Genomic DNA, 288358 nt, shown 5'->3' on the forward strand with positions numbered 1-288358 from the left:
TACCAGTGATGCATTGCCCTCTTGTTTGCTCAGCAGTGACATGGTATCTCTTTAGCGACTCTTCTCAGTTTTCCTCTTCCCAACATTTTCCTAGTCTGGTAGTCCCACCTATATTTCTTCCTGGCTACAGGGTATCATAATTTATTCATCAAGCAATAAGAGATATCTATACATACAGAGGGACATACTCCATCAATTTTCTTTGTTTTTCTCTGAAATATTTGTAAAAGTATGGGATTTTTTGGTTTTCGCTTTTCTGAACAGTCCTCATTGGATACCCAAACTTTGGAGACTTTGGATTTTTTCCTACACCCCCACTATTTCTGATGACACTCTCAGCTCATAAACAAACTGCTTCTGATATCAGAAGTGTAATGACTCTTAGTTCACTTACTTTTTCAGTTTTGGTAAGTTTATTGGGATTTCTTAGAAAAAGAAATTAGTTAAAACAGTTTCCACCCTGTACTAAAACATGAAAAACACTGTTAAAATGGAGAAAATTGGCTATGCACATGATTACTTGATGGATTGTTTAAAAATGGAAAAAGTAAATGACAGGTAAACCAAATTGACCAAGATAGACTTGCAGTCAGTTATCATTTTGACAATATTTGTTGTCATTTTATTAATTCTTGACTCATCTCTAAAACTATTGTTTGATCTGAATGCTAATTTTCAAGTTTTATAAAAAATTATTAAAGCAGATTATTGAGATATTCAAATCCAAGCTGAGAAATTACTTGGAAAAACTAATTCAGCATTGCATTTTAAGGTGAAAAAAACCCACTTAAATATCTTAAGAGAAGCACTTATATATATATACCATAATTTTAAAGGAAGTGCCTAATGAAGGAAATTCTATAAGAGCTACTTGGATTTAGGGAAATACAAGGAAGCTATATTCCCATTTGGCATCCAATCAGCATTAGTGAAGTAGATGATAAACATGTGGTATGTTTGTAATAGGGTTATCCCTGTAGATTGAATAGACAGGTTTAGAGAACAGGTTAATATATTGAACAGAAAGATCTAGACAATTCCCAAGATCAAGTCCTCAGAGGAGATTGTCCTACTTTAGAAAGGCAATGCTAATGTGATAATTATCAAATGGGTTTATGCCCTGTGGTAGCTTTGGACTTTGGACACTTGGGACAGAATTGGAGAATCAGGAAAGAAAACTGAATCATTTACAAAAGTCTTACACTTCACAAAGGAAGTATTCACCAGTCAATACCAGTCAATTACCAGTCAATATAATGATATCAGACTCAGATGCTAGAAAAATAAGAATTAAAACAATGGCTTATATGAATGCTAATGCTTAATGAAAAGGTATAATTAAGTTTTAAAAAGATAACTCAGAATTTTAGAGGACTGGAACAAAGATATAATTGATATTGAAGCTCATGATGATGATATATAGATAGGAGAAGACCAGGCTACAGAAACCCACAGAGACAGCTAGCCTGAACAAGGAGGAGCTCATGGGCCCCTAGATTGATAGCTGGGAATCCAGCATTGGACTGACTCAGACTCCTTGAACATGGTCTCAGTTAGAAGACCTGGGCATTCTAAGGTACCTCTGACAGTAGAACCAGGATGTATTCCTGATGCACAAAAGGAATTTAGGAGCACATTCTTCATGGAGGGATATTCCTACAGGGAGGAGGAAGGGCCTAGTCTCTACCACAAATGACTTGAAAATTTATAGACGACCCCTCCTGGAAGGCATCACACTACATGTGGAGTGGGGTAGTGGGATTGGATGGTGGTCAGGCGGTATGGGGGGTGGGAGAGAGGGAAAGAGGGAGGGAGGGAGAGGGAACCGGAATTAATATGTAAAATAAGAAAAATAAATAATAAAACAAAGAAAAAAACACAATGTCAAATGTTTAATTTTGGCAGACAAGGTCACCTGAAAAAGGTAAACAGGACATTCAGAGGAAGAATTTATTTTATAAATATAATCAAACCAGAATGCTACCACATTATGGAAAAGGTATGACAAAGGCAGGCATTGTACCAAAGAATGTAGGTTCACCAAAAAATGTCATGACAGATCTCTTACAGGCCCCTATACAAAACCCTAATCCCAATTCAAATTCAGTCCAGTCCTTTCCTGTCAGGGTGGATACCACTTCACAGAATAATTAAATAACCTAATGCCTTTGAAAGTGTGTGTGTGTGTGTGTGTGTGTGTGTGTGTGTGTGTATGGATGAATGAAGTGCTTTATAAACATCAAATAAAAAATTTAGACGATATAGATCATAATTGATAAGAATTAGATGAGGGACCTCCCCAAAGTTAGGGTTGTGGATGGAAGTTTTTTTTTTGTTTTATGTGTTTTTTTGTTTGTTTGTTTGATTTTTCAGGGAAATCAAAATAACCATCTGAAGAATTTAAGACCTTTGAACAAATAAACATCAAATGAAGAAGGGAGAATAGCCCAGAAAGAAAATTATTAAGAGAAAAAATAATCTGACCTAATGTAATCCTTGAAATTTCCAAAAAGGAGATTGAATCCAAGCCAGGGAGTGGTCATGGAGGTCACACATGCCTTTAATCACACAACTCTGGTAGCAAAATTCTGCAGATTTCAGTTTAAGGCCAATGTGTTCTATAAAGTGAGTTTCAAGACACCCAGAAAAACCTTGTCCTGAAAATCAAAACAGAACAAATAAATAAAAGATGGAACTGCACAATAATTTCACCAGGACTATGAAAAAAACATTAAAAAGAAAAATAGCAAATAAAGATCAATTTGTACTACAAACAGCTGAGAACAATTCTCAGGAGGCTAGCTGAGATGACTTAGTATCAGAGACTACTCTAGCTAGGGATTGAGACAAGTCCTGTAATTTTCCATTTTGCAGATACTGAACAACAAGCAGTAGAGTTTGCCAGTTAACCCAAAGTTTACTTTCTGGGTTCCCCTAAAGGTGCAGTATCCCGCAGAGAGCACAAAGTAAGATGTTTTTAAATATTCCAAAGAAGTGGGATGCATTTTTTTTTGTTTCCGTTACTGTTGTTTGTTTCTGGTTTGTTTGTTTGTTGTTATTTTGGCTTGTTTAGCTTTGTTTAGTCATTCAATGGGTTATAGATATTTGACATAGATTAGGGAGATTGGTTACAGAATGTTTTTTGTTCACTTCAAGAAGAAAGTTGAAAAAGGGGGATTAGATTAAAGGTTAATGAAAAATAAATGGAAACAGATATGAGAGGATTTAATCTACTCATGAAAAAATAGGATATAGATATGGTAACATAAAATGATAGAGTATTGAATCCACTTCTAAAAACCAACAATTAGTTCTACATATTTTACATTGGATTGGACATAAACCTATTGTTATATTGATACAAACTTGAGATTAATTTGGTGATTTATTTTCAAGTATTGTACCTATGCAGTTCTTTTGTCAGTGAATGAAAAAGTGTAGTTCTTAGAAGTTATAGTTACCAACTATACAAGATAGTAAGGAAATGTAGGTGTGTAATTAGTCACCTATAACAATCAAACCTGTAACGACATTAGGTATATTTTCAAAGTCAAATAGAATATATATATATATATATATGGGTCATCGTTAAACATTCCATTCATCTACAGAATATGGCATTAAAATGTATTAACATAGAAGTTTTCATTTCAATGAGACATGTCTGCTCCCGGAAGCACAAATGTACTTAAGAAAAGATGATGGTCATTGGAAAAACTCACATGGACTTTGCTTTCTTTGTGGCAAAAGTAAGTCCATGGGCAAGAAAGTGTCATTGCCTTGACGGGAAATTGTATGCTGTCCAAAATGGACAGACAACACAAAAGACAGTGCCTGTAAAACCTTACCAAGACAAGGCAGGATTTTCCTTCCAAAAATCCTGTTTCACAGAATAGTCTTTCAGAGATGCTAGCCCTTTGACCCAAAGTTCGATGATTCAGCACTGTAAAGGAAGCTTGAGTGACTGTCGATATAGCCATCTGCTTTTTGTTTTTTTTATCATATCTATCATTTATGCAAGTTACTTTCTCATACTTCCTACTTACTCTGTTAATAATATTTATTTCTTGGGTTTCTGAGGGAGTAGCAGGCTAAATTACATAGTTGTAGTTTCCATTTTATACCAGATTCAGAAAATAAAGTAACAAAAGGAGTGTAAAGTGTAAAAATCTGAGAGATAAAGAAAGATAGTTTGATAATGATAATTAGAATAGAAAGTAAATTAAATACAAGACTTTGAATTCACAAAGATAAAATAATGAAGTGTTTTGTCTCAATTTGTCAAAAGCAAATGGCTGAGATATTTTCTCTGAATTTGTCAAGCACAAATGGACTTGTTGACAAGCATTATATATATATATATATATATATATATGTATATATATATATATATATATAGTTTCTTGCATATAGTTTTTCTTATGTTAGTTGTAGCCTTCTTTTTATATTACACAATAAAAACATTTGTGGTATTATATAAGATTTATTAAAGCTTACCTGAAGGCTCAGAATAAAAAGTCATTCACAAGCCATAGAAACCAGGTACACACCTTCAATCCAAGAAACCAGAAGATAGAAGGTGGTATACACCTATATTCTTACAACTCAGGATTTAGAGGCAGAAGGATCTCCCCACCCCAGATCTATAGAACATTAGTTCAGTCCTAAAGAGAAATAGCTCACACAAAGATGACCAAATCACCTGGGATCACATGTCTTTAACCCCAGCAATAAGAAGGTATATAACACAAGAAGGCATTCATTCTCCAGCCATAATGAGGATAGGAAAGCATATAATGTCCACAAACACGGAGGAGATGAAGCAATCTGAGGCTTGGTGGATAGTTCATAGAGTCACTATTTCAGCCTGAGCTAGAGGTAAGAACTTGAAGCCTGTTACTTTGCTTTTCTGATGATCAGCATGAAGTTTGAACCATGATATCTGTCATTGGGTCATTTATTTATTCATGTTACAGGAGATAGTTGTGCAGCTTGGACAATCTGAGGTGTATTTAGCAGTATGCTCATGATACAAACATGGTACTTGAGCTAGCTTATTGGAGCCTGTTCCCTATAATGGGATGCCACACTTAATGCATGTGAGAGGGGTCTAACGTATTGTTTCAGAAATTTTTGATTCCTCATGGGAGTCCCCTTAAGGAGTAGTGAACTCTGGATGGACTCCGAGGGTAGGCAAGGGGGGTTGGAATAGGGGTGAGAGGGAGAACTATGGTTGGAATGTAAAATGAAATTTAAGAGAATAGATGAATTATAACCAGCACCACATATAATTCTACCTCTACAGTGTCTGAAAACTTCTGAACTTTATGGTATTTTCACTTTTGTGCACTGGTGTGTTCTTCCCAGATACTCACATAATAAAAAAGTAATAAGTGATCATTTTTAAAACAACAAAGGTCTTTTGTAAGCTTCATGAGAATATTTTCAATGGAAAAATCCCAAGACATTTATATACACAATTTTGTTGCTTTTGTTAAATGACTACCTTCCTGCCCATTTTTTATAAAGACAATGTGCATGTTTGTGTTCATATGTCTGTGGATAGATTTGTGGATGAGAGTAATTGCCTACAGATGCCAAAGTAATCAGATGTCCCAGGACTCACTGCACATGCTGGGAACTGAGCATCACTCCTCTACAAGAACACATATCCTCTTAATCACTGAGTACCGTTGCTGTTAGCTAAGTAGAATCTTAAAAATGGACTTTCTCATTGATATTACTTCTTTATTTGGATCAAATATGCTTAAATTGAGCTTTTCAACTTAATAATTTAATTGAGATTGTGGAATATTAGAATTTAAGAGCTTACTTTATAAAAGTCATCCTACCATCCTTTTCTTTCCCACCACCTGCCCATTCTCTTCCCATTTCTCCTTCTTTCTTCTTTAATTCAGTGCTTTTTTGGATCTAATACTGGTCTTAAATACTTAGCCATATAGCTGAGAAAGGTATTAAAGACTAATGCCCATATCTTATCTCCAAATATTTGTATTTTAGGCACATGCTATCTCTGTCAACTACATATGTTGTAATTATATAGTTGGACAAGGACTCTGGGCAAGTGAGGCATTGTTTTGTTTTATCATTTTATCTAGCCATTTATGTTATTCTAATTTATCATAATCTGAACCTAGAGAATGATACTTATGTGATTAGAAATTTAAAATATTAGTTAAAATAATTTATACTTCTTTCAGAATAACATCATTCACAGTGGTAAACCAACATTTCTAATATTGCTCTCCTTAATGGAGTTTGTTGAATTGTAATATTTTCTTTATCCATCCAGTTACTTAACCATATTTTACCCACATAGGCAGTTAATATTCCTGGATCACTATTAGACATGATTTTATAACTCGTAGTATATTTTCTCTACCTTCAATGTCTTTTGTCTTCATAAATTAATAGGATATATTTGACTTCAATAGCTGTTAAATCATTGATAATGCTACCCCTTCCTCCAGACTCATGAATTTGTTTAATCATAAAATACACAAATAAAAAGAGTAGAAAGTTGTAAAAATTTGTCTGAAACTCTAATAAAATGCACATACATCAAATGATGGATGAATTATATGAGCTGCAAAAGAATTATAGCAACAATTACTGTAAGCAAAAGCAAATAATTACAAGTATCATTGGATGAAATTTTCTTTAATCCATCCATGATACATTATTACTTTTTGTTTTATCTCATTACATGATTTTAATAGATTCTTAATTATAGTTGGTCATTCCATTTTTTTTAAACATATTGCTATATGAATGGGACATGACTGGTTTCCTCTGCATATGGTTCTCATATTTCTTTGTTTTCTTAAAATAAGAACTCATTTCAAATACTTGGTGCAGGGTGTTTTAATTTTATTTACATTCTCTTAGTTGAAGTTTTAAAGAAAGGACTTAACTAGCAGACGGAAACTGAGCAAACATAATCTTTTCAAATAAACAGGTATATTGTGTGAAATAAGTTTCACTTTTATTTTCCATGATTATTGTCTTTCTAATTTTATTTATGTTTGTCGTTAAAAGGGTATCAAAATAAAAACAACCTGCTTTATAACTACAAAGAAAAGGCTTGAATGTAGTACAGTAACTAAAGTGTTTGATGCACAAGCAACAAACAAGAGAATCTGAGTTTTGTTGAACAACAACCACATAAAAATCTAAACCTGCTTGATGGAGATTATTGTTCTACATGTTATGAATATATGCAGAGAGTGATTAGTAAGACAGATGCCATGTAACTACTGGGAAGATAGGGTTCCACTGTTATTCTCCAATAAGCCATAACCACATGGAGATATACTGATTAATAGAAAACATGAGTTAATTATTCAGAGAGAGCTATCCAATAAGAAGCCTGAGCCATGAGGCAAACAGCTTGGAATCAATATACGCCTCTCTGTTTTGGGATCTAAATGGCTATGAGACTGGGTCAGAGAGAAACTTTCTCTGCACATACTAATATGTATTTGTAATTCCCATATTAGAGAGACAGAAACTGTACAATATCTTGGGCTTGAACAACCACTCTAATCCACTGGTAAGGTCTAGGTTAAGTTAGCAATCCCACCTGTGATGCATACATAGACCCAAACTATACACACATGTACCCTCAGAAACAAACATATTGTTTACAAATGTGTGTAATTCCTAAACATTATTTACAGTTAATATTCAATATGATTCAATACCACAATATATAAATATGAATATATTAATTTCAAATTATTTTATTTCTTAAATTATATTTTTCTTTTTTGTTTTATTTATTCTACTTGTACAACGTATCCCAACAGCACTCTCAAGTCTCTCTAGTCCACAGTTTCCTCCCACCTATCCCCAACCTCCACTCTCTTCCAGATCCACTACTGCTCTGTTTCTTTCAGAAAAGAACAAGACTAGACACAAGTCAAGTCCTCATGACAAGATGGGTGAGGCAAACCAGTAAAAAGAAAAGGATCTAAAGAGCATGCAAAAGAGCCAGATACACCTCCACTTCCATTGTTAGGATTTCCATAAAAACCCCAAGCTAATAACCACAACATATATGCAGAGGACCTAGTGAAGACCCATGTAGACTCCATGATTGTTGCTTCAGTCTCTGTGAGTCCCTAATGACCTTCTTAGTTGATTCAGTATGCCTTGTTCTGCTGGAGTCTTCAACCCTCTCTGGCTCCCCTGAGTACCTCCTAATGTTTGTTTGTGTATATCTGTATCTGCTTCTGTAAGCTTCTAGATGAAGTCATTCTGTTGACAATTGGGCTAGACAAGGATCTCCAAGTATAGCAAAATACCATTAGGAATTGTTTCATTTCATTGGTTTTCTTCATTCCTTCATTCCTCCCCTTCTTTCCTTCTTTCTATTTTCCTTTCATTTTCTGTTCTTTTTTTGTTTTGTGGATACTCATATGTGCCATATTTGGTTCGACTCTTCTAAGTCTCTGGATCATCCAGCTTCCTATTCTTAGCTACTCAGGCAGGGTTCTTGAGCCCACTCTTCTGTTTTGGCTCTCACGCGCCTCCATTATCCCAGCACAATTTTTAGGATGGAAATTTTATGTTGGAGGTTTTCTGGCTGTGTTGGTTCTCCCATCCTGCACCCTTGGAAATGTTGCATGGCTACAGGATATGGCTGGTTCAGAATCCTTTTCCCTCAATACTAAGAGTACTCTGTAGAGTTACTCTAGAATATTCCAGGTAATTCCAGTGAATTAGTTTGCCAAATCTTCTCCAAAATGCCCCAACAATTCCAGTCATCTATCTGATTATTTTCTCCCTCCTTCAAAACCATCGCTATACTATATCCCTCCTATTCTATTCCAATCTACACTACTGTTCATCTTCAAAATTTGTACTAATCCCTTATCCCAAGGAGATGCATATTTCTTAGGCTGTCTGTGAATGTGATTATCTTCAATTCATGATTGATATACACATAAATTGAATAAATAACATTTGTCTTTGGTTCTTGATTAAACTCAGTATGACTTTTTTTAAAAAATCTAGTTTCAACTAATTAAGAGACAATTTCATAATATAATATTTTAAAAAGATAAATAATACAGTAATGTGTAAATTTATCATATTTTCTTTATCCATTATTTGCGTCATAAAAATATAAGATGTTTCTACTTCCTTGCACTTATGACTAAAGCTGCTATGAACATAGTTGAGTAAGTGTCCTTGTAGTGAGATGGTACATACTTTGTATTTATGCCCATAAGTGTTATAGCTGTGTCTTGAGGTTGTTTAATTATCATTTTTCTGAGAAGCTACCATACCATATTGATTTCCATAGGGATTGCACAAGTTGTCACACACACCCACTAAAGAATGAGCTACAAATTGTGTTATATACCTTAGTCATTCTGTCAAGTGTAAGATGGAATCTCAGAGTAGTTTTAATTTGTATTTACATGAAAGATATGAATGCTTAATATTTCTTTAATTGTCTCTTAACCATTTGAGATTCATTTATTGAAAATTCACTGCTCAGATATGGACCTTGTTTTTAATTGAAATATTTGTTTTTTAATTCCTAGTGTCATAAGTTCATTGTATATTTAGTTTACCAATCCTCTGTTAAATGTGGAGTTAGTAAAAATATTCATTCTTTATGTAGGTGGCAATTTTGTACCTTTGAAGTGTTTTTAAGTTACCGAAGCTGTTAAGCTTAAGTTAATCACTTCATTGGTCAATTGTCAATGTTCCTGCTTGCACTACTGATGTCCTGTTAAAAATTTGTTCTCTGTGCCAATGAATCCAAGGATAATCCATACATATTCTTCAATCAGGTTCAGCATGTAAGTTTTAGTTTGAATTCTCTGATATACTTGCACTTTAATTTTGCACAGGGTGATAAATATGCATAAAATTGCATTCTTCTACATGTAGACATACATTTAGACAAATACCATTTGTTGAATATGATTTTCATCTTTTATTGTGTACTTCCAGACCATAGGTTTGTGGATTTACATCTGGCATTTCAAATTTATTCCATTGGCCAATGTGTCTGTTTTTATGCCAGTACCAATTGCTTTTTATTACTATAGTTCTATAATACAGAATGATGTCCAGGATGATCATTATTGTTCAGGATTGTTTTAGCTTTATGGCATTATTATTTTATTTTCCATATGAAATAGAATTTGTCTTTTCAAGTCATATAAAGAAATACTTTGTAATTTTTATGACTGCTATCCATCTGTACATGGCTTTTAGTAGGATGTCCATTTTTAATATGTTAATTTTACTGATCAACATTCTTGGGAGATTTTTTTTCCCTTTCCTGATATCTTCTCAATTTCTTTCTTCAAAGGCTTGAAAAGTTTATTATACACGTGTGGAAGGAAAATATACTTGTAACAAAATTGCACCGCAAAGTGGACCCAAGAATTTCACTTAAAACGTGACAAAAGCTTAAAAATGGATTTTAGAAACAAAAGAACAAAGACAAGCAAGGCTTCTTGGTAGCAGCATTTGTTTTCTTGGTTGGACTCTGTTTTGGTAAAGACAAGCAGAGTCTTGTACAGCTCCTTTAAGGGAGGTTTCTTGACTCAGCATAGTGGCAAAAAAAAAAAAAAAACCCACAAGGTTTTTAAAAGAGCTCTGCTACCAATTCAATGGTATATATAACAGCTGGTTTTAAAAAAACAATAAAAAAGAGAGTAGGTGGATCATTGTTGGCACATGCCCTAAATTCTAGCACTCTGGAAGCAAAAGCAAGCAGCAGATCTCTGTGACTTCAAAGAGAATCTGGTAAGCAGAGTAAATTCCAGGTCAGCCAAAGTTCGAGAGGGATCCTGTCTCAAGCAAACAAACAAACAAACAAACAAACAAATAAATAAATAAAGATGGAAAGCACAAAAGGAGTATGAATATTGTACGCTATTGTATTGTCTTTGTATTGTTTGACTACTGAGAAAATAGCAACAACTTTTAAAAGATATACTGCTGGATTAATTCAATTTAAATATTTTAAAAACATTTTGATTCCAAAATGCAGGTCTAAGCACAGGTTATTGGGGAAAATAATTTTTATTTTTGTTTTCACAAAAAATGAAAAGCTGTGGATTCCTTCCAGATTAACATGGTTTGATCAAGCAAGACCCCCCTGAAGCATTGTCCCTGGAACAAGGCAGCCTTGCAGACCACTACAGCCAGGATTTCTGTGTCTTCTTAGGATCCCCATGACAGCGTCCTCTACCAGAAAGAAGTAGTTTGGAAAGAATGATGCCCAAAATCCCAAATATTGTCTAAACAAGTTTGTTTTCATTCAAATGGGCTTGGTTATAAATGGTCAATAATCACAATCAATCTCTTTTTAAAGTTAAGAAGGGGATTATGGTATAGAAATGAATACTTTGTTGTGGAATGGATTTTCATTTATTGATACAAATTTAAGGTCAATTTTGTGATAAGTATACTTCTCCTCTTGCTTAGGTATTGTGCTTATATAGCTTATTTAGAAATGTAATGTATAATATAGCAGAGATAATAGTTACCTATGATAGTCAAAACTTAGAGTTAAGCTAGTTAGGTTTTCTAGATGTGCAGAGACATATTTGAGATGGAAAACTTTTCTTCAAACCTTTCAAGGACCTATAGAATATGACATTTAAATGGTTTCAGGTTTTTCTTTACAAAGAGACATAACTGCTCCTGGCAACACCACTTGTGTCAGAAAGGAAGATAGATATATATAAAAAAAAAACTTGTTATGGATTTTACTCCCAATATGGCAAGATACTGCTATTTTCTGGAATGTTTGACTTTAAGATGTACAAACAGGGCATGTAGAACCCACAGGAAAATGACTACTGATACAAGATGGACATTACTACAGGGTTCCTGTTCATGGAAGAGTCTGCCAGACATTCTGCAGGACACAGAGAAAAGTGATTGACAAACTTCTAATACAGGTGGACAGTTTAAAGTTTTCTGCTTTGCTGAAGAGTCTATCAGACACACACTGCAAGACACACTATGGCCTATAGGCTGAAGATGGAATGTTACAAAAGAACTTCAGGTGACTGACCAGGTAGCAAGATGTCTGTGTCATTTCTAGAGTGTGTATACTATCCTTCTGTAGTCTTTAAAGGAGTTGAAGACAATTAGTTATGGTTATAGTTTTTCTTAGTTAGGATTAAAGATAAGTTACATATAGGATTTTAGACTCAAAAAGATAGGATAGATGATGGAATATTTTCTTTAAATTTTGCTAAAGTTAGTGGACTGAACATTGTTAACTGTGGTTCTTATTTGATAACTGTTTTGTTATGTATTTTACTATGTTCAAGTTAAATCCTTCTTTGTACTTTAGACAGAAAAGAGGAGATGATGGGAGATGTCATTCTGTACATGTGTTTCTCTTATTTGTTAATGAATAATGCATTGTTGGCCAATAGGAAAGCAAGATATGCGGGACGAGGAGTCAAGGAGGTTTCAGGAAGAGGTAGAAAGAAAGTCAACATGTAAGACCAAGAGAGCTGAGGTATGGGCGCTCTCTATGGTAAGATAAGAGAATGTGGAAATACTTCGATTAATAGAAATGGATTAATATTTAAGACAGAAGTAGCCAATAAGTAATCCTCATAACAGGCCAACAGAATTATATCTAATACATCTCTGTGTTTTAATTGGTGCTGGTGCGGCTGTGAGTCCAAGCTGGTTGCAATATAAGAGCCTTTCTCTTGCTTGGTTTGGGTTACCCCAAGATATTAAATGGTGTTTATGGCTATTGTGAAAACTTATTTTTCCATAATTGTTTTGTTCAACTGATATATGTGTGTATACATACATACATACATATATATAATTTTAAGTTAATCTTGTATCCAGCCACTTCCATGAACGTGTTCATGAGCTATAGAACTTCCATGATAGAACTTTTGGGGTTGCTTTATGTATATTGTCTTGTCATCCACAAATAGATAATTTGACTTCTTCCTTTCCAACTTCTATGTTTTGATCTTTTTCAGTGTCTTATTGGTCTAGCTAAAACCTTAAGTACTATATGTAAGAGATATGGAAGGAATGGAGGGAAGATCCTTGTCTTGTTTCTGATCTTAGTGAATATGCTTTGAGTTTCTCTTCATTAAATTAAATCAAATTAGATGTAGGCTATGGGCTTGCTCTAATTTTCTTAATATGTTTAGGTAGTGTAATTGTATCCTTAATTTTTCCAAACTTTCATTATCTTTTATTAGGATTTGTGTGTGTGTGTGTGTGTGTTTGTGTGTGTGTGTGTCTTTGTGTATGTGTGTGTGTTTGTGTGTGTGTGTTGTGTCCCAAAGATGCTACGGTGCTAAGAAGTAAACATGTTATTTGTTTGGGTGAATTATTCTACAGATATATATTACATAAATTTGTCTCATCGTTTTAATTAACTGCATTGTTTCTCTGTTAATCTTTTGTTTATAGGACCAGTCAGAATGGGCTATTGAAGTCTCATACTATGCATGTGTGAGGGTCAATATATGATATTAACTGTAGAAATATATTGCTACAAATATCAGTGTACTTGTGTTTAGGGTATAGATGTTAAATGGAATGTCATCTTGATACAGTATTCCTATGATGAGTAGGAAGTGTCCTTCCCCATGTATTTTGATTAATTTTGGTTTGAAATCTGTAGTGTGAATTCTAATTGGTTTTAGTACAAAAACGCATAGTCAGATACAAGGGTTAATTTAAAGATGAGAGATTGAGAACAGCCAGCCACTTTTTCTTACCTCTTCTGAATTCTCAGACCAAAGGGGTCACTCTGTCCTTTGAATCCTCAGACTGAATGCCTATAGACAAGAGCACATTGCATTCAGTTTGAGGATTCCTACAGACAGGATTGCCCATTTACTCTGAGGATTTGATAGAGGTAAAACTAGTGACTGGCTGCTTTGCTTATCTGATCTTTCAGCATTTACCTCTATATCTGACACGGGCCTTTTATTGTTAAGACCAATAAGAATTCATACTACAGAAATCTATATTGTTAGATATTAGAATGTCACCTTCCCAGCCTACAGTCTAGGCAGTGAGTGTGAGTGGGAAATTATTAAAATTAACTTTATTTATTTACTTCACACCTCAACTGCAACCCCCCCTTCTCATCCCATTCCCTCCCCCACCTCTGCTGTGTGCCTGACCCAATCCACTCCTCCTCTGTTTCTGTTCAGAAAGGGCAGGACCCCCATGAGTATCAACAAAGCATGACATATCAACTAACGTTATGATTACGTTCCTCTCCTTATATTAAGACCGGGCAAGGCAACACAATATGAGAGAAAAATTCACAAAAGCCAGACAAAGAGGTAGGGAAAGGCCCTGCTCCCTTTGGTATGAGTCCTGCAAGTTGACCTCGCTACACACTGTCACACAAATGTAGAGAGGGGTGAAGGTCATTTCTATGCAAAGTTTTTGATAATTGAAGCAGACTCTTTAAATTTCTGTGATCCTGGGTTAGTTGTCACTGTGGGTTCCCTTGTGATGACCTTGAACCATCTGCCTCCTGTAATCCATCCACCCTCTCTTCAACAGAATAACCCAAGCTCAGCTCAGGATGTTGGCCCAGTTCTTGTCTATGGATCTCTGTATCTGTTTCCATCGTTGAGTGGCATCTAAGTTGTTTCCAGTTTCTGCCTTTTATGTATAAAGCTTCAATGACATAGTTGAGCAAGTACCTTTGTGGTGTGATTAATATCTTCCCAATGGTATTATAGCTGCATCTTGGGGTATAGTGATTCCCTTTTTTTTTTTTTTTTTTTTTTTTTTTTTATAGAAAGCACTGTATTGAATTCCAAAGTAGCAGTAAAAGTTCACACTCCTACTAGCAGTGGAGCAGGGTTTGTTAAAAACAGCTCTTCAAGCCAGCCCGGTCCCTTAGCCCAGCCAGCCCCAAATAACATACAGATGCTTTATTAGAGATAATGTTGTGGGCCTGTTACTAGCATTTCTTATTGGTTAGCTCTATCTTAAATATTAACCCATTTCTATCAATTCCAGTATTTCCACGTGGTCTTATCTTACCAGAGAGAGGGTCCAGAGTTCTCCTTTGGTCCTACATGTTGAATCCCCTTCCTATCTATCCCCGAATCTTCCTTATCTCCTCATCATGCCTATCTTGCTCTCCTATTGACCAACAGGGATTTATTCTCTAACCAATAAGAGAAACATATTTACAGAGTGACATCTCCAATAATATTCCCTTACTTGATGAATTGTATATTATATTTTGTCATATTGTGTAAAATCTTTCCATTTATTATGTTTGATGCAAATTATCCTTGCCATATTCTATGTATGTATACTTTTACTTATGTTCAATACATTTTGTATATTGATAAAATTTTGGATATTTTTATCTGGTCTAGACATTTCTATTCTACCTCTGATTTAGGGGTTTGCATGTATATGTAAGTACATAGTTATATTGCTTAGGCATTTGTCCATGCTTTACTCAGGGATGTTTCAATCAGTTTTTTACCTAAGCTCCTGAGTATTATGGATTATCTTCACCCATGTTTCCTATACTTTAAGATTAGTCAGACATAGATGCTTAATCTTCAAACACTTCATAGACCTGCAGATCATGACATTTAAACGTTTTAATATTAGTATTCTGTTAATATGAGACACTATTGCTCCAAGAACTTTTCAGAAAATATACTGGACACTATTGTTGCTCCTTTTGTGGTCCATCCTCTTGGGCAAAGAACTGCCCCCACCTCAACCACTGATTTTGACTTGCAGGCTTATGTTTTTGCAGGAGACAAACATGGGGCACTGCTGAAACTTGCCAAGTCAGGGTAAAACAGAATCTCTACGTCCCTGCTTTTGTTATGGTCTGGCAGGTACTCTAGGCCTTAGCCAAAATTGGCTGTACCAATGTTTCTGTGAGACCTTGGATTACTGTTCAGGTAGCCTGATGTTTCTGTCCTTGCTGCACCATTTGGAAGTTGCCCATCCATATTTCCTGCCTACCCTAGTATTGTTAATTTCCTTATCAGGTCTTTGATGAGGTTGAAAATTCAACTATTATTCTTTCCTCCTAATTAGATACATGAGTACTAGACTCAGGCTTCCCAGCTTAGGATAACTTTATTGTAAACTCTGTTATACCTTCACCCTAGGACTAGATATGTAGGTCTTAACTTTGTACGTTCTTGTGTTTCCTTTTCTTAGAGCACATTTGTTATTCACTATTTTGTGTATAGTTCTGTATCAAGTCTAAATGTTTTCTTTAGACAAAAAGGGGAACTGTAGTGAGATATTCACTTTGTGTGCACCCATGGGGGGTGGGGATAGGGGCAAACATTACCTGGGGAAACAAGGTCTGAAGATAGTGCCCTGCGAGTGCTCTCTTGCTTGCAGCATGAGACAGAAGAACATTCGGAGGCATCTTTGGGAACAGGAACCTGCTGGAGTTCATATGTCAATGTTGTAATTTATTTCTGCCTGAATAAACATCTATGCAGTCTGTTTCTATCTCCTGACCCTTATGAAACCACATTAAGTGTTCTGCTTCCTTCACATTCTCTTTAGCTTAAGCAGACATTGGTATTTTTTTTTTATCTTAACTATTCTGTCTAGCATAAGATAGAAACTCAGAGTCATTTTGACTTGAATTTGCTTGATGGTTTAGGATGTTGACCAATTCTTTAAGTGTATATTAGCCACTTTATATTCCTCTGTTGAGAATTCTCTGTTTATATCTACATCCCATATTATATTGGATTATTGGGCTTTTTGAGGTCTACATTGTTGAGTTCTTTATGTATGTTGAAGTTATTCCTTTGTCAGATGTGCATTGGAGTTTGTATTTTCCCATTCTGTAGGCCACCGTTTTCACTATTAACAGTGTCTTTTGCCTCACAGAAGCTTTTTTTTTTTTTTTTTTTTGAGATCCCATTAATAGGCTGTCTATCCCAGTGTCTCCGCAACTCAGGATGCCTAAGCAGTGATTGCTAATTGCTGTTATTTTACTGATGTTGTTGGTGGGTGGTGTGCATGTGGATACTTTCTTTGTTTGCATTTTGCTGCTGCGATAGTGTTTATTACTTGTATTTTTATGGGTCTACTTAACCTACTTTGGTTTCAATTGCCCTTTTAGTATCGTTTGTGGGGCTCCATTCGTAGACAGATTTTATTTTTGAATTTGAGGTATTTATTTTTTATTTTTTATTATATTAACATTAGATAAAATCTTATTTTACACGCCAACCCCAGTTCCTTCTTCCTACCATGCCCCCACTGAGCCCCTATCCCATCCCCCTTCTAATCCTAAGAGGGATCATAGAAATCTGTAAAGTCATTTGGGGTAGGACCCAGGACCTCATGTCAAAAGGCTAAGGGAGTCTCCCTCCATGGGGAACGAGTTCCCGAAGTCTGTTTATCCACTATGGGATACATCCTGGTTCTCCTGTCAGAGATCCCCAAAACTGTCTGGTCCTCCTAGGTGACATCCACATTCTGGTTTGGTCTTATGGTGGTTCCCCATCTGTCAGACTGGGGTACATGATCTCGATCTTGTTCAGGTCAGCTGTTTTTGTGGGTTTTCGCAGCCTGGTCTTGACCCCTTTTCTCATTACTTCTCCATCTCTGAAACTGGATTACAGGAGTTTTTCTCAATGGTTAGCTGTGCATCTTTGCTTTTGCTTAAATCAGTTACTGGATTAAGGCTCTAGGATGATATTTAAGGTAGCAATCACTCTAAATATTCTCCACTATTGAATAGATTGCTAGTTGTGGTTGTCCATGTTGACAATTATCTAGTGCCAAATTTCTCTGCAAATTTTGATGGATTTGCTTATTGAAATGTCTCTTTTTTGCTCTCTTCTATTCTCCCCATTCAATTATCCTATTCCCTCCTATTCCTTCTCCTCTTCTTCTCTTCTTGTTTTTCTCCTACTTCCCTCCCCACTCCCCGAAGGTCCCAAATTGTTCAGTGGCTCTGGTCCATTTACCCGGGAACCCTGCATGTCTCTCTTACAGTATTCTTTGTTTCCTGAGGTGTGGATTGTATGCTGGTAAACCTTTGTTCTATGTCTAATATTCATATGTGAGTGAATACATACCATATTTGTCTTTCTTGGACTGGGTTCCCACATTTAGGATGCTTTGTTCTAATTCCATTCATTTGCATGCAAATTTCAAGATTCCAATTTTTTTTTTTTTTTGTTGAGTAGTACTCCATTGTGTAAATGTACCACATTGTCTTCATCCATTCTTGGGTTGAGGGTCATCTAGGTTGCTTTCCAGGTTCTGGCTATTACAAATAATGCTATCCTGAACATAGTTGAACAGATGTCTTGTTGTATGATTGTGCATCCTATTGGTATATGGCTAAGAGTAGAAATGCTGGATCTTGAGATATACTGGTTGCCATTTTACGGGGAGCCATACTGGTTTCCAAAGAGGCTATAAAAGTTTGTACTCCCACCAGAAATGGAGGAGTGTTCCCCTTTCTCCACATCCTTTCCTTCATGAACTGTCATTTTAGTCATTCTGATGGCTGTAAATTTGTATCTCAGAGTTGTTTTGTTTTGCATTTCTCTGATGGCTAATGGTGTTGAGCAATTTCTTAAGTGTCTGTTTAGTTCTTATGTGTCTCTCTTTAGCTTTATACTCCAAATTTTAATTGAATTCTTTGTTGATTTGGTGACTAGCTTATTGAGCTCTTTGTATATTTTGGAAATAGTCTTCCTGTCAGATGTGGGGTTGGTGAAGATTTTACCCATTCTGTGGATAGATGATTTGTCTTGTTGACTGTGTCTTTTGCCTTATAGAAGCTTCTCAGTTTCAGGAGGTCCCAATTTGTTCAAGGGTACCTCCCACCTTCTTTTCTAAGAGTTTAATTGTGGCTGGATTTATGTTGAGGTCTTTGATCCATTTTGACTTAAGTGTTGTGCATAGCAATCTTCTACATGCCAGCATCCATGTATGCCAGCACCGTTTGTTGAAGATGCTTTCTTTTTTCCAGTGTATAGTGTTTCCTTAATTGTCAAAAATCAGGTGTTGGTAGGTTTGTAGGTTAATATCAGGGTTTTCTATAAGATTCCATTGGTCTACCTGTCTGTTTTTGTGACAATACCAAGCAGTTTTCATTGTTATAGCTCTATAGTAGAGCATGAAGACAGGGATGGTGATACCTCCAGAAATTCCTTTATTGTACAGAATTGTTTTGGCTATCCTGTTTTTTTTTTTTTTTTTTTTTTTTTTTTTTTTTGTGTGTGTGTGTGTGTATGAGTTTCCATATAAAAATGAGTATTTTCCTTTCAAGTTCTTTGAAAAAGTGTACTGGGATTTTGATGAGGATTGCATTGAAACTGCAGACTGCTTTTGATAAGATTGCTATTTTTACTATGCTGATGCTACATAATGAAGAGCATTTTTTAATTTTATTTTTTATGAAATACTTTGCTTTCTCTATATGCATTGATTGAAAACTTTTATGGATATAGTATTCTCAGCTACCATCTATGGTCTCTTAGAGTTTATGGGATATTTTGGGTTTTAGAGTTTCCATTGAGATGTGGAATATATATAATTCTAATAGGACTGCATGTATATGTCACTTGCTCTGTTTTCTTTTTAGCTCTTAATTCTCTCTGGTTCTGAATGTTTATTGTATTGATTATCGTATGAGAGGTAGCTTTGTATTCTGGTCCAATCTATTTGGTGTTCTCTATTTCTCTTGTAATTGGCATATCCTTCTTAGGGTTAGGAAAATTTTCTTCTATTACATTGTTGAAAACACTTTCTGAGCCTTTGGCCTAGGATTCCTGCCTTTTTTATTGTTATTATTCATAGTTTGGACTTCCCATAGTGCATTTGGTTTTCTGTATGTTTTGTGTCAGTTTTAGTTTTAGGCTTAACATTATCTTAGAGCAATATATGTATTTCTTCTATTATAATCTTCAAGTTCTGATATGCCTATTTCTATCTCCTATATTCCATTGTTGATATTTGCATCTTTCATTTCTCTTTGTTCACTGAGATATTTTTTCATTTCCATGATTCTCTCAGTTTTTGATTTCTGTTTGATTCTATTTACATTTTCAGGTTTAAATAATTTTATTCATTTCTTTCACCTGTTTGCTTTCTTTGAAATATATTTCCCTTCTTCTTCTTCTTCTTCTCCTCCTCCTCCTCCTCCTCCTCCTCCTCCTTCTTCTCCTTCTCCTTCATCTTCATCTTCTTTCTCCTTCATTTTCCTGAATTTCTTTAAGGGATTTATTTATTCATTTTTAAGCATTTCTGTCTCCTATTTTCTTCATGAAATTTGTTTGAGATCATTTTCTTTATCTTTCTTTGAATTTCCATAGCTTAATGTAGAAGAATACAGGGGCTCTGGTAGTTTCATATTGCCTGGATGTTGTTCATTGTGTTTTTACAGATGAATACATGTCTACTTGATTACTTCTGAGTTTATGTTTTCTACTGGTTTTATTTCTTGTTTTCTGTTTCTTCTTTAGTCTTCTGGTCTATGTTTTATCTGTTTCTGGAAGTAGTGATGAGCTCTACCCTAGGAGGGAGTCTCTGTCTGTTTTGAAGCATGGACTTCTGGCATCAGTAGCCTACACTGGTACATAAGATTATTTGCCATCATAGGGGTGAGAGCAGGGCGGGATATGGATGGGATGGGGATTCAATGTCTTTGGATTTCTGAATTGAGGGCATGGTAGAGTTATAAGGACAGGTGGAATTCTCATGTATTTCAATTTTCCTGGCCTCTACCTGAGCAGATAGTGTCTATCAATGTATGAGCATGGGGATTCAGTGTATGTTGCAGCAGTGGTGAATGGTGGTATACAGGTGGGGAGTCAGCAACCTGGGCCATTTTGCTCTTAACCTAAACTGAGGGTATGGAAGGGTTCAAAGGGCAGGTGAGACTCTTACCTGCTCTAGATGACATTTCCTGTCCAGATGTATTTCTAAAGAATTGTGTTCAAGGAACAGTAATAAAATGTTTGCTGTGCAAATATATAGACCTGAGTTTGGATCTCCAGCACCTTCAAAAATGCCAGAACCAACTATTATGTATCTGTAATAATAATGTTCTAGAATTGAAGGCAGAAGAAATAATTAGTGAGACCCAAGCTCTCTGAGAGACAACTACAAAAAATATACAACGCAATAGAGGAAACACTAACATTGACATCTTGCTTCCAATTATGAGTTTATAGGCCTAGAGACCCATATGTCTCTACTCTTCACTCCTCTGTCTTCCTCTCTCTTCCTCTCTCTGTCTCTGTCTGTGCCTATCTCTCTATCCCATGCCCATACACTCACATATATGTATTCAACTTCTTGCTTTATAGAACTCAAATAAAAAACAGAAGTATCTAGAGATATAAACACTGAAATTAGGACAGTTAACAATATAGGGCTTAAACAAAAGAACTGGGAATAGATCTTGTTTTAAACATGAAGTACATAGTTGTATATTTTTTGATTTGTTAACACTTTTTATATATTTATTATTTTCCTAATTTACATATAAAATCCAGTTCCCGTTCCTACCTTCCCTCTCTCCCATATGCTCTAATGCCCCCTTCCATCCCATTACCCCTCCCCACCCCCTGCACTTAAGGGAAGGTGATGCCTTCCAGGAGGGATCATCTCAACCTGTCAAGTCATTTGGAGTACTGTCTAGGCCTGCTCTCCTGCCTCTAGACTAAGGGAGTATCCCTACATGTGGTATGTGCTCCCAAAATTCTTTTGTGCACTAGAGATACATCCTGGTTCCACTATAGTGGTCCCTTAAATTGTCCAGGCCTTCTAACTGAGACCCAAGTTCAGAGGGTCTAAACAGTTTGTTTGCCAGCTATCAGTCCATGAGCTCCCCCTTGTTCAGCTCAGCTGTCTCTGTGGGTTTCTGTAGTCTGGTCTTGACCCCTTTACTTGTCACTCCTCCCTCTCTGCAACTGTATTCCAGAAATTCTGCTCAGTGTTTAGCTGTGGGCGTCTGTTTGTGTTTCTATCAACTACTGGATGAGGGCTCTTTGGTGGCATGTAAGTTAGTTATCAATCTCATTATCAGGGAATGGCATTTACGGTAGCCTTTCCACTGTTGCTCAGATTGGTAGCTGGGGTCACTTCAGATCATATAAATCTTTCACCTTTTACATAGTTGTTTTTTACACTTTAAGGGATAAATAAGGGATTCTATATCTGTGTTATATCTTTAACAACACTAAGAAACAATTTGAGAAAAAAAAATCCCAACATGTCTAACCTTATTGTAGACTACTCTAATAGAGGAAAAACTCAGTTGATAGTATGACAATTTGAGGTATACTGAGTTAACTTTGTCTACAGGAGAAAAAATGCATAAAACAATTTAGTAAAAGTTTACAAGTAATCTCTATGGCTTATCAAAGAGCTCTGATAAAAATTATTAGGTTTATGATATTTCCAATCCAAGATGTTGGCATCCACAGAATAAAGCAGCTATTACTTTTACAGAGTGTAGAGTTTCAGAAAGGTAACTCTGTTGGTAAATTCCTTTATGTTAAAGCCTGATGACTCAAGTTCTCTTATACAGCACTCATGACAAACTTAAGTTATATATCTATATTTGCATAGCCTGCTGGTTGAGGGAGATATATGCAGTTCCTTAGATTATCATTTGCTAGCCAGCCTGGCCACACAAGTGAGCTGCATGTTCATTAAAACTTCAAGTCTTCAAAAGCAATGTTGAGATTAAATGACAAATACAACTCATGTTGACCTCTGGGCTCAGGCTCAGTATGTGCATACATATTAGTATAGACATACTTAAATATGAGTCAAACAGATAAATATGTGAAAAAATATACTGAAAGGGATATAATAATTTGGTATATAGGCAGATGGTTTTAAATTTTATTGAGCATATTCTCCAAGATATCATTTGTACAAACTATGATTTTCTAGTCACTATAGTGCTTTTGGAATATGATTATGTCTATTTATCATTCAAATAAGCAGAAGAAAACCTGTCCCACATGAGTTGAAAAGATATGTCAGAAGTTATTAGAATTTTTCTGACCAAAACTTCCATTTGTATTACAGCGACTTTGGGGATGCAAAGGTCTCTGTTTGAAAAATACATGAGTGAGTTCTCTCTAATTAACTTCCTCCACTCAGTCCCCAGAGTCTAGTAGAGACATAGTCCTTTCAAGTTCCTGGTTTTTCTAATCACCTGAAACATCTGTGCTCTACCTCCCCTTACTCTTTTTTACACTATTCCCTTTCTGTTTATCTCTCCCAGCATATGTAGAAAGAAGGAGGCCAGGGCTTGGGGAGATCTCCAATTCCCACTTTGTGACATGCCTGCTCATCATCAGAAAAAAAAAAATTCCCTTAACTCTTTACTTCTAACCGGAAGGAACAAATTTCCTTTTGCATCTTACTAATTCTCCTATGTGGTGCTTATAGCGGACTGTTGCACAACATTCCCTCCAGGTACTCAGTTGAAACTTTTAATTCTAATTTTGAAAACCTAACCACAAATTATCTAAGTTATTTCTATATACTTTCCAGCTTTGTGTGACTTGGACAATAAATTTAACCAAGTGTCTGTAGATAATATTCTTAAATCAAATATGTTAGATTCACAAGGCAAATACTGCACCTTTTTGTTCATGTGCATATACTACAGAAAGTAGAAGGAATGCACGGAAGCTTGGTGTAGGAAAAGCATGAGTATATTCATTCATATTCTACTATTAGAATTTCCCAGTAAAACTTACATTTATGTTTACTAAAATTATATAGCCATCAAAATAACATATATGTATATATAGTATACACACACATATATGTATATGTATGTATAAACACTATAACATTTCACACAATTTCAAGATTCATCCTATTTAAGTATATATTAAGTGCCTGATCATTGCTATTTTCATTAAAGAAGGGTAAATCAACCAGAGAAATTTCAAAAGAAAAGGAGTAAATTAGCCTCATAATAATACAGTACATTTCCAACAGAAAATAAATAAATCTTCCAAAATGTTTGTTTCTACTTTTCTCTATGGACATGAAAGGCAAATGATCTTTTTGTGGTAGTCCAAAATTAAATTTAAAGCTTTTTAGGATTTGTGGTGGAACACTCTCTAAATCTATGAATGTTTGTTCAAAGAAAATCTAAAATCTATCTCAAGTCAGAAGAGCTACCTGGTACAGTACAGACAAAAATCAAAATTGAGTGTATATTGTAGTATATCTAATTTCATAATCCTTTGGATATTTTTTACTCTAAAACTTTCTAAATATAAAACATATATCTATATCTATATCTATATCTATATATATATATATCCCGATATTAACTATTACATAAAGTACTAATTAATTATAAAAATTAGTGTGTAAGTGGTCCAGGCTCATAGGCTACTTCAATTATTTTAGATAAGCCCTGCCCTTTTCCATCATATTGAGAATGAACAATACCTACCTAACCCAGGGCTTGACTATTATCCCTACTTTTCACGAATCCATAAATTTACTGTTATTCCTAGTGAGTAAGAAGTAATTATAAGAAAACAATGATCATATTCCCAAGAGTTTACATGTGTGTTTTTTTTTCAGGCAATGGATTATGGATGTTTGTCATTTTGTAATGTGGTTGGTTGCAAGTGTTACTGGAAATTAGATTCAGGGATATAGTTCTGAAAAGAAAATAGGAAGAATATAGGAATAACATCATGAAGAGTTAGATTATTGAAACCACATTTTAAACTGAAAACCTTTTGATCTCAAATATTTGACAGAGGTATAGATTATTGTATAGGTATAAAATTTTAAGGCTATTTTTGTACTGTATATTAGTTTCTACTCTTATTTAAGATATTTTTATATACTTATACAAATTTAAGATTATTTTATTGTAACATACTGTATATATGTTTGTATTATTGTTTTAGTTATAGCTTTGCTGTGCATTTAAAAATATCAAGCAAAGTTCTAGTACACTGAAAGCCTTTTTTAGTTAATTATGAAAGAACCAAATTTGTTGCCATGTTAGGTATGTTTTCAAGGTCAAAAAGAGATATATTTTAGATAGATTGTCTTCAGACACTGCAGAGACCTACAGAATATAACATTTGAGATGTTTTATAACCTAAGGCTTTTCATGAATGTGAGACATATCTGCCCCTGACAGCACGAGTTTACTTCCAAAAAGATGATGGGCATCAAAGAATCTATATGGAGCTTGCTTTCAGTGTGATTAAGTTAGACAGTGTGGATAAACCTGATCATGACTCTCTGCTTGCAAGATGCGGTACAAAATGTTGAATTTGTCAAGACAAGATAGGACAGTCCTCCAAAATTTCTGCTTCCCAGAAATGTTTATTAGGTAGTCTAGACATGAAATTTGAAGACAGATCCTGAAACACTGCAGAGAAAAGTTGGGTGACCATTCAGGCAGCCAGCTGTCTTTGTCATTTCTAAAATTTGGGAATGTATTTGCTCTGTGTTTCTTATTTACTCAGGCAATGTTAAATCTTTCTTGGATGTTTCATGTGGTTGAAGAATATGACATTCCAGTTTGCCTTGTGACTATATTTTAAAAGAATTATTGCAAAATATTTGTAAAGTATATGAGGTTGAGAGACACAAATGAATAAGTTATTTGTCTAAGAAAATATATTAAGGACTAAAGAGATATTTTTACTTTGGTAATTGAAGTTATGATACAAAGTGTTTTAGGTAAAACTTTTGACCTTCCAAAATAGGGTAAATAATGGACTACTTTCATGTAGTTTGCCAATTAAAAATGAACTTGACATTATTTATCTACTTTTTACTTGATAAATGTTCTTATTGTATATTGTTTTACTATGTTAAAATTAATACATTTCCTTCGTATTTAGACAATATGTGAAATTTTTCTTGCTGTAAATAATTTTACTATGTTAGAATTAAAATGTTTCTTTTTTATTGAGATAAAAGGGGGAAAAGGGAGAAATGTGGAAAATTTGTTTGAGCTGACACTCCAATTTATTTTACAGACTTCTAATAAAATTAAACCTTGAACAAGAGGGTATAGTTAGTGATTGACTGGAATTATTCATAGATATGTTGGAAAACCAAAGGTTTTGGATACAGAGTTACAACGAGAGATAAAAAGGTGTTTGGGAGATTAGGCAATCATTTTCATTCTGGTAAATGTTGATAGAAGGGTCAGTTGAATGTTATCCTACTGTTCTTTGGATTTGTCAGGTTTTTAGTCTCAATTTCTAAGTTCTAGGATCGTATTAATATTGGATCAATTTTGGTAAACATATTAATGAAAAGATGCAACAAACAGAATTTCTTTGAAACAATAAAACTAAAATAAAGTCTGACATGAAATATTCTGGAATTCAAATTTACAGAAATTAAAATTTATAGGAAAAATGTAAGGGTATAACATCTTATCAAAGTTGTTTTATAATTCACTGAAGACTTTTATGCAATGTTCCTATTTATATCCCCTCCATTAACTCTTCTTGGATCCATTATTCATCCCTACTTTCCCAATTTTGTAGTGTCAGTTATGTTTAAATTCACTAATATACTCTTAGGTGTATGACATCCAGTGAAACAGAGTTGACTTAATAAGGGGCCGTACCCTGAAGTCAACTATTTTCTCTCTTATTTATGTAGTAGCAGACATGTTTGCGATACAATGTCCCATACTATAAAAAATTAGACACTATGTAAAGGAATCTGAAATATGCTGTGATTACCATATGAATTAGAAACTACACAGTGCTCTCAATGGGCTTTCTGAATGAAGACTAATAATGATAAAGTTCCCAATGTCATTTGGTTGCAAATAAAATACAAAGGAAAAGAACAACAGCCCCTACACATGCAAGCACACACACACACATACACACACACACACAAACAATCAAAGAGAGAGAAAAAGCAAACAAGCAGAGAAAACAAACAAACAAAACCAACAAGGTCAGTAGAATAATCAGTGTTCAAGGCAATGTAATATATTGATTCATACATATATTTACATGGTATTTTTTAACTTTTTTGGTTATGCTTCACCAACACATTGTACTAATTTGGTTTTCTTTGTGCCTGGCTTTCCATAGTCATGATAAAATGCTAGAACAAATACTAACTGATTAAGAAGAAAGTATAAATCCACAATTGCTCAGAAATATATAAACTATATATATATATATATATATATATATAAACTATATATATATATAATAACACAAATTTTCTTTTCAACTTCTATGAAAATTATCTCAGAACCTGTTTATGTGGAGTATTTCTATTTTTAAAAATATATAAATTAGGCAATTGTGTGATTCCATCAGTGGCTGGATTTTTATCAACATGAATTTCACTTTATAAGTCTATATTTAAATGTGGTATTTATAGTATAGAAAGTAACGGGTGAGGAAAGAGAGAACAGAGGTTGTGTGTTTGAAGAGGAGGAAATAACTCATCAGACATGGAAGAAAAACATTATTTCCTGGCAGGAAACCTTAGAACCATTGACATGTGTTCAATAATTTGTATTTTTCCTAATGTGTCTTCAGTTCTAAATATTGCCTTCAAATTTCTAAGTGACTTAAAGATTTCTATGAATAGATGGGCATGGCTATCTTTTCATTTTATAAGTCTGGAAGTCCACATCATAGATGAACTTGTTTGAATGTGTGGTGATGTGCTGTGGAGACCTGACCACTATGTGGTAGAATTCAACCCTCTCATTCTACAATAGGGGTCCGAAGAATCAAATCCTCATCATTAGGCTTGCCTAGTAGCTACCATAGACTCTAAATAAACTTGTTAGTACAAAGTAAGGGGATTTAATTCTTGGTTTGACACTTAGCCAGCTTGTTTCTAGCAAGGATATGAGATATGGTTTTAACATAGTAGGAATTATTCAATTTTGAAACTGTGTCATTCTGTGAGAACTTATGAACTGAGGACCACAATACTGTATTTTAAAGTGTTCCTGTAATACAAAGGTAGACATAAAATTTCCAAATCATAGCTTTAAAACACTATGAGATATAATTACATTACCCATTTAAGTTAAATATGGTTAAAAATAAATACTTTATTTTCAACAGTTCTTCCAGTCAAAATCGACAATTATAGGGGAATCCTCCCAGTAAGATGTACTCTATAACTAGCATAAAAACCATTGATTTAAAGAAATTTTATTGAGAGTTATCATTATACTTTTAAAAGCAATATTTTACAAGAATTCAACAAAATTATCATTGGTGGTTTCTTTTTAAAGATACTGTGTTGTACTTTATCTTTATGTGAGCACAATTTAGGAAGGATATTCTTTAAAATTTTAAGCATATAATATAGTTGTATGTATTATGTATTGCTAATTATTAACATTATGTGGTACAACTGGTTTACACAACTTATTCATATTCTACAATTTGTACTTTAGTTCATTAAATATCTACTAATTTTCTCCATTCTACTGGCAGTCAACATTCTATTCTGTACTCTGTGAGGATATAACATTTCAGTGATCCTCTATGATATTTGTAATCAAAGGCTGACTTAGACCATGTAACAGGCTTTTCAGTTTCACCTAAGTAGAAGTGATAAGGTTTGTCTACATTAAGGCTTATTAATATTTCATTGTATAATATATACATACATACGATATTGTTTATCTACTATTGAATGTATTTATGTTTCAATATCTTGTCTATTGAATAATACAGCATGGATCATATGAGGTCAATTGTCTATTTGGTCTAATAATTTTTTTTAGCTATATGTAATTGATGTGACATTGCTAGATAATTTTTAACGGCCTAAATATTGTTTGTCCTACACATTTTAGATACCATGAGTACTTTACAAAGGGAACATTTTCTATTTATATTCATTATTTCTTTCATTTAAAAGTAATATTTGTCTGAACATGTGTTGAGTGAAAGCTATACATGGAAAACATTTTATTTCTCTGTTAATATTACACCTTTTTATGACTGCTGCTCATTGGTATTTCATGTTTGAATAAATGCCTATCCAAGATTTTTGAACATTTTTAATAAAATTAATATTTTATAGTTTCTTAATAAAATTAATATTTTAAAAAGACATAGTAGGTGCTTTTCTGTTGCTAATAATGAAACACCTTTCCAAAAAGCAATTTATAGACAAAACAGAGTTCATATTTGATTGTGATCCCATGAAGATATGTATTCATTATGATGGAAAGGTATGGCACCAACTATAGTAACATGAAGCTGACAGATCAAATCTTTATATGTAAACACAGTACAGCTCAGCGAGTCAATTGGACACTAATGAAATTATGTACTCTAAAAGCCCTCTCCCAGTAATATACTACCTTTAGCAAGAGTATGTCCCATTAACAACCCCAAAAATCTCTAGGTACTTTGAACCAATATTCAAATGTCCATTCCTATGGGGACATGTCTAAATTAAACAAACACACTGAGAATCATGGATATATATATATATATATATATATATATATATATATATATATGTAATTATCCCATGAAATTATAACATAAAATCCCATGAAATTATAACATCAAATCTATAAAAGTTGTTCATAAATTAAACTTCACAAGAAATAATTCGCCAATATATTTTTATTATGAGCAGTATAAAGTATCTTTTTCTTCTTACTATACCTGCTAAATAATCAAATTGAAGACACATTTCATGAGACTTAAATATGTTATTTTTAAATGATGCAGAAAGAAAAGCAAAACTCAGAGGTAGTTGTCACATAAAATTCCCATTTTTTTGTTCTGTAAAATACGCACAAATTTTTCATGGCATATAAGAGTTAATAAGACAGATAACCTGTGAACAAGTAACACATGAAGTATTTCACAGAATCTCAAAGTGATTTCAGGATGTGGTCATCCTCAAGAAATGTGTCACAAACTTAGACTTTCATTGTAAACTTCATAATGTTAAGGATACTTTTAAACTAATATTTTCAACAACTGGAAGAAGAATAGAGTGCACAAGGGATATAAAATAAAAAGTCAGTCATAAAAGGGTTATACATCTACAGAAACAAATCAATTCTCTGTAGTGTTTTATACTTCAAAAAGGAACAGCTCAGAGGATTACTATTCTTCCAAAGACAGTTAAGTAGGTAGCAACACTGACAGGACACATACCAATTATGCCCATTCAAGCATTCTTGATTTTACTGTTTTGAAATACATGTAGATATATTTTGAGCTCATCATTTATGAAATTATTTGGATTTTCTTAGAATCAGCAAAAGGAAAAATGTATCTCAGAAAAATTCTGTTCTGATTTATTTAAATAAATTTCATAGTTAATAGAGGGATTGTACACAGTACCTGACTATTTTTATATTAAATTTTGAACTGAGATTATTTCCTCTGTACCTTTTTAAGGTCAGGCAACAACTCATTTGTTATTGGAAGGTAGCTATAATCCAATTGTTTTAGTCATATTAAGTTATATATTCAGAAATAGTGATATTAAGAAATGTGGAACATTGTTAAAGTACAAGAACAAATACAAGATTCTGTAAACTACAAGTAAACATTTTTTAAATTCATACTTTGCTAGAAAGTATTAGATTTATTTAAATTTGTAAGAAAAACATAAAAAAAAAAAACCCTTTGGTAGCCAAGTGGTATTGGCACACACCTTTAGTTCTAGCACTTGGGAGGCAAAGGCATTTATGTCTCAGTGAGTTCTAGAGAAACCTGGTTGGCAGATCTAGTTCCAGGAAAGCTATGAGGGCTGCTACACAAAGAATCTATGTCTCAAAAAATAAAAACAAAAATTAAGTGACATAACAAATTAGAAGACATAGGATGATAGTACAGCTGTCATCAGAGGGGCATCTTCCAGCAACAGATGGCAGCAGATGTGAAGACCTACAGCCAAACATCAGGGGGAGGCAGGGGAACCTGGCAGACAAGTAGAAGGATGGATTGTAAGAGCTAGAGAGATCTAGGACATCACATATCCAGCCCATAGAATCTACTAAGCAGGGCTACCATGGTCTCACGGATATTGTAGAGAAAACCATGGATGCTATTTGGGTCAAGCTTGGTCCTCTGCATACACATAAAGGTTGTATAGCTTTGTGTTCTTTGGAATGCATAACAAAGTGATTGGGCTATTTATGACTCTGACCTCATTTGGGATTCTTTCCCTTTTACTGATTTGTCATGTTCAGCCATGATATGAGCATTTGTGCCTAGTCTTATTATATGTTTCCAGGCCATGTTCAATGACTATCCCTGGAAGGGCTGCTCTTTCCTAAAGGAAAACAGAGTATAATAGATATAAGGGAAAGGAGAGGTCAGGGAGAGCTAGCAGGAATGAACAGAGGGGAAACTGTGTCAGGTTGTAATATATGAAAAAAGAATAAAAGTAAACTTATTATTGAGAGAAACTATTCCTGTGATAGTAAGATATGTAAAACAAAAACAAGACCAACAAACAAAAAATAAGGCTAGGTGAAATTTCTTAAAAAAAAAAAAAAAAAAAAAAAGAAATCACTATGGTGGTGCACAACAGCAATTTTCTCTCTTGTCCCAGTGAGAGACAGAGGCATTGGATAACAATTTTGTGTTAGGTCCCTCCCCAGCCTCCTGCTTCTTGCTGACAGTCACACATGTGAGAAAGAATTAAAAGACAATGACTTGTATGGCTTGTCACTTCTCGATTTTTCTCTTGTTACTAGCCCCTTGTTTCATATTTATAGAATATATAACTTCTTAATTTTGGTTGGTATCAATAGGGAAAGGGGAGAAATAAATCTCTTGTGAAAAAGAGTCCAACTGGTTACAAAATAAGAGTGCCTGTTCTGTATTATTCAAACTTGCCTGGTAATAACAGGGAAAGAAAAGTTAAGTTTGTGAAACAATGGCAGAAACTACCAAGCAATGTTAAACATAGTGAGATAAGAAATTGCAATGCTCTGACTTATTAGTGTCCTTGAGTAAGGCATATATAAATAGTAAAATTAAGTTACCATTATTCATCACATTCCTGGGTAGATGTTAATGAACATATATCAAATTTTCAAGTTACACAACATGACAATAATTCCTACCCTGTTAAGAATTATCAATAAAGATATGTTCATTATTTCATCTGTACATATTTGAAAATACAAAAATTTTGAAGCTAAAGTATTCAGTTAAATTAGATATATCCTGTGAAACAAAACAAATATTTACAAATTAAAGAAGGTTAAAATTACTCCTAATATCCAATATAAATATAATATGATATTTAAAATTCTCAGCAAAGTGATCTTTAACACATACAGAAACAATGAAATTTTAAAAAATCATTATCTATGTTGAATGGTTAAAGAAGACATCAAGAAACACACACACGTACACACACGCACACACACACACACACACACACACATATTTAAAATGGAACTAAATGTAAAAGAAAATATAACAAAAGTCTGAGAAAAATGTAAAACTTGAGAAATAAGAAAAGATATAAAAATTAATGTATTCAAATAGGGAAATCAAAATTCTATATATGCCTGTTTTCAGATAACATCATATTATACAATAGACCTCGTCAAAATTCTACTAGGAAACTTATAAAAATGAAAAACCCCAGAAGTTAAAAAGAAGCAAGCATAGCTATGCTCCTCCTTGGGATGTGGCCAAGGGTTCAACATCTTACTGTACAAATACTTTTTTTTAGCAATGTTACTGCTGCTTTATTCATAACATCTAGAAAATGGAAAAACATAAATGTTCTTCGAATTATAAATGGATATAGAAAATGTACGAATATACTACTGAATATTATTCAGTTGTAAAGATAATTGAAGTCACGACATTTACAGATAATGAATGGAATTCAAAGAATATTCTATCAACATTCCTTTCCAGATGTGAGGCACTTGAATCAAAACAATGAGTACCATGGCTTCAAAATTACAAATGCAGTAGTGACATACATAAATCAGAGGTAACTAACACCTCCCTTATTTTCTCTACAAGAGAGATATCATGCCTGGTTTCGAAAACCTATTGAAATATCCATCACAATTCATGGATCTGGGAGATGAACCTAGAATTACCACTTTACAAAACCAGTGAAACCCCTAATTATGCTGATCATATCTGTCATATAGTCATATACACATGTAATTTTCACGCTTTTCAAGGAAATATCTCTTTGCAACAGAGTTCCTTACAGAAAATGGCAAACAACAAAATTAAATAGTTCTGTGATCAAGTTTTAATACATATATCTACAAAACAGCTCTTGTATCTAAGGCTCAGGGGACATTGCAGAAGAGGTTAGTAGAAAACTTGAATGAGCCAGAGCCACCCACAATTTGGTGACATGTTGTGTCTCCTGTCAATGTCAGAAACTACATTGTAATTTTAATCAATAAAACCACCTAAACATCAGCTGAGCAAAATCAACAATACACATGAGAAAAAAGCCTAGGAGAACTTAACCCTACACAGGCAACTAAGGAAGGTTGAGAGGAGGAAAAGTAATCTTCACCATGGGAGAGTATAGCAGTTTGTTTTCTAATCCCAAATGGTCAGACTTGAAAGTATACATGTTAGTACATGTTTTACAGGTTAATTTATGAATATACATATATATGCAAATACTTCTGTGCATGTAACAACTCCTAATTTATAAGGACCAAAAATTAAATTAGTGCTAGGCAGAATATAAGTAGATTTTGAAGTGAGGAAATGGAACAAAAAAAATGGTGCAATTATAATAAATTTTCTTTTCTTGATAATATTTTTTATTTAAGTTTGTGAAAAAGTGACTTATTTCTTCAATTTTCACACCAATGTTTACATTTACTTCACATTTTCATTTTATACATTATTTGCTCTGCATCTTATATTCATGTAGTGAAAGAGGATTATCAGGATTTGGGTTTTAAGTCAACTGTTTCTCCTTTATTTTGTAAAATTGACTATTACACTTGAATTGAGAAATTATTGTACAGAAACAACTAGAAAGTAATATTGCACATTTTCAGAATTCTAAATTGAATACTTAGAATTATCTGATATACCACAAATCCATACTAATTATATTGTAATCGAAAGCCTTTAAAGAATTTTTGCATAATGTGAATATGATCAAGTTGTCCATTCTTAGGCATATACCCAAATTGTTCACATCCATGCAACAAAGACGTGTTCAACTATGTTCATAGCAGCACTATTTGTAATAGAAAGAACCTGGAAGAAACCTAGATGCCCCTCAACTGAATAATGGATGAAGAAGATGTTTTACATTTACACAATGGAATACTACTCAGTGGGGGAAATAAAAGAAAACAATGGAATCTTGACATTAGCAGACAAAGGAATGGAACTTGAACAAACAATCCTGAATTGTTACCTGAATGAGGTAACCCAGTCACAAAAAGAGGAAAAGTGTATGTACTCACTCATATATGGATTTTAGACATAGAGCAAAGGATCACTAGCCTATAATTCACACCACCAGAGAAACTAGAATACAAGGAGTAACCTAAGAGAGTCATACATGGTCCTTCACAGAAAGAGAAAGGAACAAGATCTCCTGAGGATATTGGGTAGGGGGCATGACAGTGAGTGGAGAGGGAGTTTGGAGAAAGAGAAGGAGAGGAGAGAAGAACATGTGGGACTAGGAAGACTGATTCTGATTCAGGGGATGAATAGATGAGAGCACAAAAAAAAAAAGAAAGAAAGAAAGAAAGGAAGAAAGAAAGAAAGAAAAGAAAAAAGAAAGAAAAAGAAGAGAAAAGAGAAAACTGACTTGAGAGAAATACACAGAATCTCCAGAGACCTAGAAGGATGACCCCAACAAACAATCTGAGCAAAGTGGAAAGGCTATTTTAAATGTTATTCCCTGATAATTAGACTGAAAGCTAAAGTATATGCCATCATAGAGCCCTCATCTATTAGCTGATGGAAACAGAAGTAGAAACACACAGCTAAACACTGAGCCAAACTCTTGGTATCCAGTTGCAGAGAGGGAGGAGTGATAAGAAAATGGGATCAAAACAAGACTACAGAAACCCAGAGACAGCTGACCTCAACAAGGAGGAGCTCATGGACCTCCAGACTGATAGCTGAGAAACCAGAATTATATCAACTCAGACCCCCTGAACATGGGTCTCATAAAGAAGGCCTGGAGAGTGTAAGAGACCTCTGACAGTGAAACCAGGATACTTCCCTTGAGCATGAAATGAGTTTGAGAGCACATTCTGCATTGAGGGATACTTCCTTAGCCTAGAGGTAAGAGGAAGGGCCTAATCTGCACTCCAAACAACTTGACAGAATTTGATGATCCCTCTTGAAAGACATCAGATTTTCTGGAAAAGCATTGATTTTTTATAATACTGAGCTTTCTCTCTAGTCCTTGGCTACTGAACTTTTGAAATATTTAGAAAGACTATTTTAGCAGCCTCTATGTGCCTACAGGATGAACATTTCTGCATAGTTAGAGGCTTGTGTTGCATTTGAACTTTGTAACTAAAACTTATGCATAAAATTTTCTAAACTTTTACAGTACTTGTTTGTAATATCTGCAGGAGTTTCCCTTAAAGGAAGGCACGGAAAATGTGAAATATATATAAATACATCAAAATTTAATTAATCAGGTGTAGTAATTTTTCCAGTGGTACTCAAGATGAGTTTTCAAAAGACCCCTGAAGAACCTCACTCAGGATTTCCAACTAGCTAATCCAGATTAGCAGAGCTGGAAATCCAGCAGTGAAAGTATCACTGCATTAGAAAATAAGAAACTCAAAATATGTTTATACTGAATTAAACAAATCAATAGAAAATTTTAAAGACTTTTACCATTGTGCTAGACTCAGTTTCCATATGATTATCACATTCCTCAAGAAAGCATTTATTCTTACTTAAGTGTTAAAAGATGCATACACTTTAACATGAAAAAATCATTTATTGTTATGTGGAAATCCCTTATATTTTTTTTTGGAGAAACTCACCTGAATTATTTTCTATTCATTTAATTTGATGCCTCCCTATTCCTACCATTCATGTACTACAAATCATTTGACAACAAAATAAAAACCAATAGAAAGATAGAAAACATCCTTTTATATGGTTTGAAGCTATATTTTTTTCTGTAGAATGCATAGTACATTTAGAGAACAATGTATTACTCACCTGTTAAAAACAATGGCATCATGAAATTTGATGGCACTCCCAGAAAGACACACATTGTATGTAATGACTTACAAGTGGATATTAGCTATAATGTAAAGGATTACAATGCTACAGTTCACAGACCCAAATAACCTAAGTAACAAGGAAGACTCAAGGGGGAAATCATGACTCTTACTGTGGTGAGTTTGAATAGAATAAACTTGCTCCTGGGTGAAGGTAGGGGTCTATAAAAGGGGATAGGATAAGAACAGGAGGGATCAGATGGAGGAAGGATGAAGGGATAGAGGTCTTGGAGAGAAAACTGGTATCAGGGAATATCTCAGGGACAAGCTTGAACCCAGTGAATAAAAACTCCCAGAAGTCTATGAGGGTGATGGTTAAAGGACCATTACACATAAGAAAGCAAATTGGGAGAGGAAGTTGTGGCCCAGTTCAAGATGTTTTAAAGAGAAAAAATAAAAAAGTTAAAAGTTGGTCTAGAGAGCATATTATGGGAAAATAATAACATGAAACTCTGTCAATTTACTAAGAATTTTATCCAGGTTAATTTTTAAATTAATGAACACGTACTTTTTGGTGAAGAAAATTTCAAAATAATACAATATTGACTTTCATCATATTAATCAATTTTATGAAGCTCTATTGTAAGGAGTTTGGTTTTTCCGCCTGCCCCCTGGTCTTGTCCCGCCACCAAGCCAGCCCCAAATAACACACAGAGACTCTGTATTTGATACAATGCTGTCGGCCCTGTTACTTGTTTCTTCTCGGCTAGCTCAGCCATAATTATTAACCCATTTCTGCTGATCTATGTATTTCTCTTACCGGGGAGCTGGCAGCATACTGCTTTCTCCAGACTCTCCATCTTGATTCCTCCTTACTACTTCCTCTTTCCTCCTTGTCTCCTAGTCCCTCCTATCTTCCCTTCCTATTGGCCAACAGTGCTTTATTTATTAACCAGTATGAGAAACATATACAGAATGACATCTCCCATCATCTCCTCTTTTCTGTCTAAATAAAAAGAAGGGTTTTAACCTTAATATAGCAGAATATATCACATAACAGTTATCAAATAAGAATCACAGTTAACAATATTTAGTCTATTAACATTTAGCAAGATTTGAAGAAAAAATTTCATCATCTATTCTATCTTTGTGTGTCTAAAGTCTAAGTAACTTATCTTTAATCCTAACTAATGAAAACTATAACCATAACTATCTGTCTTCAACTCCTTCAAAGACCACAGAAGGACAGTATATAAACTCTAGAAATGACAGAGACAACTCACTGCCTGGTCACCCAAAGTTCTTTTGTAATCTTCCATCTTTAGCCCATAGGCCATAGTGTTTCTAGCAGACTCTTCAGCAAAGCAGGAAACTTTAAACTGTCTTCTTGTATTGGCAGTTTATCAGTCACTTTTCTCTGTGTCCTGCATAATGTCTCGCAGACTATTCCATGAAGCAGGACTGTTTTAGCAATGTCCATCTTGAATCAGCAGTCACTTTTCTTTGGGCCCTACATGTCCAGTTTATACAGCATAAAGTCAAGACAAGTCCAGACAAGAGCAGTACCTTGTCCAAATGGCTAGTCTTGCCATATTGGAAGTAAACTCCATAACGTGTTTCTTTAATGTCCATCTTCCTTTTTGATGCAGGTGGTGTTACCAGGAGCATTTATGTCTCATTGTCAAGTAAAACCCTAAATCATTTAAAATGCCATATTCTGTAGGTCTTTGAAAGGTTTGAAGAATTCCTATCTATCTTAAATACATCTCTGTGTATCTTGAAACCCCTAACTAAACTCCAAGCTTTGACTATCATAGGTAATTATCTATAATCTGTACTACATTATACATTACATTTCTAAATGAGCTATACAAACAAGAGGAGAAATATACATATGACAAAATTGACCTTAAATTGTATCAATAAATGAAAATCCATTCCAAAACAAACTATACATATCTATATCATAATTCCCTTTTTACCTTTAAAAAGATATTGATTGTGATCCTTAACCATTTAAACCAAGTCCATTTAAATGAAAACCAACATTTATAAACAATATTTGGGAATTTGGGCGTCGTTCTTTCCAAACTACTTCCTGCTAATAGGGGGCGCTGTCGTGGGGATCCTAAGAAGATGCAGAAATCCTGGCTGTAATCTGTAAGTCTGCCTTATTCAAGTTGTTTTGAATGTTGGATCATCAGGAACTCTGTTTCAGGGGGTCTGGCTTGCTCAAACCACATTAGTCTGGAAGGAATCCACAGCTTTTCAATTTCTGTGGAAACAAAAATAGAAATCCTTTTCCCCAGTAACTTGTCCTTGAACTTAAATGTTGGAGTCAAAGCATTTTTAAAATATATAAATTGAATTAATCCAGCAGCATTTCCTTTATCAGTTGTTGTTTCCTCAGCAGTCAAACAATACAAAGACAATATAATACCGTACAGTATACAAATTTTCTCCATCTGTGGCTTTTTATTATTCTGTTTCTTTTCTATTTTTTTTTTTTTTTGAGACAGGGTTTCTCCTTGTAACTCTTATCTGTCCTGGAATTTACTCTGCATACCAGGTTTCCTTTGCAAATCACAGAGATCTGCTTGCCTCTGTCTCTCAAGTGCTGGGATTAAAGGCATGTGCCACTACACCCAGTTCCTCTTTGTCTTTTTAAACTCATTTTATTTTTTTTTTCATGTCTCCTTATTTTAAAACACACTGTAAACCTTTAGATTCTTAATATGAATCTGTCTTTACTGTAAATTTTTATCTTCATCTGGCCACAAGTCTTTATCTGTTAAACAACATTGTTAAAATGAAAGTCTTTGTTGTTTCTGCCGTGGTTTATAAAAGTTGGCAGCTGCTATTTTACCGCCAGCACTGAAAGCTGCGCTCACTGCCTTGGTCTGCATGCTGCCGGCTTGGAGATGTGGTCACTGCCATTGCCATCTCTCATACACACCAATAAATTGTTAGCAGAGTTTCTTAAAAGATGTGTGGTTTTTTGTCCCTTATGATGAGTCAGGAACCTTCCCTTAAAGGAGTCGTGCGAATATCTGCTTGTCTCTCGCAAAGCAGAGTTTAACCGAGAAAAATGCTGCTACTAAGAAACCTTGCTTGTCTCTGTTCTTTTGTTTCTAAAACCCTTTTTTAAGCTTTTGTTAAATTTTAAGTGGAAGTTCTTATTAACCACGTGGGCGCCATTTGTAACAAGTACGGTTTTTCTGCCTGCTGCCTGGTCTTGTCCCGCCACCAAGCCAGCCCCAAATAACACACAGAGACTCTGTATTTGATACAATGCTGTCGGCCCTGTTACTTGTTTCTTCTCGGCTAGCTCTGCCATAATTATTAACCCATTTCTGCTGATCTATGTATTTCTCTTACCGGGGAGCTGGCAGCATACTGCTTTCTCCAGACTCTCCATCTTGACTCCTCCTTACTACTTCCTCTTTCCTCCTTGTCTCCTAGTCCCTCCTATCTTCCCTTCCTATTGGCCAACAGTGCTTTATTTATTAACCAGTATGAGAAACATATACAGAATGACATCTCCCATCAGCTCTATAGTGAAACATACTTGACAGAGTGGAAAGAAGTACAAACATGTAAAAATTTTTATGAAGAAAGCACCAGAAAACGTAATGTATCAGATAAAGATCATGCAAAAAGAAATAAGGTGAATAAGAACAGGCCAGATCTGTAATAGAGTGAATTGTAAACTAAACTCAGAATGAGGCATCACTGGGTTATGTTTCTTATTTTGGAATGGACAGAGCCTATGAAGTTGTTTTCTTTATTCTTTTTCTCTCCCTTCCCTCCTTCCTTCCCTCCTTCCCTCCTTCCTTCCCTCCTTCCTTCCCTCCTTCCTTCCTTCCTTCCTTCCTTTCTTTTTTCCTTTCTTTCTATTCTAGAAAGAAACTACAAATACAAGCTACTAGTAATATGATTAAAGAGGACTAGAACTAATACCAAACTGGAAGTCAAACTTAGCTGTTATTGCATTTTATTGCCTTAGAGTTCTAAAGGATGCAAAGTGAAATGCTTGTTGTGAAAGAATCCTCTGTGGTTTCAAAGACCCACTGAGGTTTGAAATAAGACCATGTGCATCACGGCATAGAATGTTTTGTTTTCAATGAGATTTCTTTCATGTTCTTGAGTATATGAGTCCTTAATTCCAGTAGTTGATACTCTTTTTAGGAGAACTAAGAGATATGGTGTAGTTGGAGAAATATGCCACTGGATTTGTGCTTTGAGATGTCATCTCTCAATTTGTTGCACTGGAAGCCATAGAACCTGTTGCCATAATTTCTTTCCATGGTAGTGATTGTTTGTAATCCCTAGAAAACAAAGTTTAAATAAGCTTTTTTTTTTTTTTGTCTAATTTACTATGATATGATGTTTTATCGCAGGAATAGAATATAAAGAATACAGCATAGAACAAAATTTTCTAACATTCATCTTGGTCATTTTCCCTTTTGCCAAGCCCTTAAAACTTTCATTAGCCCAGTTCGCCCTATTTCATGCCTGGTATTGACTTGCGGACTTCATAGGATATAGAATAGCTTAAGAGAAAACATCTGCAAACAAGTTAAACTTGTATCCTGCTAATTTGCTGAATGTGTTTATCAGAAAGTCAGCAAGACAGACAAACTCTTATCCAAACACCCAAAAGGCACAGGTAGTACAAGCAAAAACCGGGCATAACAATGCACACTGAAGAAATCCAGAGAATCATCAGGTCATACTTTGAAAACATGTACTCCACAAAAGTGGAAAATTTAAAGGAAATGAACAATTTTTTTGGATGGATATCTCATGCCAAATTTATATAAAAAAAAAAACAGATCAGAATTTAAATGACTGATAGACTCTAATGAAATAGAAGCAGTCAATAGTCTCCCAACCTAAATAAGCCCAGGTGCAGAAGGTTGTAGAAACTGAAATTCAAAGAAGAGATAATACCAATACTCCTCAAATTGTTCCACACAATAGAAACAGAAGGGCCATTTGCCAACCTCTTTTTACAAGGATCCAATTATCTTGGAACAAACCACAAAAAGAGAACTACATACCATATACTGTGCCCTCTCTCCATATCACTTCAATATTGCATTTGAATTTCTAGCTACAACAACAGGACAACAAAAGGAGATCATGGGAAACAATTTGGAAAGGAAGAAGTCAAGCTTTCACTATCTGATTATCATATGATAGTTTATAGTGACCCAAAAGATTCTTCTAGAGAATTTTTACAGCTGATAAACAAATCACAGGTTATAAGATATATGTGATATATAGGCAAGAAAGTAATCAGAGAAACATCACCCTTCACAATAGACACAAACAAAATAACATATCTTGGGTTAACACTAAGCAAACAAGTGAAAGACCTGAATGACAAGAACTTTCAGTCTTTAAAGAAAGAAATTAAAGAAGATATCATAAAATGGAATTGTCACCCATGTTCTTGGGTAGGTACCATATAGCAATCTTACCAAAAGCAATCTGCAGATTTAATTCAATGTGCAACAAAGCCCCAGCTCAATTCTACAGAGACCTTGAAAAAAATACTCAACTTTATATGGATAAGCAAAAACCCAGGATAGCCAAAATAACTCAGTACAATAAAAGAACTTCTGGAGGCATCACTGTCCCTGATTTCAAACACTAATATAGAGATATAGTAATGAAAACAGCTTGATATTTGAACAAACAGACAGCAGACCAATGGTATCTGATTGAAGATCCTAATATTAATCCACACATCTATGAACACGTGAATTTTGACAAAGAAGGTAAAATTATACAATGGAATAATGGAAAGCAGCTTCTACAAATGGTGCTTGCAAAACTGGATGTTAATAAGAAGATTGGAGATAGATCCATATCTATTGCCATGCACATAAGTTAAGTTGAAATGGATCAAAGACCTCAAGATAAATTTTGCCTCACTGAAACTCTTAGGAGAGAAAGTGGGAGGTACCCTTGAATAAATTGGTATAGAAGTCCACTAAACTGATCATAACCCTAGTAACACAGACATTGAGATTGACAATTAATAAATGGCACCTCTTGAAACTGAAAAGACTCTGTAAGGTCAAGGACACAGTCAACAAGCCAAAACTTGGAAAAGATCTTAACCACTCCATATTTGACAGAGCTTATTACCAAAATATACAGAAAACCGCAGAGACTACTCACTGAAACACCAAATAATTCAATTAAAACGTGGGGTCTAGAACTAAATAGATAATTCTCGATAGAGGAAATAATAAAAAAAAATCACTGAAAGGCATTTAAATTGTTCAACATCTTTGGACATAAGAGAATTACAAATCAAAACAACTCTGAGATTCCAAGTTACACCTGTCAGAATTGCTAAAACCAAAACACCTAAGACAGTTTATGGTGGAGAGGAAGTGGAAAAAAGGGGAACACTACCCAAGCGCTGGCGGGAGTGCAAACTTGTACAGCCACTTGGAAATCAGTATGGCACTTTGTTAAGAAAATGCGAATTAGTCTTCCTCAAAATCAAGCAATTCTACTCTTAGGCATATATCCAAAGGATGAATATTCATACCACAAAGACATCTATCTGTTCAACTGTGTTCATAACAACATTATTTGTAATAGGCAGAACCTGGAAGCAACCTAGATGGCCCACAACAGAATAATGAATAAAGAAAATATGATTCATTGACACAATGGAGTATTACTCAGCAGGACAAAAAGAAAAAAAAAGACAATGAAATCTTAAAATTCACAGGCAAATGTATGGAACTGGAATAAATCATCCAAAATGATGTAACCTAGACTCAGAAGGTCAAGCATATTCATCAGTGGATATTAGACATAGAGCAAAGAATAACTAGCCTACTCTCCTATATCCGAGAGGAGCTGGGAAACATGGAGGACCCAAACAATGATATCCATAGACCCCCATAGAAGTGGAAACAGACAAGATCCTGACCAATTTAGAAGAACGGGAGGGTGGTGATGGGGGTAGGGAGGAGAGCATGAGCAATCAGAAGATTGTGTTGGGATGAATATAGAAATATAGAATGAGAGCAAAACACACACACATATACACACACTGACATATATATATATATATACATATATATATATATATGTATATATATATATATACACACACACACACACACACACACACACACACACACATATACCTTCACAGAGGGAGCCATTGCAGATTTAAAGAGAAATCTTGCACTAGGGAAATGTTCAGAGATCCACAAGAATGACCCCCAATTAAGAATCTTAGCAATAATGGAGAGGCTACCTTAAAATACGCTTACCTTAAAATACGCTTCCCCTATATCTTAAATAGCCTTCCATTAAAATGAGAATGATGACTATGTTATTGCTATCAGTAGCTGATGGACAGAAAAGCAGAGATTCACATACAAGCACTGAGCTGAAGTCCTGGAATCCAGTTGTACAGAGCAAGGATTATGAGCAAATGGGTCAAGACCATGCTGGGGAATCCTACAGACACTTTTGTCCTGAGCAAATGGAAGCTGATGGACTCCAGTATAACAGCTGGGGAAACAGTTTAGGACTGAACCAGGTGCCCTGAATGTGAGTCTCTTCTGTGGGGCCTCTGGCAGTGGAACCAGTATTTATCCTTAATGCACAAATGGGCTTTGGGAGCCCATTCCCTATGGAGGGATTATCTCTCAGCTTAGATACACTGGGTAGGGCTTAGGTCCTGACCTAAGTGATGTGTCAGACTTTGATGATCCCTCATGGGAGGTCTTACCCCCACTGGGAAGTGGATGGGGTGTAGAATGGGAGATTGATAGAGGTCAGGAATGAGAGGGTACTGGAATTGATACATAATATAAGATTGTTTTTACTTTAAATAAAAATTTATTTAAATATAAGATTACAAAACAAACAGAAGTTTGAAATGCTGAGTTATTTTATAGGATTTTCATTCTATCAAATGTTTCCTGAAAGATTGTTTGAAATGTAAGTCAATATTGCCCTCATCTTAACTTGATCTACCATTTATACCATAGTCATAAATATACAAATATATCATATAATTTTATATTTTTTATTTTTCTAAGGGGCCAAAAAATGATTTAAAAATTCTCCTGTCTAAGCTATTGACATAAAGTAAAATACTCTGTTAGGATTTATCACCACAAAATATAGAATGCTGTGTATTTGTGAAGTCTTTCGGTATTTATAAGGTTTCTGGCTTGTCATAACATGGTTTTATCACCCAACCATAAAATTTGAAGAAACTATATCAAAAAATATCAGTCCATTTGTCTTCAGGATGTATGCGCATTTTGAAATGACCATGCACTTCTTAAAATTCTCTAAAGTGTCTGACTAAATAGACGCCATTGACAAGATAACATTCAATGTTAGTTATATGTAATATTCACATGTATCTTTTTTTCTAAGGAAAAATTATTTTATGTGCTTGGGTGTTTGACTGAAACCATGTATGTTTACTACCTGTGTGCCTAGTGCCCACATAGAGCAGATTAGGGCATTTCAAGCCCTGTGACTGTCATCATAGACAGCTGTGAGCTGCCATGCAGATGCTAGGAATGAAACCTATGTCTTCCAGTATTTCCAGAATAGCATCAAGTGCTTTAGTTCACTGAGTCATCTCTCAGGCCTCTACATACAGTTCTTAAAAAAACATGGAACTACTGGTAAATCTAGTGATAGAAAAATACTTCAGATTACTATATTTATCATCTTCTATGACTGTTTCATTTAATGTAAGAATATTTTAAAAATGTGCTATATTACCAGTTAATCATCATGTTATACATGAATACCAATTCTAATCTTTTCATGAACATACTAGTTTCCTAGACTATATTCTAGCTAACTTTCTCTTTATATTCTTAGTCTTCTGATTTAAAAACTTTTAGAGATGAATGCTAGTAGCATTTTCAACAAATTTGTATGGAAAATGAGGTGTTTATTTTATCATGTTTCACTTTTTTCACACATGGAGTTCTCCAAAATGAGGAAACTTAAAATAAGAGAAATATACGAACAGTAATAATTTAATTGTTTATTATGCACATGTACAAACATGTGGATGTATGTAGTTACCTGCATGCATAGAACATACATGTAATAATAAAAGAGAAATTAAACTTTGGGAATGCATTAGTTTATTGGTGTTACTTATGAGAGCATACCACAGCTGGTTAATAACTAACAGAAGCTGTAACACTAAAGTCCTATACTCAAATTTTAGGCATCTTGAACCAGTTATGCCTGCAATAATGGTCAGCTTCTCATTGGCTTATAGTCCCTTTATAGGCCTCTTCAATGGAAGTATAGTTTTGCAAAATATTATAATATTTACTATGCTCTGAAGGAATGATTTATCTATTTGAAATTTGTAACCCATGTATGGAAAATGATTTGAACATCTACGAAGCAGCACCTATAAAGATGTTAGCCCTACTCAGGAACCCAGTTCCATTATTTTACAATTCCAATGACAATAGTGATGCCATAGAATTAAGCACATAGAAAAATTAATAAAAGAGATGAGGAATTAAACTGTTTAAACAGAATTTGGGGAACATTGATGTACTATAATACATTTCCATTAATCATGTACATCTTGCTTACAAGAGAAGAATTAAAAATGCACAAACTATTTGTTGAGAGCCTTCTTCTGGTAGCTGTGGTGATATTTTGTTTATGATTTATTAAATCAGTCCTACTAGTTAGTCACAGAATCCAGGAAGTGGTTGCATACACCTTTAATACTAAGACTCAGGAAACAAAAATGATGGATCTCTCTGAGTCCAAGGCCATCCAGGGCTATAAAGGATTGAATCAATCTAAAAGAATAACAGAGGTAGTGACTTTAATAACAGTATTAACTTAAGTCTCCCCTCACACTGAGAACAGGAAGACTCTGACTTTCTCCAGTCATGGTAAAGAGTAGTAGTCTGAGGCTTGGTGAGAGCTGGTGCAGACAGGATCATCCCTTTCAGCCTGTGGTAAATGTAAGAGCTAGTACCTAGGTTGCTTTGCCTCTCTGATCTTCAGCTTGAAGCCTGAACACCAATATCTGTCTGAGTCTTGTGTGTGTGTGTGTGAGAGAGAGAGAGTGTGTGTGTGTGTGTGTGTATTTGTGTGTGTTATAGCTAACAGCAGAAAAAACTCAACTTTGAAAGAGGATGACATGAGAACTTCAAATTTTAATTATGGAGAAATATAAGATCAAACCCCAGATACGCTCCTCATATAGTTCTGAGAAATATTGGTGGCTTTTATTGGTCACAATGATGGGTGTTCTGAAATATTATTGTAAATAGCATAAGAAAAGTAGAGCATAGTGTTCAATAGATGAAAAGAATTATGGGCTACCTTACAAAGAAAAATTGTAAGGTGTTCCTGAAACCAAAGGAATGAATTCTAAAGATTAAGATTTGTATTTCCTTAGGATAGAAATAAGTTAAATTTAGCATTCCATAAACACAATTGAAACTTCTACTGGGAAATTTTACCTAAGGAAAATAAACCCACAAATTAAGATGCTATTTCTGAATAATAGTCATATGACATTGCTAATAATAAATTAACTGTCTGACAGTAACTACCCAACATGTTACCTTCTTGGCTTTTTTTCCCACCCCCCTTTTTTTTCTGTGTTTGGAAGCATAAAGCTTAATAATTTGGTGGGGAGATATATTACTCATGTGTCCTGAAATCTCCTTTTTTAAAATTATTTTTCAGTAAGTCAGTATGACTCAGAATCAAAATGTCAACATCTTGAACGAATATTTCTGTTTTGCCTTTGATATATTTCAACAATTATCTTCCTTCATGTTTCCTCTTATCTAATATAAAAGATTGTATCTCATATATTTTCCTGAGTGCATCTGGGAGCCATGGATGATAAAATGATTTTGCAGGTAAATTACAAATACATTAATATTATTAATATAACATTATGTAGAGGGTAATCAGGAAAGAAGATTATGTTGTTGATATCAGATTATTTTATATATATATTTATTTTATATAACCAAGTCCATTTAAATGAAAACAAACATTTATACACAATATTTGGGAATTTGGGCGTCGTTCTTTCCAAACTACTTCCTGCTGGTAAGGGGCGCTGTCATGGGGGATTCTAAGAAGATGCAGAAATCTTGGCTGTAGCCTGGAAGGCTGCTTTGTTCAGCTGTATTGAATGTAGAATCACCTAGTACTCTGTTTCAGGCAGTCTGGCTTGATCAAACCACATTATTCTGGAAGCAATCCACATCTTTTCATTTTCTGTGGAAACAAAAATAGAAATCCTTTTCCCCAGTAACTTGTCCTTGAATTTAAATTTTGGAGTCAAAGCATTTTTTTATTTAATTTATAATTTTACATGTCAATCCCAATTCCCTGTCCCTCTCTCCCTTCCTCCCTCCTTCCTTCCCTCTTTCCCTCTGTGACTTCCTTTTACCCTCTCTGCCCTCTCATATGCACTCTAACCACCCTCCCATCCCATCCCCCCACCCCAATTCCATATGTAGAGGAATACCATCCTTGGGGTCATTTAGATCTGACAGGTCATGTGAAGTAGGGACTAGGGCTTCTCTCCTGTCTCTAGATTAAGGCAGTTATCCCTCCATGGAGGATGTGTTCACAAGGTCCTTTTATGCACCAGGGATACATCCTGGCTCCATTGTCTAAGGTCCCTTAGACTGCTTAGTCCTTCTGGCTGAGACCCATATTCAGGGGGGCCTGAGTCAGTCCCATGCTTGCTTCCCAGCTATCAGTCTGGTGGCACTTTAGCTCCTCCTTGTTCAGGTAAGCTGTCTCTATGTGTTTCTGCCACCTGGCCTTGTCCTCTCCATCTGCATCTGGGTTCTACTTCAACTCAATGTTTATGTATGGGTGTTTGCTCCTATTTCCAACAGACATTAGTTGAGGGCTCCATGGATAAGTTAGTTGTTGATCTCACTCTCCGGGAAGGGCATTTATGGCAGCCTTTCCATGTAAGCTCAAATTGTTGGCAGCAGTCTTATAGTTCTTAGACATTTCTTTGTGTTCAATTTTATCTTCAAACTAATATTGGCTCCCTCTTTTATGTTCTCTCTCTCCTTTCTCCCTCTCTCTCTTTCCTGTGTTCTATTCCTAGCCAGGCTCAATCTTCCTGGTCACATGAGGATTCCTTTCCTCCCCCTCTTTTTCTCTTACATCTCTCTCCTTTCGCTGTCCCCCCCACTTCCTCTGTGCTCTGGGGTACTAGTCCCTTCCCAGTTCTGTGAGGGACTTTGTATGAATCTCTTAGAATACACCTTGTATCCTAGCTCCTCTGGTGGTGTGAATTATAGGCTGTTGATCCTTTGCTCTATGTCTAAAATCCATATATGAGTGAGTACATACTATGTTCCTCTTTTTGTGACTGGGTTAATTCTTTCAGGATGGTTTCTTCAAGTGCCATCCACTTGCCTGCGAATTTTAAGATACCATTATTTGATATCAGACTTTTTATAAATAGTGACAAGTTATAATACATTTTTATTCAGAAAATTGGATGTGTTTAGAAGACAAACGACCATTTGCATTTGTCAGAATCAAGTCAATAGTCAATATTTTTTATAATCACATATTTTTGGTATTCATTTCTCGTCTGTAGGTATATTCAAGGCAGAGATAGAATTTTTTTTTCTTTTTCTATTTTTAATTTTATCATTTTTCTCAATATTTAAACCATAATTCCATATTTTGATTATTTGTTATAAGGCAGGTTTTATTGTGTCACATAGTCTATATTTTGGTGCATTTATCTTTACTTTCAAGTTTTCATTTCCAGGATTCATTGATCTGACTCAATAGACTCAATATCTATTTTTTTTTTTTTTTTTTTTTTTGTGCTACAATTGGGTTCTCACTGTGGCTCCTCTTAGATATCCTGTTGTTGTTTTCATCATGGTAATCTTGATGTTTTGGATCTGTAGGTTTTGTACCATTCAGATGGTAAAATAATTCACAGATTGATTGGATGTTTTCATAGCTTCCAGGACAAGGTTCCTCAACTCCACCCCTTTTTTAAGTTTTGTTTGTTTCCTTGTCTTGTTTGGTTTGGAGTTTTGATTTTTTGGAGGGGGAAGATTTAGAAGACAGAGGGCAGACATGTGGAAATGGGGAGCATAGTGAGTTCAGAATGCATGAAGTGAAATCTGCAAAGAATCAATAAAAGCTCAAAAATAAAAACAAAACAAAACAAAACAAAACAAAAACAAAAACAAAAACAAAAAAAAAAAAACAGTGTCTCACAACCCAAACACAGACCTCAAATTCTTGACATTCCTCTTTCCATGTCAAGAATGCTGGGAATAAAAGCATGGTGACTACGGCTTATTTTTCTGGGAATGATACTTGTCAATTTCATAGATTTTCAACTTCTTTGTATATAATATGTGAGAGTGGGACAGATATCCAGATTTGGTTAAATAATGGAAAATCTTTTATTAACCTTGATCCCTAAGAGAAGTACATGAGTTGTCAACTAATATCATACATGAAATACTATCTGGACATAAAGAATTCCAGGCATTGTTTCACTTTTATACTCACACTCCCATCTATGAATTAATTCAAAGCCATGAAATAAGGACTTACTTAGATTTCCTGTACTTCCGTTCTTACTAAGAAATCTGAGTAATACTGGAGTATGAAAATAATTACAATAGTTGGATAATATATATATATATATGCATATATATACGTTATATATACATATATGTATATATATGTACATATAATCCATGTTATCTTCAATTCTGTATCATCTACTCCTTTAAATATTGAGGAATTCTACACTTAAAAGCAAAGATTACCCCTTTTCAATGATCTCTTGCATATTGTCTAGTAATAATATTTAAAACAAGCTTTCCTGCCCTAACTCCTCTTTCCCACCAAATTTTCATTTGTGTTCCATGCTAACTCCTTTCCAGTTGGGTTACTAAGATCTAGCATAAATTAACACCTCTAACATCAAAAATAATTTGATCATTATCTTATGATCCTTGCTGTTGCATTGCTTGTTTCTACTTATCATCTTTTCAATGGTCATTAAGCATTGTAGAATATGGTATCATAGATTTTAGTCATTATTCAGTCTTTTGAATTAATATCTATTTGAAGATTTTATATTAGGTGATATTTGAACTAACTTGTGCAACAAGCTTGCATAGTTGACCACCCTCTACATCTGTACACGGATGTCATGTGAGTGTACAAGCAGATATGTAAGCATATAGAGGTATTATCCTTACCCCTAAATCAAATACAAATTTAAATTAAATTTCCTCTTTCTATTAAATAAGCCTCAAATGATTTAGTGGGTATTATAATATTACTATAAAATGCCACTAAAATTAGCTATGCTTCTTACATATTATATTACACATTGATTACCCATTCTTTCAATTTCACAGAAGTACTTTCTACAGACCACATTTTTTTTCCAATGGATTTCAAACTTTTCTCTTTAATTAAATATGAATTTTCTATAAATTTAAAAATTGTTCTTTGAAATGATTTACATATATATATATATGTATATATTAAAAACAAGCTTTATTTCATATCAATCCCAGTTCCTACACCCTCCTCTCCTCCCCTGTTCCCCTCAACAATCCACATCTTATCCACTCTCTGCTCCCCAGGGAGGGTGAGACTATCCATGGGGAGTCTTCAAAATATGTCATATCATTTAGAGCAGGGCCCTATGTGTCCAGGCTGATAAAGTATCCATCTATGTAGAATGAGCTCCCAAAGTCCATTCACATACTAATAATAACTTTTTCATATGATGGCCATGGTGATATTCATTTATCAAAAATTAGATTAGTCTTAAAATTTATGTTTTCACTCTCAGTGTTCTTTGGTGTGAATTAGTATTATTCTGTGATCTTCACTAATTTATTTCTTGATATCATCACATAGAATATTATAGAAAATAGATCTCCTTCAAGAGCCAAAGTGACCTTTGTCACTCAAATCCTAAAATACTTTTCTCATTTGTACTTCTCTGGCTACTTTGCTAGCTGTCTCTCAATTTTTCTGTTTATTCATCTGCCTTTCTCTCTCCCTTCCTCCCTCTCTTTCTCTCTATCATTCTCTTTCTCTCCTTGTGTCTCACTCTCTTTCTGACTGAATACTTTTATTCATGTTTATATGCATATATTCATACATGTACCATGTATATTTATATAACTATATATGCATGTGTTTGCATTTGCATAATAAGTTCACATAATTTCTTATGTAAAGAACGTATTCATTACTTATATGATAATCTGGTAAATGGTGGGGAACAACAATGAATCATACTGAATTTGGTATGTTTGCTATCTTGTTACAAATTATATTACTGGAGATGAATTTTAATCTTATTTTCATGGTCAAAGAAAAACCCAGAGATTTCTCTTTAAGATGTTTCACTTATAATCAATCAATCAGTGATATAAACTTGTTATTTATCAACTCTGGTGGTGCAGTTTCCAGAGAAGCAGATACCAACTTTCTTCTAGATGCAACTTTTTTTTTTCAGGTTGAATGCACTTGCTTTGGAATTGTTTCAAATTCAAAACTGTTACTCAAAAGCATTGTAAGTTCATGACCCTCAGTATTTAAAGTATCTAATTTTGAATGATTTAAAAATTTATCTTTCAAAGCATGTAGCAATTTCCCCTTTCTTATGTTTTAGTAAGAATAAATTTGATGCACATGAATGAACAAAACTGATACATATACATGCATGAGGAAATTAATTCGTATTATGTCTACTGTACCCTGAATTTAAAAATATATATTTTCTAATTGGATTCATTTTATTGTTTCAGTAATATAGACAAATAAAAGACAAAGTTTAGCTTTCCCTCTCCTTTCATCTTTTGGGGAGATGATTGGAACTGAGGACCTTTTTACTAAGTGTAAGCACTAAGCTATACCCACAATTGTCTACTTTATCTTCTTCATTCATGTTTACCAGATAAAATACATTCTTTTGCTTTGTTGAGTGGAATCAGTTATAAAGCCTTGGATATGTCAGTTTGTCAGTTTGTCAGTTTGAAGAGAGATTATTCTCTCTTCAAAGCAGATACAGAATATTTTAGCAATTATTGACTAAGGCACTTATAATAAAAATAACTTGGAGTCAGTTCCTTAAACACTTAAAGTCTTAAATCTGAGTGATAATGATGGATTATTATTCTTCATGATTAAAAATGTTTTAAAATTATGTAAATTATCACTGAAATATTATATGCATAGAAAATTATTTTGTTGCACAGATTTTTTCCATGAATATATTGTTTGACAGAGATGTATAAGAGATTGATTTTTGTACTGTTGTGTAGAAAACATTTAAAAGCTTTATTTAAAATGTTTTTAATTAAAGCATTTTATAGTATTTTATTTTCTCTTGAATTTATCTACCTCCCTGACCTGCCATTTCCCAACTGAAGGGATTTTTTTTTGGGGGGGGGGGGTTGTCAGGTGTAAAATTCTGAAGTAAACCTAAGATTTCTCACTCTCTTTGAGTACACTCCAGCTGTGTTCACATACTAGCCATCACATTAGCATTGCTGAATGATCTAAGGATAACTTTTATCAGCATATAAATCTGATGGAAACTAGCAAGTAATTCATCTTCTTATAATAAATCCCCAGTAACCACTGCAGCATTGGACTGAATATTTATTCCGCTATATTATGACTTCAAATAATTTCTAATCCCCTATGTTTATCATTGGTAATTCCTCAAGAAGAAGGTTAAAATATATTTCCCAGTCTTAACACTATATGCTTCACTTACAGAGAGGTAAGCAACACTGAAAGAAGTTCACAGGTCACTTTTTTAAAAACATAATTTTTTACTTTGCTCAACATACTTATTAATAATTAGATAAGCATTTGCAATTTTTAACTCATATGATTTAGAACTAAATTTAGGGAAGATGATACTATTTCAATCTCCAAGGAGAAAATTATAGTTTATGTAGTATTAGAAAATATCCCCATGGCATACACATTCCTTGTTTAGAAATTGAGGCTAAGACTTCATTCATATCAGCAGCTGCTGGCAATGCTTTCAAGTTTTTAAAACTCCACTTGATGACACTAAATATATGATCACCTACTGGATTTCTGTATATTCAGGAATGATGAGAGTCATAAATTGAATGCTTTTGTAAAAAATTGCTTCATCAATGTATAATTTTTGCTCATTTTTACTTCATATACAATAGGCTTCATTGTGATATTTTCATACTACATATCTTTTAATATCATTAAAATTTTCTTATAGCTAGGCAGTGGTCAGACACACCTTTAATCCCAGCACTTGTGTGGCAGAGGCAGGTGTATTTCTGTAAGTTCGAGACCAGACTGGTTTACAAGAGCTAGTTCCAGGACAGCCTTCAAAACCACAGAGAAACTTTGTCTTGAACCCCCCCAAATTTTTTCTTATAATAATCATATTTATTATTCTACAGCTGTCACTGTCTATGCTCATTTCTTTTAACAAGTGAAGATATTATGCGAACAATTTGAATACTGTGTTATTAATGATGGATGTAGAATATCTAAATAAAATGCCATGATTATCTGAAAAGTTATCCCAACATAAACAATACTGAAAACATGTTTCATGGTGAACTTATGGAGAAGGTGGGTATCTAAGCTGCTATCTTAATGCTTTTCTTACTTCCTATCTACTCATATAATCTCTCCCTGATAAAAACAATATCCAAGTCATAGTTTTAATTGATATGTTTATTTTAAAGACACATTATTTTTCAACTTTCATCTCTCAAAGACATATACACATTTCTGATCTGTTGGGAAACATCTAATGAAGTATATACACTTTAGCATGCAGTCAAAACTATGGAAATATTATTTTCAATTTACATTTTGATTATATGATATTTTATATAATAACATTATCCATGTGAACAATTTTACCATTTTAACCCCTTTCTCTCACTGAGATCAAGAGCCTCCTGTGGAATTACTACCTGAATTACTTCCAGTTGTGGTACTCATACTTATAAGTATTGACTTCCATAGCCTGAACTGTGTCATTCTCTATTCTAGAATAATCAAAGATATCAACAAATGAAAGCAGAAATGAGGCAAAGTATTTCTCATACCATTTCCATGTTATTAATCACTTTTCCAGGTAAATGAGTCTCCTTGTACTTTCTATATAGTAAATCATGTTGTATTCTCATAAAGTCCCATTGTTTGAATTTTACAAGTGTAAATATGAAGGAATCCTTTCTTTTCCACTGGCAGAGACAGGAGTGATGGAAATGAGAATCAATATTTAAATCTTCATCAAAGGGATAAAATGAATTAACAAGAATAAAGCTTGTAAACCCTACCAATCTCATCCAGGTTTCCAGCCTGTTTGAACTTCCAATATCTATTTCATGTGGATTGATTTTCATGCTTTTTTTACCGAGAGTTTTTAAATCAATAGTACTTTAAATTATAAACAAAATATAGAGGTCAAAATTGTGTTTCTTTCCATACTTTTGCCTTTTCTATGTGTCTGAATACTGAAATTTATATTAAATCACATTTCCACATAAACTGTCTAAACTAGTTCTTAGAGGAAAACAAGATCACCTTTCTTTTATTCAATGATAATTGTAAATAATGCGGTAATACATTGATATGGACATTTATAATTAATAATATCTAGTATTAAATATTGATTTATGGAAATCTATAACTAAAATTACTATTTATAATATATATATACATATATATGTATATACATATATATCTCAGAATAATACTAGACAACAAAAGCAGTTAAAACTCAAACCCTAATTTTAATGAAACTATTTTAAGGATACTTTATTTTCTAATCTGATATCTGTGAAAGCAAGTTTCCATTCTCTAAAAAGAAAGAATTAATTTTGCTTAGAATTTTTGATTTTGTTTCTGTGTACTTATACCATAGATATTATATGAAATATTATCTTTAGAAAATTATGAGACGTGTAGAACTGTAGCATGTATGTCCTTTGTAAAGGGAATAACTTATCCTAGGATGAGTTACTTGCCATGCCTGCATGGCCTGGGACCGAGAATATTTGAGGGTTTCCAGATTAACAACACAGGACTCTTGCTTGGTGTTAAGAAGGCTCTCTATTTTGCTCCAGGGGCTTGTTTTTATACCTTGGTACCAGATGGAAGAGGAGGAATTGGAGGAGGGCGGTTAATTATCTCATGTTCCAAGGACCAATTAGTGCATTTTCAGGGTATATGACTAAGAGTGAAAATGCTGGGTCCTTGTGGTAGATTCATTCAAATTTTTCTGAGGAACCACCATACTGATATCCAAAATGGCTGTACAAATTTGCACTCTCACCAGTAGTGTATGAGTTTTTATTCTGTGCTGCTTGAGTGTGTCTTTTTGGCATTTTCCTATTATAGCTACTTTTGTTTTGTTTTGTGTTTCAAGACAGGGTTTCTCAGTATTGCTTTGGAGGTTTTCCTGGAACTACTTCTGTAGACCAGGCTAGCCTCAAACTCACAGAGGAATCTCAAGTGGCCAGAAACAATTAAGGAAATGTGAAACACCATTAGTCTTTAGGGAAAGAAAATTAAAATTTCTGTACATTTTATTATGCATTTCAGAATAACTAAGATCAATACCACAAGAGACAACTCATTCTCATAAGGATGTATAGCAAAGGGAATAAGCCTCCATTGCTCTAGGGATTGAACACTTATGCAGCCACTTTGAAAGTCAATATAACACATTCTCAGAAAAAAGGAAAACAATCTATTTCAAGACCTAGCTATTCCATTGTGTTGCTTATATTCAAAGAATACTGCACCATAACAAAAGAATATATGCTGAACTATGTTTGTAGCAGCTTTATTAATAATAGACAGAACAGGAAAAAGTATAAATGCCCAGTAACTGAAGAACAGACAAAGAAAATGTGGTACATTTACACAATGGAATACTCAGATATTATAAACAATAACATCAAAACTCTAAGAAGTTCTGTGTTGGGGACATGGAGCTCTCATTGTGGCCAGAGCTCATACAATATTAACGTGGACACCAAGCTGAGAACCTTGCATATTTAAGCATACTTTTGATTTTTAGTGTGTGGTGTTATACCTGGTTACTAGATATTCTTGAAGATAGAATAACTTGGACATTACACATAACATGATACAAGGAAGAAATAAAAACAGATTGTGATGATATATTGTTTATGATCAAATAAAGCTTGACTGGAGATCATAATGCAAAGGTAGCCATAGCCATAGATGTAGATAGTGGTACTAAACATCTTTCATCACAGTAGACATACTATGTAGCCATTAAAGCTGGGTGATGTTAGGTTATGCCTTTAACACAAACTGGGGAAGTATATAGGATAGAATTAATGCCTCAGAGCTGGCACTAAATTTTGAAGAATTAGTCTTCAGCAACTTTGAGGACAGGATTGGCCCAGCCTTGTTAGAGGTAAGAGCTCTCTGAGAGTTTGACTGCTTTGCTAATTTGATCTTCACCCTGAACTTCAATATTTGTTCTGTTCATGCTACTTATTGGCACAAAAGGTAAAGGTAAAAATTCATGAAAAAGCCACTTGACTTTGGCTTTGAAGCTGAAGGCCCAGGATAGTGTTGTGCTGGACTCATGTCTAGGTTTTCATTGATTTTTAACTGCAAGTCTTTGAGCAAGTGTGGGATTTTCTTGTTTTAACCTCTCTAAACATTCTTAAGCCAACAGACAAATTCCAGAATCACCTGGGATTCAAATGCCACAGCACTCATCAGCTTTGCCTTTAGAGTGGACACACCATATGAGTTTTAACCCCATGTGTGTTTTTTCAGACAATAGGCTCTCTCTCTGTGTGTCTCTGTCTGTCTACTTCTCTCTCTCTCTCTCTCTCAATCTCTCTCTCTCTCTCTCTCTCTCTCTCTCTCTCTCTCTGTGTGTGTGTGTGTGTGAGATGATCTCCCCCCATGAGACATGGGATTTTGCACAGCCCCTCTTCTTGGGTTGGCACTTTCAGTTCATAGATACATGCTAGTTTTTAGATCAACCATGCTATACTCCCCAATTCATTGACATTGTCTATAGATTTAGTAAAACAAGTGGGAATTCTTAGAGGGATGAATTAGATAAAAGAGAATTTTTCCCACAAAAAACCAGAAAAATATATTATAATGGTAAGATTTAGTTCTCGGTATGATTATGAAATGCATGTTATAAAAATGGAACAATTAAATGAAGGCATAATCAACCAAGATTAGCGTACTGTTAATTATAATTTGGATAATAATCTTTGTTTTCACTTTGATAAGTTGTGTGCCTGACTTCTACAGCTTGTGGCTGACTTTGCTTTCTGAATACTCAGGCAAGTTTTAATAAATCACAAATAATAAGTCACTAAAATTCCCCTCTTTGTCTAATCAAAAAAGAAAAAAAAATGTATAAAAATTATATATAATAAGTATAAGTATATGCAATATATATAGTCAACAAGTTCATGAACAATATCTAGTACATTTGCATTCCACAATTTCAGAGAAACTACATTATCTATCCTCAATTCATGAGTCAAAAGTATTACACGGAAATTACTTTGTATTTTAATTTACATAATAAAATATCTTTTAATGTCTCTAGAAACATTTAGATTTTATACATCTTTAGTGAGTTTCTTTCCTGAGTCTAGTAAACAATGAAAACAATAACTATAATATCTAGTATTCAATTCCCTCAGAGACCCAAGAAGAAAATTCTATTAATTGAGTAAACAGAAAATATTTCCAAATAGAAAGCAACTTCCAAAATATGTGATAAATACCAAAAACAGCTAGCTGGCTGGAAGGTCATGCGAGGTTCCTTTGCAACAGTGGAACCTCTATCTTCAGCCTATAGGCCTAACATCTCTAACGAACTTTTGTGTCTTCCCTTTCCAATTTGAAAAACATATTGCCAGCATCCAGGTAAGGGCACTTTCTTGCCCAGTGGCTTGCTTTTGCCACAAAGAGAGTAAACTCCATGTGTAGTTTCTTTCATGCCCATCATCTTCTCTTAAGTAGGTTGGTGCTGCCAGGAGAAGACATGTCTCTTTGCCATAAAAAAGAAAATTAAAAAAAAAAAAACATTTTAAATGCCATATTTTGTAGATTTCTTATGTTTGGAGACAACCTATCTTCCTAAAATACATCACTCTTTGTCTTTGAATATTTACCTAACTTAATTACAAGTTCTGTTGTAACAGGTGACTAAGTACTCAGCTTCATTTCTCTATTAAATGTTATAATTAATAACAATAAACTTCAAGAACTAGAAATTTGATAGATGAGCAGTATATGTACAATATCTTAAATGCTTTTAGAAATGTATGTACAATATGATGACAAATAAATATCAAGACCCAGGGAAGAAGACCACCTTCTATTGCCCTACTTGGAGTCTCCTGGGGATGAAATGCACGGGAGGCCATTCCATGCAAAGCAGCCAACCAAGAGTCTTCTTGCATCCTTGTCCCACATCCAACAACAGTAGGAGGAAAGCTTGGGCCTGTTTCAGGCCTTTCTTCCAGGGCATTGCACATGGGTTAGCACATTTCAGCTCACCATCCCATCCAGAATCTGCCAGTACTCTAGTCCCATCTCCACCTACTGGAAGAGGAGAGCCATCAGAATATTGGATCTGCTTGCATGCACCAGAAGAGAACCTTTTTCCTTTTCCACCAGGAAAGGGAGAGACCCCACTAGTGTGCAAAGGAAAAAGGGATGGGTAGACAACAGTATAAAAACACAGTTAATAACAGAAAGATCAAAATCATGCCACCAGAGATTAGCGACTCCACACAAGCAAGACCTGAAAATCCCAAAACAGATGAAGCAAAGAGAATGAACCAAAAAACAAATTTATGAAGATGAAATAGACCATAACATAGGAAATGAAAAAAAATCCTTTAAAGAATTGAAAGAGAAGACAAACCAAAATTACAAGACATAATTCAAACAGTGCAAGGGAATAGAAACTATGGGTAAATGATAAGGAACCTCAGATGCAAGTATAAAAAACAAAACACGAGATAACTAGGAGAGATCTCAGGTGTCGAAGATACACTATGAGAAATAGATTCCTTGACCAAAGAAAATCTTAAGTCTAACACAAAATATCCAGGAAATATGGGACACCATGATGAGGCCAAAATTAGAATAATAGGTATAGAAGAAGGTAACAAAACCCAACACAAATGTGCAGAAAATATATCCAACAAAATCATAGAAGAAAACTTTCCTAACCTAAAGAAAGACATGCCAATGAAAGTACAAGAAACTTACAGAACACCAAATATACTGGGACACAAAAGCATCCCCTCAGAGCATAATAATCAAAGCAACAAACATACAGAATAAAGAAAGGATATTAAGAGCAGCAAAGAAAAAACACCAAGAGACATATAAAGGCAAACCTATTAGAATTATACCTGACTTCTCAATGGAAACACTGAAGGCCAGAAGATCCTGAATAGATATTCTACCAACAGTAAGAGACCACTGATAACAGTCCAGACTACTAACCCCAGAAAAGATGTATATGTAGTAACCAAGATATTCCATGGCATAACAAGATTTAAGCCACATTTACCAACTAATCCAGGCCTACAGAAAATTCTGGAAGGAAAAGTCCAACCCAAGAAAGTCAACGACACAAACACAAAACATAAGCACTAGAGAATTACACTTTATCAAGAGCCAAAAGAATAATGGGGAATATCAACACATAATACCACTACCACCAACAAATCAAAATCAAACAAGAATTAACAATCAATGGTTATTAATATAGCTCAATATTAATGGTCTTAACATGCCTATATAAAGACACAGGCTAATAGCATGGATAGCAAGACAGAATCCATCCTTCTGCTGCATATAGGAAACACACCTCAACTTCAAAAACAGATTTTACCTCTGAATTAAGGGTTGGGAAAAGATTTTCCAATAAATAGACCCATGAAACAAGCAGGTGTAGCAATCCTAATATCTAAAATATTACACTTTAAACTATAATCAATCCAAAGAGATGAAGAATGTCATTTCACTTCATCATAGGAGAATACAATCAAGATGAAGTCTCAGTTTTGAACAATTATGCCCCAAATACAAAGACACCCAAGTCCTTAAAAGAAACATAACTAAAACACATAATGCACATATCACTGCATACACTTATAGTGAGAAATTACACCATCTCACTCTCAATACTAGACCTGTCCACCACACAGAAATATAACAACAAAAAAAGAAGTAACTAAAAAAGTGGGTTTAACAGACATTTACAGAACATTCCATCCAAACACAATAGTATATACCTTCTTCTCAGTGCCACATTGAACCTTCCCTAAAATTAAGAACATTTATTCAGCAATGTAGCAAACCTCAATATGTAAAAAATATTAGATAATCCCCTGTAACTTATCAGATCACAATGGTTTAAACTTAGAATTCAACAACAACATAAATAGCAGAAACTCTACAAACTCATGGAAATTGAACAATGTACAATTGCACATTCCTGGGTCAAATAAGTAATAAAGAAAGAATTTAAACACTTCCTAGAATTCAAAGAGAATTAAGACACAACATATCCTAACTTATGGAAAACTTTGAAAGCCGTGCTATGAGGAAAGTCCATAGCACTATGTGCCCACAAAAGATGCTGGAGAATAGTCACATCACACAACTAACAGCACAACTAAAAACTCTAGAACCAAAAGAAGCAAACACACCAGGAAATAATCAAATTGATGGCTGAAATCAATAAAGTACAAATTAGAAAAACAGTACAAAGAATAATGTAACTAAGAGTTGGATCTTTAGCCAAACTGACCAAAAGGCAGAGAGAGAACATGGAAATAAACAAAATCAGAAATAAAAAGATGGACTTAATAGTGGACACTGAAGAAATCTAGAGAATCTTCAGATCATACTTAGAAAACCAGTACTCCATAAATTTCAAGATTTGTGTAAATGGGCAATTTTTAGGATAGATACCACTTACCAAATTTAAATCAAGAACAGATAAGCAATTAAAATAGAGTATAATGCCTAATAAAAAAAGAAGCAGAACCAAGAAAAGGCCAGGGCCAGATGGTTTCAATGCAGAATTCTCCCATAAATTGAAAGAATAGATAGTAACTTTTGACTTCTCAAAATGTTCCATACAAGAGAAGCAGAAGGATCATTGACAAACTATTTGTATGAGGCTACAATTATCTTAGTACCACAAACACACAAAAATACAACTAAGAAAGACAACTATAGACCAATATTCTTCCTCCTGAACATTAATGCAAAATACTCAATAAAATGCTGGCAAATTTAATCCAAGAACACATCAAAGAAATCATACACCATAATCAAGTTGGCTTCATCTCAGGATGCAGGAATTTTACAACAAATGAAAATACATTAATGTAATCCACCATATAAACAAACTGAAAAAGAAAAAAAAAAGTTATGCATGAATGTTTCACTGTATGCTGATAAATCTTTTGACAAAACAAACATCCCTTATGGGTATGGCCTTGGAGATTTCAGAGATAACAGGAACATACTGAAACATAATAAAAGCAATGCACAACAAACCAAAAGCCAACATCAAAGTAAATGGAGAGAAACTCAATGCTGTTCCTCTAAAATCAGGATAAGACAAGGCTGTCCACTCTATCCCTATCTCTTCAATATTGTACTTGAAGGTCTAGCTATAGCATTAAGAACACAAAAGCAGATCAAGGGGATACAAACTGGAAAGGAAGAAATCAGACTTTTATTATTTGTAGGTGATATGATATTTTACATAAGTGATGCAGAAAACTATACCAAGGGGAAAAACAAAAAAACAAAAAAACAAACAAACAAACAAAAAAAGAACCCATTATCTCTAGCATATACAAATGATAAAGTGGCTCAAAAAGACATCAGAGAAACATGACCTTTAACAATAGCCACAAACAACATAAAATATCATTGTATAATGCTAACAAAACAAACACGTGAAAGACCTATATAAAAAGAACTTTGAGTCTTTAAAGAAAGAAATTAGAGAAGATACCAGAAAATGGAAAGATCACTCATGATCTTGAAAGGTGGGGTCAACATAGTAAAACCAGGAATCTTGCCAAAAACAATCTACAGATTCAATGCAATCCCCATCAAAATCCCAGCACAATTCTTCATGGACTTTGAACAAGCAATATTTAACTTGATATGGAAAAAATCAAAATGCCTAGGATAGACAAAACAACCGTGTACTCCAGGAACTTCTGGAGGCATTAAAATCCCTGACTTCAATCTCGTTAAAAAAACTATAGTCCTGAAAAACAGCTTGGTATTGGTGAAAAATTAGACAGATACACCAATGTAATCAAAATGAAAACACTGATATTAACTCACACATGTACAAACACCTAATTTTTGACAAAGAAGCTAAAATTGTAGAATTAAAAAAAAAAGGCATCTTCAACAAATTGTGTGGTGGAATAACTAACTTTAAGATGACATGTAGAAGACTGTAAATAGATCCATATCTATTGACATACACAAAACTCAGGTTCAAATGGATCAAAGACCTCAACATAAATTCAGCCAGACTGATCCTCTTATAAAAGTAAGTGGGAGTTACCCTTGAGTGAATTGGTACAAGATGCTCCTGAACAGGGCAAGTGTAGCACAGACGCTAAGATCAACAGTTAATAAATGGGACTTACTGAAATTGAAAAGCTTCTGGAAGGCAAGGGGCACAGTCAACAAGAAAAATGGCAGCCAACATAATGGGAAAAGATCTTCCCCATATCTGACAGAGGGGTGCTTTCTAAAATATGCAAAAAACTCAAGAAGCTAGTCACCAAAACACTAAATAAATCTATTAAAAAGTGGGGTACAGAACTAAACAGAGAATTCTCAGTAGAGGAGTCTAAACATGGCTGAAAGACACTAAAGAAAGTTCTCAATATCCTTACCCATTAGGGAAACACAAATCAAAACAATTCTGAGATACCCACTTACTTGTGTCAGAATGGCTAAAATCAAAAACAACAGCAACAGTCTATGATGAAGAGGATGTGGAGAATGACATACACTCCTCTAATGCTGGTGAGAGTGCAAACTCCTGCAGCAATTTTGGAAATCAGTATGGTGGTTCCTCAGGAAAATGAAAATCAGTCTACCACAGGACGTCCAGAAAGTGGTCGTTAGTTAGGAGAACTGGGCAGTCTATGGTGCTTCTGGTAGTGGATCAATAGTGGACTATGAGGGCCCATATCACATAGAGGGATACTCTCTCACCCTAGACACATGGAGAAAGGCCTAAGCCCTGTTCCAAATGATATGACAGAATTTGAATATCCTCCATGAAAGGCCTCACCCTCCTTGGGGAGCAGAACTGAATGGGATGGTAGCTGGGATGGGATCAGTGGAGGAGGGGAGTGTGAGGGAACTGTGATTGGCATGCTAAATAAGCTTGTTTCAAATTTAAATAAAAATATTATCATAAAAACAAATTTATATCAAATTTGTATGAATATTCAATATTTTAGACAATATACAGAAGTCCAATCCAATATAAATATTTAAAAGTAGTAGTTGTTGAGGGAGTATACTTCTATGTGGAATGGGCTCTCAAAGTATATATATATATATATATATATATATATATATATATATATATATGGATAATTACTGATCCAATTTCAGTCATATAGGTTGCCCAGTCCTATCAACAAATACCACATTCAAGGAATCTGTGTTAGGAGGCCTATTCTGGTTTCTCAGCTATCAGACTGGAGTCCATGACCTTCCCCTTATTCAGGTCAGCAGTTTCTACTACCTAGACTTTAACCCTTTGCTTATCATTCCTCCCTGTCTGCAACTGGATTCCAAGATTTAGGCTCAGTGTTTAGCTGTGGAGCCCATTCCACATAGAAGGAAACTCCCCCAACCTAAGCCCTGCCCCAAATGATATGGCAGACTTTGAATGAATACTCCCCAAGGAAGGCCTCACCCTCCCTGGGGAGCAGAATGGGGATAAGATGGGGGTTGTTGGGTGGAACAGTGGGGGAATGGGGGTATACATGTAAAACAATCTTATTTAAAATTTAAATTAAAGAATGTATACAAAAAGAATTAGGAGTTGCTTTTTAAGAGTAGATATGGTTGCATCTTGTCTTGTTAGTGAATTTGTGTTAGTGGCCAGACCTCTTTGTAAGTGGCTTCAAGTAGAAATGTAACCTGAAGGTATAGCAGCTAGGGCTCTCTCTAGGGTGGCAGATTACATTAGAAGGGCAGAGACTGAATCATTGGAGCTGAAATTCCATGGCTGTTGTTTACTATTATCTATGTAAGTTGTTGCCCAGTTAATCACCCATCTATCATTTATCTTTTGTCTAGTAGAACTCCTTAATTCCCTGCATTCATAGAGGATTCAATAATCTAATTTTATGTCATCCTATCTATATCCTATCCTTTGTCTTTGCTTAGTAGTTTCAATAATTCTTCCTTTTGTCACAGCAGTATTATTTTTTCCAAAACAAAACCTTAAATCTATTTCACTTTGTTCAACATCCTTCCTGACCAGAATCTACAACGTTTTTATTTTAGTATCTCCCAAAATAATAACAAATATACATATCCCATTAAAAGACAAAATGGCACCCAGCTCACCTTCTGGTAATAAGGGCATCATATTCTCAAAGTTACTTTCTGCTCTCTGTAGGTGATTACACCTTTAGGGGATTCTGAAAAGAAGACATTAAGTGTCAAACTGTATCATTTGTTCTCCAGTCTCAAAATAATAAAGTCTCAAATCCTGGCTACAATAGTCAATGAGGCTGGATTATCGCAGCTAGTGTTCCTTGACATTGTTTTGAGCTATGTGAAATCATTCTGACCAGTTTGTAATACAATTAAATCTTTAGTTGTTATTGTTCATCTTAATGATTAATGGTCATAGAACTGGGGAAATAGATGTGTGTTCCATCTTCTTTTGTTTATTTTCTTTTGTTTTATTTATTTATTTATTTATTTATTTATTTTTGAAACAGAGTATCAATGTGTTAAAATTCTGGTTGTCTTGAAACTCACTTTGCATATCATGCTGACTGAAATCACTGAGATCCCCCAAAGTTTGTCTCCCAAATTGTGGTATTAAAGGCATGTGTGATATCCTCCCACCTTGAATTCAATCCTCTTTTTGGAGATTTCAGATTGCCATAGTTTAGATTACTTCTTTTCATGGCAATATTTTTCTAGGTAGTTCTCATTTCTAATTTGGATGCTCATTTGCCCAAACTCTTAAATTCTTCAAGATGGTGGTTTTTATTTTCCTGGAAAGGACAAAACCAAATACTTCCCCAATCCTAAATTTGGGGAAATTCCTAATCTTGTCTTTTTCAATCTTAGTATAAATCTTCTATTTTATTTAATTTGTGCTTCTTAAACTATTCTTTTATCCAGAATAATATGTTTTCTTTCCATAGGAATTTGATTATTTAATTGTACTGGGAAGGTGTTTCATCAACAGTGGCAGAAATCTAACTGACTTTGGCATAAGGTCTTAATAGAGGTCTCTATATGCAAATCCTTAAGGCAAAGGATTACCATGATAATCCCTTGTGAACTGATATTCCTTCGTCCAATGTCTGCATTTGCCACACCTTAGTATAATCCAGAATGGGGACATTATGTTTAGATCATAAAAATAATTGATTATAAAATAACTGTTTCTAGAAATGCCCTGTTTACAAGTCCTTTTCAGGGAACCTTGTCTGCCACAATTAAAACATTTGACATTTTTATTTTACTTTGAAGGGAGATGTCATTCTGTAAACATGTTTCTCTTATTGGTTAATGAATTAATCACTGTTGGCCAATAGGAAAGCAAGATAGGCAGGGAGAGTAGACTAGGAGGAGAGAGGAAGTAGTAGGGAGGAGTCAAGATGGAGGAGGGAGAAAGTAGAATGCCAGCCCCTCTCTCCATAAGATGAGACCATGTGGAAATACTCAGATTAATAGAAATGGTATAATATTTAAGAGAGAGCCAGACAATGAGAAACTAGTAACTGTCCTGCAGCTTTATGTAAAATAAAGCATCTCTGTGTGTTATTTGGGGCTGGAATGGCAGAGGGACAGGACTGGCAGAGGAAACCTGCTCATAACAAAATGGTGCCAAAAGTGGACGTGAGAACTTCCACTTAAAATTTAACAAAAGCATTAGAAAGGGTTTTAGAAACAAAAGAATAGAGATAAACAAGGCATCTTGGTAGAAGCAATTTTCTCAGTTGGACTGTTTTGCTAGAGACTAGCAGAGATTTTCAAGGTTCCTTTATGGGTGATTTCCTAACTCAACATAAGCGGCCAAAAACTAGAAGACATTTAAAGAGCTCTGCTAACAACTAATGGTATTTAGGAGAGCTGGCCATGGCAGTGACCACATCTCCAAGCTGGCAACATACTGCTGGAAGGCAGCATAGACAAAGGCAGTGAGCACAGCTCTGCATTCTGGCAGTAAAGTGCTTGCAGCCATCTTGGATTGACTGCAACTAAAACAGCTATGGCTTTCATTTTAGCAATGTTGTTGTTTACCAGATAAAGACTCATGGCCAGAAAATAAGACCAGATAAAGACTCATGGCCAGAAAATAATAAAGATTTATAGTAAAGACACATTCAGATTAAGAAAAACCTCTAAAGGTTTACAGTGTGTTTTAAAATATATGTAGGCTTGGGAGAGAAAAAGTAACAAGATAAAATGGTTTAAAAATAATAATAAAAAGACAAGGAGTAGCTGTAGCACACACCTTTAATTACAGCACTTGGGAGACAGAGGCAAGCAGATCTCTGATTTCAAAGTAAACCTGGCATACAGAGTTAATTGTATAAAAGTTACACAGAGAAACCCTGTCTCAAAATAAGAAAAAAAATAGATGTAGAAGAAATAGAGAAGTAAAAAAGTCAGGTAAAGATGGAAAGTACAGAAAGAATCTGGATACTGTACGGTACTATATTGCCTTTGTATAATTTGACTGCTGAGGAAATAACAACTGTTAAAAGAAATGCTGCTGTATTAATTCAATTTATATATTTCAAAATTGCTTTGACTTCAAAATTTAATTCCAAGGACAAGTTACTGGGGAAAACGATTTCTATTTTTGTTTCCACAGAAAATATAAAGATGTGGATTCCTTCCAGACTAACATGGTTTAATCAAGCCTGACCCTCTGAAATAGCATCCCAGGTGATCCAACATTCAAAACAGTTGAAACAAGGCTGCCTTACAGACTACAGCCAAGATTTCTGCATCTTCTTAGTATCCCTATGACAATGCCCCCTACCATCAGGAAGCAGTTTGGAAAGAAAGATGCCCAACTTCCCAAATATTAATTATAAATGTTTGCTTTCATTTACATGGGCTTGGTTATAAATGGTTAAATGACCACAAACAATCTCTTTAAAAATAAAAAGTCAATAATGGGATAGATATAAATACTTTGTTTTAAAATGGATTTTCATTTATTGATATAATTTAAGGTCAATTTTGTGACATGTATATTTCTCCTCTTGTTTAAGTATTGTGTTTACATAGTTCATTTAGAAAATAATGTATAATTTAGCACAGTTTATAGATAGTTTCTTATGATATTCAAAACTTAGAGTTAAGTTAGTTAGGTTTTCAAGATGTATTTAAGATGTACTGTAGATGGATAGGCAATCTTCAAAACTTTCAAAGATATACAGAATATGGCATTTAAAATGGTTTAGGGTTTTTCTTAACAAGTGAGGCACAACTGCTCCTGTCAAAACCACCTGCATCAGAAAGGAAGATGGACATCGAAGAAACTCTATAGAGTTTGTTTCCAATATAGCATGACTAGCTATTTGGGCAAGATACTGTTCTTGTCTGGACTGTTTGACCTTATGCTGTATAAACTGGACTTGCAGGACACGCAAAAAAGTGACTGCTGATACAAGATGAAGATTGCTACAGGGTTTCTGCTTCATGGAAGAGTCTGCCAGACAGTCTGCAGGACACAGAGAAAAGTGATTGACAAACTGCAATACAGGTAGACAGTTTAAAGTTTCCTACTTTGCTAAGGAGTCTGCCTTACACACTATGTCCTATGGGCTGAAGATGGAACATTACAGAAGAACTTCTGGTGACTGACCAGGCAAGTTGCCTCTGTCATTTCTAGAGTTTATATATTATCCTTCTGTGGTCTTTGATGAAGTTGAAGACAGATAGTTATGGTTATAGTTTTCCTTAGTTAGGATTAAAGATAAGTTACATATAGGACTTTAGACTCACAAAGATAGGATAGATGATGAAATATTTTCTTTAAATCTTGCTAAATGTTAATGGACTGATCATTGTTAACAATGGTTCTTAATTAATAACTGTTTTGTTATACCATTTACTATGTTAAAGTTAAAACCTTTCTTCTTATTTTAGACAGAAAAGAGGAGATGATGGGAGATGTCATTGTGTAAATATGTTTCTCTTATTGGTTCATGAATAAAGCACTGTTGGCCAATAGGAAAGCAAGATAGCGGAACTACAAGACTAGGAAGAGAGTGGAAATAGTAGGGAGGGGAGAGCACAGAGGTCTGGGCCCTCCCTCAAGTAAGATGAGACCATGTGAAAATACTTAGATTAATAGAAATGGGTCAATATTTAAGACAGATCTAGCCAATAAGAAACAAGTAACTGGCCAATTGCATTTACATCTAATATAAAGGCTCAGTGTTATTTGTGGCTGGCTCGATGGTAGGACCAGACTGGTGGGGGAAATACCTATTCATAACATTACTTTAAACATTTAAACCCTCTTTTCTATCTATGTACCATCATCATAGCCACAGACTTCAATATTAATTTTATCTCATATCCAAACTTCTAAAATGCTGATTTTGCCTTTGAAGGCCTAATCATCCTTTTGCATTAGGCATCAGCATTGTCAAAAGCCATTGTTTTGATTATTACTTTTCTAGCATCTGAGTATGGTATGGTTCTATTGAATTCTAATGACAGTCTTTGTAAGAAGCCCATAGATGCTTCTTGTGGGCCCTGAATGGTTTTTGTAATGATGCAGTTTTCATTCCTTCTTCTCCAGTTCTGTACAAAGCAGTGCAAGCTGCTGAATGGCATAAAACCAGAAGATGATCACCATACTGACACTGGCATTATAAAGTAGCATAATCTACTTCTTCAAGAATTATGTCTTGAGAGATATTTATCCCTTTAGTTTAGTCTTTTCTTCAATATTTTTTGCCTCTTCACCAATCCAGCAAGGCCATTTTAATTGTGTTCCAGGCTGTAGGACAGCTTTAATCAAATCCCTTCAATCTACAAATACAACCCTGTTACAAAAAGAACACTTGTTTGTCATCTTCTTCACAAATGCAGAAAGGATGTCATATGAGACTAACACTTCCTTCAATTTCCCTAAATCTATCATTTTCATAGTCTTCCAAGTAGTTCTCATAGGATCTCCTTCATTTGGCACTTCATGGAAAGTTACTGGATATATTAAAGGTGGTTTTCTTAAGACATTAGAGTGTCTCTTTTTAACTTAAAAATGTAATGCTGAATGTATTTCTCCATTTAATTCCTCATTCTGGGTTTGAATATCTCTAAAATCTGTAATAATATATTTCTCTAAGCCTACATTTTAATACTCATATCAACCAACTTTTTTAGAGATAAACCAAGAATTACCAAATGGACAATAAAGATTTTAAAAATACCATTTAACAGTTAGTCAACCAAAGCTCAGTTGATTATCACTTCATGTTCCATTTTTAAACCATACATTGTATAATCATAAATAGACCTAATTTTAGTAGTGTTTTCCTGTGTGTGTGTGTGTGTGTGTGTGTGTGGTCAAAAAAACTCTCTCTCTCTTTTTTAGTAAAGAATCTCTTCCTTTAAGGATTCCCTATAAAATTACCAAATCTGTAGACAAAGTCAGTGAACTGTGAGGCATAACATTTGAATCAGAGCACTAGCTTGTGGCTCTGAGCTGAGAGTGTCAGTCCAAGAGAGAGGGACTATAGGAAAACCCCCAACGTCTCCTGAGTTCATGTAGCAGCTGAAGACTGTTTAGAATAGCTACAACCAAAAAATATATACTTGTTCAAAGATTTGAAGAGAAAACAAAAGAAAAACAAGCTGGCCAGTCAGGGACTTTGGCAGGAGGGACTCAAGCCTGCTGCTCTGGCTTGGTCCAGGCCGGGACTCAGTTGCAGGAGAAGCTTTTTTGTGAATTCACATTTTAAATTGGGTGTCAATTTAAAACACGACAAATAAATTGCCCAGAGGCAGATATTGGGGTTCAAGCTTTAAGCTGTGTATCAGAAAAGTAGAGCAGCCTGCTACTAGCTCTCATCTTTAACTCATGCTGAAAGGGTTGGTTTACACATAAACATAGATAAAGTCTCAAACTGCTGCCTCTCATCCATATTGCTAAAGAACTAATGCATCGTACTTCTCTTTGCTCCTGCTTGTTATGCCAATCCAGTACTGGCATTAAAGGAGTAATAGCATATTCAAACCTATTGGACTCATAAATAAATTTATGTAATCTCATACTAGAATCTCAAGAACATAGCAAAAAATTCTAGAGCAAGAATATGTCAGCACACTTAAGTGGAATAGATGCTAGAAACTAACCAGAATAAGAGTTGTTAGCAATAAAATAGAAACAAAGGGACTGATACAAAGAATTAATTAAAAGGAGTGTTAGTTCCTTGAGAAAATTAGCAAGACAGAAAAACCACTTTCCATCTAAAAGGTACAAAGGGAATATCCAAATTAACATAGTCAGAAATAAAGAAGTGTATATAACAACTGATACTGAGGAATTTCACAGAATCATAAAGACATACTTGAAAAATCTGTACTCCACAAAAATTGAAAAAATATATGAGAAATGGATAATTTCTTCATAAATACCATTTAAATTTTTTAATACAACTAAGTCCATTTAAATGAAAACAAACATTTATAGATAATATTTGGGAATTTTGGCATCATTCTTTCCAAACTACTTCCTGCTGGTAAGGGGCGCTGTCATGGGGGATTCTAAGAAGATGCAGAAATCCTGGCTGTAGTCTGTCAAGCTGCTTTGTTCAGCTGTTTTGAATGTAGAATCACCTAGTACTCTGTTTCAGGCAGTCTGGTGTGATCAAACCACATTAGTCTGGAAGGAATCCACATCTTTTCATTTTCTGTGGAAACAAAAATAGAAATCCTTTTCCCCAGTAACTTGTCCTTGAAATTAAATTTTGGAGTTAAAGCATTTTTTTTTAATTTAATTTATTATTTTACATGGAATTCCAGTTCCCTCTCCCTCCTTCACAACTTCCCTCACTCTCTCCTTCCTCCCTCCCTTTTATCCTCTCTGCCCTCTCACATGCACTCTAACCACCCTCCCATCCCATCCTCCCACCCCAATTCCATAAGTAGGGGAATGTCATCCAGTAGGGGTCATGTAGGTCTGAGGGTCATGTGAAGTAGGTACTAGGGCTTCTCTCCTGTCATTGATTAAGGCAGTTATCCCTCCAAGGGGATGTGTTCACAAAGTCCTTTTGTGCAACAGGGATACATCCTGGCTCCACTGTCTGAGGTCCCTTAGACTGCTCAGTCCTTCTGGCTGAGACCCATATTCAGGATGGCCTGAGTCAGTCCCATGCTGGCTTCCCAGCTATCAGTCTGGTGGTCTGTTAGCTCCTCCTTATTCAGGTAAGATGTCTCTATGTGTTTCTGCCACCTGGTCTTGTCCTCTCCCTCTGCCTCTGAGTTCTACTTCGACTCAGTGTTTATGTATGGGTGTTTGCTCCTGTTGGTACGAGGGGGAGGAAAGGAAAACATGTGCCACCAGGAAGATTTAGCCTGGTTAGGAATAGAAGGCAGGAAAGAGAGAGAGGGAGAGAGACACAGAGAGAGAGAGAACATAAAAGAGGGAGCCAATATTGGTTTGAAGATAAAATTGAACACAAAGAAAGGTCTAGAGAACTACAAGACTGCTGCCAACTAACAATTTGAGCTTCCATGGAAAGACTATCATAAATGCCCTTCCCGGAGAGTGAGATCAACAACTAACTTATCCATGGATCCCATTTAAAAATTTTTAATTAAGATTATATAAGCAAATTTTTTTAGACCTATATCCCCTAGTGTAACAGAAGAAGGCATTAAATCTTCTAACCTAAAACAGCCCAGGACAGTGAGTTTTAGTGCTGAATTCTACCAGACTTATGAGAGAGTTAGCCAATAAAAAGCTTGAACCATTGGCCAATCAGTGTTTTACTCATCAACCAATAAGAGAAACATTTATACAGAAGAACATCCCCCATCATCTCCACTTTTCTGTCTAAATATAAAGTAAGGTAACATGTACTCACCACATCTAACATGAAAATTATCTTAGATCATGTTTCCACAGCATTACAGAAATAATAAATCAAAATAGAAAATAGCAGTGTCAAATGTTCAAGTGTTGTGTATATTTCTTCTCTTGTTTAGGTATTGTGTTTATACAGCTCATTTAGAAATGCAATGCATAATTTAATACAGATTATAGGTAGTTACCTATACTTGAGTTAGTTAGAATAGTTAAGTTAGTTAGAATTTGTAGATATACAGAGATGTATTTGAGATAAATAGGTATTCTTCAAACCTTTCAAATACCTAGAGAGTATGGCATTTAAAATGCTTTAGGGTTTTTCTTAAAAGTAAGGCACAACTGCTCCTGGCAATACCACCTGTGTCAGAAAGGAAGATGGACATTGAAGAAATGTGTTATGAAGTTTACTCTCAATATGGCAAGACTAGCCATTTGAGCAAGACACTGCTCATGTTTGGACTGTTTGACTTTATGCTGTATAAACTGGACATGCAGGACCCACAGAAAAGTAACTGCTGATTCAAGATAGAAATTGTTACAGGGTTCCTGCTTCATGGAAGAGTCTGCCATACATTCTACAGGACACAGAGAAAAGTGACTGACAAACTGCCAATACAGGTCAAGAGTTTAAAGTTCCTGCTTTGCTGTGTCTGCCATACTATGGCCTATAGGCTGAAGATGAAAGGTTACAGAAGAACTTTAGGTAACTGACCAGACACTTAGTATCATTCTTTGGTATTTGATGTAGTTGAAGATAGATAGTTAGGGTTATAGTTTTCCTTAGTTAGGATTAAAGATAAGTTTTCGACTCACAAAGATAGGATAGATGATAAAATATTTAAATCTTGTTAAATGTTAATGGACTGAACATTGTTAACTGTGTTTCTTATTTGATAACTGTTGTGTGATATATTTTGCTATGTTATGGTTATCCTTTATGCTTGGCTCTGCCTTAAATGTAGGTAACAATCGATAGCTGGAGAAGAAATGTAGGAACATGTATCTCAATTGGAAAATGTTCCTTCCACTGGATAACAAAAATTTCAAAACATAAAGCTTATTGAGAATATGGGCTGTGTTTGAGTTCTGTTTTTCTTACTTATTCTGAATCTTATAAACAGAAACTGAACCAGCAATCCTGTCAGGAAATCGAGAATTGGGTAAGTCATTTTCAGAAAATATAAAACTTAGGTAACTTTTGGTAGATGCCAGTGTGTGTGTGTGTGTGTGTGTGTGTGTGTGTGTGTGACATATAGATACATATTAATTATTATTCACTTTAACACCAAGTTTGCACTGACATAAAAACTTAGGTAACATTATATCCACATAGAGAACTTATATGAAAGAATTTAACATTAGACCAATAATTAGACTACATGACACCAAAGGGCACAGTGTTATGTTTATTTGTGTTTCTGAAGGTTCCATAAATAAAGACTCCCTTTGTTGTACTCTTCTCAATATTTAGTCTTCCTGAGATAGTCAAAGAACATCAGGCTCAGCTAATCAATATCCTGTTACCAGGATCTATAGGTATCATATTTAATATTGCTTTTATAAGACTATGGTAAGAAAGTTAATATTCTTATATTTTCTTGATATTAATGTTAGAATGAAAATCATGTATAACATCCAGTATGTTGACTATCCAGTCACTGATTTTATCAAATATATTCATGTTTAATACTTGTGCTAGTAATTCTAAAAGTATGTTTGCTCACTAGAAGCCAAGGAGTTTAACGAATATCAAATAGCAAACACTAAATTTTGTATACTCCATACATGATGTCTTTCCATTTAAAGGCTGTGTCTTTCTTGTTTGGGCAGAAACAGGAAAAGATGCATTGTCACACTGACTAAGCTGAGATAATTCACAGTCAACTGAAATTATCATAATAATAAACATTTATATATGGGCAATGTTTCTGGTACTCTATTTGAAATACTTAGTAATCTTTATGAGATAATACAACATCGTTAAAACTACTTGTCACTGTAAATGGATTATCTTATTGACAATTTTAGTAATTAAACAGCAATGACAGTTTGTACTACTATGTTTGGTAACATATTTTATTACTTAGAAGAGGTCACCTCCTCCCCTGATGTGAAAAGGATGTTTCAGTAGCACTTTCCAGATATTTGCCTCTCAAAGTTTGCAAAGTTTTTATGATTTTTTTTCTCTTCATCTATTATTACTTTCTATTATTTTATGCTATTCCTTTTTGTAGCTAGAAGGGATTGACTGAAATGAATGAATGAAATGAAATGAACACAAATATTATCTCAAATATTTATAAGATATAATTTCTAAAAGCATCATGGTTTGATAATTAAATTTCTCTAATATATATATATATCCCTCATTCAAGTACAAAAACACAATTCTTCTTTTCTTTATCATTATGGAAACACTGGATTTTTTGCTTCTTGGAGTAAATGTGTTTGTAATTTAAGACAAAATGTATGTATTACCCACTGTGAAAAGAAATGTTCCATAATTCTTCCAATACTGAGTGAAATTTTAAGAAAACTTGATCTTTCAATTCCATTTATATAATAGTAAATAGATGCTTTGCCATTTTAAAATTATGTCATAATATTTATTTAAAAGAGACTGTAACTAGTATTAAGTATGAATGAATTAGCATTCTTTTTTACACTGCACATTAATACCCTAGAATTCTAGGCAGTAATAATTATCCACATGGGGACATATTGTACTATGATGCCATATTCTTAGATGGATATAAGCAGTTCTTGAAAGTTAGATTATGCTAAGATTTTGTTATACCTACATAGACAGAAGAAGCAGAATATGCAAGACTTATTCCATGTAAGCAAGTATGACAATATGCTCTTACAACATCACATTGTCTCAATGGATATTTCTCAGTGAAAGTTTTTGAATGTGGCATAGAAAAAAATCTCATATGGTTATCAGTTACAGTTAAAGTAACACAACATTTGGTTTAATGACCCATTTAACTAATTAAATTACAAATGTTGTGTTCAGAAAACAATTGATTTATCAGAACAAAGTCCAATTATACATATTGGCATGTGTAATTTAAGTTGGCAAAGCTCTTTTCTATCTTCCTCATAATCTCCCTGGGTTTTGGCTGAGTTTCAAATTTTGTCAAAATATTTGCTCCAAGTGGAAATTGAAAAAAATTACTATTTTGTGTAATTCAGAGACTGATTAAAGAGCTTTTTAAAATTTTCAGACTCAAATATATGCTAAATCACTGCAGTGTAAATAAATTTGAGGCAAAATCTAAGTACATACAGCAAAAACAAAATGGGCCTCAGAAACACAATAATTTTTCTGACATCTTTAAAACTGTTTGTTTTTGAAGACACCATCCTGAATGAGGTGACCCTGTCACAAAAAGAGGAACATAGTATGTACTCACTCATATATGGCATTTAGACACATTAGCTTATAATTCACACTACGAACTGCTAGAGAAACTAAGATACATGGTCCCACATAGAAGTTGTAAGAAACAAGATATCCTGAGCACATTGTGAGGGAGGGCAGTGAGTGGAGAGGGTGCTAGGAGAAAAAGGAGAGGAGAGGAAAGCATGTGTGACTAGGAAAATTGAGTCAGGAGAGGAATAGATGAGAGAAGAAAGAGAGAGACAGAGAGAGAAACCATAAAAGAGGGAGGAATCCATTATAGGTATGAAGAGAAAACTGACTTCTGAGAAATGTCCAGAGACCTACAAGACTGACCCCAACCAAAAATTTGAGCAACAATGGAAAGGCCACCTTTAGTCCTTCCCTGATAATAAGAATGATGACTAACTTATCCACATCAAAGAGCCTTCATCTAGTAGCTGATAGAAACAGAAGCAGACACCCACAGATAAACACTGAGCTGAACTGGATTCTAGATGCAGAGAGAGAGAGAGAGAGAGAGAGAGAGAGAGAGAGAGAGAGAGAGAGAGAGAGAGAGGACAAGACCAGGCTACAGAAAACCACAGAGATGGCTGACCTAAATAAGGAGGAGCTAATGGGCACCCCCCCAGACTGATAGCTGGTAACCCAGCATTGGACTGATTCAGATGCCCTGAACATGGATCTCAATTAGAAGGGCTGAGCAGTCTAAGGGACCTCTGAGAGTGGAACCAGGATGTATCCCTGGTGTACAAAAGGACTTTGGGAGCACATTCTCCATGGAGGGATACTTCCTTAATCTAGAGGTAGGAGGCAGGGCCTAGTCCCTTCACTAATGACATTACAGATTTTGTTGACCACTTCTGGAAGGCATTACCCTCCCTGTGGAGTAGGGGGGGGGAATGGGATGGGAGGGTGGTTGGTGGGCACGTGAGGGAGGAAAAGAGGGAGGGAGGGAGAGGGAACTGGGATCGATATGTAAAATAAGAAAAATATTAATAATACTAATAAATGAAGGGAAAAAACCTGTTTTTACTATTATGGACAGAGTGAAAAACTTGGCCATGGTATGAAATCAGTATGAGATTTAAGTATTGTTTTGCCTCAGATTTCTCTGCAAATTCTACTGTACTTCTGAGAACAGACTTTATCACAGAATACTTCCTTAAATACACATAAAATACTATGTGCATAGCATTGTCATTGTAGACATATTAGGTAATATTGAAAACTTACAATGCCAAGTGAAAATTGAAACCATGGAATTCTGTGTATGATCATATTCCTAATATAAATATTTTATTTATGTATATCTTATCTCAATTTAAAACCTTTTGCTTTAGGGTTCATAACTTATTTTAATGTAATTATTTACCAAAAAAAGTAATTTCAAGTAAGTCATCTGAGGACATTTTCTAATAAAATTATTTCATTAGATATATCATAAAATTTGTATTATAAACAATTATATTTTTATTAAAACTTTGATTAGAGTTTCTCTATGTATTTATTTTCTATTTTAATAATTTAATGAATGTATTTATATAGGCCTTGGGAATACCATTTTCCCTTACTTCTATCATTTTTTCCACATAGTTAACTTCTCCTCAGTGTTAGCAGCCCTGCTCTCACCACACTGATGACATTTCATTATATTTGTTTAAATATAGCCATCTGTAAGACCATTGGATTGCAAGTATTCATTGGAACTTGGCACTAACAGGGTGTAGTCAAATAAAACCAAAGATATTCACCCCTCAATGACTCTATCATAGTCCACATGTGAAGAATATCACATCCCCAAGGTCATCCTGCATCCATGATTGACAGGTGAATGAGATGAATGGTCCAGTCTTGTGTAGACTGGACTCAGACATCCTCAGCAACATTGAGTTCCTGACTGAGATATCTGTGTTTTGCCATCTTCTGGATGTTATTCTCTTTTCATATACCATTTTTCTACACTATTCATTGATCCATAAAAAGCAAGTTAGAAATGTCTTGTTCGTGGCTAGATTGTTATCTGTCACTTATTACCAACACCCCATAAAGCAAAGATATCTTCTTTTACCAAATTTAAATGAAAAAGAAAGCTTCTCTGATTAAATCTGAGAGTAATAATACATGTCTAGATGCACAAATATTTGAAAGACAGTTTGATAACTAACTTAACTGTTAAACATAGTTTTAAGAATTTTTCAGGGCCTGTGATCTTGCTAAACATGGAATTTTGAACAGGTTTGTAATGTGGATTAATGCTCTCATACACTGCAAAGATTTGGTACTATTATAATTTTTAACTTTTGTATGTAATTTAAAAACACTCTTATTTTACATTCAAATCCCAGTTCCAACTTTCTACTATCTCCCATTTTCCTCACCATCTCCTCATCCCAACCTAATCCACTCCTTAGTTGAATTGCTAAAGGCTAGGCTCACAACAAAAAATGTAACACTTGCCACTCTTACTGGTTTAATAAAATACTGATTGGCTGGCAGCCTGATATGGAGTATAGGGCTAGCAGTCTAAGAAAATTCTGTAAGAAGAAAGGCAAAAACACAGTTGCCAGGCATACATAGAAGCAGGAAGATGAAAATGCCTTACTGACTAAACAAGGGTAAGAATTATTAGTTATTTTAAGTTGTAAGAGTTTGTTATTAATGAGTTAGAACAGTAGGACAAATATGTTTAATATAAGCTTCTGTGTAACCAGTAAGGTTTTTCTGCCCGCCGCTGGTCTTGTCCTGCCTGCGCACCAGCCCCAAATAATGAACAGAGATGCTGTATTTGATATAATGCTTTGGCCAGGTACTAGTTTCTTATCAGCTAGCTATGTCTTAATTATTAACCCATTTCTGTTGATCTAAGTATTTCCACGTGGTTCCATCTTGCCAGGGAATGGGCTGGCATTGTGCTCTCCCTGTTCCCTCCATGGTGACTTCTCCTTACTACTTCCACTATCCTTGTCTACTAGTCCTGCCTATCTTGCTTTCCTATTGGCCAACAATGCTTTATTCATTAGCCAGGATGAGAATCATATTTACAGAATCATATCTCCCATCACTTCTGCATTCATAATTGTGACTAAATGGCTGTAAAACCAGGTTGTACAGAAATTTCTGTCTCCATATTTATAGAACTAATTATGGATTTTCTCCCATGGTGAATTTCTCAAATGCAGTCAGGAACCACTGCTTATACTTATAACATGAGTGCTATACCATCATTTCACAAGTCATCTCCATCTTGCATATTTTAGAATTCATGACTGGGTACAACAATTGACAGCATTTTTGCATTAAAAATTTTCAGAGTACCCTCATACTCTTGGAATGTTACCTCTCAGGGAGGATGCTTCCAGTTTGGTGACAGGGTAATTTCTCTGTATTGTGCTACAAGACATATGGAATCTTAAGCAAGTCAAACCATTCATTATTACTACATTCTAATGGGTAATCAAACTGCATTCTAATGGGTAATCAAAAAGAATAATAAGAACCCATATAGGTTGGGAGTTTCTGAGACATCCATCACCAAAATATTTTAAATAGGTATTATAAACTCCTACAGAATATTTTGTTTAATGACATCTGGCATCTAAAATCAGCTTAACCCAGTTCTCCAGGCTGTATCCCTTAATGTTCTCTCTCTCTCTCTCTCTCTCTCTCTCTCTCTCTCTCTCTCTCTCTCTCTCTCTCTCTCTGTTGCACACAAACACACATGTGCACACACAAACAAATTTCAATTTGCATCTTTTCAGACAGTTGTACACAGTGGCATTATTTAACTATATCACTTTGTGAAAAGTTCTTTCTTCAGTTCTATACCCCATTTTTAATAGGGTTATTTGGTGTTTTGTTGACTAGTTTCTTGGGTTCTTTGTATATTTTGGAGATCAGCCTTTGTCGGATATAGAATTGGTGAAAATCTTTTCCCAGTCTGTTGGCTGCCATTTTGTCATGTTCACTGTGCCCATTGCCTTACAGAAGCTTATAAGTTTGAAGAGGTTTCTCTTCAAACTCTTGTTTCTCTCAGTGTCTGTGCCCCTGGAGTTATGCTCAGGAAGCAGTCTCCTATACCAATTTGTTCAAGGGTATCTCCTACTTTCTCTTTTAAGAGGTTCATTGTGGCTGGATTGATGTTGAGGTCTTTTTTCAGACGACAAAGAGACAGAGAAAGATATCAGAGAAACATCACCCTTTACAATAGCCACAAGCAACATAAAGTATCTTGGTGTAATACTTACCAAACAAGTAAAAGACCTATATAATAAGAGCATTGTGGCTCTAAAGAAAGAAATTAAAGAAGATTCCAGAAAATGGAAAGATCTCCCATGCTCTTGGATAGGTAGGATAAACATAGTAAAAATGGCAATCTTGCCAAAAGCAATCTACAGACTCAATGCAATCCCCATTAAAATCCCACCACAATTCTTCACTGACCTTGAAAGGATAATAATCAACTTTATATGGAAAAACAAAAGACCCAGGATACCTAAAACAACCCTATACAATAAAAGAACTTCAGGAGGCATCACCATTCCTGACTTTAAGCGCTACTACAGAGCTATAGTTCTGAAAACAGCCTGGTATTGGCATAAAAATAGACAGGCAGACAAATGGAATCGAATTTAAAATCCTGATATTAACCCACATACCTATGAACACCTGAATTTCAACAAAACAGCTAAAATTATACAATGGGGTGAAGACAGCATCTTCAACAAATGGTGCTGGCACAATTGCATGAGGGTGTGTAGATAGACCCATTTCTGTCACCATGCACAAAACTCAAGTCCAAATGGATCAAAGACCTCAACATCAATCCATGCATATTGAACCTATTAGAAGAGAAACTAGGAGGTACCCTTGAACAAATTGGTATAGGAGACTGCTTCCTGAACATAACTCCAGGGGCTCAGACACTGAGAGAAACAATTAATAAATATTTGATTTTTTTTATACTTTAAGAAAATCAAACAATTCCTACAAATTAATATTTGGGAATTATTGCTTATAATTTAGTTTTGGATTTATTTAAGGGATGTTGTCTCTTGGAAATTAATAAAAATAATGTGAACATGAAGGATATAATTAACAAATTGATTTTGTTTTAGTCAGATGCCAGGGTACAAAAAAAATTTAATATAATTTTAGTTACATTTTTAGCCATGTAGCAAGCAATGAAATACTTATTGTGACAAATTTCAGAGAAATTAATACAACTTTTTCCAATCACATAGTGAAATATCTGCTTCATATTTTGTCCCCAATATTGCACAAATTAGATGAAGGTTTGCACTTTTGGAGAAAGTAGAAGTTATGTTTAATAAATTTCAGCTGTAGTGTTTTGGAACTACATTAGACTGTAGCTGGTAAAAATAAAGACATATTCTAAAATAACTCTACTTGTTTCAGAGAATATGACTAGAAATTAAGGGAATTGAAAAGAAGAATGAGATGGATAAATTGTGAAATTATATAATATTTTTAAAAATAAAATATTAATTTAAAATATTTATCAAATTTCTGGCAAACACAATTAAGAACAAATACTAAATAAGTAGAATGTTGATTATGTTCACTAGAATTATAACATGATCCTACTGAAAATTTTACATTGGTGTTAACATTTGAGCATCTATTGGTAACAGAGTTAAATAAAACAATATATTTTATTTAAGCTGTCTTAGCTACCATCATTATTAAGTAAGTAAAGCTTCAGTATTATTTTCCCATTATGTCTATGTATCTGTCTTTATACCTAAAGTGCATAGACATATTTGTTTTGAATTAAAGTCTGTATTATAACTAGTAGTCTGATGGGGAAGAACCTTAAGATAGACATGTATGGTCCCCCAGAGAAGGTGAAAGGAAAAATATCTCCTGAGCAAATTGGGGTCATCAGGTGAGAGGGTCAGAAAAAGAGAAAGATAGAAGAAGAGGTGGGAGAAAAACTTGAGTGATTATGAATTTTAAAGATTTTTTTTACCTACATGTAGGTAGGTCACTTTTTTATATAAGTCAAGGTCTTTGAAAATATAAGTAAATGGCATCATACATGTGAAGCTAATATAAAGTGTAATGAATATACACAAAGGTCACACAACAAACCAAAAATTCACGGAAAGGGAACCAGATAATGAGAAAAAATATATAAATTTCAATTATTCAGCCACATTCAAGTCTGTTCAACCTTATTTGGGGAGATTTAATCATGTATCACCTGTGAACCAAGAATAATTTCACCATTTGACCAAACATCTTTCCATTTCATCCTGTGGATTTTTATATTCCATACAGTCTCAAAACTGGCATTTTATGTAAGATACATATGTTTTAGCAAGCCTTCATTGCTAGTACTCAGGAGTCAGGGCCAGCACATTTATTTAAATTCATATCCAACATCATCTGAAAAGGTAGTTTCCATCAGACAGGGCTACATAATTAGGTCCTGCCAAACATAAAAATATAAAAGCATTTGAAAGTATAGCCTTACATTAAAAGGTTCATTTGGAAAGCTAGAAATTGATAAGGCAGAAAAATTCATTGTGTATATTAATTAAGACTCTCTGTACTCTTGAACTGACATATTTTCCTGATGTTATGTCTTGTATTTCATTTCTTACCAAAGGAATGCACCTGAGAGACTCACAATATCTCTGGACACAATTTCCTCATCTCCCTTATCATCCCTTAAATCTGTTTCCTCTTGATCCAAATAACACACTTGAGTATAAGATATAATTTTATATTTCTTAGATCTTTCCTTATATTTCTAATGTAATTCCGTTATTCTTTCTGATGCAATCCAATAATACTGAATATTTACATTGATGAATTTTTATAAGCTCATATATTTTCCAGATATCTAGTGTTCTGTCCACTACTAGGTGAAAACCTCAAATCTTTCATTTATATCATTTGTTTATGTATTCTTTTATCATACAATACATCCTAACCATAGTTTCTCCCTTTCTCCACTGCTCCAAGTTTCCCCCAAAGTCACTTTTTGTTTCAGAAAATATCATCCTCCCAGGGTTTTCAACATAGCATCATATAGCAAGATGCAATAAGGCTAGGAAAACACGCTGATATCAAATCTTGGCAAAGCAATCCATCTAGTAGGATGGAAAGATTCCTACAGCAGGAACAACATCAGAGACACCCTAACTCCCACTGTTAGGAGTCCCAAAAAACACCAAGGTAAACAACAATACATACATGCAGAGGACCTAGAGTATGCTCTATGGTTGCTCTACTTCAGACTCAGTGAACTCCCATGAGCCCTTCTTAGTTGATTATGTGGGCTGTGCTTTCATGGTCTTCTCAACTAAAGTTGCTCCCCTCAATCTAGGGGTTTGTGGAAATCCAACTGGATGGAACTAAAGGCTATCTCTAATTTGGTTCCATCCCCTGCTTACTGTTTGTCTCTGTATGTTCTTCCATCATCTACTGGAGAAAGCTTTTGATGATGATTGAGCTAGTAACTTAACTATGAGTAAAATAGATTTTCATTAGGAATCATTGATTGATTTTTTTTCTATGACAGGTTTCTGGACTGTCCAACTTATAGTTCCTGGTCATCCAGGCAATGCTAGGCATAAGCTCCTTCTTGGTTGTGTGGACCTCAGACTAAACCAGTAATTGGTTGGGCAGTCTCAATTATGAATAAAGCCAAAAGTAGCAAAGTGTCATGTGCTTGGGATGGAGTGTCTTTTAGATATATGCCTATGAGTGGTATAGCTGGGTCTTTAGGTAGATAACTTAATAACCACCCTAGTGGTTTCCGTGGTGGCTGTATGTTTGTAATCCCACTACTGATGGAGTATTCTTCTTGCCCCACAACCTCTCCAGCATGAGCTCTCACCTGTGATATTTATCTTAGCCATTCTATGGTGTAAGATAGAAGCTCAAAGTAGATTTCATTTGCATTTCCATGTAGGCTAAGGATATTGGACATGTCTTTAGGTGTTTTTCAGCCATTGGAGATTTTTCTAATGGGAATTCTCTGTTTACATCTGTGCCATGTTTTTAAAATGGATTATTTTGTAGTTGGTGATGTCAGTTTCTTGAGTTCTATATATGTTTTGGATATTACCCCTCTATTTGATATGGGATTGTTGAAAAACATTTCCCATTCTGCAGACTGACAGAAAACTACTTCTTCTTAATGTGTTACTGAGAACTTAGTTTGACTATTATATGAAGAATTTCAAAATTATTGAATTAAATTAACATCATAAACCCATGCCATCTCAACACTTAGCAACTTTAATAGAGCTGTTCTGCAAAGCCTGCATTTAAATTTTTGGCATATTGGGATGAACATTGATTACATGATTTCCCCTAATTCACATCGCAGATTATTCTAAACTACAACATTAAGCATTCTACTTGCATCATCTATTTATTTTCAGATGGAATTAATTACAGAATCCAGAGTAATATGTAGTACATTTCACAGGGTTTCTGTTTTCTTCCATGCATGCGTTTTAAAATATAATTACTTTCTGTACATGGGTTAAGGGGTTTCTTTATTGATCAACTGTTTAGTTTATGTTGTTGACTCTTACTGTGCACTTATAGTAGAGGTGAGGTTGCTGGTTTATCACTCATTCTTTGTAAATGTCTTTTTCAAACATAATGATTTCACAGTGAATAAACGATTCCATAGTTATAATTGGGCATTATTGATTCTTACAATTTTCTTCATGGTTGCATTTTTCTTGGGAGAAGCCAATTATATTCAGAAGATCATGTGATTATGCTATGAACATAATATTGCTAATGAGGAAACTTGAGACAATATTTCAATATTTGTACTTTATTTTGTCTGTATATAATGTATGGCAATTTTCTTAGGTTATGTATATGGTTCTTTATAGAATATGTATTTAATTATTATATTATTATATAATATAAATAATGACTATATAATTTATATATACTTTTATTTTAACTGTTAATTAATTATAAAAGCCCTAAGCATTTACATTTAATAGATTTCATAGAAAATCCCTCTTAAAGTTATCAAATTGTGGCTTTTAGCCTTTGAAGGCAGACCACTTGGTCCATGCTTCATCTTAAGGTATATACATTAAATTAACACATACATACATATATATGAAGTTCATTTTCTATCCATTATAATAATTCATAATCATGCTTTCATAACAACATCAACCTGTAGTATTTGTAATATAGTTTATATCATGCAGCAAGTATTCTGAGATCATACTCTTCAAAGGGGATCACTGCTTCTGCTTTCCTGAAATATGCAATGCCAAGAACCAGCCAAAATGCTATTTAAGCTGCCAAACATTGAACAGTCTAGTAATAGGACAAAAAGATATCATGTAAATGTTATGACATATAGTTTATTTGTAAATAAGTTAATAGTAGGACTATATTCTTCTTAAAATATCATGGTTTTTCTTATGATTCCATAGAGAAACAGAGTCAATGGGATAATTTATTTTCAGACAGACAGACAGACACACACAGAGAGAGAGAGAGAGAGAGAGAAAGAGAGATAGATAGATAGATAGATAGAGAGAATCAGAATTTATGGAGCAGCTATGTAAGAGTAAAGATAACTATATTCCAACTGAGAAGCTGGGAACCAGATTGTTCCCACTATCTTTAGGCTGAATGCTTCACTGGTAGAAGCAATCCTCCAATAGCCATCTAACATGACTGGTGGCAACTGGTAGTGTTTAAGGCTCTGTGTCTTAGTAGTCTGAATCTGGACCTAGAATTAAAACTTTCCTGGAAGCCAGTGGTCCCTAAACAATAATGGAATTTTGGAAATAATGAAGCTGCTGTCAGAGTAGGAACCCTCAATAGCAACAGCAAGGTGAATAAATTGGAAACAAGAGGGAAGGACACAGGAGCAAAGGGTTATAAAATATTCCAACTTATATAGTTTTCTTTTCCTTTAGTTACTACTACTAGGATGTGCTGTGGTGGTGGGGTATCCTTGTGTACTTCTGTATGATGTGGATATATTTTTCTCTTATTGGTCTATGAATATAGCTATTTCAGCCAATAGACAGGAAGATTGTAGCCAGACAATAAGCATAGACAGGGATAGCATACTAGAAAAAAGTTGGGAAGAGGAAGGCAGAGTGTGAGTTGCTGGCAAGATGCCATGTAGCTGTGGAGAAAGCCAGAGGTCTGGCTGGCATCACAGATAGGCCAGAATCATGTCCAGATACATGCGTTAATACTTAAAAGAGACCTACCTGATAAGGAACTTGAGCTATTGGCCAAACAGTTTATAAATAATACAAACCTCTGCTTATTTATTTGGGACTAAATTGCTTAAGGACTAGGTAAGACAGAAACTTCTTTCCACAATGCTGTCTACAATTAACTTGATTCCTTTCCATGAATCAAGGAAATTAAGAAATTCTTCAAGGGAGCCTCCCTACTCATTGGATTTTAATTATTAATGATTTGATTTTCAAAACAATGATAATACTCAAATGAACTCTAAACACATTTCCTAAAAGAATGTGTTTTAAGTAAGTAGCAATCATAAAATAATGTTATTTTTTCCATAAACTTTGATTAAATGTGGAAAATAACCTCAAATTGTACAACTATCATCAACTCCAGACAAAAAGTTATGCATATTCTGAGAAACAGAATTCAAAATATAAAAAAAATGATTTACTTTATTTGAATAGTTTTCATTTGATTCTCATAATCTTTCTGGATAAACATAATCACATAAAACCTGCTGACTAAAGACTGTGTTCTTCATGAAATGAATTACATCTAAAGACAATTTATTTAGAAAATAACATTGCTGATATCCTTGAGCTAATTCAATGAGATATTCTTGTCTACTTACATGTCATTTCAGATATATAGGTCAATATTGTTGTTTTACAGTTAATTAAAATAATCTGTTAAATGTATACACTTAGTGATAACTAGTCTGGGAGAGAAGCTAGTTCTGTATTCTCTCACTATTCAAGTATACATGCATGCTTATGATTTAAGTGGGATTTGCCATAATTTTCCAAGAAAATAATCCACAGAGATAACTATAATTTATCTCAGACCAAATTATAATCCTTAATAAACAAAGCTTCTGTTTTTTTTTTAGTAACTGTCTGCTTCTTTACACACTGATACACTGATATTCTGATTTCCCTCATATGGGCTTAACTTCTTCCAACTATCTTCCTTTCTATGGCCAGCAAAACACAGCAGAATTTTTTTTGATTTAAACATTTTATAGTATTGAAACAAAAACATAATCCAGATAGAGAAAATATTCCACATGCACGTACTCACTCACGTACACATACACACACACACACACTTTGAGATACTATATTTCTTTAAATTATGTTCCATCATGAAATTAACATTTTTTTTGTTCTAAAGTTATACTACATCATATAGTATTATTTTCACTAATTTATAGCCTAATGGATTTTTCAGTCAGTCATAAGCATAATTTCAATCATTCATTTTTTTGGAGATTTTGTAAAACATAAAATATATGTTGGGTTTATAAACCTAAATTCTATATGTGCACTGAAAAGATGCCCATGTGAAGTTCAGTTTGAGCAAATATTTCATTATCCATTCAAGTGCCCTGATAAAGGTAGCAAAATCTCCTCATTTTATTAACGTTGCTGTGTTTGTTCCTTTGTTGCTTAGAGGGATTTGATAAAGGATCTCACTAAAATTATGGGATGGTTTGTTCATTCATTCTTTATTTGGGCTTTGTTGTATAATTATGTAACTTAAAAATTTTTTAATTAAGTAAATATTTTCCTTAGGTACTTATCTTTATTAATACATTTGGCTTTGGAGAGTAATTTAATGCAATTGTTTCATAGTAGTATTGTGCTTGGATGGCTTATACTTACACAAAATCAAATTTTTCTTATCTTCATATCCTACACTACCCACAGTAATAAAGCTTAATTGTCTCACTTCTCACAGCTTTGTGGTATTTGTCTTAATTTTAAAATGTAGCATGTTTCTATTATTCGTACACATAAACTTACTACTTGAAAAACCAGCTTCATTCTGTTTTAACCTAGTTTTTTTCAGATTTTTATTCATTTTTTCAATGAGTTGGAGTTGTTTTATTGACTTTTATATTTCATTAAAAGAGTCTTGGTTTGTGGAATTATCTTAATGCGTAAAGGTATATGACGCACAATCCTGAGAAACATGAATTCAATTCTCATTTCCCACCATGTAAGAAGGGAACCCATACTGATTACTATACATTGACACACACAGGTACACCCAAATATAAAATAAAATGAAAAGGAATATTTATTATAATATATTATATTATATATACATAATATATTATATTGTAATATAATATATTATAATGCACTGTCTCAATTTTAGAAAGAAGTACAATTGTTCTCATATATATGTAAATATATATACATATATATATATATGATAATAGTATTGTCATGCACTAATATACATGCCATTATTACTTAGCCTATTTCTGAATGACTTATCTTGATTTAGTCTTTACCATTTTTATAAATTTCTTTGTGCAATTAGAGCATCCAGTTTTAGCTTTGTTTTTTCTCTAGAATGTGTTGTACATCATTTTTCTTTTCACTAATTTATAGACACTGTTAGAAAAATAATAATCTTATTTCCTTGCTATGTCTTAATTTGATCTACACTTTTACAATTTAAAAATAGCTAATTAAATAATTGCTGTTGTGAATGAAGACAATTTTACCTATTTCTGCTATTGAAATTTTATTGTATTAGTTTTCTTAAACACATCCTTATAAAGGTGTCTATAAGCCATTATCATTTTTCGTGCATTTCAAAATAAATTGACTTCTGAGAAATAACTAAGATTTCTTATAAAATACCTTGAAGTGAACATCTTTTCCCACCATACCCACGACTTTGGCACAATATTTGAGGGTCATGCCTAAGTTAATAGAATTTATTACAACATTTGTCTCTGTCTGACCTCTAAACCTCTAGCCTTCCTAAGTTGTCATACCTCAATGCACAATATTTGACCATGAACAACTTACATATACACTTTCATCTCTGTCTCTGTCTTTCTTTCCCTCTCCAATATCTCTCCTCCATTCATTTCTAACATTGAAAATATAAACCCCATGTTACATAATGCTTCTGTGTCTTCTTCCCACTTATTTATGACCCAGTATTTATTTGCCATGAATTAACCTATGGTTTAATATAACTATTGTCAAATACCTCTTTGGCATCTTTAGCTTTGAATGTGTATCATATGCCACTTCCTTTGGTAGGATATTTCAGTGTGCATACACCATGAAACACTACTTTTTCCTACAGTTTACTTGGTTTATTTATAGATTTGTTGTGCTCCCTTGAAATCTCTTAGTGGTTGCTTTGCTATTGCATGAGCTAATGGTATGGAGGCAAACAACTGTGTCACAGTGCTTCCTTCATTAAAAACTGCTTCATGTCCTCAAAAATTTTATTATATCCTGAGACCTTCCACTTTTCATATGTCTTAAGTTTCTAAGACTTCACTTCCAAGATAAAAAAATATTTATAGATACAAGTATCAATTCACAATATGTGTTATGATAGCCATGCCAAGATAACAAAATATAAAAGAAGAAAATATGACGAAATACCTGTGAAGTTGATAGACATGCAGTTACTAACTGTATAGGGAAAAAAAAAGAACATGACACAATGCAACAGTATATAATCAGAACACATTTTATTTAAGAATACATATTGATATGCATATCTGTATATATATAATAACAATGATTCAACATAGAGGTGAGACATGAGGTTGAAACAGAGCAAGAAAACTTATATTTTGGATTGTATAATCTTAAAAAAATAAAATAATTTTAAAATTGTCTTCTTTTTAATAGTCTCAAAAGTATATAATAATGCACAGAAAAAAAAATGAACATCAGCAATTATTTACAACTTATGGGATTTCCAATGACTTTTCTCTGGAAGTCTGAAGTGCTTTCATAGGAGATATTTAGTTCTACATTAGTTGGATATTAAAACCACTGTTTGGGGGTCCAGCTGGTCAGAGATTATAGTCTATCATGACCTGTCAGCTTTCTGCAAACTTTGCAAAGTGAAGGACTCCCTCCCCAATGAGGATTTCTGCTTTCTACCTGCCCTTATTTGAAGGATTTGTCTAGTCCCTGATAGCTGAATTATCTCAAGGATAACCCTTGATGTAGTTCCCTGCAAATGTTTTTCACCCCCAGGCCCACATGATAAATAGTTTAATTCTCAGTCCATTTTGATAGGGCCATAATTCCACTAATCCACTTATATGATAAAATCCTGTGAGTTAATACACATTAAAATTTGTCTCCAGGCTTTGCAATATTATATGTTTCTTATATCCTTGAAAAGAAAGTAGTGTTGTCTCACTGAAGTCATCTCACTGAGGTCTATTGATTTAATATCCACAGCCCCTGAAAGCATGTTCCTGGCTTTTGCTTCTTACAAACTTACGAACGGATGGTCAATGATCCTGGGGATGAAGGAGAACCACATACTAACCCATTTTCAAAACTATGAGTAATTTATTTAATTAAATATTTTTTTCTAAATTTATCATAGCTAACAGTAAATTTTCCTATAAGTAAAACTGGATGAGACAGAGATTAAGAAATTATACACAGTAAATTGTCATAACAAACAAGATAAATTTTACCAAAAATGACATTCAACCTAATATAATCCTTTGTATTTGTTAGGAAGTTATACCATGTCTATTGAATATTTTCCCTTGAATGTTTTATATACAGTCTAGAAATCACCATACACATGCTTCCTCAATACTACAGCATAAGAAGTGTTAAAATAAAGTTTTCACTGGAGATATAGGTTCAGCATGATTTGGAATTTCTCGGTACTTGGATCGCTACACATATACTCATATGTCCAACACAAGCATACACTCATTGTGTCACATCTACACATAAAAATGTTCAAACACACACACACACACACACACACACACACACACACAGAGAGAGAGAGAGAGAGAGAGAGAGAGAGAGAGAGAGAGAGAGAGAAGCACATCTTATTGCCTCATATAGAAAATGTAATGACTTCAGCTATTTCTCATGCAAAGATTGCTGACAGTCATTGCCAGCAAGCAAGCAGATGAGAGACCTGTCTCCATTCTGCACCACCACCCTTGTCACCAATTGCATTCCCTCCCTCCAAGAACCATTCTCGGTACAAGCCCTTGCACCTGAGCATCAGCCTCACGTCCACTCCCTCAAATCCCAGCAGATGTACCCACAGGCAAAACCCACATCATTTGGAAAAACAAGTGATGTACTAGCCTTGCAGCTGGACTGCCTCAAAGCCCAGACCCTTAACCCCAGAGCACTTACTGTACCACTCCCCCTCCTACTGCAGCAGCAGCAAGGGAACTTGGCTTTGCCCTCAATTATGGTGAAACTCCACTGCTCTGGTGCAATCTGTCCCAGCTGGCAAGCAGGCAAGATACCTGCTCACAGACTTCACCACCATCCCTGCCACCCAATTGTCAGTTTCCCTCAAAGACCCACTGTGTTGCCTAACTGAATATACCAAATAATCTACCCCATGGTCAGCCCAACTCTGTAACCCCAGCAGATAACACAGGTATTAATACAAACAACACCATTAGGAAGAACAGACTACTTAGATACAAGTATTGTGCATACCAGTTAGAAAAACAGATGTGTAGATGGAAATTACTGTCCCACCCAGTCTACTGCTATTTACTTCCATGTAAACATACAGAAGACTATATTAATTATAAATGGTTTTGCCAATTTGCTCAGGCTAGCTCTCTCTCTTATTTCTGAATCAAATTCTACTAATCTATGTATCTCCATGTGGTCTTGGCTTACCAGTAATACCTAGTCCTTTTGATTCCATGCCAGCTACATGTTGTCTCCCTTGCGACACACTCCCTAATGTCCTCTTCCCAAAATTATACTAGTCTAGTAGAAACACCAACATCCTGCCTGGGTATGTCCTGCCAGTCCATTGGCCAAAGCAGCTTGACTCATCAATGAATAAGAGAAACATACAAAATGATATCCCTCATAATCTCCTCGTTTTGTCTAAAAAGAAAGGTTTTAATTTTATCATGATAATTGTCTTTATATATAGCAAAACAGTTATACAGCTAGAACTATCATTAATGTCTAGTCCATTAACATATGAGAAAATTTAAGGCAAATATTCTATCATCTACCTTTTCTTTGTGAGTCTAAAGTTTTATATGTAACTTATACATTATCATAACTAAGAAAACCCATAACAATAACTATCTGATTTCAACTCAATCAAGAACACCAGAAGGATAATATATAAACTCTAGAATTGACAGAGACATCTTACTGCCTGGAGAGCCACGCAGTTTCTCTGTGACATTAGGGCATCCATGTTCATTCCATAGGCCATAGTGTCTGGCAGACTTTTTAATGAAGTAGGAAATTTGAATATCTGCTCTGTCTTGTATTGGAAAATTACATCAGGTGCATTATTTTGTAAAGTAGGAACTCTGAAAGACCATACTGTCTCTTGCCAATTTCCACAAATACTTTCCTTTGTAACTTCTTGTCCACTTTGGACAATATGTTCACTATCAGCAATTGAGGTAATGGCAGTTATTTGATCAACAGATCCATTTTGCCATACTGACACCATGATGTATAATGAGTTTCTTTGATGTCCACCTTCTTCTGTGAAATAATTGGTGTTGCCAAGACCAATTGTATCTCATTATCATGAAAGACCCTTATAGACAATTTTAAATGCTATATTCTGTAGGTCTTTGAAAGGTTTTGAAGAATTCCTATCCATTTGGGATATATATCTGAATATCTAGAAAACCTAACTAACAGAACTATAAGTTTTGAATAATACAGGCAAATATTTATAAACTATTTTTTACTTTAAATATTTAATTAAATATTTAATTACACATTGCACTTTTAAATGAGACATATGAAATACCTAATCAAGAGTAGAAATATACAAATAACAAAATTGATCTTAAATTTGTGTCAATAAACTAAAATGCATACCAATTCTAACTATTAATTTCTTTACATTTCATTTTTTACCTCTTATTTTCTTTTAAAAAAAATTGGCTGTGATCAGTAACTAATTATAACAACTCCATCTAAATGGAAACAAATATTTAAAAACAATTTTGTTAATTAGGTGCAGTTTTCTCCAACTGATTCCTGTTGCTTTGGGGTGCTCTTAATCCCAAAGGGATCCTGAGAAAACCCAGAAACCAGGTCAAGTCCTGGTTGTAATGGTCTGTGAGGCTGCATGGTATTAGCTGTTTTGGATGTTTGATCACCTGGACCACAGCTGCAGGGGATCTTGCTTGACCAAACCATATTATTCTGGAAGGAATGAACAGTTTTTCTTCTTCTGTGAAAACAAGCAGAATTTATTTTCCAAATAACACATGCTTACACTTAAATTTTGAAATCAAGGTATTTTCAAACTAGATAGGTTGGATTAATCCAGCCACCTTTATGATCAAAATCTTTTACTAACTGCTGCTCCATGCTCAGAAATAGAACAATTCAATAACAATACAATCTCTGTTTTCCATCTTTACACAGCTTTTTTAAAATTACTCTATTATTTCCTTATTTATTTATTTATTTATTTATTTATTTATTTATTTAGTTAGTTAGTTAGTTAGTTATTTTGAGACAGGCTTTCTCTGTGTGTCTTTGGCTGTCCTGCAACTCACTTTCTAGACCAGGAAGGCATTTAAATTGCAGAAATTTGAATGCCTCTGCCTCAGGAATGCTGGAATAAAATGCATATACTGTGATGCTCAACCATTCTATTGCATTTTGAAGGAATTTTTCAATCCTTTTTCCTTCTTATCACAAGCCTTTTACTGTATTTTTTAACACAATGTAAAATGTTTCCAGGTTTTCCTTCATCAGACTCTGTCTTTATTATATACCTCTGTATTTTTATGAAAAAATAAGTCTTTAATCTGCTAAATTGAATGGCTAGGATTAAAGCAGAGATTTTAGCTGATGGCTCCACCCACTTAGGCTTTCAGACTTGGTGGAGTTACTTTTATCAACAGCTCTGTAAACTGCACTCACTGCCTTCCTGGACTATAGTCTATGCTGTCATTAAGCAACATGTAGCAGACTGATCATAAACTTTTTTTGTTTATTTTTTTTGTTGTTGTTATTGTTATGTTTTTGTTTTTCTGAATGAGTAAAAGCTATGTCTGCCATGTAGCATGATGTTTGGCTTGTATCATCATGGGAATCCTCCATGCTATGCTCAAGAACAACTGCCAACAGTCTCTGCTCCATGGCCTTCATGAAATTGTGGTCTAGGAATCCCAGTGAAGCTCTGTGTCTATACATTCATAATGCTTTTTAAAGCTTTTGACTGGTTTTACATAGAAATTGTTGCCAAATATTTGGTTGTCACATTTTGATGGATATTTGTGTCAGGCCTGATCCCTCAGAAATTTAGACCTAAGCAAACTTACAGAGGCTATCATTAATTATAAACTGTTTGGCATATTGCTGAATTTTCTTACTAGCTAGCTATTTCTTCATTATTAACCCATTTGTATTAATCTGTGAATCACCCCTTGTTCCTTGATTACTGGTAATGCTTATGTCTATTGCTTCCTCAGCAGCCACATGGCCTCAGACTTGCATTTCATTCCCTGAATTCATCTTCCGAGAAATCTTCTAGTCTGTAGCACCACCTATACATTTTGCCTGGCTACATCCTGCCTGTCTGTTGGCCAATACATCTTTATTCATCAACCAACAAATGAAAAAATATTCATAGTATATAGGACATCTCCAATAGCAACCAAATAGCAACCAAAAGAAAAAATATGGCAAAACCAAAACCCAGAAATCCTAAAACAGCAATATCTGAACATTCCAATAAATTTGAAACAAAAGAAAATGTCCTTAAGAGAGCTTTATGAAGACCATAGAGGCTCTTATAGAATGGAAAGTTATGAAAAGACAAACAAAAATTGGAAGAAATAAATAAATGTGTTAAACAATAGAAAATGGAAACAGTTGAAAGACCTAGTTAAATACTTGAAAATTTGAATAGAATCTATAAAGAAAACTGTAATTTAAAAGTTCTGGAAATGTATTATCTATAGGAGTGAACAGGAATTATGGATATAAGCATTACCAACAGAGTACAAGAAAAATAAGAAAGAATCTCAGGCATTAAAGATACAGTAGAGGAAATAAATTCATCAGTCAAAGAAAATGTAAATTCCAATAAATTCCTAATAAAATTATCCAGGAAATTTGGGACACCATAAAAAGACTAAACCTGATAATAAAACAGATAGAAGAAGTAGAAGAATACCAGATCAAAAGCACGAAAAATATATTAAAAAATTACAGAAGAAAAATTTCCCAAAGAAAATGCCTGTAAAGTCACAAAACACTTACAAACTTCCAAATACACTGAAAAAAAAAATGTCCTGCTCACATTTTAGTCAAAACATTTAACATACAGAATAAAGACTATTAAGAAATGCAAAGGTAAAGTAACATGTAAATGCAAACTTAGCAGAATTATACCTAATATCTCAATACAGATAATAAAAGCACCAAGGGCCTAGTCAGGCAATTTGCCGACACTAAGGGTCTACTGACACCAGCCCAGAATACTATTCCCAGCAATATTTTTAATCACCATGGATGGAGAACATGATAATTTTCATGACAAGACTGAATTTAAACAATAACTACTCACAAATCCAGAAAGTAACAGAAGGAAAACTCCATCCCAAGGTAGTTAGATACATCCACAAAACCACATGCAATATATAATCTCATACCAGAAAAACCCAAAGAAAGTAACACAGAATCACACACTACCACCAATACCACCAAAAAATAACAGTAATTAACAATCAGTGGTCATTAACACCACTTAGTAGTGGACTCAATTCCTTAATAAAAAAGATACTGGCTAGAAAAATCGATACAAAAATAGTATCCACCCTTCATTTTCCATATAAGAAACATACCTCGACTTCAAAGACAAAAATATACTCAGAGTAAATAGTTCAGAATACATGGAATACATTTTTCCTATTAAATGAACCTAAGAAGTAAGCTAGTGTGACTATTCTAATATCCTGCAAAATAGACGTCAAACTAAAATTAATCAAAAAGAGATTGGTAAGGATACTTAATATTCATCAAAGGAAAAATTCAACAAGATGGTATTTCAGTTCTGAATATCTATTCCCCAAACACAAGGGCAAATGCATTTGTAAAAGGAACACTACTAAAACTTAAATCTCATATCAAATCCACAGATTAATAGGGGGGATTCTTCATTCCTTCACTTTCACCAATGGATTAGTCTACCAGAAAGAAACTTAATAGAGATAAAAGAGAACTAGTAGATGTTATGACTCAAATTGTCTTAATAGATATCCCCTGACCATTTCTCTCAACACAAACAATTTACCTCCTTCTCAGTATCTCATGGAAACTTCTCTAAAATTGACTACATACTCTGTCACAAAGCAAACCTCAAAGAAACAAGAAAATTTGGAATAACCCCTTGTGTTTGATAAGATCACTAAGGGTTAAACTTAGATTTCAACAACAACACAAACTACTACAGAAATCCTAAAAACTCTGGGTCAATGAAGAAATAAAGAAAGAATTTAAATACTTCCTAGAATTAAATGAAAATTAATTCACAACATGCCCAAACTTCCAGGAAAGCGGTGCCAAGAGGAAATTTCATAGCACTAATTGCCTACAAAAAAAAAAAAGTGAAGAAATACCACCTTAACAGTACCCCTGAAAACTCTAGAACAAGGGAAGAAAATTCACCAAGGTGGAATAGCTGGTAGGAAATAAACAAAGACCGGAAATTCATAAATCGATTTAACTTGAAACCAAATAGAACAATACAAAGAATCAGTGACACAAAGAGTTGGTTCTTTTTGAAATTTAACAAGATAGAAAAACCTTTATCCAAACTAACCAAAGGCAGAGAAAGATTATCCAAATTAACAAAGTCCAAAGTGAAAAGGGGTAACATAGCAACAGTATCTGAGGAAATCAGAGAATCATCAGATCACACTTAAAAACTTTCATTCCACTACTTTGGAAAATCTAAAAGAAACAATTTTGTAGACTGATACCACATACTAACATGTAATCAGAACCAGGTAAACAATTTAAATATACTTATGATTTTCAAGGAAATAGATACAGTCATTATATTCAACCACAAAAAATTAAATATGAAAAATAATAATAATGCTAGGCCAACAGAGGATTTCATCTCAGAACTCTATCAGCATTTCAAAGAAGACTTAATTGCAACACTCCTCAAATTGGAACACTGCAAAAATCCCTTTTAAAGGGGTCATAGTTACCCTGATACCCAAACAACACAAAAGTGCATCAAAAAAAAAAAAAAAAAGAGTATAAAGAGCAATCTCCTTAGTGAATCTTGATGACAAAATACTCAATAAAATGGCAAACCAAATGAATCTAAGAAGGTATAAAACAATATCATCTATCTCATTAATCAGAATTCATTCCAGAGATACAGGGGTTGTTCAACATAAAAATAAAACCTGCCAATATAATCCACCATATAAACAAACTATATGAAAAAGAAATGATCATCTCACTAGATGCTGAGAAGGCCTTTGACAATATCAAACACTGTTTCATGATAAAGGTTCTGGAATAAGCAGCAATACAAAGAACATACCTAAATAAGATAAAATCAAAAGGAAATGGAGAGAAACTCAAAGGAATTCCACTAAAATGTGGAACAAGACAAGGCTGTCCACTTGCTCCATATGTCTCAAATATAGTACTCAAAATTCCACCTAGAACAATAAGACAAAAACAGTAGATGAACTGGGCACAAATTGAAAAGAAACCCTGTCACTATTCACAGATTAGGAAAATCCCACAGCTGGTAAACACCTTCAGTAATGAGGCTGAATGCTAGAAAAATCTCAAAAAACTCAGTGCACCTCCAATGTACTAATGATAAATAGCTGAGACGAAATCAAAGAAACATCACTCTAAAGTAATTAAAGCATTAACCTAGTTAATCTTGTCAATAAAATCTTGAGAGTCAACTGAAAGGGAGAATCACGGAAAGGTCAGAGAACCAGTATGCACAAGAGACTTCTTTTATTATTATTATTATTAATTTATTTTACATAACAAAGTCCAATTAAATGAAAACAAACATTTATACACAATATTTGGGAATTTGGGCGTTGTTCTTTCCAAACTACTTCCTGCTGGTAAGGGGCGCTGTCATGGGGGATTCCAAGAAGATTCAGAAATCCTGGCTGTAGTCTGTAAGGCTACTTTGTCCAGCTGTTGTGAATGTAGGATCACCTGGTAATCTGTTTGGCATGATCAAACCACATTAGTCTGGAAGGAATCCACATCTTTTCATTTTCTGTGGAAACAAAAATAGAAATCCTTTTCCCCAGTAACATGTCCTTTAACTTAAATTTTGGAGTCAAAGCATTTTTTTCTTAATTTAATTTATTATTTTACATTTCAATCCCAGTTCTGTCTCCCTCCCTCCCTCCTTCAATCCCTCCTTCCCTCCCTTTTACCCTCTCTGCCCTCTCACATGCACTCTAAAAACCCTCCCCTCCCATCCCCCCACCCCAATTCCATATGTAGGGGAATGCCATCCAGTTGGGGTCATGTAGATCTGACAGGTCATGTGAAGTAGGAACTAGGGCTTCTCTCCTGTCTCTAGATTAAGGCAGTTAACCCTCCAAGGTGGATGTGTTCGCAAAGTCCTTTTGTGCACCAGGGATACATCCTGGCTCCACTGTCTGAGGTCACTTAGACTGCTCAGTCCTTCTGGCTGAAACCCATATTCAGGGGGGACTGAGTCAGTCCCATGCTGGCTTCCCAGCTATCAGTCTGGTGGCCTGTTAGTTCCTCCTTGTTCAGGTAAGCTGTCTCTATGTGTTTCTGGTCTTGTCCTCTCACTCTGCATCTGAGTTCTATTTCGAATCAGTGTTTATGTATGGGTGTTTGATCCTGTTTCCAACAGTCATTAGTTGAGGGCTCCATGGAGAAGTTAGTTGTTGATCTCAATCTCTGGGAAGGGCATTTATGGCAGCCTTTCCATGGAAACTCAAATTGTTAGTTGGGAGCAGTCTTGTAGTTCTCTAGACCTTTCTTTGTGTTCAATTTTTTCTTCAAACAATATTGGCTCTCTCTTTTATGTTCTCTCTCTCTGTCTCTGTCTCTCTCTCCCTCGTTCCGGTCTTTCATTCCTAACCAGGCTCAATCTTCCTGGTCACATATTTTTCCTTTCCTCCCCCTCGTTTTCTCCTACTTCTCTCTCCATTCGCTGTCCCCCCCCACTTCCACTGAGCTCTGGGGGACTTGTCCCTTCTCAGTTCTGTGAGGGACTTTATATGAATCTCTTAGAATACACCTTGTATCCTAGTTCCTCTGGTGGTGTTAATTATAGGCTGGTGATCCTTTGCCTATAAAATTCATATATGAGTGAGTACATACTGTGTTCCTCTTTTTGTGAAAGGGTTATCTCATTCAGGATGGTTTCTTCAAGGGCCATCCACTTGCCTGCGAATTTCTAGATACCATTATTTTTGTCTGCAGAGTTGTATTCCATTATGTAGATGTGCTACATGTTCATTATCCATTCTTCAATTGAGGGACATCTAAGTTGCTTCCAGGTTCTTGCTATTACAAATAGTGCTGCTATGAACATAGTTGAACAGATGTCTTTGTTGCATGGAATGAATCCTTTGGGTATATGCCTAAGAGGGGGATTGTTGGGTCCTGTGGTAAACTAACTCCCATTTTCCTGAGGAACTGCCATACTGATCTCCAAAATGGCTGTATGAGTTTGCACTCCCACCAGCAGTGGAGGAGTGTCCCCCTTTCTCCACATCCTCTCCAACATATTCTGGCAGGGGTAAGATGTTATCTCAAAGATGTTTTGATTGGTATTTCCCTGATAGCTAAGGATGTTGCCAAACTCTTTTTATGAGGCCACACAAACCTCACAAAGACACAACTAAGAAAGAAAACTACAGACCAATATCACTGATGAACATCGATGCAAAAATACTCAATAAAATACTGGCAGACCGAATTCAAGAATATATCAGTGAAATCATCCACCATGACCAAGTAGGCTACATCCCTGCAATGCAGGGATGGTTTAACATAGGAAAATCTATCAACGTGATCCACCATATAAACAAACAGAAAAAGAACAACTATATGATCATCTCCCTAGATGCGGAAAAAGCCTTCGACAAAATTCAACACCCTTTCATGAAAAGGACTTGGAGAGGTCAGGGATAACAGGAACATACCTAAACATAATAAGAGCAATATACAGCAAAACAACTGCCAACATCAAACTGAATGGAGAGAAACTTAAGCCAATTCCTCTAAAATCAGGAACAAGACAAGGCTGCCTTCTCTCTCCTTATCTCTTCAATATCGTACTAGAAGTTCTACCTATGCTATAAGACAATAAAAGGAGATCAAGGGGATCTAAATTGGAAAGGAAGAAGTCAAACTGTATCTATTTGCAGATGATATGACAGTTTACATAAGCGACCAAATAAACGCTACGTGGGAATTCCTACAGCTGATAAACACCTTCAGCAACCTAGCAGGATACAAAATAAACTCAAAAAAATCAGTAGCCCTACTTTTTTCAGATGACAAATAGACAGAGAAAGAAATCAGAGAAACATCACCCTTTACAATAGCCACAAGGAACATAAAGTATCTTAGTGTAATGCTTACCAAACAAGTAAAAGACCTCTATAATAAGAACTTTGTGGCTCTAAAGAAAGAAATTAAAGAAGATACCAGAAAATGGAAAGATCTCCCATGCTCTTGGATAGACAGGATAAACATAGTAAAAATAGCAATCTTGCCAAAAGCAATCTACGAATTCGATGCAATCCCCATTAAAATACCACAATTCTTCACCGACCTTGAAAGGATAATAATCAACTTTATATGGAAAAACAAAAGACCAGGATACCCAAAACAACCCTATACAATAAAAGAACTTCAGGAGGCATCACCATTCCTAACTTTAAGCTCTATTACAGAGCTATAGTTGTGAAAACAGCTTGGTATTGGCACAAAAATGGACAGGTAGACCAATGGAACCGAATTGAAAATCCTGATATTAACCTACACAAATATGAACAACTTATTTTTGACAAAACAGCTAAAATTATACAATGTGTTGAGGACAGCATCTTCAACAAATGGTGCTGGCACAATTGGATGAGGGTGTGTAGAAGACTGCAGACAGACCCATGTCTGTCGTCATGCACAAACTCAAGTCCAAATGGATCAAAGACCTCAACATCAATCTAGTCACATTGAACCTCTTAGAAGAGAAAGTAGGAGGTACCCTTGAACAAATTGGTATAGGAGACCACTTCCTGAACATAACTCCAGGGGCACAGACACTGAGAGAAATAATTAATAAATGGGACCTCTTCAAACTTAGAAGCTTCTGTAAGGCAAAGGACACAGTGGACAAGACCAAATGGCAGCCCACAGTCCGGGAAAAGATTTTCACCAATCCTATATCCGACAAAGGGCTGATCTCCAAAATATACAAGGAACTCAAGAAACTAGTCAACAAAACATCAAATAACCCTATTAAAAAATGGGGTACAGAACTGAAGAAAGAATTCTCAATAGGGGAAATCAAAAAGGCAGAAAGAAACTTAAGAAAATGCACAAGAGACTTCTTACCTCTCCAAAACCTTAGAAAGGAATGGCTCACATCCTCTCTCTACTCTGCCTTATTGTTTCATGACTTTGTCTACAGTTCTCTAATCCTCTGTATTTATCTAGTAGTTAGTTCCACATTCAGACTCCAAGCAAGATTTATTTGTCAAAACACAAACAAAATATTTCCCACTTTTTGTGCAAATAAAATTGAAAGGTTTTAACTAACATATTAAAACTACACTTAATAAATGATCCAGTTAGTTGTATTTATAAATGGAATTATTTTGCTTTTGTGGTATTTGTTGTTAGTGTCTCACCCAAAATTACTGTGAACTATTTGCCAATGTTCATTTTCTGTCCAGAAATTGAAAATTTATGAAATAACAAAAAGAACTACATTTTCTGCTTGGTCTATTCCTGCTAATTAATGAATTCCAGTTTTCCTTTTAGAATAAACTCAGATAACTTTTCTACATACGCCTTTAATTTTTTACTGCATTGTAATTTTTACTGCATTCTCTTTGCATTAATTCCTGTTGGGAAATGCATAGAAGGTAAAATAACCAGAATATTATCAAGGTGAATCCAAACAAATCACATTTACATTCTTTATTTTCTACCAAAGCCAATCCTCACTCATCATCAGGTTATATTTTTCTTGGAAATTTTTGAAATATTTTGCTTATTTCTTGAGTTGTTAATTCAACTGTGGGCCATATCCAGGTAATGTTTTTCAGCAATATTTTTTATCTTTTATATTTAGAAACAATCATGATTTATATGTCAATTCCAGTTTCCTCTCCCTCCCACCATCCCATGCTTCTCATTGACCCCCTATCTCATGCGCCATCCACTGCTCAGAGTATGAGACCTTCCTTGCAGGATCATCACAGCCTGGCATACCATTTGGTGAAGGACCTAGACTATTATCTAGACTGAGACAATATCGCTCCATGGGTGCACAAGGAATAAAAACTGGCTACGCTGTCAGAGATCTCATAGACTGCTAAGGCCTCCTAACTAACACCCACATTCAGAAGTCTTGGGTCAGTCAAACACTATTCAGTTTAATGACTGGGGTCCATGTGTTCCCACTTAGTCAAGTCAGCCATATCTGTAGGTTTCTCCAGCATGGTGTTTGACCCCTTTGTTCTTCTCTCTACTACCTATCTACAACTAGATTCCAGGAGTTCAGTTCAGTGCTTTACTGGATGTCTTCTTCTGCTTCCATCAGGTACTGGATGAAACTCTAGGATGGCAATTAACATTGTCATCAATCTCATTTTAGGGAAAGGGTATTTAAGGTAGCCTCTCCCTTATTGCTTAGATTCTTTATTGCGGTCATTCTTGCGGATGTCTCAATATTTTCCTAGTGGAAAATTTCTCTAAACCTATAATGACTTTCTATATTAAGGTATATCTTTTATCTACTCCTCCCCTGAGTCTTCCTGATTCCTCATGTTCTCTTACCCCTTCTCTTCTCCAATTCTCACTCTACTATCTTCCTCCCTACTACCCCTATGCTCCAAATTTGCTCAGGAGCTCTTGTCACTTTCTGCTTTAAAGGAGATCATGTAGGTTTCTCTTAGAGGCTTCCTTGTCTCCTAGCTTCGCTGGAGGTATGGATTGTAGGCTGGTAATACTTTGCTCAATGTCAAATATCCATATATAAATGAATAAGTACCATGTTTGTTGTTCTGTTACTGTGTTACCTCGCTCAGGATGGTTTCTTCTAGTTATATCCATTTCCATTCCATATCAAGATTTCCTATTTTTCTTTCTGGCTGAGTTTTACTCACTTGTTTAAATGTACCACATTTTCTTTATCCATTCTTTGGTTGAGGCGCATCTATGTTGCTTCCACTTTCTGGATATTACAAATAATGCTGCTATGAACATAGATGAACAGATGTCCTTGTTGTATGAAAGTGCATCTTTGCATATATGTCTAAGAGTATTTTTGCTGCATTTTGAGGTAGAATGACTCCCGTTTTCCTGATAAATACTGGATTCCAAAATGTATGTAGAAGTTTACACTCCCACCAGCAGTGGAGAAGTGTCCCCCCTTTTCCACATCCTCTGCAGCATAAACTGGCATTGGTGTTTTTCATTTTAGCCATTCTGAAAGGTGTAAGATGGTATATCAGAATTATCTTGATTTGCATCTCCTTGATGGCTAAGGATCTTTAGCAATTTCTTAAGTATCATTTACCCATTTTAGATTTCCCTATTGAGATTTCTCTATTTAGTTCTTTACCCCACTATTTAATTTGGCAATTTCATTATGCGGTGACCAGCTTCTTTACTAAATTGTATATTTTGTAGATAAGCCCTCTTTCAGATGAGAGGTTGGTAAAGTTCTTTTCCCATTCTGTGGGTTACCATTTTGTCTCGATGACTGCGTCCATTGCCTTTCAGAAGCTCTCATGTTCTGAAGGCCCCATTTATTAATTGTGGATCTCAGTGTCTGTAGTATTGGCATTACACTTAGGAAGCAGTCTCTTGTACCAATTTGTTCAAGAGTACCTCCCACTTTCTTGTCTAAAAGGTTCATTGTGGCTGGGTTTATGTTTATGTCTTTGATCCATTTGGACATAGGTTTTCTGCAAGGCAAAAGATAATGTTCAATCTGTAAAATTCTACATGTCAGCATCCAGTTATGTCAACACCCCCTTTTTTTGAAGATACTTTCCTTTATGCATTTTGTAATTTTAAGTTCTTTGTCAACAATCAGGTTTTCATGGGTGTGTGGGGTGATATATAGTTTGTTTCTTGTTTTTTTTTTTTTTTTTTTTTTTTTTTTTTTTTTTTTTTTTTTTTTTTTTTTGGTTTATTAGACAAGGTTTCTCTGGAGCCTATCCTGGAACTCATTCTCCAGACCAGAGATCCACCTGCCTCTGCCTCCTGAGTGCTTGGATTAAAGGCTTTTGCCACCAACACCTTGCTAATATCATGGTTTTCAATTCTATTCCATTGGTCTATGTTTCTGTTTTTGGGCCAGTACCAATGTGGTTTATTACTATAACTCTATAGTAGAGTTTGAAGTCAGGGACAATGATGCCTGCAGAAGTTCCTTTATTGTACAGGGTTGTTTTGGTTATCCTGGTTCTGTTGTTCTTCTACACAATATTGAATATTGTCCTTTCAATATATGTGAGGAATTGTCCTAGTATTTGGGTATCACATTGAATATTTCAATTGATTTTGGTAGATTTGCCATTTTTATTATGTTGATCCTACCTATTGAAGAGCATGATAGATCTTTCCATTTTATGGTATCTTCTTCTTTTTTTTTTTTTTTTTTCTTAAAAATCTCAAAGTACTTGTCGTACAGGTCTTTCACTTGATTGGTTAGAGTTATGCCATGATATTTTATGTTGTTTATGGCTATTGTAAAATGTGATGTTTCTCTGCTTTCTTTCTCAGCTTCTTTATCATCTATGTATAGTAGGGCTACTAATATTTTTAGGTAATCTTGGATCCTGCCACTTACCAAAGGTTTTTAGGAGTTCCCTGGTAGAATTTTTAGGTCATTTTTGTAAAACATCAATCATATCATTTACAAATAGTGAAGGTTTATTTCTTACTTTCCAGTATATTTCCACTTGATCTCCTTTTGTTTTATTGCTATAGTTAGAAGTTCAATTATAATATGGCAGAGATATGAAAAGGGTAGACAGCCTCTTCTTGTTCATGATTTTAGAGGAATCACATTGAGTTTTTCTATATTATGTTTGATGTTGGCTGCATTATTGCTGCATATTGACTTTATCATGTTTAGTTATGTTCCTGTTATCCCTGATTCTCCAAGACCTTTATCATGAAGTGGTGTTGGATTATTTCAAGGGATTTTTTCAGTATCTAATGAGATGATCATTTGGTTTTTCTTTTAATTTTGATTATATAGTGAATTACATTGATGGATTTTCCTGTGCTGAAAGGTTCCAGAATCCCTGGTGTGAAGCCATCTTGGTCATGGTGAATGATTTTTCTAATGTGTTCTTTGATTCGATTTGCCAGTTTTTTATTGAGTGTTTTGCATCAATGTTCATGAGGGAGATTGGGCTGTAGTTCTCCTTCTTACTTGTAGTGTGTGTGTGTGTGTGTGTGTGTGTGTGTGTGTGTGTGTGTGTTTTGGGTAGCAAGGTGATTGTAGCTTCGTAAAGAGTGTTTTGGAAATGACCCTCTATTTCTATTGTATGTAACGCCTTGAGGAGTATTGGCATTAGCTCTTTGTTGAATTTCTGGTAGAATTTTACACTGGAACCATCTGTTCCTTTTTTTTCTTTTCTTTTCTTTTTTTTTTTTTTTAATTGGGAGACTTTTGAGTACTGCTGCTATTTCATTAGGTTTTATAGGACTATGTAAATTGCTTATCTGTTATTGATTGAAATTTGGTGAGTGATATTTATCTAGAAAATTGTTCATTTCCTTTAAATTTTCCAATTCTGTGGAGTACTGGTTTTCAAAATATTACCTAATGATATTTGGATTTCCATGGGTCTATTGTTATATCTCCTCTTCATTTCTGATTTTGTTAATTTTCATGTCCTCTCTCTGCCTTTTGGTTACTTTGCAGTAGAAGGATGGATTCTGTCTGGACATTCATTCTGTCAGCCTGTGTCTGTCTTCAAATGAGTTAAGACCATTGATATTAAGGTATATTAATGGCAATTGGTTGCTATTTTTTTTTTGTTTGTTTTTTGGCTTTATTAGTGATGGTGGTATTGTGTGAATTCACCACCACAGACTTTTTTTTTTGGTTATGTGTATTATATTGATTGTGTTTTTGTGGGTTCAGTTAACTTCTTTGGGTTGGAGTTTTACTTCCAGTACTTTCTGTAAGGCTGGGTTAGTGGATAAGTTATTTAAATCTGATTTTGTCATAGAATGTCTTGTTTTCTCTATCTATGGTGATTGAATGCTTTTCTGGGTGTAGTATCTGGGCTTGCATCCATGGTGTTGGTGGAATATAAATCTAGGTCCTACTAGCTTTAAGAGTTTCCATGAAGAAGTCAGGTATAATTCTCATACGTCTGCTTTGTTCTTTGGCAATTTTCAGTTGCTCCTCTTAATATTCTTTCTTTATTCTGTGTCTTTGGTCTTTTAATTATTATGTGGTGAGGGGACACGTTCGTGATCCAGTCTTTTTGGTGTTCTGAAAGCTTCTTGTACTTTCATACACATGTCTTTCTTTAGGGTGAGAAATTTTCTTGTATTGAAAGACCTAAAAAGTAATGTTAATGATGGACTAACTTAGAAACCAATATCTGTTTCTTGGAATTTGCTAGCTTCCTCTCACAAGGCCCTGAGATAAGAAGAATTCACACTGCCCCTCCTTTCCTGTGAGTCAATAGGTGGTAAATAGAGTCAAGAGATAGCTGTAACTCTGGTTTGGCCAGACAAGATTAATTAACACACCTGAGGCCCTAAGGTCTGCTGACCCCAATAGCAGACCATCCAGCCTCCAAGAGTCACGTACTCAATGGACAGAGGATCCCACCCCCTCCCTAAGCTTGTGGGTTTGCCTTTAAAAACACCTGGGCCCAGGGGAGGGGGCTTCTCCCTAGCCTGCGTGCTGGAGGAGCCTGTTTGTGCAAACATTTCCTGTTCATTAAAGCCTCTTGCGTTTTGCAGCAACTGTACTGGACATTGAGTTCTAGGGGTATCGACCGAACCTGGAAGACTCCTCATTCTGAGGGTCTTACATTTTGGGGGCTCATCCGGGATTTGGTCGAACCCCCCCCCCAGACCCAATTCCATTGCCAGTTGGAGGTAAGAAAGAGCTCGCAACTTATATGTTTGATGTATGTCTGATGCATCTGATGCCTCCGACTCTTCCTTGGCTTCAGCCTTGGCTGGGGCTGCAGCCGCAGCAGGAGCAGCAGTGGTGGCGGCAGCCACAGGGGCAGCAGCCGCAAATGCAGATGGATCAGCCAAGAAGGCCTTGACCTTTTCAGCAAGTGGGAAGGTGTACTCAGTCTCCACAGACAAACCCGGTTGTTCCCATTGATGATAGAGTGTGGTACTGAGGCAACAGTCGGGTAACCAATCTGCAGACAAACACTGGCAACATTCTGGACACCCTCTAGGAGGCGAGAGTGCAGAGTCTGCTCTGTGATGTCAAGCACTTCTGTGGAGGTGGTACTGCGAGACAAAGAGAAGTCCATAAACATTAAGAGGCAGCAGGTATGCTTTTTCATCTGTTCATGTGCTTGGGGCTGTCTCAACCATGTGGGTAAAGAAATTACTGAAGAAAATTTTCCGAAGATTTAAAATACCTAAGGTAGTAAAATCAGACAATGGTCCAGCTTTTTGTTGCCCAGGTAAATCAGTCACTGGCCAAGATATTGGGGATTGATTAAAATTGCAGTGTGCATACAGACCCCAAAGATCAGGTAGAAAGCATAAATAAACCCATTGAGGAGACCGTCACTAAATTGACTGCAGAGACTGGCCTTAATGATCAGTTAGTTCTCCTACCCTTTATGCTTTTCAGGGTTAGAAACACCCCTGGACTGTTTGGGCTGAGCCCCTGTAAATGGCTCTGTGGGGGGGCCCTTCACTGGTGAAAATTAGCTCTGTACATAGTGCTGATGTGCTGTTTTCTTAAGCCTCTGTTTGGTAGGCTTAAGGTGCTCGAGTGGGTGAAACAGCAGCGAGCGTGGAAGCAACTCTGAGAGACCTACGTGGCGGGAGACTTGGAAGTTTTACATCACTTCCAAGTTGGAGATCTAGATTACATTAGATGTCACCGCACAAAAACCTTGAGACTGGGTCCTCCTCCTCTGGACCCACCCCCACGCCACTCCAGGTTATAGGACCCAGGGACAGCCTCTTACAACTGCCCATTTTTATTTATCTCTTGTTGCTTACTATTGGAAAAATTGTGACTTTTGTTATGATTGCTGTCCAGATTATGGTGCTTAGATAGCAGTACAGGAGCCTCCGGAGCCAAGAGGAGGCTGCTTCTTAATTCCATAATTATAAGATTAAAACTATTGACAAGAGAAAAAGGGGGGAATGAAAGATCTAAAAAGTAATGTTAATGATGGACTAACCTAGAAACCAATATCTGTTTCTTGGAATTTGCTAGCTTCCTCTCACAAGGCCCTGAGATAAGAAGAATTCACACTGCCCCTCCTTTCCTGTGAGTCAACAGGTGGTAAATAGGGTCAAGAGATAGCTGTAACTCTGGTTTGCCCAGACAAGATTAATTAACACACCTGAGGCCCTAAGGTCTGCTGACCCTAATAGCAGACCATCCGGACTCCAAGGGTCACATACTCAATGGACAGAGGATCCCACCCCCTCCCTAAGCTTGTGGTTTTGCCTTTAAAAACACCTGGGCCCAGGGGAGGGGGCTTCTCCCTAGCCTGCATGCTGGAGGAGCCTGTTTGTGCAAACGTTTCCTGTTCATTAAAGCCTCTTGCGTTTTGCAGCAACTGGACTGGACATTGAGTTCTTGGGGTATCGACCGAACCTGGAAGACTCCTCATTCTGAGGGTCTTACAGTATGATTTTTTTGAATATGTTCTCTGCCCTTTGAGGTGGGTTTTTTCACCTTCTTCTATACCTATAATTCTTAGGTTTACTCTTTTAATGGTGTCACATATTTTCTTTATATTTTTGTTAGTGATTTGTTACACTTAAGATTTTCTTGAGTCGATTTTTCTATTTCCTCTAGTGTATCATCAAAACCTGAGATAGTCTCTTAATGTCTTGTATTATACAGGTTATGTTTACATCTGTAGTTCTTGATTGTTTACTAAGATTTTTTATTTCCAGTATTCCTTCAATCTGTGTTTTCTTTATTTTCTCTTTCAGTTTTCAAGCCTTGTACTGTTTGAATTCTCTCCTTTGTTTGGCTTTTTCTACTTGGCTTTCCTTGCTTTCTATAAAAATTTTATTCATTTCTTGGAATTTTTGGTTTGTCTCTACCTTTATTTCTTGTATCTTTTGTTTTTTTCTTCCACTTCTTTAATGGATTCTCTTATTTCCTTTTGAGGGTGCATGCAAGCAAGTAAAAGACTCCCTAAGTATGTGAATTATGTGCAGGCAAGACTAAAATTTCCATATCAGCAGGCTCTTGATGGTTTTGTATGCTGGGGTGGGTCTACTGTCATGCACACAGTCTCTGGTTCAGGAAACTCCAGGGATAGTGAGGGGAAAGATGTCCAGATAAAGTCCCACACTTACTTCTTCAAATGGGTATAGGTGGGACTGGCTCTCCAAGAAACGTTTAAAAGTCATTAAAAATCACCACTTGATCTCTCCTAATCTGTTCCTTTCTAGATTGAGTTTTTGTGAACCTATTTTATATCTAATGTAACTATTAAATGTATTTTGTTTTCTCCAGAACAATTTGGAATGTTGAAGAGGCAAATTTTTCTTTACCTCATCAAACATTTTCTCTGAGCACATACAGTTGAATCACATAGTAAAATATAATCTTTATAATGGTAAACTATAGATTGAGAATACTGCTTACATATAATTTTTGTACAAAATATTGGAATAGGGTTGTGTTGTTTAATATCGGTGGGAAAGCCTTCGACTGATATCTCTTAACAAGATGAATGTAAGTTGATATCGTGATGGCAAATTTTTCTCCATTGTACATTTTGTAAAGTTAGAGTGAAGTAATGGTCTTTAAAAGCAGCAATTATAAGGGACCACTCTGTTATTAATAGAGAATACAGGGGCTCTCCAGGCAGTAGGGAGTACACTGGTTTCATTACTTTACTTACGGTTCTAAATTCTGTTAACTTTCTACATTTTCCACATTTCTTTTTATTAACTAATACAGAAGACATCAGGGACTTCAATATGTTGAGATCTTGTTGCAGATGTTATAGTGTCTGTAATTCTTCTGATATAAAAGGTCATTGTTCTTTCCAGACAGGTTTATCAATTAATAATTTTATTGTTAGGGCTCGTGGTAACTTGGAAAGAGCAGCTGCTATTGTACCCTATTCTTGTACAACCTGAAAGTTTGGTGGGTGTTCTTTCTAATATCTTTAAATATCTTTCCCAGAAACATACCTTAGGCTATTGTTTCTGTTATTGGAGCAAAATTCATCGGTATATTCCTCTGCTGTAACAAATCATGCCCCCATAAAATACTTGCTATCTTAGCCACATTTGGCATTAATTTTTATCTCTATCTCTGTAGCCCCATAGATTTGACCCATGTTGTGCTCTGTTTTCCTTGATTTACATGCCAATACCAAAATCTGAACATTTACCTCCTGAAGAGGAAAATTTGGATGCCAAGTCTTGTGCTATTATTTTATATCTGGACTTATGGCTACAATACCTTCAATTATGTTGACATTTATTCATAAACTTACCTTTGTTCTTAATCATTTATTGAAATTTGTCAAAATATTTGGTTTATCCTGAAATTTTTCTTATGTCTTCTAATGATGTTATACTATTCAGAACAGCAGGTCCTTTAATTGCTCTTGGGAGTAGTTTCCTGCATAGTAACAGAAAACAACTAAATATGACATGAAGACCCTAAATATGACATGAAGGCCATGCAATATGTTCATTTGTCTGTCTTCAGTTGGTCTACATTCCTTGGTCCAATGGTTGCATTTGTCATATCTTCTTCATTCTACAGAAAGAGTGGCCTTCGGTTTGCATTATTCTAACAAAAAATAATTGCTTTTAGGAACATCTTGCCTAGAATCCTGTTTTAAGTGACCTTGTTTATTCCAATTAAAACAAATTATTTTTGATTTTCTTCATGTGTCTGGGTCTTAACTTTCCTATCCAAGCACCATCATGGTTATGAATTTCAATATTGATTTTATCTCTGATCCATTCATTTGTGGGTGCTTATCTTTCCTTTCAAGGCCCAATTACCCTGTTGAATTGTGAATTAGAATTTTCAAAAGCCAAAAAGTCAATTGTGATTTGTCTAGCTTCTGAATTTGGTATCATTGTATTTAAAATTGAAGTCAATATTTGTAAAAAAAAAAATCAGTGAGGATATGTTTGGGCCCTATGCAACTTTAGTAAATGACTCAATCCTCATTTTGACTTCTTTATTTCTGTACCAAACATTCAAAGCCTCTGCACAGCATAGATTCATGGTATGAATATCATATAGAGACTATCTTTGTATATCAGCATAATCATCCTCTCCAAGAAATTGGTCTTGGGAGATTTCAATACTTCTAGACCTACTTTGTTGTCAAATGGGCCTAGCCACATTCTTATACCAGGTACTACACTGTAATTGAGGACTAGGTTCCAATACTCTTGTAACCAACCACCACTTGTACTGTGGTTTAATTCTAGTACTATTTTAACAACTGCCTCACAAAAGATGAATGCATACCATGTGTGACTGCCCTTAAATCTCTACAAATTTTCCCTTTTAAAGATATCCAGTAAGTTTTTATACAGCCTTGGGGATAATTGTCATTTGGTAGTTCCTTTAATGAAACTGAATAAATTATTGTTTGAAAAACGTGGAATGTTCTTCACTAAACTTGCAATGAAATGCTGAGATTGCGTCTCCTTTAAATTCCCCCGTCTGAGTCTGAATATCTCTGTGATCTATTTTAAAATGTTTTCCTAACACTTGTATATTGGTACACATATAATCCAATTTCTAAAAGATAAATTAAGAGTTATTAAAATGATTAATAACACTATTTAAATCCCAGTTATGTTGATTATTCATTTTATTGTTTCCTTTAATTATGTGGTGAGGTAACTTTTCTGTGGTTCACTCTGTTTAGTGTTCTATAAGCTTCTTGTATTTTATTGGCATGTGTTTCTTTAGATTGGGAAAGTTTTCTTCTATTATTTTGATGAATATGTTTCTACAACTTTGAGGTGGGTTTCTTCATCTCCTATTCCTATTATTCTTGGGTTTGGCCATATTTCCTGGATATTTTCTGTTATGGATTTGTTGAACTTAAGATTTTCTTTGGTCTATGAATCCATTTCTTCTAGTGTATCTTCAATGCCTAAGATTCTCTTTTCTATCTTGTATTCTCTTGGTTATGCCTACATCTGCAGTTCCTGGTCATGTACCAAGCTTTTCTTTTTTCAAGCCTTGAATAGTTTTATTTCCTTCAGTGTTTGTTTGTTTTACTAGGCTTTCATTGTTTTCTTTAAGAGATTTGTTTGTTTCTTGAAAGTGTTGGTTTGTCTTTTCCTCTATTTCTTTTATTTTTTGTTTTTTTTTTTTTCATTTCTTTAAGAGATTTTTCTCCTTTTCTCTTTGAGTGTCTCTATGATCTTCATAAAGTTGTTTTTAGGGCCTCTATCTTCTCCTTCATCTGCCCTAGACTCTGGTATTATTCTATTTATCTTTCTGTTTTTGAGTGTGTTCTTATACTGTCATCGTCTCATCTCTATTTCAGTGGGTGCAAATGGAGACTTTCCATCTCCTAGTTGGTACAGTTCCAAGTTCTCTTCTGGTGAATCCAAGCAGATCCAATACTCCTTGCCTCCTCTTTTCCAGTGGGTAGAGCAGGACTAGGGTAGGAGGTATATGTATGGGTATATGTAATGCAGATCTGTCTAGTGGTGAGGGGCTAACTCTGACAATATTTTGAGCCCAAGTGCATGTGAAGTTTGTGGCATAGAGGCTACAGCAGATAAACAGAAAGATTTCACATGTTCATGGATCAGTAAAATTGACATAATAAAATGACAATTTTACCAAAAACAATCTACAGATTCAATGCAATACCCATTAAAATAATTAATTTTCACAAACCTTGAAAGATCAATATTCAACTTCATATGGTAAAACAAATAACCTGTATAAGAAAGGAACTTCTAAAATTATCCCTATTGCTGCCTTCAACTTCTAATATAGAGCTATAATAATAAAAACAACATGCTATTGGCATAAAAATAAGCAGGTGAACTGGTGCAACTGAAAAGAAGAGCTTGACATAAATCCACATAATCACGAATATCTGATTTTACAAAGAAGTCAAAATTACACAATGAAGACAAAAAACATCTTCAACAAATGGTGCAGACATAACTGGATGTCCACACAGAGAAGACTGCAAAGAGACCCATAACTATCACCCTGCATAAAACTCAAGTCCAAGTGAATTAAATATATCAACCAAATTCCAGTTACATTGAAACTGAAGGAAGAGAAAGTGGGAAATAGTCTTGAAATATTGACACAGGAGACTACATGAATATAACCCTGGTACCATAGCTACTGAGAACAATGATGAATAAACTGAAACACAAAAGTTTTCTTTAAGGTAAAGGGCTATAAGAAAAATGGCACCCTACAGAATGGGAAAAGTGCTCTGGCAACCCTGCATCAAACAGAGGGCTGATCTCCAAAATATATGAAGAACTCAAGAAACTAGAAATCAAAGTATCAAATAATCCAACCAAACTGGAGTACAGATCTAAACATAGAATTATCAACAGAAGAATCTTTGGTGGCCACAATACACCTAAAGAATTATTCAGTGTTCTTAGTCCTCAGGGAAATGCAAATCAAAGCAACTCTGAGATAGCATATTATACCTGCCAGAATGGCTAAAAACAAAAACTCTAATGACAGTCTATGTAGGAGAAGATGTAGGTTAAGGGGAACAGTCCTCCAGTGCTGGTGGGAGTGCAAATTTGTACAGCTACTTTGGAAATCAGAATGTTGGTTTCACAGAAAATTGGAAGTCAATATACCTCAACACTAAGCTGTACCAATCTTGGGCATATGCCCAAAGGATGTTCAAGGATACCACAAGGTCACTTACTCAGCTATGTTCATAGCAGTATTATTCATAATAGCAAGAACCTAGAAGCAACCTAGATGTCCGTCAACTGAAGAATGGATAAGAAAATGTGAGTATACTTCCACATTTCCACATTATGTGGTTATGAAAAATAATAACATCAGGAAATTTACAGGCAGATGGATAGAACTAGAAAGGAAATAATCCTGAGTCAGTTGATCTAGACCCATAAAGACAAAAATGGTAAATACTCACTCATACATGAATATTAGATTTAAAACAAAGGCTAACCAAGTACAATTCTCAGTCCCAAAAAGCAAGGTAACAAAGAGGGAACTATGAGTTTTCTTGGGAATGGGAAATAGATGAATCTCCTCAGTAACCTGGGATGGCTGAAGATAGAGGGGAAGTGATGGGGGGAGATGTGAACATAAGGGATCAGGTTAGGCAAAATGCAGGGAGAATGAAGGGAGAGGGGATGAAAGAGAAATATTGATACAAGGAGCTATATTGGGGTTAGAGAGAAATCTGGTGCTAGAGAAACTTCCATGAATCCACAAGGCTGACACCAACTAATACTCCTAGTGATAGTAGAGAAGGTGACTGAGCTGGCCTTCTTATGTATACACATTGGTGACTACCCTAATTGTTAACATAGAACCTTCACAAAGTAACTGATGGAAGTAGATACAGATCACCACAGCTAAACCTTGACCAAGCTCCAAGAGTCCAGAGGGAGGAGGTACTATAGGAGGAACAAGGGGATGGAGGATGGGTCAATATCATGATGGGCAATACATGGAGACAGCTGACTTGAGCTGTTGGGAGCTTATAGACTCTGGACTAACAGCTAGGAACACGGCCCTCTGTATGTGAATGAAGGTTGTTAGCTGGATGTCTACATGTGGCCCCTAGCACTAGGATCATGGCATGTCCCCTGCACATGAACTGGCATGAATGGAGGAGGAGAGGATGGGGATATAAATGGGAAAGGGGGGTTGAAAAGGCAAGAGAGGCGGAGGGGGACTCATTGGTATCTAAAATAAATGAAAATGCTTAATAAAAAATAAATTGTTACTCAAAAAGTGCATAGAAATACAAAGGAAAAAAAAAAAAGAATTTAGCACAGCTATACAAAGAACACAGTCCTTATGCTTATAATTTCAGCATTTCATACTGGATTCAAATCATGTTTATTATTCACAGAAAAGGCTTAAAGATATGTTTTTTTTTTCTATTTGAATAAAAAATAATGAAAGATCCTTAGCCTTTTGGAAAATATAAATCTGGTTTTACTTTTATTTCTCACTATCACATTTTGCTTTGAACACACTCGTTCACATGAAATAAAATTTACAGTGTATCTTTTGTAGCCTATATTCACCACTGTTAGGACCTCTTCTCACCATATGGTAATAACATGCTCAATTTACTTTTTCTTGCTTTGAAAATATGTAAGTTTTCTTAATAAAATGTTTACATTTTGCAGTTATCAATCTCTCAGAGAAAAATGTTGCAAGTATTTGATTCAAATAAATGTCATATGTGTTCTGAGAATGTTAAAAAATAAGTAGAAGAAAAACAGAAAGCATTTGGGAAAGGTGTGTTGATGAAGTAAATGAATATTAGCCTTGATGCTCTTTGAAAAAATGTTAAACTGTGTTTATAATGTTGCTTATAAAGTTTAACAGTTTCAGTAACATCATTTGTGATAGTCATCACAGAATTAACATAAATTATTACTATATTGGGAAAGTCAAAAATTTAGTATCTTCTCAGTGATTTCTTTAGAGTACAATGACTTCAGAAATGAATATTTATTTATACCAAATTTTGGTATTTGAATGATGAAAAATTAATGACAGTCAATATAAATCATGGTATGGCATACATGATTTATATCTAGATATGCTGAATTTGCTCTTATGGTGATGGATGGGAGTGATTTATCTTTATTATAATGTACAATGCTTTCTAATTATGAGTAACATCTATTTTCTAAAGCATTAATCATAATTAAGTTTTAAAAGATGTACTAAGTATATCTAGCAAAGATTTTTAAAACACTTAGTCTCTGTTGGTGTACACAATTGAGTCAGAATGAACAGATACTAATTTTGTGACCTTGGAAAATTTTCTTTCCCAACTTTGCCAGAGTTTATCATCTATGAGATTATAATACAAAGAGCAATTTAATTGGGTTGTTTAAAAAGAGCAAGTGGCAAACAAGTGAAAACTATCTGCCATATATTGTAAACATTTAAAATATAAATTCACAAAATTAATTTAATGATATATAATGGACTTGATTGTTTAAGGTTTCAACTCCTCTGGGCTTATACTACTTTATTCTCTGCATTTATTCTAGAAGTATATCTTGCCAAGAATTTTGATTCAGATCTAAAATCTCACACCCAGCATGTGTCACATAGTTAGTATATATTTTATCTAAAAAATAGAAAGAAAATGAACAAAATGAAATTAAATTCAAACTTTCTTACATTTAATTTCTAAAATCTGATTTTAAATTGTTGTTTTTAAGCTTATAAATATGAAAACTCAAAATGTATCACAACAATTCAAAACATATGATATCTTCTGTGATTCTTATTAACTTGTTTAAAATAAAAATGGTAGTGAAATAAAAGTGCACATTTGTAACCATCCACAATTGCTTAAAGATTTAAATTTTTTTTTTATTTTTTGCAACTGTATGTGTTTTCCAGCATATAAGTGCATTATAGTATATACTGCTTGCAGAGGACAATTTTGGTCATTGGATTCTCTGTAACTTACATCTGTGAACTGTCACAAATTTATGTGACCCTGACCATGTTCATCATTAAGAGTAGAAATTAATCTTGATGGATAAGCTAACTCTCCAGGTTCCAACATTATTTTGAAAATAAAATGTTCATATAGGTTTGCTTTTTGTTTATTCAACAATGATAGGAATCAAAGCATTGTGTTTTACAAGAGGAAAAGGTCTAGGAATCATTTCAGTATTTTTAGATACTCATTGTATTATGTTGAATTATGATTCCTGACTTTCAAAAAATAAAACTTAAAAAGAAAGCATTCAGTTCAAAGTTTTGTTCTGCAGCAAATAGTGCCATAATTCATACAAATAAGAATGCATCATATATTTTAAATAAAAATGTTGAATTAAAACAAATGAAAAAAGACAAAGTATTCCCTTTTGCTTAATTATAATTTTATTTCTTAAATTTTGCACATGAAAAAATGTAAAAATGTATTAAATATTTTAATATACTTGCAATATTTTATAATCATTTGTCTTTTCAAAACCACAGTTGCCATAGTGACTTATTCAAATGGATTTTTACAAATTTGATAGAAGAATATCAGTAACTTTGGACATATATATATATATATCTTATTGAATGGAAAACTAATCTAATTCAATCACACGCAAAAGGTAGAAACCATCGTTCCAGCCTTTGTTATATGGTAGTGCTGCTGAATGAAGTCTGAATGAAGAATGACTATGGTACCTGGAAGCCACACCCCTGGCTAGAAGGTTCATTCATTACTATTTGCCAACACTGAGAGATCACTGATGAAAACAATCTAGATGTTCTCTATTACATAATTCGCTAGGTAATGATCCAGAGAACTAAACACAAAATCATTCAAACTTTTTGGTTAACTTGCAGCTTCCTAGTGAAATAATAAAAAAAATTCAAAGTATCTGTTGACAGAGTGCTAAAAATATACTGGAAGAGAAGTCTTTCACCATTCATTTGAAAATTGTTGTACAACTCACGTTTGCAGATTTACTTTAATCTTTATGAGTTTTAAAGAAAAGAAATCTCCAAATGTGATTTAACTACTCTCCTGGCTTGGTGAATGTGTTGTAAGCTCTGGATTGGTACACAGGGAATCTAGCTGGGAGCAGCACTTATCAGTACAAGAAGTCCTGACAAAGTTCCGTTCATCAGCCACAGAGAGTCAATTGCCAGCAGAAAGTAGCTCAGGAGAAAAGAATCTATGTTTGAGAAGTTAAATTAGAAAGCAGACAGATACCTCTCCCAAATGATCTCTCTCTCCTTAATTAAAATGTCTCCTAATTATGATAATCTTTTGACTTCTCTTCTGTCATAACCCTACATGTGGATTGGGGGGGGGGATAGGAGGCAAGGGTGGTCCAGGTGCATGAGAATGGGGAGAGAGGGAAAGAGGAATGGAGGGAGGGAGAGAGAACTCGGATCGATAAGTAAAATAGTAAAAAATAAAAATAAATAAAAGAAAATATCTTCAACATCTAGGGAGATAATCATATGGTTTTTCTTTTTCAGTTTGTTTATATGGTGGATCACTTGATAGATTTTTCATATGTTAAACCATCCCTGCATTCCAGGGATGAAGCCTACTTGGTCATGGTGGATGATTTCTCTGATGTGTTCTTGAATTCGGTTTGCCAGTATTTTATTGAGCATTTTGCATCGATGTTCATCAGGGATATTGGTCTGTAGTTTTCTTTCTTAGTTGTGTCTTTGTGAGGCTTGGGTACCAAGGTTAGTGTGGCCTCATAAAAAGAGTTTGGCAATGAACCTTCTGTTTCTATTTTGTGAAAAATGTTGAGGAGTAGTGGTGTTAGTTCTTCCTTGAATATATGGTAGAATTCTGCATTGAATTATTCTGGCCCTGGACATTTTTGGTTGGAAGGCTTTCGATCACTGCTTCTATTTCATTGTGGGTTATAGGTCTATTTAAGTTGTTTGTCTGTTCTTGATTTAATTTGTGTGACAGTTATCCAGAAATTTTTCCATTTCCTTTGAATTTTCAATTTTTTTGAAATACAGATTTTCGAAGTATGACCTAAAAATTATCTGGATTTCCTCTGTGACCATTGTTATGTTCCCCTTTTCGTTTCTGATTTTGTTAACTTGCTTGTACTCTCTCTGCTTTTTCGTTAATATGGATTATCTCCTTAGATGCTGAAAAAGCCTTCAACAAAATTCAACACCCTTTCATGACATGGAGAGGTCAGTGAGAACTGGGACATACCTAAACATACGAAGAGCAATACACAGCAAAGCACCTGCCAACATCAAAATGAATGGAGAGAAACTTAAGCCAATTCCTCTAAAATCAGGAACAAGACATGGCTGCCATCTCTCTCCATATCTCTTCAATATGATACTAGAGGTTCTAGCTAATGCTAGAAGACAACAAAAGGAGATCAAGGGGAACCAAATTGGGAAGGAAGGAGTCAAACTGCCTCTATTCACAGATGATATGATAGTTTACGTAAGCAACCCAATAAACTCTACAAGGGAACTCCTACAGCTGACAAACACCTTCAGCAAACTAGCAGGATACAAGATGAACTCAAAAAAATCAGTAGCCCTACTTTTTTCAGATGACAAAGAGACAGAGAAGGAAATCAGAGAAACATCACCCTTTACAATAGCCACAAGCAACATAAAGTATCTTGGTGTAATGCTTACCAAACAAGTAAAAGATCTATATAATAAGAACATTGTGGCTCTCAAGAAAGAAATTAAAGAAGATACCAGAAAATGGAAAGATCTCCCATGCTCTTGGATACGTAGGATAAACATAGTAAAAATGGCAATCTTGCCAAAAGCAATCTACAGATTCAATGTAATCCCCATTAAAATCTCACCACAATTCTTCACTGTCCTTGAAAGGATAATAATCAACTTTATATGGAAAAACAAAAGACCCAGGATAGCCAAAACAACCATATACAATAAAAGAACTTCAGGAGGCATCACCATTCCTGACTTTAAGCTCTACTACTACAGACATATAGTTCTAAAAACAGCCTGGTATTGGCACAAAAATAGACAGGTAGACCAATGGAATCAAATTGAAAATCCTGATATTAACCCACGCACCTATGAACACCTTATTTTTGACAAAACAGCTAAAATTATACAATGTGTTGAGGACAGCATCTTCAACAAATGGTGCTGGCACAATTGGATGAGGGTGTGTAGAAAACTGCATATAGACCCATGTCTGTCACCATGTACAAAACTCAACTCCAAATGGATCAAAGACCTCAACATCAATCCACCACACTGAACCTCTTAGAAGAAAAAGTAGGAGGTACCCTTGAACAAATTGGTATAGGAGACCACTTCTTGGAACTCCAGGGGCACAGACGCTGAGAGAAACAATTAATAAATGGGACCTTTTCAAACTTAGACGCTTCTATAAGGCAAAGGACACAATGGACAAGACCCAACAGCAGCCCACAGACTGGGAAAAATTTTCACCAATCCTATATCCAACAAAGCACTGATCTCCAAAATATATAAAGAACTCAAGAAACTAGTCAACAAAACACCAAATAACCCTATTAACAAATGGGGTACAGAACTGAAGAAAGAGTTCTCAATAGAGGAAATCAAAAAGGCTGAAAGACACTTAAGAAAGTGCTCCACATCCTTAGCTATTAGGGAAATGCAAATCAAAACAACTTTGAGATACCATCTTACTACTGCCAGAATGGCTATAATTAGAAACACAAATCATGACTCATGTTGGAGAGGATGTGGAGAAAGGGGAACACTCCTCCACTGCTGGTGGGAATGCAAACTCTTACAGCCATTTTGGAGATCAGTATGGCGGTTCCTCAGGAAAATGGGAAATCGTTTACCACAGGACCCAGCAATCCCCCTCTTTGGCATATAACCAAATGATCCACATCCTTGTAACAAAGACATCTGTTCAAATATGTTCATAGCAGCACTATTTGTAATAGCAAGAACCTGGAAGCAACCTAGATGCCCCTCAATTGAAGAATGGTTAATGAAGATGTGGCACATCTACACAATGGAATACTACTGTGCAGAAAAAAAATAATAGTATATTGAAATTCGTGGGCAAGTGGATGGCCCTTGAAGAAACCATCCTGAATGATGTAACCCAGTCACAAAAGGAGGAACACAGTATTTACACATTCAAATATGGAATTTAGAAATAGAGCAAAGGATCACCAGCCTTTAAATCACACCACCAGAGGAACTAGGATACAAGGTGTATTCTAAGAGATTCATATAAATTCCCTCACAGAACTGGGATGGGACAAGTACCCCAGAGCACAGAGGAAGTGGGTGGGCAGTGAATTGAGAGAGAAGTCGGAGAAAAAGAGGGGGAAGAAAAAAAAACATGTGGGACCAGGAATATTGAGCACAGTTAGGAATAGAAGACAGGAACGAGAGAGAGAGAGAGAGAGAGAGAGAGAGAGAGAGAGAGAGAGAGAGAACATAAAAGAGGGAGCCAATATTGGTTTGAAGATAAAATTGAACATAGAAATGTCTAAGAACTACAAGACTGCTACCAACGATTTGAGCTTCCATGGAAAGGCTACCATAAATGCCCTTCCCGGACAGTGAGATCAACAAATAATTTATCCAACAACTAATGTCTGTTGGAAACAGGATCAAACACCCATACATAAACACTGAGTCGAACTATAACCCAGAGGCAGATGGAGAGGACAAGGCCAGAAACACATAGAGACAGCTTACCTGAACAAGGAGGAGCTAACGGGCCACCAGACTGATAGCTGGCAGCCAGCATGGGACTGACTCAGGCCCCCCTGAATATGGGTCTCAGCCAGATGGACTGAGCAGTCTAAGGGACCTCAGTCAATGGAGCCTGGATGTATGCCTGGTGCACAAAAGGACCTTGTGAACACATCCCCCATGGAGGGATATCTGCTTTAATCTAGAGACAGGGTAGAAGCCCTAGTCCCTACTTCATGTAACCTTTCAGATATACATGACCCTAACTGGATGGCATTCCCCTACATATGGAATTGGGGTGGGGGAATGGGATGGGAGGGTGGTTAGATTATATGTGAGAGGGCAGAGAGAGTAAAAGGGAGGGAAGCAGGCAGGACAGGAGGCAGGGAGAGAGGAAGGGAGGGAGCGAGAGGGAACTGGGATTGACATGTAAAATAATAAATTAAATTAAAAAAATGCTTTGACTCCAAAATTTAAGTTCTAGGACTAGTTATTGGGGAAAAGAATTTCTATTTTTGTTTCCACAGAAAATGGAAAGGTGTGGATTCCTTCCAGACTAATGTGGTTTGATCAAGCCAGACCACCTGCAACAGAGTACCAGGTGATCCTACATTGAAAACAGCTGGACAAAGTAGCCATACAGACTACAGCCAGGATTTCTGCATGTTCTTAGAATCCCCCATGACAGCGCCCCTTACCAGCAGGAAGTAGTTTGGAAAGAACGATGCCCAAATTCCCAAATATTGTCTATAAATATTTTTGTACATTTAAGTGGACTTGGTTATATAATATATATATATATATATATATATATATATATATATATATATATAAAGATTATCTTACTATTTCTACTAATAAAACATTAAAAAGATAAGTAGACAAAGGAGGATAGAACTCTTTCCCAGGTATAACTTTCAATTATGTTCTTATTAACAATTATTTAAGGGACATATGCTTCTTACTCCTTCCTCCATCCTTTTACTTCTATGTTACCATATCATCTTTCAAATACCTTGTTACATAATAGCAAAAGTTGCTTATAAGAAACTTTCATCCTCAAGACCAGAAAGAGCAGAGGAGGGTCCGTCTTCCAATGATGTCACATTATAGTGAGCAATTACAAAGCTGTTACATACATGACAAGATATATGTAAATTACACATTTTATCATAAAACTAATTTTAATGTCATATAGGAACAATTGTTAATTTAGGTAAAAGTTATCACAGTTACCTTTTTAGTCTTTAATGAAAGTTGACAATATAATTTTAAATATGTATGGCAATTGTACTTCTTGATTACATTATTTTTTGTTGTTATTGGACAGCTTTGATTTTTTGTTTTTATAAAGAACTCAAGTATGATTAAGGACATAAAATAATATGATTAGTTAAGTCTCAGTAATAATATATGTTCAAAATTTTAAAGGTTCTTTCCAAGAAAAAATTGTTAGAGGTACATTCATGATGCAATTGGGAACTACTTTGTATTTTGAAGGATCTATTTTTGATTCAAGTGGGTCCATTTTTACCTAGCAGGGATCTCAATCTGAATTATGTGTATACAATTCTATTCACATAAAGAAAGAAGGTTAAATTTAACTTATTATTAATTGGCCATTGAAAAATCTTCCCATATTTATAAATTTCTTTTCTAGGGATGTAAAATAGACTTTTATCTAAATGACAATTCCACACTATATTTGCTTTCAACTTTAGGAATAATCATCATGTTTATCCCTTGAAAGAGAAATTTGTTGTAGAATATTAACTACCAAAAGCATCATTTTTATTTTTTTGCTAACTACAAAGATTCTATCAGACTTATTGTCATTCCATATGACCTGTGTATCTGACAGTAAATATAATGCAATTGCTTTCTATTGCTTTGAGTTGCAAGCCATGTGGCAAGGACTGAGTATTACAATAATGCATGAGGGGAACTTGGCAGATTCCATGGTAGGTGAGGGTGACCAAGGCAGGGGAAAAACATGCTTGGCAGGTAGAACTTTACTGAGAAATTTTATTAAAAAGGGAAAGGGTCAAAGGAAGGAAAGGGAAAAGTTGTAAAGAGATACAGAGTCAGGGCAAGTTAAGAAGTGAAGATGGAGACTGGAAAATTCCTGTTTGCCCTAGGGAAACAGAAAGAAAGAGATCAGGGGGAAAAAAAGCATCAGTGAGTAGGTACTGTCTTTTAAGGTGTGCTTTGCACCTGCTTACAGAGTAGTAGTCATGGAACTCTGGGCTGACCAGGGTACTGACTGCATGAGTGCATTCTGTCAGTGACAAGGGCAGGCCAGTATAATGCCTGAATCGTTACAGTGATCAGGAATGCCATATAAAGTATGGGGGCTTAACAAAATGCATCAAAACAATAGAAGGGCAATGAGAGAAAATTTATGGTGTCATCTCACTTATAATGTCTTCTATTATAGGTGACAGCCATGCTACCAGAATATCATTTACTCAGAGCAAAAAACTACAATATGTGTTTTGGCAAATGAGACACAGATATGCTTCAGTCTATTACTCTGTTTCCTGGTTTATCCCACCATCTGCTGTTCAAATGTTTCCTATTCACTGTGATCACCAGTGGTTTAACCTTTCTTGACCTTTGAAATATTTTATTGGGAGGCAAAAAGAAAATGGTAAATGTATAAGGAATCAATTAAAAAAAAATCCACTTGTGACTTTATATCCTAATATCATGTGGCTAATAGGACTATCATCAGTTACACAGGGTATATGTAAGGGAATGGCATGACCTGATACTCCCTGTCCTATCAATCATCTAGCAGCATTGCTAAAAGGCCACAAAATAGCTTCCTTGATATTTCATTACCATCAAATTGTAAAATTTAACAGCAGAGGCAGCATTGTCTGAATTGTACCTCTTAGGGGAGAAGCAACTTGGCATTGCAGGAGACTTAAAGATTAAGCAAGAAGACACCCAGAAGTGGAAAATTAATGCTTGGTGTGAGAATGTTAGTTAGAGTGAAAATCACAGCTGAACAAAATGCCTTTCCCTTCATGGAAATCGTTGCTAAACATATTTCAAATCTAAATGCTTATTTTTTCCTCCATAAGAGCATACACTTAATGTAAATCTGTTCCATGCTCTCTGCTTTAGCTGAGGAAAAGCAGCTATTGTGTTACAAATCAAATCCCTTCACACAATAGCCTCCTTTCATTCATTTGGGCAAAATGCAAAGGATATCAGAGTTGTCAGAATAAAAGATTCTTTTTCCTTAACACAACTACTCAGGAGCAAGGTATGAAGCCATAAAAAGCACTTGCAGAGACTAGGAAGGGAGGCACAAATTGTTTATCATTGCTGTGTGGAGGAGATAAGGCAGTCAAGCGGAATCAGGTTACATTATTCATATGGTACATTATACACATAAAGTATTGGTAACTACTACATACATTTAGAACAGACTTTAATCCTCCAGCTCTGCCTGACATTCACTGTATATAATCTAGCAAATTTTAAAGAATGATATGTGTAACACCATGACTTTCAGTTCTCTACAAATAGTCTTTTGTGGTAGTAAATCTCACAAGAGGGCTGGGATAGATATGATACTTCATATCCAATGTTAGAGTGATGAAATTATTTGCAATAAAAGCTAAGTTTAATAAGTTTGGATCTAAAATGTGGGTAAATGGTGGAAATCAGAAGAAATCCCTGACATACAGGCTGTATGAAGGACCACACACCATCATTGGCTTGCTCATCATCTATGTTTCTTAACTTACCTATTGTAAATTAACAAGATAAATATTTCTCCAATTCAATCCTTTCAGGTTAAAATTATTAGAAGACTCATGTCTATATGTGAAATAAAACATACTGCCATGTTAATTTATAAGTTTACTTTAAGTTCTATCTGTCACCCACTGTCAAAAGTATCCTCTATAAGGAATTCATATTAAACCACCTCTGTAGCATACTACCTCGTAAATTCAATAATTGGTTTTAAAATCTTCTCATTTGGCTCAAAACTACAAGTAGTGGCTCTCCCCAACCCCCTGTAGTCATCCTGTGGATGCTTCTGAGTTGTTATGAAAAAAATTATTCTTATGTAAGGGATAACTCAATGGAGCTTCTATACTTTCCTGTGTATAGTATCCTCATCTTTGGTTAGGCCTCTAATATATTTTGAGACTATCATCTAATATTATGATCTTTTTTTCATTAACTGAATTTCCCAGAAAACAAAAGTCTTATGCGTTTATATTCTTGACTCACTGAAGAAGGATGTGATTGTGTTTAGCTACATGATGAGAATCCAAAGTGAAATTATTTTTGGATATAGATGATTGACAGTTGGACATACAAACAGAGAGGTGAAAGATTTATTTGTATGTGCATTTAAATTTTGAGTATATTTATGTAACTGTTCCATCTGAAGTTCTGAAGAAAGAATTCTAAGACCTGTGGAACTGATGTTATCTGTATTTGTAAGCCACCTTGATGATTCTGATGATTCTGAGAGTTGAGCCTGTGTTCAACATAAGCCATTTTGGGATATAATTTTTCCTTCTAAATTGCCATTCAGTGGCTAATGTGTTACATCTTTATCAATATCCTGTGATATATTTTGGAATATATTAACTTAAAAGACCAAAAGCTTCCAAATTTTTCAAAATTTCAAATGTCCTCATATTTGAAACCTTCATTAGAGAAAAGTACCACTTTGCTATATCCCAGATGCTTATATCACCACAAATACTTTCAATAATATAGAATCTGCCTAAAATTTTGACATAATACCACACAAGCTTGCTGCTAATGATAGGAAGTGAATAAAGAAAAATAATGCAGGAGTCAAGAACTTTCTATAAAGCCACATTAAGCTTACATTAGGAATAAATGAATAGTTCATTAGAAAGAAATCCAAACCACAAAAATATCATGGTTAGGTAATATATATAAAGTAATCATGATTTAAAAATTCATGATAGAATTGGAAGCAATGGATGGTTTAACCTGCCAGAAATTACAACTAATCAATAGGATAGATGAGGGTACAGAGTAGGTTCAGCATCACCATGAGCAACATAAGAAGAGGTATTATCGGAATAAAATGTGAGAGAAAGGCTAGGATTATTGCTCAGTGGACAATTGCTTACAAAATACAAGCAGATCCCAAGTTCAATTCCGAGTACAATAATTCACAGTTTTCTATTTTATGTCTTCCTTTCTGAGGGCAGGTCCTCCAATGAATAGAAATTGCTGAGCTGGCTATACTCCAAACAAGTGAATACAGTAGCTTCAGAAAGAAATAAACATCCAAAGAATAAGAGATACAGTTATATTCTTTAATTGTACAAACTCTTTCAGGCTCTTTGCACAACTTGTATTATTTGTGCCTCCCCTCCCCCCAAAAAAAAACACATCCCCCATGGAGGGATACTGCCTTAACCTAGAGACAGGAGAGAAATCCTAGGCCCTACTTCAAATGACCTTTCAGATCTACATGACCCACCTGGATGGCATTGCCCAACATGTGGAATTGGGGTGGGAGGATGGGAGGAGAGGGTGGTCAGGATGCATGTGAGGGGGCAGAGAAGGTAAAAGGGAAGGAGGAAAGAAGGGAGGGAGGGAAAGGGAACTGGGATTGACATGTACACTAATAAATTAAATAAAAACTTAAATTAAAAAATAATAAAAATATAATCTCTTTTTTAAAAAAAAGTACCAAGTACCTATTTTATCTGTTTTCCATCACAGGAGTCTCAAAACCTGTTTGAATCAAAGAAAGTTAAGGCTTAGTAAATAAAATCAATAGATTTCAGTTGACTATAATGGAATTTAGGATTTTCATTACAATCTGTGCTTATTTGTGCATGTGTGAGTGGTGCTCTCAGCCTCCAAAAGACTGTGAGAACTTGGAGATTAGGTGCAGGTAACTGTAAGGTGCCTGATGTTGGTGATTGGTAAAGGACTCAGGATTTCTTCAAAAGTAATACAATTTTCTCCCTAGCTATCTTGGAGTTGGTATTTGTTATGTAAGACCAGGCTAGTCTAGAACACTGTCTCTGCCTTCTAGGGCTGGACTTAAAGGCATGAATCACCATACACTTCTCCAACCTGAATTTTAAACTACCTATCCCTTTCTCCAGCAACCATGATATCTGGAATCAACTTGGTTCTCCATTCACAATACAGACTATATTACAAAGTTGTCAGACATGAAAAGGAACAGAAAAAAATCTATAATCTAGAAAAAAAAAAATGCCGTGTATTAAGACTAAGGCTTGCTTACAGGACACCCTCTATGGAATGAATAGGTAATATTTTCAGCAGAGCTCTTACCAAAAGTCAAGATTGCAAAGAGAATTGTCCTATATAAAAGTGCTATTTACTCATTAAAAATTATTGAAAAGAGGTAAATACCAAATACTGAGACTCCATCTAATGAAAAAAAAAAAAAAAGAAATATTTGAGTAGACAAACTGGACATTGGGGATTAACAAGATAATAATACTGGGGATCTGAATTGGAGTCATCCAATATGAAAACAAGAGACCAAAATCATTGAGAGGAAATCTAAAATGGGATGGGAAATTTAGTGAGTTGGGAAATAACATTAAAGCCTAAGGAAAGGAAGAGGAAACATGAGGCAGAAAATACAAATGCTTTTATGAAAGCACAATAGTTCTCTAATTGCTTTATGTGGCTTCATTATATTTTTAAAAATTTCACTTTATATTTCAATAATAAGATAAATTTTCTGCTTCCCTCCCTCCTTCAGACACTCATTAATTGTTACTGCAGGCACACATGCATATGTATATACAAATATGTTTCGAATATAACCTGCTCAGTCAATGTTACTCAATGTTTATTTTCAGGCTGGCTATTTATGCTTGTGTGCTCTCTCTGGAGGAAGACCACCAACTCTCCTGCTCCTAGGTTTTCCTCTATAGTTCTTTGTGTATGCTTGCGGCCTCATGCATTGAAATATTCTAAAATGGCTTTAACATGGAAATTAACAATTTAATAATTACAAAAAACAATGTCAATAAAGACTACAGGAATATAAGTAAGTGATAATTTAAATAAAATCTCTGTAAGGTACATAATTAGAGTACAAATTCAATAGAGAAAGATTTCCATGACACCAGGGAAAATTTTCAAGTAGAAAATGCAAGAACCTAACTTTCATTGAATTTTCTTGTATAAGATTCAAGCTGGAAAGCAGTGGGTTTGCACCAGTAATATGTCACCCTTGAAATCTATATACAGTTAAAGTATGTTCCTAAAAGGGAAAAAAAGAGGTATTTCATAATTGTGACAAATAAAACATAAGAATCCAAATAGTTCACTGTTGTCCATAATTATTAATAGCCTTGATATCAAATGCAAAGCCTGGTTAATCTAGTACACAAAAATCAATAATAAATCTCCAGTAAGCATAAATTTTAAAATATGCTTCTTTGGTGGATAACGTTGTTTTCAGGACAAGGCTTTATAAGTTTAGAGGAAAGCAATACCATGAAAGGGAATGAACAATGCCACTATTCGGGCAAGTATTCTCTAAAATAGCCATTTTAAAGGAGTGCTTGCACTGGTCAAGATCACTAAAGAATTTAAAAAATACAATTTTTCAAACAGATTATGAAATGGGAGAAATGAAAGTATGCATTGAAATGGACATTCAAGAGCTACTAGATGAAGGTTCTAGGATGAGATATAGATTAGTTAGAACTTTTATGTAGTAGCTGTTGGAAAAGGAAGCAGACACCCACAACTAAACACTGACCTGAACTGCTGGAATGCAGTTGCAGAAAGATAGGAGTGATGAGAAATGGGGGCAAGATCAGGCCACAGAAACCCACAGACAGGCTGAACTGAACAAAGTAGAGCACATGAACACCGATTCTGATTGCTGAAAAACCAGCATTGGACTGACCCAGACCCCCTGAATAAGGTTCTCAATTAGAAGACCTGGGCAGTCTAAGGAACCACTGACAGTGGAACCAGGATGTATTCCTGGTGCATGAAAAGATTTTGGTAGCACATTCCCCAATGAAGGATACTCCCTTAACCTAAATACAGAAGGGAAGGCCAATACCCTACTACAAATGAATTGATAGATTTTATGACCCTCCTGGAAGGCCTCAACTCCCTGTGGAGTTGGCAGAGAATGGAATGGGAAGGGTTGTCAGGAGGCATGGGAGGTTGGCAGGGGGAGGGAACTGGGATCAATATGTATAATAAGAAATATAATAATAATAATAATAATAATAATAATAATAATAATAATAGAAAACAATTCTGGAGAAAAATAAAAAGAAAAAAGAAAACCAAAATGGACATTCAATTAAAAAATGATGATCCTTGTTTAACAATTTGGATTTGTTGGTAGCAGTGATTACATTGGCTTTGAACTGTGCTTTAAAACCATTAAATAATGACTTTTCAAAGGGCTCTTGAATTGATAACACTCTACATAAAAGTGTCAAATAAATTAAAATAACAAGTGGTCACTTTTTTGAAGTTTCAATGGATACATTTAAACTTAAGATCATTTTGTTTGCTTTTCTGTGTAAGCAATTAATCTACAGTGAAAGCAGACTCTGAATCAGAACAAATTTCTTCTTAAGAAGAAACTTGTATCTCCTAATTGTTCTTGAGTACAAGATAAATTGTATTTTTCTGTTTCTCATTCTTCAAATAGATAATAAATAGTAATTAATAATTGCTTCCTTGTTCAAGCAATAAAACTACTACAGACAAGAGTTCATAGATTTAACTACAGACAATATGTACATAAAATATTTCAAAAATTTAAAATATGTTTAGAAGGATATTAATCATTTAGCAAAATTTGTGTCATTGTTTACCTTTCCAAAGTGTTTATAAAGAAGGATATTCTTACAGTTTATCTCTATGGCAAGTTTTCCCAGCAGCAGTGAGAGGAAAGAAGAAAAAGAAAAGGAAAATTAAGATGTCCATGTGAAGCAATGCCTTCCAGAGTGAGCCATAAAACCAAGATGTTGGGATGGACTGAGACACCTGGTCATGTAAACTTAGAATTCCTTGGAATTTTCTTCATTGGCTGAAGGAGGTTTGCTCCTTGCAAGCGTTCAATCCCAGGAACTATGGCTTCTCCTAGAAGAATGAAAACCTCCCATAGGCTAGGAGAAAATCTCCAGGCCTAGAAAGGGAAGATTTCAGGCCTTGAAGCAGGAAGCAGGCATGGAGCAAGGAAGCAAGACCTCAGGATTTGGAGAGTCATAGGGATGTCTAGAGAGCATTCAAAATTCCTGGTAAATTTAAAATCAACTCTCTCTCTCTCTCTCTCTCTCTCTCTCTCTCTCTCTCTCTCTCTCTCTGTGTGTGTGTGTGTGTGTTTGTATTTGATTTTAACCCTTTTATATAGATTTAAAACTCTCATTTTATTCAATTCTTGACTGAAAATTTTTAGATGAAAATTAGACTGTAGTAAACATGTACAAACTTTTGCTCTTATGCTTATCTCCTAAAACAGTATAATTAGTGTCTACCAAGCATTTATGCTGTGTCAGGATTTAATAAGTAATGAAGAGATACTTCAAAATAGAAAACAGGAGGTACATAGGTGATGTCAAAATGAAAATCTTTTAGCCTTGTAAGAGTCTTGAAATCTCAAAAACTTAGACTTTATGTACTTCTCGAAACAAACTTAATTTGTGTAAATTAATAATAAATAATATGTATAGTAAAACATCTGAATTAATATAGTAACATAATGTGGCATAGTATATAATAAATAGCTTTTGGCATTGCCTTAGAAACACTCATTAACTTTCAAAAATTCCCACTAACTTACTGTAACTCAAGTTTCAGATACAGAATTCCCACTTCATTTTTACTTTCTTAAGATTAAATGGTAGCCCATTCAGTGCCCATTAGTTTTATGGTCATTAAAAATATGATATAGATTTTTGGACCAATTATTAATGAGTTTCTGAAGATTTAAATTTTGATATCAGCCTATTCAAAGGGTACATCAGTTAGTACAAATAAGCTATATTCAAAAATATGTTCATTGAATATAGAAATTACATACATTAAATTTAAACACACTTTGCTATCTCAGAAATCATACATATGTGGAGTTCATGACTTTTATTTGAAGGTTTAGTCTCATGTAGATGGATGCATGTTTTCAGATTTGTGGTATTATATTTAATTAATTGCAAATATTTTATATTGTTCTTTTTTTGCTCATTCTTACATTGAATTTTTTTTAAGAATGAGTTTTTTCTTCCAAAAAATGCCATTATGAAGAAAATTTAAATAATTGAAGAAATTGAAAACAATGGTGGCATATTTTTACAATGTCTTTTCTTTCAGGGTAATTAGAGAGTATATATTAAATATACAGCTTTATTTAAAATTAAAGTTCTAAGAGTGAACATATCCAAATATAGACTCTCCTAAAATGTATTATATGGTAAATGATAAAATACTGGAATATTTTACTAGACACTTGCCTTTAGAAAGGTATGGTAAGTCCCCATTAAGGCTGCAGCCTTATAGAAGTATGCAGCTATACTACTGAGAATGGAAATATATTTCACAGATGAGAAACGTCAGAAAACTTGAGACCATTACAAACAGAAATTTTAGCATCTTGCACTCTTCCCATGCATCAGAGATGTTTGGACAAATTCCAATGTTAAAATTAGATAAAATCAGTTGTTCTTCCCATTCAGCTGTACTTTGATCTCATCAGATCATTCAGAGCTTTGCAGACAATAGATCCAAATCCAATGCTATGATTTTCCAGATAGGAAAACTATGTGATTTGTTATTTTTGTTTCAAGTATTTGTTTGTTTGTTTGTTTGTTTTTTGTAACCAAGCTGGATGTGTGATGGGTTTTTATTGTAGAAGCTACATCTCTTGGTTTGCATAAATACATTGACTTTTGACTGTCTGTACTTCTGGACACGTGACGAATAATCTATGCAATCTTATGTGAAAACACGAATTAACTGAATAGTTACACACAAAGTCTATATGTGGTTGTCATTTAGGATCATTGTTAGCTCTGGATTACTTAGGGAAAGGAAATCGCAAATACAGATCAGAGGGGCAATGGGAAAAACAATGAATATCATCATGTGATGTTTTGGATTAAGAATCTCTGGAAGAGAAACATTTTATTTACTAGAACAATTCATGCTGTTTACTGAAGTGTAACAAGTAAGGTTTTTCCTGCCAGCCTGGACCCACAGCCATGCCAGCCCCAATTAACACACAGAGACTCTGTATTTGATGTAATGCTGTTGGCCAGTTACTTGTTTCTTATCGGCTAACTCTGTCTTAATTATTAACCCATTTCTATTAATCTAAGTACTTCCACGTAGTCTTATCTTACCAGAAAGTGGGGCAGGACCTCTGTTCTCTCCGGTTTCTCAATGCTGACACTTCCTTACTACTTCCTCTCTTCTCCTTGTCTCTTGGTCCCGCCTGTCTTGCTTTCCTTTTGGTCAACAGTGTTTTATTCATTAACCGTATGAGAAAGATATTTACAGAATGACATCTCCCATCATCTCCTCTTTTCTGTCTAAAATAAGAAGGTTTTTAACCTTAACATAGCAAAATATATCTGTCTTCAACTCCTTCAAAGATCACAAAAAGATAGATATAAACTCTAGAAATGACAGAGACAACTCACTGCCTGGTCAGTTACCCAAAGTTCTTTGGTAACCTTCAATCTTCAGCCCATAAGCCATAGTGTGTCTGGCAGATTCTTCAGCAAAGCAGGAAACTTTAAACTGACTTCTTGTATTGGCAGTTTGTCAGTCACTTTTCTCTGTGTCCTGCAGACTGTCTGGCAGACTCTTCCATGAAACAGGAACAATGTAGCAATTTCCACCTTGAATCAGCAGTCAATTTTCTGTGGGTCTTGCATGTCCAGTTTATACAGCATAAAGCTGAACTGTAAGGCCCTCAGAATGAGAAGTCTCCCAGTTTTGGTCAATATCCCCAAGAACACAATGTCCAGTCCAGTTGCTGCAACACGCCAGAGGCTTTAATGAACAGGAATCATTTGAGCAAATGGGATCCCTCAGCAGGCAGGCCAGAGAGAAGCCCCATTCCCTGGGAACAAGTGTTTTTAAAGGCAAAACCTACAAGCTTAGGGAGGGGGTGTGACCCTCTGTCCATTGAGTACCTGACCCTTTGAGACCAGATGGTTTTGCTGTTAGGGTCAACAGACCTTAGGGCCTTGGGGTGTGCTAATTAATCTTGTCTGGGCAAACTGGAGTTGCAGTTATCTCTTTGTTTCTTAAGGACCCTATTTACCACCTGCTGACTCACAGAAAGGAGGGGCAGTGAGAATTCTTGGTATCCTGCTATCTCGGGGCCTGTGGTTAGCAAATTCTGCCCAGCATTCCAATTATTTGGGCTTCATTTCATTTCTTTATTAGTTTAAGTCTTTCAGAATAGTCCAGACAAGAGGAGTATCTTGCCCAAATGGCTAGTCTTGTCATATTGAAAGCAAGCTTCATAACCTGTTTCTTCGATGTCCATCTTCCTTTCTTACGCAGGTGGTGTTACCAGGAGCAGTTGTGCCTCATTGTCAAGAAAAAATCTAAACCATTTTAAATGCCATATTCTGTAGGTTAGAAAGGTTAGAAGAATTCCTATTATCTCAAATATATTTCTACATATCTAGAAAACCTAACTCACCTAGTTATAAGTTTTGATTATTATAGGTAACTATCTAACATCTGTACTAAATTATACATTACATTTTTAAATGAGCTGTATAAACACAATACCTGAACAAAAGGAGAAATATACTGTTCACAAAATTGACCTTAAATTGTATCAATAAATGAAAATCCATTCCAAAACAAAGTAATCAATAAATGAAAATCCATTCCAAAACAAAGTAATCGCATCTATATCACAATCCCCTTTTTACTTTTAAAGAGATTGATTGTGGTCATTAACCGCATTTGTAAACAATATTTGGGAATTTGGGGCATCATACTTTCTAAACTGCTTCCTGCTGATAGGGGGCACTGTCATGGAGATCCTAAGAAGACACAGATATCTTGGCTGTAGTCTGCAAGGCTGCTATGCCCCAGCTGTTTTGAATGTAGGATCACCTGGTACTCTTTCAGGGGGTCTGGCTTGCTCAAACCACATTAGTCATTTAGGAATCCATAGTGTTTATTTTCTGTGGAAACAAAAATAGAAATTCTTTTCCCAAGTAACTTGTCCTTAGACTTAAACTTTGGAGCCAAAGCATTTTTAAAATATATAAATTAGATTGATCCAATAGTATTTGTTTTAACAGTTGTTGTTATTTCCTCAGCAGTCAAATGATACAAAGACATTATAATGCTGTACAGTATGTAGATTCTCTCCATATATATGTGACATTTTTTTATTAGTCTGTTTCTTTTACTTGTATTTTTTTCATTTTTGAGACAGGGTTTCTCTGTGTAACTTTTATCTGTCTTGGAATTCACTCTGCAATCACAGAGATCTGCTTGCCTCTGTCTCCCGAGTGCTAAGATTAAAGGCCTGTGCTACCACACCCAGCTCCTAGCTGTCTTTTTAAAACCATTTTATTCCTTTTCTCTCCTAAGCCTATACATATTTTAGAACACACTGTAAACCTTTAGCACATTTTTCTTAATGTGAATCTGTCTTTATTGTAAATCTTTATCTTTTTCTGGCCATGACTTTATATCTGGTAAACAACAGCACTGCTAAAATGAAAGACATAGCTGTTTTAGCTGTGGTTTATCACAGATGGTGGCGGGTATCTTTACCTCCAGCACTGAGAGCTGTGCTCACTATCTTGGTCTACACTGCCATCCAGCCACATGTTGCAGGCTTGGAGATGTGGTCACTGCCACTGCCAGCTCTCATACACACCAATAAATTGTATGGGTTTTTGCTGCTTATGCTGAGTAAGGACACCTCCCTTAAAGGAGCTGCGCAAATCTTTGCTTGTCTTACCCAAAACAGAGTCCAACCCAGAAAAATGCTGTTAGCAAGAAGCCTTGTTTATCTCTGTTCTTTTGTTTCTAAAACTCTTTTTTAAGCCTTTGTTAAAATTTAAGTGGAAGTTCTTATTAGCCACATTGGGCTAATGTAATGAGTAAGGTTTTCCTGCCGGCCTGGACCCAATAAAGTCTCTATGTGGACAATGGGAAAAGCAAAGAATGTCATCATGTGATATTTTGGATTAAGGATCTCTGGAAGAGAAACATTTTGTTTGCTAGAATAATTCTTGCTGTTTATCTATGGCTGAAGCACTTTCATTGATCAGATATAAGCAATATTCCTTCTGAGATTTATTTTTGAAAGGTTATCACAAAAAAGATGTGGAACAGAGATCGTGTGGTTATATTTCAATCTGCAGCTTAACTTGATAATATGTAGACACTCAAGCATGATAGCCGTGTTAGGTACATAAAAGTGCCAGAAACTAAAGACCTGGAGAAAAGCTAAGGTTTGGTAACATAGGGGAGAGAAGACAGTCCAAATTGAGCCTAGGAGGCCATTGATAAATCTTTAGTTTCAATTGCAGGGAAGACCTCAGAATATTAGAGGTTTCAGGACCATGGATGTATTTCAAGCACAGTTTCAAGCAGCTATAGAGAGAATACAGATTGACCATGGATGCCTAAGTAATGGAAGACAGTGCCAGAGAAATAAAGATGCCCAAATTATTTAGATTCCAGCTAACAGTGAGTGAGCTCCAGATCTCAGACGCCAAGCTACATTGTTAGACTTTAGTTCACTTAAGAGTTAGCCTTTTAGTGCCTTGTCTATTCTGTCTTTGTATAAGAAATATGTAACTTAGCTTTGATTTTACAGAGACCCATTGTTGAGAGTTGATGAACCTTTAAATAGACCTTGAACTTTTAAAGAATGTGGGGCTTTCAAACTTACACTATGGTCCTATGTTGTATAATATTGTGTTATTAACAGAATAAGAAGGGAAGATTATGGTTTAATAATGATGTGCTTCTGTATCAAGTTGAAAAGAGTGCAACTTTAATAGTTTTCTATGAAATTGATAAGACTAAGGCCACCCAGGAAAAGTAAATCTTAATGGTGGAATGGTTCCACTTGATTTACATGTAGACTGATCTATTAGACATTTTAATAATACATTGGTATATGGATTCTGGCCCACTGTAGACACTTTTATTTTATGCATATCTTTTGGACTCCCACATACTCACCCACAAATAGGCACATATAGATGGTTAAAAATAATTATAAAATATCTTAACTAAATAAACAGTTTTATTTTTAGCTATTGAGTTTCCTATACACTTTTCTTATAAATATGATTATTAAATTGATTATCAGAATTTCTAGTCATTTATTTATATATTCATAGAAGTAGATTTGTTCAATGTGAATAATATAAAACTTTCAAGTTTTCAAATTCATTCAAAAATCCACAATGATATTCATTCACACAAGCAGTGAATGAGTTCATTTCTTATCAGGTTCTCTAGAGTTTAGGCAGATACATGTTTAAACAAATAAATCACTTGACACAATCCTACATATGGGAAAAAGTGCTGGAAGTGTGTGCAGAAGAGAACACTCTGAGATATTTGCTATGTCTCTTAAGATGATACAATATTACCATAAACTATTTATCCAAAATCAGATAGTGGTGTCTCCTTTGCTGTAGAGTATTCACTGAAATCTCAAAAGTATGTGGTGATATATTATTAATGATTTAATAAAGATTACATCAAATATAATGCATAGTGAGACATTCTAGTTAGACATATATACTATGCCATGTTGGTACAAAACATTATGAGATAGAGGTAGATGGATCTGTTGAGTTCAAGACTACCATTGCCTATATAACAGAGAAGAGTAATAGAGCTCACAACTTAGATCCCCACATGCCTTTAATCAGTGTACCTAGGAGCTGAAGACAATAGTGATGTGGATTGGTGGACAAATGAATATAGGGAAGAAGGGAAGAAATGCAGAGCTTTTGCCTCTATGAATTCTTGGAGGTTTCATTGTTCTGAGAAACCTTGGAGACAGGACAAGCTTTTCATCCTGAGGTAGAGGTAAAGGTAGTGGCCAACTGCTTTGCTTTACTGATCTTCACCTTGATGATTGAGCCCCAATGTAATTCTCTGTGTCTTTTTTGTTTGGTATTACAAAAGTATTTATTTTTATGAACAGAGTTGAAAAATAAAAATACAACTACAGTGAACACCATGCAGCCTAAAAACTTTCCTTCTTCTCTGAGAGATAAGATGGTTCCAACACTATGATTTTATCATTCATTTTGTGCTCCTCAGATGGTGTAAGAGGATAGTTATTCTGAAGGTCTCACTTATTACAACTCCAATTAAATGGTTATTTTTGAGATTTGCATAGGTTCCATTTCATGATAGAATTATAACCCCAAAGAATCCATGGAATATGTATTATGCACTTGCTTCTTTTAATTATTTTGCATGTATTTATTTATTTAATTTTCAGATTGCTATTTAAGATCAAATACAGCATCTTCTACATTTTTTTTTCTTTTTAGTGATTCCCCCTTACCTTCCCTCTGGACCCCCATTCACTGTTCTTCCTTTTCTACTAGAAAATGCTAGGGTTCCCATGATTATAACCAAACATGGCAAATCAATTGCATTAACAATAGGTACCTCACCTTGTAGTAAAACTGGACAAGGCAACCCAGTATGAGGAATAGGGCCCTAAAGCCCAGTAAAGGGCTCAGAAGCAGACTCTGATCTCACTTTAGTGTTACTACAAGAAGACCGAGCTACACAGTTGCCATGGATATAAAGTGGTCAGTCCCACGAAGACTCTCTGGTTGTTGATTCATTCTCTGTTAACTCCTATGAGCCAAGGTTACTTGATTCAGAGGGGTTCCTTGTGATGTTTTTGAACACCATGGCTCCTGCATTCCTTCTTACCCTCTTCAGCAAGATTTCCAGCTAGGACTAATATTGACTGTGGGTCTCTGTGTCAGTTTTTATCAGTTGCTGAATGAACCATGTCTTATGACTTTTGGGCTATTTACTAATCTATGAGTACAGTACAATATCCATAGACATTGTTGCACTGACTGTTTTTTCTCTAATGGTCACTGGGCCATCCAGTCTCTGGTTCCAAGAAATACAGGCAGTGTGTCAGGGGTGTGCTCAGGCTTATGGAATGGGTCTGAGACTGGACCAGTCATTGGTTGGTCAATGTCATAAACTTGTGCCATCCTGACCCCAGCACATCTCATAGGCAGGACAGAGTGTATGTCCAAAGTTATGTGTTGGGTTAGCATATCAGTCACATGGCAGTCAGTCTTTCATGGCTAGCAGAGGTGGCCAGGCATTATATCTAATATTGTACAGTCTTGACTTGGATCATTCTTGTAGATTCCTGGGAGGTGCCCTTGTAACATGTGTCACCTTGATCATAAAATGACTTCCTTTCTATTAGTCTTTCAGTACTCTACCATCTCCCTCCCACTAAATCAGTGATGTTACAATGTTCAACTTCGCCCAGTCCACCTATGACATAGCTTCTATTTCTCCTTTTCAAAGAGAACTTAAATATCTGCTTTGAGTCTCTGTATGGTAGCATGCTCATGCTTTACATTATAGTTAATATTCACATATTAGTGAGTATTTACAATGTTTTTCTTTTTAGATGTGAGTTACCTCACTCAGACTGATTTTTAAAGGTCCTTACATTTGCTTTATATTTTCCTGATGACATTATTTTTAACAGCTGAGTAATACTCCATTGTATAAATGTTCCACATTTCCTTTATCTATTCTTCAGTGGAGGGGCATATACATTGTTTCCAAGTTCTGACTAATAAGAAATAAGAAAAAAAACTTTTAAAAGCATAGCTGAGCAAGAGTTCTCTTGGTAGGACTGGGTATAAACCCAATAGTTGTATAGCTGGATTTTGAGGTAAATTAACTTTCAATTTTCTGAGAAAATGATAAACTGATTTGAAAAGTGACTATACAAGTTTGGTTCCAGCAGCAATGGAAGAGTATACCCCTTGCTATACATCAAATATGGCATGAGCTGTCACTTGTCTTTTTGATCTTAGCCATTCTGTCAGATGTAAGGTAGACTATCATGGTCATTTTATTTGCATTTCCATGTTGGCATGGATAATGAATATTTTTTTTTTTTTGTTTCTCAGCCATATGAACTTCTCTGTTGTGAATTCTCTGTTTAGGTCTGTCCCCTGTTTTTAAATTTTAATACGTGTTTTTTTTTATTTCCAGAAGCTTTTCAGTTTCATGAGATCCCATTTATTTTTATTGATCTTAATGTCTGTGCTATTGGTGCTCTATTCACGAAGTTTCTCCTGAGCCAATGTCTTCAAGGCTATATCCCACATTATCTCCTATCATGTTCAGTGTGGATTTATGTTGAGATCATTAATGATTTTATATTTGCATTTTGTGTGGGGTGAGACATACAGATCGCTGTGCATTCTATTACGTGGTTACAACCAGTTAAACCAGAACCATCAACTAAAGATTCTTTTATCCATTATAAAATTATAGCATCATTGTCAAAAATCAGGTATCCATATTTGTGTGGATTTATATGTGGGACTTTTACTCAAATCCATTTGATCCACTTGTCTGTTTTTATGTACATGCCATATACGTTTTATCTCTATAGTTCTGAAGTAGATATTGAAATCAGAGATGGTGATACCTTTGGATGTCCTTTAATTGTACAGAATTGTTTTAGCTATTCTGGGGTTTATGCTTTTCCATATAAAGTAAAATATTCTTCTTTTTATGTCTGCTAAGAAATTAGTTAAGATTTTAATGGAGATTGCATTGTAGATAGTATTTGGTAAATTGACAATTTTTACTATGTTAACTCTTCCATCATCCGATATCCTCTCCAATTTAATTCTTCAGAGATTTTACATTCTTGTCAAAAGTTTCTTTCACTTGTCTGGTAAGAGTTAACCAAGGTATTTTATATAATTCTCAATATGGTGAAGGATGTTGTTTCTGTGAGTTCATTCTTAGCCCATTTATCATTTGTATATAGGATAGGTATTGATATTTATTTATTTGTTTATATATTTATATATATTTATTTATTTATAGTTAATCTTGTATCTAGTTACTTCAGTAGAGGTTTTCATCAGCTTTGGAAGTTCTCTGGTAAATGATTTTGTTTTGCTAATGTATACTATCAACATCTGCAAATAATGACATACTGACTCCCTCCTTTCTAATTTTTATCCCCTGAATATCTTTTAGTTTCTTATGTTTATAACTAGAAATTCAAGAACTGTATTGAACAAATATGGGGAGAATGGACAGCTTTGTGTTGTTATTCTTGATTTTAGTAGAATTCCTTTCAGTTTCTATCCATTTCATTTGTTGTTGCATATGCACTCACTGTATATTAGGCTTAATGCATTTAGATATACCCATTGTATTCCAAATCTCTCCAACACTTTTATCTTGAAGTTGTATTTGATTATTTGCTTGCTTGTTTGTTTATTTGTTTGCTTTTATTGTTTTTTGACACAGGGTTTCTCTGTGTAGCTTTGGAGCCTAACCTGGCACTTACTTGTATACCAGGCTAGCCTCCAACATACAGAGATTCACCTGCCTCTGCCTCCTGACTGCTGGGATTAAAGGCATGAACCACTGCTGATGATCTGTACTGAATTTTGTCAATGGCTTCTTCAGCTTCTAATGAGATGATCATGTTCTTTTTTGTTGTTCTTTCAGTTTGTATATATGGTGTATTGCACTGATAGATTTTCATATGTTGAATCATACCTGCATCTCTACAATGAAGCTCACTTGATACTGAATGATCTTTTTGATGTGTTATTGAATTCAATTTGCAAGTACTCATTGAGCATTTTTTTTCACATATGTTCATGAGGGAAATTTTTCTGTAATTCTCTTCCTTTGTTGAGTCTTTGTTATTTGATTATCAAGGTGTCTATGGCTTCATAAAATGAATTTGGTAATGTTACTTACTGTTTTGGAACAATTTGAGATGTATGTGTGTTACCTCTTCTTTAAAGGTATGGTTGATATCTGTTCTGTAACTATCTGGCCCTAGGATTTTAGTTTGGTTGGGGACTTGTAATGACTGCTTCCATTTTCAGGGGGATTATCTTCATTATATTCAACAAACTGCACTTATCAAGGAAATAATCAATTTCTTTACATTTTCCTTGTTTATGGAGTACACATTATTAAAGTTATGACCTGATGAGTCTGTGGATTTCCTATTTGTCTATTAATATGATTTTCTTTTCATTTCTGATTTTTATCAATTCAGATATTTTTTCTGCCCTTTTGTTGGTTTGGATATGAGTTTGGCAATCAGTTTGATTTTCTCAAATCATCAATTATTTGTTTAACTGATTCTGTATATTATACACTTTATTTCTATTTTATTGATTTCAGCCCTCAGTTTGTTTGTGTCAGTTTAAAAGAAAATGCCACCCAAATTGAGTGAAACTATTGTCCAAAATAGGACATTTTTGGATATGTGTGTTCTTATTAAATTAAGCCCGTCACTATGGAGGCCAGATTTGAGGTACACTATTTGCAGTGTCTGCATGCATATTGCCTTGTTTCAAGCCATGACGATGGACTCAACCTCATAACTGAAAGCAATATACCCACTTTAAATGTCTTCCTTTATAAATATTGCAATGCTGAGTGTCTCATAACAACAATAGAAATCATAAAAAAGACACTGTAGTTGTTGGTGGAGCTAGTGTTTCTTTCTTCTTTCTCTCTGTCTTTGTGTGTGTGTGTGTATTTTGCTGTGTGGGATTATTCATTGCTGTGTTTGCAAGGGTGTGGTTAGTATTCTTTAGTTATGCTATTGTGTCTTACAGTTTTGACAATGTCATGAAACATATTGTTTTCTCTATCTCTTGTGATGGAAATATTTGCTGAGTATATTATTCTGGGTTGCCTTTATATTTTAGTTTTCCTTTGCAATTTTTAATATTCTTGCTTTGTTGAATATGTATAGTGATTTGATGATTTGATGATTATGTGACATAGGGACTTTCTTTTGTGATCCAATCTACTTGGTTTTTGTAAGAATATTTGTCAGTTATAGGAATGTCCTCCTTTATCTTAGGGAAATTTTCTTCTATGATATATATATATATATATATATATATATATATATATACATACATACACACACACACACACACACACACATATATATATATATATATATATATATATATATATATATATGTATATAGTGGCTTTGTGCTGGAATTATTTTCCTTTTATTCTGTTATCCTTGGTTTTGATCCTCTCCTGGTGTCCCAGATTTCCTGGATGTTTTATATTAGGGTTTTTTTAGATATACATTTTCTTTGACAGAATACTTTTGTTCCCTGTGAGTATGTATCACTGTCATTAGTTTAATAATCAACCAGACTGTCCAATAATGGAACAGGATACAGTTAGGTGGGAAAGCTAGTCTGAGAATTATGGGAAGAGGAAAAGTGGAGCCACAGACAGATTCAGAGGGAGCAAGAGATGAATGTGTCATGTCTGCAAACATACCTCCATGTGGCAGAGCATAAATAAGGAATATGTATTAACTTAAAATGTAAAAGCTAATTAGAAATGAGCTTGAGCAATTCTGAGCATTTACAATTAATATAAGCCTCTGTGTGATTATTTGTGACCAGGTGGTTAAGACAGGATCTTTAATCTACGTATGAATGTATTTCTTCTGTGAGATCATCAATGCTTAACATTCTTACTGATAGGGTAAAGGCTTCCACAAAAGGTATGTTCAGTGATATGGTGATGAAGAGAGGAGGGGTAATTGGAGAGCATATATGTTGACCAGAGCAGTAATATCTACATTTCACAATGCTTGCCTAGTCACTTGTGGAAAAGGAGCTTCTGCCATAGGTGTGGGAACAATTTGGTGGCAAGGAGAGGAGGGAATTTGAGAATATATTGGGAAAGCAAGGGTGTTTTGAGGGACTTTCTTACCCAGGGCTTAGAATGCTGCCCTGGTATATGTAGAGTGGGACACTTCTGCCAGAAAGTCTTTGACTTTTCTATAGAATGATAATGGGGTAAAAACATTAGCATAATGTGATTCCATCCGTGAGAGACACAACAGGACAGAATTTAATCCAAGATATTTTATTTTAAAATTTTAATTGGTATTTTATTCTCATCTGAAACACATATATACACACGTTATACATTCAAATGCACACACATAAGAACATAATTTTTTTTTTTTTAAAAAAAAAAGTTCATAGTACCTTTGCAGGAAATTTTTAACACTGCACATTTTTTCCTTTGTGTTTTTTGAGACAGGTCTTCTCTGTAATGCTTTGGAGCCTTTCCTGGAACTAGTTTTGTAGACAAGACTGGCCTCGAAATCACAGAGATCCGCCTGTCTCTGCCTCCCGAGTGCTGGGACTAAAGGTATGTGCCACCAATGCCCGGCTTAACACTGCATTTTTAAAAAGTACTTTATATAGCAAGTTGTTTTATTGTGTGGCTGGTAATCTTCACAGTAATTTATAATGTAGTTCAGTATGAATGACTTCTTGTGGCTTTAGAACACAAAAGGAAGACAAAAAGTGAAATATCATTTATGTCAGGTTAACAATGCTTTTCCTTTTAGCTAAGCATTCTACTTCTATTCACATATTCACAACTAATTCACAAATTATAAGTAAATCTACCACTTACTAAGTCAGGTACTTTACTACTTTACTGAGTTGAGTTTGGAAATCAGAATGCCTGACAAAATATTTCCATAATCTCCAAGTTATAATAAAGAGGGGTAGGGTATATGTGTATATATGTAGAGGCATTTAGATGATAAATAAAGATAGATAGATGATAGATAAGCAGGCAGACTGACAGAATGACAGAGAGAGGAATGTATACATGTAGCCACAGAATGATACAATGGATACATATATCTGAACACTGTAGTGGGAATTTATACTGCTATCAGGAGTGGATTAATTTCAGGAATTTCTCAAGTACTTTCTGATGTTTTCTCCATAGTATTGTTGTTGCATATGGTGTGTGTGTTTGTGTGTGTGTGTTTGAATTTTATTCTTTTGTTTATTTCTTTAAGGTAAAATCTCATGTCTTGAAGCTAGTCTCAAACTTCCTATGTAGCAAGGATAATCTTGATTTCTTGATATACCTACTTCTACTTCCAAGAGCGAATTACAGATATAAAATATCAAATCTATTCTCCATTCTAAAATATTTTCAGATATCGAAATTAAGATTTTCATTCAATAAAAACATGTGTCTTCTGAGAGTTCCTTTACAAATGCCTGCATTTGTCACTGTTCAAACTCTGCTTAAAAGTATGTGACTTATCTGAATGAAAGAATGGGGGGAGCTATAACTTGATATTGAGGATAAATACAGAAAGAGAAATAGGGAGTGGTAAAATAACAGTGAAGATATCTAAAAAATTTCACAAGTCATATTGTTATCTACTTAACATTACATATAATATATGTCTATATACAAATAAATAAATATATACATAATTTTAGTTTTTGACATTATTATATTACATCTTGTCTTCCTTTTATTCTTCCTCCATATCCTCTAATATACCTTTCTACATTCATCTTCAAATCCATGACTTCTTTGTTCACTTACAGTTTGTGCATACATACACATATATGTGTGTGTGTGTTTGTGTATGTGTGTGTGTATGTTCTCAAATATTACCAGATAAATACATATAATTTTATTTTTTTCAGAATAATTTTATTTTATATATGTATTTGTGACTGAATTTTGTCACTGATCAGACAAATTTAAAAAAATTCCATCCTGCTCAAAGCTCACATAAAACCGCACACACTTATAGTGGGAGACTTCAACATCCTGCTCTCACTGCTAGACATGACCATCAGTCAGAAACTAAACAAAGAAACAAAAGAAATAACAGAAGCTATGTCTCAATTGGGTTTAACAGACATCTATAGAACATTTCATCCAAACACAAAAGAATATACATTCTTCTCTGCTCCACATGGAACCTTTCCTAAAATCAACCACATACTAGGCAAAATAACAAACCTCAGCAGATACAAAAAATTGGAATAGTTCCCTGTATCTTATCAGACCATCAAGCTTTAAACTTGGAATTCAACAACAAAGCAAATTGAAAAAAGCAACAAATTCATAGAAACAGAACAATATGCAATTGCACCATACCTGGGTCAAAGAAGAAATAATGAAAGAAATTAAGGACTTCCAAGAGTTCAACGAGAATGAGGACACAACATGCCCGAACTTATGGGACGCCTTGAAAGCAGTGCTATGAGGGAAGTTCATTGTACTAAGTGCCCATATGAAGAAAACAGGATAGTCACATTAGAGAATTAACAGCACTACTGAAAGATTTAGAACAAAAAGAAGCATACTTAACCCGGAGGAGTAGATGCCAGGAAATATTCAATTTGAGGACTTAATAAAGTAGAAACCAGGAAAACAATACAAAAAATTAATGCTTACCAAACAAGTGAAAGACCAATTTAATAAGAACTTAAAGAAAGAAATTGAAGAAGTTAACAGAAAATGGAAAGATCTCCCATGCTCTAGGTTAAATAGGATAAACATTGTAAAAATGGCAATCTTGCCAAAAGCAATCTACAAATTCAATGCAATTCCCATTAATATCCCAGCACAGTTCTTCACTGACTTTAAAATGATAATAATCAACTTTATATAGAAACACAAAAGACTCAGGATAGCCAAAACAGCACTGTACAATAAAGGAACTTCAGGAGTCACCATCCCTGACTTTAAGCACTACTACAGAGCTATAGTCCTGAAAACAGCTTGGTATTGGCACAAAAATAGACAAGAAGACCAATGGAATCAAATCGAAAATCCTGATATTAACGCACACACCTACAAACACCTGATATTTGACAAAACAGCTAAAAGCATACAATGGTAGGAGGAAAGCATCTTCAACAAATGGTGCTGCACAACTAGTTGATGGTGTGTAGAAGACTCCATATAGATCCACGTCTATTGCCATGCACAAAACTCAAGTCCAAATGAATCAAATACCATAACATAAATACAGCCTCACTGAACCTCTTAGAAGAGAAAGTGGGGGGTCACCTTGAACAAATGGGTACAGGAGACTGCTTCCTGAACTTAAATCCAGTAGCACAGACACTGAGATCAACAATTAATAAATGTGACCTCCTCAAACTTAGAAGCTTCTGTAATGCAATGGAAACAGTTGACAATACCAAATGGCAGCCACAGACTCTGTGTGTGTGTGTATGTGTGTGTGTGTGTGTGTATGTTAGTAGGATATATAAAGATATATATATATATATATATATATATATATATATATACATATGTGTGAGAGAGAGAGAGAGAGAGAGAGAGAGAGAGAGAGAGAGAGACAAATTCATTGTATAAGTTCAGTTTGTCTAGAGGGTTTTTTCAGGAAGTAGTTCTAGATTAACATAAATGTAAGGATGCATTTTTAATTATCTGATTTGTCAACACCTATAAATATGGACGCCTCTTCAGGTCTGAAGCCTCTCCTGGAAGCTAAAGGAGTATTAAACCTAATTGTGAGAACTAATTTAGAAAACTAATGTGATAAATCAATATGGTTATTCTGATTTTCCTATTGTTGGTTACAAAATGTATTGTGAACATTTATACAAAAATTTGACAGCTTGTGGAAAAATAAGGAAAGTGATGATAATGTTAGTAGGATATTCTTAGTGTCTGTGTATCAACTGACAAAGGATAATAATGAGGTCTGTGATAAAATTAATCATCCTCTAAAATATCAGAATTTGTTCAAGTATTACAATAAATAAAATAATGAAATTGATGGTCTCCAGATGCACATAATGATAGCAAGGGTTGTAAGTGTACCCCAGAAGAGAAAACCTCCAATAGCCATAGAGCTCAAGTTGCACAAATGAAATCAAATCTCTCATTGTAAGGTTGGCTGTGTTACAGTAAAATTCTCGTCCCAGCCTCAGAAGGTGTCAGAGGTTACATTAAGGTCAGTAATTTGTAAAGAATAAGATCCTATAGCTTGGGATGAGGGTTTGTAGGAGAACCCCATTTTAACTGTATACTCTGAATGCTCAGATAAGATTTTTTCTAACTTGAGGAAGTAATCTGTTCACCCTCAGCAGAAGATGTACTCATACACTTACACCATAAAATGATGACTTTCTCACTTTTGAGGAAATTAATTCCTCACTTCTGCTACAAAAGCAGGGCCATCCTTTGAAGAAAATGCCAGGCAGGACAAATTTGATATCCCTCTAGGCCCACCAATATTTTCTTCTATACATACAAGCCTTAAGGTAAAGCAGGCTCCTAGAGGAGAAGTAGAAAGTGTAGTCTATAAGGAAATGCACAACATAAATACTTAAAGAGTTTGCAAATGCATTCAAGTCTTAGAAATATATGTGGGAATGGATGTTAAGAGTGTGGTGTAATGGTGAAAGGAACATAAAACTGAATTAGGCTGAATTTACTGATATAAGACCTTTGAGTGGATATTCTAGTTTTAATATAGAATATTGTAGAGCTACAAAAATGTGTGAATGTTTGTTTGAAGTTTTGGCTGAACAATCAGTCAAAAGATGGCACACAGAAAATGAATTGGGAATGCTTAAAGTGATTTGGCTTAGTGTTGATGAAGGGATTTTAATATTAGTGAAACTGCAATGCTAGGGTGTGTTTTCTATATTAAACTTAACCTTCTACAATGGAAAGTCCCAAGAGACAAGATCTCCACCATTCTGATAAGATGCAAAATAATGAAAGTGTCACCAACACATTTGAAGACCTCAGGGATGGAGATGCTGCTACTAAGTTTAATGAATTAATTGCAAGGGGTTTAACTGCACATGGATAAGCAAAAGCCAAATTCCAGCACTGAATGTGACAGGCTAAGTGAATGTAGTTATTGTAATGGCAGCATAGACAAAGAAGTGTACAAAATGGTTACTACAGACAAAGTGAATTGTGTGGTGATATGATTCATATGGATCTTTGCCACTGGATAATAAATCAGCAATCATAGTGTTTCCAGATGTGAAATAGATAAGAAGCCTAGTGATTTTTAAATTGATTTGTATAAGTGGTAAAATTCACAAAGAGAAGAAACCTGTGTTGGATCATGGCAAAATTGAATTATTCTTGGGAACAAATTTGCATACTGCTGTCGGTTTGCAGACCCAGAACCCCTTGAGCCAGTAAGTGTTCAGGTTCCCCTGAAGAAGGCTCTCTCTCTCTTTATCTCTCTCTTTCTGTCTACTCTCCATATATATACATACATATATATGTATGTATGTATGTATGTATGTATGTATACGTATATATATTTTACATATAGATCCCAGTTTCCTCTCCCTCCCATGCCCCCCCAAACCCTGTCGCATCCTACCACACTACTCCACTGGAAGAGATCATCAAAATCTGTTAAGTCATCTAGAGTAGGATCTAGGCTCTTCCTGCCTCAAGGATGAGGGAGTGTCCCTCCATGGGGAATATGTTCCCAATGTCCTTTCATGTACCAGGAATACATCCTGGTTCCACTGTCAGTGGACCCCTAGACTGCCTAGGCCTTCTAACTGACACCCACGTCATGGGGTCTGAGTTGGTACAAAGCTGGTTTCCCAGTTATCAATCTGGGTATACATGAACTTCACCTTGTTCAGGCAGATGTCTCTGTGGATTTCTGTAGTGTGGTCTTGATCCCTTTGCCTGTCATTCTTTCCTCTCTGCAACTGGATTCCAGAAGTTCTGTTCATTGTTTAGCTGTGGGTGTCTGCTTCTGTTTGTATCAGCTACTAGATGAGGGCTCTATAATGGCATATAATTTAGTAATCAATCTCATTATTAGGGAAGGGCATCCAAAGTAGCCTTTACACTGTTGCTAAGATTGTTAGTTGGGGTCATTCTTGTAGGTCTCTGGACATTTCTCCTGAGTCAGTTTACTCTTCAGATCTATAATGGCTCACTATATTAAACCACCTCCTCAATCCTGCTGGTCCTCATCTCCTCCCCTTCTCTTTCTCCTAACTCCCTCTCCACTCACTGCCCTCCCCCCACTACCAATATGCTCATGAGATTTTGTTCTTTGTATGAATCTCTGAGGTTCCTCCTTTTGTCCTAGTTTCTCTGGCAGTGTTAATTATAGGGTGGTGATTCTTGTTCTATGTCTAAAATCCATACATGAGTGAGTACATACAATTTTCATCATTTTGTAACTGGCTTACCTCAAACAGGATGATTTCTTCAAGTTACATCCATTTGCCTGTGAATTTCAAGATTCCATTGTTTTGTTTTGTTTTTTTTTTTTTTTCTGTTTTTGGTTTTGGTTTTTGTTTGTTTTATTTTGTGTTTGCTTATCCACTGTGTAGTATTTCATTGTGTAAATGTATCACCTCTTCATTATCCATTCTTCATTTGAGGGTATCTACGTTGCTTCCCTGTCCTTGCTATTACAAATAATGCTGTTAGGAACATAGTTGCCCAGATGTCTTTGTTGTATGGATGTGGATCATTTGGGTATATGCTTAAGAGTGGAATTGCTGGGTCCCTTAGACTGATTGCCATTTTCCTGAGGAACCACCATACTGATATCCAAAATGGCTTTATAAGTTTTCACTTTCACCAGCAGTGGAGGAGTGTTTTCCTTTCTCCACATCGGAAGAAGGATTTGGAATATAATGTCTGAGAGTTTTATTGTTAGCCTGCCCCTACTCCTCCTCCAAAATGTTCTATGGCCTTTTACAATTATAAACTCTGCACTGAGAGCAACAACACAATCAGATTAGCTGGGTTCATTTGCATACTTGGTTCTGAATTAGCTCTGACTCTGAAAGAGGTAAGAAACATTGTGGCTCTCCAGTTAACGGAGGTATTTATGGTGGTAAGTTGCATAATGAAGTTTTGACTTGGGTCCAACTCACAATAGGTTCAGTGGGTTGATATCTCATCCTATCATTATTCTAGAATGTATAATTGGGATACATGTACTTGCAACTTGTCAGTATTTTAATCTTGTTTCCTGATTTGTAGAGTGAAGAAAGACAAGTATGGTTAGAAAGACTTAATAAAAGCCTTTAGAATCATATTTACCAAGGAAAATAGTTAATCAAAATATGTCATCCTTAGAAGAATTGCATAAATTGGTGCCAGCACAAAGACTTAATGTTTCAGGGGTTGTCATTCTCTACACTTTTAATTTGAACTCTTTTACTTGAACAATGTAGGACACAGGTTGTTCATGAAGAACAAGAGTTGATGACTGAAAACTCAATCAAGTGTTGACTCTGACTTCAGCTGCTCTAGCAAATATGGCACACTTACATGATCAGCTTAACAGATCTCCTAGTATTTAGTGTACTTTTATTTATCAAGATAATTCCTATTTCTGGTATATGTCCATAAGAAGCAACAGGAGCGGGGAAATATCCTTGACCCCCAAATCTGGGCCTCTGCTAAAGAAAGAGGCCTCAGCTGGAGAGTTCCAGTTTCCAGTGAGACACGACTATCCTGCAAAACCTTCCCAAGTTCCAGCTCAGCCCTTGTCCTCTTCTGCCAGCTATTGGACAGAGGTGAGTCTGGGCCCAATGGGGCTGCCTGTCCCTTACAACCTCTTCCCCCGAATCCCGCCACCCAAACTCCCTGGGTTGGCCCCTGATCATGCTGCTCCTGTCTCCTGTCCCCATTGAGAGCACCCTTGGAGCTCTGATACAACTCCCACCCATACCCACCGCAAGCATACCCCCCCACCCTGTGCCCTACCCATGGTCCTGCAGCTCTGGTTGAACACTGGGACAGAGGGTGGAGCCAACAGTCCACCCTACTTCTCAGAGCAACTCTGAACAAAGGAGACCTGACTATCCACGCGGGACCACCCGTAATTTCCACCTGCTTGGTCTCTGACCCTACCTCCAGTCCTCTGCTGGAGTCCCGGGCCCCTCCCAGAGATCCTCCTATCTCTGCTGGACCACTGTGAGTACCTGCTGGCATCTTCTACTGGATCCTCATCCTTGACCTCATCCCTCATCTTGCTAAATGTTAATGGACTGAACATTGTTAATTATGGTTCTTATTTGATAACTGTTTTGTTATATATTTTTACTATGTTAAAATTAAAACACTTTTTATTTTAGACGTAAAAGAGGAGATGATGGGAGATGCCATTCTGTAAATATGTTTCTCACATTGGTTAATGAATAGAGCACTGTTGGCCAAAAGGAAAGCAAGATCGGCAGGAGTAGGAGACTAGAAAAAGAGAGGAAGTAGTAGGGTGGAGATTCAATATGGAAGACAGAGAGAGCAGAACACCAGCCATTATTTCTGGTAAGATAAGACCACATGAAAATACTTAGATTAATAGAAATGGATTAATATTTAAGACATATCTAGCCAATAAGAAAGTATTATCTAGCCAACAGAATTATATCTAATACAGTATCTCTGTGTATTATTTGGGGCTGATGTGGCTGTGTGATTAGGCCTGCAGGGAAAAACATACTCTTAACAAGCCTGGTTTGAGCATTTGAAATATGAAAGAACTCTCCCAGTTACTCACCACATCCAGCAATGCCCAAGGACTTACCTACTCCAATAAGTTCTTATGCCCCAATGTTATCATGCCCTGGTGACCAAGCCTTAACATTTACATACATATGAAGGGAAATCTTATTCAAACCACCACAATAAGCCACCAAGTTACCATGTGATTTGAGCTGTCCATTCATGAGCTGTGTGTTATCAGACCTACAAAGTCATAAATTAGGTATGCACAGCAGCAATCAAATGGAAGTGGTATATTCATGTTCAGACCCAAGCATGTCTGGAAAGCACAATCAAGTTATATTACTAAGTTGCTCAAATACCTGTGTTTTCTACTCCCACTGCAATACTACCTACTTCCAAGAACATACTAATTTATGTCTTTATGTGGTATACAGACAGAGGAAGAGAGGACAAGGGCCTGGCTTACTGATGGTTCTGCATGCTATGTAGGCATCACCCAAAGCTGCACAACTGCAGTTTTATACCTCTTTTCTGGGACAAACATTAAAGATGCTGGTGCAAAAAAAATCTTCACAGTGCACAGATCTTTGAAAAATTCACAGGGGGATCATACATTTTGCTTAGAATAAGAAATGGCCATTTGAGTGATTGCTTACTGATTAATGAGTTGTAGTCAAAGGATTGTCTGAGTAATCATGGACTTGGAAAGGGCAATTGGTGAGAAAACCATCTGGGAAGAAGTATGTGGATAGATCTCTCCAAATGGGTGAAGGATGTAAAGATACTGTATCCTAAGTAAATGTGCATTAAACAGTTGGTATTCCTGTATAGGAGTTAAATAACCAAATTGTATTACCCATTCTTTGGGCAGTCAACCTCTTTTTCCATTGCTCAATGGGCCTATGGTCAAAGTATCCATGGTAGGAGAAATGGGGGTTTTGCATCTGCTTGACAACATGGACTTTTATCCATAACTTGGGTACAGCTGCTGCTAAGTGCTAGGTCTAAATCTTTTCCCAAATGGAATAGGTCCATATTCTGATTATGGATTGGCCTTCTTTGCACAGAACCACCATTTATGAATTTAATAAAGGCCTTATCTACCATCATAGTATTCTACACAATATTGCTCCTAATCACAAAAAAAAAAAAAAAAAAAACTCAGTTCACAGCCAGAGAAGTGTGAAAATGGTACCATGATCAGAGAACCCATTAATCCACCATCCTGAATCAGCTGTTCTGAGACAAAGATGCAATGGTCTTTTGAAGACACAGTTACAAAACAAATTAGGTGGAAACAGACTGTAGGACCATCCAATATATGATCCAATATATGATACAATTAATCCAATAGTAAGTTTTCATCCAATATATGATACAATTAATCCAATAGTAAGTTTTCATAGGTCCAATTAACAAGGGATTAAAAAAAAAGAATATTTCCACTCATTATCACCCATAGTGACCCACTAGAAAATTTTTGCCTCCTTTGCACAGGACCTTAAATTTTGCTGGCCTAGAAGTTTTGGATTCAGAGTGGGACTTCTTCCAAAAGCTACAAGAAACATTCTAATGAAACATAGACTTTCCTTTGACCTCCCTGGGCTTCTAATGTCCTTAAAACAGCAGGATAGGAAAGAAATAACAGTGTTAAGAGGGGTGATTGATCCAGATTGCCTTGGGAAAATTGGATTGCTTATCCACAAGAGAGATAAGGAAGCTATCCTCTGGAAAGTGTCTAGTACTTTAGGCACTAAAAGATCTTGGTACAACCATGTCCTGTGATTCATCTCAATGGGAAACTCAAACAGTCCAATCCAGGAAGGATGATAAAGTTTGGGAATTAGGATACAGGTCACTCCTCCATGAAAAAAACATGCTGAGGTTCTTGTTGATAATGGAGGAAATACAAAGAGGCTAGTAGAGAAAGATAGTTATGAATTCCATGTAATGCCATTTACCAGTTATGAAAATTTGTATTATACTTGACAAGAGTGTTTCTGTCATATTTTATGCAGAATGCATTCATATAGATATTTATGTTTTTTCTCAATTGCTTTATTAGGCAAGGTAATCAATTAAAAGGATACCAATTATTTTGATGCTTATGACACTAAAAGAGTGTCTCTGAAGGAACATTGCTACCTATTCAAATTTTTAATACATTTGCAGTTATATAACAGATATTTAAACCATATCAGGCACAATCATGCCATTTTTAAATATTAACCTTTGTGACTGTACATGAGATACTTGTGCTGTTTATGTTTTATTAAAACCTAGTTATTGTATTCATTTGGAAATTAAACTTAAGGAAATATGATCATGTGTGAAGTTGACATGGTGTGTAATTATTGTAGTTATTCTTAGTTGTCAACATGACTATATCTGTAATTCACTAAAATCAAAAATTGGAGGGCACACATGTAATGTACTTTTTTCCTTAATTTGTTAGGTAGATAACCTTCTAATGTGACGCTTTAAGGTAGGAAGACACAAACCTTTAATGCAGATCTTGTGAGAGGAAGACAAATCTTTAATGTCCTAGGAACATATATATGGGGAAATGGCAAAAGAACGTTTTTCCTCTTTGCCTGCTTGCCCTCAGCTTTCTAGTAGTTCCATTGCTTCAATGACGTTAGACACTGAGGATTAGACCCTAATTTTTCTAGATTCCAGCATATACTGAAGATTTGCTAAGAAAACCAATATCATGAATTGAACAATATAGCAGTTTTGGAAGCGAGCCATTGTCAGTTTAGATGAATTGCAGTCTGTAAATCATGAAAGATAGTCACACGCATATAGGATATATTTTTATGTACCACAATACCAATTCCACAGAAGAAAATATTTCAAACACCTATGTACATCCTTCTTCTGAATGCTGAAAGAAGAAAGACAATTTGAACAAAGAGCTGGGCAAAGAGCCTTCTTTCAGTAAACAGCACAGCACAAAATATCGTTAGGTCAAGAAGCCTGGATTCCATCTCCATGGTTATTGTCTTTGTTTATCCTCATTTAACTGGTTCTTGAAGTCATGGTGTGAGGTACATTATGTGTATGGTAAGAAGTTCATGTGTCAGGAGTATAATGTCTTCTAATCCTAGTTGAGGAAGCTCTGGAATTCAGTCCAAAGGCATGACAATGATTCAATCATGAGAATATCTGTATGAAAGAGCTTGGAATCAGACCCTTACTGTATTGACAATCTACCAGTCTCAGTAGACAGTCTGACTAGAGTCACATAGGCAAACAAGATAATTGAATTGCCTAGACAATAATATTACAGAGTAATTATTCCTGTTGTTTTGAGTAATATGGTAGGTTAAAAAGAGAAACACAATATCCACTTTAAAGTAAATTTAACAGTAAACACTGAGTAATATTTATTTTACCTTTATTAGATATCATTAGGAGAATATAATTATCATATATAATGTTATATTTTTGACTTCTGACTTAAATAATTTTGGATAATTTACTCATGACTTTCTCTATTCAAAATATGTAAAAAAAAAAGCCTGTACTTATGACTTAGATCACTCAAAATATATTAGTGACATAGTAAATTGTCATAGTGAGACTATTACTTTTTATACAATTAAAATATCTAAAAAAATTGATTTGCCAGAAAAATATTTTAAAAATGAACTAAACAAAAACATGTTAGTTATATTAAAATTAATTTTGTAGAACAATTCATTTTAAATTTTAAATTGTTAAACTATCTGTTGTGAGTTGTTTATTTTTGTTAAGGTTGTTTGTTTTTTGCTAAACCTGCTGATAGAATTATGCTTTCATTTTTCAAGAAGGCATAAAAATGTTACTTTTGTTGAAAATTTTCTGTTGTATTTAAGTTAATTTTTTATTTGTGACAACTTACAGCAAATATAATATCATTATTTTTAAAGTACTACTAATTAAATCTCCTGGTGCTTATGCCAGTATTCTTCAAATAGCAGCTATTTCAAATCTAGAGAAGAAAATGTCATCCATTTCAATGTCTTGAGAGATGTCCTATGTCTGGGGACATATTATTTCAAACAAATCAAAAGCACAGTACTCTGGGAAGCTGAAATATTTTTATCATTGTCTTGAGACTCCCTATTGTTTTTTTTTTTTTTTTTTTTTTTGGTTTTTATTTGAGTTTTTAAGATATTCATTCTAGGAACTAAATATTAAATATACAAGGAATATACTGAACAGCTTTAAGAAAATAAAGGGCCCCTCTCTGAGTATTGGCTTTGTATCTTTATATCTACCGTACAAACAGACAAAAAGAAGAAGAAGAAGAAGAAGAAGAAGAAGAAGAAGAAGAAGAAGAAGAAGAAGAAGAAGAAGAAGAAGAAGAAGAAGCATCCTTCAATGAATTGCATAACTTTAAAAACAGAATGCTTCATAGACCAAATCCATTTCTGTACTTCTCAGAAATTCAAAGACATCCATTTCATTCATGATCATTTTGCCTTGGACTGAGTCTTCTTTTATCAACTGGAAGGATGCTATTTTTCACAATAACTGACATTCTATCATTGCTTTTAATCTGTGCACTGTAGTCTAGACCTCAGAAGTTGGCAATATGGCTTTTTAAACAATGAGGGAGAAATTAGCCTTCCTGAAAGCAGACAAATCTAGGGGTGGGATTTCATACTTCTTAATGTGCAGCAGAAGAAAACTGTTATATAATGGCTATGTCTAGAGCTTGTGCACACCAAATTGTCTTACACAGTTCTTTCCAGCTGATGAAGGAAGCAGGAAATGTGAAGATGGAGTATAAACAGGCCACACATATCATATTGGATAAAGGAAAAAAAGATATTCAGAATCTAAATCAAACAGAAGTTTAACATAACAAATTTAGGAGAAGAAAATATAGCAGTGTACAATTTAGGATAGGAACTTTTATTTTCTTATTTTACATATTGATCTTAGTTCCTGCTCCCTTTCTCCCTCCCTTCATCCCTCCCTCCCTCTATATATCCATTCTTCCCTCCCCTCCTTTCATTTCACCTTACTCCCTCCTATCTAACCCCCCAAAGGACGACTTCCAGAAGGCATCAACAAAATCTGTCAAGTCATTTGGAATAGGGACTAGACATTCCCTCCTGCCTCTAGGTTAAGGAAGTATTCTTCCATTGGGAATGTGTTTCCAAAGTCCTTTTGTGCACTAGGAATATGACCTGTTTCCACTGTCAGAGGTCCCTTATATTGCCCAGGCCTTCTAACTGAATCCCCTGATCAGGAGGTCTGAGTCAGTGGAATGCTTGTTTCCCAGTTATCATTCTGGAGGTCCATTAGCTCCCCTTGTTATGGTCAGCTGTCTCTGTGGGTTTCTGTAGCCTGATCTTACCCCCATTTTCTTATCACTCCTCTCTCTTTGCGTTCAGATTTCAGGAGTTTGGCTAAGTGTTTAGCTGTGGGTGTCTGCTTCTGTTTCCATCAGCTACTAAATGAGAGCTCTATGATGGTTTGTAAGTTAGTCATCAATTTCATTATGAACTTTTATTCTGCCTTTTAATAACAAATCTCTTGTCAACAGGAGCAAGAGGATGTTATCTTGGGAATAAGCAGAGATTATTAACTTGCTTTAAAGCTAAAGATACTTTTAAAAACACATACTGAGTAATCAAGTACATGAAACAAGAAAAGTTGATCTCATTCAAATTCATTCTTCTACTAAGAAGCAATACAAGATTTTGGTACAAAATGATTATGCATAAAATAATAGTATTTCTGTATACTGACTTTCAGAAATGATTGGAAATCTCAAAAAATAAAAGCAAGGACAGACAAAAGGAGAAAAGAGAAGCTATGAAATTAAATCAGATGAATATTGAGCTGAAGCAGGATTTTAGTTGGTAGAGTGTGAGTGCTGCCCACACCAAGCTCAAACACATACAATCAGGGTTTCTCTGATTTCTTTCTCGGCCACTTTATAGTCTGTGTAAAGTAGGGCTACTGATATTGTTGAGTTAATATTGCGTCCTCCTAATTTGCTTAATGGGTTTATCAGTTGTAGGAGTTCCTTTGTACAGTTTTTCAGGTCACTTATGTAAACTACCGTATCATCTGCAAATACTGACAGTTTGACTTCTTCCTTTCGAGTTTGTATCCCCTTGATCTTCTTTTGTACTCTTATTGCTCTAGCTAAAACTTCAAGTACAATATTGAGGAGATATTGAGGAGAAATGGAGAGACTGGGCAACATTGTCTTGTTCCTGATTTTAGAGGAAACATTTTCAGCTATCTTCTTTCAGTTTGATGTTGGCTATTGGTTTATGTTTAGGTATGTTCCCATTATTCACAATCTCTCCATGAACTTTACCAAGAAAGGTTGTTGACTTTTTTCGAAGGCTTTTTCAGCATCTAGTGAGATAATCATATGATTTTCCTTTTTCTGTTTGTTTATATTGATCGATTTTCATATATTGAACCATCCCTGAGATGAAGCCTACTTGATCACTGTGGATGATTTCTTTGATGTGGTCTTGGATTTGATTTGCAAGTAGTTCATTGAGTATTTTTGCATCAAAGTTCATGAGGGATATTTGTCTGTAGTTTACTTTCTTATTTGTATCTTTTTGTGGCTTGGATACAAAGACAGTTGTAGACTTTTAAAAAGATTTTGGTAATGAATGTCCTGTTTCTATTATGTGGAATATTTTGAGGAGTATTGGTATTAGCTCCTCTTTGAATTTCTGGTAGAATTCTGCACTAAAGCAATCTGGCCCTAGGCTTTTGTTTGTTTGTTTGTTTGTTTGGGAGACTTTTCATGACTGCTTCTATTTCATTAGGGGTTATAGGTCAATTTAAATTATTTATCTGTTCTTGATTTAATTTTGGTTAGTGATAGCAATTCAGAAATTTGTCAATTTCCTTTGAATTTTTGAATTTTGTGGAGGACAAGTTTTCAAAGTATGAAAATTCTCTGGATTTCCTGAGTATCCATTGTTATGTCCCTCTTTTCATTTCTAATTTTGTTGATTTGATTGTTCTCTCTCTGCTTTTTGGTTAGTTTGAATAAAGGTTTGTGTATCTTGTTGATTTTCATGAAAATCCATCTCTTTGTTACATTGATTCTTTGTATTCTTTTCCTAGTTTCTACTTTATTGATTTCAGATCTCAAATTGATTATTTCCTGACATCTACTCCTCTAGGGTGAGTTTGCTTTATTTTTTTGTATGGCTTTCAGTTGTGCTGTTAATTCTTGAATGTGACTATCCTTTGTTTTCTCCATATGAGCACTTAGTGCAATGAATTTTCCTCATAACATTGCTTTCAAATTGTCCCATAAGTTTGTGTATGTTGTATCATTTCCTCACTGAATTCTAGGAAATCTTTAATTTCTTTCCTTATTTCTTCATTACCCAGGAATGGTGCAATTGAACATTGTTCACTTTCCATGAGTTTCTAGGATTTCTACAAAGCATGGTTGTCTGATAATATACAGGGGACTATTTCATTTTATGTATCTGTTGAGTTTTTTTTTTTTTTTTTTTTTTTTTTTATGTTGCCTAGTATGTGGTTGATTTTAGGAAAGTTTCCATGTGGAGCAGAGAAGAAGTTATATTCTTTTGTGTTTCTATGTCTATTAAACCCAACTGAGACATAACCTTTGTTAGTTTTGTTACTTTGGTAAGTTTCTACCTGGTGGTCCTGTCTAGTGATGAGTATGGGGTGTTGAAGTTTCACACTATGAGTGTGTGAGGTTTTATGTGAGCTTTGAGTTTTAGTAGTGTTTCTTTTATGAATGTGGGTGCCTTTGTATTTGGGGCACAGATGTTCAGAATTGAGATTTTGGACTGATGGATTTCTCTTGTGATGAATATGAAATGACCTTCTTCATCTCTTTTGATTGATTTTGGTTTGGATTCTAACATGTTAGATATTAGGACAAATATACCTGTTTGCTTCATGGGTCCATTAGATTGGAAGATCATTTCCAAACCCTTTACCCTGAGGTAATGTCTGTCTTTTAAGCTTAAATGTGTATCTTTTATGAAACAGAAGGTTGGATTCAGTCTTATATCCATTCTGTTAGCCTATGTCTTTTTTACAAGTAATTTAAGAACATTAATATTAAGGAAAAGTAATGATCATTGATTGTTAATGCTTATTTGTTTCAGATTTGTTGTTGGCAGTGGTACTGTAAGTATATTTCTCCCACTTTTTCTTTTAGGTTCTGCTACAGTGAGGTTATCTATTTCCTAAATATTTGTGAGTGTAGTTGGGTTGGAGTTTTCCTTCCAGAACTTTCTGTATGGATGAATTTGTGGATAAGTGTTATGAAAATCTGGCTTTGTCATAGAATAACTTGCTTCTCCATTTAAAGTGATTGAGAGTTTTGCTGGAAAATGTAGCCATGCTGGCATTCCTGGACTCTTAGTATTTGTAGAACATCTATCCAGTACCTTCTAGCCTTCAAAGTTTCCAAGGAGAAGAATAGTATAATTTTTATAGCTCTGCCTTTATATGTTACCTGATCATTTTACTTTGCTGTTTTTTATATTCTTTCTTTATTCTGTATGATAGCAGTTTTATTATTAGGGGACTTTGTCTCTATTTCCGTTTTCAGGTTTGAACTGGTTGAATTGTTTCTTTGCTTTTTACTTTCTTTAGGAGATGTGTTCATTTTTTTTTTTTTTTTTTTGCATTTTTGGTATGGTTTTTTACTCTGTTTCTTCCAAATTTTGTTTGTTTAATTTTCCATTTCTTTAAAGAATTTTCTCATATAAACCATGAAGCCCTCTATTATTTTTATGAAGTTATGTTTTAAGTTGTGTTCTTCTGCTTCATCTGCTTTGGGGTGTTCAGGTGTAGTTGGTATAGATTCCCTAGATTCTGATGGTGCCATACTGGACTTCTATTGTTGGGTGTTTTCTTATATTGCCATCTTCACTTTGCTTCTTTAAGTGAGTGTTGGTAAAGTATCTCTCTCTTTCTACCCTGCTCTCCCAATGGTTGTAGGTGTGTCCGAATTCAATCTGTAACTCTGGATGACCTGAGCTCTCTTGAAGGTCTTCTGGAAAAGAGCAGGCAATTGGGACCAAAGTCCAGGTGAGTGAACAGAATCCACCCAGGAAATGCCATGGAGGTGGAGGAGGTGTTGGACTTGTACTCTGGTCCAATGCTTAAAATGAGCAGTGGATCCAGAGGGAAAAAGTGTCAGGGAAAGGCATGCTTTGGGTGTTTTATTGACATGAATACCAGTACTGTACCACTCAGGGCAAGGTTAAAGGAGGAGGGAAATGCAGAGCTAACCCAGGGAGTTCCCAGGAAAGGATGTATATGGGGCAATTTGGACTTAGCTGGTCCCAGACTCACTTGTGGCAGAGCACAAGCAATGGGGCCCAAAGATCAGGTGAGTACTGGTTCAAGATGGTCTGTATAGACAGGTAGTGGACCCAGGAATTTCCATAGATGTGGAGGGGTGTTAAACCCAAGAAATCAGAGAAATATCACCATTTACAACAGCCACAATCAACATAAAATATCTTGGGTTACTTAACCAAACAAGTGAAACACACACACACACACACACAAACACACACACACAAACACACACACACACACACACACACACACACATATATCAAGAACATTGTGTCTTTAAAGAAAGAAAATAAAGAAAACAACAGAAAATGGAAAGATGTCCCATACTCTTGGATAGGTAAAAATGACAATCTTGCCAAAAGCAATAGCTAATACAATGCAATCCCAACTAAAATCCCAGGACAATTCTTTACTTAACTTGCAAGCATAATACTCAACTTTATATGGAAAAACCAAACACCTAGGATAGCCAAAACAACCCTGTACAATAAAGGAACTTCAAGAGGCATCACCATCTTCAACTTTAAGCTCTACTATAGAGATATAGTCCTGAAAACAGCTTGGTTTTGGCACAAAAATAGACAGATAGACCAAATGAATTGAATCAAAATTCCTGATATTAACCCATACACATATGAACATCTGAATTTTGACAAATCATCTAGAAGTATACAATGGAAGGAGGAAATCATCTTCAACAAATGGTGCTGGCACAACTGGATGATCATGTGTAGAAGATTGCAGATAGCCCCATGTCTATTGTAATGCACAACACTTATGGCGAAATGGATCCAAGATTTCAACATAAATCTAGCCACACTGAACCTCTTAGAGGAGAAAATAGGACATATCTTTGAATGCAATGGTATAGGAAATTGCTTCCTGAACATAACATCAGTAGCACAAACACTGAGATTTACAATTAATAAATGAGACCGCCTCAAACTGAGAAGTTTCTGTAAGACAAAGGACACAGTTGACAAGACCAAATGGCAGCACACAGACTGGGAAAAGATCTTCACCAACCCCACATATGATCCCAAAATATACAAAGAAATCAAGAAACTAGTCACCAAAACACTAAATAATCCTATTAACAAGTGGGGTACAGAACTGAAGAGAGAATTTTTAATAGCGCAATCCAAAATGGCTTAAAGACAATTAAGAATGTACTCAGCATCCTTTGCCATCATGGAAAGGTGAATCAAAACAACTCTGAGATACTATCTTACTCCTTTCAGAGTGGCTAAAATTAGAAATACCAATGACAGCTTATGCTGGAGAGGATGTGGAGAAAGAGGAACACTCCTCCACTAATGGTGGGAGTGCAAACTTGTACAGCCATTTTTGGAGATGAGTATGGCAGTTTCTCAGGAAAATGGGTATCAGTATTCCACAGTATCCAGAAATTTCTCTCTTAGACATGTACCCAAATGATAAACATACATGCAACAAAGACATCTGTTCATCTATGGTCATAGCAGCATTATTTGTAGTACCAAGAACCTGAAAGCAACCTAGATGTCCATCAACTGAAAATGGATAAAGAAGATGTGCTATATTTACACAATGGATTAGTACTCAGCAGAAAAAAGAAAAGAGCACAAAAAAAAAAAAAAAACAAAAACAAAACACAAAAAACAAAACAAAAATCCAATGGAATCTTTGAATTGCATGCTAATGGATGGAACTTGAAGAAACCATCCTGAATAAGGTAACCCAGTCACAAAAGATGACATGGTATGTACTTACTCATATATGGATTTTAGACATAGAGCACTGGATCACTAGCCTATAATTCACACCAACAGATAAACCAGAATACAGAGATTCAAACAAGGTCCCTCACAGAAGGGGAAAGGAACAAGATCTGCTTAGCATATTTGGAGTGGGAGAGCAGTAAGAGGAAAGGGAATCAGGAGAAAGAGAAAGGGAGGAGGGAGAACATATGTGACCAGGAAGATTGAGTAGGGGGACAAATAGATGAGAACAAAAAGGAAATACCATAGTAGAGGGAGGTTTGAAGAAAAAAAATGATTCTAGGGAAATGTCCAGAGACCTACAATGGTCACCCCAACTAACAATCTGAGCAACAGTGGAGAGGCTACTTTAAATGCCCTTCCCTTATAATGAGATTGATGACTGACATATCCACCATCATAGAGCCCTCATCTAAGAGCTGATGGAAACAGAAGCAGATGCTCGCAGGTAAACAACCAAGCTTAACTCCTGGAATCCAGGTACAGATAAGAAGTGATAAGTAAAGGGTTCAAGACCAGGCTACAGAAACCCACAGAAACAGCTGAACTAAACAAGGTGGAGCTCATGGATCTCCAGACTGTTAGCATTGTACCGACTAAGACTCCCTGAACATGGATCTAAGTTAGAAGGCCCAGGCAGTCTAAGGAACTTCTGACAGTAACAGTAGAACCCAGATGTATCCCTGGTGCACAAATGGACATTTGAAGCATATTTGCCATTCCGCATAGAGGGATACTCTCTTAGCCTAGAGGCAGTTTACTCCAAATGACTTGAGAGATTTTGAGGATCCCTCCTGGAAGGCATCAACCTTCCTATGGAATTGTTGGCTGGAATGAGACAGGAGTTGGGGGACATGGGAGGGAGGCAGAGGGAAATATGATTGATATGTAAAATAAGAAAAAATATATAAATATAATTTGATATATATAATAATTTAAATCACTGAGCCTGTTGGTGACAATGTGGAGGGGTGGACACTATTAGGAATTTCTTCATACAATTACTTTGGGCCTCAAAACAATTTCTTAAAAGACAAAACATGTATCTATCTAAGGGTTTCTTTTACTATATAGGTGTTAATATAGGGGAAATGACACTTTTTTTTCAATGATTCCATATGCTTTAATGCAATTTCATTTAGAATTATTAGGAAGAAGAAGTAACAGAAAGCCTTCAATATCAAGTTTTCTCTTTGCCTTTTGGTTAGTTTGATTAAAGGTTTGTTTTTCTGGTTGATTTTCTCAAATAACCAACTCTTTATTTCATTTACTCTTTGTATTGTTTTCTCTGATTTTATCGTATTCAGTTATTCAAAAAAGAAGACCTGAAAGGGTCCAAGAACATTATTAATATCCTATAGAAATAGTCACCTCCACAGACACATGGAGAGAATATCTGTGTTTCCAAAATGTCAACTCAGTTATGTTATCTTTTTGTTGACTTTACTGATGACAAATCTAAAAAAAAATATCTAATTTGTGACATTTATCATTTTTAAAGAAATTTCAAAGATTTTTCTGGAAAATCAATGCAATGAGAAATGCATAATAGTATCTAAAATACTTAGTTTTTCCTTTGATGCATAAGTGTTTTTTTTTTCTCTTGGTTTTTGGAGTCAGAATTTCTCTGTGGCTTTGTATGCGGTCCTGAAACTAGCTCTTGTAGTCCAGGCTGGTCTCATAGACCCAGAGATAATGTATAATTTTTACACAGTTTAGAAATGTTTTCTTTAAAATATAATTAAATAGTTCCTCTCCTTCCTCCTCTTCTACTTCTCCCCTGACCCATATCTTCCTTTCAAAATGACAATGTCCTTTTCTTTAATTACATAATATATAGATGGGTGTCATATAGTCTATATATATATATATATATATATATATATACAGAGAGAGAGAGACAGGCAGACAGAGACAGAGACAGAGTCTGATAGGCACAAATACATTATCTGCTGTGTCTATTTCTGCTGTTTGTATATGGTTTCATGGATAACACTTTTGTTATGGATAATCAATTAAGAGACTTGACACTGGGAGAATAGTCATTAGTTGCCTATTTTCCTTTGTCTAGAGCTGAAACTTTGAGATATCCCCCTTTCTGTGTTTGCATGTCTGTTGATATCATCATTGTTCAATTCTTGTTTATGTAGCCTTTGCTAGTAGACACAGTCTCACAGGAAATACTTGGGCACCCTGGCTCTAACAATCTTTCTATTTCCTCTTCTTATGTTACACTTAACAATAATATGCAATTTACTTGGGTAGTGGCATCAAACCATTTTATTCAAAAATGCATTTCAATTTTTATATCTATTTTAATATAATAAATGTAAGTTCATAATTTAAATATATTAGTAAAGTTATCAATTCACAATGCATTTTTCTTTAAAATAAAATGTTAAATTTGAAATAATGATCATAGCATTATAACAATTGTAACAATATATTGGGATTATATAGAAAAAACAGAGTAAAGAATAGCACTTCTTTATTAAGAATGACTTTCTGTATATATTCACTTTGCCTAATTGAGGGTATTTCTTCTTTTACCAAAGAAAAATCATTCATTTACTCCCACACATACACATGGTCACTTTTACTCTCCCTGGAAGTCTATATTTCAGTGCAGAGTAAGTGAATGTAACGAACATCCTCTGTGTGGATGATCATCAGTGACATTATAAAATCTTTTATAATATAATTGTGAGAGTAAGTTAAAGGAGGGGATATTTTATGAGAGCTGCAAATGTAGTTCAGAGTAGCCAGTTTCTAGCTCTGTTAATTATTTACATCCTGTCAGTGATTTTACACAGTTTGAAGATAAAAATAATACTAACTCTTCACATGTTTATAATACATAAGTTATATTGGTGTAATATTTAGGCTATATTGTTACCTGGGATTCACAATCAATCTAATGTATGTATGTATGTATGTATGTATGTATGTATGTATGTATGTATTGAGCTCATCAGTAAGGTTTTACCCAGAGAAATTTAACTGATGTGGGAAGACAGACCTTTAATATATACAACTCACATCATATGAGTAAATACTAAACTGAACGAAAATTAGAGTATGTTAAGCACAATCATTCATCTCTCTGTTTCTTGTCTATTTGAAATAACCAGGTACTACACAAATATATTCCCTAAAATGAATATATATGTGAGCTAAAAAAACCTTTCCTCAAAGAAGTTGCTGTTACCAGACATGCTGCTGCAAAACTTATCCTTTAATTATTACAGACATTCCCACTTATTGCTAATTAATTGACACTGTCATGCTTCTATATTCTTATCTGTAGGTTCTAAAAAATAAATAAATAAATAATATTTCTTGATAATTTAAATGGATGCTGTGTATTATTTAATATATATGATATTAAATAAATCATAAATAGAATATATATGTAGATATATATATATATACACTAACATACACACATATATATTTGTGTATAGAACAAATAACAAGAATATACATACATATGAAAATTAATAAAGGACAAATACATGAGTTTTTAAGTGAATTTATGTCAAAACGAAGTACAGTATGCTTACTCCAGATATAAGGATTGTTTGTAAAGCAATGAGTTTCATGCTAATATGTTATTGTAATTTGAGGAAAATATAAATATTGAAGGTTTTTCACTTCTTTAATCTGTTCTTTCATTATCACAAAAATACATATTTAAAAGAGCTATGATCAATACACAGACCTTCTAATAAACCCTACCTATAACTATAGAATTAGACAAGAAGATGGCTTCATAATCTCAGAACTCTTAATTACCTGGAAACTTTTGGATTTGTTTGTATAGATTCTCTAATTGTATAAGCCAAATCTATATACCCTGGCCCTAAATTAGCTTCCCAGGTGATAAAATATATCACATAAAAATAGATTTTGGATACCTCTCTTCTGAGTTTTCATAATTTTGTACATTTTTCAAGGGAAAACCTAGTGTTCCTGTGTTTAGATTTCTACACGTTTGATTTAACAAATGCATATACCCTGAAGGTATAAAAATTTGTACTGTTGTGATGGCCAGAGTGACATTTACTTGATTTGTAAGTGCTATTGAAATGCACTGAATTTCCAAGAATAAATTAGAAGTAGTCAAAGAACAAGAATAAACAGCTTGACAAGTTGAAGTGATACACTGTAATATTTTGTTAATGAAATTTTCCTGTATTTATTGAAAAGTACACTAAAATATTTGCCATGAAATGAAATTATTTTTGCCAGTGTACATTTGCTTTGCTTTTCTGACTCATAATTTAAAGATTAAGATCCTTTTGTTTCATTAAAAGCCTCCATGAAAATTAGCAGAATCTTATGGCTTCTTTTCACATTTGTTAAAGTGAAAGATGTACATTTTTGGTAAGTTTCTGTATAATACTCTTATGACTATTGATTTCCTGCCATACAGAAAAACACTTTAATTTCAAGAAGGGTATAAATAAAATATTATATATATATATTTTTTAAATTTTTGTCGGGAGCAGTTATGGGTGGATGTTTGATAATTCATCAGAACCAGTGTATGAGGATTATTATTAGTGCAACATTCCACATACACAGAGGAAGGAAAGAAAAGCTCTATTTCAAGGTCAGAAGCCACTGAGTCTGGAAAGAACACAGCAAACATGTTTAAGGAACCAGTGTTTCATGGTAGAAAGATTACACCCCTTGGAATAAGATAGATTTTCATTCAATTCCCAACTCTGTCATATCTTAACTCTGTGGATATGAACAAATTACTGAGTGCTTGTGAAGCTCAATTTTCTCATTTATAAAACATGATTAATAATGGTAACCTCTTAGGAATTTTATAAAGGCTAAAAGAAAAATTCTATGTAAATCCCTTACCTCAAAGCTGGGCACACTTAAGTAAATTATTTAGGTCACAAGGTGAGCTGTTACACAGAGATATCAAAAAATATAGTACTTGAAGTAGGCAACAATTAATTGCTGTTTCCTGAGACAGTCTAGTGAGTGAGTGGTCCATGGAGATCTATAGCTCCACCTATTAAGTCATGGAATAATACCAGTTTATTTATGTCATTGTACAGCTACAAACTCGCCTGCAGGTTTAATGTCTATTCACATGATATATTAATCAGATTACCAACAGTAAACATAAAATACGATAAATGGCATATTTTAAATAAATACAATTAGGAAACAATGTGGTGCCTTTAGAGCAGGGTCAAAATTAAACATAAAGGATAAAGACACAATGTGAACTATGAAGAAAACTGCCTTAATGGACAATGGATAGCACCCATAAAGTGTGGATCTATGATGAGCTATGATGGTTAGACACATGATGCCTTTAATGTGTCATAGTCCTTAAATGGAAAGTGTTTGGTCTTGAGCACAAGACTGCAGTCTTTTTATCTTCTCTGGTCACATCCAGAGTCATCTATGTCACTGGGTGAGTGAACCTAAGGGTGAAGGATCTGATAATATTCTAGGTCTACTGAGTGAAAATATGTTGCTTAAGAGGATTTCATGGTACATTGCATGAGTATTAGAGTTTGGAAATTACAGCTAATGCATGCATATATTATTTTATAAGATAATTCATATTTTTCTTTAAATTGTCAATTAATATTTTGAGGAATCTCTGTTCTTGTGTTTTCATTACTGAGAGGTATTTCAGATTCCACAGCCTGCTTAAAATGTGACTACCCTGTGCATGTGCTGTCATGCTGTGGGATGAAAAGGTAGATCCTGGTTTTCTTAATAAGTTCCATGAACATCCTTTAAGCAATTGTCAACAATATCTTTAAGTATGTCAAGTATGTCTGTCATGGATATGGAAATTCATTTCTTAGGAATTGTGAATTGGTAGTCTATTAACAAAATTGTTGTTCAAGCCCCTTACATGCCAAGCTTAACATATGACTCCCTGTATTTATTCTATTCAATTAATATTATTTTTTCCTGATTTTATATGATGAACTGGTTTCAGACTTCAAGAGTCCCTCTACTCTCATTCATCTCGGGAGCTTATGCTAATGGTGATATTCCCTCGTTATCCCCATCTGACAGAAAAGATCTTATAAACTTTTGAAGATACTGCTGTCTCTGGTACTTGAATGCTACAGTTAAGATAATAACTTTCACTTATTCCTCTAATTGTGACTTAATGCATCTTAATTTTCACATAATACATAAATTTTACATAACTGATATTCCTCTCAGAGAGGCCATAATGAGGTATTTGTACCTCATTGACATTATTCCAAGCTATAAATATCCTCACAGAATCGAAATAGGTTTATCCAGGGCCAAAATCCTCCAATGTATAACTGTAAGTATAAACACTTATGAATTATCTTGTAATCTACAATTTGTCTTATGCTCTATAAACATAAGTCAAAACTCATATTTTTAGAATGCAACCTTTGTTATGATTATTGCATTTATATTGATCAGAGTTGGTAGTGTCTTGCAAATTACTGCTAGGAATTTTACTTTTGAATCAACTAAGGACTAGGAACGGACATGAACTTGGAACAAAATGAGAGTTTGTAGACTCTGTAAGAAGCTACAGCAGAAGCTATAGAATTTTCAAATTAGTCTGTTAGAGACTTCTGCTATCTGATAACAGAAGAGTCAGCTCAGTTGGAAAAGGAGATATACTAGTTTCTTATTCTGTTTATCATCTTCAAATGTTATATACACAATAAAATACTTCCATGTATAACCATTAATTTATTTTTATTAACATTTGTCATTTTATATGTACATACATTTAATTAAGGCTGTGGTTCTGATATTCAAGCCAGTAGATTCTATACTAAACTCTAAGTCTTATTATCATCACAGATTATTTTCTCAATTTTTTTATTTAGAAATTTTGTGAATGTCACAAAACTACTATATTTACATCATCCAAAGCCTCTAATGGAACTCTTCTCATACAACTCAAATTCATCTCAAATGTATGATCTCTTCTTTTTAAAGTAATTGTGGCTATATATATTCATAGACATGAGTCAAGTTTCTATTTTCAATATGTGCACATGTTTATGGATGATAGTTCAATATTGGATAGCCTAAAATGGTACTGGAGAACACTAAATCTCCCTTTCCTGTAGCCATTATTAATTAAATATAGTAAATTATTTCACTTGGGAGGTTTCCTTTATCTACATTGGTGTGATAATTGGTGGTGACAGTATGGAGATCTTATTTAGTCACACTGTTGGATTGCACAGGTGCAATTTTGCTCATAAGTGGAGGACAATATCTTGCACAAGATGCCTGTAATTTGGCTCTTACAATCTTTAACCCTTATCTTCCACAATGTTCTTTTAGCCTCAGATGTAGCTGTATTTTGACAAGAAGTAGGGTTCTAATACAGTGTCTGAAAACAAACAAACAAACAAAAAATCTTCTTTGATGCAGAGAGCTAGAATTTTGCCTATGCTTTTTCCTCAGAGTAAGTAATAAATCAGATAGATGAGCTAGCATAACCCATGAACCTGTTTGAAGAACTATTTACAATTAGGTGCCATGGATCTTGTGTTTTATCCTAGAACTTATGAGACAGAGATGTGGCATTCTGAGTTCATGGCTAGCCTGATGAATTTCTAGGCCAGCTAAAGTTATATAGGGTAAGCACATTGCCAGACATAGAAAGTAAGAAATATTTCTTGATTTAATATTTGTTATTACTTATCATATGAATGAACTTATAGAAAGGAAGAATACTTTTTAAATAACACGTGAAAAGAATATAATAAATGAGAAAATTGCATAGACACAATAGACTGAGAATAAAGTTCAGAGGTATGTCTGACCTATGTCCAACAAGGAAAAGAGAAAAGTATTTGAAAACTATGGTGTAGTTATGGTTGAAGAACATGAAATCATCTTTTAGTATTAAAAAATGATAGTTCAGCTTCTGGTTACAGAAGAATCTGGAAAATCGCATACACTGGTCATGAAATTATTGAATTCATTGACATTCCAAACTCCCCAGAACAGAAACTGGAAAGAAAGACTGAAATTCAGCAAAGAAAATAGTGGAGTTGTGAAACAGCAAGAAAACTAATTCAGCCTTTTCATTAATTCCATGATATAGTCTTTGTAACAATGAAAATGTATGTAGACAATGAAGCAATGGATTAAAAGATAAATACTAGAAATGTGAACACATCTATTCCTCTTTTTCTCTATGGCCAAATTCTAGGCACTGGGCCACACCATCTGCAGGAATATAAATTCAAGCTGAGTGGCCATATGCACAACTAAAACATGGGTCTTTATTTACTAAAATAAAGGAAAGGATAGATATTAAAGGAAATGTAGCAACTTTTATTATAGTAAATCAGTGGAAAGTAGGGGCAAATATAAAATAATAATACATGCATGAAATATAATTTTGTCAGTAATTGAATTGAAAAATACTCATTGCTTTATTTTCAAAATTCTGAAATTAAGAGAAAGTATTCTTTCTGATCCTTATTATACTGATGTTAGAAATGGTACACAACACCTCTAACTACAAGCTTCTAATTAGTGCTTTGGATGCAAAAGAATACAAATAAATCCCTAACATATTTTACTGTCTCATATAGAATGTGAACATTGTATTGATGACAAGGGAAGAAACAAAACAGTAGAAAATCAGTATTAAAATTCTTCAACTAATGGCAATCTAGTTAGAGAATTTTACATATTGTGACTGCAAGAGAAACCTGGAACCACAGAATGGAGAAATATCAAGCCTCATCAGTTGTCCATCACTTATAACCAGTAGAACGTCATACAACAGAAATATGGAAATGCCTGGTGTCAATAAAAACATAGGTTAGAAAATAACAGAAAGTATGACCAAACTATGTTTTGATCATGTAATTCTTAATCCAAATGAAAGCTGGCAACAAATAGTTTTTCATTTTAAAATCCATAATCTTGTTTTTACATTATATATTTTTTTATTGAAATAGTTTTTTTTTTGCTCATTTTCCTCTCCATCCTCTCCTCTCAGCTATCTGCCACCTTTGGTAGCTTCTCATACCAAAGATAATAGGATATAGAGGTGAAGACTCCACTCAGACACTAGATAATTCTCTATGAACATGAAGTGTGAGGATATTATTCTCTTCAATGTGTACCACTGCAAATTTTCAGAGAGTAGCCTTGATCACTAGCATCAGACTGAGATGCCTAGAATCTCCACAAAATCAATCCACTTGGCCAACAAGATTTTGGAATGTAATCCATTCCCATTACTGGAAGCCTTGCCCAGCTACAAAGGACAGCTATTTCAGACTCTATATCCTCTGTTACTAGGAGTCATCACTAGGGTTACATGTATCTATTGTAGGAAGTTTCTACTTCACTATTTAATAATCCAATTCACCTGTCTTGCCCTCATATACTCTTCCCCCATCACTTCCCAAACTGATTCCTCCATTCCTATCCCCATGTGCCAACAGTACTCTTAAATTTTTTTCTTTTTCCTTTCCCTTGTGCTAGGAAATGCATCCAACCCCTTAGAGCATGCTCCTCTTTGCCTCACGCTTCTGAGTCTGTATATTGTAGCATTGTTATCCTTTACTTCACAGATAAAATCCATGTCTAAGTGAATATAAACCATAGTTGTCTTTCTGTCACTGCACTAGCTCACTCAGAATGATTTTTTTCAACTTTCCATTTGGCTGAAAAAAGTTGATGCCAGTTCTTAAAGAGCTGAGTAATATTCCATTGTGAAAAATTACCACATTTTTTAAAAAATTCATTGTCAGGTTTAGGAAAATCTACATTGTTTATAGTTTCCCATTGTTGTGAATAAAGCCACAGTGAATATAGTTTAGCAAAAGTAAATGTGGTGAGATGGACCGTCTTTTGGTATATGCCCAATAGTGGCATAGCTGAGTATTGAGGCAGATTGATTCACAACATTCTACGAAACTGTCATATTTATTTTCTTAATGATTATAAAAGGTCACAGTACAAACAGCAATAGAAAAATTACATATCTTAAGTGTTTTATTGGACATTTGAGAATCCTATATTGAGTACCTTCTGTTTAGAACTATCTCACATACTTATATAGATAATTTGTTTTCTGAGTTATTTAGATGTTGAACAGATGTCCTTATTGTATTAATGTGCGTCATATTGGGGTATGTTTAATCGTGGAATTGCCGGAACTTGTGTCCTCATTCCAATTTTCCTGATTAAATGCCATACTGATTTCCAATTTGGTTGCACAAGTTTGGACTCCTATTAGGAGTAGGTTTTTCCCCTTTGGTCTGGTCCCACCACCATGCCAGCCCCATTTAACACACAGAAACCCTGTATTAGATATAAATCAGTAGGCCAGTTAGTAGTTTCTTATCGGCTAGCTCTGTCTTAAGTGTTAACCCATCTCTATTAATCTAATTGTTTCCACGTGGTCTCATCTTACTGGAGAGTGGGGCCGGCTTCCGATCTCACCAATCTCTACATGCTACCTCCTCCCAACTACTTTCTCGAATCCTCCTAGTCTCCTAGTCCCACCGATCTTGTTTTCCTATTGGCCAACAGTAATTTATTCATTATCCAGTATGAGAAACATATTTACAGAATGACATCTCCCAACATCTCCTCTTTTCTGTCTAAATAAAAAGAAGGGTTTTAACCTTAACATAGCAAAACATATCACACAAGAGTTATCAAATAAGAATCACAGTTAACAATATTTAGTCCATTAATATTTAGCAAGATTTGAAGTTTTTTGAGTTATTTAGATGTTGAACAGATGTCCTTATTGTATTAATGTACGCCTTTTTGGTATATGTCTAATCATGGAATTGTTGGAACTTGTGGTTGCCTCATTCCAATTTTCCTGAGGAAACTCCATACTGAATTTCAATGTGGCTGCACAAGTTTGTACTCCCACCATCAGTGGAGGAGTGTTCCTATATATCCACATGATCTCCAGTATGAACTGTCTTTGGTGTTTTTAGTTTAGCCATTCTGACAGGAGTTGTATTTGCATTTCCCTGATCGCTAAGGATAAGAAAGATGCTTTCTTAAGTCTCTTTCAGACATTTTAGATTCCTCTATTGAGAATCCTCTATTTAGTTATGAACCCCACTTTTTAATTGGATTATCTGGAATTTTCATAACTAGCTTCTTGATTCATTTGTATATTTTCCAAATCAGTTCTCTGTCAGATGTGTGGTTCATGAAAATCTTTTCCCATTTTGTGGGCTGCCATATTGGCTTATTGACTGTGTCCTTTGCCTTTCAGAAGTTTTTTAGGAGAACCCATTTATTAATTTTTTATCTTTTTGTCTGTGCTACTCATGTTCAGGAAGTAGTGTCCAATACCAATTTGTTCAATAGTACCTTCCTCTTTCTCTTCTAAGAAGTTCAGTGTGGCCAGATTTATGTTGAGGTCTTGATGCATTTGGACTTTTATGCATAGCAATGTAATTCATCTATCTACAGTCTTCCACATATCATTTGTTGTTGCTTTCTTTTTGTCCATTGCATAATTTTAGCTTCTTTGTCAAAAATCAGGTATTTGTATTTGAGTGGGTTATTATCAGTGTTTTCAGTTTGATTCCATTGGTATGCATGTCTAGTTTTTGCACTAATATTAAGCTGTTTTCACGACTATAGCTCTATAACAGAGCTTAAAGTCAGGGTTAAAATGCCTCCAGAAGTTTCTTTTTTGTACAGTGTTGTTTTGGCTATCATGGGTCTTTTGTTTTTCCACATAAAGTTGAGTATTGTTCTTTTAAGGTCTGTGAAGAATTGTGTTGGATACTGAGGCTGGATATATGATAAGTTATGGAACAAACTTTGGCTGAACTTCTGCTGTTTCTCTTGACTATACATCAAGATCCTGCAGTTACTCCACAAAAGTTTGATGATTCAGTTTAGCAAGATCAGACTAGTATATAACCACTAGCCCCATTACCACAATAACCTCTCTTGTTCTCCATTATTCCTGATATTTCTACCCATGACAACATACATTCTTTGTGATTTTTTTTATATTCTGCTTGCAAGAACACCTGGTCCTCAACTATTCAACTTACCTTTCCTGTCTGATTTCCAACATCCTTATTCTGCTGACTATATAAGCTCAGGGTAGAAAAATAAAGTTTACCACTTGATCGGAATCCTGTCCTGTGGTCAATTTTCCCATGTCTCTTAACCCTGCTCCCCATCAACTTCTTGGGTTTTTGTGTTCTAGGTTGAAGTCTTGCAGGTTGAGGCAGAATTGTGCTAGGATTATAAATGGGGATTGCATTGAATCTGTATATTGTTTTTGGCAAGATTGCCATTTTTACTATGTCTATCCTACATATCCAAGAGGATGGGAGATCTTTCCATTTTCTCATATCTTCCTTAATTTCTTTCATTAAAAACTCAAAGTTCTTATTTTATTGATCTTTTTCTTCTTTGGTTAGTGTTACCCCAAGATATTTTATGTTATTTGTGGCTATTGTAAAGGGTGATGTTTCTCTGATTTGTTCCTCAGCCCCTTTATCATTAGTTAACCCAGCCACAAAAAAAAAAAATGTTAAGTACTCACTCATATATGGATTTTGGAGCAAAGGATTATCAGACTACAATCCACACAGCCAGAAAAGCAAGGAAACAAGGAAGACCCTAAGAAACACATACATGGTGCTTGGAAGAAGGGGAAATGGACAAGTTCTCCCAAGAACATAGTGGAGAGGAAAGGGAGTTAGGAGAAAGAGAAGGGGAGAATAGAAGATAATGGGGAACAGCAAGAAAATTGAGTTGGGGAAAGAATAGAGGAGAGCAAGAAAATAATACCCTTATAGAGGGAGCTATTCTAGGTTTAAAGATAAATCTGGCACTAGTGAAATGTCCAGAGATCTACAAGGATGACCACAACTAAGAATTTAAACAATAGTGGAGAGGTTACCTTAAATGACCTTCCAGGATAATAAGATTAATGACTATCTTATATGTCATCCTAGAGCCTTGATCCAGTAGCTGGTAGAAGGAGAAGCAGACACCCACAGCTAAACACTGAGCTGAGCTCCAGGAATGCAGTTGCAGAGAGTAAGGATTGATGAACAAAAGGGTCACGAAGTGGCTGGAGAAACTCACAGAATATGCTGAACTGAACAAGGGGGACCTCATGGACCTTAGACTGATTTCTGCAAAACCAGTATAGAATTGAATGAACATGGGTGTTAGGAGGACTGGGCAGTCTATGAGGACACTGGTAGTGGATCATATTTATCCCTAGTATAGGAATGGACTTTGGGAGCCCATTCCACTTATAGGGATACTGTCTCAGTGTAGACACATGGGGGAGGGCCTAGGCCATGCTCCAAATAATGTGACAGACTTTGAAGATTCCTGCATGGAAGACCTCACTCTCCCTGGGGAACAGAAAGGGATGAGGTAGGGGTTGTTGGGACAGGGAGGGAGGGGAGGAAGAGGGAACTGGGATTGCCATGTAAACAAGAGTGTTTCGAATTTAAATTAAAAAAGGAAAGAAAAATCATTTACTGAGCTCATCTCCCATGTCAATTATTAATATTTTAAAATTAGTGTGAAATAATTCAGTGTATTTCTCAAGACAAAATATATTTTGGTTACCTCATAAGCTTTCTCATGGTTGCCCCTAGAAATACAAAAGAACATGAGCTGCACCCTTTCTCTTGCCATGCCCTCTCCAATCCATCATGTGACTCAATTCCCAACTCAGTACACAGGGTATCCCAAATCACAGGCCTCCTCCCAGAAGACCAGACATGTTACCTTAAGCCCTTCTCCACTTTGTAAATTCCTTCACTTCTAATTCAAGGGGTGCTTCTAGGACTGCAGTGGGTTATTTTCACTGTCCCTTCTTCCCCCAACCTGCAAAAATAGTAAGTACTGCTCATAAAACACCAGCCTAGCAGGCCAATAACACAGGCAACATACAGCCAATATACCTTCTGAAGATATAGAGAGGAAGCAAAAACCAACAACCAAAACATACTCACAACAAAGGCAAACTAAATAAATATCACTTAGTCATATACATAACCCACACTCTGATATCTAGATATCAGCATATGAACATGATCAATCACATCAAAGACAATATGTGTCCAACAGACACAAGATATCCTACAACATTAGCTCCCAAATATTTCAACATAACCACACACACACACACACACACACACACACACAGACACACACGCCTTAAGACTAACAGTAAGAAATTGATAGAGAGATCTTCAAAGAGGAAAGGAATAAGTCCCTCAAAGACACCCTGAAAATGTCAATTTGGTGATTTTTTTTCCTTTGATGAGTGTGAAATGTTCTTCTCCAATTCTTCTGATTAATTTTTGTTTGAAGTTTCTTTTGGTAGATATGATAGTTACAATAGCTTGATTCTTAGGAACATTTGACTGAAAGAAGCTTTTCAATGTCTGTCTGGCATTGAGGTGTTTCTAAGTTTTCTTTTGTGGTGTGTTTTTTATATGCAGCAGAATGGATCTTGGTTTTGTCCAGTCTGTCTGCCTTTTAATTGGCAAATTGAGTCTGTTGATACTGAAAGATATTAATGACCTGTGACTAAATTCTAAATTCCATTGATTTTGTTTTTGTTGTTGGGTTGGTAATGGTACTCCCTTTCTCTCCCTCTCTCTTTCTCTCTCTCTATCCCTCTCTCTCTTTTTCTTTGTATGTGTGTGTATTTATTTTCTTTGAATTTTGTTAGTGTATTTATTGCCTGTGTTTTCTTAATTCAATTCGGTTGGCATTTGTAAATGAAAAAAATGAACTCAGAGACAAATATTAGAGTACAAACTAAAGATCAGAAAAGCAAAGCAGCCAAGCAGCCAAGCCACCAAAGAGTTCTCATCTCTCCCAGTGCTGTGGCAATACTGCCTAACTGCCCACTCTTAGTCCTTCTCTGGTTTTATCTACCTTCTAGGGCTGAGATTAAATGATTGCAACACCATCCCCCAGCTTCTCTGCCTAACTAATATGCCTGCTTGGATTAAATCTTATAGCACCAATTTCTGTGCTCTATGCCAATGGATAACTTTGCATTCTGCTCTCCTGGCAAGTAATATTAGAGCATAAATAATATATCACCTCAATATACTTTCAGAAATCTCTTTTTAGATAAAAATATGCCTTAAGGGCATATTGCTACAAAATAATATGCATATAATCAACATAATTTTGAAAGATAAACTTTTAGTATGCTTATGTGAATGAGAAATAGATTTGTATCATTTGAAAAACTATATGTGAGAAAATGTACGTTGCTGCTTGTGTGTGTGTGTGTGTTTGTGTGTGTTGTTCTTTATATATGTTAGAAGATACAGGAAATTGAGGAAGCATTATATGCAAAAAATTATATTTTAAGTTCTTGAAGAAGCATGGGAAGTATCAGGTAAATATCCCTCAAAAACCAGTGACTCAACAGATTGATTTCACACAGTAAAGAAGATATTTTGTTTAAAAAAAGAAAAATAAGTCTATGTGTAATTTGTCAAAAGTACCTTATGCCAGGCAGTGATGGCATAAGGCTTTAATCCCAACATTCGAGGCAGAGGCAGGCAATCTCTGTGAGTTCGAGATCAGCCTGGTCTAAAAGACATAGTTCCAGGACAGCCTCGAAAGACACAGAAAAACAATTTCTCAAAAAACAAACAAACAAACAAAAAACTAAAATAATCTTTTACATTCATCAGTTACATATTTTGGCTAGAATAAGAAATATTGAAATAGTGTAAGGTGAGTAAACTACTCATAAATGTTGGGGAGATTAAATATACTTCCAAACAAAATGCCAGTGGCATTCTTCATGATAATAGAAAAAATATTAAATGAAAATTTTATTTACAAGTTAATTAAATAGTTAAATAGTAATAAAATTTGAAAATATCTTGCAAGAAAACACTCTGGAAGCATTTCATTATCTTAATTTGAAGTAATCTTTTTATAAAAAATCTGAAAGGCAGAAGTAAAAAAGAAATTATAATATATATATATTATATAAAGACTATAGTAAATGAAAAATATCTTCAACACAATGAAATAACAACCTATAGAATGCTAAAAATCATATTCATTCTGTATATCTGACATGGGGTTAGTATATAAAATACATAAAATACTCAAACAACTTTACAACAAATCAATCATTTAAAACATCCAATGAAAAAATGGTTAAAGTGGTTCAAAATGCAAAAATTACCAAAAGCTTTATCAAGAATGTTTACTGTAGATATATTGCAGGATTACATAAATTTTGCTTTAAATGGTTCTGTATTTTTTTAATTCCTATAATCATTTTTAATTGGCTAATATTTGTTTCTAGTATTGATTTGAATGTATTCAATGCAAAATCAAGGACATAAGAGAAATAAAAATATCATGGATCACCATTGCTAAGAGATTTTCTGTATTTACCTAACACAGTAGCTTCCCTTTGTAATTTTGTTACTTACTACAGTTTTTTTTTTTTTTTTTTTTTTTTTTTTTTTTTTTGTTCAATTTAACCTAAGGAATCTTCAAGGAAGATCTTAGGAAGAATTCTTTTTCTTTGAAATGATTCTAGATAAGCATGCCTTCCTCTTAAACTCAACTGGCTGGTGTATGCAATTAGTTACCCTGGGTGTGCCCATCTGTACTAATTTACACATTTTCTCTAACATAATACAAATTTCCAATATATAGAGAATATTGGTATTATGAAATGATGGTTATAAAGGTAAGTATCTTTAACTTTAACTTTAACAGAGCATTGCTTTATCTTGATGTAAATGTATTACTCTCTTCCTGGTTTCCCAAAACAATATGTTGCCACTGAATTTGTAATTTTCCCAGATCTTAGTGAAACTTTCTTACATTTTAGTCCAAAATAAAAAAGAAAAAAAAAACCCACAAGGCAGTATGGTTTACTGGATGAATATCCAGCAAATGAGTCATTGTCACCTTTGATAAATCAGTGATGACTACCAATTCTTTGAGGCTCTGCAGGAGATCTATAATTCCTCTCTACCTCTGTGCTCTCCTTTTTTGATCCACACAGTACTCTCTTCAGTATAAATACTGATGGGATTCTCTTCAGTGTAATTAAATGGGTTCCAATAATAACAACTTGTAGAGGTTTTCAGAAGTGGAACCAGCCTGTCAGGGATAAGTTTCTTCAAAAAAAAAAAAAAAAAAAATGTGTCCTGCTTGACTGTCATACTAATAAAAAATTAAAAAAAAATGGATAACAAGAAATTGACATTTAGGAAAACAAGAAATGAGATACCTTAATAGAGCTTAATAGAGTGAGCCATTATACATTATAGGTAAAAAGAGAAATCTAGCACTGGGGAAGTATCCAGAAATCTACAAGGAGAGGCTACCTTAAATGCCCTCCCTCTGTAATGAGGTTGATGACTACCTTATATGCCATCCTAGAGCCTTCAGCCAGTAGCTGATATAAGGAAAACCAGACACCCACAGCTTAACGCTGAGCTGAACTGCTGTAATCCAGTAGTAGAGAGAGAGGAGGGACAAGCAAATTGGTCAACATCATGCAGGCTGAACTGACCACTTGTGAAACTGGGGGAACCAAACCAAGATTTCAGAATGTGTGTGCCAGATAGGAGGCCTGGGCATTCTATAGGGCCTCTGGCAGTGGAACCAGTTTTTATCCCAAGTGCAGTAATGCTCATTGGGAGTTCATTTCCCATGAAGAGCTACTAACTCTCTCAGCCTAGATGCACAGGAGCGGGCCCAGACACCACCCCAAATGACATGACAGACTTTCATGATTCCCCCATGGAAGGCCTCACTGTCCCTGGGAGATTGTGATGGGATGTCAGTTAGGAGCATAGGAGGATGGGAGGGAGAGGGAACTAGGATCAATATTAAAATAAGATTATTTTCTCTAAGCTAAAAAAAAGGAAAAAAATTTCTTTCTTTAGAGCCACAAAGTTCTTATTATATAGATCTTTTACCTGTTTGGTAAGCATTACACCAAGATACTTTATGTTGCTTGTGGCTATTGTAAAGGGTGATGTTTCTCTGAATTCTTTCTCTGTCTCTTTCTCACTTGAAAAAAGTAGGGCAACTTATTTTGGATAGGTAGGATAAACACAGTAAAAATGGCAATCTTGCCAAAAGCAATCTACAGATTCAATGCAATCCCCATTAAAATCCCACCACAATTCTTCACTGACCTTGAAAGGATAATAATCAACTTTATATGGAAAAACAAAAGACCCAGGATAGCCAAAACAACCTTATACAATAAAAGAACTTCAGGAGGCATCACCATTCCTGACTTTAAGCTCTACTACAGAGCTATAGTTCTGAAAACAACCTGGTATTGGCATAAAAATAGACAGGTAGAGCAATGGAATCAAATTAAAAATCCTGACATTAACCATCACACCTATGAACACCTGAATTTCAACAAAACAGCTAAAATTATACAATGGGGTGAAGACAGCATCTTCAACAAATGGTGCTGGCACAATTGGATGAGGGTGTGTAGAAGACTGCAGATAGACCCATGTCTGTCGCCATGCACAAAACTCAAGTCCAAATGGATCAAAGACCTCAACATCAATCCATTCATATTGAACCTCTTAGAAGAGAAATTGAACAAATTGGTATAGGAGAACGCTTCCTGAACATAACTCCAGGGGCACAGACATTGAGAGAAACAATTAATAAATGGGAACTCTTCAAACTTAGAAGCTTCTGTAAGGCAAAGGACACAGTGGACAAGACTAAAACAACAGCCCAAAGACTGGGAAATGATTTTCACCAATCCTATATCCGACAAAGTGCTGATCTCCAAAATATACAAAAACTCAAGAAACTAGTCAAGAAAACACCAAATAACCCTATTAAAAAATAGGGTACAGAACTGAAGAAATAATTCTCAATAGAGGAAATCAAAAAGACCGAAAGACACTTTCGAAAGTCTCTACATCCTTAGCTATCAGGGAAATGCCAATCAAAACAACTTTGAGATACCATCTTAGATCTGCCAGAATGGCTAAAATTAGAAACACCAGTGATGACTCATGTTGGAGAGGATGTGGAGAAAGGGGAACACTCCTCCACTGCTGGTGGGAGTGCAATCTCATAAAGACATTTTGGAGATCAGTATGGTGGTACCTCAGGAAAAGGGGAATTAGTTTACCACAGGACCCAGCAATCCCCCTCTTAGGCATATACCCAAAGGATTCACATCCATGCAACGAAGACATCTGTTCAACTATGTTCATAGCAGCACTATTTGTAATAGCAAGAACCTGGAAGCAACCTAGATGCCCCTCATTTGAAGAATGGTTAATGAAGATGTGGCACATGTACACAATGGAATACTACTCTGCAGAAAAAAAAATAATGGTATCTTGAAATTTGCAGGCAAGTGGATGGCATTGAAGAAACCATCCTGAATGAGGAAACCCAGCCACAAAATGAGGAACATAGTATGTACTTACTCATATATGGATTTTAGACCTAGATCAAAGGACCACCAGCCTATATTTCACATCACCAGAGGAACTAGGATACAAGGTGTATTCTAAGAGATTCATATAAAGTCCCTCACAAAGCAGGAAGGGACAAGTCCCCCAGAGCACAGGGGAAGTGGGGGGGCAGCGAATGGAGATAGAAGTAGGAGAAAACGAGGGGGAGGGAAGGAAAACACATGCGACCAGGAAGATTGAGCCTGGTTAGGAATAGAAGACAGGAAAGAGAGAGAAAGGTTGAGAGAGAGTGAGAGAGAGAGAGAGAGAGAGAGAGAGAGAGAGAGAGAGAGAGAACATAAAAGAGGGAGCCAATATTGGTTTGAAGATAAAATTGAACATAGAAATGTCTAAGAACTACAAGACTGCTGCCAACTAACAATTTGAGCTTCCGTGGAAAGGCTACCATAAATGCACTTCCTGGATAGTGAGAACAACAACTAACTTCTCCATGGAGCCCTCAACTAATTGAGATCAACAACTAACTTCTCCATGGAGCCCTCAACTAATGTCTGTTTGAAACAGGAGCAAACACCCATACATAAACACTGAGTCGAAATATAACCCAGATGCAGATGGATAGGACAAGACCAGGTGGCAGAAACACATAAAGACAGTTTACCTTAACAAGGAGGAGCTAACTGGGCACCAGACTGATAGCTGGGAAGCAAGCATGGGACTGACTCAGACCCCCCTGCATATGGGTCTCAGCCAGAAGGACTGAGAAGTCTAAGGGACCTCAGACAGTGGAGCCAGGATGTATCCCTGGTGCACAAAAGGACTTTGCAAACATATCCCCCATGGAGGGATAACTGCCTTAATCTAGAGACAGGAGAGAAGCCCTAGTCCCTACTTCACATGACCTGTCAGATCTACATGACCCCAACTGGATGGCATTCCCCTACATATAGAATTGGGGTGGGGCATGGGGGTAGGGTGGTTAGAGTGCACGTGGGAGTGCAGAGAGAGAGGGAGGGAGGGAGGTAAGGAGAGGGAACTGGGATCGACATGTAAAATATTAAATAAAAGTAAAAAATGCTTTGACTCCAAAATTTAAGTTTAAGGACAAGTTACTGGGGAAAAGGATTTCTATATTTGTTTCCACAGAAAATGAAAAGCTGTGGATTCCTTCCAGACCAATGTGGTTTGATCAAGCCAGTCCGACTGATACAGAGTACCAGGTGATCCTACATTCAAAACAGGTCGACAAAGCTGCATTACAGACTACAGCCAGGATTTCTGCATCTTCTTAGAATCCCCAACAACAGCGCCCCTTACCAGCAGGAAGTAGTTTGGAAAAAACGACGCCCAAATTCCCAAATATTGTCTATAAATGTTTGTTTTCATTTAAATGGACTTGTTTATATAAAATAAATATATAAAAAACAAATAAATAAAATTAAAAAAACAAAAAATTAATAATTTGACATTTTCCCAGAAATTTCATGTTGTTGGAAGGAATGGTTGTATTGAGGGTAGCCTAAGGAAGAACTTAACTCACTGAGAAAGATTTTCATCTTGTCAGAGAGTCTTTCATGAAAGGACTGAGGCAAGAATGTGAAAAGAGATATCCCTACTTGAAAAGGGCAGTTTAGTTACACACATCTCTTTCTATCTACTTAAATTTTATTCTCATGTAAGATCCTCTAAAGTAGACCTGGTTCACAAATGTCTTTCTTTGTTTTCCCACTTGAGGATATTGAGGACATATCATTTTATTTCCCACATTTAACTCAGGAGGTAGGGTCAAGCTGTAGTCTTCATTACTTCCCCAAAAACCTCCTATTATGTGTTTATATTTATCAATATCCATGTGTTCAAATATTTTATCTTCATATACGTATCTGAAGCTTTAATGCGTTTGGATCACAAAAGTCAGGAAAGGCAATTGTTTTCCATGGAACTGGATTTGTTGATGGATGTGAACTAACATGTGGGTTCTGAGAATCACATCAGAGTCCTCTCCAGTTGACTCAATGTGATAAGCCACTGATCCATCTTACAGCATCACTCACTATTAATACTGGTGTTCTTGTGATACAAAATTTGTCAACACTGAGTTTTGTGTTCTATTTCTTATTTGAAAATGCTTGAAGTGGGGAACAAAATGATTAAGACTCACAATCAATTTATGGTTAAAAAAGAAAAGATCTTTGCTTTCATTTTAGCATATATTAGAAGTGAATTCAAGATAAATATCTGTATGTTCGAACTTTATGATCCTGCTATAGATGGCATGGTCCAATAAGACATTTTTGGATTTTGGAATCGAATAACTTAGAAAAATGGTATATGGAAATAGACCTAGTACAAGCCAGGAAGAATAAGCTCTAAATGTAGTTATAGTCTATGCCTAAAGTTGCTATACTCTTCTGTTTTCAGGTAGAGCCCATGCCAGCTTTTAGGAATATTTTTGAGCGCTCTTAAACATAAACAGAATATTTCCTCTCATACCTCTCCATTTGAAAGTCTCATTCATAATACTGTTTCTATACATCAATTATCAGAATTTTTGCTCAACAACTGATTTCCAATCATAACATGAGAATTTTACTGAATTTTCTTCTCTTATTTTTCTCAAATTAAAAATGTTTAAATAATGCATGCTGTTACTTTTATCCACCAAACTTGCTCCACAACTGAAGTTCCTTTTCAGAAGTTGCTCAGAATTTCATTACTTAAAATATGCTGTATTTTTGTGTTTTATCTCTCACTATGCTATATTTATTATGTTAAACTAAACTGTTAATCTTGTAAAAAGACCTCATAACAGTAAAACATTATATCATTTGTGCTAATTATTGCAATACCAATTTACACAGAGCTGATATTCAATATGTTTCAATAAATTTGTAACAAAATGATTTCACTAAATTATTTTTAACCATTGTTTTGTTTTTTTCAAGAAAAAAACTTTAATAAATAAGCAGAGCTTGGAAGTATAGATGTAGGAAACAATTTTAAAAAGTCTCTAGTACTAAAAACAGTCAGTGTAGAGTGTTTTCAGATATGAAACAAAATCAGATTCATGAAGAGAATGGGAATTGATGTAATATTAGTTGATTTTTGGTTGCTTTGGGAACTGTGAAGGGTTTTACCAAAGGCGTTACTAAATTCAGGGCATCCTTGAACTCATATCACAAAAAGACTCAGAGGATTTTTCATTTTCACCACAGATTGAGAGAAAAGACAAAATAACACAGACACACACACACACACACACACACACACACACACATACTTCTTACCAGCGTTATATACGCTGATCACTTATACTGGCTATTCTGAGCTGCCCAGTGTCAAGGTTAGTGAACTCAAATGACAAATTGCTTGAAGGAAATACTAATACACTATTATTCATAAAAATGAACTGTATATACTAATCAATCACTAATATTAAAAGACAGCAGTATTCACAGTCACATTTTACATAGTAGCAAATATTGAATGCAAACCAAATATGGGGAAAAATTAACAATACCAGAAGACAATGTATATTTTATAGTAGTCATTATGGATGTGTCAAAGCTATAAGCAACTCTAATGCTAATATTAGTAAAATAAAATAAATTAAAATGTTTTAAAATTTACATAGAACATATTCTACACATTAGACTTACAGTAGCTGAAAGCAGCTCAAGTATAAATTTAATTTAAAACTGTGTATATATTAATCCCTATAAAGGAAAGCAAATGTAATTACTTAGGGAAAGAAAAAGTTGTCAAGAAGACTATGGTTAGCTTTGGCCATGTGAATGCCCTTCTTTTGTGAATTTGTGGAAAATACATTTGACAAAAAGAACTAGTAAAATAATAGTTAAACAATGTGTTACATATTCTCATAGCTCCCACATACACAGAAGTTAAAAAAAAAACAACTTACAAAATAATGAATAGAGTTGATTAAGACATGGATATACAATAGACATGTATACTTTAAATCTCTGTCATTATATATTTTAAATTAAATAATGCATTAAGAGCATATTTTTTTTTTTTTTGTATTTGGAGAGAGGACTCACCAGTTAAGGGCAATGGTTCTTTCAGAAGAAAGTTTCAAGTCCTAGAACCCACATGGTAACTCACAGATATCTGTAACTTTAGTTCCAGAAGATCTGACACCCTCTCACAAACATAAACACAGAAAGAACACCCAATACACATAAAATAAATAAATCATCAAAAAACATTTATATAGTTAGATAAAAGAGTTGGATTGAAACATTTATTAATGTTACCAAACATAATAATTTGTTAGGTATTATAATAACATTCAGAACTTTCCATTTATTTTACTAAATATATTTTAAACTATTTCAATGCTATAATATGTAACATGTTTTCTTTTTAGAGCTAAATGTGGGTGCTTGTAAGAGACAGAGAAGAAGAGAGAGGGAAGAAGAGAAATTGACTTAATAGACTGATTGTTTTGAGTACAGTCTGTCAAAAGACACAAAAGTCTTCCTGTATCTGCTTATTTGCCTGATGGTAGTGTTCATTGTTGTATTTCTGATTTTTTGTTTGTTTGTTTACATGTCTAGTAGTAAAAGTCAACATATTCTTCATCAAGAATTAAATGCATTAAACAGGGCTTCTAAACACTTAATGTGTGCATCTGAAACATTTCTGGGGATTACTGAGCAAGGTGACCTCAGATGTTGGCTTTCTCATTGCCTAGAATATTTTACCTTTATTACCTCAGCATGATACATTTTCCATCTCATAGCTCATCAGAAATGACTCACCAAGAGTTTGCTATTTGCTTCATGTATCCTAAAATTGGTATGCTATTAAAGAAAAACTGAGAAATATATTTTTCATTTACTTCTTTCAGCTATCTCTCTCCTGATTATGATTAGAACTACACATAGCGTTATTTTTTCCAATTACACTGCCATAAGTGGGACCTGATAAGAGTGGTTGTAAGACATTGCTTAGGTTCTGCTCTTAGACAGCTTCAAAATTCCAAAATTACAAAGCAGGACTATATTTGGTCTTACAAGCATCTCTGAAGTAATGACCTGCATTCAAAAGTTTTAAATTGGTTTAGAGTTCCTTTTCCATTGAGCTATTCTTATTTCCTATCACCCATTCTTATTTTGCCTCAAATTAAAATGGATGGTTTAAAAGTGACCTGTTCACATTCTATCTAGAATAATATGAATGCCTGGAAGACTTGCAATAATATGCAGTTTGCTAATTCCTTTTATGTGTGGGCTTTTTAAAAGTAGAAAATATAACACAGGATGAAAACATTCTAGTAATACAAGCCTTATTTAATATAAGATACTCATGATTACATATTAAATTATTATACTTGTGTCTGTAATTGGAATTATTTGAAAACTTTCAGAGCTTAAAGTTCTGCAAAAACATCACTAAACATATTGTTAGGTAGGTTTGAAAAAAAAACATTTGTATTTACTCATATTGACAGGGGATGTCCTTTTGTGTGGGTTTCTCTTGTAAATTGATGAAAAAACACTATTGGGCCAATGTGTTAGAGATGAGGAGAATTCTGGGGAAGCTAGACAGGAGCCTGCCATAGTCATGATGCATCTGAAGGGTAACAACATGTTTGGCATTACCGGGTAAGCCAGGGCTTCCTGGCAATACATAGATTGATATAAATGTATTACTAATTAAGACAGAAATATCCAATAAGAAGACCAAGCCATTGGCCAAAGTTTCATAACTAATAAAGCATGTGCATGCTTATTTGAGGCTGACTTGGCTGTGAGCACAGGCTGGAAAAAAATATACAAAACTCATACAACTTAAAATAAATTTTCCTTAGAAATGTTTACAGATGTTATTCTATGTAGATCTATTTTATGAGCAAGCATTGAGATAAAATTGAATCCACAGTCAGTTCCACACATACCAATTTGTATAATCATTTTTCTATTTTAGTGCTGATTACTTAGGAATAGTGTGAGCAAGCATTGGATTCACTTCACTATCTCTTCCCTGAACTCATACTGCCTTATCCCCAAATGTAATGGATCCTAACTTCTAGAACTACTCTAAAAAGTAGCATTTAATGTCCACTTTCCTAAAATATTGATATAGAAACAGTGATCTCAACTCATGGGAGGGGGTATCAGTGGGCATATTTCCAGCCTGCATTCAGGTGCTCGGTTTGGAGCCTTCTGAGGACTAGGGACTAATTTCTGGAGATTCCACCCCTGTAGACTGGCCTATCCAGAATCTTCCAGCATCTCGAATCTACCTCTAACCACAGTAGGAGATAATCTTGGGCCTCTTTCTGGCCTGACTTCCAGGGCCCTATTTGAGACCTCCTGAGGCCTGGGGATTGCACACACTCAGAGGAGCCCACCCAGGTGGACTAGCCTGTCCAGAGTCTGTCAATGTCCTGGGTCCTAGTCCTGCCTCTACCCACAGAAAGAGCCAGCTTCCAGTGCCTGCTCAGAGCCTCCTGAGGACGGGGGACTGCTTGCCTGCAAGGAATCTGTCCTCATGAAAGGCCTATCCAGAATCTGCCAGCATCAGAGTAACACCTCCACTCATGAGAGGAGAAAAGCATTGGCCTGTTTCAGGCCTGCATTCCAGAACACTGCTTGGAGCCTCCTGAAGCCTGGAGATTCTGACCCGGTAACCTCTCCCAGCAAAACACCCCACCCAGGGTCTGCCAGTGCTCTAGTCCCACCTCTACCCACTGGAAATATTAGATCCACTAGAGTATTACACTTGCTTAGACATGTTTGCACCCACCAGAAGAGAACATTTGTCCAGTACCCACAAGGACAGGGAGCAACACCACAGGTATGCACTGAAAGAAAGGATTTGTAGCTGACAGTACAAGAACACAGTCAACAACAGAAAGACCAATATGATGCCACCAGTGACTAGCAACTCCACACCAGCAAGACCTGAATATCCCATAGAGTTAAAACAGAAAACAATTTCAAGATGACAGAAACCCTATAAAAGGAAAATCAGTTAAAGACATGGAAAAAAGACTAACCAAAAATTGCAAGAAACAATTCAAAGAGTGCAAGGATTGAATGATAGAAAAGCCGAGTAAACAATGTGGAACTACAGATGCAAGGATAACAAACAGAATACAAGAGATGGTGTAGTGAGATAGTTCTGTGGCACTGACCACACCCATTGGGGGTGGAGCCATGGGTGGAGTGACCTGTGGTAGGAGGTCGGAGGGGGCCAGGAAAGGTGGTCTCTTTCTGGCGTGACTCGGAGAGGAGAGGATCGGGTTGAATTTCCTGGTGTTCATCTGTCTAGGTTGTAAGTTATTTCTCCCTGAATAAACATCTATTCGGCCTATTTGTTTATCCTGATCCTTATTTACCGCGATAAGATGGAAGAGAGAATCTTAGGCATTGAAGATAAACTAGGAGAAATATTTACATGGACAAAGGGAAATCTTAAGGCCAACAAATCCCTTACTCAAGATATCCAGGAAATAAGGGACACCATGAAAAGGCTAAAACTAAGAATAATAGGTATAGAAGTAGGTAAAGAAACCCAGCTCAAAGGTGCTGAAAATATACTCAACCAAATCGTAGAAGACAACCTTCCCAACCTAAAGAAAGACATGTCAGTCAAAGTACAAGAAGCTTACAGAATATCAAATAGATTGAACCTGAAAAATAAAAAATAGCCCATATATACATACTAATTAAAACACAAAACATGTAGAAAAGAGCAGCACAGGATAAAGTCCAAGTAATATATAAAGTCAAACCTATTAGATATTCCTGACTTCTTCATTGAAACTCTGAAAGGCTAGAAAGTCCTAGATAGATATTCTACCAACACTAAGAAAACAAGAATTCCAGCCCAAACTACAATACCCAGCAAAGCTTTCAATTAGTATAATGGAGAAATCAAGACATTCCAGGAAAAAAAAAAAAAAACTATATTTAAACAATACTTATCAACTAACTCAGCCCTACAGAAAGTTCTAGGGGGAAACTCCAAAACAATGGAGCCAACTACACTCACAAAAATATATGAAATAAATAATCCTACTTTACCAACAGCCAAAAGAAAAGTGGGAGGAAATCCACACATAATACCACAACCATCACCACTAGCAAATCCAAAACACCAAGAAATAGCAATCAATGGTCATTAACATCCCTCAATATTAATGGTGTAAGCATGCCTATAAAAGTCATAGGCTAACAGAATGGATACAAACACAGAATTTATCTTTTGTTGCCTACAAGAAACTTACCTCAACTTCGAAGACAGATTTTACCGCATAATTAAGGGTTGGGAAAGGATTTTCCAATCAAATAGACACAAGAAACAAGCCGGTGTAAAAATCCTAATATCTAACATATTAGATTTTAAACTAAAATCACTCAAAGAATGAGGTTATTTCTTATTCAACACAGAAGAAATCCATGAAAATGAAGTCTCAGTTCTGAACATCTTTGCCCCAAAGACAAAAGCACACACATTCATAGAAAGAAATATTACTAAAACTCAAATCTCACATAAAACATCACTCACTTGTACTGAGAGATTTCAACAACAAAGTTCAACACAAGATAGATCTAATAGAGAGAAACTTATCAAATACAGGAACTAAGAGAAGTTATGATCCAATTGGGTTTAACAGACATTTTTTTAAATGTTATTTTACATATCGACCGCAGTTCCATCTCCATCACTTTCTTCCTCCCTCCCTCACACCCATTTTCCCTCTCTCCAGCACTCACATCCGCTCCAACCATCCGCTCCCACTCCCCCCTCCAGTGTAGGGCCATTCAAGAGGGATTCTAAAATTTTTAAGTCATTTGATTGTAGGGATTAGGACTTCTCTCCTGTCTCTAGGTTAAGGGAGTATACCTCCATGGGGGATGTGCCCACAATGTCCTTTTGTGCACGAGGAAAATACATCCTGGTTCCACTGTCTTGAGTTCCCTTAGACTGCTCAGTCCTTGTGGCTGAGACCCATATTCAGGGAGTCAGTGTCAGTACCATGCTGGATTCCTAGGTATCAGACTGGGGATCCATTTGCTCCTCCTTGTTCAGGTCAGCTGTCTTTATGTGTTTCTGCAACCTGGTCTTGTCCCCCCCCCCTCTCTCTTTGCATCTGGATTCTAGTTTGGATCAGTGTTTAGTTATGAGTCTTTGCTTCTATTTCCAACAGGTGCTCTGGTGAACTTCTCCCTTCCCCCTTTTGTGAGGGACCTTATGAATCTCTTAGAATCCACCTTGTATCCTAGTTACTCTGATGGTGTGAATTATAGGCTGGTGATCATTTGTTCTAGGTCTAAAATCCATATATGAGTAAGTACATACAATGTTCCTCCTTTGGTGAATGGGTTACCTCATTCAGGGTGGTTTCTTCAAGTGCCATCCACTTGCTTGTGAATTTCAAGTTTCCATTGTTTTTATCCAAAATGGAATTCCACAGTATTCCAAGGTGTAGATTGCCACATCTTCTTTATCCATTATTTATTTGAGGGGCATCTAGGTAGCTTCCAAGTTCTTGCTAATACAAATAATGCTGCTATGAACATAGTTGAGCACATGTCTTTGTCCCATGGATGTGAACCATTTGGGTATGTGCCTAAGAGGATGATTGCTGGGTCCTGTGGTAATCTGATTTCTATTATCCTGAGGAACCTCCATACTGAGCCCTAACTGTACGAGTTTGCACTCCCACCAGCAGTGGAGGACTGCTCTCTTTTCTCCATATCCCCTCCAGCATAAATTGTCACTGGTGTTTCGAATTTTAGCCATTCTGGCAGGAGTAAGATGGTATCTCAAAGTTGTTTTGATTTGCATTTTCCTGATATGTAAGGATGATTGTTGAACACTTTCTTAAGTGTCTTTCATTCAGTCTTTTTGATTTCCTCAATTGATAATTCTCTCTTCAGTTCTGTACCCCATTTTTAATAGGGTTATTTAGTGTTTTGAGACTAGTTTTATGAGTTCTTTGTATATTTTGGAGATCAGCCCTTTGTCAGATGAAGGGTTGGTGAAAATCTATTCCCAGTCTGTGGGCTGCCATTTGGTCTTGTTAACTGTGTCATTTGCCCTATAGAAGCTTATAAGTTTGAGGGGGTCCCATTTATTAATTTTCAATCTCAGTGTTTGCTACTGGAGTAATGTTCAGGAAGTCGTCTCCTATACCAATTTATTCAAGATTACCTCCTATTTTCTCTCCTAAGAGGATCTGTATGGTTGGATTTATGTTCAGGTCATTGATCTAGTTGGAGTTGAGGTTTGTGCTTGGTGATAGACATGGGTCTATCTGCAGTCTTCTGCACACCATCATCCAATTGGCCAGCACCATTTGTTGTAGACGTATTCCTCACTCCATTGTATACTTTCAGCTGTTTTGTCAAAAATCAGGTGTTCATAAGTGTGAGTGTTAATATCAGGATTTTTTTATTCAATTCCATTGGTCTACCTCCTGAAGTTCATTTATTTTACAAGGTTGTTTTGGCTATACTGGGTCATTTATTTTTCCATATAAAATTGGTTATTATCCTTTCAAGGTCAGTCAAAAATTGTTCTGGGATTTTAATGGGGATTGCATTGAATCCCCATTGCTTTTTTCAAGATTTTCATTTTTACTATGTGTATCCTAACTATTCTTGAGCATGGGAGATCTTTCCATTTTCTTCTATCATCCTTTATTTCTTTCTTTAAACACACAAAGTTCTTATTATAAAGGTCTTTCACTTGTTTGGTAAGCAATATCCCAAGATACTTTATGTTGTTTGTGGCTATTGTAAAGGCTGATGTTTCTCTGATTTCTTTTTCAACCCCATTGCCATCTGAATAATATAGGGCTACTGGTTTTTTTGAGTTTATCTTGTAGTCTGCTAATTTTCTGAAGGTGTTTATCAGCTGCAGGAGATTCATGATAGAGTATTTTGGGTCGCTGATGTAAAATATCATATCATCTGTAAATAGAGAAAATTTGAATTCTTCCTTTCCAATTTGTATGCCCTTTATCTCCTTTTGTTGTCTTATTGCTTTAGCTAAAACCTCAAGTACGATATTGAAGACATATGGAGAGAGAGGGCAGCCTTGTCTTTCTCCTGATTTTAGAGGAATAGCCTTAAGCTTCTATGCATTTAGGTTGATGTTGGCTATTGGATTACTGTAGACTGCTCTTATACTATTTTGGTATGTTCCTGTTTTTCTTGATCTCTCCAAGACCTTTATCATGAAAGAATGTTGAATTTTTTCGAAGGCTTTTTCAGCATCTAGGGAGATGATCATGTGGTTTTTCTTTTTCAGTTTATTTCTATGGTGGATCGTGTTGATAGATTTCCATATGTTATTCCATTCCTTCAACACAGGGATGAAGCCTACTTGGTCATGGTGGATGATTTCTCTGATGTATTCTTGGATTAGGTTTGCCAGTATTTTATTGAGTATTTTTGCATCTATGTTCATCCGGGATTTGGGGCTTTAGTTTTCTTTCTTTCTTATTTGTGTCTTTGTGTGGCTTGGAACCCAAGGTCATTTTGGCCTCAAAAAAGAGTTTGGTAATGACCCTTCTGTTTCTATTGTGTGGAACAATTTGAGGAGTATTGGTATTAGTTCTTTCTTGAAGTTCTGGTAGAATTCTACATTGAAACCATCTGGCACTTGCTGTTTCTTTTTTGTTTTTTTTTTTTTTTTTTGGTTGGAATGCTTTCGATGACTGCTGCTATTTCATTACTGTTTATAGGTCTATTTAAGTTGTTTGCTAATGCTTGTTTTTGTTTTTTTGTTTTTTTTTTTGTTTGTTTTTTTTTTTTTTTTTTTTTTTTTTTTTTTTTTTTTAGATTTGTTGTTGCCAGTGGTATTGCCTCCATTGGTGAGCATAGTTAACTTCCTTAGTTTGGAGTTTTCCTGTAGGGCTGGATTTGTAGATACATATTGTGAAAATTGGGCGATGTCATTAAATATCTTGTTATATCTATCTATAGTGATTGAGAATTTTGCTGGTTATAGTATCCTGAGCTGGCATCCTGTGGACTCTTAGTACTTGTAGAACATCTATCCAGGACCTCCTGGCCTTGAGGATTTCCATGGAGAAGTCAGGTATAATTTTGATAGGTTTGCCTTTATATGTTACCTGCCCTTTCTCCTCTGCTTTTAATACTCGTTCTTTATGTTACATGATTTGATTATTATATGTCGAGGGGTCTTTTTCTTTGGTCCAGTCTATTTGGTGTTTGGTATCCTTCTTGTACTTTTATGAACATGTCCTTCTTCAGATTAGGAAAATTTTCCTCAATGATTTTGTTAAATATGTTTTCTGCACCTTTGAGCTGGGCTTTCTCACCTTCCTCTATGCCTATTATTCTCATGTTTGGCCTTTTCATGGTGTGCCACATTTCCTGGATGTTTTGTGGTAAGGATTTATTGGATTTATGATTTTCTTTATTTGATGAATCTATTTCCTCTAGTTTATCTTCCAAGCCTGAGATTCTCTCTCCCATCTCTTGAGTTATGTTGGTTATGCTTGTGTCTGTAGTTCCCAATCTTTTGCCCAGTGTTTCTATTTCCAGCGTTCCTTCGATTTATGTTCTCTTTATTGTCTCTATTTCAGTTCTCTATTCTTGAACTGCTTCCTGTTTAATTGTACTTTTTTAAAGAAATTTGTTCATTTTTTCCAATTGTTGTTTGGTATTTCTTCCATTTCTTTAAGGGATTTCTCCTATCATCTTTTATGGCCTCTATCATTTTTATGACGATAATTTCTAAGTCACTCTCTTCTGCTTCATCTTCTTTGGTGTCTTCAGGTCTACTTGGTGTACAGTCCCTAGATTCTGGTGGTTTTATGCTTGTTTTTCTATTGTTAGGCATTTTCTTGAATTGCTGTCTTTCCCCTGCTTCTTCCAGTAGGTGTAGTTGTGGTCTTTCTCTCTATGGTACTCCCCAGTGTGTCAGATATTCAATGTCTGTAGTGCTGTGTGGTCCGAGCTCTATAAGTCTCTCTTCAGGTAGGGGCCTGGCTATGGGGGTCACAGATCATACTCCAGCAGATGATAAGCAATGGGGGTCAAAGATCCTGAAGGCTAGGACTCTGTTCAATGATAGGCGGACCTAGCCTGGACCTGGCACTCTCTAGCTGAGGTATCTTTAGCAGAGGCACAGAGATGGTGGTCAAGGATCCAGCCTGTAGGAATTCAGAGTAGCCCTTCATGGATCTCTGGGAGGTGCATGGAACTAGAGTAGAGGACCCGCAGTGGGGGTGAGAGGCAGGCAGGTAGGGATTCCAGTTGTCCCTGAGTGGATCGACAGATCTAGTGTGCTCCTAGCAGCTCCAGGAAGTTCCTCAATGGTGGCAGGATTGTTGGCTGCCCACTGTGTTCTAGTGCTCTACCAGAGCAGTGGGACAGTGCACAGGGTATGGCACAGGATAGGAGGAGGGCAGGCTCTTAGTGGGGGTGGGTGGGTGTGTATCAGAGCTCCAAGAGTGCTCTCAATGGGGACAGGACACAGGGGTAGCAAGATCCAGGGCCAACCCAGGGAGTTCCCAGGGAAGGGTGTGGTGGGATTCCAACCGAATTAGTCCCAGACTCACCTCTTGCCAAGGCTTGGCAATGGTGGTCAAAGACGATGGAGGTCCTGGTTTAATGGACTTTAAAGAGCATTCTGCCCAAACACACACACACACACACACACACACACACACACACACACACATACACACACACACACTATACCTTCGTCTCAGCATCACATGGGACTTTCTATGTCTTTTCAACCACCAAACTGTAAAGTTAGACCTCAACAAGAACACAAATTGCAAAAATCCTAAATACTTATGGAAATTGAAAAGTAACAAAATTGCACTATTCTTGGGTCAAAGAAGAAATAATGAAATTAAAGTTTTCCTAGAATTCAATGAGAATGATGACACAATATATCCAAAATTATGGGACTTTTGTAAAGCTGTATTAAGAGGAAATTTCATTGCACTAATTGCCCACATGAAGAAGACAGAGGATAGTCACATTTGAGAGTTTAGAGCAGAAATGAAATCTCTAGAACATAAAGAAGCAAACTCAACACAGCAGAGTAGATACCAGTAAATAATCAAATTGAGGGCTGAAATTAATAAAGTAGAAACTAGGAAAACAATACAAAGAATCAATGTAATGAAGAGTAAAACACAGCCCACATCAAACTAAATTGAAAAAATCTCAATGTGATTCTTCTAAATAAGGAACAAGACAAGGTTTCCCACTCTCTCCATATTTCCTCAATATTTTACTGAAGTTCTAGGTAGGTCATTAAGAAAACAAAAGTTGATCAAAAGGATACAAATTGGAAAGGGAGAAGTCAAACTTTTCCTATTTTCAGTTGACAAGTGACCTGAAAACCTCTAACAGGGAACTCTTAGGGCTGATAAACACCTTCAGCAAAGTGGCAGGATACAAGATTTATTAAAAATAAATTAATAAATAAAAAATCAGTAGCCCTACTTTAAAAGATGATAAAGGGGCTGAGATAGAAATCAGGAAAACAACACCTTTAACAATAGCTACAAACAACATAAAATATCTTGAGTTACAAACAACATAAAATATCTTGAGTTAACGCTAACCAAACAAGTATAAGACCTATATGATAATAACTTTGAGTCTTTAAAGAAAGAAATTAAAGAGGATAGCAGATATGGAAAGATCTTACATGTTCTTGGATAGGTAGGATAAACATAGTAGAAATGACAATCTTGCCAAAAGCAATCTACAGATTCAATGCAATCCCCATTAACATCCCAGCACAATTCTTCAGAAATCTTGAAATAACAATATTCAACATTATATGGAAAAACAAAAGACCCAGGATAGCAAAAATAACATTGTAAAATAAAGGAAGTTCCGGAGGAATCACCATCCATGACAGCAAGTTCTGTTATAAAGCTATAGTCCTGAAAAAAAAACTTGGTATTGCACAAAAATAGACAGGAAGCCAATGGAATTGAAAAGGAAACCTTGATATTAACCCATATACCTATGAATACCTGATTTTTGACAAAGAAGTTAAAGATATAAAATAGAAAAAATGTGCTGGCATAACTGGATGCTGACTTAGAGAAGACTGCAGATAGATACATATATATTGCCATGCACAAATTTAAGTCCAAATGGATCAAAGACTTCAACATAAATCCAGCCACACTGAACCTCTTAGGAGAAAAAGTGGGAGGTACCTTTAAACTACTTGGTATAGGACATAGCTTCCTTAACAACAGTAGCACAAAAACTGAGATAAAAAATTAATAATTGGGAACTCCTGAAATTGAAAAGCTTCTGTGAGGCAAAGGACATAGCCAACAAGGTGAAATGGCAGCCCACAGAATAGGAAAAGATATTCACCAACCCCACATCTGACAGAGGGATGATTTCCAAAATATACAATGAACTCAAGACATTAGTCACCAAAAGAGCAAATAGTCCAATTACAAAGTGGGGTGCCATAACTACTTAGAAAACTCTCAAAAGAGGAATCTGAAACAGCAGAAAGACACTTAAGAAAGTGCTCAACATCTTTAGACATCAGGGAAATGCAAATTAAACTAACTCTGAGATACCATCTTACTCCTGTCAGAATGGTTAAAACAAAATACACCAAAGTCTGGAGAGGATGTAGAGAAAGGGGCACACTCCTCCACTGCTGGTGGGAGTGTAAACTCTTACAGCCACTTTGGAGATCAGTATGGTGGTTCCTCAGGAAAAGGGAATCAATCTACCCCAAAATCCAGTATTCCACTCTTAGACATATACAAAAAAGATGCACATTCATACAAGGACTTCTGTTCAACTATGTTCATAGCAACATTATTTCTTACAGCCAGAACCTGGAAGCAACCTAAATGCACCTCAAGTGAAGAATGGATGGAGAAAATCTGGTGCATATACATAATGGTGTACTAGTCAAGCAAAAAAAAAAAAAAAATACACACAATGGAATTTTGAAATTTGTAGGCAAATGGTTGGAAATAGGAACAAAAACATCATGAGTTTGTTAACACAGTCACAAAAAGACAAATAAGGTATGTACTCACTCACATATGTTTTTAGATATACAGCAAAGGATTAGCAGCACACTAACCACACTGCCAGAAAAGCTAGGAAAAGAGGAGTACCCAAAGTGAGACAAACTTGGTCCCCTGGAGAAACAGAAAGGGACAAGTTCTCCCAAACAAATTTGGAGCATGAAGTGAGGGGAGAGGGAGATAGGAGGAGAAGGAGGAGGGAAGAGGTAGGCATGAGGGAGCAGAAAGATTGAGTCAAGGAAAGAATAGAGGAGATCAAGAAAAAGTATCCCATATTTGAGGGAGCCAGTATTTGAAGAAAAATCTGTCACTATGGAAATGATGACTCCAATTAACAATTAATCTAAGTCATAATGGAGAGGCTACCTTAATTGCCCTTCCTTGATTATGAGATTGACGACTACCTTATATATATCATTCTAGGAGCAGAAGTACATAGCCATAGCTAAACACTGAGCTGAACTTCTTGAATCCAGTGGCAGAGAAAGAGTAGTGATGAGCAAAGGGATCAAGAACAGACTGGAAAAACTCACAGAAAGAGCTGACCTGAACAAGGAGGGGAGCCCATGGACCCCAGACTAATAGCTGGGAAACCAGCATAGGACCGACCCTGACTTTCTGAATTTGGGTATCAGTTAAGGGGCATGTGAAGTCTATTGGACCTCTAACAGTGGGACCAGGATGTATCCCTAATGCAGGAACAGACGTCAGGTGTCCATTCCCCATGGAGTGATACTCCCTTAGCCTAGATAATTTGGTGAGGTCCTAGGCCCTACTCCAAATGACATGACAGATTTTGATGAACTGCCATGGAAAGCATGTGGAGTGGAGTGGAGTGGATAGGGAATGGGATGGGGGGATTGATTGGGTACATAGGGGGATGGGAGGAAGAGGGAACTGTGATATTTATGTAAAATAAGAAAAAATATTAAATAAAAAACATTGATTTCAAACAGCACTATGTAATCTATCTTTTAATCAGTATCCTAATTAGAAATCTGCCCTAGCTGTGGGATTTGTATTCATTATGTAAAATTCCTCCAGTTAACTTCTTTCACCATACCATCAAAAAATCAATTGTTGAACAATCTTTGCTCTCTTTCAATTGATACTCTACATCTTGCCACTGAAAGTCATTGTTACAGAGGCAAGAAAGAACCATGGTTCCATCTCGCCTGCAGCTATTAACTGACAACATTCTCATTGTCTGGTCTGCATTTGTACGAGAGTTTGTCATCTGTCTCTTGGTGGGCATTGGTGATACAGTGCCATAATTTCAGGTGGTGAGTGTCTGCTTCAATAATATATTATATCAAAGGATATTCTGGGATGTCCAGTGAATTAAAGAATATATCCTCTCCTCCCCGTTTCTCTGTTTGCCATTTCTCCTCTGCCAACCACCTCTTTCCTTTCCTCTTACATTTCTATTCAAAAAAGGTCAAATATTCTATGGAATGGCAAGTTGAAGTAAGATTAAGAACTTCTCCTTGTATTAAGGCTGGGCAAGGCAACTCATCCACCAATAGCTCCCACAGATTCCCACAAGAAGAAATATGTACACGTATGGGCTCTGATGAGTCCAGGTTAGTTGATTCTGTGAGTTTTCTCATCCAGCTTCTACAATCCTTCTTTCCTCTCATGTACAGAATTTTCAAAATTCTGTTTTGTTGTAGGTCTGCATCAGTTGATGGATGATGCCTCTAGGTAACATGGGGTAGGCACCAATCTGATCACATAAGATGGCCAATTCAGGCTATTTATCTACGATTGCTAGAGTCTTAGTAGGGTCATCTTTGCAGATTCATAAAAAATTCCCTTGTGCTATGTTTTATCTTTTTTTTTCCTGACTCCACTATGCTTCCCTTGCCAGTAGTCACTGTCAGTACTTTCGCCCTCTGCTGCCCCCTCAAATATGATTGCCCCTATTCCCATCTCTAGCCACCCTCGATCCACTCATGAAATCTCTTCTATTTCCCCTTCCCAGGGAAATCCCAACATCCCCACGTGAACCATCCTTGTCACCTAATCTCTCTTAGACTATGGATTGTAGCACAGTTATCTTTTACTTTACAGTTAATACCCATTTTTTAATGAGTACATACTGTTTTTCTTGGTCTGAGCTACCTCAATCTGGATTTTTTCTATAGATGTGTCTATTTGCCTTCAAATTTTAGGTGTTCTCATTTTGAACAGGTGAGTAACACTCCATTGTATAAATGTACTGCATTGTTTCTTTATGCAAACTTTTAGGTTGTTTCCAGGTTCTGTGTACTAAAAATAAAGCTAGTATGAACAGAGTTGAGCAACTGTCCTTGCAGTTTGATTCAGCATCATTTGGGTATATGTCCAAGAGTGCTATAGCTAGGTCTTGTGGTAGATGAATCCCCAGTTTCCTGAAAAAACATAACACTGTCTTCTTGAGTAAAAACTAGACTTGGATGAAGAAATTAGTATTTCACATTTTAAGGATTCTCATCCCAGGATTGCCCGCACACCTATTCAGTATGGTTTTCAGACTGGTAAGATAATTCTTCACAAGTATAACTTGTGACCTTTGACCCTTCGTATTCACTAAATGTTCTTAACTTTTATTTTATTGCTGTTTATTTTAATTAGGGGAAAATTATTCAAATGAATGGAAACTCTCATTACATAAAATAATCTGTAAGAAAATATGATTGAGTACCTGATGGTCTGTTTCGAGATATAAATGAAGGTGAATATTTGCAGGGAGTTTTATGTTTCCTAAATATAAACCAGAATAGCATTCTTATAAGATGTGTCTACTATAAATTATCAAATAAGAAGTTACTCTATTTCTAAAATTTCTGATACATGCATTTTTAATTTTATTTTGAGTAAGAGAACTATTGTTTTAGAGAAGTATTGCATTTTACAAGGCAGTGGATTATAAATAGCTGCACAAAGACAAAACAAAAAGTTAACATGATGTTTTCTTGGATAAAGAAGTATTTCCATTTACTTTCAAATTTTATGTCTAACATTTTTGTGAAAGTATCTTTTCTGTTTAAATATGATCTGTGTTTTCTTCCCTTTCAGAATAACTTGAGCCAATTCTGTGAAGGAAAAATGCTCATCAAAACTTACTCTTGTTCATGTATAGAAAGGTGGGATTGTTAGGAAGTATCATTTAGAAAGAGGCCACTCGCCACTTGCGGATAGTTGCTGAATGAAAAACACTTAGATTTCATCTGATTTGTCAAGTACCATGACTCGCTAAAAGATTTCTGAAACAGTCTTTGGTTTCTGATATTTCTCTTAGTAATTTCACAGTAATATTATTGTTCCATGCACTATTTTTATTCTGCATACATAGTTTGAATTTTCAAAGGAAAATGAAAGATAAAAAAAGTTCTCAAATTCCACTTGAATACAAATTTGAGGATTATTTGCTTTAATATTTTCTAATTTCCTAATACTAAGTAACTACATTTTTATAAATTTATGAAATATCAATTACACTGACTTTTGTTCAGTTCTTTAAAGTTTAAACAGATAACATTTCACCAATGTATTAAAAATTAAACCTCAAATTTAAAAAAACCTAAAAGGTAAAAATCAAAATATTTTCTCTTTTCCATGCTGGACTTATTCATGAACAGCATTATATCTTCTCCTAATTCCACAGTTTAGAAAGGTGTTTCTTTTCAATATTGGCTGTCCAATGATTTTACTTTGAAGGTTATAGTACTTAGAAAATGTCTAAACATTTAATAAATTTTAATGCTGTCTTAAAAACATTCATTTAAATTTTACAACTAAATCTATGATATGATTGAAACAGTTTTTCATTTTTGTAATTAACAACAATTTGATATAACATGCTAAAGGGGATGTATATATCTTAAATTACATCAGTTGCATTCCAATTTACATGCTTGCTAACATTTATAGTAGATTTTAAATCTCACCCATAATCTGCAATATTCATAACTTGGTATTATTTTGAAATATTCTAGATTCGTTTAACTTATATTTCATTTGTTTTTTTCTATTTCTACATCTTGTTGATTATATGTGTTTGTCACTATCCCTATTTAAATTGTGTGTGAATAATCTCAATATTATGTGATTTAAAGTTATGTTCTATCAGCTGTGTTTCCAATTGTGTTCTTTATTATAGTAAAGTCAAGAAATACATCTTTAATGAAGACATTTCCATTTAGAGGGTTGTCTAATGATTTACTAATAAATGCAAATAGGGTTACCTCTGTTGTACTTATGTAAAACTATATAAAATGTTATGTCCCCTGGGGGGGGGGCTGGTGAACAGAAACCTACATACTCTCCTCATCCAAATGATCGAATAATAAGAGAAAGCTCATTTTATAAAGTGATAGTTAAAGCAGAAGCAGAGATTCACAGCTAAGTAAGCACTGAGCTAAACTCGTGGAATCCAGTTGTAATGAAGGAGGAGTGATGAGCAAAGGGGTAAAGACCATGCAGGGGGAACCCACAGAAACAACTCATCTGAGCAAGAGGGAGCTCACAGAATCCAGTCTGACAGCTGGGGAACCAGCATAAGACCTAACCAGGCCCTCTGAATGTGGGTGTCAGTTGGGAGACCTTGACAGTCTATATGACCTTTGGCAGTTGAACTAGGATTTATCCCTAGTGCATGACTGACTGGGCTTTGGGAGCACATTTCCTATGGAAGCTTATTCTCTCAGCCTTGATACATGGGGGAAGGCCTAGATCCTACCCCTAAAGATGTGACAGACTTTGATGACTCTCATACCCTAGGACATACCCTCCCTGGTAAGTCGATAGGGAGTGGAATGGGTGGTTGTTGGGGGAATGGGAGGACAGAAAGGACAGGGAACTTGGATTGATATGTCAAATAAGATTGTTTTAAATTTAAATAAATATCAACAAAAAAGGAGAAAAAGGTAAGAACTGATATGTTACTCTCATTTGTAATTGATTTTACTTTCTTCTAGCTACTTGAAAAGGATCTGACTCTTCTCCTTTGACCTCTTTGTGTTTTTGACTTTGCTTCCTATTTTGTTCTTTAGTTTGCAAATAATGTTCTTACAGATCACTATAGCTCAGCTTCACCCAACACCTACTTTTTATTTGTGTATAAATGCCACACAACTGTGAATTACAAGACAGCAGGAATGGAATAATAATGAACTCATTTGCAGTGAAGTGGACTCATTATCATGCCAGCTGCTGATATTCTCCTGCCTTGAATTCTTTCTGGCAAACAAGGTCCCTGGAGAAAGTCTTCAGTCTGGCTGAAGAAAATAATATTGCACTGTACATGTCTCTTGAAATCTGGCACTTATTGATTTAATAGTAATAGTTCATTAAGGAAACTTGTGTATTTGTTTTCTCAGTGTTGCTTCTTTCTGAATATATAGGTGATTTTAATATTTCAAAGGAATTATATTTGAAATGTGAATTCACCAGAATCATATAGGTTTGCACAACATCCATATAAAATAAACAACTTAATTTTAGTGTATAATAAATTATACACTCTTATCAAATAAGCCCTCACAGGTATACAAATGCATGTACATTTCTAGTTATGTGTTCACATCTTAACTGTCATTGCAGGTTTTATTAAATACAGGAAAACTATTATAATCCATTTCACTATTTTAATATACATGTAATTGACTTTTATCCTAAGGCACTAAAATGAGTGATATTTGCTCGAGAGTGGCACATACTTAGTCATGATATCATCTGACTCTCATGATTTAGTTTAGCGTTTATTTCAAGATACATGCTTACTATGATATTGTAAAATTCTACCTACATTTTCACAAGCCAAAAATCATAACAAAAACAAACAAATGCAATGAAAAACCTAAATTTTAGGCTCTTTATTTCTTCACAATAGGGATAACATGATGACTGTATAGTATTAAATAGTTTGATTTCTTATAATTCATTCAAAATACCTTTTTGCACCTACATTACAGTATATTGTTGAACACATTTTAAAAATGATTATAGCAATATGTTATAGTACTATTTTGCATTAACCATATGACTTTTTTCTGATGTATCATACTATATTTTCTCTCCTTTAGCAAAATGTTCTATAATACTGAGGGTATAAACATGATTTATTTCAAATAAATACAATAACCTCAATGACTTTCCTATCTTTATTTAACCAAGGTGAAATTTTTTATGTTGCTAACATGTTTAGAAAAATTATAGTATACTAGAATATTTAAAGTAGCACATTGATTTTAATTTCCTTATATACCAAAAAGAATCCTTTTTCTCTAAATTCAACTATTTTGTTGGAAATAAATTTTCACATACTTAAGAAAGATTACGCTATTTGGAGAGTGTCAAAGATTGCTAGAAAGTGCATAACATTTAAAATACAGCATACTTTATTTAATTATGAAAGAGCTATAAAACACTCTCTTTTTTAATTATAAGCGTTTGCTTTAAATATGATTCCACAATATTAAAATACTCCAGCTAAAACTTAAGAGATATATTTTATTTGGTTTCTTATAATACGCATTGCATAGCCTATCAACATTTTAACACGGTATGGTAAACTTATATTTTCTTTCCTGTTTTTGTAATCCAGCATTTCATAATGGTTTTCAACACATGCAAGGTCTATGTGATGGTAGGAAAGGTGGAAATGATGAATCATATATCATTTTATCTGACAAACTATTCATATGAAGTAAGTATATTTTGCAAGTGTTATTTTATTTTCATGCCTTATTTTTAAAATGTATAAATCTCCTAGGAGCTTAAACCAAATGTATAGGGAATATTCACTTTGAATAAGAAGTAAACTATTTTAAGTGGTAGAACGTGTATGGTACTGCAATATGAATGGCAATTACAGGCATGCCAGTTGTAAGATACCATGCCAATCTGCAATAGATAATTTAGCAATGGGAGCATCTGTCATCTTGGCAAGGTTTTAAGAATTTTTCTTGGCACTGGTTAGTTACTTCTGCATTGATCACTTGATAATACATTTTAAATAACTAGGGGTTGCTTTGCTAACATTTAACCTGTGCTTATTCCTTTTTCATTTTAAATCAATGTTGCCTTTATCAAGTCAAATGCAGTGTGTGTGTGCGCATATATGTGTTTGTGTGTGTAATTGTAAGTCCATCAAAACTTCATTAATAGTTTGAAATGTAAAAAGTAGTGAAATATATCATATACATAAAACTATATTCTGTCAGTATAATGAAATATAACTTTATAAACTTGTTAAGTAATAGTTGCTGAATAATAATCCAGCATTGAAAATATTGAACTACAAACTTAGACAAAAGATAAAAAGACCTTCCCTGAAAGATTGTTTTAGCTTGCAGTAATTGAAAGTATAAAGCAAAATAAAGTTGCAAAAAATTTATCTAGGGTAAGGAAAGATAGATTTAAAGGAGTCACCTGTGTCATGCAGGCATGGTTAATTATCTGCCAAAGAATTTCCAGAGAGCTATGCCATAAATGAGGACATAGTTTCTTAAGCACACAAAGTAATTTAAATCTCTTCAAATGAGTTTGGTATTTGGAGTTCAGTCATGAAATTTCTATTATCTATTAACATTCTTAACATTCTATAAACTCTAATAGTTATATTTATATCCATATATCATTATACCCATAAATACACATCATTATGATTAAATATTTATTCATATATATATATACATATATATATATATGAATTAGATTGATAGAAGCCTATTTTTTATCCCATGCTCTATCAATGTACATTTCATATAAGTGAATCTGTAAGAGGGTAAACATGTTTCATTACTCCTTAACGTGGAGATCAATTCCAAACTTAATATGGTCACAGAGTATTGCCTACATCAATGTAGGAAAGAATTAAATTTAAAATTAAGTATCCTTATGGTACTATTTATGTGGCAGTGGTTGTCATAATGAAGGTGTATCAGAGCCCCAGTGGCCTGAGTGAAGTCTATTCGGAAAACTCACTGACTGCTAAATCAGCAGAAAATCCCACACTAAGAAAGTTCTTTCTGCACCTTGGAAAAATTGAGGTTAGCATATAGCTACTGATGACTGAAGTGATGCTATTTATACTGGAAGTTCATGTTCTTTTGCATAGACATATATATTAGCAATCCTGAAGTGTTCCTTAAATTTCTGGTTCCACTAGTAATTCTGTGCTATATGTAGGCACTTGATTCAGAGATACTACATAACAAGAAGATAAAACAATCAATGAAAAAAAAATCCAAAAATCAAGCAAGCCATCAAAGATAAGGCATCATGAAGACAAGACAATACAGATGAGGAAATGCATGAAATGTTCTTTTATTGTGCTATGTTGGGTAATATATGTGTATATGCCAGAGTTTCAAATGGAAAATTCATATTTCATATTTTTAAGAGTAGTAGAATTAAATAAACTTTCTAGCTACAATATTACATCTAATAGTGATATTATAAAATAAATAAGGATCTTTAATGGTTTGTTCACTATATAAAATATTAATCTCAAAAATTTTATATCTTTAACATAGGTTACATTTGCATGTCTATATAATGTCATCATGTTAATGTGATTTTATGCATTATTCATGATTTGTGCTGTGTAGATATGAAGAAACCCATAGTAATGGCAAAGTTTAAAATAATTTATACCACAACAGTTATTTCTAATATATACTGAGATAGAAACTGTAAATATATGATACAATATACATTTCTTGCATTTTTAAAATATTGGTTTATAGACAATGATGACAATGGTTTATGCTTTTTCTATATGTATAAAAAAAACTTGCTATGAAGTATTTGAAAAAAGACTACTCAGTCAACAAATAGTGTTGGTCAAACTGGATAACTACATGCAGAAGCACAAAAATAAATCCTTATATCTTATTCTGCACAATACTCACCTCCAAGGGGATCAATATTCTTCACAGAAGACCAATTACCCTGAATCTGATGGAGGAAAAAGTAGCAATATGTTTGAACTCACTGGAACTGGAAAGAACTTTTTGCTAACACTTTGGAAGTATAAGCATTTTAAACACTTCATAAGTGAGAACTCATTAAAACAAAACAAAATAAAAGTTCAATACAACAAAAAGACCATAACTCAAGTAACTAGACAGCATACAATATTGAATATAAGCTTTAACATCGGACATAAGATTTCTATCTAAAATATATATTTGGAACAAGTCATTCTGAGTGAAATAACCAACACCACAAAGAACAAATGGAACACTTTGTGTGTGTGTATGTGAATGTCAGCTTTGAATCATTGTATATAAATGTCTAACTTGGAATATACACAGAGATCGAGAATTGAGTAAGTATTCATAGGGTGTTGGGCTTTCAAGATAAAGGAGATTGAATAAGTGAAGGAAAATGGACTAGTAAGGGCTAGAAGATAAAAGGGATGGGAGAGCATGGCAGAGTAATGAATATAAAAAAAGATAACTAGCTCTGAAGGCTTTCCTTAAAGCCATTTGTTAACTTACTGTGGTAGAATCTTCCTCAAGTATGTGCATGCATACATACATACATACATACATACATACATACATACATACATACATACAAAGAGTTTAAAGGGAGTTATAAGATAGCCCAGTAACAATGCCTAAACTAAGCACATAGTCACAAATACAAAGCCCAGTGCATGAAATTAATTACCTCTTTTCATGGTGAAGGTCAGAAAAGTCTCATAGACTCCAAAGAATCGGGTATATTGCCATTTCTTCTGCTTGTTTTTCAGAACTTGACAATAAGACTCAATCACTGAAAACAACCAGTACTTGAGTCCTAGAACATGGGGAATTAAGCTGGTATTGAAATATAAGCTTTACCTCTATTGGCTACTGTCACAGTGAAAGAATTCAGTAGACATGATACTTGAGGAGGAAAGTAACCATCAATCTCATTGAGCTTTAAACCTTGAGAGCTAGTATGATAACTGGCCTGAAAAAGTATGCCCACTGCTATTATAGTAGGCTGAATATTATGGAAGTAATCAAGTACTTTCTTATTGAAATAAAACCCATTCCACACAATGAAACTGATACTTGATACCATAATTGAATCCCAAGAATATATGGCTAGACAAGGCCCAAGGGATATAGTATAAAACCAATTCCTAATGATTTGCCATTAGAGCCATAGAATAATATGTTTTTCAATTTTCATAAAAGAATAATTTTTGGCAGCAGATGGCCATAATTACAGAGGCCAAAAACTGGTCAAGTTGTACAGAAAAAGAGACTGAATGCTCTAAGTTAAATGGAACATCTATATCATATCCTGTTCTTTCAAGGATAAGTCATCATGAAAGAGAGGGTGTAATACTCGAAGAGCAAGAGAAGGTGGGTGACTGAAAGGAAACAGTTCTATCTGGACACAGTTGCACATATGAAAACGACTTATGCAGGTTCAAGCCAGACAAAATCCAAGCATGGATGGTAGAGTGGAGGACAAATTTCAATTGTTGTTGAAAAGCTATTTTCAAGTGACAGCTGCTCAGGGAGTGAGAGTCAAGCTTTTAAAAGGCATGTTGATTTCCCTCTCCCCACTTGAATTGTCAGGTCATTGATTGTCCAGTGAACAGCCATACAGGTAAGACTATATGGGAAGGGCAAATTTGGCTCTACAGTTTTGACAAAGAAAACACACCAACCTGAATATGAATATATATATATATATATATATATGTATATATATATATATATATATATATAGAGAGAGAGAGAGAGAGAGAGAGAGAGTCAGCAGTTAGGTTTTTAATATGATACATTTGACTGAATTCTCAAGGATCTTAAATTTTAAAAAGCTGAATAACTTCTACAAAAATGATACCAAGATTGAAACCCAATCATTGACATTCAAAGAGACACCTGTGCACATATGTAAACAAACTTTCATTACTTTTATAAGAAAGAACTTAAAATGTATATGATTAGATTATACATTTATATATTATCTGAAGCCATATAAGTAGCATACAGTTAAAATAATATTCATCAACAAATGAAAACATTCTGTTGGGAAATTCTACTTTTGAAATATATATATGTATATATATATATATATATATATATGTATTTATATATATGGAAATATTCACTTAAATTGTATTAATCTCTTATGATATTGCACATAGATGTAAAGTGATTTATTTTACATACTCTGGCTGCATTTACTTAATTTGCTACTACTCTACTGTAAATAGTTGCATCAGGATCTATTCTTTTAAAAGCAAAATCTAATTTACAGCTTTAAATTTATGATTTTTGTGATACATGATTGATTTTATTTATTTCATAATTAATTTTAAATGTATTTTTATGCACACATCAATAAGTTTAATAATAGGGATGCAATAATGACTGGAGTAGGCTCAGTGATAAAAGGAAAAGAATTGTAACAAACAGCAAATTCCTAATTATGGGTAATGATTAGTTTCAAGAGCAATTGCAAAAAATATCAGTTGCTTGTGATTATATAAGTTTTCTTATTCAAATCTCCTTTATGTAGACAAGGAGAGCCAGAAAAACATTACTAAAAACAATTTATTTTCTATTTTCTCTTTTTATTTCTGTCTATCAGTGTTTTATAATTTGTCTTCTAGTTCAAATTGAATCTTTCTCAAACTATAAACCGTTCCAGAACATTTCATAACCCCCAAAGTGTTGTGTGATATTTGATGATGTTGTGAAATCCAAGTTTGCATTTGTGTTAATAAATAGAAAAATCAACCTTGGGTAAGAAAGAGGAACCAGAAGTGAGTTGGCAGAGAGCAACAAAACAGAATTCAAACAAGTGGATAGATAGAAAGACACACAGGAAGAAGTAGGGAAGAAGCTTGAGTGTAGTGGCAATTTTGGTTTGGCAGAATGGAAGGAGTCTCTCTTTTGGAAATATCAGAGAAAGTGCAAAGTCAGCGAGATGTTGCACCCCAACCTCTGACTTCCAAATCTTGATGTTAAGTATAGAAATATTTAGTTGAAAAACTACATTTGTTGGCAGGGGCTGAAGTTGGATCCTGGCATGACATAAAAGCCCCACATCACCACCACCTGAGAAGTGGACCAGTGATGAAATAGCAGAAATTAGTGACAGAAACACTAACTGGTTCATGTACAGCCACTGCGTCAACAAAAATTAACTACAAAGGTCTTCCCCTAAAACAGTCAATCTCCTTCCATCTCTATGGCGTTGCCCATTCTGTATAACTTATACCACTTCATTCACAAGATATATGTATCAGAATGGCTTCTCTTTTTATTGGAATCATATTTTCTTCATTTTTCCAATATAATGTTTTAGTAATTATTTGGGTACTTCATACAATGCTCCCTAATCACATTTTTCCCATGTGAACAACTATGTACCCTATGTACCCATCTCCTGCAAAAATCAAAAAACAAAACAAAGCAAACAAACAAGAAAACACCACTACCATTTGTGTTGCTTATATGCTCACTAGAGCATCATCAAACACACAGTGGTCAGCCCTTTGAAGAAAATAAGTCCTTCCCCACCATTAAAACCCCACCCTCAGCTCCCCTCCAGATGCTATCACAATTTCAAGGACTCTCTTTTGTTGTTTCCTATCTTTAGTGTTTATTTTCTTTTCTTTCTTTTCTTTCTTTCTTCCATTCATTATTTTTCTTTCTTTCTGTCTTTGTGTGTGTGTGTGTGTGTGTGTGTGTGTGTGTGTGTGTGTGTGTGTGTGTGTGGTGGGGGGGGGATTGTCAATGTAGCCTTAAATGCCTTTCATTCACAGTTATGTATGAGTCTAAAGTCATGGATACCAGAACAAAAGAAGTTTACTTGCCATAGCAGCTGGCATCAGCATGAATTACACACATCATCCTGGTGGATATCAATATGCCCTCTGTAATTTTTTAAAATTTTGTTCATAAACTTTATTTTTATTATATTTTCACTCATCCAAATCCTAGCTAATAGCGTCTGCCTCCTTACTCACCTAAATTCATATTCTTCCCCTCTCTCAAGAAAAAACATTCATGAAACACAGACAATATGAAAAAGAAAGTAAATCAATGTGACAAAAATATGAAAATAACGAAAATCAAAGTACACAAACACAAGAAATGTAAAAAGCACATGGTATTGGCTAAATACTCCTTGACAGGGTCCTAGAATGTGTTTATATACATGGGCCTATCCTGGAGTATTTTATATACTCACTGCCACTCCATTGATGATAACCGATTTCACCATACTAGTGCAAATCAGCCACAAACAACTTTGTCATTTGGGCATTATCTCCTGCATTATGAATTGATTGACTCTATTTAAATTCTTTTCATTTATTTTAAGGAATTTCTACAGTAGTAGGTTTCTATATGATGTTGATCTTTTCCTTATACTGAGAACAACCTAGATGTCTATTAATGAAATTACTGAGCTGAAAAGAATAATAAAATCACCCAGTTTTCAGGTAAAGCATCCTAGACCCAGACTGACAATCATTGTTAGTCTTCTTTTCAGTGGAGCTAAGTTTTTACACTTTTGATATATGTATTTCACTTAGAAAAACTACATTGTATAGAAATTTGGGAAAGGATCACAGGAGAGAAGATCATTTTAGAAGGTAAGAATACGTATAGTGTTATTGAAGCAAAACAAAACAAAAAAAAATACCCCACAAATAAACAAAAAGAACTTGGAAGGTGGAGTAGTAGTGTAAGGATAAAGGAGCAAATATTAGGAGAGAAATATAACTGACACTAAATGCTTTTGAAAATCTGTATGGAGACCATTACAGATTACATTTTATTGGTTTTGGCCAAATTGTTCTATAGAATTTCCCCTTTACTCCCACAACATCACAGGCTATTGCCAGTTATATTGCTCTCATTTACCCTATCAGTAAATCCTTACTTATGAAGATATCACTTATATATGTGTACTAGGCTTTATTTTGGCCCAACAACCAGCTTCCAAATCATGACATAGGCTTATGGTTATTTATGACTGTTTAGTCTTGTTTTATGCTTATCCTACTAGCTCTTATAATGTAACATGTTTCTCTTCATCTACATTTTGTCTTAAGGACAATTAACCTTTCCTTCCCTCTGCATATTTCATGGTCACTGTTTGTTTTGTCTGTCTGTCTAGGGTTTGTCTGGCTTCTAGCCCCAGGCTGTCCTATTTCTCTTTCTTCTTTCATCTTTGAGACTAGATTTCCACTACTATTTATTCTCTTTACCTACCAGCCCCATCCATCTCTCTCCTGTCTATCTACTAGCCATTCTGCTTTTAATTTAACTCATCTGGTGCCTTAGGCAGTCAAGGTGAAACAGCAACACAACTTTACATAATTAAACAAATATAACACACTTTAAATTGTTAACATTGGCAGTATAAACAAATGGAACATACGTTTACAACTTAAACAAATAGAGCACACCTTTACACAGTGAAATATTTCACATTTTCTCCTTGTTGTTTAAATAAAAAGGCATTGTTTTAACTTTACCATAGTAAAATCATACACAATAGAAACAGCTATATAAGAATTACGTTAATAATACCCAGTTCTTTTGCATTTGATTCAGAAAAATCACACTATATCTATCATATCTTAATGAATAGAAAGCTCTATTCTTGAATTACCTTCTATAAAAACTAAGTATATCTGTAACTATAAATATCTAGTGTTCAACTCCATCTAAGAACCCCCCCAGAAGAATATAATTTTACTTGAGTAAACAGACAGTCCAGTGCATGTCACTTCTAAAACTATAAAAGTAACAGACATCTGTCTACCTGGACACTTACCCATGTTTCCTCAGCAATGTTGTGCCTTTCATCTTCAGCCTACAATCCTAAAATATTGGTCATGCATTTCTATGACATAAACATTTTGACAGACTGGTACACCTTGTCTTAGTTTAGTTTGGCAGTTCTTTTCTTCTGTGTCCTGCTGAATGTCTGTCAGATTTTTCTAAGAAGCTAAAACTTTGAAGGACTGTTTCGTCTTCTTTGACAAAATTCAGCACTCACTCATCTATGCATCCTACATGTCCAGTTTGGAGAGTATACTGTCAGCAGTGGAGGCAAGGACAGCTTCTTGCCCAAATGAAAGCAAACTCCATATGTCGGTTCTACAACAAGCACCATCCTTTTATGTGTCAGGTTGGTGCTGCCAGGCACATACTTTCTCACAGTTAAGAAAAGCCTTAGGTTGTTAAACATCTTAATTGCCATATTATCTTTCAAGTGTTTGAATCTCTCCTATCTAAAATATATGTCTTTGACCTTGAAAACAAAGCTAAAATGACGACAAATTTGACTGTTCTAGTTACTAACATCTAACCTGTATTTCTTAATTATAAATTGTATTTTATTTTATCTTGGTTTTTCAAGACAGGGTTTCTCTGTACCTTTTTATTATTATATTTCTTATTTTACATATCAATCCCAGTTCCCCCTCCCTCCCTTCCTCCCTCCATCCTTCCTTTCTTCTCTACCATCCTCGCATGCCCAGACCACCCATCCCCCCCATTCCACAGGTAGGGTGATGCCTTCCAGGAGGGGACATCAAAATCTGTCAAATCATTTGGAGTAGGGACTAGGTCCTCCCTCCTGCCTAAGGCTAAGGGAGTATCCCTTAATGGGAAATGTGCTCCCAAAGTCCTTTTGTACACCAGGGATACCTCCTGGTTCCACTGTCAGAGGTCCCTTAGACTTCCTAGGACATCTAACTGAGACCCATGTTCAGGGGGTCTGAATCAGTCTAATTCTGGATTCCCAGCTATCAGTCTAGGGGCCCATTAGCTCCTCCTTATTCAGGTCAGCTGTCTCTGTGGCTTTCTGTAGCCTGGCCTAACCTGAATGCACCCGATCTCATCTCTGTAGATTTTGAGCCTGTGTTGGAACTTACTCTGTATACAAGGCTGCCATTTAACTCACAGGAATCCACCTGGCTCTACCTTCTAAATGCTGGGAGTAAAGGGATGTGCCATCTTCACCTGGCCTACACATTACATTTTTAAATGAGCTCCATAAATACAATATTCTAAACAAGAATAGAAACAAACATAAAGTATAACAAAATTGTTTAAATTTGTATCATTTTACCAAAATCCAAACTAATGTGAAATAATTGAGGTTAAAGTTATCTTTTCATCAGATGTTCCTATATACTCACTAAGGGATGACCAAACATTCATAATCCACCAAATGGCCAAAAACCACCAAGGGTACCTCTTGGGTGCATGGGAGTTATATTCTCTGGACAGCTTCTTTTTCTCTATTAGTAACAGCATCTTTAGGTAATGCAAGGAAAATGAGATAATGGTCAAGTCTTAATGAAACTTTAGATAACATATATTATCCAATCTATGTGCAATGGAAAAGTGAAAGGCTTATCTACATCCTTGGTAGAATAGTCTATGAGGCAAGACCATCTCAGAGCCTTAAAGCTTTTCTGGATATGGAACTCTAGGAAACTGCAACACAGGTAGTCTGAGAAGCTGGATCTCCTGGGCCACCTTTTTTCATTGGTGTCTGGTCTCTTTGCTCTAAAAACGCACAAAGTTTCAAAGAAAACATACATGTCTTTATTCACACAAGTATGAACTGTACAAGCCAGGTAAAGATGATTTTTTTTGTTGTATGTTGAACAGACTAAAATATACATCACATGTCTTTTAGTTTCTCCAAATTTATTTCTTAATTTCTGTAGCTACGATTTTCATGCAGGTCTCCTGTGATCAAGCCTGATATTCATCAACCATGATTGATTCCATAGATTTTTCATTTCCTATGAAATCAAAACTATAATCTCTTCCTCAATGCAATGCATTTTCTGACTTCCATTTTAACGTTAATGCATCCCTAAAGTATCTTGACTGTTTTAACTCAGCAGTTTCTTTTTACAATCCACTCTCAGCAGCTGGTTTTTATTCATCATCTTTCACAAAAGATAAAAGTTTACACAGCTCCTTATAGGAAGGATCAAGACTTCCTCGGAATTTTACATTGCTATGTGGCTTTTCCCTTTATACTACTTTACTCTCTCTTCAAAGACTAATTTTACAGTTTTTTTTTTTCTTTAACCTTCTATACCCATTTTCCCCCATATTGTTAAACATACTATTACTTTTTCACCTGTTTCGGTTTCTTTTCTTTTATTATTTTTCCCCATCCAAACCTGTTTTATGAAATGCCTGCAACTGTGTACTAAAGTATTCTCTGATTGCCAAGACAAACTTTAAATTGCTTAGCAGTGGCAGACAGGCCCTAGGCCCTCTGCTGGCAGCTCTGGCGACTGGCCTTGTCCCCTTCTTGCATCCATGAATGCCCAACTTAATTCCATGGCCCTATCTGGAACTGCATTGTCTGGTGACTGAGGACCAAAATTTAAGATTTGGGTGTACTGTGGCATAGTTTTTGTTTGTGGTTTTTCCTTAGCATTTTTTTTTCTGTTTACTAGGTAGCTGCTGAAGGGCTTATTGTACTACAATGCCTCTTAAAGAAACCATATCTGTTTTTACTCTCTCTATTTCTGCACCCCCTTTCCTCTTTTACCCACCTCAGCTTTGTCAGGGACTAAATGGTGATATAGGATCCAATTTTCAATGCCATAGATTGCAGGCATTCTTTTAGGCTAACAACTAGCTCCCAAATCATGATGTGGAAACTTTATATGAGTTATGGTTATCCCACTAGCTCTTAAAATTTAATCTGTTCATCATCATCTACATTTTGCCTTGAGTCTTTTTACTTTTCTTTCCTAGTATATGTCTTATTTTCACTGATTCTTGTGCCTAGGGGTGTCGAGAATTTCTGTCTTGTGTTGCGTTGTGTGTCTGTGTGTGTCTTTATAGGATATTTGGATATGCTGTACAAAGGGATTTGCCTACTTTTTTCACTGAAAGTTTTTATTCTGTCATTTCATTACTAACCCTTCCTATTGTAAAAAGAGAATCTTGATAGGAGTGGTTTTTTGTTTTGTGTCTATGGGAATCTTGGGATCAAGAGCTCCCTATTCTTCAAGTTATTTTATTCTAATTATCTTTGAGTAAACATGACTCTTCATCTGTCTTAAAATCAAGAATGCCAAAGCCTGTTCTCACTTGTCATGCAGTGTTTTACAGATCATCATATTAATTATCATTCTTTCAAACAGCGAATACTAGTGTTCATGGTTTAACAGCAACCACATTGGATCCCAAGTATCTCTTTATTAAGCAATATATTATTTACAAGAAACAAACTTCCAAATAAAAGAGTTCTGCTGTGAGCTTCATTGATGATGCTTCCTTTATCTCCAGCATCTATTTTGTAATGGGGGTGGTTAATGAGAATTGTACATAAAAGATTAGAAGCTGCACATTTTGCTCTTATTTTTCTGTTCAATTTGAATTTTCCTTTGCAAAAGTTACCTGAATTTAATAACATTTTGAGTTAATTATTACTATGAAGTAAGGTTTAAATTGAAGTATATCTTACAAACTTATTACATAGCATTAAGGTGTTGTGTTTTATGTCCTTCGCAGAGTGTATATGGGAAACAAGTGCATTTAGTATATTAGAGCATCTCAGGATTTATAGAGCTTTGGAAACAAATTAAGCTGTTTTATCATCAGCATGGATTTCTTCAGTTTATATAGCATTCCCTTTGCTATTTTTTGCAAATATTACATTTTATATTTTCATGTATTATTAATATCAGATAATAGGCTTATATTAAATTTTAAGATATAATCTTAAGTTTTCGAGGCTGGCCTTAAACTCAATAGCTGAGAATGTTGTACTTTTTATCTAACTCTCTCTGTACTACCTTGTTCATGTCAACCTCACCAAGCTAGAGATATCTGAATGGAGAGAACGTCAATTGAAAAAATGGTTCCATACTATCTAACTTTAGACAAATTTATTGGCATTTTGGAAAACTGTGATTCATGTTGATAAGCCTGGCCAATTGTGTGTATGGTCAACCCTGGACAGGTGGTAGTGGGTTCTATAAAAAAGTAGACAGAGCAAACTATGGGATGCACTCTTCAATGGCCTCTGTAGTAGTTTCTGACTCCAGGTACTTGAGTTTGGTCTTAACTGTGGTTTAAGTGGGATATTCATTTTTCCTCCCAACTTGCTTTTTTGATCACACAGTCTCATATCAGCTTTGGTTACTCTAAGTAAGACAGAAGTTGGTAGCAAGACAGGAGGATATTTTAGGGAGGATTATGGTTGGACTTTGGAATTTTGGACTAAAAAAGCCACTGAGGTTGGGTCATTCTATCGAAGATAAGAATGATAAGAACAGTTTAGACAATGAAGGACTGGCTTATGACATTTCAGAGAGAGGCAATGGCTCTATGTGGCCATTTGTGAGAGGAACCTGTGCTACCTCGTGGGCTGTGCCTGAATATTCACCATAATCAATAAGACACTGGCTCCCTTGATGTTTCTGGAAGAATTGATTCGAGTTAGCTGGAGCTCAGAAATTATCCTTGATTAAGGAAAGATTGGTCAGTAAGGTGTCATTTGAGAAGAATTTGCTCAGGGTGCCACACAGATGCTCTGTTTCAAAGGCAGCCAAAGTTTTGCCTTCTGCTGGCAGCTAATTTAGTAGTGTAAATTCACCTATCCAGTACTGATTTGGAAGGCATGTTGGGCTCATGGAGAACAGCAAAATCTTGGGCATTGTTGGCCAGGCTGGAGTCCCTTGAAAAGAGCCCAGGGAAGTCTACTGGTGAGTGGAGTGCCTAATAGCAACAAAGGAAGCAAGAAACTTATGCGATGTCAGTACCATGGGTTGACTACCGAGTATAGTAGTAGTGGTGGAGTACAGGAAGCCAGAGGTTTGAAGACAAGTTGTGTCTACCTCAAGAGTGCAGAGCCACAGATGTAACACAGACACCTTGTTGGGTTCAAGATGGTTGCTAGTGAACCCCACATAACTGCACTGGTTTTGCTTTTTTCAGACAGTGACTGGCTCTTGTTCTCTCTTGAAGAAAGTTTTGTTTGTTTTTGTTTTAGTTAGAAACAGTCTTATTTTACATGGCAGTCCCAGTTCCCTCTCCCTCCAATCCTCCAAGGCCCCTCACCAACCCCCATCCCACCCCCCATCCACTCCCTGGGGATCTTCAGAATCTGTCAAGTCATTTGGGGTAGAGCATAGACTCTCCCCCATATCTCTAGGCTAAGAGAGTATCCTCCATGGGAACCATGCTCCTAAAGTCCATTTGTGCACTAGGGATAAATACATCCTGTTTCACTGCCTGAGGTCCCACAGACTGCTCAGTCCTCCTAGCTGACACCCAAGTTCAGGGGGCCTGGTGTGGTCCTACGTTGGTTCCCAAACTGTCAGACTGGGGTTCATGAGTTCTCACTTGCTCAGGTCAGCCGTTTGAAGAATGTTTTTACTTAGTTTCATTTTTATAGGAGCCCGCAACTGAAAGACTTAGAACTTTTAAAAAGAAACATTTGATATTTTAAAATAAATTGTGTATTTAAAAAATAATTAACTCTAGATATTTTTTCAAGGTGTAGACTATGGGACTTAAAGTTATTTTTGTTTTATATTGCGATGTTAATATTAACTTTCCATCTTGGGAATAAATAAAAAACAAAAGGTTCTAAATTGAAAAGAGATGCATTTGTGTAGCAAGTTAACAAGTGGTCAATTGTCCTGTCTTGTTTTAAATTGACACAAGCTAGAGTAATCTGAGAGGAGAGAACCCCAATTGAGATAACTTCATATGATTGTAATGTAGGTAAGCCTTTAGCACATTACCTTAATTAGTAATTAATGAGGAGGGACTAACCTCACTCTGATTGATGGTCCTGGGTCCTATAAGAAAGCAAGCTGAGCAAGGCATCGGGAGCAAACCAGTAGGCATCACCCTCTTTGGCTACCTACTACCTGCCCTACCTTCCTTGGATGAACTGTGATGTGAAAGCATAATCTGAATGAACCTTTACTCCTCAACTTACTTTGATTATTTATTTATTTATTTTATATAACCAAGTACATTTAAATGAAAACAAACATTTATAGACAATATAAATGGGAATTTGGGTGTCGGTTTTTCTCCTAGCCTTCCATGGAGACTTTTATTTTATATCACCCTTTCTTCCTGCAGTATACTTTCTGTCAAACATCTATGTATCAAGTTGATAAGAGCTGGACTTGTAATGAATATTTTCTAAATTTGGCAGAATTTTGTATCACCTTGGAGGTAAAACTCACTGAGGAATATGTCTAGATGTCACTGTATATTACCTTGGTTACCCTATTTGAGGTAAGATGACATTTCACTATGGTTCATACGATTCTCTAGGATGGGTAACTGTGAAAGAATGGTGAAAGCAAATGGCATTGAATTCATTCCTCTCCACATACTACTATGGACGTTATATGATATTGGTATGTGGATCCAAGTTGATTTCAACAAGGCTAACAATAGATTCCCACATTTTACTATTTTTATTATTTATAATCAATTCATGCAAGAATTTTTCTGTGAAGTATGGATTGTTTATGCCACAGATCATAAATAATAGTTTTAGAAATGTCTTTTTTTTTCTTCATGTTGTACATGGTAATCAACTGCTCATGAACATAAGTTGGGTTAATTAGAAAATGGATATACATGAGAAAGAATATTGACTCTCAGACCATATATACTCTCAATACGTAGTTACCCAAAGAACTGTTGCAGAATGGATATAAAATTGCGGGAACTTTAGTGAAAGAGACTAATAACTTTGAAATTAAATTTACATAGGATATCAAACAATTAGATGTCACAAGGCTCACTATCACATAGCAAAATTCAAATTGAAAAGGTTTCCTCCAAAACTATACATTCTGTTCTGAATTTAAATTTTAAAGTATTCTTAAAGAACATTCACTTACAATCATTGGTATATCAAAATAACTTCTGTTTGTTTATAATGTGTTATTTGTAGACTTCATATAAAACTGACTCTTCATTTTGGCAGTCAGTCTTAAACTGTTTGGCTCCTAGCCTAGTAAGCCCCATAGATATATGCTAAATAAAGCTCACATATGTCCTACTTTAAACATTGCCATATTTTAATTCTTAGTACATCTCATTGGACTTGAAATGTGAATTTCTGTGTGTATGCACATCTTACCCTAACCAACCTTAACTACAGAAGTCCTTTTTAAAAAAGTTTTCATACGTTCATTTACAGTTATAGATTTCTCCACTATGCTTGCAGGACATTCTGTACCTGATTCATAACAGGTTCTATTACATTCAGCTTTTACTTATATCAGTGTCAAAATATTGACTTAGATCAAGTAAAACATTTTATTTTTGACATGTTTTTCCAAAACACTATTTTAAAAAAACATTGACAAAATAGTCTATAAAATTAGAATGATTTTGGTCTTTATTTCCATGTCCCTAGCAATTTTCTTCCTGAAGTCATCACACCTTCTTCTGCTTTTCAATATTTACAAACCTCTTTCTGCCTCTCTGACTTTCTCCTTTCCTCCACTAACTTAACGGAGTTCATAGAAAATAAGCATAGTATACATTGAATTGAACTATATATTTGTGTTCTGAAGTACTAAATGAGAACCTATGCATATATGGAATAATTGTGGATATCTTATATTAAGGTATTATCTAAAATGTTACATATGAATACAGATTACCTGGAATACAGATTAGGCTACCAGATGTTTTGTATGGCTTTTGTAAATGTTGTATATATTTATATTTTCATACTCTTTAATATTATTGAACTAATATAACAGCTAGGTTTGCACTCAATATCCAAATGGTATATATGGAAAAGAAAAATACCACTTGTATATACATATACATAGGCAAAGTCTCAATGATCCTATATGTAACAGAAATCAAATTCTGTATATTTTTGTTTGAGAATGTTTACAGTAAGTTGTTTTTTAGAACTTTCAATTATGTACTTTCTACTTTCATGAAAAAATATTGGTTTTTATCATCATAATATATAATTATCCTCTTACTAATTTTTCTGCCTTGACCTTCATCAACATAATTATAAGATACATACAGATTCTTTATGACAGGTGTATATCTGTTCCTATACTCCATGACCCCTTCATGCCATCAAAAGAAGACCACCTGTGTGACTCTATACAATACAGTTCTGGCTGACAGCAAGGAAAACAACAATGGCTACTTCTGGGACATAGTTCCTTTATGCATTCAGGAACGTTTTCCAATAATATTTTACCCCAGTGATGCTTGTATCTTCTTCAACTCTACTAATTTCTTAGCTCTAGCTGACCAGCATCAAGTACCCCAGAAAAACAAAACTTCACTTTAGTCATTCTGGTAACTTGTTAATCATAGCTGACAGCTAAACAGAATCTCAGGATCTTAATTCAAAATAAGAAGTGGAGCCTATAATGTCTACATTTCCCTGTGAAAGCCAGGTCTCTCTCTCAAAATTCTTACACACTGAGTTCCTAGACAGCTTCTCACAGAGTTCTTAATACCCAATGAAACTTCGAATTCAAATATCCAATGTTTGTCAACAATCCTCCAAAAACATGGTCAGGTTTGTCACAGCAATACCTCACAGATATGTCTTTAGGGTTTCTGTTTGTTGCAAAGAAACACTATGATCCAAGAGTAAGTTATTTTTTTTGTTTGTTTGTTTTGTTTTGTTTGTTTGTTTTGTTTTGTTTTTTGCTTTTGGTTTTATTTTATTTTTCTGACACTTCAACATTACTTATCATCACTGAAGGGAATCAGGAAAGGAATTCCAACAGGGTAGTATCCCAGAGTCAGGGGCTGAAGCAGGGACCATGGAGCATTACTGATTACTGACATGCTTCAAGTGGCTTTCTCAGCCTGCTTTCACATAGCACTAGGATCACCAGCCCCAGAATAGCATGTCCACAAAGGGCTAATTGACAAAATGCCTTGCATTTAGTTTTCATAGAAGAATTTCCTCAATTGAGGCTTCTTCTCTGATAACTCTACCTTGTGTCAAGTTGATATACAAAACCTGTGAGTAAATTTTCTAAAATGTCTTCATTCTTCAACTTCTCTTTTAGACTAATGAATTCTGAGAAATTCCTGTCAAATATAATTATATGTTTGTACACATTACAAGCCTAAGGTTTTGGGCATCATTTCTTTTTGACCTTTTCTTTTTATTTTACTCTGCCTTAATTAATTTTCCTTTAGCTTTATTAAGTCATATTGGAGGCACAATATGCAACTGATTTCCTCAAAACATACAGTTTGATGTATTTGACATAGGATGAGATCATCATTGGAATAAAATCAATAGCCACAAAAATAAAATGTCTGTCATGTTGTGACCTTACAAGTGAAGCATACACTTGGTGGTATTTCCTCATATTGACAACTTGGGGATGATACTCCAATTTAGATACATCCTGAGAAATTTTCACTTGGCTATAAGCCTTTCTAATATTTTTTAAGTGGGGTTCACACAAATGATTAAAAAACAAGTCCAAGTCCTTCAGGATCAGCCTGTCAAGCTGGAGTTAAAGACAAGCCTTGGGCCATTGCACCAGGTCACTTGGTACAAGGCCTGCAACTGAATTTCCTTAATTTCCTTTACAGTGTGGTAGTGATAGATCAGCTCATCCTTCTGAGTCACTTTGCTTGACTTTTGAGGTGGCAATAATAAATCTGAGTCACTACTGAAGGGTCTATTTGAGGCTATAAAAAGAAAAAGTTTGTGACAGTCTTGTCCATTTTGTTGCCCCTCAGAAAATGTCAGGCAGGCCCAAGATTTTTGTGGTTAGCCTATTTTTAACTCATAGTTTGATTTGATTGCAAATACTTTGAACATAGTATACTAATTAATTTAGATGAAATAGTTCAAAGAAACCTGTTTACATAAGAGGCATAAGCCATGGTATTCCTTTTGAAGTGGGGCCTGGATGCTGAGAACAGGTTTTTCTCTTTTTTTTTCCTTTGATAATATGTTTTTTTTTTTTTCATTTAAATTTGCAACAAGGTTGTTTTACACGTTAATCCCAGTTCCCCCACCCTTCCATTTTTCCCTGCCATCCCACCAACCCGCATTCCATCCACTTTCTACTCCCCAGGGGAGGGTGAGGCCTTCCATGGGGAATCTTCAAAGTCTGTCATATCATTTGGAGAAGGGCCTAGGCCCTCCCCCCATGTGACTAGACTGAGAGAGTATCCCTCTATGTGGAATGGGCTCCCTAAGTCCATTTGTATACTATGGATAAATACGGGTCTATTACTTGAGTCCCCATAGACCGCCTAATTCTACTAAATAACATCCACGTTCATGGGGACTGGGTCAGTCATATGCTGGTTTCCCAGCTATCAGACTGGGATCCATGCACTCCCTCTTGCTCAGGACAGCTGTTTCTGTGGGTTTCTCCAGCCTGGTCTTGACCCCTTTCTTTGCTCATCACTGCTTCCTGTCTGCAACTGGAGTTTGGCTTAGTGTTTAGCTGTGGGTATCTGATTATGCTTCCATCAGCTACTGGATGAAGGCTCAAGGATGGCATATAAGGTAGTCATCAATCTCAATATTGGGGAAGGACACTTATGTAGCCTCTCCACTATTGCTTAGATTGTTAGCTGGGGTCATCATTGTAGATCACTGAACATTTCATTAGTGCCAGATTTATCTTAAAACATATAATAGCTTCCTCCATTATGGTATCTCTTTTCTTGCTATCCTCTATTTTTCCCCAGACTCAATCTTCCTTCTCCATCACGCACCCCTCTGCCCTTCTCTTTTCCCCTGCTCTCTTTCTCCTAACTCCCTCTCAACTCCCCCTGCCATACTCCCCAATTGCTCCAGAGATCTTGTCCCTTTCCACAATTGAAATTTATTGATTTCATTTTAATAATCCTCATTACTTCTTATTTACTTTTCTCCTATATATCTTATTCTGCAATTCTTCATTTATAATTGTACATAGTCCAAGACACTTCATCTATACCCTCCTGTTATTGTTTCTAAATGATTTTTTGTTTACATTAGAAGGTTGTATGGTTTGGGTTAAGGTTTTGGTTAAAATAAATAATGAAAACACTAATGTATTTGTTGTATAAAAAAAAAGTTCCAGAGTTCCAGTTCTCATATTGGTGAGAAACTTCAAGCAAGTTATCAGAAAAGCAAAGCAGCCAGCCACTAGCTCTTATCACTACCTCAGGCATTATAGAATGAATGGCTAGAGAATCCTGAGACACCATTCTCTTCCTATTCTCATTATGACTGGAAAATGAATCCCTGATACTGACACCTTGCTCTTGTCTTATATACCTCCCTAGTGCTGGGATTAAATGTATGTGACCCCAGGTGCTAAGATCATCTTTGTGTGAGCTATGTCTCTTCAGGACTGGAACTTTCTTGGATAGATCTGGGTGCCCTTGGACTCACAAAGATCCATCTTAATCCTGAGTCCTAGGATTAAAGGTGTATACCAGCATCTCCTAGCTTCTGGCCGCTGTGATTAAAGGTGTGTGCCTGCCTTCTAATGCATGAGGCTCACTTTGTTTTTCTCAGTTCTCAAGCAAGCTTAAATAAATTATAAATAATATATCACTACATGTATTTTATGCATTTTTAAAGATTTTACTTTGTTCAAGATGTGGTTTCACAAACAATACCTTGCAATAGAATAAACATTTTTAATAGGATATCAATGTTTTTAAAAATGTTTTAAGGACTTTTGCCAGATTTACTCCTAGAGACAATAGTCTACCAAAGAACTTATTTGTTTTTGTCACCATTTTCTTATTCAGGAAGTTCTTGAAAAATATTCTGATCTCCTGTAATTCTTTCAACGTTGACTCATTATTAACCTATGATGTGTTCAATACTATTACTCAGTACACAGAAAATACAAATATTCAAGTGAGTCAATACATGAAGGGAAGAGACCAGAACAATAACAGAGATCCAAGGGTTCTCCCCTCTGAATTTAATTAACAAAACACAGTAAGTACTACCAACTTCTGACACTGGATCCAGATCACATACACAGTTTGGGTAAGTGCTAACTACATCATATAGGCACAACTTGTGGCTCACTTGCCTTTCTCTGTCTATTACCTTTTTAGTAGGATCTATCCATATTCCACAGGACCTAAAACCCACAAGATATTCCATTAATGTTACTATGGTTCAGAGCCCTCACTTAAAGGATGTGATGATTCCCTCCCTGAACTAAACTACTCAGGTAACATGAGGACTATCAGCTATAGTTGAAAAGCAGATGATGCCCAGATGTCATTTATGAGGTTTCATTAGGGAAGTGCAGGAAACCTCACTGTAATGTTCAACTTTCATTCATGCACACAAAATTAGGAAGGTAGAAAATTTATGTCATGAGACTTGCTATCTTCAATGAAGTTTTCTGAAATAAGCTGTGTAGAGATTTGGAATGATTCTGTGAATGTTTTCTATTCAGTAATTTGTTAGGAAAGATTAATGTAAATTTTAATTATCTCAGATATTAAGGAATATTAGACACAGACTCATTTTTAAGTAATGATTCTTCAACTGAGGCTCTATACATATTAAATCAATCACCTTTAGGAGTTATAGAGAAAAAAAGTCTCTGATATATTCTTTTAAAGATGTTATACATTAATAGTGACTGATTCTTAAAATAAGTGTGTATAGCTGGATTTTCAGGGGCTGCAGTGATGTCTGAGAAACTAACAGCACTCACTATTCTTACAATGTACATACATTGGTTTCCAGAACATCCACCAAGTGGCACCTTTTATCTCTTCTTCCAGGGGATGTGAGGCCATCTACTGACATCTGTGAAGTACCTACATATACATAGGACAGTCTGTTTCTTCTATGATAAATATGCATCTTGGAGAAGACTTCTTAAGTCACTGGATGTCCTAGAACAGGTTGAAACCATTCTATTCTTTAGGGAAGTTTGTTAAACTCAAGAAATAAAAAACAAAGAATTCAGCAAGCCATCCAAACTAAGTAGATACACTAGGAATTCTCCATCTGTGACCTGAACTAACTTCCTGCATGAGACAAGCTCTCTACAATAGAGAGAAACCAAGATACGTGGAAGACTTTAAGACAAGCTGAGCTGCCTATAGAAGGCTCAGAAAATCTATGATACCTGACAGACAATACAACTGAGCAGCCAGGAGGTGGGTCAGCAAACTCTATATTTTTGTATTTTATATGTTGTCATTTATTTTCGTTTGTGGTCTGTTTTTGATGATGTAGCTTCCATTTTGAGTCAGTTATGTACCTGTAAGTAGTCTCTTAGGTATACTACTAATGATTTCCCATCAAAATATATTTGCTTACAAAGTTGAACTTTGTTCCTCCCTTTACTTTGTCTAACCCTATATGAAGGGTTAGAAAATTGTTCATTTCTGCCCCATGTGTGTAAAAATAGCATACAACAGTACATACATATGAGGAAGCACACACAAATGACTACAAATTAAAACAACAAAGAACTATTGTTTTCTGTCATTTTCCACCTTATAAACAAATTGAGTTTTTTTCATCCTTCAGAAAACAATGGTTGAATATGATTAAGTTGTAAGCCATTGACAGAATAGGGTTATAATTGAAATTCTCAAATAATCATAGATAGTACAGGAAAAACATTTTACTATTTTCTTGACTACTCAAAAGAGAAATAAAGTGTTTAATTTATGGATAGTGTGTAAGTCAATTTTATGACTTCTCAGCACAAGCTAGTCATTTGAGAGGAGGGAATTATAATGAAGAAAAATGCCTCTGTAAGATGTGGTGATAGACAAGCCTATAGAATCAATGACTGATGGAAGATGGCCTAGCCCATTTTGGGTATTGTTGTCCCTGGGCTGTTGGTCCTAGGTTCTAGAAAAAAGCAGCCTAAGCAAGCCTGGGAATGCAAGAGAGCAAGCAGCCCTGAACCTCATGATTCCTACTCTGTGTGAGTTTCTTCAAACCTCAAAGTTTTGAAGATTATTTACTATACGGAACCATGAGAGACGTAAACACTTTCCTACATACTATTTTTTATTATGCTATTTATTTAAAACAATAATAAACCAAACTAAGACAGGTTGATACAAGGCATAATGTACTTCTGTGAAATAACTAACCATTTTTCTTTAGGAATGATTGTGGAAGAACTTTGGAAATTTAGGCAAATGAAAAAAAATGAGTTTCAAAGCTAGGTGAACTATTCTCCAAGACTTGCAAGATGAATATTTTAAGAGTAATTCAGACAATCAAGGCACGGCTTGTAAAATTCCATAGAGAAGGTTAAAGACTGCATCAGGGCCATTTGCTATTTTGAACTGAGAGTCTGTGATTCTGGTTAGCTGGGGCTTAAAAATAAGAATAAGTTGTGATTAATAAGTAGGTAAAATCAGTAAAGTAAAACCATTTTCTTATTATCACTAGGAAAATAGATACTGGTCAGATGGAACTATGATATCAGTATGGATTAAGGTGAAACAACCTTTATCAATGTAAAATTATCTGGGATTTATTTCCTCAGGGTACCCATACAGAATTTGTGTTCCAGATATGGTAAAAAATAATACCTCATTCTGGCACCTGAATATGATACTGTAAGAGACCTGAATGCAGTATATTGCTGAAAAACAAGATGGGGTCATGGAGATCAGTTGAGACTTGACATTGAATTGGCAGAAAAGGCGTATGGCAAAAGACACAGGTTAGACAAATCACCCTGTACAATAAAGGGACTTTGAGAGGAATCACCATCCCTGACTTCAAGCTCTACCATAGAGCTATAGTCCTGAAAACAGCTGGGTATTGGCATAAATATGAACAGGTAGACCAATGGAATATAATTGAAAACACTAATATTAACGCACACTAATTAACACCTGATTTTTGACAAAGCAGATAAAAGATTAAAACAGAAAAAAAGGAAGCATTTTCAACAAATGGTGCTGGCACAACTGGATTCTAGTGTGTACAAGACTGCAGATAGATCCATGTCTAATCCCATACACAAAACTTAAGTTCAAATAGATCAAAGATCTCAATATAAATCCAGCCACACTGAACCTCTTAGAAGAAAAAGTGGGAAGTGCCTTTCAACGAAATGGTACTGGTGACTGCTTCTTGAACAAAATACCAGTAGCACAGACATTGAGATCCACCAGCCTACATGAATACCACCAGAGAAGCTAGGAAACAAGAAATATCCTAATGGATATACAGAAAGAAAGAGGTATAAGCAAATGGGTCAAGACTAGGCTGGAGAAACCCAGAGAAACTGCTGACCTGAACAAGAGTGAGTTCGTGTACACCAGACAGACAGCTGAGAAACCAGCATAAGACAGGGGTCTCAGTTTAGAGTTCTAGGAAGTCTTTAGTACCTCTGACAATGGAACCAGGATGTATTTCTAGTGCAGGAATGGAATTTTGGAACCCATTTTCCATGGATGGATACTCCCTTAACCAAGGGACACAGAGGACGGCCCCAAATACTTTGATGATCTCTTATCGAAGGCCCTATCCTCCCTGCAGATTGAATGGGGGGGTGGTATCAAGGGTCTGTGTGGGGCATGAGAGGATGGGAAGAAGAGGGAACTAGAATCAATATGTAAAATAAGAAAAATAGAAACACTTAAAAATATTAAATAAAATGAAGTACAGCAAGAGTACCAGTTATCTCCAGGATTGAATGTGTCATGGAGAATAATTTAGGATATGCAATATGAAGAGAGGCCAGACACATTGTTGATGAAACTGCAGCACAGGTACAGCTGAAGACCTCAGAATTTTGGAGATGACAGTGACATCTTACCTATACCCACACCATCATCATCAGGAATGGAGCTCACCAGGTTAGAAGACAAACTGAGCTGTGTGTGCTGTAGCAGGCAGAGGTGAAGGTGTGATCTCCTTGGAGGATCCCAGATGATCAGTAGTGAATCCCAGATACTTAGATGTTGAGCTATTTAGACTTTTTGAGTTTTGAATTGCTTTTGTTTGATTGTTAGTGTGCCCTGAATCTACCTTCCTCAAAATCACAATTATTCAATTATTGTTTATTTTACAGTTCACAATATTAAGAGACTGGATTTAAAAAGAGATGTTAAGGTTTAAAAGAGACTTTGGATTTCAAGAAAAGAGTGAATATTAAAATATTTTAATTTGTGAAAAAAGTGGGACTCTTAAAATTTTTAAAGTGTTTTATATTGTGATTCTGATATTAATGTGTTATTTTGTAGATGAGCAAGAAGGAAACAAGTGTGTTGTGATAGTGATGTATTTGTATGCCAAGTTGACATTGGAATAAGTTATGCAGGACAGGCTTTTATTAACGTGACACAACCTAAAGCCAACTGAGAAGAGGAAACATCAATTAAGAAAATGCCTGCAAAAGATCTAGGGCTGGGCCTAGCGGATTGTGAGTGGTGCCATCCATGGGCTAGTAGTCCTGGGTTTTATAGGAAAGAAGGCTAAGCAAGCCAGTAAGTAGCACTCCTCAATAACCTCTGTAAGACCTACTATCTCCATGTTCCTGCCATTTCCTGTCCTCACCACTCATAATGATAAAGAGTTATATGGAGCCTTAGGTCAAATATGTCCTTTCTAGCTTCAAGTTGTTTTGGTTATGGTGTTTTATTACAGCAACAATAGCATTGACTAAAACACATGTTCACAGGCTTTGGCTCATGGAAAACAGCAATGTTGTTCCAAAGGGAACAACACATTTTTCTGACACACTTCTGCACGTGCTGAGCACCCAGTTATTTCCTCATCTATATTACCAACCATTGCACATTAATGATTTCCCATTTCTTCCCCCACTCTTCATAATTGGCTTCCCAGATAACGTGAGTTAATCACCTCCATTTCTATATTTGCAGAGGTAAATGACTTAACATTACAGCTAACCAAGAATACAAACATTAAATCCAAGGTAAAGGGATTATCATAGCATCATCCCAGCCTGTCAGGTTAGACTGTCTCTGAAGGGCTCTAGGTTTCCTGTTGCAGACTTTGAATATACAGGTATACTTCAACTTTGTTGAAGAAACAAAACTTCTGAACTACTACAAGATTATTAACATCATACATGATATAGAAATTTTTTTCTCAAGCTAGTGAATGAACTGAAAAATCTGAAAACTCTTGAGGATCTTTATGAAGACTACATCATACAAAATACTTTACAAATACCTAAGAAATAGTTATAAGGATCATTGTAAAAAGTCTTTCAATAGCAACTTAGTACAAATATCAGAGACCTTTGTCATTGTTTGTGGTATGTATACTATATGTTCATGTACAAATGATGTGTGCTACTTGAATGTATTTGTATGTTTGTGGTAAAATAATCTTAGGATCTTCTACTTGACAAGCCAACCATCTGCAACTTAGCTACAGCTCCAATCTAATTAAATTCCATTATATCAGTATTTGAAGTTAAAATTAAATATTTTCCCTTGTCATTTTCCTCCTTCCATGCCTTTCTTATACTCCATCAAATTTCAAATTCATGACCTCTGCATGTATTTGGAATGGTATTGGTCAAACCCAGGCAAACAATGAGATTCTGAGAGCAGCAGAGAGAATCTTCCTTTAGGAATACCTTGTCAATCAGTTTTCTAATATCAAATGAATTTAGGGCTGACCAGTTAATATATGAACATATATCAAATGTATACATGAATATATATACTATATGATATAGTTACATATCATTTAATGTATATCAAGTATTTTACAAATAACTTTATTTGAAAAGATAAATACATGTTAAATAGTATTTCTAATTTTCCATTATTTCTACTCCTTTTCACATTTCCAGTAAGATTTATGTTCTGTGTAATAAAAAATGAAACAGCATAATTTATATATATGTAAATATTAGACCTAACTTGAACTTAGTTTTATGAAGGCTTGTTCAAGTTCTTTTTTAAGAAATGAATTTTAATACTTTAGTACATTTTTTTTTCATTTCTCAGTGAGGGTAGTGGTTTCTACCCTAATTATTTTTTATCATATTTAACTGCTCACATATGCATCAACAGTCTGTCATTAATTTATTCTGTGGACAATGACAAAAACTACAATATTTTATTACTAAAATGTTTTCCTGCTTTTCTCATTGGGAAATTTTAAACATGATTATCATGTTTCATTCTATTATGTTATTTTTTGTTCAAACAATTCAAGTATGTTATGGGATATTCCTTATTGTTTGAAAATCAAATACTCACTTTTGTGTCATAAGCTGTTGATGCAATCGACACTCACTCTGGTTCCATTGATTTCTCCAAGAAAAAAAAATTTTTTTACTGAAGAATTAAAAATCAATCACATTGTTTACTTTTATCATCTATTCTTGTTAGTACTAGAGAGTTTGTGGTTTACTGTAGTTTATATGGTGGATTTCTTCCTATTCCACTTTTGATCATCTGTTTCTCTTAGAAAATGTCTAATCTCAAGATTTATAAGGATTTCTAAAACTGTCTTTTTTTATGTATGAGACTCAATTGACTATTTTCAACTAAAAACATAGATCCCCAAAATGGTTACATTAAAAGAGAAAAAGTATCTAAAGAACAAGTATTGGTTGAACTAATGATGTAAATTGTCTGCATTATAAACAGCAATCTACAGACTCAGTGCAATTTCCATCAAAATTACAATGATATTATTCACATACACACACACACACACACACAAACACACACACACACACACACAGCCTTAAACTGAATGAAAATACTTCTAAATTTTATTAAAAAGCTATATTATAAATCCTGCCTAAAATTGGCAAAAAGCAGACAAATGGATTAGTAGAGTGGAACATAGAACATCAGCTACAAAAACATTCAAGTAAAAGGTCACATTTTCAATAAGTGATGATAGAAAATCTGTATATTCACACGTAGAATAATGAAGTTAAATCCTTATATCTGTTGTGGAGGAAAATCAATTCAAATGTACAAGAGGCCTTAATGTAAGTCAATAGGCTTTAAAATAGCTCATAGGCAAGACATTTACATAAAGAATACTAGTACCTTGGGAAACAATCTAAAGAATTACAAAATGGGGTTACACGAAGTTAAAAAGATTTGCACAACTGATTGGACAAACAGCACAGTAAATATACTGCTTAAAATGATGGAAAAATGTAGCCACCTGCATATAAAACAGACAATTAATATCTGGATGAATAAATATTTACAAATAATAAACACCAATTCCTACATCATTGAGTCATTAAATGGATTCTGGGATTAAGTAGTCCTCAAAAGTAACAAGAAATGGTAAACAGAAAATAGAAAATGGTGTTATGGAAATGCAGTGGAAACATTTTGAAACACCATCTCACTTCAATAAGTACAGGTTTCAGTAGGAGAAAGATATGAGGAAAGAAAAATTAGAACAGCTCTCCCATTCCAGTAAATATGCCTGAAAGCGTAATATTCAATATACTACAGAGATGTATGCACACATACTATGTGAACAGCTGAAGTCCCCTTCAGTCACACCAGACTCTGTACCACAAGCTCCCATGCACCTGTGATGGCCTCAGTAATTTTCTTCCTCAGAATCTTTTCCTCAAAATTTTTGTAAATGTTTCTAATCAAAACTTCAACAAAATCCTGACTTCTACTTCATATATATATCCATATATATATGGATATCCATATCCATATCCATTGGCCTGTTACTAGCATTTCTTAACAGCAACTCTGTCTTAAATATTAACCCATTTCTATTAATCTAAGTGTTTTCATGTGGTCTTAACTAGTCCCAACTATCTTGCCATCCTATTTGCCAACAGTATTTTATTAATTAACCAATAAGAGAAACATATTTACAGGATGGCATCTCCCATCATCTCCTCTTTTCTGTCTAAAATAAAAAGGAGGGTTTTAAACTTAACATAGTAAAATAATAACAAAACAGTTATCATATAAGAACCATAGTAAAAAAATATTTAGTCCATTATCATACAGCAAGTTTTAAAGAAAACATTCCATCATCTATTCTATCTTTGTGAGTGTAAAGTCTTATATGTAACTTAGTTTTAATCCTAATTAAGGAAAACTATAAGCATAATTGTCTGTCTTCAACTCCATCAAAGATCACAGAAGGGATCATATAAATCTTTCACTTTTTACAAATCTTGACTTCTTATTGAACATTGACAACATAATAAATACATTAGCACAGTGTGGTTTCGCCCTGCTTCCTGAATGTCTTTATTTTTTTGTTCACTTTTTCATTTAATTTATCAAAATCCTTAAACTTCTTTGAATCTGAAAGTTTTTTCAAAGAAAAGGCCTATCGTGGCTTTTTTATCATTCTTTTTTAAAGTAGAACCTCAATTAACAGAGCACACTCAAAACTTATCCCAACTTCAAATTGAATTTAACACTTTATTCTCTCTTATATTCCATTAGTTGTTAGTACCTGAAACTAATTTTTTTTTATATTTTTCACCTGCACTTCTCATTTGGGTATTACTTTTCCAAATCAGAGACCTCTTTTTGGTGGCTGAGTTGTATCTCCATAAGTATTGGATGACTGGCTATGTGGAACTCAATGGCTTATACAACAAAAACATTATGCTAATTTGTATACTCTTAATTGTTAGTGCTATTGAAAGCAGTTATGCAGTCTTATTTATATTTTATATGCTTGTTGTGGAATTATAATATATTATTTTTTCTGATTGTATTGTTTTATTTATTAAATTAAATATTAAAGATTTTCCTTTGTCCAATATAGACATGCCAGAATGGGTTGCCAATATTTTCTCCTGTTCTGTAAATTTATAAAATTCACTTAGAAATAATGAAAACGTTATTCAGTTCCTATTAAATCAAATTTATCCTTTTTTATATGTTATGGTTTTCATGTTTATAAATATTCACCTATGAGAAAATTATAATCATTTTCTCTTCCACAAATTTTATGATATATTTGTAATACTATGTATGAGATTAAGATATTTTATGATGTATTTATTCTTATAATTATTCTGTAATTTTCTGGTACAATCTTTGAAAAAAGTATTATTTATTCACTGGTTGTTTTGTGTTTGTTTACTTTTGGGTCTACATCTTATGGGCCCTCTATTTCTATGTATTGATCCCTTTCTATACTTTTCACAGAATCTTAGTCTTTTAATAACAACAGTGTTATAGTAAGTGAAAATTTGATCATTTTGCTATTTTAGATAACTGTCTTTCTATATATATTTTAGAGTCAATGGGTTAGTATCAGTAAAAAAGCCTGGTGAGATTTAAATTACATTACATTATTCTGTAAGTCAAAAATGGCATATTTATTTAGCCATGAAGCAGACAGGAACTATTACAGATTTGCTGATTTTCAATATTAATTATAAAGTAGAAAAAGTTATGGGTGTTTGCTTCTGTTTCCAACAAGTACTAGATGAGGGCTCTAAGATGGTGGATATGTTAGAATCCAGATGCAGAGAGAGATGACAAGACCAGGTTGCAGAAACACTTAGAGACAGCTGATCTGAACAAGGAGGAGCTAACGGCCCCCAGACTGATAGCTGGGAATCCAGCGTGGGACTGATGCAGACCCCCTGAATATGGGTTTCAGCTGGAAGGACTGAGCAGTCTAAGGGTCCTCAGATAGTGGAATCAGGATGTATTCCTGGTGCACAAAAAGACCTTGTGGACACATGCCCCATGAAGGGATACTCCCTTAACCTAGAGAAAGGAGAGAAGTCCTAGTCTCTACAAATGACTTGACAGAATTACATGACCCCACCTGGTTGGCATAACCCTACATGTGGAATGGGGGTGGGGGATGGGATGGGAGGGTGGTCCGGGTGCATATGAGGAGGGAGAGAGTATAAGAGGGAGGGAGGGAGAGGGAACTAGGATATATGTAAAATAAAAATAATAAAAAAAATAAAAAATTTTAAAAAAGAATTAGGTTAAAAGATTTAAATATTTGAAATTCTGATACATGCTACACATAATAAATGGCTGGTGATCCTCTACTCTATGACTAAAATCCATATATGAGTGACTACATACCATGTTCCTCTTTTTTGTGACTGGGTTACCTCATTCAGGATGGTTTCTTCAAATTCCATCCACTTGCCTGCGAACTTCATGATTCCAATTTTTTTCTGCAGAGTAGTATTCCATTGTGTAAATATGCCACATCTTCTTTGTCTGTTCTTCAGTTGAGGAACATCAAGATTGCTTCCAGGTATTGCTATTACAAATAATGCTTCTATGAACATATTTGAACACATGTCTGTGTTGCATGGATCTGGATCATTTGGGCATAAGCCAAAGAGGATTGTCTGGTCGGGTGGCAAACTGATTCCCATTATCCTGAGGAACTGCCATACTGATCTCCAAAATGGCTATACAAGTTTGCGCTCACACCAGCAGTGTAGGAGTGTTCCCCTTTCTCCACATCCTCTCCAGCATAAGTTGTCATTGGTGTTTCTAATTTTAGCCATTCTGACAGGAGTGAGATGGTATCTCTGAGTTGTATTCATTTTATTTCCCTGATAGCTAAGTATGGTGAACACTTTTTTAAGTGTCTTACAGCCTTTTTGGTTGTCTCTATTGTGAATTCTCTATTCAGTACTGCACCCCATTTTTTAATTGGGTTAGTTGGTGTTTTGGTGACTAGTTCACTGAGTTCTTTGTATTTTTTTTTTTTTTGGGACCAGCCTTCTGTCAGATGAAGGATTGGTGAATATCTGTTCCCAGTCTGTGGGCAGCCTTTGGTCTTGTCAATTATAGTAGAGCTTTAAGTCGGGAATGGTGATATCTCCTCAAGTTCCCTTATTCTACAGGGTTGTTTTGGCTATCCTTGGTCTTTCATTTTTCCATATTAAGTTGTTTACTATCCTTTCAAGGTAGAGTAAGAATTTTTCTTCGATTTATGGAGATTGTATTAAATCTATCAATTGCTTTTGGCAATAATGCCATTTTTACTATGTTAGTCCTATATATACAAGAGCATGGGAAATCTTGGCATTTTCTTGTATCTCCTTTAATGTCTTTTTTTAAAGACACAAAGTTCTTGCTGTATAGCAATTTCACTTGTTTGTTAAGTGTTACTCCAAATACTTTTATTTTTTTTTGTATTGTATCACAATGCTTTATTTTTTTATTTAGTTAATTTATTATTTTGCATGTCTATAGAATGTGCAATTGCACCACACCTGGGTCAAAGAAGAAATAAAGAAAGAAATTAAGGACTTTCTAATATTCAACGAGAATGAGGACACAACATACCCGAACTTATGGGACAACTTGAAAGAAGTGTTATGAGGGAAGTTCATTGCATTAAGTGCCCATATGAGGAAAACAGAGGGTAGTCACATAAGAGAATTAACAGCACAACTGAAAGCCTTAGAACAAAAAGAAGCAAACTCACACTGGAGGAGTAGATGGCAGGAAATAATCAACTTGAGGGCTGAAATCAACAAAATGGAAACCAGGAAAACAATAAAAAATTTAATGCAACGAAGAGTTAGTTTTTTTTTTTTTTTTTTTTTTTTTTAGAAAATCAACAAGATGGACAAACCTTTATCAAAACTAACAAAAAAGCAGAGAGAGAACATGCAAATTAATAAAATCAGAAACGAAAAGGGGAACATAACAATGGACAGAGGAAATCAAGACAATTTTCAGGTCATACTTTGAAAACCTGTATTCCACAAAAATTGAAAATTCAAAGGAAATGGACAAATTTCTGGATAAATATCACTTAGCAAAATTAAATCAAGAACAGACAAACAACTTAAATAGACCTATAACCGCAATGAAATAGAAGTAGTCATTGAAAGCCTTCCAACCAAAAATGCCCACCGCCAGATGGATTCAGTGCATAATTCTACCAGACATTCAAGGAATAACTAATACCAATACTCCTAAATTGTTCCACACAATAGAAACAAAGGTTCATTGCCAAATTCTTTTTACAAGGACACCATAATATTGGTACCCAAGCCTCACAAAGACACAACTAAGAAAGAAAACTACAGACTAATTACCCCATGAAAATTGATTCAATAATTCTCAATAAAAACCTGGCAAACCAAATTCAAGAATATATCAGAGAAATTATCCACCATGACCAAGTAGGCTTCATCGCTGGATTCCAGGGACAGTTTAACATATAAAAATCTATCAATGATATCTACCATACAAACTAAAAAAAGAAAAACCATATGATTATTTACCTAGATGCTGAAATAGCCTTCGACAAAATTCAACACCCTTTCATAATAAAGGTTATGCAGAGATCAGGGATAACAGGAACATAGCTAAACATAATAAGAGCAATAAACAGCAAACCAACTGCCAACATCAAACTAAATGGAGAGAAACTTAAGCCAATTCCTCCAAAATCAGGAACAAGATAAGGCTGCCCTCTTTCTCCATATCTCTTCAATATTTTACTGGAAGTTCTAACTAAAGCTATAAGATAAGAAAAGGAGATAAAATAGATACAAATTGGAAAGGAAAAAGTTAACCTGTCTCTATTTGCAGATGATATGATAGTTTACATAAGCGACCCAATAAACTCTACCAGGGAACACCTACAGCTGATAAACACCTTCCGTAATCTAGCAGGATACAAGATAAACTCAAAAAAATCAGTAGCCCTACTTTTTCAAACGACAAAGAGACAGAGAAAGAAATCAGAGAAACATCACCCATTACAATAGCCACAAGCAACATAAAGTATTTTGGTGTAATGCTTACCAAACAAATAAAAGACCTATATAACAAGAACTTTGTGGCTCTAAAGAAAGAAATTAAAGAAGATACAAGAAAATGGAAAGATCTCCCATGCTCTAGGATAGGTAGAATAAACATAGTAAAAATGGCAATCTTGCCAAAAGCAATCTACAGATTCAATGCAATCCCCATTAAAATCCCACCACAATTATTCACTGACTTTGAAAGGATAATAATCAACTTTATATGAAAAAAAAACAGTACAGCAAAAACAACTCTATACAATAAAAGAACTTCAGGAGGCATCACCATTCCTGATTTTAAGATCTACTACAGAGCTATAGTTCTGAAAACAGTCTGGTATTTGCACAAAAATAGACAGGTAGACCAATGGAATCGAATTGAAAATCCTAATATTAACCCACACACCTATGAACACCGGATTTTTGACAAAACAGCTAAAATTGTACAATGAGACAAGGACAGCATCTTCAACAAATGGTCCTGGCACAATTGGATGAGGGTGTGTAGAAGATTGTAGATAGATGCATGTCTGTCGCCATGCACAAAACTCAAGGCCAAATAGATCAAAGACCTCAACATCAATCCAGCCACATTGAACCTCTTAGAAGAGAAAGTAGGAGGTACCCTTGAACAAATTGGTATAGGAGACTGCTTCTTGAACATAACTCCAGGGGAATAAACACTGAGAGCAACAATAAATAAATGGGACCTCTTCAAACTTAGAAGCTTCTGTAAGGCAAAGGAGACAGTTAACAAGACCAAAGGGCAGCTCACAGGCTGGGAATAGATTTTCGCCAATCCTATATCTGACAAAGGGCTGATCCCCCAAATATACAATGAACTCAAAAAACTAGGTAACAAAACACCAAACAACCACATGGGTTACAGAATGAAGAGAGAATTCTCAATAGAGGAAATCAAAAAGGCTAAAAGACACTTAAGAAAGTGCACAACATCTTTAGCTATCAGGGAATGCAGATCAAAACAACTTTGAGATACCATCTTACTCCTGCTAGAAAGGCTAAAATTAGAAATAGCAATGACAACTCATGTTTGAGAGGATGTGGAGAAAGGGGAACACTCCTCTCCTGCTGTTGGGAGTTCAAACTCGTACAGCCATTTTGGAGATCAGTATAGAGTTCCTCAGGAAAATGGGAATTAGTTTACCACAGGACCCGTCAATCCCCCTCTTAGGCATATACCCAAATGATTCACATTCATGCAACGAAGACATCTGTTCAACTATGTTATAGCAGCACTATTTGTAATAGCAAGAACCTGGAAGCAACCTAGATGTCCTCAATTGAGGAATGGATAATGAAGATGTGGCACATCTACACAATGGAATACTACTCTGAAGAAAAATATAATAGAATCTTGAAATTTGCAGGCAAGTGGATGGGACTTGAAGAAAACATCCTGAATGAAGTAACCCAGTCACAAAAGAGGAACATAGCATGTACTCACTCTCACTCATATATAGATTTTAGACCTAGAGCAAAGGATCACCATCCTATAATTCACACTACCAGAGGAACTATGATACAAGCTGCATTCTAAGAGATTCATATAAAGTCCCTCATAGAACTGGTAAGGGACAAGTCCCCCAGAGCACAGGGAAAGTGGGGGGGGGCAGTGAATGGAGAGAGAAGAGAGAGAGGCAGAGACAGAGACAGACACAGAAACAGAGACAGAGACAGACTGAGAGAGAGACCATAAAAGAGGGGGCCAATATTGGTTTGAAGAGAAAACTGAGTCCAAAAACTGGTCTAGATTACTACAAGACTGCCGCCAACTAACAATTTGAGCTTCCGTGGAAAGGCTACCATAAATGCCCTTCCTGGATAGCAAGATCAACAACTAACTTATCCATGGAGCCCTCATCTAATATCTGTTGTAAACAGGAGCTATCACCCATACATGATCATGGAGTCGAACTAGAATGCAGATGCAGATGGAGAGGAGAAGACCAGGCCACAGAAATACATAGAGACAGCTGACCTGAACAAGGAGGAGCTAATGGGCCCCCAGACTGACAGCTGAGAAGCCAGCATGGGACTGACTCAGTCCCCCCCCCACCCTGAATATGGGTCTCAGCCAGAAGGAATGAGAAGTCTAAGGGACAGTGGTGTACAAAAGGACCTTGTAAACACATCCCCCATGGAGGGACAACTACCTTAACCTAGAGACAGGAAAAATCCCTAGTCCATCTTCAAATGACCTGTCAGATTTACATGACCCCAACTGGATGTCATTGCCCCACATATGGAATTGGGGTGGGGGGATGGGAGGGGAGGATGGTTAGGATGCATGTGAGATTACAGAGGGTAAAAGGGAGGGAAGAAGGGAGGGAGGGAAAGGGAAATTGAATTGACCTGTATAATAAATTAAATTTAAAAAAAAAAAAGAAAGAAATCAGAGCAACATTACCCTTTGCAATAGCCACAAGCAACATAATGTATCTTGGGGTAATGCTTACCAAACAAATAAAAGACCTATATAATAAAAACTTTGTGGCTCTAAAGAAGGAAATCAAAGAAGATTCCAGAAAATGGAAAGATCTACCCCAAGTACTTGATATTTTTTGTGACTATTATAAAGGGCAGTGTTTCTCTAATTTCTTTCTCATCCATTTTGTGGTCTGTATTATGGCTACTGATTTTTTTGAGTTTATTTTGTATCCTGCTAGTTTGCTAAAGGTTTATCAGCTTCAGGCATGTCCTGATAGAGGTTTTTGAGACTCTTATGTAAACTATCCTACTATGGGTAAATAGTGAAAGTTTGCCTTCTACCTTTCCACTTTGTATCCTCTTGATCTCATTTTGTTGTCTTATTGCTTTAGGTAGAACTTTAAGTACAATATTGAAGAGATATGGAAAGAGAGGGCAGCCTAGTCTTATTCCTGATTTCAGAGGAATCACCTTAAGCTTTACTGTATATTATTTTATTATGTTTAGGTATGTTCCTGTTATGCCTGATCTCTCCAACACCTTTATCATGAAAGAATGTTGAATTTTGTCAAAGGCTTTTTAAGCATCTAGTGAGATGATCGTGTGCTTTTTCTTTTTCACTTTGTTTATGTGGTGCATCAGGTTGATAGATTTTCATATGTTAAACCATCCCTGCAATCCAGGGATGAAGTCTACTTGGCCATGGTGGATGACTTCTCTGATGTATTCTTGAATTCGGTTTGTTAGTATTTTATTGAGAATTATTGAATCAATTTTCTGTAGTTTTCTTTCTAAGTTGTGTCTTGTGTGTCTTGGGTACCAAGGTAATTGTGCCCTTGTAAGAAGAGTTTGGTAATAACCCTTTTGTTTCTATTGTGTGGAACAATTTGAGGAGTATTGGTATTATCTCTTCCTTGAATTTCTGGTAGAATTCTGAACTGAAGCCATCTGGCCTGAGCTTTTTAATTCATTTATTTTTTTTTTATTTTTATTTTATTTGTTTTTTGGGGGGGTGAATTTTGTTGACTGCTTCTATTTCATAAAGGGTTATAGGTCTATTTAAGTTGCTAATCTGTTCTTGATTTAATAAATTTTATAGAGTACCAGTTTTCAAAGTATTACCTGAAAATTATCTGGATTTCTTCAATGTCCATTGTTATGTCCCCGTTTTCCTTTCTGATTTTGTTAATTTGCATGTTCTCTCTCTGGATTTTGGTTAGTTTGGATAAAGGTTTCTCTACCTTATTTTTTTCAAAAAAAAAAAAAAAAACAACTCTTTGTTGCATTGATTTTGTGTATTGTTTCCTGGTTTTGACTTTATTGATGTTAGCCCTCAAATTGATTTTATCCTGGCTTTTAATCCTCTGGAGTGAGTTTGCTTCTTTTTGTTCTAAGGCTTTCAATTGTGCCATGAATTATCTAAGGTGACTATCCAAATTTTTTTTTTAATATGGGCACTTAGTGCAATGAACTTCACTCATAACCCTGCTTTCAAGGTGTCCCATAAGTTTGGGTATGTTGTGTTCTAATTCTTATGGAATTTTCAGAAGTCCTTAATTTATTTCTTTATTTCTTCTTTGACCCAGGTATGGTACAATTGTGCATTGTTCACTTTCCACACTTTTGTAAGGTTTCTGTGATTTGTGTTCTTGTTGAAGTCCAACTTTAAAGCATGGCGGCCTGATAATATACAGGGAAGTATTTTAATTGATTTGTGTTTGTTGAGGTTTGTTATGTGTTCTTGTATGTGGTCATTTAACAGAAAGTTTCATGTGGAGCAGAGAAGAAGGTTATTCTTTTGTGTTTGGATGGAATGTTCTATAGATATCTGTTAAACCCAATTGAGACATAGCCTCTGTTAGTCTTTTGTGTCTTTGTTAACTTATGACTGGTGGTGCTCTCTAGCAGTGAAATTGGTGTGTCGAAGTCTCCCACTGTGAGTGTGTGAGTTATTATGTAGTATTATGTAAGCTTTGAGTTTTACTAGCATTTCTTTTACAAATGTGGGTGCCTTTGTATTTGGGGCATAGACGTTCAGAATTGAGACTTTTTCCTGATGGATTTTTCCTGTATTGAATACAAAATGACCATCTTCAACTCTTTTTATTGATTTTGTCTTGAAGTCTAAATTGTTAGATATTAGGTTAGCTATACTTGCTTGCTTATTGGGTCCATTTGACTGGAAGATCTTTTCCAAACACTTTACCCAGAGGTAATGTTTGTCTTTGAAGCTTATATGTGTTTCAAACTGAATGGAGAGAAGCTTAAGACAATTCCTCTAAAATCAGGAACCCTCTCTCTCCATATCTCTTCAATATTGTACTTGAAGTTCCACCTAAAGCAGTAAAACTAAAGGAGATCAAGGGGATATAAATTGGAAAGGAAGACATCAAACTCTCACTATTTGCAGATGATATGATAGTTTATTTAAGAGACCCAAAAAACTCTACAAAGGAACACCTAGAGCTAATAAACACCTTCACCAAACTAGCAGGATTGAAGATAAACTCAAAAAAAAAAAAAAAAAAAATCAGTCGCCCTTGAAGAAATGATCCTGAATGAGGATCATGTTAAGTACTCACTCATATATGGATTTTAGACTTAGAGCCTATAATTAGACTTAGAGACTATAAAGATCACCAACCTATAATTCACACTGCCAGAGAAACTAGGATACAAAGAAGAATCTAAGAGTTGAATACAAGGTCCCTCACTGAAGGCAAAGGGAACAAGATCACCTGAGCATATTGGGAGTGGAGGGGGGCAGTGAGTACAGTGGAAGCTTTGAGAAAGAGAAAGTGAAGAGAGGAATGCGTGTGGGACTAGGAAATTGAGTCATTGGAAGAATAGATGAGAGGCAAAATAGGGAGAGGGAGAGTGGTGACAAAAGTGGGAGCCATTGTGGGTTTGAAGAGAAAACTGATTCTAGAGAAATATCCAGAGACCTACAAGACTGAACCCAAATATCAATTTGAGAAACACTTGAAGGCTACCATAAATGCCCTTCCCTGATAAAGACATTGATGACTAACTTATCCATCATCATAATGCCCTCATCTAGTAGCTTATAGAAACAGAAGCAGACAACAATAGCTAAATACTGGATGGAACTGGAATCCAAATGCAGAGAGGGAGAAAAAGACCAGGATACAGAAACCCACAGTGCCAGCTGACCTGAAAAAAGGAGGAGCCAAGGACCCCCAGACTGATAGTTGGGAAATCAGTATATGACCAACTCTGATCAGACCTCCTGAACATATGTCTCAGTTAAAAGACCTGGGAAGTCTAAAGTCCTCCTCCTCTTATTCCCTTCATTTTCTCCTCCCTCCCTCCTCCTCCCCATGAAATATTTTTCATTTAAATTTGAAACAAGATTGTTTTATAGGTCACTCTCAATTTCTGCACCCTCCTGTCCTCCCCTGCTTTCCTTATCCCATCCCTTTTATGTTCACCAGGCAGAGTGAGGCCTCCCATGGGGGATTTTCAAGTCTGCCATATCATTTGGTGCAGAGTCCAGGCCCTTCCCCATGGGTCCCCACTTTATGGGGAATGGGTTCCCAAAGTCCCTTTGTATAGTAGAGATAAATACTGATCCACTACCAGAGGCCTAATAGACTATCTAATCCTCCTTATGCTCTTTTTAAATAAATTTTTGTTTACATTTTTTAAAAATCTTATTTTACATACCAAACACAGTTCCTTCTCCCTTCCTTCTTCCCAATTCCCCCCACCACATATCATCCACTCCTCAGGAAGGATTATGGCTCCCATGGGGGAATCATCAAATTCTGTGAAATCATATGGGCAGGACATAGGCCTGCCTCCCTTTATCTAAGCTGAAAGAGTATCCCTCTGTAAAGAGAGGGCTTGCTTTAACAGCTCATTCCTGCACTAGTGACAAATACTGGTTCTACTACCAAAGTCCCCTTAGACTATCCAGATCACCCAACAAGCAGCCACATTCAGGGGGTCTTGTTCAGTATTTTGCTAGTTCCCCAACTGTCAGAATATGATCCATAAGCTCCCACTTGCGCAGGTCACCGCTTGGCAGTTTCTGTAGGTTTCATCAGCATGGAATTTACTCCTTTGCTCATCATTCCTCCCTCTCTACATTGCAATCCAGGTGTTTGGGTCACTGCTTGGTTGTGAATCTCTGTTTCTGATTAAATCAGCTACTGGATTGAGGCTCATTGATGGCATTTAAAGTAGTAATCAATCCTGTTATTGGGGAAGGGCATTTAAGGTAACCTCTTCAATATTGCTTACATTCTCAGTTGGGTCATACTTGTGGTTCCATGGAGATTTCCCTAGTTCTAGATTTGTTAGCCTCATAATGGTTCCTCTATGAAGGTATCACTTTCCTTGATTTCCTTCTCTGTTCTCCCCGAAACTCATCCTTCCTGATCTCTCATGTTCTTATCCCCCCTCCTCTTCACCCCTTGTCTTTCTCCTGCCTCCCTACCTCCCTCCTCTTGAGGATCTTTTCCCGTTGCCTTCTGTGGGGGTTTATATATATCTCTCTTAGGGTCCTCCTATCTTTGTAGCTTCTCTTGGGTTGTGGATTATATGATGGCTATCTTTTGATATGTCTAATATCCACTATGGGTGAGTATATACTATATTTGTCTTTCTGTGTCTGGGATACCTCACTCAGAATGTTTTCTTCTAGTTCCACCTATTTGTGTGGGGATTTCAACATGTCATTGCTTTTTCCATCTTTTTCTTATCCATACTTTGGTTGAAGGGCACCAAGGTTGATTCCAGTTTCTGGCTGTTACAAATAAGGCTGCTAAGAACACAGATGAATAGATATCCTTGTGGTATGAATATGCATCCTTTGTGTATATGCCTAAGAGTGGGTCCTATGGTAGACTGATTCCCATTTTCCTGAGAAACCACCAGATTTGCAAAGTGGCTGTGCAGGTTTGCACTCCCACCAGCAATGGAGAAGTGTTTCCCTTTCTCCTCATCCTGTCTAGCATAAGCTTTTCATTTTGTTTTTGATTTTAGATATTCCGAAAGTTGTAAGATGGTATCTCAGATATGTTTTGATATATATACATTTCCTTAATGGCTAAGGATGTTGAGCAATTTCTTAAGTGCCTGTTGAACATTTGAGAAACCTCCACTGATAATTCTCTATTTAGATCTGCACTCCATTTTTTAATTGGATTATTTGTGTTTTGTAACAAGCTTCTTGAATTCATTGTATATTTTTTGAGAGCAGTCAGATGTGGCATTGGTAAAGATGTTTTCTCATTCTGTAGGATGTCATTTTGCCTTGTTTACTGTTTCCTTTGCCTTACAGAAGGTTCTCAGTTTCAGGATGTTTCATTTATTAATTGTCGATCTCAGTGTCTGTGTTACTGATGTTGTTTTCAGGAAGTATTCTCCTGTACAAATTCATTCAAGGGTACTTCCAGCTTTCTCTTCTCAGAGGTTCAGTTTGGCTCTCTGAAGCATTTGAACTTAGTTTTTTTTTGCATGGATATAGATAGGGATATATCTGCAGTCTTCTACACATCAGCATCCAGTTATACGAGTGTCATTTGTTAAAAATGCTTTCTTTTTTCCAATGAATAATTTTAGATTTTTTGTCACAAATCAAGAGTTTTCAGGAGTATGGATTAATATCGGCGTTTTGAATTTGATCCCATTAGTCTACCTATCATTTTTTGTGCCAATAACAAGATTTTTTTATATATATATAATTTACAGTAGAACTTGAATTCAGAGATAGAGATGCCTCCAGAAGTTCCATTATTGTACAAGGTTGATTTGGCTATTCTGTTTTATTTTTTTTTTCTTATAAATTTGAGTATTGTTCTATCAAGGTCTGTGAAGAATAGTGGTGGGATTAGAATTGCTTTGATTCTGAATATTGCTTTTTTTTTTTTTTATAAAAACTGACATTTTTACTATGTTGATCCTACCTATCTAAGAGCATTGGAGATCTTTCCATTTTCTCATATCTACTTACTTTCTTCAAAGACTTAACAGGTCTTTTCATATGGGTCTTTTTTTATATTTGTAGCTATTGTGATAGGTGACATTTCTCTGCTTTCTTTCTTTGTTCAATTATTGTCTATATATAAAATGGTTGAAGGTGCTTATCAGCTGTAGGAGTTCACTGATATTTTTGCTTCAGTATCATGAGGCAGATTAGTCTGTAGTTCTCTTAGTTGTGTCTTTGAGTGGTTTGGGTATTAAGATAATTGTAGCCTCATAAAGAGTTTGCCAATGGCCCCTCTGCATCTATTGTGTAGAACAAATTCAGAAGGATTGGTACTAGCTCTTCTATGAATTTCTGGTGGAATTCTTCACTGACACCATCTGGCTCCTGGCTTTTTGCTTGGGAGCCTTAATGACTGCTTCTATTTCTTAAGTGTAGTAGATCAATTTAAATTGTTTATCTGCTTTTTATTTAATTTGGGTAAGTGATATCTATCCAGAAAATTGTCCATTTCCTTTAAATTTTCCAATTGTGTGGAATACAGGTTTTCAAAGTACAAAGTGATGATTCTTTGGATTTCCTCAGTGTGTGTGTTTTACATCCCCCTTTTTCATTTCTGAGTTTGTTCATTATCATATTATCTCTCTACATTTTGGTTTGTTTGGAGAAAGGCTTGTCTATCTTCTTCATTTTCTCTAATAGCCACTTTGTTGTTTAATTGATTCTTTGTAATGTTTTCTTTTGTTTTTGTTTCTACTCTATTGATTACAGCACACAATTTGATTATTTCCTATAGTCTACTCCTGGGTGACCTGGCTGCTTTTTCTTTTAGAGATTACAGGTGTGCTGTTAAGTCTTTAATGCTACTATTCTCTCCAGTTTTTTTTTTTTTTAATTTGGCACTTAGACGTATGACATTTCCTATTAGCACTCTTTCAAAGCATGCCATAAATTTGGGTATGTTGTGACTTCATTTTCACCAAATTCTAGGAAGCCATTAAATTCTTTATTTCTTCCTTCACCGAGGAGTGATACAGTCAAGCATTGTTCAATTACGGTGAATTTGTAGACTTTATGCAACTTGTGTTTTGTTGAATTTTAACTTTAAAACATGGTAAGCCATAAGGTATGTGGGTTATTCCTTTTTCTTTTTTAATATGGTGAGGGTTTTTTTTTTTTTTTTTTTTGCCAGCTATGTAGTCAATTATAGAGAAGCATCCAAGTGGTGATGACAAGAAGGTATATTGTTTTGTGTTTGGATATAATGTTCTATAGCTTTTTGTTAAACCCATTTGTGTCATAACTTCTGTTAGTTCCTTTGTTAGTTAAGTTTCTGTCTAGTAGTCCCGCCCAGTGTCGAGAGTTGTGTGTTGAAGTCTCCCACTATAAGTGTGTGGTATTTAGTGATTTATGTTTTAGTAATGTTTCTTTAAAGAATGTGGGTGAATTTGTATTTGGGGAATAGATGTTCAGATTTGAAACTCCATCTTGATGGATTTCTCAAGTGATGAATAAGAAATGACCTTCTTAATCTCTTTTAAGTGATTTTAGTTTGAAGTCTAATTTGTTAGATGTTAGGATGGCCACACCAGCTTGTTTCTTAGGTCCATTTCATTGAAAAATCTTTTCTCAACACTTTATTCTGATGTAATGTCTGTACTGGAAGGTGACATGTGTTTCTTGTATGCAGCAGAAAAGTCTAGATTCTGTTTTCCTACTCATTCTTTTAGCCTGTGTCAGTTACTAGGTAAATTAATAGCATTGGTATTAAGTGATATTAATGACCATTGGTTGTTGATTCTTGTCAGCTTTGGATTAATTTTTGTTGGTGATATTGTGTGTGTGTGTTTCCCTTTCTGTGACATTTGGTAATGTGGTATTATCTATTACTTATGATTTTGTGTAACTTTCTTTGGTTGGGGTTTTCCTACCAGTAATTTCTGTAGGGCAGGATTTGTACATATGTGTATTGTTTAAATCTGGTTTTGTCATTGAATATCTTGGTTGCTCCATCAATAGTGATTGAAGGTGTTGTCTAGTATCATACCTGGGTTGGTATCCCTGGCCTCTTTGTGTTTGTAGAACATCTGTCCAAGACATTCTTGGATTCAGAGTTTCCATTGAGAATCAGGTATATCTCTGATTGTTCTGCCTTTATATGTTTCTTGGCCTTTTTCCTTTGCAGCTCTATGTTTGGAGTTTAGATTATTATGTAGCAAGGGGATTTTTGTTGCAGTCTATCTACTGTTATGTAAGCTTCTGGTACTTTCATAGGTATATCTTTTTATAGGTTGGGAAAATGTTATTGTATGATTTTGTTGAATATGTTTTCTGTACCTTTGATCTGGGCCTCTTTGCCTTCTTCTGTATCTACAATTCTTATATTTGGACTTTTCATGGTTTCCCATATATCCTGGATATTTTTTGTTAACATTTTGTTAGACTTAACATTTTCTTGGTTTTATGAATCTATTTCCTCTAGTGTATCTTCAACACCTGTGATTCTCTCTTCCATCTCTTGTATTCTGTTGGTTATGCTTGCATATTTAGTTCCTGATTGTTTACAAGATTTTGCATTTTCAACATTCCCTCATTTTGTATATTTTTTTATTGCCTCTATTTCAGTTGAACTGTTTTAATTGTTACCTGCACCTGTTTGCGTTTCTTAGCATTCCTTAAGAGGTTAGTTGATTCCTTACATTTTTTATTTTTTTCCTCAATTTCTTATATTTTTGTCTTTTCATCCATTTATATTTTATTTATTTATTTATTTATTTGATTATTTACTTATTTATTATTTCTGTGGCTTTGAAGGCTGTCCTGGAAATAGCTATTGTAGACCAGGCTGATCTCAAACTCACAGAGATCCACCTGCCTCTGCCTCTGAGTGAGTGCTGGGATTATAGGCATGTGCCACCACTGCTCGGCTTTTTCATCCATTTTTTTAAGGGAGTTTCACATGTCATCATGAAGGGCCTCTATCTTCTTCATAAAGTTGTTTTTAAGATCACTTTCTTCTGCTTTTTCTGCATTTAGATGTTCAGGTGTTTCTGGGTATAGAACCCTTAGACTCTTTTTGTATCATATTACTGTTCATATTGTTGAATGAGTTCTTACACTGTGTCTTCCTGTCTCTCCTTCTAGTTGATTCAGGTGGTTCCTCTCCCAGTGGGTGTGGTATCAAGACTACCATGGTACCAGATTCAGTGCTGCATGGCTGTAGTTGTCTCTAGCTGTCCGTGTCTGGGGATTTGGATTTGGTGGGTAGGACAGAGCTACTTGACCTGGTCAACAGCCTCCAATGAGGGAGTTAAGGAGGCTACTGAGGACTCAGCATCACCTCTACTGGTGCATGAAGGGCCAACGAGGAGCCATGTCTTAAAATAGGTGTACCTCTGCTTGCCTCTAGCATACAGGGCCCAATAGAGAAAATAATACTATAAAGCTGTGCTTCAATCTGTTCTTTTGTGTTTAGAATCTCTTTTTAAACTATTTTCATGTTTTATGTGGAAATTGCCTCACATTGGGAACCAGATGTAGTAGGAGGCTTCTAGTCCAGCCTGCCAGTTCCCACATAGCCAAACTAAGACTTAACATTCATTGAAATTGGCTCAAGCATATTACTGACTAGTTCTCAAAATTAAATTAACCTATGTCTATATTCTATATTTTGTTACATGGCTTGTGGCTTGTGCCTTGTTACCTCATATCTTGTTCCCTAGTGGCTACATGGCATCTCCTCGATTCTGCCTTCTTTCTTTTTTCTCTGTCTGTTTGGATTTCTTACCTGGCTGTGTTTTGCTTGGTCATTGGTCAAATCAATTTTATTCATAAACCAATAAAAGAAACACATGGCCTACAGAAGGACATCCCCTGTCACCAATATGTGCTATGAATTGGCACATTGTTCCGTAAAAGCTTAGAAATAAAAGGAAAATACAAAGGGCTTTTTCAAGATGTGGTACTGCTCAGCTTTCTGTGCTAAGTAACAATGCTTGTGACATGTCTGGCACAGCTTCCTACATCTAGCAAGTTTGAATACAGTTACCTGTTTACATATCACCAACCAGGCCTGTGAGCTTTAAGCTTGGCTCTCAAAGAAACAAGAAGTGGTTAGAGCCAGACACCAAAACAATGGGGGCTATTCTAGCTATGCCACTTAGCAGGTAAAGGCTTATGTAGTTAAAAAAAAAGAAAAAAAGAAAAAAAAAAAAGACTAGAGATATGCTGTAAAGAGATCCATATGGAGAAATGTTTAAATAGGTTACAGTGAGTATAACAATGTGCATAGTCTTAAGAAAGGAAATGAAGAAAGAAATATTTAAAAAGTAGTACAATAAATATTAAAGATAGAATAAAAATAATAGAATAGAAAAAGGTCACATAATGATAGAAAAATCACAGTGTATAGATCCTATATAATATTCTATTCATTTTGAATTTTTTGAATGAAGATAAGCAAAATAAAGCTTCTAGAAAATGGGACTGAAAAGGGGAATGCTGAAATAAACCTGCATAGACATTTAAAGAATGAATTAACTTTAAAATGGAAGTTAAATACTCTATTTGTCAAATGGAACTCAAAAATGCTTTTGGAATTAGGTTATGATTTGGTTCCACAGGCAAGTACAGACTTTTAATCCCTTCCAGGTTAATATTCATCAGGTTGTATCAAGGAGACCTCCTGAATCTTGACAGGTGATAGATATCAACAAAGGCTATAGTTGATCTTCCAGGAATGCATCATTATCTCAATTTTTCTCTGTGTTTCCTATAGTTTACTTCACCCACAAGCAACAGGAATCAGTCTAGAGAAAATAAAATACCCACATTTGTTTAACTCTGAAAGCTGTGTAACTTTGCCTGCCTAAAGTCGTGATTAGCCTAGTAAAGAGCTTAATGACCAACCAGTTACAAGAAAAATATGTGGGGCTGCCAGGCAGAGAGAATAAATAAGAGGAGAAATCTGGGCTCAAGAGAAGAGGGAGAAGTGAGAAAAAAGATCAGTAAAGGATACCAGGGGACAGTTACCCGGCCTTACGGTAAGCCACAGACTTAGAATTAAAGAAGGATATATAGAGTAAAGAAACTTAGAAAGCCCAGAGACACAATGTAGTTAAATGAAATGGGATAATTTAAGTTATAAAGCTGACTAGAAAGCTTAAACCCATAAAAATGAGTATCCATTATTTATTTAGAAGCTGAGTTGTGAGTCCCAAAGGGTAATATAAAGCAACTACATTAACTCATATGTATATTGCCTTGTGCCTTTTTTAATCTCTTCCGTCTTGGTCATCCAGTTTTCTGTCGATGTCTTCTAGCACCTCACCTTTCCTGCACTATGATTCATCTCCTCTTGCTCTCTCTCTGCCTGCTTAATCTCTTCTTGCTACACTATTAGATATTCGACTCTTTATGAAACCAATCAGAAGGTATCTTGGCACAGAAAAGTATACACAGTGTATAAAAAGATTATTCCACCTATAATTCACACCACCAGAGAAACTTGGATGAGAGGAGGAACTTAAGGTATTCATACAAGTTCCCTCGCAGAAGGAGAAAGGAACAAGATCTCCTGAGCATATTGGGAGTGGGGGCAGTGAATGGAAAGGGAAGAATTATATAAACACAAAAGTGAAGTGATGTTCATATAATGTTATATATATATACATATATTAGAATATTTCATATCATTCTCAATTTTTATGATCACAAAAATGAAACAGCCTTTAAGAATTCAGATTTTACTTTTCAAAAGATGGACTTCTTTTACAATTTAGTGGTTTTTTTTTTGGTTTTTTTTTTGTCTTTCCTGGATATGTAACAAAATTAATTATCCAGATGTTCAACCTCAATGTCTGTGTACAGAAAATATTTGCATTAATAACCAAATATACATTATTATTGTTCTTACGAAGTTCTCAGTGAGTGCTGGAGAGATAGCCCAGTGGTTAAAAAAAAAAAACTTAATACTAGAGAAAGAAGACAATTAAAGTGCCCAGATTCTAAGAAAATGTAGCCTGACTTGAAGGTGGGAAAGCTGGTTTGAATCTTGTCACATTGGTGTGTTCTGGGTTTGTTCAGTGGAGACAATCACTGAAAGAACTATGCAATGGAGGAAAATTCTTGACATCATCTTTTACCTTGAAACTGCTTGTGCACACGCATGAAATGGATCACACACACACACACATATGCACATATGCACACACACATATACACACACACACATGCACACACACATATACAAAGACATGCAAGGACACATGCACACACACACACACACACACACACATACACACACAAAGCACTGGGTTTTGTTCCATTTGAATTACTTTTCTTATCCAATCTCAGATTAACTAGGAAATTTTTTTATAATGCTATATGATGACATTTTCTGTATAGTTTCATATGTGATATACCAATTTTACATAAAACATCTTTGTAAGTATTTTTTAAAATCCTCAATGGTACTCTAGTAAGTGAAAATACCATGTTATTAGGTGACAATAATCCCTGTGAGCTTTACTATAGACATTAAACTCTATTTTCCAGTTCTTTCTTCTCTGAAATACTGTGGTTTGACATATTGTTCTGATTGTATAAAAAGAACGTTTTGTTATACTTTAAATTCACTCCACTTTTGCTCTCTCTCTCTCTCTCTCTCTCTCTCTCTCTCTCACACACACACACACACACACACACACACACACACATCCCTAGTAAGAGCATTAAGAAATTATGATTCCTGTTTAACAATTGCATTTCATGTGGTCAACTATTAAAATATTAGAAAGTGTAATAATCTGAGAAACATATTTTAAACAACAAGTTTCATTCCACAAAGGCCACAAATTTAAAATACAAGACTTCCCAAACATCTGCTGCACAACCAGCTGAGGATTGCCAAGGTTCATAGGAGTCCTTTCTCTGCCAAATGTGGGAGGGATGCTGGCTCCCAAATGAGGTTGACAGCAAGGAGGGCAAACTACACTGGGTTCAGGAAATGACAGCAACCTGGGAAGTAAAAAGTGCCAAATTTTCTCTGAATTGCCTACGTATGTCCATTTGCTCTGTAACTGCCACATGGTGAATCCATTTTGGATTGGGAGCAACAACATAAGAGATGCTTAAAAATGGCACTTCATATCGTAGAAAATAAAATTAGCTACAGATGAAGAACACCCACTCCTCATCCAATACCTGTAGTTACAAAGGTGGCAATTTATCAGTGAGTTAACTTACTTGGCTGTAATTACAGAACACATTGAGGACATTTTAGTGTTTCAGTACCTGCCTCATAGTTAATACCTCATTTGATTACTAGAGTAAAATTTTATTATTACATTATGTAATTGAAATTGGGAAGATTAAGGCTCAGGGAAAGCAGGAACAGGAAGAGTTCACTTAATGTGCCTTAACTGATTTTTGAGGTTTAGATTTAGAATGAGAAGCAGGGGAGTAACACATTTCCTATATGAACAAAACTTCAGTTAATATTTTAATTTAATGAATGACAAACTGTGCAAGACCTTCTGAAAATCAAGAAATATGTGCTATATAAAGTCTGAGTCATTACAGAAAACTACAATTAAGTGATTTTATTTTCACTAATGCTTAGGGAATTTCACATCATGCAGCTGAATTCCCATTATTTACCAGTTCCTCCCTTTCCATTGTTTACCCCTATAATGTCCCCCTAATTGGAAACTAAAAATGAAGTTATAAAACAATGAAAATAAGAATATTAATAAAACAAAAACAACAAAATAAACTCACTTCTCTCTACAATATTCTCTAGTCCAAAATCTCTTCATTAGTCTTAGTGGCATTGGGAACTGTTGTATTTCTTGCAGTACACCCTTTTGTTCAAACAGATTTTTGTAGTGTATTATTGGCCAGGTTCAAGGCATCTGTCTTTGGGTAAACCATCAATAATGGACCCTCCCCAAAATTCCTTTCAGATATCTTACTGATACACTGAGTCATAAAGATTCTGCAGTTGTGGTTCTGTAGTTCCATTCACTTAACCTGATCCAGTGGGACACAGATGGGGTAGATGTCTGGAATGCCCTCTCAAAGCAATCTATGTGTGTTTGTAACATAGCTGGGTTGTTTTGACAGAGCTATGGGTTCCACTTCCCTTAGATCAGGAACCTAAGCACTTCTCCCACACCTGGGATGAATAGTGGGGTCAACTTTCCCAAGCATATGTTTGTAGATTCAATAGAGGCAGCTATCCTTTTATGTTTAGGATTAGGTTTCCAATGCTAGGATCATTGGGTCAAGTATCCCAATGCCAGTGAGAGGCAGCACCACCGTGGGAATGGGGATTCTCTGCCTCTGTCAGTGAGATACAAAAGAAGCTCTTCAGGGCACTCATATTTCAATACATGGTTCAACAAATGCTTAACTTGTATCCATATGATAACACAGTCAATGGACATGTACATAGATGCTAACTGAAGCAACACCATGGATCCATACATGACCATAAGAAGCAACTAGAGCCTAGATGTCACCCTAGTCTCTGGTAGCAGAACAAGACTCTCAAATCAGGCTGGGTCCAATAGCAATGGGGTCCCCAGACTTCAACATGGCTACAGGTGGCAGCCCAGAAAACAAGCTACAGAACAGCTTTGAATGCCATGGACCTAAACACAACTCGGGCCCAACAATCGGCATGCCCCCTTGTGGTAGGGTAGGGCACCCCAATCCATAGGGCCCTGGTGGCAGCATGATTTATGGGCACCAAAATGGTTTCAGTTGATCACCCAGACCCTGGACATATACATCACATTTGGTGGTAAACAGAGCCATAGACACAGATATAGACCCTGGCTGTAGTAGAGCCATAGGCTCAGACATGGCCCTCGCCAGAAGTTCAGGTCTCTACAATACCATAGATGTACAGAAACCATAAGATTTTAAATGGTTCCTGGAGCCAGGGGCATCAACACAGATCATTGCTCCTCTAGGGCTACAAACACAAACATGGGCTAAGGCTGTAGCATGAACCCAAGTATCACCTTGGAGCAAATTCAGAACAATTAGATATATGTGGTATCAGCATCAACATGACTTTTGGGCACCAACATGACCTAAGTTGTTGACCCATACCACAGACATCTGCATAGTCCTGAGTGGTAACATGAGTTACTGACATTGACAAATACTGTGCCTGCAGTATAGTCTAGGACCCAGACATGGCCTTTTGGCAGCAACTTGGGCTCAGACAACACCATGGCCGAGGGTAGCAGTGGAGGCTACTAAGATCTGCATGGACCTAACTACGGTACATTCCTTACTCCTCATCATGCATACAGATGGCAACCGAGAGCCAAAGCACCTATGAGGTCGTTGAGAACCATACAGTCCATGTTCATCAGAACAGACCATGGCTACAGTAGGAACACAGGCATATACAAGGTCCTAGGCAGAATTCCAGTTCCAGATGTCACCATGAACCCAGGTAGCAAACAGCCATCTCACAATATATTTTACATAACGATCCCAATCCCAGTTCCCTCTCTCTCTCTCCCTTCTTCCCTCCCTTCCATGCCCTCTGACTGCCCTCCTGTCACCATCCCCCCACTTCACAGAGAGGAGGGTGTCTTCAAGGAGGAATCATCAAAATCTGTCAAGACTGTTGAAGTAGGGACTAGGCCCTCATCCCAGCCTCTAGGCTAAGGAAATATTCCTCAACTCCCAAAGTTGATTTGTACACCAAGGTTTCACTGTCAGAGGTCTTTTAGACTGCCTAGGCCTTCTAACTGAGCTCCTCTTAGTTCAGGTCAGCTGTCTCTGTGGGTTTCTGTAGACTGGTCTTAATCCCAGTTTATTATCACTCCTTCTCTGCAACTGGATTCCAGGAGTTTAGCTCAGTGTTTAGCTGTAGTTGTCTGCTTCTGTTTCCATCAGCTACTAGGTGAGGTCTCTATGATGACACATAAGTTAGTTATCAATCAAATTAGCAGGGAAAGGCATTTAAGGTAGCCTTTCCACTGTTTTTCACATTGTTAGCTGGAGTCATCCTTGTAGGTCTCTGAACATTTCTCTAGAGTCTGTTTTCTCTTCAAACCTATAATGGCTCCCTCTATTATGGTAACTCATTTGTTGTTGTTGTTGTTCTCATCTATTTGTCTCCAGACTCAAATCATCATAGTCCCACATGTTCTCCTCCAATCCCCTCTTCTTTCTTCTAACTCCCTTTCCACTCACTGCCCTCTCACCAACTACCAGTATGCTCAGGAGATCTTGTTCCTTTCAACTTCTGTGAGGGACCATGTATGAATGCCTTATAATCCTCCTTGTATCCTAGTTTCTCTGGTGGTGTGAATTATAGGCTTGTGAAATTTGTTCTATGTCTAAGATCCATGTATGAGTGAGTACAAACCATGTTCCTCTTTTTGTGACAGGGTTACCCCTTTGAGGATGGTTTCTTCAAGTTCCATCCTTTTGAAATAAATTTTAAGATGTCATTGTTTTTGTGTTTGTTTGTTTATGTTTTGTTTTGTTTTTTCTTGTTTTTGTTGTTGTTGTTTTTCTGCTAAGTAGTATTCCAATGTGTAAATGTGCCACATTTTCCTAATCCATTCTTCAGTTGACGGACATCAAGGTTGCTTCCAGGTTCTTTTTATTACAAATAATGCTACTATGAACATAGTTGGACAGATGTCTTTGTTGCATTCATGTGAATCATTTGAGTATATGCTTAAGACTGAGATTTCCAGGTCCTGTGGTAGACTGATTCCCATTTTACTGAGGAACCACAATACTGATCAAAATGGCTCTAGAGGTTTGCACTCCCACCAGAAGTGGAGGAGTGTTTCCCTTGCTCCACATCCTCTCCAGCTAATTTTAGCTAGCTATTCTGACAGGAGTAAGATGATACTTCAGAGTTGTTTTGACTTGAATTTCTCTGATGGCTAAGAGTGTTGTGCATTTTCAGCCATTTTGGATTGCCCTATTGAGAATTCTTTATTCACTTCTGTACCCCACTTTTAAATAGGGTTATTTGGTGTTTTGGTGATTAGTTTCTTGAGTTCTTTGTGTATTTTGGAGATCAGCCTTCTGTCAAATGTGGGGTTGGTGAAGATCTTTTCCCAGTCTGTGGGCTGCTAGTTGGTCTTGTCTACTGTATCCTTTGCCCTACAGAAACTTCGGGGTAATACACAACTTTATATGGAAACACAAAAGACCCAGGAATGCCAAAACAACCCTGTTCAATTAAAGATTTTCAGGATACATCATCATCCCCAGCTTCAAGCTCTATTATACAGCTATATTCCTGAAAACAGCTTGTTATTGGCACAAAAGTAGACAGGTAGACCAATGGAATTGAATCAAAATCGTGGTATTAACCCACACACCTATGATCACCTGATTTTTGACAAAACAGCAAAAAGTATACAGTGGAAGGATGAAAGCATCTTCAACAAATGGTGCTGGTAAAACTGGATGATGGTGTATAGAAGAATGCAGATAGACCCATGTGTATCACGATGCACAAAATTTATGTCCAAATGGATGAAAGACCTCAATATAAACCCAGCCACACCGTAACTCTTAGAAGATAAAGTGGAAAATAGGCTTGTAAAATTTATACAGTGACTGCTTCCTGAACATAACAAGAGTAGCACAGACAGAGAGATTAAAAATTAATAACTGGAACCTTTGCCTCTTCTGTTCTCCCTCTTTCCACTGGACATGAGGCATTATTCTTTTCCCTCTTTCCCTTTCCCTTCCTCCCTCTCTCTTTCTCTGTCTGTGTGTGTGTCTCTTTCTCTCTAATACTCCACCATATATTTGTTCACCAGTATGGTGCTTAACCCCCAGCACCAGAACGTACCAGGCCAAGCCTGTAGTTTTCTCTTTTCCTAGGTTAAATAGTTCTGGATCTGCACCTGCACCCACTCTGTCCTAATAGTGACAGGCAGGCCTAGGTCTTTAGTGTCTTCTTCCTGCCTAGGACCAACACTCTGGGCAATCAATTGTGTTTCTCTTTGTCCACTAAATCCCAATGCATTCTATTTATCATATATCATGTTTGCATCATAATTAATTTGAAGTATAAAGTCATCTAAATATTTTGAAAATAACAAACTTTTAGGAAAAGGTAAAGAATTACATAAAAAAATTAGACATGACATGTTAATTTAGTATCAATGACAATGGGAATAAGCATGCATTGGGTGCATATATATTTATAAACTTACATATTCTATTAAATTCTATATCATTTGATAATAAATTTTTATACATTACAAAACAATGCATTTTCCATATGAATGGGCTGGATCTTGTCAAAATCTTTTGTGTTTTATACACTATTAAGTTGATGGAGTGAAATTTTTTTGTTTCCTCATTTGTTTGTTTTCATGTACTAAATCTATATATTTTATTTTAAAACTAAATAGTTTATTGGAGTTGCTTCAAAGGGAAATTTATATCTTCAACCGTGTTGCTTCTCCAGAATCATTTCACTTAATCTATAAGGTAATGTGTTACTATTATAAAATCTTCTCTAATATATTAGAATTTAAAAAATCTGGTAGAGGAATGACATATTTTTATTTAAAATGTACAATATTGCCTTTAATGAAAATGTGAATATACATTATATAATTTTAAAACCTGTATTCATTTATTTTGGTTTGGGGAGCTTATGCATTCCACACCATGTGTAGAAGTAAAAGGACAATTTGATAGAATTGGTTCTGTGTCTTGATACCTGTGGTTCCTGGAGACTGAACTCAGGTAATCAGACTTGACAATAAATGCACTTAACCACTGAACAATTTTGGTGGTCCAGAAATTTTAGCTTCATTTTTAAAATGCCTCAATTTGCTGCAAGGTATAAAGACATGTGGAAGGTTCTTTAAAATTTTCACAAATTTTTACTATTCCAAACAGTACTATTAATTTAATTTTGTATGTCCACTTCTAATATTTAAGCTAAGCAGTTATTTACTGGTTGTGTAGCAGACAGGTTAATTAGATAGACAGACATATCAATAATTTAGTAGATAGACATAGGTATGTAAATAGAAGACAGGTATAGATTGTACATACATAGATAGATGATAGATATAAATAGATGTTAGAAATTAATATAATTAGACAAATGATAAATAGACAGAGATAAATGATATTTATATAGGGATGATATACATAGAGTCAGATGATGATTATAGGCAGATAGATATAGATAGATACATAGATGATAAAATTTCATGAGAAATGTTTAATGCCACACAAGGCAAATTATCATAACATTTTAGGTAAGGGTATTTTAATATCTTCATTTTTATTATTATATCTTTTACTACTATTACAGGTATATTTAGTTGACTTGGATTAGCACTACAGATGAGATATAATGATAAGTGGTATTACATTTCCATTTTTTAATGTGAATTACTACAAAACTTTGGTAAGATTTTCTAGGAAAGAGTAAGATTAGGAAAATGTACATCATACATGAAGATTATCTTTTGTACTAATAACTCCACATTTAACATTTTGAATTATACCTTATAATCCCATGTCTGCTAGTCCCCAAGGTGCTGGATTCCCTTGCAATCATTGTATGTAATAGTAAATGTGATAGAAAATGTCATTCTGTAAATATGTTTTCTTATTGGTTAATGAATAAAGCACTGTTGACCAATAGGAAAGCAAGTAGGTAGGACTAGGAGACTAGGAAGAGAGAGGAAGTAGTAGGGAGGAGTTTCAAGATGGAGGAGGGAAAAGAAGTATGCCAGCCCCTCTCTCCTACTGGTGGGAAAAAAAAAAAACAAACCTTATTCATAACACTGCAGCATGGATGCAGTGACCTATGACAATGTAGACATCCACATATCAGTGTAGAGACTCTTCTGAGAAGTATTTAGCAAAGCCCACTCTTTATGTGTTATTTGAAGCTGGCCTGGTGGTGGGACCAGACCAGCTACAGGGAAATACCTACTCCTAACATAAATGTAGTCCTCACTGAGTATGTGTAATATATGTAGCTGGTTTCTCAACAATAGAGGTTCTTACATTTTAACAAATAGGTCAAATCACTTAAAATATATTTTACATTACTAGTATAATGGAAGTTGCTCTCTACTCATATCCTGTTGTATATGAAGAATATATTTTATGGTTTTTTGAAGTTGTTAATATTTTTAAATATCTTGATGTAATATATCCTGTGTTACAAATTTTAGTAAGGAAATTGTGTTTGTGTGTGCATGTGTGTGTATGTGCATAGTGATAGTACTTATGTATATTTGTACCTGTGGCTCTGCATTTTCCATAGAATCTGTTTACACACAGTACAGAGAGTGGCCTCCCGTATTTTTCTTAGAATGCTCTCTTGTTTGTTTTTTGGTTTTGTTTTGTTTTAAGACAGGATATCCCAGTCAGTTCACCTATTGACTACAATGGATAGCCAATGACATTTACCTATCTGGTTGTTTAACATCACTCACAATATTGTGATTAAAGATACTCACTACTATGTGTAACTTTTAAATGTGAACTCTGAGCTTCTGAACTTAGGTCTTCACACGTTAGATTGGTTTTTCAGTGGATGATGCATCCCCTCAGGCTTCTAACAAGGATATATTTTTCTATTTAATAAGTAAGTAAATAAAATGTGAAATGCTATGCTCCTCATTAACATTAAATTCAAAGTTTCGTGTCAAGAAATTTGTAAGAAAATTAGTATTTCATTACTAAAACCAAACATCTGTCTTAGGTTTCTATTTCTTGGAACAGGCACCAAGACTACAGTGACTCATACAAAAGAAAACATTTAATTAAGGCCCGATTACAGTTTTATAGGATTAGTCCACTGTCATCATAGAATCATAATGGTATGCAGGCAGACATGATGCTGGAGAAAGAGATGAGAGTTCTACATCTTGATCATGAGGCAATAAAAGAAAATTGTATGCCACAGTGGGCATAGATTGAACAAGTGTGAGAAATCAAAATCCTGCTCCACACTGTTATACTTCCTCTAAGAAGGTGTCTCCTACTGACCAACAAGGCCATTCTGCCTAATGGTTCCAATCCCTTTTGGCCAAGAATTAATGAGTCTAGGAGGGACACATCTAGTAAAACCACAACATCCAATTAGCACTGACACTGATTAGTTATATGAAATATATGTTAAAATATATGATAATAAGGTAGTTTTGTTTTCCGTTTCAACATGTATGTACCAGGTGATACATTTATTTATTTTTTTTTCTGAAATGCTTTTGACCTGCCACAAGACAATCATTGGGTTGTCATGACTGGATTAATTCCACAGTCAAAAGAAACATTTCTTAGATGCAAGAAAGGAAACTGTATCAGAACCCTTTGTGCTGCACAAACTGAATTCTGAGTAAACAACTCTTTGAAGGTATTAGAAATTATCCTAGAGTATTCATAGACTTCTGAATAATAAAAGAATTTTGCACACAATAATGGAATTCAGGATTATATTATCAATGAATGGTAGTAAGAGTTCCTTACACATAACACATTTGCTCCAGAATTTATTCATAGGAGAATGGCATTAGATAGCTTTTGAGCCACTTACAACACATTAATACCAGATATGTAAACAAAACACCATAATTTAATGTGACTCACCATAAAACATCAACACATTGAGAATTAAAGTTTAAATTAAGTTTATTTGTGACTTTTAAAAAAGTCTATGTTTCAGAGCAGGTTTGTGGTTGTACACTTACCACAGCATGTATGCCATTCATGAAAAAATTAGAGAACAATTTGTGGGAGCTGATTATCCCTCGTCCCAGGGAATGAATTTCTGTGGTCAGATTAGACTATAAGTACCTTTACTTACTAAGCTATTTTGCAAGCTCCTTAAAAACTTAGTACATGTGTTTTAGGAGGATGAGCTAAGTCCATTGCAGTTCCCAGAAAAATTTATAAAGGGACAAAATCCTTAAGATAAAGGCAATAGAAGGAGATATATTTTGGCCTGTTTACACTAGGTAATTTTCTTTACTTTTATTATACCTGCTCATTAATTGTGAATACTAAACAGAGAGTGGCTATCCAGATTTGATAGGCAGAAATGAAACAAGTCTATACTGAGGTACAAGTGTTAAATAATAGGGAAAAAAACAGAAGAGATAACAACTATATATATATATATATATATATATATATATATATATATATATAAATTTTAAGAAATAGATGTGATAGAAAAAAAGTAATATTTGCAAAATAGTAAAGTTTTCAAAATGGCCAAATAATGTAGTCACAAATATTGGAAATTTACATTCTCAAAAATTAGAGTAACATTAAGAAATTATTAAATTTCAATTGCAAGTATTCGATACTCAGGGTAGCCAAAACAACCCTGAATAATGCAAATCCTCCCAAAGATATCATCAAGCCAGTTTTAAATTATACTACAGAAGTATTGTCATAAAATCATCGTATTACCAACATGATATCCTCAGTGATCAATGCTAGAAGTAAGTACATAAATATGAGCCTACAATCTTTTTTTTAGTCTTTTTTTTATTTATAATTTTTTTATTTAATTTTATATAACAAAGTCCAATTAAATGAAAACAAACATTTATACACAATATTTGGGAATTTGGGCGTCGTTCTTTCTAAACTACTTCCTGCTGGTAAGGGGCACTGTCTTGGGGGATTCGAAGAAGATTCAGATATCCTAGCTTTAGTCTGTAGGGCTGTTTTGTCCAGCTGTTTTGAATGTAGGATCAGCTTGTACTCTGTTTCAGGCGGTCTGGCGTGATCAAACCACATTAGTCTGGAAGGAATCCACATCTTTTCATTTTCTGTGGAAACAAAAATAGACATCCTTTTCCCCAGTAACTTGTTCTTCAAGTTAAATATTGGAGTCAAAGCATTTTTTTTTTTAAATTTATTATTTTACATGCCGATCCCAGTTCTCTCTCCCTCCCTCCCTCATCCCTCCCTGCCTCCCTCTCCTCCAGCCCTCCCTCCCTCCTTCCCTCCCTTTTACCCTCAAGCCCAGAAGGTCCTGGATAGATGTTCTAAAAGTATTAAGAGCCTACAATCTTACAGTCATTTGATTTTGACAAATAATCTGAAAATACACTGTGGAGAAGACAGAATCTTCAAAAAATGATGTTGGTCAAACAGGTCAGTGACAGGAAGAAGATTAAACCTGTATTTTTTGTCTTCCTTTACCAAAAAATAATTCCAAATGTAACAATGTACTCAACATAAAATATGGTACACAGAATCTTATGGAATTAAAAATTGGACATGGAATTTAACACATAAACACAGAGAGAAATTTCTGAACCAGGCTTTGATAGTGAAGACATACAAACCAACAATTTGTAAGTAAGAATTCATGAAACTAAAACACATATTTACAGCTGAGGAAAGGCAGGACATGGTACAGGATATAACTTTACTATATATATATATATATCTGACAGTGCTGTAGTATCTAGAAAATACAAAGAACTCAAAAACAAAATATCAAGAAAACAACCCATTAACAAAATAAAATGAGGTATCATCCTAAACAGAGTTCTCAAAAGATGAAATACAGATGGATTAGAAATATATTATTTTTTAATGAAGAACACTTTTAACTATAAGACAATTGTAAATTAAACTGTTTTGAGATTTCATTTACCAAAGAAAGAATGGCATTGATCCTACAGCTCTAAAATTGCCTACGCATCCATGTTCACTGCCAATCCATTCACAATATCTAAGGAATGCAACAGCCTAAATGCTCATCAAATATTTATTGGATAATAAAATGGGGTTTATTTACACAGTGGCATATTCAGTTACTAAGGCAAATGAAATTACGAAATGCACAGAAAATGGGTGTTATAAAGAGTCATTATGAGTGAGGTAACACAGATGAAAAAATATAAATATATGTTCCTTTTTGTTTGTTTGTTTTGTATCATTTGTTGATGTTAACTTTGAATCTCTCTCTGTCTCTCTTCCTTTTTGTGTATGTGTGTGTGAGTGTGTGTGTGTGTGTGTGTGTGTATGTGAGTGTGTGTGTGTGTGTGTGAGTGTGTGTGTGTGTGTGTGTGTTCCATTTTCAATACCTATACAGACCAGAAAATTAGTAAGGCACTATGAAAAAGAGTCTTTCAAGGAAGTATAGATAAAATGTAGTAGTATATATTATTTAAGAGCAATAGTGGACCATGTGATGATAGCACATACTTTACACTTTTAATCTGAGTACTTGGGAGGCAGAGACAAAAGAAATCTTTGTGAGTCCAAAGCCAATGTGGTCTACCCAGCAAGTTTAAGGAAAGCCTCCAAAGTTATAGTGATAACCCTTGTTTTGAATAACAAAACAATAAAATGAGCAACAGTGGAACAGAAAAGAATAAATTGGGTCCAAGATAAGAAGTCATGTTTGAGAAGAGAAATTGGGAAGGGAGAGATAATACTAAAGGCCTTTTGAAAAGTAATATGGAAATATATTACTGTAAAAATTTTCTAAACCACACACACACACACACACACACACACACACACACACACGCTTAAAATGGACTTTCCCTGTAATAGGGTGGTAAGTCCCCTAGAAGATCACACTTGTTAACAGAAATTCCAGTGCCAAGAAAAAATTTCCAGTTTTGAACATTTTAGCCATCATGATATTAAGGACTTCCAAACATTACTGGCTATTTACACTGTTCATGGTTACCCAGTAGAACTTTAAGACAAGACATTATCCTTAAACATACCACATAATTGCATCATATACTATGAAGATGGTAATGACTTACAAGCTTCCTATGTGTTGGATAACATTTATAAGGCTAGAAGGTGCTATACATACTAGAGCAGTAAGATCATCTTCAGTCTTAGCCAGCTGCAAATTTCTAATCTTACAATAATGTCTGTCATGGCAATGCTTGCTCACTTGTGTAACAGTGTCACAAACATTATTCAGGTAAAAGACTAATACTTAATTACATTTAAGACCAGTAATACAAGATGAAATCTTTACATGGCACTGTTACTTGGTCAAGAAACTTTGTTTAAACTTGTTAGAGAACTTTGGAGAGGATCTGCTGTTATTAGTCAGCCAAATGTATACAGAATTAAGCTGAGTCATAATAATTTGCTGTTATATATCTAGATTAATTTATTCCTTAACCCTTAACAGAGAAACTTCTATTTGTAATAGATAGAGCTTAACACAGAAATGCATAACTGGTCAAGGTGTAAATATTGACTTCTTCTATTCTTTCAATATACTCCAATACTACCTCCAACTCAATTTCTCTTCCATGTTGCCATATGCCAAACCCCAAATTTGACAGAGACCCCCCCTGTATCAAAAGAGACTATTCTGACTAATAGAAGCCCAGTCTAATCTTCAGATGACAAGCCCCTATTCAACCACGGTCCACACAGTCAAAAAGACTAGACATGGAAGAGAAACCAAGGAACAAAATACCAATCTAATAAAAGGAAAACCAGAAATCAATACATAAAACTATAGTCACCCAAAACCCAGATGTCTAGATGACAGCATAAGAATTTGATCAACATCAGCCAGAGCCATGGATGTCCTTGAAAGAGGGTAAAAATCCCTTGAAAAAAATCTAGAAAAGGCCAAAAGAAAATGGTAAGAAATGAGTAAATATCTTAAAAAAAAAAAAAGCTAAGTAACATAAGAAAAAATAGTTGTACAAAATGAATAAAACTCCAAATGACTTGATATATTTTGATGATCCCTCCTAGAAAGCATCACCTTCCCTATGGAGTGGATGGGAAAGAGGACAAGAGTGGGTGTTTGATGGAAAAGAGGGAGAGAGAACTGGGATCAATATGATATATATATATATATATATATATATATATATATATGAATAAAACTGTTAAAAACAAACATACTCCTCATAGGAAAAATACTGATCAAAGGAAAACTCCAAGATGATTCAATTATTTTTGTTTTTGTTTGCTTTTAAGAAGGTTTAACCTTCTGGGTTTTTTTTGTTTTTGTTTTTTTGTTTTTTTTGGAACCTGTTCTGAGACTAGCTCTGTAGACCTCGGTCTGGTACAGATGTTTGTTACAGAAATTTTACTGGAGCTTAAATCACATATTGATACTCACACATTGATCATTGAAGATTTCAATATTTCACAAAACCAATGAAGAAGACATCCAGACACAAAACAGAAAAATATTGTAGGTGACACACATTATAAACCAAATGAACCTAAATGATTTCCCAAAACATAAAAAAATACACCTTCTTCCAGGGACTTCTTGATATATTTGGTCACAAATTATGTCTCATTAAACACAAGAAAATTGAAATAGCCCCTGGTATTGTATAAGAGCACAACAGAATAAAGCTAGATTTTAGTAACACCTGAAAAAAAGAAAAAGAGGCTCTAATGAATGGTTGATTAGTCAAGAAAGATATTACAGAATTTCTGTAATTCATAATGAAGATAAATATACTACAGAGTCTAAATTATAGGACAATATGTAACTTGTGCAAGGAAAATTCATAGCACTAAATTCTTCATAAAGATATAGGAGAACACTCACACTAAAAACTTAATAGCACACCTGAAAGCTTAGAACAAAAATGACACCCCAGAGGAGTAGACAGCAGGAAATAATCAAATTGAGGGCTAAAATCGTTAAAATAGAAATAAAGAGAATACAGAGAACCTAAGAAACAAAGGGATGGTTCTTTGAGAAATCAAGACAGAAAAATCCCTTATCCAAACTAACAAAAAGATAGAGAGAATATCTAAATTAACAAAACAAAACAAAACAACAACAACAACAAAAAAAAAAAAAAACAAAAGGGACACATCAAACACACACACACACACACACACACACACACACACACACACACACACACACAGAGGGAACCCATGGGATCATGGGATCATCATGTCATATTTTTCAAACAGCTACTTCTGTGTTTTGATAACTAGCTCATGGAGTACTTTATATATTTTGGAGATTATCCCTCTGTGAGATGTGGGGTTGGTTAATATCTTTTCCTATTATGTGGGTTTCTATTTTGTCTTGTTAACTGCGTCCTTTGCCTTACAGAATCTTCTCTGTTTCAGGAGGCATTTATTAATTATTGATTGCAGTACTGGTGTTGTTTAAGGAGTAGTCTCCTATGCCAATTTCTTGGAGGGTACCTCCCACTTTCTCTTCAAAGAGGTTCAGTATGGATGAATTTATGTTGAGGTTTTTGAACCATTTGAACTTAAGTTTTGTGTATGGAGATAGATATGCATCTATCTGAAATCCTCTACATGTTAGCATCCAGTTATGCCAGCACCATTTTGTTGAATATGCATTCTATTTTCCCTTGTATCATTTTAGCTTCTTTCTCAAAAACCAGGTGTTCATAGGTGTATGGATTAATATCAGGTCTTCAACTCCATTGGTCTACCTGTCTGTTTTTGTGCCAATACCAAATTCCTTAACTATTTTCTTTACTATAACCATATAGTAAAACTTGAAGTCAGAGATGGTGATGCCTCCAGAAGTTCCTTTATTATACAGAGTGGTTTTGATTATATTGGATTTTTTCATATAAAATCCAATTAAAAAGGGGGTACAGGTCTAAATAGAGAATTCTCAACAGAGGAATTTCAAATAGCCAAAAGGCACATACAAAATTATTCAACATCCTTAGCCATTGGGGAAATACAAGTCAAAACAACAATGAGATACCATCTTACTACTGTCAGAATGGCTAAAATAAACAAAACCAATGACAATTTATTTTGGAGAGGATGTGGAAAAAGAGGAACACTCTTCCATTGCTGGTGGAAATTCACAAGTCCCACAAAGTCCTTAGCAATTACATGTAGTTGTTTAGCTTGGAATTTTTGTAGGATTCCTAAAGATGGGACTGGGGTATATCTGACTCCCTTCCTGCTCTTGGAACCCAATTTATTCTAGTTAGTTTCCTTTACCCCTCTTGATATGAGGGTTTATACCCCATATGCCATGTTTAGATTATATCTCTAGAAGTCCTGTTCAGGTTTTAAGGGACATGGAGGATAAACAGACTCGGGGAGACACGAATTGTGTGCTGGGTGGGTGGTCTGTGAGAAGTGCAAGAAGGTTAAGATGTGCTTATGATATATTGCATGACAAAAGAATAAATAAAAAATACAAAACATCTCTGTGATATCATAGTACTTCTGTCAAAATGACGAAAATCAAAAATACCAAAGACAGTTTATACTGGAGAAAATGTAGAGAAAGGGAAACACTCCTCCACTGCTGGTGGGAGTGCAAACTTTTACAGCCACTTTGGAAATCAGTATGGTATTTCCTCAGGAAAATGGGAATCAGTCTACAACAAAATCCAGCATTTCTACTCTTAGATATATACTGAAAACATGCACTTCATTAAAGAAAGATATCTTCTCTTTTATGTTCATAGTAGCATTATTTGTAATAGCCAGAACCTGAAAGCAACCTAGATGTGCTTTAACTGAAGAATGGATAAAGAAATATCGATCAATAGAGTAATATTCAGCTGAAAAAAGCAATGGAATCTTGAAATTCGAAGGCAAAAGGATGGTAATAGTAGAAACCATCCTGAGTGAGTGAGGTAACCCAGTCACAAAAAAAAAAAAAAAAAAAAAAAAAAAAAAAAAAAAAAAGATGAGCATGGTATGTACTCACTTCTATATAGATTTCAGATATAGAGCAAATGATCACCACTCCACAATCCCCGCTGCCAAAGAAGCTAGGAAACAAGAAGTGTGAAGGAACAAGATCTCCTGAGTAAATTGGGATGGGGGGGGGAGGAAATAGGAAATTAGGAGAAAAAATATGGGAGAAGAGGAGGAGAGGAGAAAACATATGGAAACATAGAGAATGAGTCAGGGGAAGAAAGAGGAGAACAAGAAAAAAAGACACCATAATAGAGGGAGCCATTGTAGGTTTAAAGAGAAATCTTGCACTAGGGGAATGTCAAGAGACCTAAAACGATGAACCAATCAACAGTCTAAGCAATAGTGGAGAGGCTACCTTATATGTCCTTCCCCGATAATGAGATTGATGACTACCTCATGTGCCTTCCTAGAGGCCTCATCCAGTAGCTTATGGAAGAAGCAGACATCCACAGCTAAACCACAACAGAACTCCTGAAATCTAATTGCAGAGAGCAAGAATTGATGAGCAAATGAGTCAAGACCAAGAAGGAGAAACTCACAGAAACAGCTGACCTGACAAGGGGGAGCTCATGGTTCCCCAGACAGGTGGCTTGGAAAGCAGCATAAGAGAGACCCAGACCCCCTAAACATGGGTCTCAGTTAGGAGGCCTGGGAAGTCTATGGTACTTCTGACAATGGAACCAGGATGTTTCCCTAGTGCAAGAATGGACATCAGGAGCCAATTCCCCATGGATGGATACTCTCTTAGCCTAGAGACAAGGAGAAGGGGCAAGCACTACCTCAATTGACTTGACAGACTTTGATGATCCCTCATGGGAGACCTCACTCTCTCTGGGGATTATATGGGAGTGAAATGGGGAGGCCTATGTGGAATATGGGAAGATGGAAGAGAGAGGAAACTGGATCCATATGTAAAATAAGAAGAAAGCATTAATTTTTTAAAAAGTTAAAAAATTAAGAATGCCCAGTTCAAAAAAGCTGTCAGTTAAAAAGAGTGCCACAGACTTGTGCTAGGAATGAAAAGGTGATCTTCATCAGAGGCTCTAGTGAAGTTTAGAAATAAGAAATAATGCCCAATATTTTCACTAATATATTTGCCAAAATATTTGTTATGAGAGGAAAGTAGAAAAAAAAACCTAACCAGTCATAATTAATTCCAGTGACATTCTTATGTGACCTAATATGAAGATTCTACAAACCACAATTCTTTTTTTTCTGTTTTTATTTTTATTTTACATATCAATCCAAGTTCCCTCTCCCTCCCTACCTCTTTCCCTCTCTCCCACCCTACAATGTCCCCCGACCACCCTCCCCATCCATCTCCCCCACTCTCCCTACACTCCACATGTAGGGTGATGATTTCCAGAAGGGGTCATGTAAATTTGTCATTCATTTGGAGTAAGGACTACGACTTCTCTCCTGTCTCAAGGTTAAGGGAGTATCCCTCCATGGGTAATGTGCTCCCGAAGTCCTTTTGTGAACATGGAATACATCCTGGTTCCACTGTCTGAGGTCCCTTAGACAGACCAGGCCTTCTAGCAGAGAACCCTGTTCAGGGGTTCTGAGTCAGTCCCATTATGGATTCCCAACTATCAGTCTTGGGACCCATTAGCTCCTCCTTGTTCAGGTCAGCTGTCTCTATGTGTTTCTGTAGCCTGGTCTTATCCCTCCCTCTACAATTGGATTCCAGTACAGCTCAGTGTTTAGCTGTGGGTGTCTGCTTCTGTTTTCATCAGCTACTAGATGACGGCTCTTTGAAGGTGGATAAGTTAGAGGTCAATCTCATTATCATAAAAGTGCATTTATGGTAGCCTTTCCACTGTTGCTCAAATTGTTACTTAGGGTCAGCCTTGTAGTTCTCTGGACATTTCTCTAGATTTAGTTTTCTCTTCAAATCTATATTGGCTCCCTCTTTTATGGTCTCTCTCTCTCTATCTTCCTCTCTCTCCCTCTGTCTCTTTCTCTCATCTAGCCTATTCATCTCATCTCAGTCTTCCTAGTACCACGTGTTTTCCTGTCCTCCCCTTCTCTTTTTCCTTGTCCCCTCTCCACTCACTGCCCCCCTCACTCCCAAAATGCTCAGAAGATCTTGTCCCTTTCCCCTTCTCTGAGGGAATTTGTGTGAATCTCTTAGAATTCTTTTTGTATCCTAGTTTCTCTGGCGGTGTGAATTTTAGGCTGGTGATCCTTTGCTCTATGTCTAAAATTCATATATGAGTGTGAGTACATACTATGTTCATCTTTTTGTGACTGGGTTAGCTCATTCAGGATGTTTTTTTTTCCTAGTTCCATCCATTTACCTGATAATTTCAAGATTTCATTGACTTTTTCAACAGAGTAGTATTCCATTGTATAAATGTGCCACATCTTCTTTATCCATTCTCAATTGAGGGGTATCTAGGTTACTTCCAGGTTCTTGCTATTACAAATATTGCTGCTATGAATGTAGTAAAACATATGTCTTTGTTGCAAGATGGAGATCATTTGGGTATATGCCTAAGAGTGTGATTACCAGGTCCTGTGGTAGACTGATTCCCATTTTCCTGAAGAACAGCCATACTGATCTCCAAAATGTCAGCCACAATTCTTGGTTAAGGATCCTGCCATAGGATAAGAGGTTCATTGAAATTAATTCAATTAACACATAGAAAGACAGTCTAGAAACATCTAGAAAGACAGTCACAAATAGGTCAATGTTTCTTATTATTAAGAAATTATTAAACTTTATTCCAACTTAATACCACAAACAAAACTAAATGAAGTAAAGGCTGTAAACACAAAACTGAATATCAAAAATATGTCTCAGAGGAAATCAATCAGCAACTATGACCTGTAGGTTAATTGTGGCATAATACTTGGTTTTGTGTGACCTGTGAGCTAAAAGTGTTTTCACTTCACATGATAAAATCTATTTCACAGGATCTGGGAAGTGGGTCCAGTGGTAAGGAGGACTCTGTGGTCATGCTAGGAAAGCTGAGTTTGGTTCTTATATTAGGAGCAGACAACTGCCTAGAAATCTAGTTTCGGGGTAATTGATACACTATCAATTTCATGGCTTCTGCATAAACATATTTATATTTATTTGTTCATGAACTTATCCAGGCACACTTGTAATCATATAAATTTAACCCTAACCCTGAAACAAAATTTAATACTAAAATATATTTAACATTTGAAAACATAATGCAATTTAAATTTGAATTTTTATTTCCCTAAAACATGAGAAGTTTTCACATAAAAGGCTTATACATACACTTAGCAATTTACACTTTTAGCATTAAATATTACAACTTTAGTTTATGTGTTATGCTGTTGTTTTTAATTTATTTGTGTATCCTGGGTTAGCATCAAACTTACTAAGTTTCAGAAGGGTCTGAATTCATTAATCTCCCAAATTCCCCTCCCCAGTGCTGGGGTTATATCCTTGCAGTAGTATCTCTGTGTCACTTGTTGTTTGGGGTTGTTATCTGATTTTGTGAATGTCAGACAAGCACTCTGAGAACTTCTGAACCTAAGCGGAAGTGTACTTGAATCTACCACATCATTAATACAGATTTGTATCATTATGGTGAAGACAGTATGGCCTAGTAACTATATCATCTGGCCTTTTGCACAAAGAAATGTATGAGTCTTTTATTCCCCCAGAAACTCATGGTGAAACTCTTTCCCATTTTTTCTTTTTTGTTTTTGTTTTTGTTGTTTGTTTTTTGAGACTGGATACTCTGTATTGCTTTGGAACCTTTCCTAGAACAAGCTCTGTAGACCAGGCTGGCCTAGAACGAGCAGAGATTTGCCTCCGTCTGCCTCCGGTGTGCTGGGATTAATGATTTGTGCCACCAACACCGGGACTCTCCTTCCCAATTTTGAAGAAAGAAACATTGCTATAAAGATACATAGTAGCCTTTCCACTGTTAATCAGATTGTAGGCCTATGGACATTTCTCTAGTGTCAATTTTCTCTTCAAACCTATAATGGCTCCCTCTATTAAGGTATCTTTTTGTTGTTATTGTTGTTGTTCTCCTCTATTCATCCCCAGACTTAATCTTTCTGGTCCCACATATTGTCCTCCCCCTGCTTTCTCTTAATTCCCTTCCACTCACTATCCCCCACTCCCAATATGCTCAGGAGATATTCCTTTCCTCTTCTGTGAGGGACCTGTATGAATCTCTTATGTTCCTCCTTGTATCCTAGTTTCTCTAGTGGTGTGAATTACAGGCTGGTGATCCTTTCCTGATGTATCCCTGGTATATGAAAGGACTTTGGGAGCACATTCCCGATGGAAGGATACTCCCTTAGCCTAGAGGCAGGAGGGAGGGCATAGTCCATACTCCAAAGGACTTGACAGATTTTGATAATCCCTCCTGGAAGACACCACCCTCCCTGTGGAGTGTGGGTGGATGGAGTGTGTGGGTTGGGAGGAGGGTAGGGGTCAAGGGAGGGAGGTAGGAAGAGGGAACTGGGATGCATATGTAAAATAAAAAATAACATATATATGCATATATATATATATATATATATATATATATATATATATCAGAGTAAACCAAATGAAAATGTAAGTCAGTAGAATTTGATCACACAAAATATTTTAAAAATTAATCATTAAGGGGCAGCAAACATGCCATGCATGACATGGAAGAGGAGAATATATTTACAGTATAACTGATATGAATCACTATTTGTACATTCAATATTATTATTACTGAAAGTTAGAAATATTACAAGTATTAATTACAGTGGGATATGCATTCATCAGTGGAATATTAAAAGAGAAAAGAAACATGTGAAATGCAGATATACAGAATTATATGAATGCTTGTCACAAGCATCAAGTTCATATTATTATCTAATTTGTATGATTTTTAAAACTTGTTAATATAATTGGTGATGATAAAAGTAAATCTTCAGGTGAATTTAATGAAAAGTGATTTCATTAATTTTTTTGTGGAAATTGTCAGGGGTAGCAATGTGTGAAACACGGATACTTTCATCTGAGTCAAGTTCTAAGCTTGAAAAAAAAAAAAAGAAGAGCCACACTCAGCCCATGTAATTTAAAAACTAACTTCAGTCTTCAAATCTCTCAAATTTTATAAAAGAAAAACATTAGATTTGGGCTTTTTATTAGGTGGAGTAAAATTATTCATCAAAAATCTAGTAAGGCATGCTTTGTTTGAGCTAAATAAAAGTTCCTAAGTATTCCCTGTGTATGTCCACTTATGTTTTTGTTAATTGAAAGAAACATAATGTTAGAATGTGAAATTATAGTGTTTATATAAAAACAATGAAATATATTTAATAAATTTCCAAATTAGAATATCAAATTACAAGAGTTAAAAGAAACAATTTTGTAGATCGTTGATTACGAGAAAGGAAAGATATACAAGTATTTTTTTTTTTTAAATTGCATTGGCTCAATGATAAGTCTTTTTATTTATTTATTTTTTTACATGTCAATCCTATTTCCCTCTATCTCTCCCCCTCCCTTCCTCCCTCTTTCTGTCACTCCCCCTCACATGCACCCTTACAACCCTACCCTCCTATCCCCCCACCCCAATTCCACATGTAGGGCAATGCCATTCAGGTGGGGTCATGTAAATCTGTCAAGTCATTTGAAGTAGGGACTAGGACTTCTCTCCTGTCTCTATTTTAAGGGAGTATCCCTCCATGGAGGATGTGTCAGCAAGGTCCTTTTGTGCACCAAGAATACATCCTGGTTCCACTGTCTGAAGTCCCTTAGACTATAAATCCTTCTAGCTGAGACCCATATTCAGGGGATCTGAGTCAATCCCATGCTGGATTACCAGCTATCAATCTGGGCGGGGGCATTAGCTCCTCCTTGTTCGGGTCAGCTGTCTCTATGTGTTTCTGCAACCTGGTCTTTTCCTCTCCCTTTGCAAAAGGATTCTAGTTCAACTCAGTGTTTAGGTATGGGTGTTTGAGATAAATCTTAAGAGAAGTGAAATATTAAATGGATGAATGAACATTCATTTGGAAATGATATTGTAATATGATACATCTGTCTATTCTTTCAAGGTTTTTTTTTTTTTTCAAATCAATGGGTATAAAATTTAGTTATCTGATAAATGAAACATTAAAAATTATGTTTTGTATTTTTCCAGTCAGAGTTTTGCTGCTTAGCTTTGAGTGGCTTATACCTTGCAAGATTAATCAGCATTGTCTGATACATGCAGTAATATTTTTGTTTTACATCTTGATAGTTAGGATTACAGACTTGAACCAAAATACCCAGACTGATATCACATAATTTAAGTTATATTGAACAATTTTGGTAACCATGCAAAACTCTGTTGTAATTTATCAGCTATTATTTTTATTATTATTGCTAGAACACTGTGACTACATACACTAATAAATCCAAGCATCCACAACATTTTTGTGTTAACTTCATAAAATTTGATGTATTATTTCTGAAAGTGAAAAAATGAACTAATCTGGAAAATATAAATATGTCTTTAAATTGTGAATTACAAGCTTTTCTTCCAGAAGACTTAGTGAAAAATGGGACAAGAAATGGTAGCCTGAACAAATATTGAAGAGTTATTCCTCTTAACTTATATACATTGTTGGTTCCAACATCTCACATCTGCCAGTAAATCTACATTGTTCTAAAGACAAGAGTTCCCCACATGCATTATTTCCTATAGGAAGCCACAAAACTCTAGCAGGTGCTGTTGCTAGGAACTAGCAATTAAGAATCTCATTACTCAGCAAAAATGAGAAATTCCCTTCTGACTTAAAATATGAACTCTTTTTAAAGACAGAGCAGCAAGAATACTGAAGAACCATGGGAAAAAGTGGGCTTGGAGAACTGGAGCATTTCCATTGCTTTCCAGATATTGGTTCTATTCAGACAGTTTAGTTACAGATTCTAAATGCATCATAAGATACATGACATACTCTTAAAAAAACTGTTGCATCACAATTTTTGTCTATTAGTAATCTACTTCAACAGTATTGTCAGATGAAAGCAGAGTGGTGGGGTGAATGAAAATAAAAAAAATTATGAGTTTTTCTTTTAGATTAAGAAATTTATAATGTTCTTCAAGTTACTGGAAAGTGTGTTCTTGACGATTTTGTAAATGGTAAATATTTCAAAACCTTAGTGACAAAACTTTTATTTTAAGCAAAAACAAGTCATTCTGGAGACATAAATACAAATAGGTACACACACACACACACAAACACAAACACACACTTATAAATTGCTTGTTAAATTTTTCAAGGCTATACTCAGTAACCAACTTGAAGACAAACCATTATTCAATAATTATTTTGTGTTTATGTTCTCTGAGATACAATGAAAAAGTAATAATGATAGGCACCACAACTATTATCCATAACCCAGAGGTTTGAAACACAAGAACAAATGTAAAATATGAAATGCAAAGTGTCTTAGAAAAACAAAACACTTTAGTCAGTTTCAATACAAAATAAAATGACACATGAATCTGATTAAAAATGAAAGCTTGTAGTTTCCAATCCAGTGTCTTATTATGATATGAAATATCTTTTTATGAATTTTCTTTTTTATTATTCATTTTATATACAAACCATACCTCCTCCTAACTCCAAGCTACCCCTTCTACTCCTCAGCAAAGATAGGGCCTACTATGGAGAGTCAGCAAGGCCTGGCCCATTTAGTTGAGTAAGGCACCAAAGTTGAGCAAGGCTTCAAAAAGCCTGCTAATGCTCCAGGGATATATCCTGGAATTTTCATACAAAGTAGTTCCTTTAACCTCTATAGACAGCTTTATTGAGCCTTTAAAGGCAGCATGTAAAATCCTGAATGTTCCTTAAGGATTAATTAAGAACTTGGCTAAAAAGCAAGGTAATTTTGTAAGGTCTTGAATTGAAAATTTTAGTTAAGAAAGATTTTCTTTCCCCTCCACATTTCAAACAGCAATAAAATGTATTCATATTTTTCCACTCTGTACCTATAGAACTTTTATAGAGTGACATTGTGAAGTTGAAACTACTTTTCTGAAATTTCTCTCCTAGCCCTATTTGTCAACAGCACTTTCCATTTGTTTCCCTCATTTTTTGTTTCCTGACACAGTGGTAGATAGTTAATGTGCCTTATCTTAACATTGTGGTATATTTATCAGTCTTCATCAATTGTAAATGAAGAGGAGTAAACTTTGGTAGAGTGTTTTAAATGTAAATCATAAATAATGAAAAATAAATAATACACAATAATTTCTGTGATATGCATTTTCTTGCATTGTAGACTGAGGGACACTATATTTCTCAGAGAATTTTTGTACTTCTACTCAGAATGTTAATAATGTAACTGTTGCATTGAATGTCATGAAGGTCATGTACAAAGTCTGTCAAGATAACAGTATCTAATTCCCAACTCTGAATATATAAGGCTCTAAATGAGCTAGATCTTACAGAATAATGACATCCAAATCCATCAATCTTTTCCTAAATCTACTGAAGTTCCTCCTACCTCAGATATTCTCCTGAACTTTTCTAATTTGAAAGGCAGACATACTACTCAAAATATCACTTGTATTAATCTGTACTTTTACTCTGCACAATACTCAGACAGCCAAGTATATATGACTAGATGGTTAAGGACATTATCTAAGTCTACTTCTATTTTAATTTATGACATTCCAAAAGGAAATACCTTGAATAGGAGATAGAAAATAATTATTGAATTACATGCTTTAAATTTGTCCTATTCTACTCTGGTGAGATTTGATAAATTAGGAAGATATACAATGTTCCTACTAATAATAGAGTCATGGGCAAGAATTATCAGAATAAGATAAGCTATTTATAAGGTAACCTACTCCCTACATCACACTCTTCTCACTATATAGTACTTAAAGTATTAGCTGATAAAACATTGGCCCATCGTTAATTATTGATAAAATTAGAATATTGTTTTCAAATATTTTTTTCAATACACACTGATAAGAACTCAAACTTTATCACTAAAATTTTAGAATTGCTTAACATACAGCTGCCTGGATCTGGGGCCATGTCTTGGCACCAGGCAGCTTTGCCTGATGACATGACATGAGCTCTGGTCTTGGGAATGGGAAAGAATTCATCATCTTTGTAGAAAAAAATATCTATAACTGTGAACCAGATCTAAGAAACAATTTCTGACAATATTGTGGTAGTTTTCCTAAATCATCCTGCTCTTAATGTGAAGTAATTGAAACTATTTTCTGTGATGTGACATGCATGTCAGCTATAGTTTGTAGAAATACATAGGCCCGAATATCACAGACAGAAGATTCCACTAACCGCTTGGACAAGGAACTGTTCCAGGAATATTTGTTAATAGAAATTTCATTGCAGGTTGACTGAGGAGCATAGTAACTCATAATGAAGGGAAAGTGATCCCACTGGTTAATGAGTATTGCATAAGACAAAGCAAGTAGAAATAAGTTAAATGATATTGAATAATCACTGTGATCAGTAAATATCAGTACATGTGATCATATCACTCTCTCTCTCTCACACACACACACAGTAAATAAAATCTCTATAGATATTAAAACCAATGCATATCCTAGATTTTATCATAATATAAATCAATCAAAATAGAAAACAGAAATCAACACATTACTTTTATTCATATAAATATATACAGGATAATGATGTGGTGATCAATATTCTATCATCCATAATGACCAATTTTGACAATACAGAACAAGCAAATACTACAAGCATCTCCAAGTAGTGGTCTCAGGTACAATCTCATTTAGGACAATATCACTGTACAATCTCACTTAGGATAAAACAAAACACTTTTAATATTGACCTTGTTAATATAGTCATTTTAAAATCTGCCCTAAGGAGAAACAGAATTAGCCTATCTTCACATGAACCATGGTATCATGTAATATTATTTCCTGTCAAAAACACTATGAAGGGTTTTTAAAGTTTAATCTTCCAAAGTATAATTTTATATTCTAAACTGATTTTACTGTGTTAATTAGTCACAATAAGAAAGATGAAACACGATTTATCAATGTGCTAAGAAAAAAATATTCAGCACAGAAGGTGGATGAGAAACTTGCAGAGTTTTAGGGGTCACCACACTGATGAAAGCTTTGAAATGTAGTCATCTATTAAATTGAAGTTTTTTTTGGAGCCCCAAATTCATTTATGAACGTGTTGAACATGTGTTATATTCTCTTCACAGTTTTTATTACAAATAAATGTCCTTATTACATTTTTTTTTTCTTATGGACAAGTGAAAATGTGCTGGAAAAAAGTAGATTTTCACAGGAAATGGTAATAAGGTGATGTAAAGGGTATAATGATTACACAGAAAGGTCTTTATCAGCTCTACAATACATGTTAGGAATAACTCAGATCTTGTTTTCATGGTGATTTGAATGGTATCTTCTTTTGTTTTCTGTAGGGAGCCGTCCCTGCATTCTCCATTACAAGATGGCACCTGCATCCAGCTGGCGTTGAGAGTAAACAAGTCAATGCGCAGGTGCAGGGTGATTTTCCCGCCCTTGGCCTCTGCCTCTCCCGTGGCATCATATGAGCCGATAGGCTGCAGCCAATCAGGAGGTGACACGTCCCAGGCAAAGCTTGTAAACTTATATAAGGGTAGGGTTTTGGATGTTTGGGGTCTCTGCTCTGTAAGCTTATGCTCTCCCTCTCAAGATGCATTAAAGCTTTACTGCAGAAGGATCCTGAGTGTGCCACGTCGTTCTTGCTGGCGAGACAGTAGTGCAGGACAGTTTTCAAATAAAACAAACTCAGTTTTTATGGTATTGCCCATCATGTCCAACAGGTCTCATAGGAAGAACATCTTGCTGTGATCAGGATAAGTACTTTCAGTACTGATTAAAATAATATAAAAATGGTTGGGAGATATGAATCTCTATTGTTACCTTCATATATACAAAGTAGCAAATGAAATCTACTGGTTCGGGAGTTCTAATTTTCTTCTTAATATTGCAGAAATAAGATTTTATTTATATTGATTCTATAAATCATTATACAGTTCATTTATCTTCTGTCTGTTTTGGCAAAATATGTACCAATTGACACATTTCATTGTTTAAGTGCTTTTTACAAAAAGGGTGAAAATCCAAGGCTAATCTTTATGAATACAAGTTCATTAGTTTAAATAGTGAAAAGGCCACATTTGTGTTTTCTGTTGGTACATTAATTTTAATTTTGTCTAATAAATTAACATATGCACTTGAGAAATTTGAAATGTTTTGTTTATAAAATATACATTTTAAAATGAAATCTTTCAGGGGTCATCTGAACTCCTGAGTGCCGTCTAAATAATGTGTGCAAGGCCTTTGTTCAAACTTGCTTTCAGGCAAGCTTTTAGAGCAACCGTCAAAGGACATAGCAGCAGTTTCTCAGAAAAATTCAGGCTCTTCCTCTATGGTCAGGATTTTTCTTTTCTAGCACATTGAACCATGGACAGGTATCCCTTTTTTACTGAAATTTGAAACAAATTTGTTTTACATGTCAATGCCGGTTCCTGCACTCTCAAGTACTCTCCTGTTCCCCCAACTCACCCTTTCTGCTCCCCAGGGAGGGTAAAGACTTTCTTGGGGAGTCTTCAAAGTTTGTCTTACCATTTGGAGCAGGGCCCATATCATTTTCAATGTGTCTAGGCTGATGGATTACCCCTTTATGTGTAATGGACTCCCAAAGTCCATTGACATACTAGAGTTAAATACTGAGGCACTACCAGAGGCCCCATAGACTACTCAGTCTTCCTAACCAACACTAACATGTTGGGGCTCTGGGTTGGTCCTATGCTTCTTTCCCAGCTATCAAACTGGAGTCCATGAGCTCCTACTTGTTCAAGTCAGCAGATTGTGTTTTGTTTTGTTTTTTTTTTTGTTTGTTTGTTTGTTTTTTGTTTGTTTGCTTGTTTTTTTTTTTTCAGCCTGTTCTTAACTCCTTTGCTCATCACTCCTCCCTCTATTAACTGGATTTCAGGAGTTTGGCTCATTGTTCAGCTGTGGGTGTCTGCTTCTACTTCCATCAGCTACTAGATAAAGGCTCTAGGATGACTTATAAAGTACCCATCAATCTTAGTATTGGGGATAGGTAGCCTTTCCACTATTGCTTAGATTGTTAGCTGGGGTCATCTTTGTAGATTCTGAACATTTTCCTATTGCCAAATTTCTCTTAAATCCAATAATGGCTCCCTCTATTATGGTATCTCTTTTCTTGCTCTTATCTCTTCTTTCCTTGACTCAATCTTCCTGCTCCCTCATACCCACTTTTGCTCTCCCCTTGTCCCTAACTCCCTCTCCCCACCCCATGCTCTCAATTTGCTTGGAAGATCTTCTCTTTTCCCCCTTATTCAGGGGACCATGTATGTCTCTCAGGGGTTCCTCCTTGATGTCTAGATTTTCTGAGGGTGTGAATTGCAGGCTGATAATCCGTTTCTCTATGTCTAAAATCTATATACCATGATTGTCTTTTTATGACTTGGTTACCTCACTCAGGAAGGTTTCATCCAGTTCCATCCATTTGCCTGTGAATTTCAAGATCCCATTGTTTATTTCTTAGCTGAGTAGTACTCCATTGTGTAAATGAACCTCATTTTCTTCATTCATTCTTAGTTGAAGGGCATCTCGGTAGCTTCCAGGTTTTGCCTATTACAAACAATGCTGTTATGAACATATTTGAACAGATGCCCTTGTTGTATTAATGTGCATCTTTTAGGTATATGCCTAAGAGTAGAATTATTGGATCTTCAGCTAGACTAATTCCTATTTTCCTCAGGAGCCACCATTCTGATTTCCAAAGTGGCTGTTCAAGTTTGCACTCATACCAGCAGTGGAGGAGTGTTCCCCTTTCTCCAAATCCTCTCCAGCATAAATTTACTTTGGTGTTTTTTTTTTTTTTTTTGCCATTCTGATAGGAGTAATATGGTATCTCAGAGTTGTTTTGATTTGCATTTCTCTGATAGCTAAGGATGTTGATCATGTTCTTACATGTCTTTCAGCCATTTTAGAATCCTCCATTGATAATTCTCTATTTAGTTCTGAACTCCACTTTTTAATTAGATGTTTTTTTGTTGGTGTTTTAGTAACTAGCTTCTTGAATTCATTTTATATTCTGGAAATCAGCCCTCTGTCAGATGTGGGGTTGATGAATATCTTTTCCCATTCTGTGGGCTGCTGTTTGGTCTTATTGACTGTGTCCTTTGCCTCACAAAAGCTTCTCCATTTCAGGAGGTCCTATTTATTAATTGTTGTTCTCAGTATCTGTGCCACAGTGTTATGTTCAGGAAGCATTCCTGCACCAATTATTGCAAAGCTACTTCCCATTTTCTCTATTAAGAGGTTCAGTGAGGATGGGTTTATGTTGATTTCTAGACCCAGGACAGACAAAACAACCCTGTAAAATAAAGGAAGTTCAGGTAATATCACCATCCTTGACTTCAAACTCTATTATATTGCTATAGTCCTAACAACAGGGTTGGGTATACCAATGGAATCAAGTTGAAAACCCTGATACTAACCCATATATGTACCTGATTTTTGACAAAAATACTAAATTAAAACAATATAAAAAGGAAAGCATCTTCAACAAATATCAGTGTGTAGAAGACTGCAGATATGTCTATATCTATCACCAGGCAGGCATCCCTTAAGTAACTTTATGTTTTCTGAGAACATGACTTTGGAGTAGCATCATGAAACATTGTATTATATTTCAATATTAGAATAATGTCCTTTTTATTGACCAAGTAATACCTTGCTGTTTGCCAGGAAATAACAACTGTCACACAATAGTTTTTGCTTAAAAATAGAAAATATAATCCCCTTGTTTTGATAAAAACAAAAGGTTGATATATTGGGGATATTCACAAGGATATAGCTTTCGTCCATATACGTTAGGAGTCACCATGTTACTAATTGCACTGTTTTAAGGGAATCCTGAATTTATTCTTGGAATTAACTCCCGCTGAAATAGACATGCTTGATATCCAGGGCCATCAAAATCAATTAATGTTAAATGTGATATATATGGAACTCAATTTAATCTTAAGTGTTTACAATAAGATGAAATTCAGATGCAAAAAGAGATTCTAAACTTAAAGTCAAAGATAATCATGCTAAAATCCATAGATACTGTTCCTCTTACTGTATTGCCTCACCCAGCTTGTATTTGATGTTATATACCTGTTCTTATTGTGTCTCATTTGGTTGATGTCTTTCAGATGCCTTATCTTTTGAGATGGAAACAGAGGTGTGATGGATCTGGAGGAAGTGGGGTGTTAGGTGAAGAGACACTGGGAGAGGGGAAGGAATAGAATATAGTCAGAATTTACTATATGAGAGAAGAATAAAAATGAGAGAGAGAGAGACACAAACACAGAAAGAGAGAGAGAGAGAGAGAGAGAGAGAGAGAGAGAAAGCAGATTTTTGATAACACATCTGTAACCCAAAAGGAGCCATGTCAGAAGAAACCATTGTTGCTAATACATTTATGTTCGACTTTCAGCTGTAGAAGTATAAGAAGCAAACATCTATTGCTTACAACATATTGTGAAAGTTTGTATGCAATCTCAGTGAATAATGTAGTTATCTTCATACAAACCATATTCCTAATTTATAGTTCATTAGCCAGGAAGATATAAGAAACAGTTAAAAGACAGAGATGGAATTGTGTTTACTTGAGTTATCTTGATTTTTCCATGGTTTCTTTGAACTCTGCTCTGACCTCTGTCAATCAGACAATAACAGTTCTACCTGTTTCTGACAATCATTTGTAACTTATTTTCTTGGTGAGCAATGTCATACAGCATGTCAAAATGTAGTTGCAGATAATTGTTTCCCTCAGGTTATTCCCTCATGGAAAATTATGTGTGCACTGGGCATAAACAGAACACATAATTGGTACATTTCCAGTGCTATTTGAAAAGTAGAGAGAAGCAGACTGCACAATGTTGATTACATGGAATGCAAGAGTTGTAGCACTTACTCTCAATCTTCTCTTATATTCTAAAGATTCAACCTGCTATCTACTGATTTTTAAAATAATACATTCATTTATTCTTTGAGTTTCATACAAGGTGTCACATCATAGTAATACACCCTATTACAACTTCTTTCATCCAACTCCACCTTCCTACACACCCAACTTTGAGTTTTCATTCTTTAACTTTCCTTGCCTTTTTTTCTCTATCAAGTCCTATAAATGTTTCCCAAGTATTCTTGTGTAAGAGAACAACTCCTAGAGTATAGTCAGCTAAGCAAGGGAAAAACTCTTAGAACACACTAACTATACTTCTTTCTGCAGCTACCAGTTTACAGCATCTCCTCAGCTAGGTATTCTAAATCATGCCTGCTTTCCCACTCTACCAGGATTTTTGTGCTTTGTTTTTGTTCGTTTTTGCATGTGCAGTCATAGCTGATGGGAGATGTCATTCTGTATATGTTTCTCATACTGGTTAATGAATAAAGCACTGTTGGCCAATAGGAAAGGAAGATAGGAGGGACTAGGAGACAAGGAGGAAGTAGTAAGGAGGAAAGATGGAGAGTCTGGAGAGAACAGAACGGCCATTCCTCCGCTCTCGGTAAGACCACGTGGAAATACATAGAAATGGGTTAATATTTAAGACAGAGCTAGCCGATAATAAACTAGTAAAGGGCCAACAGAATTATATCAAATACAGAGTCTCAGTGTGTTAATTGGGGTTGGTGCAGCAGCGGGACAAGACCAGGCAGTGGGAGGAAAAACCGTACTCCTTACACATAGCCATTGAAAGTTCAAAACTTCCATGTTATGTTCAGAAAGTAGTATTTAATTTTAATCATCTGTGAATAATTTTCCACTACTTCAGAGAATATTCCTGTGAATTTGCGACTGTGGTGTTATATAGAAGTATTATTAGGGCCCAGTTCTATGCAGTCTTTTATTTATTTTTTCTGTTTTAGGTTTGTTTTTTTTTTTTCTTTTTTACTATTTTTTCTTATTTTACATATTGATCCCAGTTCCTTCTCCCTCCCATCCTACCATTCCCTCTGACCCCCTCCCATCCTATTTCCCACCCACTCCACAGGGAGAGTAAGGCCTTCCAGGAAGGCTCATCAAAATCTGTAAAGTCATTTGGAGAAATACCTAGGCCCTCCATCCTGTCTCGAGGTAAGGGAATATCCTTCCATGGGAAATGTGCTCTTAAAGTCCTTTCATGCACCAGAGATGCATCCTGGTTCCACTGTTAGAGGTCCTGTAGACTGGCCAGGACTTCTAACTGACACCCATATTCAAGGGGTCTGGGTCAGTCCAATGCTGGTTTCCCAGGATCAATCTGGGGTACATGATCTCCCCCTTGTTCAGGTCCCTTGTCTTTGTGGGTTTCTGTAGCCTGGTCTTGACCCCTTTGCTCAGCACACCTCCCTCAATGCTGATCTCTAAAATATACAAAAAACTCAAGAAACTAACCACTAGACCACTAAATAATCCAATTAAAAATTGGGGTACAGAACTGAATAGAGAATTCTCAATAGAAGAATCCAAAACGGCTGAAAGATAATTTTAAAAATGCTCAAGATCTTTAGCTATTATGGAAATGCAAATCAAGGCAACTCTGAGATACCATGTTACTTCTGTCAGAATGACTAAAATTAGAAACACTAATGCTGGCGAGGATGTGGAGAGAGAGGAACAGTCCTTCACTGCTGGTGAGAGTGCAAACTTGTAAAGCCATTTTTGATATCAGTATGGGGTTACCTCAAGAAAATGGGAATCAGTCTATCGCAGAACCTGGCAATCCTACTCGTGGGCATATACCCAAATGATCCACATCCATGCAACAAAGACATCTGTTCAGCTATGTCCATAGCAGCATTATTATGTAATAGCAAGAATCTAGAAGCAACCTAGATGCTCTTCAACTGAAGAATGTATAAAGAAGATATGGTACATTTACTCAATCATATACTGCTCAACTAGTAGTCAGGGGAAAAAATAAAAAGCAATGAAATCTTGAAATTCATTTCAAATGGATAGAACCTGATGAAACTATCCTGAGTGAGGTAACCTGGTCACAAAAAGAGGAAGACAGTATATATTAATTCATATATGTATTTTAGATATAGAGCAAAAGATCATCAGCCTACAATTAACACTACCGGAGAAGCTAGAATACAAAGTGGAACCTAAGTGATTCATAGAAGGTCCCCCACAGAAAGAGAAAGAGACAAGATCTCCTGAGAACATTGGGAGCAGGGGATGGCACTTAGTGGAGAGGGAGTTAGGACAAAGAGAAGGGAAGGAGAGGAGAACATGTGGTACCAGGAAGATTGAGTTGGGGGATGAATAGACAAGAGGAAGAAAAGAGATACCATAATAGAGAGAGCCATTATAGGTTTGAAGAAAAAACTGACATTAGAGAAATATCCAGAGACCTGTAAGTATGATCCCAAACTGATAATCTGAGAAATAATGGTGAGGCTACATTATATGTCCTTCCCTGATAGTGAGATTGATAACTTGCATGCTATCTTAGAGCCTTCATCTTGTAGCTGATGGAAACAGAAGCAGACACCCACAGCTAAACACTGAACCTAACTCCTGCAGTCTTATAACATATTAGTGCCTGTGTTAAACAATACATTTGTATCTCTCAAGCCACACCACAGAAACATCATACTTCTTTTCTGTTTGTTTAATCACAGACTTAGATTGTTAGAAGTGAGTCCTTGTGCTCTTTAAGAAAAAACTATGACAAGCAAGCAAGCAAACAAACAAAATGCAATGGGAATATAGTTACTGTTAGTCTATCTCTTATTTTGCATGAAAGATTATCAAGTGTCCTTCAATACTAAATTCCATCCCTTAATAAACTCCTTAAAAATAGCTTTTTAATCAAGAATTCATCCAATTGATAGAATATGAAAAATTTGAGTGAATGGTTTTAAACTCATTACATATTACATATGGTCTCTATCTTAAGATAGTCTCTGTTTCTCCGGCTCCTAATTATTTCTACACAACCATGCCCATCTTAGATTTGTAATTGTTACTTACATTACTCCCTTTGTATTTAATATGTAAGAAATGGTCCTTTCTGATCTTTGAAGATTGACTCTATGTCTCTGATAGTGGTTGGCATTTTAACATATGCCTAGTTGCTCTTAAAAGTTTCTCACTCAC

The sequence above is a fragment of the Phodopus roborovskii genome, unplaced genomic scaffold, assembly GCF_943737965.1.
Source record: "Phodopus roborovskii unplaced genomic scaffold, PHOROB, whole genome shotgun sequence".
In the NCBI taxonomy this organism is placed as follows: domain Eukaryota; kingdom Metazoa; phylum Chordata; class Mammalia; order Rodentia; family Cricetidae; genus Phodopus; species Phodopus roborovskii.